The sequence below is a fragment of the Apostichopus japonicus genome, chromosome 20 (genome assembly GCF_037975245.1).
Source record: "Apostichopus japonicus isolate 1M-3 chromosome 20, ASM3797524v1, whole genome shotgun sequence".
NCBI classification, from domain to species: Eukaryota; Metazoa; Echinodermata; class Holothuroidea; order Aspidochirotida; family Stichopodidae; genus Apostichopus; species Apostichopus japonicus.
In genome coordinates this window covers 20830684-21119041 of record NC_092580.1, presented here as the reverse complement: position 1 = coordinate 21119041, position 288358 = coordinate 20830684, and the positions used below count along the sequence as shown (strand labels likewise).

At 37.1% G+C, this 288358-nt stretch overlaps 10 protein-coding genes and 1 non-coding gene across 22 annotated transcripts; 4 read left to right on the top strand and 7 right to left on the bottom strand.

The window, feature by feature from the left end:
• Positions 1–3632: 3632 nt before the first annotated feature.
• On the bottom strand, positions 3633–30555 carry LOC139961199 (carbohydrate sulfotransferase 11-like). The gene is made up of 3 exons (XM_071960203.1): positions 27846–30555; positions 18275–18327; positions 3633–6051 (listed from the first exon to the last, which is right to left on the bottom strand). The coding sequence occupies exons 1-3, from the start codon at positions 27967–27969 to the stop codon at positions 5149–5151; spliced, it is 1080 nt and encodes a 359-aa protein (XP_071816304.1). The 5' UTR covers positions 27970–30555; the 3' UTR covers positions 3633–5148.
• On the top strand, positions 10708–60875 carry LOC139961200 (histamine N-methyltransferase-like). Of its 7 annotated transcripts, none has more exons than XM_071960205.1 (5): positions 10708–10855; positions 42935–43134; positions 50419–50594; positions 51585–51744; positions 56510–60875. In XM_071960205.1, exons 1-5 carry the CDS (start codon positions 10830–10832, stop codon positions 56926–56928), a joined length of 981 nt encoding a protein of 326 aa, XP_071816306.1. In that variant the 5' UTR covers positions 10708–10829; the 3' UTR covers positions 56929–60875. The 7 variants fall into 7 exon arrangements, with proteins under 7 accessions (XP_071816306.1, XP_071816308.1, XP_071816305.1 ...); XM_071960207.1 differs by lacking the exon at positions 10708–10855 and adding an exon at positions 16553–16840; XM_071960204.1 differs by lacking the exon at positions 10708–10855 and adding an exon at positions 17252–17310.
• An 84-nt stretch (positions 60876–60959) lies between these two features.
• LOC139961198 (ATP-binding cassette sub-family C member 9-like) lies at positions 60960–92377 on the bottom strand. Its single transcript, XM_071960202.1, has 32 exons — positions 92030–92377; positions 88618–89266; positions 87229–87468; positions 86677–86871; positions 85962–86114; positions 85257–85412; positions 84619–84753; positions 83653–83815; positions 83221–83261; positions 82745–82972; positions 81894–82073; positions 81676–81754; positions 80937–81042; positions 80379–80477; positions 79637–79802; positions 78373–78510; positions 76011–76287; positions 74790–75031; positions 74031–74200; positions 73341–73410; positions 71717–71874; positions 70688–70780; positions 69870–69972; positions 68764–68877; positions 67916–68027; positions 67127–67257; positions 66463–66541; positions 65684–65792; positions 64271–64374; positions 63573–63706; positions 63038–63100; positions 60960–62388 (listed from the first exon to the last, which is right to left on the bottom strand). The coding sequence occupies exons 2-32, from the start codon at positions 89251–89253 to the stop codon at positions 62254–62256; spliced, it is 4809 nt and encodes a 1602-aa protein (XP_071816303.1). The 5' UTR covers positions 89254–89266; positions 92030–92377; the 3' UTR covers positions 60960–62253.
• A 3877-nt stretch (positions 92378–96254) lies between these two features.
• On the top strand, positions 96255–143570 carry LOC139960969 (uncharacterized). 2 transcript variants are annotated; one of them, XM_071959707.1, is made up of 16 exons: positions 96255–96500; positions 123419–124853; positions 125866–126094; positions 127012–127164; positions 129664–129820; positions 130291–133196; positions 133781–134782; positions 135151–135649; positions 135943–136073; positions 136938–137139; positions 137232–137352; positions 137585–137673; positions 138172–138299; positions 138945–139075; positions 139631–139796; positions 140293–143570. In XM_071959707.1, exons 2-16 carry the CDS (start codon positions 123451–123453, stop codon positions 140404–140406), a joined length of 7431 nt encoding a protein of 2476 aa, XP_071815808.1. In that variant the 5' UTR covers positions 96255–96500; positions 123419–123450; the 3' UTR covers positions 140407–143570. The 2 variants fall into 2 exon arrangements, with proteins under 2 accessions (XP_071815808.1, XP_071815809.1); XM_071959708.1 differs by lacking the exon at positions 127012–127164.
• Positions 143571–144655: 1085 nt separating this feature from the next.
• On the bottom strand, positions 144656–180152 carry LOC139960970 (GRIP1-associated protein 1-like). Of its 3 annotated transcripts, XM_071959710.1 has the most exons (33): positions 179895–180152; positions 177969–178035; positions 177698–177759; positions 175728–175754; positions 174870–174977; positions 174048–174195; positions 173319–173370; positions 172746–172876; positions 170358–170471; positions 168239–168340; positions 167695–167738; positions 166943–166982; positions 166365–166435; positions 165326–165373; positions 164771–164802; positions 163852–163899; positions 163418–163463; positions 162443–162496; positions 162169–162246; positions 160287–160385; positions 158916–158954; positions 158091–158282; positions 157426–157530; positions 156933–156974; positions 156399–156512; positions 156198–156275; positions 155131–155304; positions 154118–154278; positions 153407–153464; positions 152705–152833; positions 152143–152239; positions 151348–151529; positions 144656–150759 (listed from the first exon to the last, which is right to left on the bottom strand). In XM_071959710.1, the coding sequence occupies exons 1-33, from the start codon at positions 179940–179942 to the stop codon at positions 150622–150624; spliced, it is 2928 nt and encodes a 975-aa protein (XP_071815811.1). In that variant the 5' UTR covers positions 179943–180152; the 3' UTR covers positions 144656–150621. The 3 variants fall into 3 exon arrangements, with proteins under 3 accessions (XP_071815811.1, XP_071815813.1, XP_071815812.1); XM_071959712.1 differs by lacking the exon at positions 160287–160385; XM_071959711.1 differs by lacking the exon at positions 163852–163899.
• Positions 180153–183802: 3650 nt separating this feature from the next.
• Positions 183803–183927, bottom strand: Trnal-caa (transfer RNA leucine (anticodon CAA)). Its single transcript has 2 exons — positions 183890–183927; positions 183803–183848 (listed from the first exon to the last, which is right to left on the bottom strand). It is a non-coding gene; the product is annotated as a tRNA-Leu (tRNA).
• Positions 183928–184070: 143 nt separating this feature from the next.
• Positions 184071–239194, top strand: LOC139961095 (pseudouridylate synthase 7 homolog). Of its 3 annotated transcripts, XM_071959981.1 has the most exons (19): positions 184076–184226; positions 184662–184735; positions 191933–192717; positions 193713–193797; positions 194087–194188; positions 194859–194985; positions 207503–207620; positions 209916–209993; positions 222971–223036; positions 223605–223667; positions 224567–224692; positions 225388–225449; positions 227815–227966; positions 230318–230453; positions 231445–231564; positions 232283–232349; positions 233525–233584; positions 234931–235022; positions 236192–239194. In XM_071959981.1, the coding sequence occupies exons 3-19, from the start codon at positions 191960–191962 to the stop codon at positions 236350–236352; spliced, it is 2373 nt and encodes a 790-aa protein (XP_071816082.1). In that variant the 5' UTR covers positions 184076–184226; positions 184662–184735; positions 191933–191959; the 3' UTR covers positions 236353–239194. The 3 variants fall into 3 exon arrangements, with proteins under 3 accessions (XP_071816081.1, XP_071816082.1, XP_071816083.1); XM_071959980.1 differs by lacking the exon at positions 184662–184735 and having other exon boundaries at positions 184071–184226; XM_071959982.1 differs by lacking the exons at positions 184076–184226; positions 184662–184735 and adding an exon at positions 184335–184460.
• On the bottom strand, positions 195829–202765 carry LOC139961096 (probable G-protein coupled receptor 21). Its single transcript, XM_071959983.1, has 2 exons — positions 202564–202765; positions 195829–198763 (listed from the first exon to the last, which is right to left on the bottom strand). The coding sequence occupies exon 2, from the start codon at positions 198562–198564 to the stop codon at positions 197464–197466; it is 1101 nt and encodes a 366-aa protein (XP_071816084.1). The 5' UTR covers positions 198565–198763; positions 202564–202765; the 3' UTR covers positions 195829–197463.
• LOC139961094 (uncharacterized) lies at positions 210004–222955 on the bottom strand. Its single transcript, XM_071959979.1, has 2 exons — positions 220377–222955; positions 210004–217326 (listed from the first exon to the last, which is right to left on the bottom strand). The coding sequence occupies exon 2, from the start codon at positions 217158–217160 to the stop codon at positions 213561–213563; it is 3600 nt and encodes a 1199-aa protein (XP_071816080.1). The 5' UTR covers positions 217161–217326; positions 220377–222955; the 3' UTR covers positions 210004–213560.
• An 11302-nt stretch (positions 239195–250496) lies between the features above and the next one.
• On the top strand, positions 250497–256340 carry LOC139961481 (uncharacterized). The gene is made up of 4 exons (XM_071960671.1): positions 250497–250748; positions 251948–252117; positions 253299–253595; positions 254253–256340. The coding sequence occupies exons 2-4, from the start codon at positions 251979–251981 to the stop codon at positions 254372–254374; spliced, it is 558 nt and encodes a 185-aa protein (XP_071816772.1). The 5' UTR covers positions 250497–250748; positions 251948–251978; the 3' UTR covers positions 254375–256340.
• Positions 256341–258919: 2579 nt separating this feature from the next.
• On the bottom strand, positions 258920–273397 carry LOC139961479 (actin nucleation-promoting factor WASL-like). Its single transcript, XM_071960670.1, has 11 exons — positions 273190–273397; positions 271152–271292; positions 270675–270761; positions 269803–269899; positions 268613–268738; positions 265238–265340; positions 265036–265090; positions 263989–264133; positions 263137–263591; positions 262062–262170; positions 258920–260888 (listed from the first exon to the last, which is right to left on the bottom strand). The coding sequence occupies exons 1-11, from the start codon at positions 273283–273285 to the stop codon at positions 260827–260829; spliced, it is 1476 nt and encodes a 491-aa protein (XP_071816771.1). The 5' UTR covers positions 273286–273397; the 3' UTR covers positions 258920–260826.
• Positions 273398–288358: the final 14961 nt, after the last annotated feature.

Sequence of the window (288358 nt, the reverse complement as noted above, 5' to 3'; positions counted from 1 at the left end):
ATGGTGTCATATGCATGGGCGGCGATCCGTACTTCCGAGTGGTGGGGGGGGGGGGGGGATATGACCTTGTTGACTATCTAAGCATAGCGCCACCATGTGTTGGCGCGAAGCGTACAAGAAAATTTTGGGATTAACAAACCCTCTAGATCGGTGGTTCCCAAACTTTTCAAGGCGGGGACCCCATTTCATGTAGCGCCATCCGAGCGCGACCCCAAGTTTGTGTCTCCGGAATAATGAAGTTGTGCAGGCCCACATGTACCTGTAGTACAGTACTGTAGTTGTATGTGAAAACAGTATAGTGAATACACAGAAGCAGGGTGGCCAGCGACAATTGAGCAAAACACGCCAGATTCACTCAGGAAAAACGCTAGAACGGCCGCTAATAAAACCCTAAATATGAGTTTTCAGGGTGAATTTTGTAGGATTTTGACTGCGAACGTTCAAATTCGGGTAAATTTTGGGTACCCTCAGATTTTTTTTTATATTTTGAAACAAGCCTGCGACCCCACAAGAATAGCTTCGCGACCCCAGTTGGGGTCGCGACCCCAGGTTTGGGAAACCATGCTCTAGATGGCCGGAAACGGCACTTCCCGAGGTTTCCAAGCGGCATATACCCAACTTTAAAATAGGGATGTCATGTAAGAAATATCTCATAATCAGGATCCAAAATACTTTTTTAATTTCGGGTGTTATTTTGGGAAAATTGCCCCTGTCAATCTTGTTTCAGGCGCAACGTTAGAATGTTCGAGAGCTCTGTTATATTATTCGATGAAGAAAATGGCCTCATGCAGGCTATTATAGGCCTATACACATGCAATACGCAATTACACATAGTTACATTCCTAGGTACCGATTGCTAGGGCATCCAGGTGAAACGTGTATTAAGCATTACCCTGGTTACATGAGATTCTCAGCTGTTCGAGGGAACATGTACGTGTGTAGGCCTACTATAGGGCCTATATGAATACTATGAGAGTGCATATATGTACTATATCAATACCGTGGGCGCAATAATACATTTTGTTGTTATAGGGCCAATGAAGCCTACAGTCAACTATTTTTGCTTTATCAAGACGCTTTATTTGAAAAGATCGCACTGCGTTTATGGTAGGCGAGAAATGAAGCTAAAAAAGAGCCGTACATTAACGAAGATGCATAAATGTAGGCATGAAAATATTCTTATCCCTGGCATTTGGTGGGGGGGGGGTATGGTGCATTACATCCCCTCCACCCATTTTCATGGGGGGATATATCCCCCCTCCACCCAGGATCGCCGCCCATGGCCATATGTGATCCATTTTTCGACCTTAATAATAAGCAACATTTCCAGTAAATGTGGACACAAAATGCACAATTTAGTATGGCTGGCATGTCATTTAGTGTTTATAGTGATAATACAAACACAATTACCATCTATGTTTCTAAAACTATTATGCCGCCGAACTTCGCCAGAACCTTTTTTTGGCAACAAAAAATAAAGCATACGGGAGGGGGGGGGGGGGGTTGAGCGATCACCGGCATCTCACATAAAGGTCGTCATCAATTTTTTTTTTTTTTTTTTTTTGCTTAACTTTTTTTTGTTTTGGTGACGGCCAATAGGGGGGGCGCGCGCCTGTTGCGCCCCCCCCCCTGGATACGCCCCTGGTACAAATATGTTTCGAAAGATCTCGTCTTGACCTTGCAAACGAAAGTATATAGGCCTACCACTATAGTGATCAACGATAGGAATCGCAGGTATACGTACAGTATTATTCGGGGACTTCTATTCCGAACATACTTACGTATGTCTAGTATTACGCTGTTTCCACCGTACGGTGCTTCAGCAAGCCAGAGGCGAAAGCCCCTGGCCGGTAAAAATTAGACTCCAAGGTTTGCGAGAACTGAAATTTTGAGATTATGGAAAATATTAACTTTGTGGGCCGGGTCGGAGAGAAACATGACAGGAAGCTGACAAGGAGGAAAGTTCTATTCCGAAAGTTAACTGACGATTAAACTCGGTTTAGCGGACGTGATTGAGAATACGTCAGAGAAGCTTTCTATTCGGTTGACGATCAGACGTGTGTAAAGTTGCGAAACGATCTAACAGTGGTTAACATTTCGGTACTTAAATGTTAGCTTAAATGTTAGCTCGATTTCAGAGACTGCATCTTATTATTAAGTTTGGCGGAACTAGATCGGACCGATATGAGACTGACTTCTGTTATTGCAGGGCATCGCTTGAGATCCTCATTGGTCCTCAGCTCACAGAGTAATTTCTAACAACTTACGAAAATTGCTTTATTTTCTAGAGGTACGGCCAAAGCCTTACAGGAATATCCAGTTAACAGTTGATTGAACAAGATAATTTGCTTAACCTCGTATTAGAGAATTGACGACTTGACTACAAATTGGAACACAAATATATCAGTTGAAGTAAATGCTTGACCAACTTATGTCACCATGTAGGTCAAGTGACCTTTATTTAATACCCTTGTAGCTTATTGCACCATGCGATGATATCTTGTCAGTTTGGACTTTCAAAACACCTTTGAAATCACGAGTGACAATTTTGTCATGGCATCAGTCAAATATTTTGGACACAGTGTAGTATTATGATGAAGAAGCCGAGAGATGGCTACAGTTGAAGTTCATCTCAAATGAAGAAAAGCGTCCAAGCAACTTCCGATGCTACCTTCACTATAAGTGAATAACTAGGTGTGAACATACAGTGTTGTAACAATGGGATTGCTATCTGTAATATTGTCCTTTGTTGACACAATATAAAATAATTGTATGTAATTTATACAAATATGTTATATGAGAAAATGTACGTGAGAAACTGAACTCTTGTTTTTTTCGATCGTTGCACAGTACGTGTGCCTTTGAAAATCCTGGCCTTCTATTATGCATATCACAGTATAGCGCCAATTTGCCACACCAAATCCTTTTCCGGTTCTCAGAATATTGACGCAGATGGCGTGCAAGCACGCAGAGGCGAACCCATTCATGCACCGACCATTTTTTCACGATTTTTTGAAAAATGAAACTTCGCAGTGAGGATTGGGGAATGTTGTATATTGTAACGTGAGAATGGCATGCAACAAATCTTGAGCTTTAAGGGAACATACTGCTTTATAAAATAATTGAAGGCAATCAGAACAGCCTATGAAGATTTCCCTGTTAGATAACTGAAAGAACGAGTCCATTGATCATTGGTGCAGCATAAATTCTGCATCATAAATTATCCATGAGCAGTAACAATATCCCTTAACATATCACTCATACTTATATGCGCGCTATATCTTGCATATGAAAGAATTTAAGCTCTAACGAACAACAACTCTAAGCCTAATGTCTATTTCAAGGCAAAATGAACACGGCATCGGTTTAACTGCATCCGTAAAACTACACTAAAGGTTTCTTGTATATTATTTTACGGGACTCCCTGTAATATAAAATTACTTTCTTTTTTTCATGTAAATTATTTTGCCCATTGATAGATTATACAGACCACTCTGTAAACAATTGTACATTCTTTACACAACAATAATCATATATATAAATATATATATATATATATATATATATATATATAAATGAAAATATATATATATATATATATATATATATAGCAATATATATATATATATATATAGCAAGGGTGCATGCATATAGCCTACAGGCTGTATTCGAAGCTAAAGCCAAATGTCATTAACTGTTCATAGGATTCTAATTCCGGCTTATTGCGACTTTCTGGACGAGAACAAACTTTTCAGAGATTTTTGTATAAAACATTGCCAATGATATTTCAAACTCATTTCTCATGTGAAACTGAAGAAGGTGAATGACCAGTAAAACAGATGATGGTTATTGCCTTGAAGCGAATAGGAACCAGCGTTTCCATGTTGAAGATTGTATTTCCATGGCTAAGCAGTTTCGATATTGGTATGTATTTCGCGGAAAATGTTTTGTAGATTACTCATAAAATTTCTTTATTACATCAACGTCTTTGCATAATGCTTGTAATACAATAAACACGTCACTATGAGGGTCCCCTTTGCCAAATTTGGGACTTCAAACGTCTTGGGTGACTTCATGTTAAGCTTAAAGTTCAAGAGACACTGAAAATTAACTTTGTTATCTATTTCACACGCAGCTACATATGAACAAATATATACTATACCAGTGTAGGTTGCATGTTAGTACCATTGTTAGTTTCAATTCCGAAAATGACTGCCATTTAAACACTTGCATCTCAATGAGAAGAAAGCCTCAGACGTTTTAAGGGTGACGTCATTTCTTTAAATAAGTGTTGTAGAAATGCAAGACATCATGTAAGGAGAATAATCACAGTCGTTAGCCAATGCTCTGGTCAATGTTCGGATCTGATACATTAAATATGCTAAATCAATAATCATATGACATATCGAATGAACAAAGAGGGGCCAAGCACGTCTGGCATGGAGAAAACACCCCTACCCCCCCCCCCCCCGGCCATGTTTATCCAGAATTACGTCACACTTAGGCAGCTATGAATGTTGATGATATATTTGCATTGTGGGCTTCATAAGTAAACATTATAATATTTGATCCAAACGCTGTGAACAGGATGTTACTATATATGGAAGTTCCCGTTTTGTGTAGGCGGAGTAGCCCACACGACTGATACTGTCAAACATACAAGCAACTGAACAATCCAACCACGAACTTGGTACGTTACCTTACTCAGAACTATACATTGTATATGGATTTAACGAGTGACTAAATGCAGCACGTCTCCACAATGCGAGTTTGTATAGGTGGTTGACTTATCTTATAGCAGTTAGCCATGCATGCTTGAAGATTAAACATTTACATAGTTTGCAGTTATGTCACAACGATTTGTTCAACGCCTCTTGGGAGAGTTGTTTGCTCTTGAAATAAAAATTAGCACTATAAGCCGTCTAGCTCTATACTTCGCTTTAATTGTGTAACCTATTTGTCATTGCCTATATAAGAACCAGACCGGCTGAAATCTTTACACAATAATTACAGATTTCAATATCTGCAAAGACGATACCCAGAAAAGTGCTTTTGAGTTTAAACCACGCAGAAAAACCTCTTACACGGGACGTATTCAATTCACAAAAGTGTCGTAATTACAGTTATTTATCACTTTTGATTCCTTCGTCAGAGACCTAACTCATTCCACAACTTATCGACAGAATATCCAAAAAGTCTGTAATCATTTTTGTACAAATTGTAAAGTGCCTTCCTTTGAGACTCTATGAGAGTACCATATTGAGTCTGCGCAAACTTTATCGAGGTAGCCGGTGCCTTGGACGGCCATTTTACACCTTTGACATTAATCTGATTTAGTATCCATTCGGCCTCCCTTGAAACGTTTTCAAAATGGCCGATATAGTCGTAGAATGTTGTACATGGCATACAGCGAGTATTGTATGATTGCCAGTGTACATCTGTAGATATCATGCCTGGTAGTATCGTTGTCGTAAGGTACTTTACAAATTCTGCAAACGTGATGTTAAGATCACCTTCTCCACGGATAACATCAACATTTCTTCTCACTTTTTCGACAATTAATTCTCCGAAACTTCTTTCATACATTCGCTTGTCGAACCCATTAACGAACTTATCTTGCCAAGCTGACAGAACGCGGAGCAATGGTTCTCGAACGAATACAAACTTCTTGTAATTTTCAACCCGCTCCTTTTGCTCTGCTAGGCTGTAGCTGGATAGGCGTCTTAGTTTTACCGTCCCACTCGAGTCACGTGTAATGACGTCATTCAATAACCGCCGCCAAGATATGGAGCTGACTTTACGAACTTGACAAAACATGAATTTATGTACATCGTCGACAAGAAGATGTGAAGGCACTCGAGTCACACCAAGTGAAGATGAATTATTATGGCCAAGCTCTTTACATCGTTGATCTAGAATCCTTCTTCGCAGATTCTGAGTCTGAATTTGTCCAATATCAAACTCTAATGTCCCTGGAAAAACCTTTTCTCTAAATCTACGTATGCCATCTTTGAGGAAGTCAAGATGTTGGGGGCATCTCTCTATTATTCTCTAATTAGAAGGAAAGATAAACAAGAAGATTTTTTTTTATAGTATTAACCCGTTCTCAATTCCATATACTCAGGTGTAGATGATTAAGTAGTGAGCAATTAACGCTGGACACATCTATATAGTCTCTAGGCTGTCTATAAGAGGATTCTCAATACCAGTATTTTCTAACACACTGTAAAGGTAAAAGCAACCGTTCTTCTTATTTTTAGAAGAGGAGGCTCAAGGGGCTAAGGTCTAAAGTCCTGGCCCTAAAAACATGGAGTCGGTCTGGGGGTGTGGGGAGGGGATGAGATAAAGAATAGAGTATTCCCATTTTCATATACTTACCGTCCAGTTCACATGAACATCAAACTCATATACTTACCGCATGTTATACTCAAGATTAGAAAATGACAACCTACCACCTTTAAAACTGGATGTAACTGCAACAACAAACTGTGAACGATATTGCACTTTTGTAAAAGTAAATTTAATACACAACAGGTTTGATTGGTCGACAGTTTTGCATAGTCTTCAAATTTAGCGGATCCTTTCTCTGAGATTCAATAATATGACCCAATTACCCATTTAATTAGACGTTTGTACTTTTCAACTTTTCAACTTTTGGACAATCGGTCCTTTCTTGCCTTGTGTAGTTTTTCACTGATACGAAGTTCAATGTCCCTGTACACCAGTCAGTCTGGAACCTGTTTTCACTCCAATCTATGGCGATTAACGATGAAAGGAAGAGAGAATGGGTGTTTTTGGTGTAGTTGAATGGGTGTTTTGGAGGGAGAATTGGGTGTAGTAGTTTTAGCCTGGTTCCCCGATTGTTTGGAGTCAACCAACCAACTATACCCACTCCCATATTGCGCCCACCCCTACGCCCTTCAGTAAATAATAAAGAAGAGAAATAAACTGACAATAATATGGTCTCTTTGTTTTTCCCAGCCGAGTTGACACCCATATCATGAATACATTTTTCCATAACAATATTACGGCATATTTTAATAGTGAGGGTCAATAAAAAGGTACGAATACTAGGTATCACCATTTTGACTTCAAGTATGCACAATTAATGAACGTTATGTCTCTTTGTTTTAAAGCTTGGTTATGTCATTACCATGGCAACTGTTCGTGCTATTGTTCTAACCATATTTCAAACGTTCTTTTACGTGGTAATCTGCAATGGTGTACTTATTAATATTGTAGGCGCGGATCCAGTGGGTGTGGGGTGTACATCCTTCTCCTTTTCAACCTCACACAAAAATTCAAAAAGGTTTATTGACCTTCAATTCTGAAACGTTCGAGGAAGGGGGGGGGGGGAGGGGGAGGATGGGGATACCAGGTCTTCAACGACCCTTAATGTCACCCACTAATTTATAGTATCCCATATCCGCCCCTGTATGGCAGAGCCTGATCTCATGAAACCATATGGATTGCCATCAACCTAAATTTATAAGCTTGCTCAAGTTTGCCAGGCGCCAACAATGTTTGACTGATGCGCATGTCACGAAGAGACAGCTATAGCCTATCTCTCTCCTGGAGGGTATTGTTTAGGGAGACCCATATCACGACTACCATGTAATATATTGGAATACAGGCATTCAACATAAACAGTCCCTAACCAAGAGAGTGGGCGGGGGTAGTTGGATGACGGGGGTTCGACAAAGCGGTCAGTACCATGTGTCATTTCGAATCTTGATCTAAAAACAAAAGTATCAAATAATAAGTTACTCGTATCGATTAGTCCTGTTCGCTTTTCCCACATGGTAAGTGCGGTATGCAGCCACTACCCCCAACGAAAACAACCACTTCATTGGTCGCCTTGACGTCACGGGATTTGTTTTATCTATAGGATATATATTTTACATCTTTCATATAATATCAATATTGCGAAAGGCCTTTTCAGGTGCGTATCCAGGGGGGGGGCGTTGGGGGCGCGCGCCCCCCGGGTAAGAAAAAGAGGAGAGAAAAAAAAGAGAAGAAAAAAGGAAAAAAAAGAGGGGAAAAAGAGGAGGAGGAGAGGAAGGAAGGGAAAAGAAAAAGAAGAAAGAGAGAAGAAAGAGAAAAGGAGGGAGTAAAAGAAAAACGCGATGACACCGGGAAGAGAAAGAGGAACAGTGACATCATTACAGCGCTGAAGGGTAGCCAGTGACGGATCAATGATTTCGTAAAAGTGTGCCTCACCCTACCCCTTACACCGACAACTCCATTTTTTGACGTTTCCATTTTCCTCTCTCACTAATGATCTATATATATACTATATATGGTCTATCATAACGCGTGTGTAGAATTGTGCTATGAAACCAACTGTGGCTGGTCTCGAACTCGACCGTGTCGTCGGGGAACATGACGCATTTTGGGATGGGGGCGGCCGCCCCCCCCCCATTCAGCATTTTTTTAAATGATATCGCTAAGTAATTTCAAAATAGAAAGTGCTTAGATGCAACTTACAAGGCCTGGGAAGTGTCATTTCCATTGATCTGGGAGACATTTTCGGCCAAAATTTGCTTGTACGCTTCGCGCTAAAAAATGGTCCTGGGTAGTGCCATTTCCATCGATCTGGGAGGCATTTTCGGCCAAAATTTTCTTGTACGCTTCGCGCCAACCTATGGTGGCGCTACGCTTAGATAATTTGCCTACAGGCTTCGCCCCTCCCTTGGCAAATTCCTGACTACGCGCCTGTTCGAATTTGTAACGCAAACAGCAGATATCACATCATATCAGTGAGCATGAAAATGGCGTTCCAGGATGAAAATCCTCAAAACTGTCCGACTTGCCTGAAAAAATAACCAAAAATTTTCGCGCGCGAAGCGCGCGTTCAACGTTCCAATGTCAATATCATATAAGCAAGCATCGGTTGTTACATCGCATGCCATCATGTACCGTACGGTCCGTTCAAATTGCGCAGTATACCGCGGGATGCTAATGTAAACAACGACATGTCCCATGTAGATGTATAAAAAGCATGGAGGTCCAATTATGTCAAAACTCTCTTTTACATTAGTAATGGCGAATTAGGGGCTGCACCCCCGCCGCGCAGTGGCGGAGCGTCCATACGGTCAGGGGGCGGATGCGCCCCCTGACGGACTCAAATGGACTGCTGGCGCCTTTTTCAGCTCTTTACCACTTTTTACTTATTCTAGATTATTGACTTTTTTATTGCGCTCTCATCTACTTATTGACATTTGTCACATTTTGTTGGTGTAATTTGGCGATGACACCCTATTCTTCGTTTATCTGCAAATTAGCCAGGCCCTGAAAGGGTCATTTCCGGCGATCTAGGGAGTATCTTTACTCAAAATTTGTATGTGCGCTACGCGCCAACCAGTGGTGGCGCTCCGCTTAGATAGTGTCGAAAGCGCCCCTACAGACCATTCTCGCCCCTCCTGACCAATACCCCTAGCTCCGCCACTGCCGCCGCGCCTCCTACGCCTATGTGTGTAGTGTTCGGTTTCGGAAATATCTGCTATTTTTTCATTTCCTTCAACCAAGTTTTATAATCGCCGTTATAAGAGGTTTAATATTTGTACACCAATATATTAACTGTGTCTGAATTTTCGACAATTTCTGACCAACATTCTGCATCACACTTCCCTCTACTCGTGCAATTTTGACCGGTCTGTTAGGGGTTGATGGTAGTTTTTCTATATTGGTTGTCCATAGATGAAATTTTGTACAACATTATGGGTATGTTTTGAAGTGAGTTTATTCACGAGAAATGTGAATTTTCAAATTCTGAACAAATTTGGGGCTTAAAACCTTGAAAAGTGGGGCTGACGGGTATTGTGGGCCGCGACGTAGAATCACCTACAAAAGCAAAGACCCACAGGACATGCGATCAGGTCGAACATGACGTGTGCCGGGTTGACAATCTTCAAAAAGGTTATGGATGGAAAAAAAAAACTATTAGGAAATACTTGGTTCTCAGGCCAAAAGTGTACATCTGGTTGGTCATTTCAAGCCCGAGAAGTGCCGTTTCCGGTGATCTGGGGGGATATCAAAACCAGAAATTTTCTTGTACGCTGCGCGCCAACCGATGGTGGCGCTCCGCTTAGATAGTAATTCGCGCCCCCCGGGTTAGAAAATCCTGGATACGCGCCTGCTTTTGCTGTATTTTTTTACATATAAAGATATCAAACACTACAGGTCAAACTAGGTATAAATATCTACAGTTGGACAGATAACTCATGGCAAGAACGAGAAAGGGCATGTGTCGAATTGCATGATTGTAACCCGGTGATTTTAACCAATCAACTTATTCTTGCTTGACTAAATCTTTATATATAATTGTCAATTGTCAGCCCGGTCGTTTCACCCAGTTACCATCAAAAATTACCCCACAGTTCCTTTTGATTACGAATAAATTTCGGATAGTAAACATGTCTATACTAAAAAAAAAAAAAAAAAAAAAAAAGGGAGTTAACAATGGAATTGTTGTTAAAAAATTAACCAATAATTAGCAGCTAAGTTAACGGTGTACATGGTAAAGTATCCTTTATTTAATCAAAACAGGCGTGACAAATACCAGCCATGTATGACGTTAATAGTCTACACCAAAAATGTCCCATTGTGGTTATTAGTTGTGTGTTTTTTTTTTCGTAGCTGTTATTGTAAATACTATTCAAAAACTTGACCAAAAAGATTATTTTCAAATCTCCAATCGCGTATAATGAGTTCGTTGCTCGACGACAAGAGACGTGATATAAGGCGAATGGAAGAACACAGAAGAAAATATTGAAGTATTGAAGTATTTTTCGACAACGTTTTGAAATCAGACCAACCACCAGTACAAGATGAATAACTGCGGCACCTCCCATTGGTATGTAAATATAAAACAGTTGTTATTCTCAATGTAATCAAGAACAGTTAAAATCTACAATGGCTTGACAGACCCCCCCCCCAAAAAAAAAAAAAAAAAAAATCAATATTTTGTTTCGTCATTTTGGTATACCCAGTTTATAACACATTAGAGCAGGGGTACCCTAACTGGGGTAAAAGAACCCCCAGGGGTGCGTGAGTCCATCCCAGGGGGTTCGTGAGACGTTTCTGAAAGTCAAAACTAGAGTACTTTTTGTTGTACTAAAATCTGATATATCATATAATTTAGTTATGTACAAAAGTCGTACCGATCGACACTCTTTTCGCGTTCCATACGCATATGTTTCCATAGTATAGTACCGTACCGTGCATGTGATAAATAACTGAATTATGAAACAGACACAGGCCGTATGACTTTGGGGAAGTTATTGCACGCATGACAGTACTTCGTGAAGATAAAGAGCTGATCTGATCTTGAAGTTTCCATATAGATATTTGCTCATCTCTTGTTTTTTTTTTTCATTACAATATTACACAATGAACTTGATCTCTACGAAGCACTGTTATGCGTATTATAGTATTATACAGATCGTGTTTCGAAAAGTTGGGGGTTCGTGGACAAATCTGACATCCACATGGGTTCATGGGCAGTGGCGGAGCGTCCATACAGTCAGGGGCGGATGCCCCCCCCCCCCTGACGGACTCAAATGGACTGCTGGCGCCCATTTCAGCTTTTTACCACTTTTTACTTATTCGCAATTATTTACTTTTTTATTGCGCTCTCATCTACCTATTGACATTTGTCACATTTTTGACACCTATTTATTCTTCGTTTATCTGCAAATTGACGAGTTGCACATTTACTACCATCTCGACAAGATGACAAAATTCAGAAAATTGACGAGTTGACGAGATCCGTTATCTCGTCAAAACGTCAATTTTCTGAATTTTGTCATCTTGTCGAGATGGTAGTAAGTGTGCAACTCCTCAATTTGCAGAAAATTGTTGCATTGACGAGATCCGATATCTCGTCAAAACGTCAATTTTCTGAATTTTGTCATCTTGTCGAGATGGTAGTAAGTGTGCAACTCCTCAATTTGCAGAAAACTGTTGCATTGACGAGATCCGATATCTCGTCAAAACGTCAATTTTCTGAATTTTGTCATCTTGTCGAGATGGTAGTAAGTGTGCAACTCCTCAATTTGCAGAAAATTGTTGCATTGACGAGATCCGTTATCTCGTCAATGCATCAATTTTCTGAATTTTGTCATCTTGTCGAGATGGTAGTAAGTGTGCAACTCGTCAATTTGCAGAAAATTGTTGCATTGACGAGATCCGTTATCTCGTCAAAACGTCAATTTTCTGAATTTTGTCACGTTACCATCTCGTCAACTCGTCAATTTGCAGATAATTGTCGTTTTGTCAAGTTGGTAACTCGTCAATGCAATGTCCCTTCTACGCTTCCGTACAGTAGGCTTTCGTTCCTTATTTTATTTGACAAGTTTCATTGATGCATCATCCACCATAAATCAGTCTTTGACAATGATTTATACTTTCATATTTACTTCTGAACCTTTTAGTCGAATAGTTATAGTACGTGCAGTACATCACGTACCTCATATATAGGCATTTACGAACGCCTTCGCAGAATCGTGCAAACAGAATCGTTCATGACGATAAGGATCATCGGGGGCACAGTAGGAGATGGGAGGATTTAAGATAGGTAGGGGGAGTTCGAAGGAGGTGGGAGGATTTAAGATGGCAGGTAATGGGAGTTCGAAGGAGGTGAGAGGATTTAAGATGACCGGTAGTGGGAGTGAGAAGGAGGTTGGAGGATTTAAGATAGGTAGTGGGAGTTCGAAGGAGGTGGGAGGATTTAAGATGGCCGGTAGTGGGAGTTCGAAGGAGGTGGGAGGATTTAAGATGGCAGGTAATGGGAGTTCGAAGGAGGTGAGAGGATTTAAGATGACCGGTAGTGGGAGTTCGAAGGAGGTGGGAGGATTTAAGATGGCCGGTAGTGGGAGTTTGAAGGAGGTGGGAGGATTTAAGATGGCCGGTAGTGGGAGTTCGAAGGAGATGGGAGGATTTAAGATAGGTAGGGGGAGTTCGAAGGAGGTGGGAGGATTTAAGATGGCCGGTAGTGGGAGTTCGAAGGAGGTGGGAGGATTTAAGATGGCAGGTAATGTGAGTTCGAAGGAGGTGAGAGGATTTAAGATGACCGGTAGTGGGAGTTAGAAGGAGGTGGGAGGATTTAAGATGACCGGTAGTGGGAGTTTGAAGGAGGTGGGAGGATTTTAGATGGGTAGTGGGAGATCGAAGGAGGTTGGAGGATTTAAGATGGCCGGTAGTGGGAGTTTGAAGAAGGTGGAAAGATTTAAGACGGGTAGTGGGAGTTCGAAGAAGTGGGCGGATTTAAGATTGCCTGTAGTGGGAGTTCGAAGGAGGTGGGAGGATTTAAGATGACCGGTAGTGGGAGTTCGAAGGAGGTGGGAGGATTTAAGATGGCTGGTAGTGGGAGTTTGAAGGAGGTGGGAGGATTTTAGATGGGTAGTGGGAGATCGAAGGAGGTTGGAGGATTTAAGATGACCGGTAGTGGGAGTTTGAAGAAGGTGGAAAGATTTAAGACGGGTAGTGGGAGTTCGAAGAAGTGGGAGGATTTAAGATTGCCTGTAGTGGGAGTTTGAAGGAGGTGGGAGGATTTAAGATGACCGGAAGTGGTAGTTTGAAGGAGGTGGGAGGATTTAAGATGACCGGTAGTGGGAGTTTGAAGGAGGTGGGAGGATTTTAGATGGGTAGTGGGAGATCGAAGGAGGTTGGAGGATTTAAGATGGCCGGTAGTGGGAGTTTGAAGAAGGTGGAAAGATTTAAGACGGTAAGTGGGAGTTCGAAGAAGTGGGAGGATTTAAGATTGCCTGTAGTGGGAGTTCGAAGGAGGTGGGAGGATTTAAGATGACCGGTAGTGGGAGTTTGAAGGAGGTGGGAGGATTTAAGATGACCGGTAGTGGGAGTTCGAAGGAGGTGGGAGGATTTAAGATGGCTGGTAGTGTAGAGTTCGAATGCCAATTCTGGGATGGGTAGTTGGAATGAAGAGAGCATGAAAGTATATATACTACAATGGGAACATACTAATATTGCACATAATATTTATAATATGAAAGCAAAATCATATATACTTCGATGGTTCTATATATAGGGAACAGGATAACACACCAGAGCCTTGCATAGTATACATTTATCCACACACACACAATCCAGGAAGTAACTCGAATGTGCACGTCTACGTTTACACTTCCATGTTTACATTCTAAACTGGTGAAAGATTTGAGCCTGATAAACAAAAATACAACCAAACTTCTCGGAAGTGGCGGCGCCAGGAATTTTTAGTTGGGGAGGCTAAGGGGGGGGGGGGCTGAGCCAATTTTTTGGGTGGCTTACAAGATTGAGTGATCGCCGTCCTGGGGGAGGGGTATAAGGGGAGGGGGTTCCCCCTCCCCTTTTGAAATTTTTCCCAATCCTGGAAAGGCCTACATGCAAAATGGTGGCATTTAGCGAGGCTTTTGTCACCAGAAAATTTCTCCAAAAATATGCATTTTTTTTGTGAGTAACTTTAGTCAAATTAGAATGGAAGATACCAATTCACAGTTTTCGTATCACTAAAATAATTGAGAAACAACTCATCAACACCTGGCGGATAAAGCTGGATTCTGAATTGTTTTTATCAGTCACCAAAACAAGGCTTCCTGCACCACAACTGAGTCACTGACTATTATCATGTGAAAAATTCATCAAAATTTCCATTGACCATTGTAGCACTGCGTTATGGCTGACAAAATTTGGGTAGGCTATATTGTTTCAATGAGTTTTTTTTTTGTGTGCCTATTTCAGTTGGGGGGGGGCTAATGGGGGGGCTGACTACTTCAGTGAGGGGGCTAAAGCCCCCCAAGCCCCCCCCCCCTTGGCGCCGCCACTGCTTCTCGGTTACATAAATGGTTCAATGATATCCGAATCTTTCACTAAAATATGTCGTGTTTGGTCATTCGTTTGGAACTTGAGTGCCATGTATTCCAAACATGCTCTCAATGTATACACTGACTCACTCACTGTACAGTTCGATAACTTGCAATCTGTGTTAGAAAGAAGTGTTATGTATACTTAGGCTATATGTAATGATATAATGCTTGTCTTGTTTGACAGGCTGTATGCAAAATGGTCTCCAATAGTCAGTGGTCACAAATCTTTCAGTAGAAATACAGCCCTGCATGGAAGAAACGTGGATACTAGCCCTTATTGCAAGGTATAAGTCAAAAGTTAGCGCATTTCCAAGAAAATGAATGTACAATTGTTACGTGAAAAACCATCTTAAGTCGTAATATTATGACACGTGTAGAAACTGAACTATCAACAAGGGTTGCTAAAGAGGATTCATTCAGGGATGGGGAAGGGGAACATGGGGAGAAGATATGGGGCAGAGTATATATGGCAGGGGACATGTCGCAAGGGAAGGGTGGGGGCTTAGGGGACAGGGAAGGTAGGGGGCAGGGAAGGGTAGGGGAGGGGAAGGGAGAGGAGCAGGGGAGAGGGGCAGGGGACGAGGGGAAGGGGAGAGGGGCATGGGAGAGGGGAATGGGATAGGGGTTGGAGGCATGGACAGGGACAGGGATAGGAGAAGGGGTAGGGGAAGGATATGGCACAAGGGACAATCGTACATGTGATTTTTTTGCCAAACCTCTGTGCATTCTGTACCAAAAATTATAGTCTGTGAAGGTTTTTCAACAAAACGGCACTTTTTAACAACCAATTGGTTTTAAATTTCTCAACATAAAGTCACTTAAACCTTTTTTTTTAATCGTCCAGCATTAAGAGCACTGTTTAACTAAAAAGGGACACTGTTTGCCTACCAAAAAAAAAATGGAACGAGGCTGTTTTTCATTAACAAAGAGGCGAAATTAATATACTATAAGGACACTTCAGTGATTTTTTTCTTCGAACTGAATGGTGAGGAGGGGGGGGGGGGTTCCCCTGTGCCTCGACACCGCTCTGCATGCAACCCTGCCTATCAGAACATGTCACTAGCAGGCGTCTGGTCATCGGATTATTCAGGTTTCACTACACTGTGTTGAATCTTACTCTTAATTGCAATTTGCAAGTCCCACACATAGCAAAGCATGATTTGGAAACAGTATAGGTTTTTATACTGTAAACGCTATCTTTCGATATATGTTTTGTAACAATGTATACGGGAATAGACCATAGGCTATAAAATATTACAGTTTGGGTTGTGGTGCATGACCGTAAACTTTTCCCAGGGTTCTATTTTTCTTGCATAACAAAGAGAGAGAGAGAAACAAGGAGAAAACACTAATGCATGAAAAACCTTCTAGATTTTCTATTTAGGCCTACGTGTTCTTTTATGTTGTTGTATGAGAGGTGTAGGCGTGCAAATTCATCATTGTGAATAACTACACAACTTGCTATATTGAAACCAACTATACAATGTCTCTAACAATATATACTGTCAAATATGAACCACATAAAGAATTAATCAATAACTGATCCATTTGTTTGTTTTTTTACATAGACCCTTCAATGTTTAAGAACTCTCTTCAAACAAAAGCCGGTACACTCCTGGTTGTGTTATATATATCTTTCTGTTTCCGTGTATGCAAATGAATGATACTTGTAAATTGAAATACGGAAAGTACACAAGCAAACGATGCAGTGAATCGCAGTGACCTCGCATCATCGATGATATGTATGTATGTATAAGGCAGCATAGCTATATTATACTTCTAACCCAAATGCGCCTATTTACTCCGAGAATTAAGCAACTTTCGGAAAACGAAAAACGTCCGGATGCCGTTCATGGATTTTAACTGAGATTTTCGTTTGGAATAAGTAGTGAAGAAGATGGTTTCCTGTTTTGTGTTTACTATTGGCAACTCTCCCTCTCTCTCCCCCTTTGCTTCAACTAATTGATAGTTGTCAGGTAAGTCACAATCGGCATTCCAAGGAGTATAATGAAACCCTCTAGTTTTGATGCGTGGCACGCAGTCCATTTGTCAGGCTTGCCGTACTCAGGGGGCTCATTTGCAAGGCAAAATACATGAATAAATTGTGTTACAATATCAAGATATATGCTGATGGAGTAAAAGTACAAGCATTTCGATCGAAAAACATGCTAAGAATAGGCCCCGAGTAATGAGCTAGAAAAGTTCACTTGTTACCGCGTCTTGTCTTACGAAGAAGACACGAGTGATCCGCTGCCCACAAACAGTTCGTTTATACTAATCCGCACTAGTCAAGCCTATACGGTAGTTATATAGCTTTGTGTAAACATCAGGGTTCATATCCATTGCGAACAATTTCTAATAGTTGTACACCATAAATGCAAAGAAAGACAGTTCTACCCAGTATGTCTTGCTTGGATTATTGTACAGCCGTTTTTGGAAGGTTGAGGTAAGTCTAAAGAGAAAATCTATTGGACATTATTTATTTTCATCCTTTTATGTTATATTCCTTGTTTTATATTATTATTATTATTATTTTCATTATTATTATTTCGTCTGGTATCACATTGACCGTATATTAACTTGTTGGCAATTCATTTTCTTATGTAGAATTAATCGTGGATCATGAAGGAGTGAAGTATAATGGGATAGGTGCATGACGTCACTGAGAATTTAGTGCCCTTGCAATAGATTCCCAGTATATATTCCACACTGTACATTTGTCTTTCGTTGTCTTCTAAATTTGCCTTTTGTTGTATATATACTATATTGGTCTTGTTTCGTAATTTCCAATGTTCAAGATGGACGGGGTACATCCTTAACCCAATCTCTATTATACTCCGGTCTCTCTATATAGCCTATATGTGAAAAAATTATATACCAGGATTGTGCACGAAATTATTCTCATGGGCAACAGTGAGATTTGGTACCCGGTTTACGGGCCTCCGCACTTAGGAAGTGTTCTTATTTATATAAGTTAGTAAAATCGATGTTTTTTCTTTAATTTATTTTATACGGGAATTAAGGCTCTACATGCGCATTTCTCATATGATAAGTTGGGTACCGATCTCCGTATACCATAAGGGCAGGGGCCCTCCATGCAAACTCCAAAAAGCATATATAATATAGGCTATTTCATTGTTTTTTCCCCTTTCAATTAGTGGAATTCATTGTTTCAGTTGATTAATGAGTGGATAAAAACATTGTTCCGATAACATGACCGCATAGGGTTTGAAAACAGAAAACAGGAGATTTTCGCTTGGGCCGCATATAATTATATTGCACACACTTTGCCTATACCTGCGATGTACATATACCTCAATTGCAAGGGTATACCTGGCGAATACTCTTATGTGATTTTCATACGTCATCCAAGGTAAATATTCTTCAGAACTAATAACAAATTGCCATACCTGTCCGTTCCCTGGATTGGTGGTCTCAATGAATCTCCTGTCCAAAGTATTTTCTGTAAAGACATAGCAAAAATATACATTTTTTTCTCGCATGCAATATCTTCTTGAATAATTAGCGATTTTAATTACTATTAGCGTGTAAATTTCAACATATCAAAACCACACATGCAGTATATACCTATTTAACGACTAAAACCAACTAATGTTAACTGCCAAGTTGTCCCCCTGATGAACTAAGACAATAACCTGTGTCAGGATTTTCGCTAAATGAATGGTTATTAGAAAGAGTTACGTTTTACACTCAATTCTATAACATTTTAATTTTTTTCTTGTTTCTTTGACATGATTGAAAAGAATTAAAATCAAACTTGAATATCATCTTTCATTTTCATTCCTGACCTGCATATAGTTGTGAGCTGTTAGTATTAAATATTGTAGAAAATGCCTACGCTTATCTAAGCCACAAAGACATAGGAAAAGGTCTTTCCAAAATATGACATGACACATTCTTCTACAGAAGATTGTAAATAAATAGTTTGATCGGCAAGTTTACCAAACTTTTACGCAGTATCACTCTAAATGAGATTGTAAATGATCAAAATATAAAACACCCGCACAATCTCAAAACTGTTGAGCAAAATATTTTACCCAACACTGAGTATATACTGTGTGAGTAAAGATTTGACCCAAAACAAGTAAAATTACGACAGTTTGACAAATTTAAATTGCCAAACAGTAATAAGTTGGTCAACATTGTCTGCATTTTACTGGTTTTGGTTGGATACATTACGTACCCATAGTGTTGGGTACACTATTTGCCCAACTTTTGTCGCACCCCTGGCAGATTTATCTAGACCCCTGCACTTGGTTTTATATTTGCGGCTTTTACAATATACCGAGGTGCACGGGTACACGCACCGCGCCAGATTTGCATATCCTATTTTCCTGTTATCATGACCTATAGTAAATTCTTCGTATAGGGAGTTAGTGGTATGTGTTGCGTTAATTTATTAACGTTGTAAGCATGGATGTGCTAGCGGTTGCAATAAAAATAATTTTTGCTGCTGTTGTTGTTTTGTTTTTCAAGAATTAAATAAGTATGAGTAATGGTTCGGTATTGTTTTTTTGCAAAGAGTAACAAGAAGCAAAACATAAACATATAGTGACAGTATAAAACAATAATTATAATAACAATAAAAATATTAATTAATAATAATAATATACACGTACCTGTTCTGACCGATTTTTTTTTATTGATTTAACATAAACTCGGGTTATGGGATGAGAGTGTACGCCTTGTAAGGAGATATATACGCCTATAGTTTATCCTTATCAATGTTTCATTTTTGAGAAATTTTTCATAGTAGACCAGAATTTTTATGAGTGATTGTGCCAAGACAAAATAAGTCTTAATCTTTACCCTATATATAGAAGCTTGGGATATAAAGGCAGGCGCGTATCCAGGATTTTCTTACCCGGGGGGCGCGAATTACTATCTAAGCGGAGCGCCACCATCGGTTGGCGCGGAGCGTACAAGAAAATTTCTGGTTTTGATACCCCCCAGATCACCGGAAATAGCACTTCTCGGGCTTGAAAATGACCAACCAGATGTACACTTTTGCCTGAGAACCAAGTGTTTCCCAAAAGTTTTTTCCATCCATAACCTTTTTGCAGATTGTCACCAGTCACACATCATGTTCGACCTCATTGCATGTCCTATGGATCATTGCTTTTGTAGGTGATTCTACGTCACGGCCCACAATATCCGAAAGCCCCACTTTTCAATGTTTTAAGCCCATTATTTGTTGAGAATTCCCATTTCTCGTGAATAAAATCACTTGAAAACATACCCATAATGTTGCACAAAATTCAATCTATGGACAAGCAATATAGAAAAACCTCCTTGAACCCCTAACAGACAGGTCAAAGTTGCACGAGTAGAGGAAAGTATGATGAAGAATGTTGGTGAGGAAATTTTCGAAAATTCAGACAGAGTTAATTTATTGGTGTAGAAATATTGCAACCTGTTATAATGGCTATTATATAAAACTTGGTTGAAGGAAATGAAAAATAGCAGATATTTCCGATATCAGGTATATCGAAACCGAACACTACACACATAGGCGTAGGTCCCGTAGGAGGCGGTGGCTGCAGCCCCCTCCCCCCACCCCCCACCCGCAACCAAATTTTTCCCCATCTTTTTCGGGCACCTACTGAAAGAAAAATAAATAGCAATGAATAGCTTAAAAATGATCTCCTTGGTAATTAAAATAAAGTTGTAAGCTTGGCCGACATTACTACTGTAAAAGAGAGTTTTGACATAAATGGATCTGTATGATTTTTCTCCATCTACGTAAGACATTTGGTTGTTTACATAGCATCCAGCGGTATACTGTGCAACTTTCACGGACCGTGCGGTACACGATGCCATGCACTGTAATGACCGATGCTTGCTTATATGATATTGGCATTGATATGTTGAACGCGCGCTTCTTGCGCGAAAAATTTTGGCTTTTTTTTCGGGCAAGTCATTGCAGCCCCCAAATCCAATCATGGGCTCCTACGCCTTTAACTACACACATTGACAGTTTTTGAGGCTGTTCATCGTGGAACATGCATTTCAATGCTCACTGATATGATGTTATATCTGCTCTTTGCTTTACAAATTCGAACAGGCGTGTAGCGAGTAATTGCCAAGAGAGGGGCGAAGCCTGTAGGCAAACTATCTAAGCGAAGCGCCACCATGAGTTGGCGCGAAGCGTACAAGAAAAATTTTCGCCGAAAATGCCTCCCAGATCGCTGGAAATGACACTTCCCAGGCCTTGTAAGTTGCATCTAAGCATTGTCTATTTTGAAATTACTAGCGATGTCATAAAGAAAATTTGCTCGGGGGGGGGGGGGGGTCGCCCCCTTCCCGAAGTGCGTCATGTACCCCGACGACTCGGTAGAGTTCAAGACCAGCCACAGTTGGTTCCATATAGCACAATTGTACAATTGTTTAAGGCGTCCATACACACACACGCGTTATGATAGACCATATATAGTATTTATATAGATACATTAGTGAGAGAGGAAAAATGGAAACGTCAAAAATGGAGTTGTCGGTGTAAGGGGTAGGATGAGGCGCACACCCCCTCCGTAATCCTTGATCTGTCACTGGCTACCCTGTGTATATTATAGGGATCAGCGCTTTAACTATGACTGTTCCTCTTTCTCTTCCCGAGGTCTTGGCTATCTTCTACTCCCTCCTTTTTTCCTTTTTCTCTCTTTTTTCTTTTTCTTTCCCCTTCCTTCCTCTCCTCCTCTTCTTTTTTCCCCCCTCCTTTTCCCTTTTTTCTTCTCTTTTTTTCTCTCCTCTTTTCCTTACCCGGGGGGCGCGCGCCCCCAACGCCCCCCCCCCCTGGATACGCACCTGAAAGGTGCACCGTTTACAGGCAGAACACGGTAATTGATGAAACCTACATAAGTATGTGCTTACTCTAAAAAATGGTACGAATATATATAATAAATTGTACAACGGAAAACTTATGGAAAGGCAAAATAGGTTAGGATTTTGTTACGCCCGAGAACTGGTTTCGAACCAATGACCTAAGGGTCTTGCACTCTACCAACAGAGTTATCCAGCCCTTATGACGGGCGCTGCCAAATTTTTGTACTCGATGATGTTTTGTCGTCCCAGCGGAAGGGGTCTAAGGGCGACTCCCCATTCCTTTGAGAGATTTGGCAAAATGGAGGGTGCTATATCTATGTTACAACTTTATAAATAATATTGAATGATTTATTAGGTTGTACCGCACTCGTTGTATATTTGTATACCGTTCACTAGAATAGTTTGGTAATATTCTCAGTCTGCCGGCTAAAGCTTTACGCCTCCCCGTCCCAGAAGTATATACGTGGTTGCGCCCTGCTGGGTTGATTGCGATCAGATTATATAGCCATTGTGACTGGTGGGGCCCAGACTAGAAGAACGATATCCGTACGAAGTTAATGTGGTTACAATCATTATTATAGGTGGCTCACGATCCTTCTTGTATATCATGAAGGTACTATTCCATTGTCATCGTTGACCAATGAGAATGATGTTTCTATTTACGGCTCTGATTTCATGCATGCAATGCTGCCCGTTCACTTTCTTTTCAGGCTTGAGAGCTGTCGCGTTAGCAAATTCCACATGGAGAGAGGTTCAATAACACATTTCCAGACAATAACAACAATATAACATTATAGGACAGTGTCGAATGGATGGGTTGCCCATCGCGGTTAATCAAAATAGCTAAAACTAGCGGTATACCGCAATCTCATGTATACAATGTGACGGTTCGCTCCAATTGAGTTGTGAACTAAGTCTTGTGTTTTCATTATTTTTGTTGAATCCTTTCAGAGGAAGTAAGGGGCCACATGCATGCAGGAGGTAACACTCGCAAAATATATTTATTCAGCTCTCTGTGGATGTATAGAAATTGTCTTTTGTCCAAAATATGATTGATAATAAAATACTATAGTAAGAAACACACGTTGTTAGGATTCATTGAAACTTGTTGTGTAGGGAAAATATCCTCTATAGGCCTATATACCTCTATAGGCCTATATAAGGTTCAAGATATTCGTGTCATGAAGTATAGAAAATCCAGATATCTTTATAATTAAACTCAGTGTACTTAAAGTGGTCATGCATGAAGGCGAAACGAGCAGGTGCAGATAGAGGAACTACTATACATGACCTATTGGCAATATTAACATGGGCTAAGGGTATACCATATAATGCTGACTTTTTCCAGTAATATTCTTCAGTGATGATGTTTCCTCCACCTTCAGCTATCGGTGGAAGGAAGACTATAGCAAGCAGAATAAGTATGACAGAGTATGTAGGTGTTTTTACCTCCATGGGCAGAGGTTCTTTGGTCGGAGTGAAGGGGGGGGGGGGGGTTGTATCTAACCCTTCATTTCTCAGAGCACGGGCCCTTTATATTATGCGATAGCTTTGTGACCCAAGTCACCCAACTCATAACCGATTCCAACCCGACCTACGTTCACCATACACAATAACCTGATAACAGGCAAAACGTAAACATGATTCTACTTTCGACTAATTTTCTTTGATTCATTTTTTCCCTATTGAAATCAAACCATCTGGATCGTTAAAAGTGAACTCGTCTCCTTAAACAATGTAACCACCATAAACTGACCAACATACCAAAGTTAGACGCCATGTCTTAACGCTTGCTTAAATTCTTCGGTTAATAACTCTGTCTGATTATATTCATTTGACCATTGTGGTATTCTTACAGATAGAAAAGAAAAACAAACAACGGTGCAAACGAAACGCCGTTCTAGTGCTCTACATTAAAGTTAAAGAAACATGCAAGTCACGTGACGGCTTAAATAAACTGTTTTTTTCTTATTAACTTTGGTTTTATTATTTGAAATTGATCACACTTAAACACAATCTTACAGATTTACTCACCAATTGTAGGTGCATGGGCTACCATTCGTTTCTCAGCATTCGTCGCCCAGACAATAATTTCACATTAGCATTAGTCACAGGTATAGCCTTATAACACGCAAATTGGAAAATATATAACCGCCAAATTTTGCGTCATTATTTTGAAACGAAACAGTGGCGTGGTATAGCATAGTATTCTTGTGACGGTATAGCTTCTTGTGATGGTATAGCATGACTGTGATGGAATAGCATTCTTGTGAAGGTATAGCATTCTTGTGATTGTATAGTATTCTTGTGGTGGTATAGCGTTACTGTCATGGAATAGCATTCTTGTGATGGTATAGCATTCTTGTGAAGGTATAGCATTCTTGTGATGGTATAGCATTCTTGTGATTGTATAGTATTGTTGTGATGGTATCACATTCTTATTATTGTATAGTATTCTTGTGATGTTATAGTTTTCTTATGATTGCATAATATTCTTGTGACGGTATAGCATTCTTGTGATGATATAGAATTTTATGATGGTATAGCATTCTTGTGATGGCGTAGCATTGTTTTGCTGGTAAAGCACTCATTTGATTGTATAGTATTCTTATGGTGTTATATCATTTTTGTGACGGTATAGTATTATTATGATGGTACAGCATCCTTGTGAATGTATAGTATTGTTTTGATTGTATAGTATTTTTGTGATGGTATAGCATTCTTGTCATGGTAAAGTATTCTTTGATTGCATACGGTAGCTTTCTTGTGATGGTGTATCATTCTTGTGATGGTATAGCATTCTTGTGATTGTATAGCATTCTTGTGATGTTATAGCATTGTTATGATTGTATAGTATTCTTGTGATGGTATAGCATTCTTGTGATGTCTATGGTATTCTTTCGATTGCATAGCTCTCTTGTGATGGTGTTATTGCATTCTTGTATATAACATTCTTGTAATGGTATCTCATATTTGTAATGGTGTAGCATATGTGTGATTGTGTAGTATAATGGTGATGGTGTAGCATACATTTGATCGTTAATATAGTAAGGTACATTGTAAAAATAATTTATGTCAGTACATAAGCACATATACAAAAGGTGAAATAAACCTCAAAGATATACAAACAAACCGTTAATAAAAAAGAAATTCTTTTCCGAAAACAGACCAGATTTGCAAACAAGAAAGAGACACAAAATAAAACAATCCAATTGCTGGTAAATATGGACATAATTTCCGTTCATATGTACACATATATAGGCCTATATATCACATAAAAAAGTTAACAGACAAGTTTGATTGCCAGAACGACTTGACCGCACACCACACGTATCAACTATACTGCACAGTAATACCACATATAAAACATCTGCTATAATTTGACCCAGCCTGCTTAATCAAGTGTTTTATAACCCTAAGTTTATGTGGAAGGTTTCAAGCACTATTGTAGCCAACGCATTCCAAGTAACAGAGTCACAGAAAAGTTACTTCGTCTGCGATCAAGCATCACAGGATAGAAGGATTTTGTGAAGCTAGAATCTCTTCAAGTGTTAGATATATGCTTTATATATACATGCAGTATTATAAAGGCTCGCGGGCACGTACAGAGTGATTTACAATATATTATTAGCGGTACGTATGAATTCATTAATATTTTACTCGATTTTTTTTCACCGTTCAGAGAATAAAAGACAAAGAAAGGAATTAAGCAACTATTTTCCTTGTTTCATATATATAGTGCATGTTATGAGACACCGTCTTAATTTATACTTATGATTTCGATTGGAATACATAGATCTATATATGTAACCCTTCACCGTATTTTGAACAATAACTATATTAGAGCGAAAGTTTTTGTTTAAACTTTTGACATGATTTGCATATTTCCATTCCTCATTCATAGTCTGAAATAACACCATTTCTTGTTAGCCTTTTAATTCTGGAATTCAAAATGTTGTCCAAAATGTCACAACTTGACCACCTTATTTACGCAATCAGTATTATATGTAATTACATATAGGGCTAGTATAGTTCATACGGAGATTTTGTGACGTCAGCTCGTGTGCACGTCGCAATTTGGCTGCACAACAAAACAGCGACCTACAACGTGTAATCTTATGGTTGCGAAGGTCTTATTGGTTCCAAAAAAGAAGAATTATTCGAACAGCATCAAGAGCATAACTCTAGGATCCCTTTCATTAGATCGATTTCATTAGGATCATTATTAGGGTTATCCTTCTTGATCCTAAACGAAATCACCTCAATCAAATCTTTGATTCAGGGAATGGTCCTATCCTTAACAGTAAACATGATGTAGGTCATACAACTTCTGTAGGCTATATATACTTACATAACATAATACTATAGATACTGGCATATAGGCCCTACTCGTTTATGTTACGAAGGTCACCGTGTCTGTGGTACACCTTTAAGATATATATGTACATATACAAAACCAACTTTACCTTTGTCAGTTTGCAGATCATAACTTTCTATTCACCGAATTTGCAGCAACATGTTTGCATAGCAGTCCTATTGCAAATAATCTCTTCTATACACGTGTACAGTACATTGTTGCTTGTAATTCCAATATAAAGCACGTTTTCTGTTTCAAATTCACTTGATTGAGTAACCTATATTTAATTTACTATAGGGTTGACGACGAAGTGTTGTGTATACAACAGTACGCTACTTATGTATCACAGTCTGACAATCTGAATGTAACAGATAGCAAATAGCACAAAGCGTTCGATCTAGTCGGCCGGTCAGTAAATTTCATCTGCCCACCTCCCTAAGATGAAATCCTGGCTACGCGCTTGACTTTCTCTACAATATATCAAGTTCATATTTTTAGTTGTACTATCCCTTTAACAATTGAGCGGAGTGTGGAAATCAGGAACAGACTGTCCAATTTGAGTTAAGAAACATTCGTAACAGTACCGTTACCATGGTGTCAAGTGTTTGGGAATGGGTTATATATATATTGCAAAAATACCTAAAATGACCGAACTGGTCGAGCGCGAAACGTCTTTCACAAATTAGTAGAAATACCATCCACAGATATTGTAGTAAAACTGAGTTTCTATTTAAAGAATGGTAAAATGATAGTTTTTCTACTTCCAAAAGAGGGACTGAACTTTTAACCGATGAACCCTTCCCCCTTTTTACATGATATCTTCACACTCCAAGTATTTCACAAACTGCGACAACTTCAGTCATCCTTTATCTTGAATACTCCATGTATAGGAATTGTATGGGATTTCACCTCTTTCATCCGTCAAACATAAATTGGCCCTGTACTATCCTTGTAACAATATATCATAATTCACACATGTGACATCAGCTCAAGTGTATTCTGTGTGGCCGCGAAATATGCAGCATAGGTCTACGTTGTAACCAGCAATATTTTAAGTATACCTCAGACTTGAAAGACACTTTTTACATAATGATCCAACTTTGCAGTTTTTTTTTCCATACGCAAGATTTCACCCCACCCTTATTTTTCTACACCAAAAAAAAAAAAAAAAAAATGTGAAGTTTGCCTTTATTTCGGTCGATTTTTGTAGCATTGTCAATATCATTAATTTCTCGATCTAGCATGCACTGATGCAATATGCAACTTAGCTTGGAAGTCTGCTTATTAATGTTAAATCATGCACATGCACTAAAAAAATTCGAAGGTTGCAAAATATTCTATAAATAACTATTTTCCATCATACAAAGACTGTATGCCTTTATGCATAAGTTATCATTTCGATATAAGAGAGAAGAAGTATCCGTTTTAAGGTTAGCTCCAGAATTATTATGACGACATCAACGAGAGGAATTAGAAGTGCATGCATGTAGCTTATTATACAAGCGTGTTCTCCACAATTTCCACCACAGTATTATACAAATAGATTGGATGATGTCCGACACTAGTCTTGTCCCATAGACAGATCTATCAGCATTAATGTTGTTTGTCAATATTTGCATTGACAGGTCATTGAAATCCTTTTTGACGGGGCCGGACACAGACAACCAGTTGCCCACGGGCCGCATTTTGCCTACCGGTTGCTTATAACAATTCCCATGTAAGGATGGCACTATACGAATCAATGTCAGTCATTTATTTTAAGGCGGAAAGAAACGTTAACATACCGTTTCCAGCCATTTCCACTTCAGCCCAAAGATCTGAATAAATTCTTTTGATGTTTATGATTATAATCGCCGAAATGGAGATAAAGAGGACTACCCTGTATCTTCTCACAAGACTGTTTCTCATGATGATATTTCGAAATGGAAACTTCTGTCGTTGAGAATCAAACTGTTGAAAGTGGGAGCAGGCTATAGAATAACCTTGTAAACATCACTGAACGATTACGGATGAGTCCCCACGATAGGCTACTGGCCTAACCTGGTTTTCCTAAGTGTAACATTGACTAATTAGGCGTATGCGATCCACGCATAGCGGCGTTCGTGAACGATTGTATGTTCAGATAATGCAGATTATACCTGAAGTACTGAAAATATGTAAGAAATACTGCGCAAAAGATATTGTACATTATTGTGTGAGGCGCGCTCTGGAACGTTACATGACCTGCGCGTACTTACGCACCACCTCGTTCATCTTTTGCATTGCGCTTAAAAACAGCGGGATTAAGCTCTTCATAAAGTTATTAGAGGAAGCAATAGACCTTGCGCAAGATACGCGGCGGAGGTTAATCACTGAGCATGTCGGATAGACTCAACTTACTACTACTACTAGTACTAGTACTATAAAGTTATTATAAAGCGCGATGTTACGCATATAAGAGAGTTCCACAAAATGGAACACTGGTAGATTTACGTTTGGCTGTTATGCGCTGTAATACGATTCCTGTGTTTCATATGCTGTGCAAAGATGTTCCATAGCGTCAAAAGACAAGTAAAGCCAAAAAGAAAGAAAAGCGGAGCCAGTACGCGCACGCACACGCGCACGCGCCGACACGCGCATGTTTTCACAATCGTGACATTTTGTTTATCAAAGATAGTGTATTCAATATCTTTGAATGAACCGTACCTGTACATTATATAGTGATGTGTAGTACCCACGAAGACATATTAACTAGGCTGCATGTTTGTACCCGCATATTCTGTTCACTCTGCCCTTTATGCCACTACGCATTTACAGAGAGGGAGGTGGGGATTACTAAATCAGGAAAGTTGTAAAAGGCCGTAAAAATAGTTTAGAACTTCGCGAGAGTAGACATTGGAGGTAGCGTCTTCCCCTGCAGTTCTTGTGGTTTGATCAAAAAGGTTGATCCTGTATTTTGAAGTAACATGACTACATGCATGTTTGTCCAGCTTGAGTATAAGTATGTCCCCTCTTCTCGTATAATAATCAAACGAGTTAACTGCTTACATACAGTGAAGTGTTCAAGCAGGTCATTTCACTGGTTCCATCTTTGACTAAAACAGAAATATTGTCCCATTGCGAAAGTGCCTTTATTTTGCATGTATGTTGGTAATTCCCGGTTATTCACAAGCATAATTATGTACGGTCCATATATATAATGTGCTTACTCATAATATGTAATTGTACCTATTTAAACCAATTCTGCGGTAACAACATAATCAATTAAAAGTAAGCATATGAAACACTGAGACCATGCTTGTCCAGGATATAGTACTTTCCACCTTACAGTCGGTAATCTGACCTGGTGACCCTCATTATGTTCAAGATATGTGACGTCACGCTTTTTTGAATTTTAGCGAAATTGTTACGTTATCGAATTTTCAACTGACAAATGAAGTACCTCTGACAACACACGTGAGTTGGAATTTGGCTCGAACACGAAGGGCCAACTATGGCACAACGCAACAGGTGCACAACTTAGTCCTAATCTGAAAACAGTTGACAATTCACAATTGTTTCATTTAATAGCATAATTTTTGTATAATATTGAAAAAATGTTGTCAAGGTGATTAGAGAAACAAATTTGATAAAATCGTGTAGATGTCGGACCTTTGTGATATAAACATGTAAAATCAACTGTTACAAAGTATTGTAAACCAGACTGGTCGTGCCTTTGTTGAATTGTATTGTTTGTTTGATTTTTTTCCTAATTGTCAGTTATTGACCCATATCGCCATTCGTGACATGTGCTACGTTTCTCACTGTACAATCCACCACGTCAGTTCCATTCGCTTCTTAGTAATGGGTACTTTTCAAGATAACACCGCTCAAATTCAGATATCGATTTAATAAATTCTTTGTCGTATCCAGTAACTCATACTGTCATAAACAAATTCTCTAAACATATGTATTTTCACTAGGCATGTAACTAAGGACTGGGTACTGGTATAAAATATTCATTTGACATTTAACCACGTGACCGTGACCTCGGTTCTCATGTCAACCACATATTTCGATAGTATTTGACATTGCCATGATACCTGTGACGGTTCAATTTCAATTCAATGTTTCTCCTTTGAGTAATACTAATAGCACACAAACATGATTTTCACTAGATTTGACCTCTGGCCTTTGGTTCCAGTAGTCTGCGAGACACACGGGTTCACCCTGGGTTACCTTCCCATCAAATTTTACTAAAATCGGTCCAGCCGTTTAGGAAGGGATTTTGACACAAAATTGGACAAACACACATACACACACGGACACGTTTCTACCCCTCCCTCAGTCATATACTTCCGGTCACCCTGGGGTACCCCGCCATAGGTGACCCTCCGAGTGTATAGCTATCCAGGAAAATGAACCATTACCATGGCAACTGTTGCTATGGCAACTGACATAGCTGTATATGGCCCAGCTGGCATGCAAAGGAACTACAATACTCTCACCCTCCCTATGGGAGCGATGAGACAAAAAGATAGAGAGTCGGGAAGGGTCGGGAAGGGTCGGGAAGGGTCGGGGATTGAGTTAAGTACGAGTTAAGAGCGTATGCTTCAACTTGGTTCACACAATATAGCAACTGTTGATAATCAGCCCATCAAGGCCTACAAAGGAAAATGGACTATTTCCGTGCGCTTCTATACGGTTTTGTTCGTATAATGATGTATTTTGCTTGTATGGCGGGAGGGTGGGTGGGAGGGGGGGGGGGTAAGGTGGGATGGAAGAAGTGTAACCTTGACTTGTCGTTTTCTTTTGCAATAATCGTCTCCACTCCATCAGTATATATTAAAGACCTAGACGGTCAAAATGATGTTTATAAACGCGATATTTCTCACGTAACGGCTCACTAGTAGTACAAACATCCTTTCTACTGTGAAATCCGTCATTGTCTTTTGTGAGTTGTGGTTACTTCATATTATAAATCATTCAAAATGTACTTGTCACGAGATTCAAACAGCGATTTTTGTAATCATTTTCTTTTCTTCTCAGGCTGGTAAACGTGTTTACAGTCTACTCATATTGTTTTTTTTTTCAAACTAGAGAAGCTTACTATTATAAAAGAAACTTAATTCTCCTAAAAGTCCCTCCAAAGAGGTGTTACTTACGCAGCACTGCCCTGTCCACAACCCCCACCCTACCCCTCACCCTGGACTCACGGAACACTATCTTCAGTATAAGTATACAATGAAGGTTGAGGGTTGTTGCAAATTAACTCATTACTCTGCTGTCTGCTGTTTGCATAACGAGCAACTTAATGACGGGTATGTTATAAAATTGTACTATGCAGATTATTGTTATAGTTCCCAATTAATTTTCATTTATTCAGTTCATTAGTCATATTAGACAAACTGTCCCTCTCCCCTTCCCCTTCCCCCTTCCCCCTACCCCTCCTCCCATCCTCCCCTCCTCCCATCCTCCCCTCCTCCCATCCTCCCCTCCTCCCCTCCTTCCCCTTTACGTCCTTGCTCTTATACACCAATGATTTCTTGTTTCGATGGTACTTGCTGTAAACCTCTGGATCATAATTTTCCATCAGCGGTATTTAAGCTTCCTAGCCCATATATTAAGGTCATGGTTTGTTACTTTTAAGCACGACTCTATAACTGTCAACTTTTGGGAGGACAAACTTGACCATTGTATTAGCTGTCAGCCCATTATTTCCTAGATCTAACAGGATTGTGAAGCTAACTTCAAGTCAGTTACAGTGGCGTGTATACTATTGCTGAAAAAACCAGATCCACGACGATGTTTAATGATTACCGCCCTCCATTGCTTAAGCTGTTGTACATGAAGGTTTGCCACTGAGTCAAGCTATAGACGCAAACTGAATATCACGTATGCAGGCTTGGAAGGATAAATCCCTAGGGTGGGTTACGCTTCCCTTCTATAGAAGTATACCCCTCTCTAAATATTGCCATGGTGACTTGGTTAAATCTAAAATCCAAACACAGTTTTGTCGCGTTGACTATAGTGATATGAGTCACCATATCGTATGATACGTTCAGTATTGTGGTGGTTGGGGGGGGGGGGGACAAAACCTGTAAAACGATGACGTTATGCTTTTATTAGTGTGCACGTTTGTTTCATAGGTAGGGCCCTTGACATGTTACCTGGAAACTAAACAAGTGCAGAGTGGTTTTACACTACGTAGTAACTCAGCAAGTCACCAGTTTGAAACTGGAGGAAAAACACGAGTTTCCAATTCTCAGAATTTCAAGGTGCACAGACAGTAATTGTGTTCGTGGTACATATTTCAACGAAACTCCACCCACGGTGATGAAGTAAACAACATGATACAGAACAAACCTTTCATTCAACGATATAAACTGAGCATTCCCTTTCTCTCTCTCCCTCTCTCGTAATATCTCTCGAGCAATATTTGTTTTTGTTTTTCCACATCATTTATTTGTTTTGCAACTAAATGACATGACGCGCAGAAACTTTCACCATCACGTACCATTTATCATTTTTCCTCGTGTGAAGACACTTTCAAGTTCCTTGAAGTATGACAAACGTTTGTGTATTGCGTGGTGTTTCCCACGGGTTTCATCCAAGCCGTTTGTGAAAAGTAGGGGACTTAAAACTAATACAAAAGTTATATGGGTCACAGTAGAAGCCATATAAGGGGGTGTTAGTCCTGAAGAAACCAACCGATAAATAAAACAACATGTGTAGCTTCTTCGTATTTTTTGTTTGGTTTGGTTTTGTTCACTATCTTTTCCTTCTATAATCTCTTGGGGATTCTGCAGTTGTCGCTATCATTTCAAAGCATTGTGTACATTTCGACAGTTTTTTTTAAAAGAACAACAGATCGTCGTGATTTTTCACACGTTACTATTCACAACCATTCACCAGCGCGGGCAGTGAATCCATCAGTTAAAATGTACGGATAACTCTAAGGTACTACACCTCATGACACTTTTCAGTTGACAGCAGTCAAGGACAGCTGGTTAGTTACTGGACATCGTGTCATATTTATATACAAACTCGTTATACAATATTTCGAACAGTTTGCACATGTTTTTCTGGACTTAATCGGTTGTCTTATTACTTCAAAGTGCAAAGTTCCATTTGGATGTGTGCCGCTTTAGCACGGAATCCACTAAAGGACCTTCTTTTGTAACTGAGAGGTTTTCTTGGTGTGTGTATGTGCCCCAGCTTGAATTACCACTGAGTGAGAGCATATCATACAAGGTAGGTTTTCGTCATGCACGTTTTTTGTAAACAAAACACATACACCGTATAGTTTAATAGTCAAGACCTTATTGTGGTCAACTTAACGAGTATTATATAGGAACAACATGATCTGGTTTCTGAGATTCTTCTATGCTCAATTGTTCTACCGACTCCCTCCCCTACCCCCCCCTCCCACAGGAGAAAATGAAATAAGTAGTAGGCGTAGTATTTCTAACAGTTTCCAAAGAATAGTTTCCAGATCCCTGGGAATATTGCCAGATACCAGAACTAGAAATACACGGTACGAGTGACGTAAGAGGTGTTTCTGATATAGATAATGAGCCTATATATGGTTCACAGTACATCTGAAGTGTATCACAAAGACATCAATATCATATAATCTATAGAAAGATGCTATCTGGCGTTTGTGTCTCTTTTCGAAGATGATTTAGCATATTAATATGCTTTATTAATATAGCGTCAAGTACATCTCTCTTACATCTTATCGACAAAAGCATTTAATCTTATTAAGGTCCATTATCACTTCGGGTATCGCTATGACGTCACAACAGATAAGGAAACAGTTTAGCAGACGAACTATGCAATCTTTATTTATATTGGGTATTAATACCATTTAGTAAATATAAGTCAAGTATATATAGTGTGAGTGATCGAAGAAGTACAAAGTACGTGCCAAGCGATAAATTTAGCGATATCCAAATCGCTACTAGTTTCAGTTCATAGAGTAGACATGATGTGACTATAAACATAGGAAAATATTTTGCACAGATGAGAAAATCTATTGCGCAGTTGCAGACTGAGTCATTCGTGAGCAAGTGATAAGCACCCCTCCTCCCCCCCCCCACCCACCACCACAAAATATAACTAACAATTACATAAGCAACTTGAATCAGTAAACTCAAAGCAAATTAATTAATTGGATCGAGATCAACTCATTTTTTATTTAGGTCTATACGCCATGCTTGCTTTCTTATTAATTCCCGGCATGTGTTACCAGTATTGCGGAAACCTTGCTTTGTCACTCAAAATTCATTTCCAAAAATTAGTTGGAAAACTATGAAAAACTCTGCATGAACGTCACTTACCCGGGCTCGCACCCCGTCTGACCCCTTTCTTCACTGGCAGAAATTCTACTTTACTAACCAGTTATATTAAAGGGAACATATTGTGACCAACCAACATTGACTGAGCATTAACTATACGATGGTCCACCACTCAAAGCATTTTCTGGGACAGTTTGATAGTGTAGGCTACATGCAGTTTGCATGCGAGTACCGGTACCTTTTTCTTAACTTTTTGATGTATTTCAGAGGCCGAACAAGGTGGTTTTCTACAAGATAAACCACCAAGAAACGAAGCTAGTGTACTTTCCCTTTAAGATGATTCTTGACGTAAATGTAGGTCAGTTGAGATAGCGACGTGTGATTCCTGAGTTTCAACTGGGTATACCCTACGTGATTTTTCGTCAAACCTACGGATTTTATATTTTCAGCAAATATTGACATCTTTTTTTCATTCTTTCTGCCTTGACAATAGTAAACTCAAGTTAACTCAATTATTAAATTCCCTATCTAGTAGGTTGTAAACATGTTGTAAGAGAGAAGTTAGTTAGCTCAAACAGACTGTAGAAAACAGTAAAGGATACGTGACCAATGACAAGTGACAAAGGTTGCTATAGTATTATACATTTTTATCCATGATAGAGCCCAAAGGGGCATGTCAAAAACAGAACATTATCTACTTGACCAACTACAGTATAGCTCGGTCAACAATTACATCAAAAGTGACCTTGTGACCATGGGTTGTCTAAAGGGCGTCATCGATGTATTATTTAATCACACAGATAACCCTTTTGCCACTCAAGATAATCCCCTCTTCTTTACCCCTACCCCGCAGCACCAACCACCCGTCCCCCGCCCCGCCCCTCCCCTCCCTAACCGCACCGTCCGCTTCGGCGATATGTACGTATCGTATATGTGATGCCTATACTATGCGTCTGTTTGTATCACGTGACCAAACTATGCGAAAATGTTGGTAAAAAAAGAAGGCTGCATAGATGCAAAATTGTGCGACATTTTCTTTTCAACTTTTGAAGCAATTCATTTTGAAGAATGTTCGACTGTTTATGGGTTGTACGGTTGTACCATCAATACATGTTACATATTTATGTATTATACACTTGGATTTTTTTTTGTAATCTTCAGTCAGCTAGTGACGTGGGGAGGGGGGGGGCTGAGCCTCATAATTTTCTAGGGACGATTATTCACCCCCTCCCCCTTGTGGTACACCTGGTTATATACGTTCCTGGGAGTGTAGATCGTTAACCTTTCGGAATCTTATAGACAATTTAAGGCGTGTCTCAGGGAGGCGTCGTAAGTGTCACATTTCTTTGACTCCATTCCTGGGAACCACTTAATATTTAAGACTTGTTTTTTTACTTCTCTCCCTTGAATAAGTACGAAGCGGGGTCAAGGATACTCGCTATACTTGACGTAAAAAACAAAACAAGACCGGTTGCTAAAAACACTCGTGTGAAGGCATCACGACAATCCCACTGCAAACCAACAACACAAAATATAACAAAAACCTTGTCATATTAAACACAATTAACATCTAATTAACTGATATTCACTGGCTGATGAAATTGTTAAACTTACCACCAAATGTGTGATGTTATCATTGAACACATTATAACAGTGCGACCTATTCAGCGTTTTCCACGCGGTATATTAATGGTATGGACTCTATATACTATAGCGCTAGTTTCTAAATGATACTATACATAGTTGCGGAACATATTGTATACCGCATATATAGATTATACAAATGCAAAACACAATAGTTTGTGGTCAGTTAGGTTTCGAGTAGTCACGTGTATGCATGATTTTATTATCAGTATTATTATTATTATTTGGTCATTTGTAAAAAGAAACAGACGGATGCACAAAGACTTCTGATTGGATGATAGGATACTTGGTCATCACTCTTATTCGTTCGATTAACCAATGAGGTTTTTCCTGAAATTCGTGGAACAAAGGATTTTTACAAGCAGTATATCTATACAAAAGCAGAAAAGTAAAAGGGATTGATTTATGATTGATATTGAAACGAAATATTGGCTTCTTCTTTCTCTTGTCTTGTCTGATGACCTAGAAAGGCTGAAATTATTTCTAAAACCTTCATTTCTTTGCTGCCTGCTAAATAAAGGAGACTAAAGGTAAGGGGTAATGTTTCTCAATTTTTTTTCTCTTAAAGCATCGCACAAAGTATAGGTTTATAATTAGCACCTGAAATTGTTATCATTTTTTTAGTATTTATATTACACTTTATATTTGACATGTCAGTTATAATTTTACTTTCTTGTTTGAAACAAGAATACGTAAGAAAGAAGCTTACACGATGACTCTCAAGGTGTAAACTTTCATTCTTTTCGCAGCGTGTAAATATTAAATCATAATTTATCTGTTGCTTATCGACACTGGATCGACCTGATATACAGTTAGGACATACACTTTGAACTAAGAGATTATCAACTGTTTCGCTCGATAAATTTAACGAATTTGTTGTTCCTTTGTTTATACAAACTCTCGCTTTAGAATATTAATTTCATTGTTTCGTACCATTCACATATTATTCGGTAAATCCTACAATGTAAATTAGGAGATGTAATTGGATTAAAAAGATATATAAATAGATGAAATGTGAAAAGTTATAAACCGTGAGTGGGTTCAAGGATTGAGAACTTTATGTGCCACAAATTTAATACAATATTTTCTTCCTTTTTCTCAATCTACTTATCTGTGAAAATGTATGATCAATATTTTCGTCGATTCTTGCTGTTGACCAACGGATACTAGAGATAATGTGTTCAAGTATTTCTGATATCCTGAACAATTGAAGGTTGACTTTATAGGTATAACAATCATCTTGATATATTTGAAGACCATTCAAGTAAATAAATAAAAACGCTGCTATTAGCCCAGGTTGTATATTTCTGTATCAATTTGCCCTTTAAACATTAATTTTGAGTCTCATCAATTAAAGCGGCTGGACCACTATAGTCTAACACATTGCCAGACCATTATGGGTCAGTTCCCCGGATGTAATGCAAAACACCATATATAGGAAAACATCATACTTTTATGGCCTTAAAATGACATGCTTACAAAACATTAAAGAAATTGTCATGTGCAAAATGTGTTGAATGTCATCCAAGGGTGCTCTACTTGTTTTCGCATCAATTTAAAAGAAAATGTTTTTGGTTGGGTTATTAGCATGTATCACAACAATGGATTACCATTAACATCTAAGAATGCAACGAAGAGCTGACGTCACCATTACGTTTAACCCTTACAAGAAGATTTCAGAGATTTAGCATATTTTAATGGTGAATATCTCGAAAACCGGATAGCTAAAAAACATTAATATATTTTGCACTCAAATCTTCTTTTCTTGGACTATGACATTCAACGCAAGAGGGAAAAAAATGAACTACAAATGGAATGTATAACTATACATATTTAAATGCACCTGATTTACAAATATTAGCATGAAGAAATGCATTTATTCATAATGCATGGAGAATTCAATGTCAAGGTAATTGTTAATATATTCGAGAGTGGTGTATGTTGACATTCTATAGATTGGCTTTTTGGAAGTACGATATTTCAAGGTTATAAATTCTTAATTTACAGTGACATTGTAATAAGTTGCAGTATTTGCTGTAAGATACGCTGTAGCAGACATATAACATTGATACTTTTCATTTTACGTAAAGTGTTTTTTTTTTAATTATTTCTATGTGAGAAACGATTTGAAATATTTTTTTTTTTTTATAGTTGGCCTACAAAAGTTCAGTAATATGGTAACATCGTGAAAGGACTCTACTTCAGTTTCGTATATTTATCGCTTATTTTGAAAGGTTTCTGACCTGCGGCGCAACGATTAACTTGACGGCCCGGGCCAGCGATGAGATAGCGCCCCTAAGACGAGTGAAGGGAACAAGTGTTTTATATGCACTAGCGCAGTGCAGATTGCGTTACCATAATTTTCTTAATGACATCAGCCTTGTCACTTTGAGCGCAATGTGCTGTGTGCCCCGTTTTCTTAAGGCTCATAAGGCTCCGCGGCGCACGCTACGCCCTCTCACACCCCCCCCCCCCCCTGACGTCACGTTACCGCTTCGGTCGCTGCAACACATAATATGTTTCTGTGATATACAGTGGTTCATACACTATACCACAACATCTTCGTTTACGCTTCCTAGCGAAATTCCTGCAACTGATTCCTGTTATCAACGTGTAATTCACAACGATAAGTGAACATGGGAGTCCGCAGGGGAGGGTTGGGGAGGTACAACGGTGTATTTCCCGCTGCAAATTCACAGTGGTAAAAACATTGCAACCGAACCTTAAAACATAGGCCTATTGTTAACTGGTTAAAGGTTAAGGCTAACAATCTTTCAACTAACAAAGATAAACTTTCAACTAAATGTCAAGAAGACATGTCCTATGATGTTCTCTACTCGCAACAAGTGTTCCCCATCTAGTGAACAAGGAAATTAATATCTACAACAACCGTATCAATATTATCAGTTGCTAAATTCTAAGGGTGTTTTGACATTGATAATAATTTAACTTGGCAGCACCACATTGATTATGTGTGCAGCTAAGCCTAAAGATGTCGGTATTAGAAGTATTCTCAACTCACTGAGATTTCACCTGGGCAAACAGAAATCTCAATGTTTATTTATTATACATTATCCTACCTTACTTATCTTGCTGTAATTCTGCCATGGGCCAGTCAACTATCTTAAACGAATGCAGAAACTTTTTGTTCTTCAAAAGAGGACAGCGTCTTACATCACAAATATATCATCTCTTTCTCACAGTCACCCTATTTTTGGTTATGTTCCAATTTTTTAATGGAACCTCTACCTTAGTGTTTCAAACCTCTCGTTTCCAACCATTATTCTATACACAACCACAACACTATAGATACGCTACAGCAAATCACTCCGCAGGTCACGTAAATCGTTCGAATTCTAATCAGCGTTTACATCTGGTTTCAATAAGTCCGGAGATTTGGGACTTTTTAGAGTTGGAGTTGTCTTTTCAAGTCTGTACATACCATTGTCAACTTTAAAACTTTTTTTACAAAGCTCTTTTGTAATCTAAGTATTTCTAAATTGTGTTGTCTATAATCCCGTCTTCGTTTTCTAGTTCACCGTAGCATGGTTTTGTAGGGGTATGGGTGCATGTTTTCGTAGGGGTGTGGGTGCATGGTGAGGTGGATGGGATGGGATGGGGTGGGAATTTTGGCAATTTTTACTTCATCCTTTGTTTTCTTTTATCTGTTCCCCTTGCTGTCCTGAGCTTACTTTTCCACAAGTTTCTTGTGTTGGGGTGGGTGTAGGGAGGGTGGGGGGGGGTGTGATCGAGGCACGGCTCCTGTATTATTTTTTGAAAAGACCGTAGTATTTTAAATAAATGCAGTAGTATTCTTGTGTAAACGTAACAAATTCCTCAAACATTCAGGCATCTTTCCACTGTATGTCCTACATTTTGTGATTTAACATACTTATCTTACATTATTTTATGTCAGTATTGATGTTCTGACTATTATGTTTTAACCTTTTCTATTTGTAATGCTTGGTTATTACGATAGATTGATTGATTGATTAATCGAAACGAAATTGAAAATAACTTTAACTAGATTTATTATAGACCGGTCCACCGGTTACTTTTTCTTTTTACGGTTAACCGAATTTGTTGCTGAAAGCGTCCATTTATGTCATGTCTGCGTACGTTTGTGCTGCATGTAACGGGGGGGGGGGGGGGAGGAGGGGTGGATGGAGTTAATGAAATGGGGGCGGGTATCGATATTTTAATGACATGGTATTAAGGCGTCAGTTAACATACACTTTGCATGTTGTATATAGGGACTGAATAAAGAATACATGTTTCTTTTACAGTCAGGCTTGAAAACAATTAAACAATCAAGTAATAACAACAAAGAACAATTGGCTATACAGTCTGTCAGAAATCAGAAAATGTGATAACGTATCTTCATCAACCGTTTCTAATTCAGAAGTAATTTTGCTTAATTCGATTGGCATTTAATTATAAACGAATGGGTTGAAATTATTCAATTAGACAAACGTTTGTGTCATAGTATTAAGAGAGATCAAGTCAGATCAAAAAGTGAAAATTCAGATCAAAATAAAGGGTTAAAATGCAATAACAAGGGATTAAAATGTATAGTTATTTATTGACACGTGTAAGAGGAGATTATGTAACAGAAGAACGCAAGTTTGTAATCAAACCTATTCCATTCAAAAGTCAATAAAGTGATTAATCCAGTCGATGGTCTATCGGATTATATCAGAAATTACTCGAATCCTACTACATGTGTTGAAGTTAAAGGCGATCCAAAATGGCCTGCATCATGTACAACAACTGAGCCATCTGGGTTTGAACGTGGTGAACGTGAGAGTATAATTGTGTGGGAGAGTTGTAAAATACATGATTTCGAAAACCACTTTCAAACGGATGGTGTTGAAAAATCGTGCATGAAATTAAATTGATAATAGGTACCAATATTTCCCAAGAACCAAATATATTATTTGTCTAATAGCAATATTCCACGACACCGCTGAGAGAGTGGGTTTGATGAAGAAGCGACCAATTAGAAATAAAACTGGTAAACATTCCTATTGATAAATTGTTTAACAATGACTGCAAATTAGATATGGCAAAGTAAATTAAATCTATGCATACTAGACAAGAGCTCCGAGTTCTCTGCAATCAATATAAGCAAAAAGTTGAATGTAGTGAGAGGGGTGGAATCATGTAAACAGAGGACATTGTACAGTTTATTAACTAGTAAAACAGGTACAGAGGGCTCTGTTCTGTTTATTAACTAGTAAGCCAGTCACAGAGGGAATTGTACAGTTTATGAAAGAGGGCATAGTACAGTGTATTAACTAGTAAATCAGGTACAGAGGGCATTATATACAGTTTATTAACTACGGTAGTGAATTAGGTACAGGGAGGGCATGCATTGTACAATTCATTAACTACGGTATGAATCAGGTACATAGGGCATTGTATACAGGTTATAACTTGTAAATCAGGTACATAGGGCATTGTACAATTTATTAACTTGTAAATCCGGTACAGAGGGCATTGTACAGTTTTTTAACTAGTAAATCGGGTATACAGAGGGCATTGTACAGTTGATTAACTACGGTAGGGAATTAGGTACAGGGAGGGCATTGTACAATTTATTAACTTGCAAATCGGGTACAGAGGGCATTGTACAGTTTATTAACGAGTAAATCAGGTACAGAGAGCATTGTACAGCTTATTAACTAGGTCTCGTATAATCTCAATCTGCCTATTGATTTATATTAGCAACTGTTTGATCACGTATATAGTCCTACCTGTTTTCCTCTATGGTTGTAAAATGCGGGGATTCGAAGACTGAAAACTAATGGAGTCATTTCAATTGAAATTTTATGAAAATGATCTCAGACTGAACAAGCACACATCAAATTGTACCGTATTGGGGAGCTCGAAAATACATAAGGTTATTATCACCGCTGAAGTTAGAATGGAGTCTGTTTTGGGGTAGGTTAGTTAACGGTATAGTACGTATAACCTTTCGGGTATGTTGTACTTTAGAACTTTACATGATAAGATTATTTATTCATCTCCTTGAATTTTGCAAAGTAAATTCAATTTCTGATAACACAGGTCTGTCGTACAAGTGGTACTCCACAGTCATGAATACACAATTTGTTTTTACTCCGGTACGAGCCGGTATATTTATAGTATCCTATCTTAAAAGTGTAATGATACAAAGGCTGTGTGATATTTATAAGCAGGAGTGGTTATATAAAATATAATGCAAATCACCAATGCCTAATTTACATTTTTTTTAAAGAAAACTTAGAATTTGAAAATTATATTACAATATTTAAATATGTGATCGAATAAACCTTTGTAAGCTTCGTGATAAAATATCAAAATACCTACCGTTATTGGAAGATTTGAAAATGTTGCGTTCTACGAGAGAATTTGTGTCTTGCTCACCGGGGAAAGTATCGGGGGACGAATTTCATTTACTTATTTCAGTGTGACGCATTTACAACTAAAACAAATGTGTACATAAAAGCCTCATTTTAGAAGAAATCAACAAAACTTTGAAAAAGAAGCAACTATTTCAAACTCAAAACAAGGAAACTCTAGTGAAGTTGAGTTTATTTTGTGAAAACGTAAGGAATGCATTAAAATCTTAGGCATATTTTCATCACTTTTTCATTTGTTTGTTCATCTATTTATTTCTTATATTTTTTCCCCTTTTTGTTTTTCTTTTTAAGTTATATGTATTATGAAAAGATGTCTCCTTAGTGTTACGTTATTTTATATACGGCTCTTATACCTCCTTGGAGGATGAAGAAAGAAATAGACTATAAAACTGAAACCACTGATCCATGTAAAACAACCCTGTTGATAATTACCCAAACAGAGAGAGAGAACGAATTTATTTTATTTTATTTGAAGTAAATCTTTCGATTTGGTAAAATTTGTCAATTGATATATACAAACTTACTTATTTGAGAAAGAGACATTTTCATTATTATATGTTGTTACAGGTTACCATCAAAAGAAGACAAAATGAGAACTTTGAAAGAACACCAGTACCATCGTTCTCTCGATGAATTCCTGAGGAGATGTGATCAGGAACAAGTCATGTTGAAATGGATCCAAAATAACTTCAGCAGAGTACTGGACAAGATCCCATCTAGCTTAAACGGAGAGACAACTCGATTTATAGGAGTTGGCTGCGGAAATGGTAAGTCTTCAATCATAATCATCCCTGCTCCCTCCCTCCCCTCCCTGCTCCCCCCCTCCCACTATCGCTGCTTCCTTTCCCAATGAAAGTGAGAGCCTGAGGGGAACCACAATGAGTATATGGCTCGAAGCAGAGGGGTTACCCTGGAAATATGGGATGAAAAACATGATAACTAAGAGGGGGGGGGGGATTAAAAGTCGAAAAGGGGAACAGGAAACCTGTAATTGTCCCTGGGATCCGACCTGGTTCGACGTCTATGGGTATTCCCAGAGATTCATGAGTCTTTCTTTTGGGCACTAAGAGAGTGCCAGAGAGAGTACCTAGTTTCACGATTGTGGTAAAAAAATTCTTGATGACGTTTCATCACAGAGTGACCATTATGGCATTCTAGCATATTTGGGGACAGTGTTGATGACCCTTGACCTCTGTTTTGAAACTGCGAGTTTATTCTCAGCACAAACTTAGCCGAAAAGACAGAATAAACTGAGTAAATTAAAGGTATGAAGATTTGCGCAGTACAAAATGTATGATCGTCATATCAAAAGTACAGAGAAGAATTAAACCCAAATGATTCAGTTTTAAGTGGAACGATTTTCTTAACCCTTGTGTTAAGTGAGCCAGTTTTAATTTGATAATATGTGTCCACAATATAGGATTTATTTTCTTTTATCTGGCGTTCGACACTGGAAGTCAATTCCGACACTCGCATGCTATCACCCGCTGTGGCGGTGATCTATTGGTTATTCTTTTGATTATTTCATGGTTATATATTAGTTACACTGACCAAGCAATTTAGGTTATCACGATACCTATACGTCGTAAATGACTCGACCTAATTTATTGAAGTATGTACTATGCAAGATTTTCATAATGTCCCGGATGTGATATACCGCCCTTATATATATGGCTAAACCGCCAACATAGTTTGAACTCAGCTTACGCATATGCAGTGATTAAAAATCACGAGAAATGAAAAAAAAGCGTTGAAGATTCTGATCATGTTATGCACAGAGGACTGATGATACCATGTCGCTGTGTATGGCTTATGATAGGGTACTTAGAGGCTGTAATGATGCACGCAGACATAATTTTCGTGCCTGGACAGAGTTATCCTTATAGCTGCATTCTCTTTGCGTAAGAATGTGTCAACAATTGATATTCAACAAACAACATCAGCTTTATTTGTTACCCCAGCAACCTGTATGGTGTACCAAATAAACTCCGAATGACTCATTTCGGCATATCAGATTTTTCTTCGACACGTTTAAAATACACAGTTGATGATTTCATGTGAAATATAGGTTTCGCTTGCTAACCTTTGTGGTTTTACTATTCAACAATAACGCAGTTTTCTTGAAATTTTGTGCAGTGTATGCATACATGATTCAGATTTCGGTGAAAACAACAATTAAGTATAAACTAATGAAACTTCAAGTCTCAATGTGTTGCCAAAGTTTAAATTCGACCTTCCAGCTTACTGCCCTAAAAACTCCCTAAACTGCCCTAAACTGAAAATAACACCGTTCTATGCAATTTTCATACCAATATTCATAATTTTTATTGGGTCATCTGTCGTTAAACATTTTGAGCTGAATAAAATTCGCCAGATTTATAAACGAGTCCGTAGTTTCTACAAACTTCAATCAAAATTTTACAAGCCCCGCCCAACAGATCATGCGCCAATCAAATCTTTCTGTTTTGTTTACGACCATTAGGCGGCTTAGGCCTATTGGACTACTTTCAAATTCGTGGCTAGCCTGTGTGTTAGGTTTCTTCTCTTGAATCGCATTTTTCTTCTCGTCTTACCGATGTAGCTTGAGAAATTGTTATTTCTTTCCATTGCAATGAATAAACAGTTTTTTTTTCCAGACGTTTCCTCCGTGGAATTGGGTAAAAAAAAAGTGGACGATACGAGTATAGATAGGTTACATTTGTGTAATGAACATGTTGATATGGGCGGTCGCAGTGATTTTACGGTAAACCGTTCGCGACATAAGGGCAACCTAAAATAAATTTCTTTCTTTTGATTGCGGCAGCTTTTTTTCAATTAAACCCACATGGTCGGAGTGTATTTAGAATAAGAAACATTGAATCTGCTTCGAAAGTTTGTTTTCCGAGATTTCATCAGCAAACACGTATTGAGACTTTAAGATTAAATGACCGAGTAATAGATAATCTTTCACACAAATATGATCAACTTTGTTCCGTGCATGTGCGTATACTTTATGACCTACTTTATGCTACAACGGCGCTCCATATACCGTGAGACCAAATTTCTCTCGGTCTATTGTATCAGTATCAGTATTGCATGCATATTAGGCTATTATATTTTATAAACAGACATTGTCTACTAACAATAGAGAGCTTTTACACGTATCTAAATATTGGTAGTCAAGTTGAAGGTCTTTTACAATTAGCTTCAAGGGGTGCATCGTTGTAAAATTAACCCTAATGTCGATTGAATACGTGACTTGACATCTGACTACTCATGCTCACTGAAGGAAAAATACTTGTTGCAACAAAGATATTTGTTCAAATTGACCGAAATCTGTTTGCTTCAAGCTGGGGTTGAGTCGAGGTGTGCATCATTTGTGAAATTAACCTCGTTATCGGGAGAATATGTCACTTGAGGGGTACAATTACACGGAACTTAGAAAAACATATATCTGCTGAACTCTGTTATAAGTTTAAAAGTTTTATAAGTCCTTTATGTAGCCTAGTTACTCAAACAAAAACAGTTAGATATTCCGAAAGAAATCAAATAAGAACAGCAAGAAAGTAAAAGAAAAGGAAAAATATAACGCCAGTGGACCTTATAAGTTCATCGTTAGTGTCCTCGATATTCTAAGAGAGAGAAAGAGGGAGAGGGAAGTGGAGAGAGGGGTTAGGGGGGGGGGGTGGAGCGCGCACTTAAAGGGAAAAAAATTCTAGACATTACTACTAAGCTATATAAGAAGTATATAAAAGTCTTACACAACATTTTCACCGCACTTGCATGCAACAAAATTCTCTGTTGAGTTGCGTTCCATTTTTGTTGTACCCCAAAATATATATATCGCCTGTTTTGTCAGTTTTGATCTGAATATTTCTTGTTTACTTGAAATTCGTATGTAAACAATATATCATATACACAAAGGGGAAGGTCAAGCTAGGGGTGAACAACCTAAACCTGACATAACATCAGAATAGCCAGTTGATTTACTGTAAAATAGTAGACATTATAGGTTCATATAATCACAAACAGAGGGAAAACAGAGGTCACAGTACTCAATAATTTACCGCCAAGAGCATCGATGTACTGATGGACAGGACAGTTACGGGTTGTCGTATCTTATACTGCCGTACGGCTTGCTCGGAGTTATATGATAAATTATGGCTGTCTAACAGACATGCAATAGTTTAGAGTTTTTCCCGCCTCTTGCGCCAAATACAACCCCCCCCCCAAAAAAAAAAAAAATCATTGAAAAGAAATTCCAAGTCACATCTGGTGACATGGTTGACATTTGTGATACCATTGTCCCCTTTCATTCTTTGTGTCTTGAAGACAAATTAATAGTACATATCAGTATGACTTTTGACGATTTGCGAGAGTCGACCATTAGGATACGGCGACTCCACCTGTATACTTTCTACTGTATCCTATACTTGCTGTATACACTCCCCGTGGCTGATTCGAACTCTGTCCTTGCAAGGAATCATGCTAAAATATGTCTATACCTATAACTGAGCACGTAGACCGACGTTTATGGGTTCATTGTTATCCCATATCCTGATTGACCCTTCTCGCGTTCCGACAAGTTTCGCTATGTATGGTGACATCACGTTTTCAGAGTTGAACATAGTTCGAGGTTGGTAAAGATAATGTTACATATTGAACATTACGGATTACTAGAGCATGAAAACATCACGAAATTGTTCAGTCTTGCCTGTTTTTTTTTTTTTTTTTTAAATCTTTTTTGTACCTTTAATGTGTTTGTTTGGTATCTGTTATTACACCCGGCATCACGTATTATGTTAAGCGATAACCCTATCATGTATTTGTCTTGTTATGGCTCCAGTCCTAGTTAGTGAACGTCTATTCAGCATTGGACAGCCATTTTTGACTTGTTTCAGTGACATTTTTCAAGAAGCCTATAAAAAACAGAAAGTCAAGTTCAATATGTAAAGGTCACTGCTATTGACCTAAAATATTGTAGCAACAACTTATTGATTCCATAAAGCGACGGAATATGTGATGTGATGTGTACTCGTACAGTATGTGCCTGTGTGTAACACCTTGGTTTGTATACCAGCACGATCACTCACCATGCTAAGCTTGTGTATGAACTTTATACTTACTAGGCTTTCGACGTTTCGTTCTCGGTGGATGTCAAAGATCATTTGAGGACAAATAGTGATAAACAATCTTTGTAAATAAGCTAACTTAGGGTAGCCTTTAATGAGTTTTGCTTGCATTTTAATTGTTGGTGGAGGTGAACGGTTATTTGAGGTCAACAGTGGTTAAAACTGTCCAGAACCTAGTGAACAGGCAAACTCAATAAGTTCCGATTTGGTCAATGTCATACTTTTATTATCCTCCTTCAGTGTGTGTGTTCTCTGTTTACTAGCCTTGCCGGTGGAAGGAATTTGGTAAACTGAAGTTCAGTTGAGCGTGTGTGTGGGGTGGGTGGGGGAGGAGGGGTGGGGGAGGTTATGAAGAGGCATATCATAATGTACATTGTAAGAGCGGGTCTAAAGTAATCTTGAGCACCACATGTAGTTGCCTATACTGAGAAGATATTTAACATTGCAACATAGTGATATTCGCTTCAGAGAATTGATGCTCGTATGTTGTGGGATTTTAACACACCTGTCTCTTGCAAAGATCAGGGATTTTCTCTTTTGATTTGCCTTAAAGCTAATATTCTAGATGATTTTAGGGAAAGTGGTCTCAATCGTAAGCCAGAATATGTCAATAAAAATATTTCACAGTGAAGTGAATAAAGTCGTTAATAACTGTATCGTCGCAGGTTACATGCATGAAGAAAAACAATGATTGTATTTGCTGGATATGCTGAACTCGCTGAACAGTTTATTCTTTATAACTTCATCAACACTTAACCTTGCCGACAATAAGACATACGTCACTGTTACGATACAACAATATGTACTTGTAATGTGTTTGTCTGTTGTGATGACCTTAACGGTTTACTGCAAAGATCAAAGGATAAATATACAGACAGTTGACTGTTGACTGTTGCTCGAAATGGTACTTGAAAGGTAATCAGTTTCTAACTTGCCATACACTAACTAACTTATCACGTAATGTCGACAAATGAGTGTTTCAAATTCCTCTGCAATGTATACAATAATCCAGGGAGCTAGAACTCTTAGACGTTCTGGTTCTGACCTAGTTAATCACACAGGGTGTTCATGCGAGGTGATGGGAGGGGGGGGGGTGTCGAGGGGGGTATATCCCTTTTGAAACCCACACGAAAAATTAACCGTATAAGCTATTAGCACAACCTTGCGTGTAGAACTTTATATAGATTTAATTATTTATACTTTTGATATGCCTCAGGATGCACCATTTCATGCATAATTTTTTCCGGGGGTGGGGGAGGGATGGAGACCCCTCAGATCCCTCTATGCGGGAGTCCGCTTCAACTACGTCAGGGCCAAATTCCTAAATTAATCGTTGAATCGCGACTTAGATCAGAGTGACCACTGTTGTACATGGAGTCTCGAATCAGTGTATGATAGTGGTGTACGCCCTCTATAAACGTCTTACATCCCCCCACCCGCCAGCACCACCTTACGGGGACAAGAAGGATTGGAAGGTTTGGGAGGACCGATATATGTAAACAGTAGGAACAAACCTTGGAAACAGTTCTTCTTATCCACTTAATGAGATCTTGAACGTTTCTTTGGTAAACCCCTCTCTATACTCCCCTCCTCGTCCCCTTCCTCCCCGTCCTCCCCCCTTCCACCTCTCTATCTCTCTTGGCTGTGTTAATCATACAGGAGGGCGCTTCTAAATGATAAAACTTATTTCTCGTACACATCAATGAGTATACCATATGATCATATAACTACCTCGAAATCATCGTAGTATTCTGGACCGAGCCTGATGTTGATATTTCGTGATGAGCTTAAACAATTTCTCACCCTTTTGTCACTCTTTTTTTTTTGCTTAGTCAATATAACCATTATATATGGTGTTGTCCTCAAGCGATCGATTTTAAGGAGAGGTACTAAGAAAACATAAGGGACCAACTTTTTTGACGCCTAAAAGAGAAACACAATAGAGCGATTATGTCAATCAAAAACTTGAAGAAATCTTGCGCAGAATGATAGAAAAATTTCAGTGGTAATTCGCTTCGTATACATACATATTTATATATATACATATATGATAAAAAAATATTACAGTCTGTTTGTTTGGTTGGGTGCTATGCCAACGTGGATAGCTTCAATTGTGTTATAACTATTAGTCATAATTATATAGTATATCGAGGTTCATTGCTGATGGGCGTGGGCTCAAAAGAGTGACAGGTCATTATGAAACAGCTGATAGATTACATCCGTGAATATCTCCGTGCTATGCATATATCTGAGTGCACTTTGACTGCTTTACACGTAAACATGGAGTCTATTTCACATGTGTTTGGTTTAATTAGGTTATGGATGGATATTAAAGAGGACCAGACGTTTCGATCTCGTCAGATACATGGACTCTGTTTCAAAACGGGCAAAGTAATCCACTGAATAAAGTCTTACAAGCACAGAAAAAAAAATATTTTGAAAATATGTACAATATGACTGAGGGAGGGAGGGAGGGAGGGAGGAATCCCCAGGAGGTATCCTTTCTTCCACTCATGGTACACCCCCCCCCTCGCCCCTCCTTTTCTCTCACTATTCTGAACAATAAAATATGAATGCTGTATAAAGTTTGTTATGTTTATATTAATGAATTATCTTCTCGCTCATGGCCCTCCCACCCATTTTTCGTCCAACTGGAGAAGAACATGAATCTCACGGCGCAATCGCAAAGTTTAAGTGGGAAGTTAAATTAAGAGAGAGGGAGGTGTGTGTATGTGGGGGGGGGGGGGGTTAGTGGTGGTGGTCCTGGAGTGTACAGATGAGCGAAAGGCCATAGCAAATCGTATACCTATAAGCCCCCCCTTTCGTAGTTTACGTCACTTTTTTGTGACCATTATTTAACTGTTCATTTTTTTTATGAAATGTGTTGCATTGGGTTGGATTTTTACGCTTCTCCTATTAAACTTGACCATTCTTTTGTAGGAATTATGGATGTTGAGATGTTAAAGAAGGCGTCTGAGCTTCATCCACGATTACATAACATCGGTATCGACCCCAACGGTGACGCACTCGGTGTCTTCAAAGAGAGAGTACAGACAGAACCTCGATTGGATAATGTCAACATAGAATGGACCCAGGAAACAGCAGAGAAATATCAGGTACGGTTTTAGCGATATACCCATATACCGATATACCGATATATCTAATGAAATGATATGAATGTTACCTCAGCTAAATGGATTTTCGATGAGATGTGAGCATTCCCGCTGAGAAGCGTGTATACGTAAAATGGGAGGAGGGGGGGAGGGGGGTAAAACTGGGACATGGGTATTGTCAGCTTAGGGACGGGTTGTAATCGGTGCTTCTAATGTAAATGACTAAATGACTATCTGTCTGGCTTCTGTTTGTGTTTTATCAGGGAGTAAGCTCTCGACAAGCCCTCAAGGTCGTTTTTTGTAGTTTACTTCCTTCACATCATGTTTGTGAATGTATTCATGTTATCTTTAGACTCTGTATCATATCTGTAATACAAATAAGCGAAACGAAACGAAGTTGAACATACCTTCACCTTGGTTTATAGTACAAAGAAAGAAACCTCGTACCCTACCCATGTCATATCACCTACCAGGGGGGGGGGTAGGGTGGGAGGGGATGGGAGGGGGAGGGGAGATGACTTTTCAAGTACATGCTGAGTTGTCTTATTTATCAAACCTATGGCCGTTCTGGAAATGTCATCATACAAATGTACAGAAGTAGATTACTTCAAGTCTGAATGGCAACGATATGCCGTACATCAAACACCGACCAAATGAATACCGACATAGTTGATGATATCGCGATGTAACATAAGCTAGAAGCCATTACATTCCCTCTCACACGGTAGCATATTATTGAACGCGTGTAATAGATATTGTACAGTTATATATTCGCGTTATTTTGCGTCGAAAGATTGGAAGTTCTTGTCAAGAAACCTGTTCTATGTATTACTCTCCTGAATGTTTGAAACTAATATTTTCAGGGATGAAAAACGGCAAGAAAACACTTTGGATTTTGTTTTATCTTATATTAAACAGGGATATATTGTAGACAACACATTTTTAAAGGAGTATATGCCTAACTATTTTCTGCCTGATTATTTTGCCTTTCAGAATGTTCCACCGAAATCTTTTACAAAAGAAGCACCAAGAAGCCATTTCATCCACATGCTACACATGTTATACCACGTGAGCAGTATAGAGGGCGCCATCCAAAAGTACTATGATATGTTAGTCGAAGGTGGAGTCATGTTAATCAGTTTAGCATCACGCTGTAAGTATCGTCAATGAAAGTAAAACGTCTGTATTATATATAATTGAAACTCCCTCATACAATAACTAATTTCATGATTTTACTGCCCATGCGCACATTGTGGTTGGTGAGACTATCACGAAACTCGCATATGTATATATATATATATATATATATATATATATATATATATATATATATATATATATATATATATATATATATATATATATATATATATATATATATATATATATATATATATATATATACTTTCATGGCAAATCAAAAGAATGACATATGCGTGTGTTCTTCAGTATCGTATTGCACTTGACCTATAGACTGAAAGTACGAAAGGTACGTTACCAGTTTGAATCGTAAATCAGCTTCTCATTCTTATAATTGTTTTATTTTTTTTTTATTTTACTTGGTACTTGCGAAAGTGCGGCATTTTGCAAATTTGATTGAGTGGTATCCAGTTGTGTATAAATATTTACAACGGCTTCGCCATAATGCAAAGTTGACAACTTCAGATCTAATGCAGCAGTTCCAAAGTGAACACACCATAGTTATGACGTATATGTCGTTGACGAGTATAGCTTATCGTCAGCAGCTGTTCGGCGATAATGTTTCGGGCTAAGTTTACTCTCCTGCAAGGTTAGCGACCCCAAAAATGAATGCTATATCAATTACATGTCGTGCCCCTTCGTTTTCTTATCGAGCCGGTTTTGCTTGGCCTTATAAAAAGAAGTTAAACTCTATAATACGCGAACGACTTCACAAAGTCTACCCCACAAATTATCTTCGGCGTCATTGTTACAACTTGTCATCGCGCTTAACATAAAATTTGAAAGTAACATATTTATTTCATTATTTACTTATTAATAAGTAGTTTATTTATTAGTAGATTAAGTTTTAGTTTGGAGAAAGTTTTTTTTTTTTACAACAATGTCGAAGCCAGAAGGTTATTAGAAAGTCATGTAAAAGCTAATACTGTTTCGTCGACAATCCGTAAAGATGCAACCGGCCGCTGTCTGTACACATCGCGAAGAGAAAAAAAAATGGCTTCAATATAAACAGAGAAAAATAGAGTCATGTTTAGCATCCGTATTTTTACACTGCCGATAGGCATAGATAATCACATTCTTTAACTTAAAGGGGTATGTCGTGTTGAAAGAATTATTCACTAATTTCAGAATTATTCAGAGGCAATTTTTCTTCGTCTCCTAAACTTGGTATGAAAGTGATAAGTTATAGTTAGCAACCTTATTATCGTGTTTGATTTCTTGGATTAAAGCAAGAAATGATGAGAGAAAATAAAAACATGCCCCATCTGTGCTCCTTTTTGTGAAAAGTCCTCAAAGGTACCATTTTCGTAATAAACAAGTTCCCCTCTTTATTAAAAAGTACCACTTTCCATTTTAAATAAACTAAGGCGCTTTTTGTTATTTAACAGTATCATTTTGTTGAATTTGTTGTACGTAATACAAAGTGATTTCATTTTGTCGAAAGCTTTTAAATGTCCACTGATAAAAGATCACATGTTCCACTTTGCCCCTCCGCCCATTCCCCTCCCCCAACCACATTGGTCCTGTTTTCAACTCGATAGCAGATCTACTAAGCAAGTTAGATGGTAAAATCCCTCCTATCTGCCATGTTCCACTGTGCCCCCTCCGCCCCTCCTCTCCCCCAACCACCACATTGAATCTGTTTACCAATCCGCTGTCCCTGCTTAAAAGTCTTGTGTGCAGTGCTGCTTTCGAAATTTCTAATTTGAAATGTTGGAAGGGTGCAATTGTTTAATAAACGATCATATTCCACTCTAAGCACTTACGTGCTTTTTGGAACATTTCATATTCAAACTACAGAAAATGAATGGGAAAAAAAACCTCCGACAAAGGCTTTGAAGTTTTGACTATTCGCATTAAGACCAGAAAGTGTGGCTTCCTTCCCCTGGTCAATAAGTTGCATAAACGGTGAAATTGCGGGCAATATTTAAAGTAACATAAGACGGAATTCAACTGTACCTATTCTACTGACCTAGTTGTTCTGACAAAAAACGTCACACACAAAAGCCTGTTAAAGTTCGACCAAATGCCAGAATATTTTGCAATCTCAACTCCCCTGGGATATACATTCGATTCTCGCAACAAAAGGGAAAAGTAAATCTTCCTCCTCAGCTGCAAAAGAATTTGTCACAAAAGGTCAGTCTTGACCTTGGCAATGACCTTTGCGTACAAATGCGTCAACGTATCAAATTCGATAGGAGATTTAGATTTCAGAAATAAGTTAGATGGTAAAATCCCGCCGATCTTTAAAAAAATTGCAATAGCTAACAAACTCGAAAAAAGACAAAGAAAAGAAGAAGGGAAAAAAGGACACACACACGGTGAAGCGATTTCAGGTTTTAGGTTATCCCCGCGAAATAAAGACGACTGTACCTTATCGATTGGAGGGCGTTTTACGCCCATCTTTCTCAAACCGGAGGGTCCGTGAAAATGCTGTAGGGGGGGGGGGGGTTAGAAAGGTGGTCTGCGTGAAGATAAAAGCCAAATTAGTCTCGTACAAATTTGACTGACTTACAAACATTGTCAATACAGAATAAGTCTGGGCAAAGAAAACCGACTTTGTCCTGACCATTGCCCCCAACCATAGTGGCCAACCATAGTGGCCAACCATAGTGGCCCAACCATGGTGCTGTACATTAGGGGAGAACTTATAAGTTTACAAAGAATATATATGCTTTTACATTTACTTTATTACTGGTTTGTTTCATTAATGTCATAAGAGATGTGTAAAATATGGAAAAAGTTTGCAGTATTAAGAATAAAAATTGATATCGACACCTATAACTTGGACCTGTCACATTCTTACAGCAGATTTATCTATAAAGCCTACCCCACTTTACATATAAGAATCGGACTATAAAGTTGCGATATAACTACTGATAGAAATAACCAGCTAACGGGGCCTTCTAGGACGGCGAAAAAGGAAAACTGCAATGTGTAGCCACATTCAAACAGTGAAAAAAAAATAACGGGATTGAGGTCGGTAGCAGGACGGATAAGGTTAATGTAATGCAATGCTATATTGTTAATCAGCTCAGTGAATTGCTTTAAACTTCGCGTTTGATGTCATATTTGCGAGGCGCTGCAGGGCGCGTGACAGTGACAATAAAAGCGACTTTTTATTCGACTATGTCTTCTATTTGCATCGGATCACAAAACAATTACATAATTCCAACCGAGATTAACCGATTTAAGGGGTAAGAAAAACTAGTTTCTGAATGAGGGCTTGTGTCACGATTTTATATCAAAAGGCAATTCTCGAATTTTCTCGTCATTTCATTGGTTGTCTACTTTATGCCTCCAGGGGGAATAATCTTTCGCATTATTACATCTATTATCGATCGGATTAGGTCCAGGAAGCTAATGCATTGTCCTGCTTAACACCGAACAATTAAAGAGCAATAGAATTAAATAGTTTTTATCAACAATCTTTTCTAGCGATTATTCAACCATTTTACGACTAGACACACCGAAACTAAATCATCTTAATTTATTTTTTTCAATATTTTGGTATTGACTATTTTGTATGTGCATGGTTGCCCCTGGATACCCAAAGTCATAGCAAAGAGATTAGTATCAATATCTGCTATTCCTCTCTATGTATAAGATTAAATATTTCTCATGAATCGATCTTCGTATAGTATCGTATTTACAGTGCTTTATAGGGTAAACGTCTCGATCATGTTTTCGAGAAGAGGTCATTCGCACACTCCCTCTTTTGAATCTGATTGACAGAAATTTAATAGTTTCTGTTTTTCAATTTAAATGTCTAACCATAACTACATTAATTAAAAATGTTAATTAAATATAACCCGTTCAGTCGACTCCTGAAGTTGGTAATGAAACTTTAGTTATGTCTACATAACCAAAGTTTAATTATCAATTTTTCCATATTTTAGAAAACTCGATCTGTTATGTCGATCGGCAATATGTTATTTACGTATAGAAGTTTCAGTGTAACGCACTGTAGATTGTTAAACACTGTTACTGTCACGGTGTAATACGACTAAAATGTTTCTCAACGCCAATTCATGTAATATCGTCTGTATAAACAGAACATTAATTTCTTCCAGGAAATAACATCACAGCCCCACGCACACTATAGCACAACATGCAACAACAACAACAACATAAAAAAAACACCTGCAGGTAGCTACTGGCATCTGCTATGGGCTATAGTGGCTGACGACCAGTGCAGAGGCATAGAAATGAGGGAAGGGGGGGGGGCTCGCACCGTACTCGCAAATCAGTTTAAAGTCCTGAAACCCTTATTCCCATGCACCAATATCCTTCCCTTACCATCAATTTATTGCTAATACCTGGGCTGACGGTGTCACGTAAAGACCGGTACAGACGGACAGTTAATGTTATGCGTAGAATGTAGGAGTTTGGTAGAGGAGAGATCATGAGAAACATTTTCTTCGTCTGCAAACCCAAATCTCTAGGAGGATATGCCAAAAGACACGTACTTGCTCAGACGAACTTTGTGAACGTTAAAAAAAAAAAAAATGGCCGCCTTATTCGTATCATCTGACTTGCTTTACTATCAATCAGTATTACAAGGCTGTAAAGGTATTGTGTTATTGTAGTCAGTGCAGTGGGTTCAATGTTTATTGCAGTAAAAGCTAAGATTTGCATTTAATCGTTTTTGTTATTGTCCGCAACTAATTTATGTTGATATTGTCATGGCATCTACCCTTCTTTGTTTTGTTTGACAGCCAACAATCAATTGTACAACACCTTTAAGAAGTTTGAAACATTGCAGAGTAATCAAACTAACTCATCTCCAATTGAACGCAACGACAAGAGGTATTCTGATGACGTCATCGCGGTGCTCGAGAAACTCGGCTTTGAGTACAGCGTTGAAAGTGTCGAGTACAGGTTGGATGTAAGCGGATGTCTCGAGCGGAAAACTGAGGGCGGTAAACTTCTTTTAGATTTCGTCTGTTTGACCAACGCCGCGCAAAGTTACGAAACCCTCAGCGAGGAGAATCAACGAGTTTTGATTGACTGCTTGAAAGAATCTTGTACTTCTACCGAAGACGGCAAGAACCACGTCAAACTTACCTTCGACATAATCACAGTGGTGAAATCTTTAGAGGGCGCTATCAAGGAGCAAGTCAACGGCATAAAATAGTTTCAGGGGAAATTGATAGCACGCGGACGAAGGCTTGAACTTTATGGATCTACCTCGGTTCTATTGAGTATGTATTTTTATGTATGATGGTTTGCATACTACCGAATTAACGACAAGAAAAATATGTTGACGGGTAAAAGAAGTATACAACCATAACGCGCACAACCAGCATATACGGTATATCGTCAGCATATACGGTATATCGTCAGCATATACGGTATATCGTCAAAACCGTTGAGTTATAGGTAACGCTGAAAGGAACACTCACAATTGAACATAGCGGGCAGGCCAAACACACTGACCAGAATTAAGAGTTATACGCGAGAATCTGTACGTCCTTTGTATAAATGACAAAGTGCGTAACATCTCTGAAAACCTATAAATTCGGGCTTTTTATACATCAACACGGATCATGTATGGATTCGACTGCAAGAAGTCTTTGCACACGTTGGTTTTCAAAAAAACATTATCAAAAATAATGATGATTTAAAATCGAAGATCTCCCTCGACACATATGTGTCATCATATACATGCAGGACATACTGACTAGCGTTTCATTATATAATAACAATAATAATAATAACAAAACAATAATAATAATATAATAATAATCAGCAGTTATTTTTTTACGACGCTTAAGCGACCACAAATGTGGCCCGCAAGGGCTTATGGATTACAACTCACAAGTCGGGTGGCTTCCAATTCAACAGTTTAACTCAAATTTGGAATCTTTTCAATTTTAGAAAAGTCATTTCAAATGGGAAAACCGTAGATTGTTCTTGGGATGAAAAACCCACCTTACTATGACCCGGCCGGGTATCGAACCCGGAACCTCTCGATTGCTAAGCCTCACTGCTTCAAATGCCACCGCCTTTATCCACCTGGCCACATCATCGGTTTGCTGATGAAGAACACACATTCACAAGCAGAGTACAACTACTTTGTGACAACAACAATAAAAACAAACAAACATAAGGCCAGAGTTGTAATGAGTTATAACTAACGAATAACCAAATTTCAAAAGTGAAGCGATGCGAATAAAGAACATTTTGCCCATCGATATAATGACTGAGTGTCAGGAAATCGGCCACTGGTAAATTGCTCGACTCGACCTTTAAAAATTAAAGTTAGTGTTACTCGTCGCATCTCTCCTTCGAGCCTGTATACCTGTTACGCGAAAAAGTAACGTTACTAACAGCACTGCCGCTACACGCTTCGTGTTTTACATTCCTGAAGTATCTATGGCATCTTTTCTGCTACATCACGTCTAATCCTAAAGAGAAAACGTGAGTTTAGTCTCTAAAAATTTACTACTATAAACCTTTGCCGCAAAAACTGACGAAAGAGATAAGAGTTTCATTTTGTGAAGGTTTGCAACAAGTTCACATCTGTAGTAAAACTCACTTGAATGAAGACAAATGCTTTAACGAACACAATAAATCATTGTTAAAGCTTCCGCACATTCCAGTATGATAAGAAAAGGAACCCCTAACATAAAACACAATAGAATAAATATAACAGATATTTCACAATCTATAAAACATTGTTGATTTAGGAAGACGGTGTATATGTGTGTAGGCCCCCATGCAGCCTAATATCACATCATATCATAGAAACCATTCAAGGCGTTACAAATAATAATTGTTCTTATAAGCCCGGTTCGTACTATTTTTTGTGTAGATGTTAAGTATATCAAGGGTCTTCTCTTATATCAAACTAAATTATGTAAAATATGCGTGAAACTATTTATACCCTTCTCTTCTTTTCTTTTCATTCCTTTTCGTTCTTCTTTGAATATAAACAATTATCTACCAATTGTGGCCGGCGAATGTCCCCCAAACAATCCTGCCCCACACTGAGAAGAAATTATAAGTCTTTCGTCACGTGATATCGAAAATCAAATATTTTATATAGATAGATCTATTTCGTGACTAAAAGTAGCAGTTTTTCCTTCCTTCTTTATTTGTTCTTTCTTTATTACTTTCACTTTTAAACAAATTTATCGAAAGATTGCGGTATGGGGTCTTTAAGATTTGAGGTCGGCGAAGGAAGCCAGATATGGAGGTTGTGTGATATACTCTGAGCTATTCTATGAGCGGTGTATTGGGTGGGGGGTGGTGGTGTTGGACGAGGGTAAAAAGTAGTGATTTCTCACGTTACGATTTCTCACATTTCTCAAAACAAAGGTAGAAAAACAGTTATAACGATTTGTTGATCTATACTGTATAGTAAAAGCCCGTGGAGGCAAATATGTAGAAGTTAGAGGGTCTGACGTTCGAATCTTTAATAGGGACCTTCGGAAGATCCTGCCATAATCGAAACTTCAGGCCATCGAAATTTGATATAGTTTTCAAAACAGGCCGTATTGGGCGAAGATTCGACCTTGAGATTAGCACGCTATAGGACGATGTGTTATGTATCAAAAGAACTCAGGTAGTACAATTTGTTGTTATACCTATTATTACTTTTCTTCTTGTATATTATTGTTATTATTATTATTATTATCATTATTATTATTATTATTATTATTATTATTAAAACATGTATAAACGTTTGTTTTTATATATCTAGCACATTATTACGTTGATGAACCATGCCCGTTTTAATGTATTTTTTCATCTTTTGAGCTCCATTCTTGTTTTGTTCTTTTCCTGTAACAAAAACACAATCGTAATGGAATGATTATAAATAACACATGTGCTCAGTGGGATGTGTGCTGACAATTTCAACGTTTTGGGTATATATTTCGAAATTTTCATCATTTTTAGATCATATAGGTTTTACTTTTGTAATTGTTTTTAAGTTGACTATATGGGAGTTAGTAGGACAGAGAGAGGAGCACAAGTTGTAGTGATTCTTTTGTTATCTCATACTAAAGGGTATTTATACAATTTATTTTTCTTTTCATTTATCTGAGGTGATTATAATGGAGTTTGTATGGATTCACGAGGTGGAGAGAGAGGGAAGTACAAGGCGTGAATTAGTTGTAGTTATTCTTTTGTTCTTTCTTAATTATCTTACTTAGGGGGTATAGGTGTATGGTTATTCATTTTGCTATAATTGATTTTAAAGGAGTTTGTAGGGATAAACGAGACAGACAGATAGAGAGAGGTACAGGGCCGAAAGGGGTATAGTTATTCCTTTGTTTTGTTTTCTTTTTTATCTTACTTAGATGGTATAGGTGCATTGTTATTCATATTTGCATATTTGTCTAAGGGGTGGGAAGAATGCCCTTACCGAAATTGAGAACGGACCAATAAGTTAACCAGGTACAGGAACAGATACATTTACCGAAATGGAACACAAAAAGTATTTCTTACTTTATACCACCTTCTTCTACAACACCCCCACCCCTCAATCAAACTTCGGAATTACTATATTCTAAAAGATGAGAGCAATCTGGTGGGGTAACTTAAAAGAAAATTAGGGTTATTTTACATATTTTACATACTTTGCACACTCTATATAAATATCCCAACGGGTTTCGTCTAAAGCTAAACTTTACGATTTCATCGATAGAGAAATCGCGAGGAATTCTTTGCGTGTGACAAATCTGTATTTATGGAGGGTTTAATTTACGAGAATTCAAGTGTGTTACCGTAATGTATGGTATGTGTGCATTTCAAGGAGGTTTACAAGTACAATGCTTCCATGTACTGTTCAATCATTGAACTATTTATCACAAAAAATGTTGATAGTTATGTCCATTTTCAATCAACGTTACACCTTGTAGATATTATTTATATAGAATTCAGACCATAATGCATTAATGGATAAAATCGATAATTAATCTGAGTAATACATAACATGATATATTAATTGTAGGTAATCATCTGGTACAAGGGAAGGTTGAATGTTTTCTTTATGGTATTGTGTTATTTTATGTTCTTTAGATTTAGTTTGTAACAAGGCATGTATGAATTAAATATATGATTATAATATTTCAACCTCGCTTTCTTCGTTTCATCTTGTTTTCTCAAGTTATCGTAAAGAAACAAAAAATGTGACACAAAATAAGGTAGCAATTATAATTCGAAAGAAGCACCAACATTTTAATGAAATCAATGAATGAAAATATAATAATTTCGAAAACTAAATACCAGCTGCCCAATTACAAGGACTTTCTATGATCAAATATCATTACAGTCAACATTACTCCTTGTTATTTTCTCGTAATCATGAAAAGGGGAGGGAGGGGCGGGGGTGCAGTTGAAAATGGGTTATATTAACCATTTTGATAACGATCTGAGGTATTGAGTGATTGATGTGTGACGTCATTACACCCCACCCCCTCTCACCTCATGCGTAACGTTCCAATAAGCACACACATGAAAATGATCTCTTAGTATACCCAGGAGCATACCGCTGTATAAATGCACTCGGACATGAGTCATACATGGAAGTTCCTGTGGCGATATGTTGCTGATGCTTTTTATACAAAGACTTTTTCATCAGATTCGCCCATTTTTTATGTATGTATACAAGGAATAAAATATGATATCTGAAGATTTCTTTCGTTCCAGATAAATGTAGAAAACGGGGGATAATTACGAAATTACCCTCCCCCGCTGTAAATAATTGACCAGATTAATTCGCTTCTCCCATATACCCTGCCTCAGTCTAATATTGATGAACTGAAACATTTATGACAAGTATGATATTAGGCATATTTACAGCTACCAAAGTTACTTATAAACTGCCAGCAACCATGCTAGAAATACCCCGCAAAATAGTACAAAGCAATAAAATTACGTCTAAAACTATCCATAAATGTATAACTTAAACTGTATATTGAAATTTTTCTCTCCACAGCCTGCTTGCTTCACCTAGACGCTATCCCACACACACTATTCAGACTATTTCATCTCGCCTATCGATCACTGTTTACTTTTGTTAACATTAGGCCTTATCTGTTACCGTGATAGGATAGTCATAATAATGATCTTTCTAGTGAAGAAAGTTAATCTTTTCGTTTGACACGTGAATCTATTATGCAAGCCATTTTATCAGATGAACGTAATACTCCGGTGGCAGAAGTTGGTGGAATGACATTATGTAAAGTCAATCTTTTCTAATCAGATTCATAATTAATAAAAAAGTAGATTACTCAACAGAAGAACATTTTTGTTGGCGGTGATGACGTCACTATATTGCGTCTCCTGTAGAAACGAATGAGTCATCAGACCCAAAGATGGTTACGTTTTGAATAACCCCATCTAGAGTTAAATACATGATAATTAGATGGGATGTTAACTCTTTGTGTGGAATTCCCTAAATATGTTACATTTTTTTAGGTAAAAGGAATAACCCTTTAACTCTTTTAGTTTATTTATTTTGATTGACCAGAGAAGCGAAAATAGAATCCTTTTGCAACAATCTGCCTGGTGTGTCATTCTCAGCTACTCGACCATTATCTAGCACAATCACCCTGTCGGAGTCCAGTATTGTGGCTGTACGGTGCTGTTGGCATAAAATCATGAGAAATCATATGAAATGTCATAAGTCGTAAGAAAGGAGCAAATGCAATCGTTATCATTATTATATTTAATAGATTAGTCAGAAATATGTAAAAAAGCAATCTGAAAAGCTAAGAAAGACCTTGTTCTTCTCGGGAAATTTTTCGGATTTAATGTTCCTTCGTGTAAGGAAGACTTGGACAAGTCTAAATATGATTGGTGTTTACCGAAACCGGTTAATGAAGTGACTATTTTTGCATATTTTTTCAGAAACTATTCACTGCTTATTTTCGCCATATAAGAACGAGCAGAAAAACATGATGGTGGGGGGGGGGGGGTGGGGGGAGTTAACGACAAGCATCTTGGTCAGGATAAGGTAATTGCGATAGTTGTGACGATTTGATTTCTCTAATGAGTTATTCAAATGGTATTTGTAATTATAGGAAACCATGTCATTGATAACAGAAATGAAACGATTAACATAAGACACAGTTATAACTGATGACGACAATGAGGGCAAATGACGTCATTGGCACGTGGTAAGATAATGACGATGACGACGATTGTATGTATGTATCGACGACAACAGAGACGGTTATTGGTGACGATGACCACGGTACCGATGACGACAACAACATTGGCTTAATTCTTACCGCAATGGTCAGCACTGTTCGTTTATGGAATGCAGTTGCAACGATCTTCTGTAAAATGGCGTCCTGTGTTTAAAATACAAAAGATATAATCAACAGTTTGCAGGTGTATTTAACGGAAATGATTTGGGAAAAACTGGTTGCGTGCAATTATTAAAATTACACAACCTTATTAAATTTCCCCGCCAGATACAATATTAGCATAAAACCGTCCGTACGAGCAACACAACAGTCCCTCCTCCTCCAACCCCACCTCCCTCCCGCCTCCCCTCCCCTAAAATAAAAATAAGCTAGAAATTATAACCTTAGCATTTCATCGTAATAGCAACATTTTCCCGTTTGGTTACATCCACAACTTTTCTATAGATACACATGCCCTTTCACTATTGACCCGGTGGAGAAGTGTGTAGGGGGGGGGGTAGAGATTTAACGAATTTTACTAGGTATTTACTGCCAAGTAATGCAATTAATACAGTAAAATATACAGCAAACTCATATTTTTTAAGATATCGGGAGAAAAATTATATATATAACTCACAGTTTCCATGTCAATAGATGCCGTGGCTTCGTCCATGATTAGGATTTTTGTATCTCGCAAGAATGCCCTTGCTAAGCAAAACAATTGGCGTTGTCCGACACTGAAATTCTCTCCTCCCTCGCTCACTTCAGCGTCTGAAAAAAGAGAACGTACGAGAATGAAATAACGAGCAACTTAAAGATGTTTAATACCACTGAAGTACTGGGATGGTTGGATTGGGGCTGGGTATCATTGAAGTACTGAGAAGGGGGTGGATTGGGGTGGGTATATATCATTGAATACTGAGAAGGGGTGGATTGGGGTGGGTATATATATCATTGAATACTGAGAAGGGGGTGGATTGGGGTGTGTACTTACCATGGAATACTGAGAATGGGGTGGATTGGGGTGTGTATCATGTGATACTGAGATGAGGGTGGGTTGGGGTGTGTATCATGTGATACTGAGATGAGGGTGGATTGGGGTGTGTATCATGGAATACTGAGATGAGGGTGGATTGGGGTGTGTATCATGGAATACTGCGATGGGGGTGGATTGGGGTGTGTATCATGGAATACTGAGATGGGGTGGATATCATTGAAAACTGAGATGGGGGTGGATTGGGGTGGGTATCATGGTGGAGGTGGATAAGAGGACTGGTCCTGTTTCTTTAGTATTGCGGCGTGTATTACAATTAAGATGTGGATTCATTAACTTACCAAGACCACCATTTAATTTGGCCACTACATTTTTCAGTTGTGCGATCTCAATAGCCTCCCATAGTTTTTCGTCTGTCATTTCACTCAACGGATCTAAATTAAATCTGTGAAGCAACGAACAGATACAACATCATAACTTTGACATCCAAAAGAAAAGATCTTAACCTTATGACTGACGGTCACTTTATACCAACATTGGGAGGAACAGTGCAAGAATGCGATGACCCCTTTTACGAACCCATCGGTCCCTTCACACCTCCCCTCCCCCCTCCCTATACACCCGCTTAACCGCGCTTTCTCGAGAGATACACAAGAATGAAAGAGAGCTGTTATGATTACAAATGTTATAATGAGATAACAATGGATACCGAAGAAAATTTAGCCGTTTCAAGTCTTTTCAGTTTCTTTTTATTCCATTCAATCATTTTGACAATATTTGAACATACAAGTAACTATTTTGAAAGCCATGGGGTGCACGAGAAACGTCATGAGAACATGTTTGGTGCTCTTCTATATCCGGTAAAACACCTTACATCAAGATATATCAGATACAAATAGATATATATATATAGATATAGATATATATATATATATAGATATATATATATATATAGATATATATATAGATATATATAGATATATATAGATATAGATATAGATATATACATACATATATATATGTATATATGTATAGATAAGGTTACTTGACATTGAGTGATCTTCGCAACTTTCATCAAGATTATAATATTATCGGTATGTTGCCTTCAATTATATGAACGTGCTAAAAAAATTAAAACAAGTCAGACCAAAACTTCTTGCACATTCATCTAAGGTCTCACATAGAATCAATCAGATATCTCTACAAGGCAAGTACATTGATTATTGAATAATATAATACAATGATGTAGTCTGAAACAAGAGTGAAGATTATATTATATAGTCTCTCTCGCATATATGTCGTAGGAGGTGATACTGTGTCACCTATAACAATTGTGTATAATAATGTATTTATACAACACCTAATTGTATTCTGGTCATTTGATTGGTCAATTGCTCGTTGATTGCATGCAAAATCCGCTCTATTCCACTCTATGAAATAGAACCATGGGTTATACTTTTTTTTGGTAGCACTTTCTTCAATGGTAAGAGAGCAGAGAAACCTATCTGTTCAAAACAATCTGTTGCATGAGTGCATTTTACCCATCTTAATATAATATGTTGTATAAAACAACTAATGAATGGTTTCCATTCGTGCAATAGTGCAAATGTTTTATTCGTGGAAAAATGTAATTTGTTCCATTCAACTCGGCTGCGCCTCGTTGAATGGAACATTCCATCTTTCAACTCATGAAATATTTGCACTATTGCACTCATAACCATTCATTATTTGTATAATATACGATGTACACCCACCTGATTGAGCCATTGAATAGTACGGGGTCCTGGGGGACGATCGATAATTTACGTCTGAGCTTAGTAAGAGGAATGTGTTTGATGTTCATCCCATCAATATAGATATACCCTTTAAAAGAAGATTGAGAATGTTCAGGTTTAAATCGAACAGGTATTGTCGTAAATAAAACATTAAAAAAGAAGGTAAAATGTAATCACCGATGATACGTATCCTCAAAGACAATGCATATATAATCTTGGGGCGATATGTTATACTCTGTGCAGGCAACATAAGGTTCCAAATATGGTGAACAACACCACGAGAGTGTTTAAAATAACACGAAATACTAATATAAATATACCGTAGATCTACCTAAACGCTCGTCAGGTTAAAATGTCGATTTCGTTTAGGGACGGAGGCAAAGAGGGTTTGTACCAAAAATACAAAATAAACGAGCGGTATACGTTCCAAATTGACGAATTTCAGCAATCTTGTCACCTTCCAAAATGAGGACAAAATTGTCCCGTTTCAAACATCTTCTTTTTTTTTTATCATAAGAGAAAGAAACTTCGTATAGAGGTCTCATAGGGTGAGCCTAAGATAGGATATGGGTGGGTGGTTGGGTGGGTGGGGTTCGGGGTTTGGAACGGAATATGGTTATCAAACAGTTATACTTTACAAATAAGAAAAGTTACAATATCCGGTAGAGGAGAAAGGTTAAAGCTACAAGATTCCCCGTCAAAGGTTTTGACAAGCAGCGCGTCTAGGAATGAAAACTCAATATTTGTTTTTGTCTTACCTGAAAATATGTCTATGATCTTAAAAAGAGACAACGTCATAGAAGATTTTCCACTTCCTGTTCTGCCACAAATGCCAATCTGTAGAATAAGCATAAAGTTGTCTCTTTCAGGTAAATCCTATCGTGGAGCTGCATATAATTGTGACAATATATCTGAAAGAACTTATACTCTCTCTATATAAAATCACAGTATCTCCCTAATATCTAACTATACATATATATATATCCATTAGTGTATCAACCTCACCCACTAGGACATTTAGGACACTGATATAAGGGAATAATTGTGTACAGAGAATAACACGAAATTTACCCATTGACCCAACGTCAAACTTTGAAGCTTTGTATTCAAATGTATTCATTGTATTTTTGAAATGTGTTCATTACAATTGTGACGATACATAAAGAAAAACACGCCACACTATCAATATATAGTGCTGGATATATCTAATTGTAGACCCGTATCCGCATAGTGATACGGGTACACAGCGTATATCGCTGTGTAAGTTATAATTTTTATCGATTCTGTACCCTTTTGCAAAATCAGTAAAACATGGTTACGGGCCTCGTCAGTTGGTTACCTGACCAAAAGTTTAAAAACAACAACAACAACAACAACTAGCCCCCCCCCCACCCCGCCCCCCCCAAAAAAACAGTACGGTACCTTCTCTTCCGGTTTAAAGGTCAAACTGACATTTTTCAAGACTGGGTCGAGGTCTTGGTCATATCGGACCCAGATACGGTCCAGAACTATCTCTCCTTGGTCGGGCCAAATACTGGGAGGATCCACAATTCCTGTTATTCGAGGGAAGAATATTGTCATTATGTACTATATACAAAACAACTTTAACTATCAAAGCTCATTGCAAACTAGCTATACGGCAAATTATTCATTGAATTCATCATACATATAAAGCACATTCTAAAACCAAACGATTCTTTGAAGAATGCAAAAAGAAAGAATTTCACGGGAATTCATTTTGGGGCTTTAATCGTTTGTCATGAGAGTTTCACGTAATTAGAACTGACGTCAGGTCATCAAAAGGAATAATGAATTGCACACATTTTTCCGACATTACTTCAAATTCTCACTTTATTCCATGCAGGTACTAAGGAGTGACGGTAAAACAGATCAAGCGGCGTAACTAGAATAGTTTGCACCCGGGCGGATCCTTCCTTTGTCACCCCGTGCAGGGGATACCGTCCTTGCAGAGGGGATTTTTATTTATTTATTTATGTAATGTGGCTTAGATGCTTTATGAGGTGGCTTTGGCAAAGCTTTGTACTGATTTTATGTTTAGGAATTCTCATTCATTGGTGAATGTTTCTTTATTGTTTTTTTTTGGGGGGGGGGCTGAGGTTTGGCATGTCCCTGATCGACCGAAACCAAGGGCGGACCACTCCTGCCCCCGCTTAGTATATACGCCACTGGATTTGTTCGTGTAATACCCACCGTCGTACTCCTCGGATGGCAGGTCGTCATAATAATCGAGCCGTTCCACTGCGTTCATCGACATCTCTATCTCCGCCGCATTACTCACGATGGTACTAAATTGGGTACAAGCCTGGGGTGGGGGAAGTGAAAGACACAAAACAAAACAGAAATAATATGGTTGACAAATATTTGTAAACCAAAGTAACTGTATCTATTTAACCCACCTACTACCCCCACTTCCCTCCAACAATACCTCGCGTTACACACACAAACAACCTCATACTCGCACACACCATTATGTCCATTCGCATATGATGCAATGCAAGTTTCGCTGTATATTGGGTGTATCAATTAGATTAGAATAAGTTTTATATCCGAGTCCCCTTCCCCTTCCCCGCCCCCTCCCCTCCCCCTCCATATAGCCCTGTGGTCTGATTCTGTTCCCATATGAAAGCTCGAAATCGATAACTGTTAGATGTCGACATCTAACTGCAGTGATGCGAACATTTTAGTTTATAGCTTACTTTATGCTGCGGTATAATACTTCAAGTTTGGTAAGTGAACTTCGAATCGACTATACCGCCCATATCGTCCGTTGAACAATGCCACGTGAGGAATCCAGTCAAACAATCTTAACTTATAATGTAGACAACATAATCATTACTTCCTTCTCACTGTACATTAGAGCATTAAAACATGATTTACTGGCAAATATGTAGCAGTTTACTGGCAAAATGTAGCAGTTTACATGCAACGTTCAAGGTTGACCAGCGAATAGCTGATGTCGAGTAATGAGCCTTGGATAGAGATGTTGGGGGAATGGGAGGGGGTGGGGCAGTGACGACGGGCGTTCTAGATCTACTCACATTAAGCATGGAGGAAAGAGCCAGTCCAACAGATCCGGCGAGAATGGCGCCTCCTTTCGACAAAATTAGTAACAAGATCCCAATGACCATAAAGAGAAGGTTACTGAGTAAGGCCTGTTGGGGAGGAAAATTTCAAATATCACGTATAAGAGTGTCACGCTGCTTCACAGATTTTCTTCCAGAGAAAAGTCAAAACAGGAAAGTAAATGAGAAGAAAAGCCCTCATTTTAACTGCCAAATGTTGAGCAATGTTGAAAAAGATACCTGGGCCCAAATCCTGATGTTTTATGGTTTTTCTGACACATTTTTGACAGTTGCCGGAATAAAAAAATACATTAAACAAAAGTACTTATGATGGCACAGAATAATGTCACATAGTAATGAAATCAGGGAACGAGGGTATATGCAAGGAAACTGAGGAGAAAGAAACTCCTTGACCAGGATAAAAAGGAATAACTTCCAGATTCAAAATAATATCACATATATAGTTATGAAATCAGGAACGAGTACATGCAAGCAAACTTGAGAGAACAAAACTCCTTGACCCGCCGCTTACTTGCAGAAGAAGAACGGATAACTTACATATTGTTATATTTTGTTTGTAATTTGAAGGATGTATTATGCCATGAAACCATACAGAGGAATTGAGCTGGTTTAGGGTTATTTGTATAGAGAGGAGGAGTGCATGTACAACCCCATGCACAAAATAAATAAATAAGAAAGATCAAAAAGTAGTTATGAACACAAAATAATTGTGCGTTTAGACATATAATTATATAATTTAATTTATAGTCTAAATATGCCTCAAAATGCAAATTTGTATTTGTTTATGTTTTATATTATTTTAGGAATGGACCGCCAGCTCCCCCCCCCCCAACCCTCCATGTGACCCCATGGTCACACCTCCTTTTGTACTGGAACCCTGTTACCGCACTTATTTAATACAGTCTCCTTTTTATGCTTTTCAATGCTGAATTACTATTCAAGTTAACGTACTGGTTTAAAAAAAAAAAAAATAACAAAACACATACACACACACAAATAAAAACAGTGTATATGCGTCACTAATCAGCCATCTTCTAATTGACCTCTGAACTTTAACTCACCAATTGAATAGTTAACCAGACGTTAGACATGGTTCGGAACAGGCCAACGAGGGCGCTCCGATCAATTCTTCGGAACGACTCTTCAGAGAATTGAGCTTGGTAGCTGTTAAAAAGGTAGAAATCGAATGATAGTCAAAACAAACCTCATTAATTAAACGACTTATTTCAATTTAATGAATTAAATTACATGTAATCACATTCAAATATCATTTTGATAATCGATATTGTTGACATCATCCACTCTATATAGGAAACCACTTTGTTCTGTTATATGTGTGTTAAGATAAAAACAATAAAATGTACCTTTGTTTTCTTTTAATAATTTAGAGTGATGACTTAAACGATTTTATTGTATCGCATGAGTCAATAGATTAGAACACATATGAAAGAAGTGAGTATTTTTTTTTTGTCCACTTTTTTTAATTAAGATTTATATATATAGCTGCAGTAAACAATTAACGTAGCAAAAACAACATGCATAATATACATCAGAAAATTACACATGGCATAAAGTTACAACTGGGTCGCAAAACGATTACAGTTCAAGGTATAAATGACTCCATTTTTTTTCGAAATGTTATTCAAAATATTGTGTTATTTTTTTGTTATCCAGAGTAGCTACAGTAACAGTAAGAGGTAGTGATTCCCTCAACAACAAAAAATCGGTGTTTCCAGAAGAATCCACTGTAAGCATTGATTTTTGTTCTCTAAAAATTCCATATCAATATCAGCCAGAAATGCAAGTATATTGTACCATTGTTCCAGAAATTGTGCAACTAACAAAGTTTTACATTGGAATTTTTTATCATTAACTTTACCCGTAAGCTCTTATGGTGGGCAAACCAGACAACGTTTCTGAGAAATGATTGTAAACAGGAGACAGGGAAATGCTCTCCAGTCTCTTCATCTCCCTGTCCAAGAAAAGAAAAGAAAAGGCAAAGGTTCATCGTATATGAAAATTGGAAAGGTATCTGGAGAAATGGAAGATTCGTAACGGCAAAAGTGGAGGCGCCTAAGGGGTGGGGCGGTGAGGGAGGGCAGTGGGCATTTCCAAACCATATGCTTATCTTGCCTCAAGTTACCCCTACCCCCTCCCCCTGTGTCTTCCAAAATTTGTCTGCGATGTGCACTTTATGAAGGTACGTCTTTGCACTTCCAACACCCCCCCCCCACCCCAACTGTTAAGCCTGCCATCCACTTGCCCCATTCGATCGGAAATTCTGGTGACGCCACTGGAAAAACGACATTTATAGAAAGTTAAAAAAAAGTCACCCATTTTCAGCTTTCTTTTTACTGCTTATACACAAAGCCTTGTACCTATCGTTTTAAAGTTAATTATATCTTTATCAACACATGCTTCATGGGAGAAAGTATTGTACGTTGTCGTTTTTTTTTTTTTCATATGCCCCCAGTTATATTTGGGTTTTCCGTTAAAGGCATGCATTGAAGACTCGCTTGAAATCGCGTGCGGCCATCTGAAAAAGTGAACTTTCTGTTGCTTGCAAGTGACGTTTTTTCGTGTCGCTACAAAATGCAGACAGTGATACCTTGTTATCTTTAGCTGGACCTGAGATGTCCATCGCTGTATGTTTGTACACTGTGCTGTGGGTATTGACCGCAGCTGTATGTACTGACTGTACACTAGTGTCTAATTACCGACGGTATAGCGAGTTGTGTGTGCATGTTTTCTGGGATCGATGGTGGTGTCTAACACTTCTGTTACACCTCTGTTAGACGTTTCTTTTTGCGCGAGTCTGGAAAGGACTAAACTGAGCCCATGCATGCACATATAACCGTGATTTATATATCTTTTGTGAGATCGTCATATACCTTGAAATCGTACTAACCTTGTAGACGTCAGGTAGTATTGAGTGACGTAGAGGAAGAAGAAGAAAAATGGCAGCAGCAAAACGAAGAAGAATTGAGCTACGAGGGCATTGACGAGAACACCACCAACGACGTAAAGGAAAGTCATTATAAATATAGATATCTGTAATCCTAACTCCTGTAAACAGAATGAAAAGAAGAAACAAAAAAAATTTAAAAAAGGTACTTTTTGTTTGAATCAAAAACGTGATGTAACGATTGGGTTATTATTATTAGAATTTGTGAATCGATGTACTGAGAGGCTAAACTAAATAATTAACCCTACAAGGAGGAATATCTGAAACATAAACTATATAGAAAACTTACGGAAAGAGGGGTAAGGTGTGGGGATAGGAGTCGGGGTGGGGGTAGGGGGTAGGTGGATGTGTACAGCACTCAGTCCCTTTCAACGTTACGCTAAATTAATTAGTAGTAATAAGCACATACAACCTTGCGTTTAGACTAAATAATAAACTTAATCGTATATGTCGCATAACGCACAATCCATTAAAAGTCTATTTTTTTTTCTCTCTGGGAGGACACCCATGCATACCCAGATGTCCCTGAATTGGGATTTGTCTCCAACAACCCACAGCCAAACCCTACTCATTTAGATTCCGCCCCTGTGTAACTACTGGGCGTCACCCATATGCCCCTGAGTTGGGATTTGTCTCCAACAACCCACGGCCAAACCCTACTCATTTAGATTCCGCCCCTGTGTAACTCCTGGGCGTCACCCGCATGCCCCTGAATTGGAATTTGTCTCCAACAACCCACGGCCAAACCCTACTCATTTAGATTCCGCCCCTGTGTAACTCCTGGGCGTCACCCGCATGCCCCTGAATTGGAATTTGTCTCCAACAACCCACGGCCAAACCCTAGAATCCGCCCCTGTGTAACTCCTGGGCGTCACCCACATGCCCCTGAATTGGAATTTGTCTCCAACAACCCACGGCCAAACCCTAGAATCCGCCCCTGTGTAAATCCTGGGCGTCACCCACATGCCCCTGAATTGGGATTTGTCTCCAACAACCCACGGCCAAACCCTTCTCATTTAGAATCCGCCCCTGTGTAACTCCTGGGCGTCACCCACATGCCCTTGAATTGGGATTTGTCTCCAACAACCCACGGCCAAACCCTCCTCGTTTAGAATCCGCCCTGTATAACCCCTGGGCGTCACCCACATGCCCCTGAATTGGGATTTGTCTCCAACAACCCACGGCCAAACCCTACTCATTAAGAATCTGACCCTCGGGAAAATGATGCCAAACCATAACATGTCAATAATGCAGTTCATTTTTATTCAGTAAACAATACAAGTATCAAAAATGCAAATGATAGCAAGTAATTGATTGATTTAATTAATTAATTGTATTCGAATCTCAAATCTCGTTCGACAAATGACCATTTCACTAATACAGATTTGCGGGTTTTTTAAACATTTTTTTAAAAACTATTTATGAATTATAGCTTCAGAAATTTCTCTCCGAGAGGTATGTGATTGTATTTTACATACTTTCCATTGCATATAGTCGCATTAGTTCTATTTCTTTCTTTCCAACTAGTGAACATTTAGGAGAGCTACTCAGAGAACTATGTACCAACCTGATCAATTTTGTCCAAATCTGCCGAGAATCGATTCATTATTCGACCGCTTGGAGTTGTGTCAAAAAACCTGAAAATGAATTTAAAATAAATTTGAAAAATGAAGGAGCGAGGGAGTTGGGTTGGGTAGGAAAAAGTGTTGGATAGAATAATCAACATGAGATAAAAAACGAGCAGAATAGTTAATATTCTGGTTGTTTATCACAATATCTGAAGATCTTGAAAGCTGAATATCCTGAAAACCAGCTATAAACATTAATATCACTGTAGCGTTCGTTTTTTCTCGGATTTTGGCATATCAAGACTTAACGTTTGCCTTAATGTCATCCTTTAATGTTATTCAAGCACCGGATCTATTTATGCAAATTAGGTCAGGTCAATCAGGCTAGGTGAAGAATACTAAGTAAGTACGTCTGCTTTGGCCGTGTTAGACCTATATATTGCCCTAAATGTTGACCATTGTTTGAAAAAACAAAAGATACACGGATCAAGTGCCGACCTACACGCCACAACCCTTTTGCCACTGTCCCTTTGGCGCTTTCCTTAAGCCCCGCCCCTATTTTCCTAACGTCATTACCCCCAATAACCCACTGGTTTCACAAGACAAAGAAACATAGCCCAAATTTAGTTGTGTGTGTGTGTCATGTGAAGTGTAACTTTCGAGACCAAACAGCCGTTTCTAGTACATACCTTAATGGAGAACGTAGTACTGATGTAATACTGTTGTCATGGAATTTGACACCAGCAGTCAGAACTGACCAGTAAACCGACAAACCACCTACGAGGTTCGCGAACAATGCCGTGAATGAAATGAGACTGTAGAAACCAGTATAGAAGCCGTTGCTATAACTGCTTAGATCCTGTCAATGAAAACCAATACGAAGAAGTTGGGACGAAAATGGTAGAAACAGTGAATGACAACAACAACATCGAAACACTTACGCCTGAAGCAGATCTGATTGACTGCTAACAAAACTGAACTACAAGGCAGAAGTTTTCCGCCATCAAATATGCTTCAACAGAAACTATTTTATTTATTTCTGACATTTGCGATGCCACAAGACATAAGTCTGTCTTCTGTTCCAAACGAACATCAACAACCATCCCAGACCTACCACACTCTCATATAGCAGGTATTCAGCCTAGCTTATTTTTCAATGTTAAGAATACGAGCTGATTTATAGTGAAATACGTTATGAAATTCGTAAAAATTATTATCATTTTCTAAACGAGATGCAAACGCACGTCTTTTACAGATAACAAAAACTCTTTCGCAGGAAGCAAAAAGATAAAAAATATATATACGGGACAAATTTAAGTAACCTCTTCAATTAAATTTTAATTCCTCTTAAAGATATAAGATAAACTTAAGGATGTCGAAGTTAACCTCGCAACTAACTTGGCTAATAGTAACATCAATATGGCTGATGAAATTAACGTAGTACGTACCCCTTCATCAATGGCATCTTGACCACTTTGAGACCAAAGGCTTATCCAATACTGCCCAAACACACCAGTAAACAAAACGACCACATTGGTAATTATGGTAAGAGCAACAGAGAAAACCCCCGCCTTTGCTAGAAAGTTGAAGTATGTCTTCCAGGGTATTGATCCAGTCTGTCTCTCCTCCATTTGAATCAATCTGCCTCTGTTCGGATTGTCCTCCTCCTCCAATGCTTTCGAGGTAAGTTCTGTGAAAAAAAAGGACATTTCGAAAGCGGTTACTAAATTAATGGCCTCTCATATTTCAGAGGTGAAACTGTTATATGGCTAAACCGAAGATACTATTCAAAACCTGTACGTAAGGATGGGATATGTGGTGGGCGATGGTGGGCGACGGTGGGCGATGGTGGGTGGCGGTGGGGTGGTGGGAAAGAATGATTTCAATGGGAATTGTGATGAACACGTTCATTGCTACTCTTCACAATGTGTACTCCGTAAGGTATTAAGTGTGCGAACGTTTGTGGGTGGGTGTGTCCTTTGATTCGTTCGCTAAATAATGAATCCTACATGAGGTCGTTGTAGCTTACACTGCTCACACAATTCGCTTTTGATGCGATACAGATTGAAACCTTATAGTCCTGCATTCGATTGATATTGTCAGCTTTTCACTTTGTTTTATATCATGTATAACGTCTCTTTGGTCAGACACATATACCTCGTTATGCTGTGTCAGTGTATAACATATAATTATTTCTGACACGACATTTGATACTAAAACGTACGGTTATTCAATCTAAAGAAATTGGTCACTTCATCCAAAAGGATCGAACTGACATAAACTTGGTAAAATAATTATTCGAGTACCAGATTCCAGTAACGTAGAGTAAAAACGGGAAAGGTTACATTATGTAGGTGGTAGCTCTACAACAGAATATGGACACGTAAATGGTACAAAGCTGCATGTAGCTGTTTTGATTTAATACTACCATGATTTCGGACTTAATTAATTTTAATGATATCACGGTCCTCGGCGGATCTTCCGCAGATTAGCTTCAGAATGATCACTATATACAGCAAGCCTTAACTGAATCAACACAACAAGCACTTGCAACACCTCATTACCGCAAGTTTGCACTCGCACGTTTGTAGTATTACAATCCAATCTAACAGGACGATCTTATCGTAGACCGTTGGGTACAATATATCGCGATGTTGGCCGAAACTCACCGGCTAAATCGGAGACAGGAACATCCTCCAATCCTTCTACTGAGCTTACAGAAGACAAACGCCTATATCGTTCCTCTTTAGCATGCTCTGATATTTGTCTGATGAGCCGGACCCTCTCTTCCGTTTTCTTCTGTTCTGCCTCTTGTTGCTGTTCTTCCTCCTCGTTCACCTCCGCATTGATCATTCCCTGCCACAGACTCCAGAGAGTAGGATCTGATTTTTTAATTTGAGCCGGTGATCCCTGAGTCAATATGGTTCCATCTTTCATTACTATGATCTGTCCACATAAAAACAAAAACAAAAATAGAGAGAGAGTATGAACCGTTTGTATAGTATCAGCCTCTCGGTGCAATGAGAGCAATACTTGAGCAAAATAGATGAACAAAGACACCAAGGTAAGACCCTATGGCCTTGTCAGCATTAAACTATCTGCGTGTGAAGCGAACGTAAGGCGGGAGGGGGGAGGGGGTGGGAGGGAGGGAGAGATTTTAGGTGATCAACAATAGTTTTAGATGTGGCACAATGTACAAAAAAAAAACATTAATACAAATATGTATACGTGTATGGGTGTGTGTTCGTGTGTGAAGCGAGCGGAAGAGATTGGCGGGAAGGGGGTGGGATAGTCTCCAAATGTGGCACAGTGAACAATAATGCGCTGTTTTTACGATTTTTTAAGTGTGATTATCGTCTAACGGTGACTTGCCAACAACTGACATACTAATCCCATTTATCAGTAGCAGCGCAGAATATAAAATATATCAAAAAGCACGTAGCATTCGCATTTTTCCTTTCCTAAGATCATAAATAGTTTAAAAGTGACGTCATTTCTTGAAAACGTCTTCGTCATTCGCCCCACAGGCTCTTTACGTTTCTCTTATGTTTTATTTATTTATTTATTTATTTTTGCTCTATGTTTCTTTCACTTTTCCTTCGTGTCAATTTGCATAATTGCATATTTGTGCAAAGGGGCGGGCGTAGCCAGCTGTAAATCACAATTGCTTCCGGCTTCCTCCGTCCACTTCTCAATGCTTCCTTTCCTCCCCCCCCCCTCTATATGCATCCCCGTTCCCCCTCTCTCTCCTCCACTTTGTGAGATCAGCTCACCTGTACATGGTCACATTACCAATGTAAAAGGACTGAGAGGAATTGGATAAAAACTTGATTTCGTTTTCGTGCCCAGACTCCCTCCCCACCTCCTGCAATGTTTGACTTACTTTAAAAGGTATAAGTATCGACAAATACTGTGATCGAGTGGGAAATGAACAGCTGAAAGCAAACTATAACAGCAAATGCAACCAACTACGTTATTACGTTTCTTCAAGCCATATTAACGTGAGCTAACATGAAACTATACGTATACCGATAGTGAAAGTGACCGAGGGACGAGACCTATATCAATAGCAAATAATGTCTCTCGTTTAAATTTTTTGTAGTTGACAAGGAATGGATCGCGGCAGAAAAGTTAAGAACATGAACAACAATGCTACAATAACATTACAGCCAAAAAATGAAGAAAAAAGGCAGTACGTACCCTTGTGGTACAATCAAAGCGTTATAAAAAAAAATTGTTTATAAGTCGATGTAATTCACAACAGGTGTTAAAAAAGTAATGGTCTTCAAAGCTTTGTTAAAAATCGAATATACATGACTTCAAATGAATATTATAGCACCGATGCTGCAGTTTTATCACCCAACTTTACTAAGAGACTTGTATTTTTACGACGAGTGATTTTACATATATGAACTTCCTGAAAGATATGAGCTTCAAGACGTTTTTTTTTTCACTGGTTGAGAAGTTTATTACCGAAGATACATCTTTAGAAATCTCAAGAGAGACAGCACATGCTCTGGTATGTACTGAGTAGCCCTAGTACCCTCCAATTGGAAAGCACCCCTACTTGCCTAAATATGTGCAAATGTGTAAATTACAAACTGTTTATGACACCAATGGTGTAAATAACAAGATTTATGCGACGAGAAAACATACAAACGTGTATTTATTCCTAGAGGAATTAAGGGAAACGAGCTGGAATTATAGAGGGTGACTATAGGAGGGCTCTGAACTTGACCACGAGGGGCAGGAGAGGGAGTAATCAGACTTGAGGTCTGAAGGGGGGGGGGTCAGACGCGTGTACAGTATTCCAAAGGTGTATGTATGTGTGTGTGTAAGGGGGTGGGGGGGTGATTGTAAATTTCCCGTTACTGATTTAGGTAGGGCCATAAACCTTTATGGAAGGGCCAGAGGCGTATGAAGGCTTTCTATAAAGGAGGATATGGGGTTGGTCCTGCATGGGGTCGTTGAAGCCGAACCGCATGCAGTGTCGAAGATGATGATATGGTTTAAAATGTATCATTCACTCACATTGTCAGCCTTTTCGATGTACTTCAGTTGATGAGTTACCAATATGACGGTGCGATTCTCTCCTCCTAACCAAAGTTTGATTCCATCTTGAAATACTTGAGCGCCAACGTGAGAATCAAGGGCAGACAGTGGATCATCCTATACGACAGACAAAGAAGAAGAAGAAGAAGGAGGAAAAAATAGAACGAAATGAAACATAAATACTCCTGAATAAAAATGAGACCGACATATAAAACACGAGTTACAGAGGGATCTGCATGACATGATCAGATGAGGAGAGGACTTATTTACGTGCCTCCCCCATCGTTCGTGAACAACACAGGTGTATATATTTTCGCATATATGTTCTGTTGTTATATTCTGCAGGCATGCAGCTATACGTTGTTCACGAATTATGAGGAGGCACGGCGACACACGTCATGTCCTCATCAGATCACATCATGGAAGCCACTTTGTGATGATGAGGTAGAATATACCAAGTGAACTCTCTACCTCTTTATGTTACCGACCACGTGACTACGTGAAGGATCATGTGTGGCTCGGAAAAGGTGCGCCATAAGCTTCAGGCGCCGGAGGCGCCGATTTCCTCGCGGTCGTATGATGGGTAACCCCAAAAAAGAATAAAATGTATTTTGCAAAATGCTCCCGTCTTTATGCAGTTGTACAGCTTTTGGAAATGGATGGAGTGATCGAACGATATGCATTTAACTTTAATGACATCACACCTCATACACTAATCTTTCTATGTAGGATTAATAAACAATCACCGTGATCTGGCCATTATAAGAAACAACAGCGTTATTCATATGAAAGTATTCAGTCATTCAAATTATATCAATTTTGTTTGTCAACCAGTGACCAGGCCAATGGCCGGACTTTTAAGCTTTTGGAAGGTGGGGGAGGGGGTGAAACATTGTATGCTGATGTGCGATCTGGGGAAAAGTCAAAATAGATGGGTGCCCCCCCTCCCCCCTGACGAATCTTTTGTTCGGCTAAGAGGGGGCTTAGATGCAAAATTGAGATATTATTTCCATCATTAAACTACGAGAACTTCAACTACTAGATAAAAAATGTTCTTTTCAGCGTGCGTCATTATATGTAAGCCGTTTGGAAGAAAGTCAGAAATATTTGCCCTTCCCCTCCCCCTCCCCCCCTGGCTACGACCCAGGCAGTGACAATAATTTCCCATCTCGTAGTACGCTGATACTCATCATCTTGTAGATGACCCTCGCACTGATAGGAATCTTGTTTAGGCAATACTTACTAAAATAACCACATCTGATTTACTGTAGAGCGCTCGTCCTACATTTATTCGTTGTTTCTGTCCTCCACTGAGGTTAATTCCCTTCTCTCCTATTTCAGTCTCATCACCAGCAGGGAGGATGGCTATGTCCGGGGCAAGAGCACAACACGTTATCACGTCGTTATATCTAACACACACGTGATCAAGAAAAACGACAATGTGATTGTTATTAAGTTATACCAGATTTTAAAGGGAAAAACAAATATGAATATTGACATATATAGTCAGCATGTCCATCCATCCATACAGACAGACATTGTATATATATACGGATGGAACCGTACGTATTCAACCAGCAAGGTAGTTATGCAGCCATTCATCCATTCGCGGTCATTAAACGCGCATTATTTGATCTCTGGTATGGCAGAAATTAAAAGGACGTGTTATGTTCATTTGAGGGCGCAACACAGGATAAAATTCAAACTTTCCTCCGTGGTTGAAATCACTTGACATGAGATCATGTGTTCATAGGTCAATAGGTTAAAGGTGTCCTCATATAGAATAATCGAAACTTAAAGAGGGCTGAAAATTGTTATACCATTGCTATGGAAATTCTGACTTTATTGCTTTTTCGTTTCACCTCTTACCATAGAAAATTCGACCTCAATTTAACTGAGTGTATGTACATCCACGCAAAGTGTATACCAGATAATAATAAAAAAGTTCTTTTCTTCTGTCTAAATGTAGAGTGCAGTTTATATACCTTTTCTCTCCTTCGTAATTTCCGAAAATCACATTTTGTTTCAGTGTTGCATTCTGGAGCCAAGCTCTTTGATCAGCAAACGCAGCGCTGTTCATCTTTCTGAAAAAAAATAATAGTAATAATAATAATAATAATAAAAAATAATAATAATAAAGTAATAATAATAATAATAATAATAATAAAGTAATAATAAAATAATAATAATAATAATAAAACACATATTAATAATGATAACCAAATTAAAAAAAATCAATCAATAAAAAAAAGTAGAAAAATCAAATATAAAAATCAAACCAACAGAGAATGATGAACACAATTTAGATTAAAATTAAGAGATATTGTTCTGTGATAGAAAGTGATTAATATAAGAAGGAAAAAAAAAAAATTATTCTGGGAAGAAGGATGAACCCCCCCCCCCCCCCCCATAGAATTATATGTGGTTGAACCTTTAAAAGGACGTCGATTCCGCTCCAATTGAAATTATTTTATGTGATTGAAGAGGTTAATAACTCCGACCTCGATATGTTGATTTCTCGTGTGCAAACATGGAATACTCACTTGTTCCAGATGACCTCTCCTCTAAGGATCTGCATCTCACCTAGCATAGCTGATATCAGAGATGATTTGCCGCTGCCGACCTCACCAATAATCATTGTTAGCTTTCCTAATAGCCGTGAAAGCCAGAAAAGAAGAAGAAGAGGAAGAAGAAACGCAAATAAAATAATATCTTCATTTGTTTAAAGAAAAAAAAACCTGACGAAGACGACCGCTTATTGAATTGGATACTCGTTTTAGTATAGAACATTTGCTAGTTTATGTGCAATTATGATAATAATACTAGTTACAAAAACTATTTATTTAGCGCCTTTTAATAAAATAATATCTCAAAGCACTTTGAATGGGACTAGGGAAACACGGGTTAAAAAATACAAGTATGAAATATACATACGAGTAAAATAAAGCATGCCAAAGTAAAAAGTCAATAAATTATTGAAAGTATTATAAACAAAGTAACATTTATATGGTCCCCTTCTCACTAGAGACTCTATAGGGTCTCTACTTCTCACGTTAATCTTCTAACTATGGGTGCTGTGATTATGTACGCACCCACCCCACCCCCCCACCCCTCGCTTTGCAGGTAACATTTCCTGAAGGTTTTAATCATGTTTAATGTGATATATTTACCGTTTTACCGATTTTCTACTTAATGTAGGGGGAGGGGGAGGGGAAGGGGGAGGGGGGAGGGCCTTTAGTGTGAGATATTTGCTCTCTATGTCAAATATATGATACGACGTACCAGCAGGTATTTGTAAATTGACTTCAAGCAAGGTAGGAGTTCCATGCTCGGTATTCCAACTAAACGTTCCATCTTTAATCTGCGGATTAATAAGAAAGAATCGAAAACATTGATACTCTCATAATTCCATATTGATGAATAAATAAATTAAAAAGGAAAAATATTGACTTGTAATCTGTCTTCGGTAAACACGAACAGATGTATATCTACATACTGACCTCTATTGCAACGTCACCAGCGATACTGGCGGCTAATGATTCCTCTTCTCGCTGTTTCTGCCCAATTTCGACGAGTTCCTCTTCCGGCAAAGGGGTGTACTGGAACGTCCCATACTGGGGTTCAAGTAGGGGTTCACTCTCAAAGGAACTGACAGCCTCTCTCTGTGCTCTGCTGAGTTTCTGTTGAAGTTACAGAGAACGAAGGTTGCGAATAGTTACTTTAAACTTTGATAATAAGTATAGTATCAAATTTAATAACGTGTGATTTACATTTTGAAAGTCAGTAAGAATCAACACGTAACTTCTTAATTCTCTATTTCCCCTTACACCTTGGTAATTTTCAGGGTCCCCTTATTGGCCCCGGGTCCCGGGTTACAGACACCCATGCACTAACAACCATCTTTCAACGGATTCACATTCTCATCATGAAGCTTAGAAAGAATATCTCAATGTGATTCAAAATTAGAATAATGACTATCAAATGTTTGAACAAATTTGAAGAAACAACAAATTATTGGTGAGAGAGGGATTTGAAACAATTACCCAAAGGAACATGGTAATAGTAAAATATTTAAATAAATTGTTAATTGAAAAATACCTCGTTCATCACAAAGACAATCCTCTTATAGAGTTCTTTTCTTTTAAATATTTTAATTTATAACATTTTGTCGATTTTATATTAACACAAACAAATTACTCAATTTTGCGTCCATATTTGCTTGTGATTAATGAAGCCAGTTTTTAAAGACATGACTCCGTGTCAAAAAATGTAACTCTTTACTGCGGTAATTGATTCTACATGGAAGATTGAAATTAGACAGAGGAAAAGAAAAAAAAAGCCAAAGCCTTACCATTACTGAAGCAAAGTTATCGCGACCCTGCACGTCATTTTCAATCTCGGGCGCACTCAAGAATTTCTCGAGTCTCCTTATGCTGATGTTGCCGTTGACACAAAGTTTCAAAGCTGGGGGTAGTGTAACAATTTGTCCTATAATGCCACTTAATAGAATCAGTGCGGGAAAGGCAACATCCGGAGTCAGGGGTGTACCATTGTTAAAAACTGAATACAATCCCAATGCCTTTTGCAACGGAAAAGAAAAAAAAGTGAGTGAGTTCAAAATGGTACCACGAAATAAAAATAACAGAGAAAAATGTTAACAACTTATGTCAAAAGAGCTTAGGTCAGGTAGATATGATTATACTGGGGAAAATAATTCTCCCCATTTACGGAAATTATTAAAAAGAAAAGAACAAAGTTATATCGGACATCGCCATCGTCGACGGCATCCATAGGATCACAGACTGGGTCATTTCATCGATGACTTACCACAATATTAGCTAATGTGCCACCCAAGGTCCCAGCAGGAACTGTATAGTACAAAGAAAAGACACTGTAAATTTGAATGTTATCTACATATCAACTGTATGTCTATTACGCATGTTCTATCTCATTGATTGCATAGGTTACGTAATAATATATGTATAATATTAATACTATCACTCAAAAACCACATGTTTAATGTTATGGTTATTATTGAGGTTACATCTTTACCGTGGACTTGTTATTTTCATTTCCTATATGAATTAATATACCTAATATCATTTCTGGTTCTTTTTGGCGTCCCATAGTAAGAAGTACTAAAACTGCTCACAGATTGACGGCATGGACGGAATGAACGATTGAAAAGCAGAGAAAGGAATTTCTTCAAGATGATGAATATTAAGAAAGAGAGAGAGAAAGGTTACCAGAATGACTTACTGAGAAGACCCCCAAAGAATACACCTTTCCTTAGTTCCTTGACCTGTTCCTTTCGAGTATCTTTAATTTTATTGAGGAAAATATCCTCCCATCCGAAAAGTTTAACGACTTTAATACCCTGAAGGGTCTCGTTAGTTACTTTCAAGCGATCGTCTGCTTTAACCTAAAGAAAAAGTTGGAAAAAAAAAGAGAAATCAGATACTGTTTCGATAATCGATTTTTCCTATATAAGTCAATATTCCATAAGTCGTTTTGAATTAGTTTGTGTACTCTATTAACATTTTTCAATGGTTCGTGTTTTCCGGTATATCAGATATATACCAGGTGTTCAATCAGTGAGTGATCTCACTTTCAATTCTTGAATGAAGCTTAAATGGATTTGGAAGCGGTGAGGGTGGGGGGGGGGTAGAGGGAGGGGTGTAAATATGTCACCGGCTCCATCTTTAAAAATATTTATTTCATTCTTAAGTAAGATATGAATATAATAGTAATTTATTCTTTATAATATTTATTATTTCCCGGGCCCCTAACTTACCTAGGCCACATGTGGGCTGTACTCCTTGACACCCCCAACCCACCTCTCCCTCTTCAGACATGCGGAGAGGAGCGGGATCCGTCATAATTACACCAATAAACCTAATGTTATAACTGTCCGTTTACCTTGAACAGAGAGGTCTACCTACCACTGAGGTAGTGAAGCCTACATACATAACCAGAGAGGAATACCACAAGGTACATGAATTACATCAAGCCAGTTGCATTCCAAAACAACTACAAGATTCAGAAAGATATCTGGGCTAGAGTAATTATTTTGATCAAATGATTTCAATCAAGAGGAAATAGGTAAACATGACAGAAAGTTGAATTATCGAAAAAGGATGAGGTAAAATTTGGTTGGAATTTTATGAAATTAAAAATTTCAACCAGAAGCTATATGTTATAGTCTACATCATTGAGACGACTCACCATTGAACTTCCCCGTACTTTGGCGTATGCGGATAAAATCAAACCCTGTAATGGTACCGTTATGACGTACATGGACAGGGCAAGAATAGCTGAAGGACCGAGCTCCTTCAATAGAGCAATGGTGTTGAAAATAACCTGTAGAAATAAGACAAGATAAACAGAGAACAATGTACATTACAATCATCATCATCATCATCATCATCATCATCATCATCATCATCATCATCATCATCATCATCATCATCATCATCATCATCATCATCATCATCATCATCATCATCATCATCATCATCATCATCATCATCATCATCATCATCATCATCATCATCATCATCATCATCATCATCATCATCATCATCATCATCATCATCATCATCATCAATATTGTCATCGTCTTCATCGTCATCCCTATCATCACCAATATCGTCGTCATCTTCATCGTTATCGTCATCGTCATAATCACCAACATCATCGTCGTCGTCGTCATCGTCATCGTCATCGTCAGTTAATATGTTTGAGAGAATGGTAATCGGACAAGGAGGATTCCTAACAGTGATTTCAGTGAGGGATTTTATTTTACATGTATCGATTGTATTTAGACAATTTTTCTTCTTTACCCAGCAGGGAAAGAAACTTACGATCGAGGGTGTTCCGAAGATAACCGGAAACCAGATTAAAGCAGTTAGAACTTGATTCGGGTCCACAGATATGAGGTTGGAGATCTTGCCTTTGTTCATATCAGTATCCAATAGGGAGGAGGTGGATAACCGCATAGCTTTCTGGTAAACCACGGCCTTCGGTGAATACAAGACAAGAAAGATTAGAAAGGCTCATGAATATGCAAATCTTGATAACATCTCGATAATAGTTACTTTCATCTTTGTCGTACAGATAACCAACGAGTACCGAATTAAAACTCTATCGGAGTTACATGTGTTTGAGATAAAGAATTTGTGTCTCCGAAGTAACCGCAATTGCTCTACTGACATTTTGGAAGCATTTACGAATTTGCTTGTGACGTCACGAAGTGATTGGTGAATCACACGACATAGCTGGATCGCGTACTAACTACAATGCTGTTAAGATAAACTGCAAAAGATTGTGGAATCAATTTTATTACTCGTGCATGACAGCTGCACAAAACTGATAATTTCGATATCGCCTTTTTGAAGTTCTCTTTTTTCCCGTCATGAGTATATTATGAAAATGGGGATCTAGTATTCGTTGTTTTCATCTTCCCAGCTCCCTTGACCGACCCCGGGTTATGTTCCCCTGTTACCCCCCCCCCCCCACCCAACCCCGCCACGACTGGGGGACTGTTGTTCTGTTTTAAGTAAACGTACCTGAAGGGCAGATCGTGCTGGTATCGCAATTTGTACCAACATCTGAAGGCTTGTGTTAAAAACATTTGCGAGACCGAATCCAACAATACCGAGCAATCCAGCTAGTATGAAACCATTCTGGAAGAACTCCCCCACAGTAACATCGTGAGTCATCTGAAACAAAGGACACAAGAGTCTTAGGTTGATATCGCAGATCAAAGAAAATCAGAAGAGAAATTGGAGGTTTGGACTTTGGAACACCGTAAAACCACTCAAGTTAATAGGCCCACGGAGAGTGGGTGTGGGTACTGAGGTGGGGTTATGTGACTTCTATAGGTTTCCCATTCAAGACTACAGCATTTGGGGAATAACCAATACTCAACATGATCCTATTGTGATATATATATATATATTGTATATATATATATATATATATATATATATATGTAACGGAAATGAGTTTGAAAATCCAGAACAGTGAAGAAAATTCCAGCCTCCATCGAACACGGGCCTCCACATTTATGTGGAGACACCCATATAACCAACAATGCAATGGACACGGTCGGCTTCGTCCTTTTTGGGACTCATTAGCCGAAGGTAGGAATCGAACTCCTCGGCTGACCGACCTATGTCGGTGCCACTCAGCCACAGTGATGCTGTTGTTGTAGAAGCGTATAATCAATCGGTGCTATACATACATATTTTGCAGAAAATATAATACTAAATGATAACTTACCATTTGCCCTCCATCGGCTCTTATGTTAGTGACGTATTTGATAAGTTGCTTTAAAATTGAGGCAGAGACGACAAAGCTGAATGAAACCATTATTCTCATAACAATAACCAGGGCTATCCGCCAACCATAAATGTTCATCAATACAGGATAGAGGGCGGTCGACGCGGACTCGATGCCTTGTTTTCGACTCATTTCCTAAGAAGCGAGAAATATATAAATAGTTTGAATTAACAATTATACGACTGACTTTGGATATATTTTAAGAGAAGAAAAAAAGCATGGGCAAGAAATCTAATAATCTAATAAAAACAGGTTTAAATAATATTTGGTTCCAAGGAATGAGAGAAAGAAATACCATTATGGAAAATCAGCAATGTGGCACATTTTGATTGATATAACACCCCTGCCCATCCCACCCCCCACACGCACCCCCCCCCAGGCCGCAAAGTGACAAAGAAAGGAACGAAATACAATTAAGAGACGATTTCGTGAAACGCTTCCAAGAAATTTCTGGTCTCTGAACTTGTTAAAGTTGTATTTTTGGTTTTTTACCTGCTGTTTCTGTATTTCGTATTCCATTTGACCGTACAGCTCCTTCGATTTGTAACGAGCGGGTATGCTGCCAAGATCACTTAGTTCCAGCGCCCTCTTTTTCCCTAGCTGAAACAATGGTTTCAACCAATAGAGTAATTGATTGGAGTAAAATGTTGCATAGTCATCAACGTAACGGCAGTTGTCTCCAATGAGATCTTCCGAAAGATCTTTAAGCAGGTTATTTCTTCCAAATCGAGACTGAAGTTAATAGAGGAAACGAGGCAAGAAAGAGAGATATAAATCGAAACAATTGATTAATCAATAAATCACATTTGTACAAATATATATATATATATATATATATATACAAATATATATTTTTACAAATATATATTTATATACAAATACAAATATACAAATATATACAAATATATATTTTTATATAAATATATTATATAAATTTTATAAATTTATTATATAAATTTTATAAATTTTATAAATATATTATATAAATATATTATATAAATTTTATATATATTTTTTATATATTTTATAATATTTTTATATATATTTTTATATATATTTTTAAAATTTTATATATATTTTATATAAATTTTATAAATATATTATATAAATATATTATATAAATTTTATATATATTTTTATATAAATATATATACAAATATATATACAAATACACATTTATACATATATATATATATATATATATATATATATATATATATATATTGGCTAAGAATCATTAACATGTAGTTTCTGTTCTTTTCAGATACACAGTGCATATGAGTTTATATCGTGTCGTAACCTTTTCCACGGGATCATGCATATTCAGTACTTTTTAAAAAAAAAAGAAAAGTCACCCGGAAAGAACCCGGGCACGAAAAACCAAACAATCTATTCCATTCAAAAGGACTCGCAATACTTCACTGACGTAACATGTATCCGGTCATCACCATGGTGACATGCACCCTTTCAGAGAACTGGAATTGAGAAGTGGGTCATGTTGATCAGTTTGCTTGCCCAGGCTTAATTTTTGAGTTTGTTGTTTCTTTTAAAGAACCTGCCGGATATGCTTTAAAAAAATATATGTATATTTAAAAAGTGGATCGAGCGAAAGTGTCTTCTTAGCTTTCCTGTCTCCAACTGAATATTCATTAGTCCGTAAATAAATTAATGCTATTCTATCCTGAGTTGTCTTTTTCCTGAAGTTATTGTATATTACAATTAATCACATCTAAAGCACGTTCGACATTCTTTATTATTTGAAAGAAAAACAGCAAATCGGAATGAAATGAAAGGGAAGCAACAATTTTGTGGGATGTATGAGGGAGGGGGGTATGAGGTGGAGGGGGGGAGGGTGAGGGATTGTACCGGTAGTGTTCTTACCTGGAAAATGTAGACATAAGATTCTATAACGATGAGAATGATGTAAATTGTTGCCAAGGTACAACATAAGCACACTCTCATAACGTCAAAGCTAAAATCGTCGTTTTTTCTGAGGCTGATGAACCGAATAGTCTCAGCAAAAGCTGACCAAATCCAATAAAGGAGTAAAAGGCCGAGACCACTTGGTTTATTCCAAACTTCCAGCTGTTGATAAAAGTACATCGACATTAGGGTGGACAACATGGCCATCAGAACCGGTACGTACAACTGTGGTTGAGTCGGTAATAGGGACTGGAACTCCATATCCGTCACAATCCCTTCACCAAAGTTACCCATCTGAACTAATGCCAACGATAACATTATAACACATCGCAGTGACTGTAACGGGAAAGTTAATTGGAAGAGTTTGCCGTAGTTTGGCGATCGATCGACACGTCCCCAAGTTTTCATATAAAGAAGAGCTAACAGCATGGCGACAGGCGCTACGATATGTGGCCATAGGTAAAGGTAATTTGCATAACACTGGTTGCTAACGTTGCGCACAAAGGTCCATTTGGAATTGATGTCGTCTGCTGTGAATGTCTGGTTGGTGGGTAAGTTACCGCAAAAATGAGAGGTTCTGGGTACAGCTGCCATATTGTCACGATGTCTGCAGAGAATATAAGCAAAGTCGTCATATCTTGCATAAATCAAAGAAGTGTTAGTGTATTAAATATGTAAGGTATATCAAAATTTTGAAATATATCAATATATATCAATATATATATATCATATATATCAATATATATCAATATATCAATATATATCAATATTAATATTTTGAAACATGTTATTCATTATGTCCAATAATACGTACCAAATGAAAAACAGACAAAAAGTGATGCCCATAATGCTCATGTGATAAAGACTTCCCTACGTAAATACTACAGATATCACCGCTCTGTGTGTATATATATATATATATATATATATATATACATTACAATAATAATAATAATAATAATAAGCTCTCTCGTTGACAGTTATAGATAGCCTCAATACACATGCACACCAGTAGAATTACCGTGACTTAGTGGTTCTGACTTGAAACTGTGACACGAAGGTCCGGGTTTCAATTCCTACATTCCAAAAAGGACGAAACCGGTCGTGATGTGGAATGCTTCTGTAGTAAGTTAATCTATATAATTACATATATATAAATAAACCGTTTCAATTTTTTTTTTCAAATTCACTAGGTTAAACCATGCACACAAAATCTTTAACAACTGTAGTTCTCCCTAGCTCACCACCAATTTCACCAAAACCTCTGTCATTCATAATCAGGGTACTCGATCAAAACACAACAAATTCTATGTTATCGATTCTAGGGTGGTGTTAGCTCTTTCTACTTCACGGCAATTCAGGATTGGAAAGCTCTTCCAAATCATATCAAATCCATCATGCCTTCTCGTCTTTTTAAAGCTGAGTTAAGGAAGCATCGCATGTAATTTAGGGTGTAGGGGAGGCACTTTCAGATTTATGTGCAATATGTGCCATTTTTTAGTCTTATTTATTGGTTTTATTAGAATTTACCATTGAAAGTGCAAGTTTTCGTCTATATAGGGCCCCATTGGAAATGGGCCGACGTTCTGTCAGCCCAATGGGTTTATAGCTCCTGTTACTCTTTTTGTTCTTTTCAATCTGTTCCGTTCTACTATCTGTTCCGGTCTAATCTGTTCCGGTCTATTATGTCTATGTAATTTTTTTTTTTGTATTTTGAACAATCTGAGTGCAACAAACAAACAAACATTATGCCACACACTATACCCGTATATAATAAGAGGCCATTGTTCAGCTCAGCTATATACGGTTAAGTGGACCAAGAAATCGCATTAAGCTTATTGGTTCAAACAGAGTTTGTATTCTTCAACTCTCGCGAGGAAGTGGGTTGGTTTAAGAACGCTAATCCGTTCCTAATATTGTTATCCAATTTTATAGATCAAACAAACGTTATACCTCTTTCAGCCCTATAAGAACCCTATAAAAACCCTAAGAGCCCTAAGAACCCTATAAGAACCCTCACAAGTGAAATCTTGTCTTACAAGAGGGTAATTGAATGGTGATATTTGAGAACACGCGGAATGCTATCACTGAATTGTTGCTGGTAGTAGGTTCATCTCACCATTGTTACCACATCGCTCTAAATTAGCCAACCACATGTGACTTTTAATGTGACTCATCGCCCTCACGTCTTTAGACATGAACATTGCAACAAAGCTTAACCTTACGAAGACATGGGCGCGGTCACTGATTGGTGTCACATTAGCTAGCATATATATATATATATATATATATATATATATATATATATTTTACATATGTAACCGACTTTTGTCTTATAATAATTATAATTACTGATCAAACTAGAATAGTTGATCAAATATTTCAACGAGTTTAGATTATGATCATGCTTAAATTATAATATAATCTACCGTAAAATATCAATGGATGTATAATATTCATTCAAAATTCTATAACCTTGTTTGACACAAAGCCTACGATATCTCCGTAAGTCCATTCAATGTATTTAGGCCGTGGCTATTCTTATGACTAGTCGTAAGAATTATTTATAAACTATTCTTACAACATCGGCGAATTCATGCGAATTCAAGTAAATAAAGCATCTGCGCATGTAGTAGGGGTAACCCTAACTCTAACCCTACACACTAACCTAACCCTAACCTTAACCCTAACCGGAAATTATTGTTACTCCTGGTCGTAAAAATAGTACTCCTAGTCGAAAAAATAGCCACGTTATAGCAACTGCGCATGCGCAAAAGGGAATTATTGTTACAACTAGTTGTAAGAATAGCCACTTTTGATGTATTTAACCCCAACCCTCCACGCTTGCCCTTCCAACAATACCTAGCTATCCTAAAAAATTCATAAGAGGTGTACCCAAGCCTAGCGTAATTTGCATATAAACCCCCGGGCAGAGAGAAAGTTAAAAGATTTCTTTTACACTGGCATGATTTTCTTGACTTACTCAAAGCACTGTCATTGACTTACAAACAACATAAAAGGTTAAATAAACCGACTTTTCCAACATGTTTCCTATAAACTAAATGTAAATTGTTGCGTACGATGATCCCTTTTTTAAAAGAACGTTTATGATAGTTCAAGTACGGTGAAACATATAAGTAATTATGCCATGGAAACCACTACCTCAAAAATTTCACCGAGATTATTAAAACTTATTAAAGGATATCATTTGGAATGATTTCTGCAACAATTTTGAAGATTCCAAGAATATCAATGTATGATAGAGTAACAGTAAAAATTGCTTTATAGTGATGGACGCCACACAAAATGAAAATGCTGGGATCATTTAGAAAACATTACAGACGGTGTATAAAAGTGACATATAATTTACCTTCACCAAAAGTTAACGGGAGATGGTTGACGTTGCAAGTTTGATATCCAAGGCAGAAAATTTATATGAAAGCCATCATCCAAGATAATGAACCCCTCAAGCACTAGTCAATGTTCGCAGATGGTCCAACAATTCGCAATGACCTAGAAATATGCATAAAATTGTCCTCCGAGGTCAACAAGATGACTGGTATGAAACATGTAGTCCCGAATACGAGGTAGTTAGAAGATAAAATGCCCAGCGTATTCGAAATGTTACTTGAATGCAAATGAAGAAAAAAATCGTCGATTTGTTACTAGCAAATTCTCTTTTTTCTTCAAGTTTGATATCCACACCGGCAGAAATCGAAGACTCAAGTACTCTTTGGTCCTCATTGACAATCCTATAGTACTCTAAATGAAAGCAGGTTTTAAAGTTTTTAATTTCAACAAAGTACCTCTGACTGATGCTGGTAGATAGGAAACGACCTTAACTTTTAAGGAGATTTAAAGGGATAGAGCCACAGCAAAGAAAGAGGCACAAACGAGATTTTAATTGTGGCTTTAGGAAAAGTTTAATCGATATTCACAAAGCCATCGAAACCTGTAAGTAAAGCTTTGTGCTCTCATAGCTACTTTTAAAATCATGCGGGGGGGGGGGGGGGGTAGGGGTCTGTGTGAGGGGATGGCATTCCTCTGTTCGATTTTGTGCATGTTTTAGGAGAAAAAAAATGTCACTTTTTGTGCACAATGAAAATAAAGGATATATTCTGTGAGAGGGTGTCAATTACGTATAACAAAGAAAAGACTTTCAACATTTGTTGTTAAGAACGACTGTCGGCAACCTAGCGGGACCGACCCGAAAGCCATTAGTCTGTTTCAAACGTACGTAGACTCAGTGGCGTAGCTAGGATTTTTTCCAACAGTGAGACTCGGGGGGGGGGGTCACAGACATTGCCTAGGGGGAAAACGTTTTAACATGTTTTTTTGTGTGTGTTTAATCTGGAAATACAAGTTGAAGTTGTACTACAACAAGCCTGCAGTATACAGACGTTTGAAAATGTCTTGTCTATCAGAAGATAAAGTTGAAGAAAGCTATATTTGGCATCAAAGATGCAAACGTTATCATTTTTATATTTTGTTCCAGCTGCCTGGAAATAAAGTTGAAGAATGTAAAAACGGTTTCAGAATGCAAAAGACTTAACATGTGACTTTTGTTCTTTCTGGAAATAAAGTTAAAGAAACCGTTATCGTCTTGTCAAGAAAAGCAAAAGTGTTTAGCATTTGTTTTTTCCCTCTCTTGTTCCTTTCTCTTTGTCTCTGCAGACACACACAACTGTTTCGGCCTGTAGTGTCGTCGGTGACAACAATGATGTCATTCTAGTAATGATGTTTCAATGCAAAAGTTGTCGCCGATGTTATGAGTCCATTGCATATAGTGACTATATATTATCGGCGACAATATATGTTGCACTAGGGGTGGGGATCTGGTGAGTTGGGTCACAGTCCTCATTGATGCTCGTGTGCCGTGCGCATAAAAGTTTGCATTGTTTTAAAAGTGTGCATTGTTTTACGTATAGTTCCATTAATTTTTTTTTCCGCATCGAGCTTGAAAAAAAAATTGTGTGAATTTAGTAGATAGAAACCCTCTTACAAAGCTGTGCTTTGTAAGTCATGAAGGCTCATGTCCAAATTTATTTCAAATGACGAATTCAAAAGTCGCAAATATTTGAATAACTCAGATTTGCTTATTGTTTTTAACTAATATGCAAGCGTTCTTAATGGGTGGGTGGCAAGTGAATGGATTTATTTATTAACCAATCGTATCGTTTGTAAAAGATAATCTTCTTTTAACTACAATACTCTTTAAAGTGAGTGAAATTGACAGAAATGGACGGAAAAGATGCAAGCGGTTACTTTAAAGGTCCCGTGATTCAACCGGTTTAAGAATACCGGCATTTTTTTCTTTAAGATCTCATAGAACAAGCCTATAAAACTGGCACTTGAGAGTTGTCACATGTCTTTGTCGAGTATCCAGTTTCCAGTCCTATAGTGATTGAAGCCTGTATATTATTGAGCTGATGTCATGTGTCAAAGGTTATATAACTTCAAGTAGAGTACCGTTGTGGTTCACGAATGTATGATTTACTTCAATAAAATATAAAAATGTAAAACTTGTTACTCAAACATCACTTATAATAGATACAATAATATATGAAATTCATAAGCAACTTCATAAACAAACCAAGAGAGAAGTATTTGACATAACTTTGCCAGTTGATGAGATATGCATGAATTTAAGATCATTTTGATGAGTATATATATATATATATATATATATATATATATATATATATATATATAGTCTGTTCAAAGTATCTCTCTCGAGATCCGGCTTTAGGAATCACAAATGATTTTCGAGTTGGATAGCATCCTGTTTGATCTCTAGAGTAGGGCAAAATATGTCACCAAAAACAGAACTAGTATTGTTCGATATAGGTGACAAACGCCTACAGTGGAATTACGATCTTCCTTACCGGTTTCGAACCTCTGGACATACAATCAGCGTCCATAGCCTAGTGGTTAGGGTGTCCGCGTACAGAGCGGGAGGCCCGTGGTTCGAATCCCGGTGGAGGCTGAAAGTTTTTTCACTGTTCTTGATTTCCAACTCATTACGATTTTCATTTATACATATATATATATATATATACATATATATATATATATACATGTAATGTAATCCTTAATACCGTGTAATTACCTTTTTTACTGTTTATTGCTTTTACTTAACTGAATTTAAGCATAATCTAACAATGATAACTTGCATTACATTGTGAGTATCCTTTGTTAATCGATATATGGAAGTCACTTGATTAGGCTGACTATAACATGAAAGGAATATACACCCCCCCCCCCACCCCCACTCCTGTCCAGTTGATTGTTTAATATTACATCATTGATTAAAATTGTTGATATTATAAAAAGATACACAACATTTGGAGCTTAAATAGCATTTTCTAAATACTTTTCATAAACGAATATTCAATAAAATATTTCCAACGACACCTAACTATCCACACCCTCTCTACGATATATCCATACAATGTACTTCTTTGTGAAGAATTATGTGGGAAGGAATTGCGTTCTTTTGTTCATGGAATGTTAATTTAAAAAATATCAGATATACCTATGAAATGTGCCAATTGATAGGATCATTTGTGTAATGATACTGACCCTGGTATATCAAGCGATTGGTTTCTCTTTATTTTCGCAAGATTATTTTCAAATATATTATTTTTTATGATTTAGTATAAAATTAGTTAATTAATTAGTATAAAATGCCGTTTCTATATTAAGTTCAATACAACTGACTTTTGATTCCAGTTAGAAATGACGTCACCATTTTTTATATATTTTTTTATTGAGTTGAAGATGTTTTTAAAAGGTGTCAAATGTTTTACATTGATATTGGATTTCGACACTTTGGTAGATTTCCATTACCCATAAAACCTATATTATATGTTAGTATAGGAAACTTGATTATCAGGTCCAAACTCTCGGGATGATCCAGTTTTCATCCATTGTTAGTAATTAATGACATCTGATTGGTTGCCATCTGTTTGTTTCAACCTATATAGGCTTGAGATTATCCCGCGAATTAAATAGCGTATTTCACAGAAAACCGTCCACTTGCATTATGGTCAGCTCATGATAACGACCATGCCGTAAGATTAAACATTGTTATTGACTATAGGTTCAAAGGTCATCATCGGACACGAAAAAAGAGGAATTCAACTAGGATGGCCTTTAGCAATCACCAAGAAAAATTCATGATCATTGAATTATCCTCATGCACCTATTTCGAGGGCCCATATTCAACCATTTCCAAGACCGGCGTTACCATGGTTACTTCTACAACTCAAATAATATCGAAGTCGCGTGTGACTTTGATCCACTTAGCATGGGTCACTAAAACCTCATAATGTTCATATATAGGCATAATCCGTATCTAAAAACAAGATCACATTATAACCCATTTCCGTATGCCTATACTTTACTACCTACGTTACCTCTGCACTGTGTAACTTCGAACGGACAGTCATTTTATCGATCTTAGCCAGTTGCCACTTGCCGCGCTGCGACAAGTCAATAATTATGCCCCGTGTATATAATGGTGGATGCCAGACTTTAATCATGGCGGACTTAATTCCCTGCAATTCGTTTCCCGTGCTCTGTACGTCTACGTGAGATAAATATATATATCGTGCTGTGTAGTATCGCGGGCTAGGAAAAAATTACGCCCTGTGCTTAATTTGTGCTCTGCCATGCACACTTTGTATTTCGGTAGGCTTTCAGAGCCTCTCTGTATTGCTTCCTTCTTTTTTTATTATAACATAATCTAAAACACGAGATGTGCTGGATCTCATTTGGAATAATCAGAACGGACATAATATTGGATTTCTCTACCGTGGAATTATAACAGAATTTTAAAGGTAGGGACATGGAGAATATAAAAAAACTCTTCCCAGTAGCTTGTAATAAACTATAATGGCAAGGATACAGAACTAGTCTGTCATATTACCGTATGATATGCTCGGTGAGATTGATTCGATGAGCATGCACGCCTTTGTATATAATGGCGTTATATGCGCGAGTCAATATACGTGTGCGAAGCAAACGTCTTTGTGTTGTTGTAAGCATTGTTGCATAATAGGCTACGTTAGGCCTATGTCGTTTGTTTCAGCTGCGCTCGTATAAGCTCTAAACTACATTGTATTGAAGTAATTCTTGAATTTATTGCAAAAAACGTATTTATATATTTAATTGTTATTATTTTACGTGATGATATTACAAGTCTATGAGTAAAAGCCGAACCAGCTGTATACGGCAATGACAGCCCGAGCTACAGGTCTTTTATAGTTCTCTTCACAAGTAAATCACTAATTCACACATTATATTCTTGTGCTTGGGAATTAGATTTTAGTCTTCTTACTTATATTTCTCTTCTATAAATAGCTTCTGAACAAGGGTATGGTAATCCTTAAAATAGATTTAAAATTGGACAACGCTGATAAAATAACAAACACCTTGCGAGAAAAAAATCTTTGAATTATAATTATGTGATAAATATGCTTATATATAGCAAGGAATGAACATCGTGTAAATAGGTATAGGCCTATCCATAGACTTTAATATTTAACTTTGATGTTAATATTCAGACTTAAGGAATTTAAAGGAAATATTGACAACAGTGTTTTATTTTACCTGAATAAAAGAAATTTTGATTTAATTTTGTTATTTGTTATCTGGAAGGAATGGAAGAGAAATTACCTATAACAACGGATATATGCTAATGCCTTGTTGCGTATATCTCTCTCTCTCAATTAGGTTATTAAGGTTTTCAGTGGATTACGATTCAGTCAAGCCTTCTTGATTATGTTTTATAATCATAACGGCAGTTCCAAGGTATCTACAGAGACCACTGTGAAAAAAAGGATTCGTGGACGTTTCTTCTGATCCGTTTTGGGCAATTGTAGGGCAGATTTCTTTCAAGGCCTTAGCATTATTATGACAAATATTCAGGAAAGGAAATATTTACAAACCGGATGAAATGTCACCCATCTTTAAGCTCATAATGTTCCAACTTCATCGTTTAATCAAGGCGTGAAAGCTACATAAAAACAACCACTTTAACAAGCAAACAAATTTAAAGCAAAGTAAGGCAAAAATAAAGCAAAATTCCAACATGTCACGTGTGCATTGAAAGGTCATTTTGGGTCAGTGCGTATTATGAATCATGACAGTCAATTTTCATTGCTAGTTAATCGACGTATAGTTTTAGTTGTTAGCTACCCACAAGAAAGCGCTATACGCAGTATTCAGCATTAGGTTTATGCTGCTGTATATTGGGCCCCTCCACCTCCATGGCTGTGAGAAGCGTGGTGGGTTCGGGCAGAGGAGGGAACAAATGAAGTGACTAGGAGTTGTTGGGTTGGGGGGGGGGGGGAAGGAGGAGGAGGGTTGAGAAGACATTAACTCGCGGTTCCAAAATATTATCACAAGTTCTCATCATTCAATCCACACTGAAATTGATACCGTTGCTCAAGATCCCTGCAAGACATCATATATCTCAATGCGTGCAACTTGTGCAATTTGAAGGCGAGCTTTTCACGATTTCGATGAATCGTGTAAGATGTATTTTTTTACCACAAAAATTTAGTTGTATATGCTTGATAATTCTGTCATTATTTAAAAATAGCCACGAAAATTCATATTAAACCAAATTATTAGGCTTTAATTCTATGAACCATTTCTATCATCATTTGAACTTCCACTTTCGATAAAACCCAAACATATAAAATCTAAGGTTTTCATAGAATTTCAAATAATGAGACTATATTTGATGTTATGCTTGACGCTGAAATAACCACCACACAGTGTTGCATATATTATTACATACACCCCTTTTACATATTAACTACAGATTCCAGCCGTTACCAGCCGTTTTAGATTATGAAATATACTTCTCATCTTTACTATATAACTATCGTCAAATGTATACCTATCTCATATTCTCTGTTGAAAAGAAAGCCCTACAAAATGATTATTTAAAATAGGCTACATCATTATGAATTCTTTACTGAAAAGCAAATTCTTATTGATGGGATTACCTTATACAGGAAGTATAGCCAAAGGGATGTCAGTGAATATGTAATGAATGCAACATTAGTCATTATGGGCCTCACATGCATGCCCGCAGGTAAAATATGCGCCTCTCATGAGTTCGTTATTTAACCCATAGATAGCTGTACATTCATTCGTCCACATGGCTATTGTGTGTAAATTTTGATTTGCTCAAGGCGTTATGATTTATAAAGATGTCATCTATATAGACGTAACCATTAGCTGAAAGAGAAGGGAGTATAAATGCATATACGAGCATAATGCACTAAAACCATTCAAATCCAATTTACCATGAGTTACTATGGTAACTGTTAGATATTCCACTTCAATGATATAAAAATATAGATTTCCTTAAGGAGAAAGGGGTACTAACTGTGAGTCGCTTTTTTTTTCAAATTTCGCTAATTGCCAAAATCGACCTTTCGCGATATTATGTTATTTGAATGACTATATACCGCAGTACGGTTATTAAAGCGTCGAGTCACAATGCGAAAAGTGGACTGCTGGCTACGATAAGCCATTTCTACCTCATCGTCAAATATCGTGCTGTGTTCTATGTATACCCGAAGGTCACTCATATCCATAAACAGTGGAAAGATCCTTTGTTTCACACATTGAAACCACTTTGATTTAAGTAATTTGAAAACTTGAAATGAAATTTCTTATATTATTTTCACCTTGAAATATATTTACGTGTTTTTTTTTATCCAAGATATCATATTTATAGCAAACTCTAAAGCAAAATGTAGAAAAGGAAAATATATTGAAAGTTATGATAATAAAAATGAAAATAGTAGACAAACACTACTGCAGTTATTTTCTTCGAAGGACAGTTTCTAGCTCAGTTTTGTAGTTCCCTTAGCGAGAAATATAGTTTAAGGGAAATGTGTATATGTATATATATTTTACTGTATGCACTGACCTACAAATTAACGTAGAGTTTATAGTATATAATACTGTTATACATGTGTTATACTTCAATATATACCCGTAACTTAAATATTGCAGTCTGTAGGATTTCCTAAATTTGAGTTCCTATGGTTCCAGTTTATTGAAAAATTCCGTGACCTCCTTTAACAAATACAGGAACAACCATAGGGGGGGGGGAGCAATTTTTACTATACGACCAATGTATACAGTGGTACACAATATAACATTTAACTTCCCTCAAAATTGATAAATGTAATGACATATTCATGTATAGTCACAGCTAATAATCCACAAACTAAACAAATTGACAATTTCATATTCAAGGTTCCGAATGTAATATTTACAAGAAATGAACCTTTCGCAATTTAGAAGTATGGTAAAGCAATTACACGCCAACGTCTGTTGTAACCTTGAAAAACTTTATAAAAGGTCTCATTTTGAAATGAAGTACGGGATGCGAAAAACGCGGGTGTTCCTCACAGTAATATGAATTCTAGCGCACCAACTGAACAATTCAAGGTTAATATTCCTATAGTGGTTCCTTATAGACGGAACAGGGGTAGGACGGGCGAGGGGTTGGCCGTATTGGGGGGGGGGCGGGAGCGGGGCGGTGAGGGTGGTACGGGTCAGGGTTGCCAGTCACAAGTCACCGTTTCTTGTAGATAGGAAAACAAAGACATTATGAACAACGCAGTGATGGTATTCGTATTTCTTCGTGATCAAGATTCATTATAAGAAATTTGACATAAAATATGAAATATTTATAAAATGTACTTCTGAAGCATGTATGTATGAAAATTGAATACAATTTATACATTTAATTTTGTGGAACAGTTTTTGCTTATATTCTACATTGCAGATTTTAGACCTTAAAAAAAATCTGTAAAATATATTTCAGCGTCTCCAATGTTTTAGCTCTCCTCGCTTTTACTCACACACACACGCGCGCACGCGCGCGCACGCGCACCCGTACACGTAAATATACACATACACACAATTCTATACTTCCCAGTCTCAATCTTATTAATCCTTACAGTCATTCCGTCATCTGGTTAAAATATAATAACATTTCATTTCATTCCATTCCACGATCCAGAACAGAAGTTAAACGTTGGATTCATTTTGAAATTGTAATTTCAGTTTACCTTCCAGTTTACCCCACTCATAATTTAAAAAACTCGTTGCAGACCTGGTAGAGAGGGGGGAAAAGCTGCAACTGCTACAGGGTAAATATGTTCTTGTCAAGGATATCACGATTGAAGGTACATTGACGTATGTCTACTTAGCTTCAATGCCATCAGCGTATACATGTAGAGAGAGAGAGGTAGAGAGAGCGGAGAGAGAAAGAGATGTTTGTGTCTTTAAAGGTTACTTTTTTAAACGGTACAAATATATCCGTACGGGTAATGATAGCTTGATTATGCATAAGATCCTTACAGATAGGACAATTCAGTATAATTCCAGATTTTTCGCGCGTGATTTAATAAGGAGCTTACAGTCAAAATGATTGTACTGCAGGTTTTTGTTTTGTATTTATATATATATATATATATATATATAAATAAATATAAATATATATATATATATATATATATATATATATATATATATATATATATATATACCTCCAATTTCTTTCCTAAGAAATGAGGAGGGTAACAAATAGACAAAAGATTACACACGTTTTGTTTTTATCTAACCAGAGTATAGTAGATGACAAAGCATAGGCTAGAGAAGAGCCTGCTACAACCCCCCCCCCCCCCCCACCAGCCCGATAAATATTGACCTTAATGACGGGAATTGTATATCACGTCTACAACTAATGAAATAAAGAATCAATGTTTAAATTAATTATTACAATTTATTTAAAAATATTTTTTTTATTTGTTATAATATGCCGTCACCATGTGTGTAAATAGAAATTACCCATCATGTCCTCTTTGACTTGCACTCTATAGTAACCTTGCACTACCCAATAACATACAGTAGTACACCCCCACCCCCCCCCCCCCACCCCCTACACACACACACCTCCCCCAAATTCCATGATGCCCCAATTTTGATAAATATGCAAACAAAGTTAATGTATATTCATTCCAAGAGTTTAAATTACCGATTCCATGACGTCACAAACTCGTAACCATTAAATTGTATACGTTTAAATACTGCATATGCATATTGTTTACTGGTGGACAATAAATTAAGCTTTACATAAATTGACCGTTAGGGAATATGATTCGTCGTGAAGTGTGTACACGGAAACTACGAATGCCAGCGTCTGTGACCGTATATCAAAATTATCTATGGTTAATTGGAACGTGCAACAAGAGACTTCCGTCCTGGAGCACCGCATCACCGTCACTGGAAAGTGACATCTTAGTTTGCACGAGTGATTTATGGACGATATGCTTTGACGTCATCAGTTCCGGGAGGGGGGGGGGGAGCTGTCATGTACCGCAGACGTCTATTAATAATGTTTCAGTGTCTATTAATGCAACACAATAGTTGGGTTTTGCATTGGGTTATCTAAATAGATCAATTATAAAAGATAAGTATTCTATTAATCAATTAATACTGAACATTCCCTTTTTTTCTGTCTGCCTGCAACTTCATACCTTATCCAATCTGTGCATTGTAACTATTGGCATGATTGAACAATATAACTTAATTACCCCTTTTAACATCTGCAAATTAACTATAAAGGAAACAACGGTAAAGAAGTGTGGGTACTTAATTAATTATCTCCCATCAATCATATTACCAACAAGCTAATCACTTGATTAATTGAATAAGATTCGAATGACAATGGTGCATGGTCAGAGTGACAGTGACAGAGTGACAATGGTTATGTCAATCAGCAAGTATAGATAGATACACAGTGATCGGTAATTGCTGTTCATCCCGAGTGAGATTCATCAGGTTTCTCGTGTTTAGTTAGTTCCGCCTACTCATGAATATTGATGTGAATGACGTAAAACTGCCAGTAAACTACCATGTATTTTGATTTAGTAACCTATCACACTAAATCAACGATGTGTTTAATAAAGACATACGTGACATGTAGGCCGCTTATCACTCTGACTGATAACTGCGCATTAATCTCCATGGTTACAATGAAGCATTGCCTATTACATGTGAACAATGTATGTGGCTATCCTTTGTCAGTAGTCTGCTTCTTGCTATATATACATGAATAAAGCGATTGAAAGTGTCATTTAACTTCAAAGAGATTCCCGTCATAAACGTTTATCTTGGAACAAATTCATCCTTGCTTTCCAACATCAATCCCATAACGTTGACAAAGCCTATATAGCCTATACATAGCCTATATATAGCCTCTATATGTAGCATATATATAGCCTATACATATATCATATATATATAGTATATATATATATATATGTAGCATATATATTTATATAGCCTATATATATATAGCCTATATATATGTATATATAGCCTATGCAACGTACAACAATGTTAAGGTTATTCCCTTGTGGATTGCGACTGGCCTCTTTGATATTAAAGGACAGCACATGTAATATATGGTTGCTTCTTCACCAACAGCTCGCTGCAGCCACCTGCTCGTACCAATCTACTTCAATATAATACTGTATATACTCTCTCGACCGGTCTCCTATAAATTAAACACAGCTTTGCTTTGGGCTTAGACATCATGCTTGATAGCATTTTTTAGGGGTGAAACGTAACACACAAGAAGTAAAGTTCGGCCTCATGCCGTATATAGTTCTGAGAAGCTAATTTCATTTCTAGGTTGGCCGAAAGGTAGATTATGTCGTAGATATAACTGAAAAATCTATCGATTAATCGATAAGAAGATTTACTTTGGTTCAGATTTAAAGAACGAACGAAGTTACATTTATTGGTAGCTTGATTTTGTTATTAACATAAGGAGAAACGGCTGGATGGGGAGGGAGGGAGGAACGGAGGATCAGGGGAGGTTATATAGTTGTCTACAGTAAAACATCTTTCTTCGTTTCTTTATATGCGTGAAAATACGCTGTGTGTAGCTAATTGGGCAATATAGTTTTATTAGATTTATGGTCAAATAATATGCTATGCTAGTGATGACCCACGGATAATTTGACTTATTTCAGTAATGAATGCTTACTCCGTCTGAGAAATTTACATATCGTTTGTTGTTCTTCAACTATGAAATCTATAACACATCGTTTGTGATTTGTATGAAATGTTACATATTTTGCATGTATGAAATCTCATATATAGTTGTTATTGTATGATGTCTTACGATGTCTTACAAATCATTTGTTCTTTGTATGAAATCTTACATATTGTTTGTTCCTGTGTGAAACCTTACACGTTGTTCGTCCTCTTGTATGGGATCTTATATATCGGTTGTTCGTGTGTATGAAATCATACGTTAGGCTCTTGTATATATGAAATTCTGCATATATGGTTGGTTCTGTTATAGAATTTTAGTACGTTCTTGTAAGATATTGTACATAGCGTTTCTTCTTGTATACGATCTTATATCAGGCGCGGCGGAACGGAAAAATTATTGGGGGGGCTAATGTGTGGAGACTATCTAAGCGGAGCGCCACCATCGGTTGGCGCGGAGCGTACAAGAAAATTTTGGGTTATTTCAAACCTCCAGATGGCCGGAAACGGCACTTCCCGTGTGTTTTATGCTGCGAATACCTAGCCCTAAAATATGTGTCTCAAGCCTGCAATTTCTCAGATTGCACGTAAAAGTCTGTAAAAACATTGAAATTTGTATATTCGATGGTGTTTTAAGAGAATTATACTCGTAGTGTACTCGCAAAGACATTTTTTAGTGTAGTAAGGGCAGTGGCGGAGCTAGGGGTATTGGTCGGGGGGGGGGGCAAGAATGGTCTGTAGGGGCGCTTTCGACACTATCTAAGCGGAGCGCCACCACATGTTGGCGCGGAGCGTACAGAAAATTTTGAGTAAAGATACTCCCTAGATTGCAGGAAATGACCCTTTCCGGGCCTTGCTAATTTGCAGATAAACGGAGAATAAATAGGTGTCGTCGCCATTTTGTCGGAAAATTACACCAACAGAATATGACAAATGTCAATAGGTATATGAGAGCGCAATAAAATAGTCAATAATAGCGAATAAGTAAGAAGTATAGTGAAAAGCTGAAAAGGGCGCCAGCAGTCCATTTGAGTCTGTCAGGGGGGGGGGGGCATCCGCCCCCTGACTGTATATATGGACGCTCCGCCACAAAGTAAGGGGATGTTGGAAAATTGTCTGAAATGAGGCAAGTCATTGGCCTAAGACGAAGTTGTGTTACGCTTGCTGGTACTCACACTCACTGCTTCCACTTTTCACGGGGCGTGAAGACGCGATTGGGGTGACAATGTGGTCTATAGCCAGGGGACGGGCCGAGGGTCCCCCAGCAATTACTAAAATTATTACACCTATATAGTATACGTGTGCATCAGACAGATCGACAAGTATGCATTGAAAAAATGGGCAGATGCACGTTTCGGAGCCTTGGTAAATATTGGGGGGGCTTATCATGCATTTGCCCCCTCAACTTTTTCATTGGGGGGGCTGAGCCCCCCCAAGCCCCCCCGGTTCCGCCGCCACTGGTACTCACACTCACTGCTTCCACTTTTCACGGGGCGTGAAGACGCGGTTGGGGTGACAATGTGGTCTATAGCCAGGGGACGGGCCGAGGGTCCCCCAGCAATTACTAAAATTATTACACCTATATAGTATACGTGTGCATCAGACAGATCGACAAGTATGCATTGAAAAAATGGGCAGATGCACGTTTCGGAGCCTTGGTAAATATTGGGGGGGCTTATCATGCATTTGCCCCCTCAACTTTTTCATTGGGGGGGCTGAGCCCCCCCCAAGCCCCCCCGGTTCCGCCGCCACTGTCTTATATATAATTTGTTCTTTGTAAACTCTAACACACCGTTGGTTCTGGTTGTAAAATTTACATACTGATTGTTCTTGAATGAAAGTCTCAAACATCGTTGGTTATTGTATGAACAGTTATAATCTCATCAATCTTGATGAACCTAACTTCCACGGATTCTATTTTAGAGACCGAGATTGGAAAATTTTGCTCATTAAAAGTTTCATTGCGACCTCGAATCTCCAAGTATGAATTATTCATAGTTGTGCATTTATATGCAGATTCCGTAAATTCATATAAGTTACCTTCCGCAACGATGACATAAAGATATAGCGAGCCTAGATTTAATTGACCTAAATTTAAAGTAGCGGTCGGCGAATCGTCCCTAGAATAAATGGAATTTTGATAGCTAAAAAGAAGGGAAAAGAAAGAGAATAGAGCACAGTAAAGATCGTTTGTCAATTATATATGACATCAATTCCGTGTGTTTTCGTTTGTAGTCACCGCTGATATATTGAAATATAGAGTTAAGTCGACAAATCCACCATATTCTGATTGAGTTATGTAATAAGTGTGTTCGCATTAAACTCCAAAATAGGTAATTTAAAGGTGACGAAAGTCAAACCAACATCATATGGGTCTGCATGATAAAGATAAAAAAACTCTCCCAAACAAGTAAGAAAAGTTGGTTTTTCATTTGGGAATTATCAAACTTTTAATGATCATTCGCACTAATTATACGATCGATGACTTGAGCAAGTCTAAGCCTACATACTGACTTCACCCATCAAAGCCTCTCACAAGAGCAGTGTATCATTCTCATATATGGCTATGTACAATATCGTCTTTATTGTCGGTCGTATTTTTAGTGTGACATTCAACAACACGTGTCTTTATTAAACCAGCGGAGTTGTTAAAGTCTTTAATGAATCCAGCCGTTTGTATTCGGACAGCCTGACCTTGCTGTTGATAACCGTGGTTGATATTTCGTGCTAATGTACACAGAGAAACATGACAAGGAAACGAATGTTAGTTGAATAAATAAATGTTTACGAAAATCACATGAACACTGTCTAAGTGACATTATGAGTACCTTGTTGAAACATTTTTTTCTTCTGTGGTCAAAGATGTTGTTTTTTAAGTATATATTTGTATACCTTTCTACTTATCACTGTGCACCACGTATATACTTCGTGTATATGATATGTACAGTAACGTGAACAGAATATCAAAGGTGACGCGAAGTGGGGAGGGGGGGGGGGGGCGGTTGGGGGATTCTTAAATTGACCCGACTGATTTAGATAGGAGCACGAAACTTTATGGCATAAAGGCATATCCAGGATTTGATAAATGGGCGCGGTGTGGCCCTGGCATCCTCAATGTAGGGGGTGCGGGGCGGTCCTACTCCCGGGAATATAAAGTGTAGACGTCAAATGGTGCTATCTGAAGCAGACTTAGACTAGAAATTATATCGAGAATTAGTGGTAATTCAACAAACACAAGTCCAACATCTCCTCCATAAAATTATGGATACGCCCATGACATACGAATATAAATCCATTTGAACAATGAAACTTGAAGTTTTACTCTTATGTGATGGATTCCTTTGGGATTTATCACATGTAACATTATCTAATATATGCAAACAGCTATATAGTTACAGTGTATAGGCTATATACTGTCAAACTGGACTTGCGGAGGAAGGAAAGATGATTGATATGAAACAAGTTTTGTATCTATCAATAAATTGTAAACATATAACCTTTATGTAGACGTGTCTCATGTAACTCGTTTCCTTATTAAACGCCGTTGTTCAATTTCCTCGTTATTTTGGGTATTTTTCTCGCGGTGACGATAAAAACTCTCAATAAAAGGAGAAAATATGACTGTATAGGAGTGTAAATAAAATAAACGAATGTGTGGATCAAAATACATTCACCTTAGCGTAATTAAATATATAACTAATTGTATAGAACTCATTTCCTCTCTACAGAACGAGGTTCTTGTTTCTTTTTCTCCCTTTATATCCGTATCGTAAAATGTTCACAAATACCATATAGCTGTAGGATCTTATGAAATGTCAAGTCACTATATCTAATGGGAGAAAATGTCAGGTGCCAATTCAGAGATTATCAGACTCAATGAGGATGGAAATTAATGTCGGATAAAAGATGTATATTATTTTTTTTCCACATGCATTTAGTGATAGAACGACGAGCATATATCTGATTAAATTTTCAAAATAAAACTTATGTAGCCTTTGAGTCAAACACTTAATTTGATCGTTAATATTACAAATCACAGTGATTAGAATAATTGCATATAGCCAAGAACTGAGGTAAGTTATTATGAGAGGGTTTAGGTTATTATTAGGGATGAGATGTTCAGTGGCATTGAGGGTATAAGGTCGGGCATCACGGAGAATTATGTTATCGGCCACCTCTTTTGCTTTTCTTCATGTTTCATGAAAATACACTATTCAATTTCTTTATTCAGTATTTTACCGGGCCCCTTTTAGTAGACCCGGGGCCTGAAGCTGTAGCCTCTCCTGGCCCCCTCCCTTCTCGTCAGACATTAAGATGTTGTGCGAGATGGGGGGGGGGGGTGCCCTCCTATCAAATTTGCCGATGATACTGCCATGGCGGGTCTATATCCATGAAAACGATGACCGGGCATATACCTTCAACAGCTGCAGTCATTCGTAGAATACTGTGAAACTAACTTTTTTTTCAAACCCTATCTTACCTTTTTATTACTATTATCTGTATACGTGTTCTTAGATTTATATATTTGTTATGACTTGTGTGAGTACCACAATTTCCATTAATGGAGTAATAAAGTTTTACTTAACTTTCTTTTCTGATGTAAATTAACGCAAAACTAAAAATAAAATATACAGAAACCTTAGTCACAAAGGAAACACAAGTGGCTCAGTGTTGTCACTTCCAGTATTCCTTCAAAGTTTGAATCAGTCTGCTTTGTAAAAAGAACCCTCCCCGCCCCCCCCCCCCCCCCTCAAAAAGAGAGCATGAAATCTTCAAAATGGCATAAGAAACCTACTTCGGAGTTTTGGAGAGTTGTTCATCGCAAACTTAATTATCACGTTGAATCTAATTTACTTATTATTGTTGGCCTTGCATTTCTATAAGCGATTAACAACAAGTAATTAAAATATATCGTATCCAAGAAACAAATGAACTCTTATGAAAGTTAATAGCTATTACATTATATGATGACATTTCTTTCACCATTACCATTTCCACAGTTTAGTAACATTTGGCAGTTGTTTTTCATAGTTATAACATGCGAAAGACACCTTCCGTTTACAACAAACAGCCACCACCCCCCCCCCGTACTTCCCCATACTATGACATACCCAGGCCAATAATTTAATAGAACAGTTAGTTGTTATATGTGATCCTTACATGTTTACATTCTCCCCTCAGTCTTTCCTTATCATTTCAAAACTCGAATAGATAAAGTGTCACTCTTTTGGAGAGACCTTTCTTGCAAACAGTGCGTGTTTTCGAGTTAAAATATATCCACTTTCTGAAAAGAACTGCACTCACGCTTAACCTACTTTTCTGCATTACACTCTATATCAGTGGGATGGAACCCGTCGGAAAAATTCGGAGTACTTGACAGCTGTTTTACCCGATTTACTCATAACCTCGTGAACTACACGAACGAGAAAAGGTTAATCAATACAGTGAAACTGTTTGCCAAACATAGAAAGAAAGAAAGAAAGTACTTCAGTCACACATTAACTTAAATTCAATAATTTAATCATTCAAATTTGGCATTTTTTGCACATTAATCTTAAATGTCATTTTTGGTGATCATTTTGACGATTATGTGTAGGGATGCATTTTTCTTCGATTTTACCATAAATTGCCAATCTGAACGACATTGCAAACGTCAGTGCCGCTTGCTTATACCTCATTAGTTATTGATGCTATGCGGCAGCACCATGCTATGTTAATTTCCTTTCAGGCTATGTCCCTGTGTGTGTATTCTCACCACAATGTCGTATATATACTGCACATTACATGTCCCATTAGCTATCCGCATATGATTATATCCGTGCAAATGTATTTCTCATTTCAATCTCAAATAAATCTTCTACCCAAAGATGGCATAAAGTCCAAGGTACAGATGAGCAGATGATATATTGCGATATATTATTATGATTGTTCAGTACGCCATAATTATCATTCATATAGTAATGAAAGTCATATATAAACACTGTACGGAGAGCCATCAAGACCGTAACGGCGTACAGTTGTAATAAATCACCCCTACTCTCTGTAATAGCTCATTACAATCCACTAATGTAAACATGATATCTAAATTTGGATCGTCTAAGAAAACAAGTGATGTCATAACTCTTCTGTAGTTTATGAACATTGAAGAAAAGGAAACCTCGTATAGTTTTGCTTCGTTTCTGAAGATTCAAGAGACAGCTATCCAAAAAGAAAACGCTGTGATATATTGTGTAGTTTTTGGTATACGATATAAAAGTTGCTGATGTGTACCCTTAACATCATGTACATTCTAGTAATGATATAAGTGCGTTGGAGGTATTATATGTTATATACCACCTGCTCACAAATATGCATATTCTAATAGTTGAAAGGAATCGTCGTACTAAGGTATAATATAGGAAGGTCATAATCACGTGTCTAGAGAATGTCGCCAGTCCTCTAGACAGTGGCGTGCACAGCATTTCAGAGTTGTGTGGGGGAATTAGGTAGGGTCATGAACCCTTATGGTAGGGCCTTTGAAGCCGATTCCCATATATGCCGGCATTGGGGTACCCCGCTTCCCCATCACATCCCGAAAAAAATAAAACTTTAGACGTCGAATGCCGCCTTCTAAGGCATATTTAAAGTATAAATTAGATTTAGATTAGATATTGTTAGATTTAACGTAAGCTTAAACTTTTGTGTCAGTGTCAAAGAGGGAGGAAGAGAGGGGGGGGGGGGGATTAGGGGATGTACCGCTCCGACACTCCGCCGAAGAACGTCATGGGACCCGAAGGAATGTCCCCGCCCCCCCCCCCCGACTGACGATAGAGGTGGGGAGGCTTTGTGAATGCGACTGCCTCGAGACAGATGCATGACACATTCAGTTCCAAACTATTTCAACGTTATTAGTCATTCCAATTTCAAGTATGTGGTTTTGTTTTTCATTTTCCTCACTAGCGTGACTAGAGGATAGCCAGATGTATGTTTGTTATATGAAAAAACCCATATAGCTCGATGGATGTGTTACCCATTCCGCGATAAATGACACTGGATGATATTTCTTATTCTATACTAGGCCTATATTCTCTTTCAACTTTCAACATTCGATTCGACAAGCTTCTGTGTTATGTCTTGAAACTTCTCAAAACACTTAAAAAAAACAACTGCATACAAAAATCAGAGCTGTAATCCTCAGTGCATGACAGTGAATTTGTTCTTTCTTTCAAGGCAAAGAGTGTAAGTTATAAAAATTGCTTAAGTAAATTAGGCAATTCAAATTAATCAATTTCACTAGCAAATGTCGAATTATTAAGATCACTCGTTATCAACGCTCGCGGCCATTACGACTGATTTTTTGCTTCTCGCTATATATACACTCCTTCCGTGTCTGGTTAATAAATACTGTTTACACAGACTATACGGTACGCTAATAGCAGTTGAATATAAATTAGAAAATTACGCTGGCTCTTTCATCTTGAGATTATACTTATTTGTTTAACTATTCTTTAATGTACAAAGTATTTCATGCCACAAGAGGGTTACGATTGCCATAGCAACCGAAAGTAAGTTTGCCGAGCTAATGAAATGCCAATATGTTGTAAAACTCTTTCGAGAAATTTACTGTGAATTGTCACCATGGCATGCAAATGCAAATTGAACCAAACAAAAACGACAGATATTGTTCAGTAACACTTGCATCATAAACAATACACCAAAATCATGTCCTGTTGTAATCCCATAGTACAAAAATGATGTCTGAATCATTGTAATTTCTTATCGAATCTTACCCAAATATTTGTGTGTTTTTATATATATTTATATGTTTTTTTTTTTTTTAATTTGCCTTCGTAATATGAGTTTCTCTAGCATTTGATCCCGCTTTTAACAGCTTGCAAAAGGTTCAATTTTCTACAAAAAAAAACAAAAAAAAAAACATGTCACTGAACATTTATGTGAATGTGAATTTTAGTTTGGAAAACTATGATACAAATATTAAAACCTATAAGTTATAATTACCTATAGCTGTACTCTGACATTTGTAGTTGCAATTAGAAAATATGACGTAGTGATAAATTATGCAGTTATAATAACAAATCTTATTTTAATGAGTTGATAACGTGCAGTCAGAATGACGGAGAGCAATAACAATCTGCAGTAGTGTCTGCTGCCCTCATAAAGCCTATCCATGCTGTTATTCAAGTTAGGCTATTCACAATAACGGCTGTCATATCATATAGGCATCTTCCAGCAAAAAATCGAAGCAAGTCATCCAGGGTTTTTTCACCATATCTTGTGGAGCCCAGAGCTAATAATGTTTCTCTTCGGGACAGAGATCTATCTGCTTATTATCCATGTGGAACATACTGTAGGAATGTGGAAAAGTCATTAGGACACATTCAAGTACTTCATGATATGACAAGCCCATCCCTTTCAGGGAGCCATATCTGCAGTAATTCGTGATTTAGAGCCATCCTGGAGCATTTGCATGAAATTAGAGCTTTATACATGACATTGATCGATTGATTGATTATTAATTACTGGTAATTAAACCACACGAACACACGACGTTTACTGCCATTGAGTGATAAGATCACCACACTAGCATCCATGACAGAACGACGCGGCATTCTATAGCTAGTAAATATAATTTCCTATGATACTACAACTAATATCCTAAAACGTTACACGTATAGGCCAGCGAATCACAAATTGTTATGATGCTTAGATGGATAAATATTATATAACAAAGGTTATTATTGTCACTTATCTTGTACATGGGATATCAACTCGCTAAAGAAGAGTCAGAAAAACTCAAACCTCTCCACTATTCCTAATTAGTTCGCCTTCGTAGAACACTTATTATTCATATTGATGGAGGCACCCTTACCGCTTGGTCTATCTTTAATGTTTGTGATCCTTACCAAACCTTCCTTATACTCACACCAGAGAGTTTCATGATTATACAAGCCTCATTGGTCATTCATTTATAAATTAATAACCGAGGATTATTTTATCGATCCGCATGCTCCTTCTATAATTCGATCAGATTTTTCCAAACATTGCTAGAATTGCAGAAATATTATGGAGGCTTTGATTACGAAGGTATTTTCTCTACCTTTGACCCCCCCTTTTTTTTCCTTGGGTTTCGAGAGGGACTTGAAAGACTTGTTATCAATTAAATATTGAAATCAATAACCTGTTATGAAGCTGTTGGCGCCGAGCGAAATCATTCAAGCAAGTCGTACCAACGTCTGGAACTATAACTGTATTCCCCCTTTGGTTGGCTGTCTTTTCTTAATAAAGAGTGTTTTTATAAATAAATTCTAGGACTAGACATAGCCTACATCACGCGTGAAAATAATTGTGTTTTAGGAGGATTGGCATATCTTAGGGGATATGAGAATGCACAAAATACTTGTATCATCCTAGCACATGTGATGGCTTTCCTGAAAAAGAACGTTTGATTGGAAAACTCAAGCACAATCAAAGTTACTGTATAAATATTCATGATGATAATTAAGGCAATACTCACCCAATTTTCCACACCCCCACTAGTTTCAGGTTTTGTGAAAAATGTGTGCTAAGGAAATGTATTTCATTTGTTAATGGCAATTCATTCTTTGGAGTCGGATACATCCTTACAATTGAATTGTAACTATTCCATCGTGCAATACATGTTTTAATTCATTCTTTAGTATCTGAATTCGTACGCTTAAATTAGCTATACTTTATGCAAGACTGCCCAGTTTTAAGTATACGCAAATGAAAATGTCATGATCTGGAATGCAGTAGTTAGATCTTAGCACCCAAACTGGAATTCAACAGACTGTACACGGTGTCCGTCACATGCCTACGCTAAAATCTCCTAAACAGACTGTGCTTTCTGCAGTACTGTTAACTATTAACGTATGATTATATTCCTAAGAACAAAACAAAATTCTGATAATCGTGTATAGCTTTCAACAGAAAGTTCGATAAACTCTGAATGAACCCCCCCCCCCCTACCTTATATATATAATGATAATACATCTTCGTATTGTACACAATATATTTGGCTTAGGCTATAGTTCGACATGACATATAAAAGCTAGCTATTTTCATAACTACCTTCACGCACGCCTCAATAGTGTGCGTTTGTAATTTGGCCAGCCGAATAGGCTCACAATGCGCTTGGCTTATCAAGCAGTACAGTCTCTCTTTCATAATTCATCTCTTTCACGTTTTTATTATAGACAATTTTTTTTTACTGTGTGTGTGGATGAGATCTCGACAACGTTATTGAACAAGACAATAAAGGTATATATAGAAGCCGCGTTATGAGGGACGACTTTAATATAAATTTACTTGGAAGTCGTATAAATGCGTGAAATATGAAGAAGGATAATTAGCCTTTGAGGTATAATCTTCATCTAAATTGGATGAATCGATCAAATAAATCATTTTTTCTCTCCAAACTTCTCACCGTTTTGTAACTTTCATGCATGGATGATAAAAGTGATCGCGGTACATTTTCTTAAACATTTGTTTTTACATTTTTCCTTCCCTTTGTAACGTCCCTGTTTCAAATTCATTAGAGCCATGCTCGCATGATTCAAACTTCTCATGAATGTAGCCAAGCATATAAAGTAACAATAAACCTACTGCCGAGTTACTATGGATAGTTCAAGGTTTTGATGATGTTTTTCTTTTCATATTTTTATCTTCTTCATTTTGTCCCAGTGGATGAATTGAAAAAGAGAACATGTCTCTGATGTTGGTCTTGTTAGTAATGTCCTGTTCGTTATGACAAATACTAAATAATGTCGGTTTGTATTGTCGCCAAATCTTATCGCTAAGTCTAACATATTGTTTGTTAAATACCAAAATGACCATCTTTTACGGTGTTGCTTTAATAACGTCTGGTACGGGACAGTAGCAGTTCCGCGACAAGTGTGATCTGTCAAATCTCAGCTGGCTGTTTGATGAAGACAAATATATGGTTGCGATTTCAGAGACAGAAATTTCTGCATCGCTGGTGATGAATCTTTCATCGCAGTATGTTAGACGCAGCCTGCTTCTGTTTCATGTATAGCTGAGACTGTGTAACATCTAGCGCTTCAACGTGTAGATATCTTTCTAGTGATTTACGAAATAATCTAAAATGTGTTTATAGACTTCCTTATGTGCAAGCGAATCTGTCAAAGAATGGGGGGAAAAAATATAAATTTCAACCTTGAGATGGTGGTTTTGTACGGCTTGCGGTGTATACGGTCGAGGAAGCACCACATGCTGTAGGGAACTGAATCAACTGCGAGAGCATGTTAAGCCAGATGAAACACTCATGTCATCTGGAAACCTATATATATGTATGCGCTTTTATTCGATTGGGAGGCCAAAAGGGAAAATAATGTGCAGATTGATTGTGAGTCAATCCCAAGAGGGTAATATAAATTGAAGGCAGCACTCGATGACAATACTTTTAGTTTTCATTGCATAATTTCAACTTTCTTAATACTAATCAGTAGTTAGCTAATAGTTAGTTAATAGTTTACCAGCTAAGTTGGATTCCTGGTTTCATGGACTAAGAATCTAATAGTTGTCAAAAAGCTTTAATATAACCTGTGCAATTAAAAATAATGTTTGTGTGACAAGAAGGGTATGAATACACAGCAGCATTTAAAAGTTTCGGAGTCCAAGTGATATAATCTAACTAAGTTTTATGTACAAACGTGAAATATTGTGAATTTTCTTCCTTTGTCTCATATAAATTCTTATTATTAAATTACGATAGATTGTTAATTGTCATTTCCTATTTCATTCGTTAATTCATTAATCAATTTTCGAGAACATTTAGAAGACACGACACACTTGGTGGATTTACGCTAAATTCCTAAGACAGGTGAACTTTAATTAGCCGATAGAACGGATTTGAATTTTAAAGAATCAACCACGGTTGGATGATACCACAATAGCTGTTATGTAAGCAAATATAGTTTTATATGCATTTTTCGATACATATATACGATAACGACAACCCCCCCCCCCCCAATAAAAAAAAACATCATTGAAACGTACATTACAGCGACACCAGACGTGCGTTAGTTTAATGGGTATAGTCTACGTGATATCCGAGTATGCATTGGGTGTTGAATTAAATGGAAAATCAATATTCTCATGCACGTCCTTTGAGGGGTACTAGGTTTCCCGTTTCTTCGTGTTAAGTAATCTTGCATTTGACAAAAGTTTCAATATCTATATATTTATATCTTGAGACTTTTTCAAATGCAAATATATATATATATATATATATATATATATATATACGTATATATATATATATATATTTATATATATATATATTTATATATATATATATATATATATATATATATATATATATTTACACATATATATATATTTATGTATATGTATATAAACCCGAGGTATGATGGTCTCATAGTGCTTGTTAAGGCTGCCAATGTACACAATTACTGTTGTTTTATTAAACATTTTGGCAACAATGCCATGCATTTAGCTTAACTATGAGGTGTTTGTGTGGATGAAATCCAATTCGATCGTCTTGAAGCATTCAAATATATGTTACCTGCAGTTTATCATGCCGGGTGCAAGCATCGTATCTTCAGAAACTCCTTTTGGGACTTCTTATAGCAGAAGTATACGCAAGGCTGTATATGTGCCCAACTGAACGAGGCGGCTCGAAATGTCAAAAGTTATACATATCTCCAAACACCTTTGTCGTTAAATATTTGTATCATCAAGCATTTGAATGAACGTATGAAGGTACAGTTTAACTTCAACTTGGTCATCCCTTTACACATATAAATGTGATCTCTGAATACATATGTTGGTATTAATTTACATTATAAAACCATGGCAACTGCAGTCTTAATTGTGGAAGCTATAAACAATACTATTAACATATATAACATTGAGGTCATTACACACAGGCTCTCCAGTTTGTAGAGTAGGCCTACGTGCGATTTCGCCGATAAGGTAGTTACTGTATGTCAGTTAGGTTTCACACTTGTCGAGATCCGGTTACACCTATACCCATGCCATGACGTGTGACATCTGACTCAAGAGCTTCCCTTTAGCTGACATATTCACTAATCTTGACGCCTTTTAAGAGCTCTGTATTTCGGCAGTTGGCGGCGAATGAATTATGTTGTTGACTGTATGTAAGAGACTTCTTGCCTCCTAGTAGTCGTTGATAAGAAAAATACAAGGCTTCCTTGTCGGGAATTAATTAGTGTTATACTATTAGTTGGATTCATCAAGTAGTAGCCTTTGCCACGAGCAAGGTGAATAAAATGTCAGAACGTTGAAATTGAATGGAGGATTAAAATGAACATCTTTTCCTATAAATTAATGAGTTTCAGGCTATAGGCATAACGAAGTCCTTTAAATACTACACGTTTTAATCATCTCTGAACTTAGTGTCCCGTAAAAGGAATGCCTCAAGTCCCAAGAGAGGGCAGAAATTTAATTCAGCAAATTATCAACGGTTACTTTTTGTCCAGACGGACGGTCCAGTGTTTGACGTTATATCAAACACATAGAAACGGAATAAGGTTTATACGTAATATTTTATACGTAGAATAAGTCCGTATACAAAATTAAGGAATACAGAGTTCTGCGCTTTTGATGGTATAACATTACACGAAACTTACATTACTGTTGTTAAAACTTAAAACAATGGGACGGTTTGAAAACTATCTTTGTGAAAAGAACCTATGATTAATATATAGTTCATATATTAACACCGAACTTTATCTTGTACATTTACCCCAGCCACACTTATAACATTTAATTATTAAATAACATCTAATGTAAAGCAATTTATATTTAAGAGCCGTGTCTTGATGAAGACCAACTGTTGGCGTTGATATGGTGTATACCAGATAGTATTCAAAACATGACTATCATCTTAATGTATTTTAATGCACAAACAGTAAAAGTTCCTTCCAGCACATATAACCAGAACTATAACTTAATACTGCATGTGTATAAGAATGGGTGTTATATAGGCGTAGGTAATTCTGTAATCAGAATCGGATTTAAAATCTGTGAACACGAAACCATAGATTGTAATTATTTATTGAATCTAGTGGAATTTATTATTTATCTTAAGCTTCTTATTTTCCTATCTGAACTAATTTCCAGTGTTCATACCTGTAAATTGTAATTGTAAATATTGTTTAATCCACATCCAAACACAGACTGGTATTTAGAAGATCCAATCATTTTTTCTTCTAATAACTCAATCCAAAACTTCACTGGATATAATAATTAAACTACATTTAGCAATACAATACAAACTTCTTAACATATATAATATAGATATATATAGTATATATACATATATAATATATATATATATATATATATATATATATATATCTATCTATATATATATATGCATATATATATATATATATATATCGAATATCGAATATATATCGAGTATATATCGAATTATCGAGTATATATCGAGTATCGAGCAAGTAAGACATGTCTTCTATCATAAACCTAACTTTTAACCTAAATTTCAGTTTTTCAATTTATGGTCAGAATATGAAAAAAAGAGAACTTAATTGACATGTAAAAGTATAATTATTTCTACCATACAGTGAGCAGTGATTAATATTATGAGAATCTCTTAGTGTTTATTCAGTAGTCCTTGTCGTCAATTGAGACTGGAAGCTAAGTAAATACTTATACAACGGACGGGTCGGAGAGCAATATAAAAGTGACCCCGGGGCTATTGATCGAGAAATAGAGTGTTATCGATTCTTCGCCAGTTCTGTCTCTCTCTACTTCTATACCAACACGTAAGACTATTTACGACACACAAATGACTATATGTGAGACTACATGTCTTCCTCACCATTCTTTGTATACATGTATACGATGCGAATTAGCTTGAAGCGTTTGATGCATATCTCTGCATATTCACATAATGAATGTATAGAGGATTCATCATAGCTTGGCTACTTATCACTTCAGAGTTTATCAGCTGTTGTATTATGTATACTGTTCGCAGACGACAGTTACACTGAATTCCTAACCGCAGTTGTCTGATAGGATATGTTATATCGCGATAAGTTTTGTCTTGAAAACAGAATGAAAATACTATAATTGTAACTAATTTTTTTGTACCCGACGTTTGATTGAAAATTGACAGTTGTGTTCATTATGTTAATGAAAACGATGTTGTTTGTTTTGCTTTACCAAAAGGGAAAAAAAATGCATTTTACAAGGAAACTGCATTTAATTTTTTCATACGTATACCTACTTTAAGTAGAACTTGAAAGAAATGAAAGCAGGCAAATGTTTTAGTTTATACCTGGCGTGATGTAATTCATGACGATTTACGTATAACTTTTTGGTAATTATATATAACTGTATTAGACTAATGTTAGGTAATTGAAGGTAATGGATAGTTGAGTATATTTAAACTGAATTAATTCACGACAAATATGTCCATGTCCATTTCTTGTTCTTTCGGATAACAATGAACAAACAGATACATTCTCACAGTATACTAATAAAAACGTAACTGCTAATAAATAATTTCAGTTTCTTACTTTTATAGCAAAACACTTGTTTAATATTAGTATTATTGAATACTGGATTTATAAATAAATCGGTTCATTAAAAGACACTATAAATATATGTACGAAGGTGAAAGTATAGTTAATACAACAACAAAAAAACTATACTCTTCTACAGTGGCAAGTGGAGGTGGATTTTCCCGCCTTTTATAAAACAAAAACTGTTACAATATTCCCGTTTTGTCAAGTTGTAAAGTAGTAGGAAAAAACGATTTAAAAACAAATAAAATGCCAATCAAACGTTTCTAAATGAATATGACAGGTAAAAAGCTGAAACATATTCCTTTTCCTGTTATATATACATTTTACATAGAAACACAAACATACATACGCAGGCATATAAACATATTCATGCAGGCATACACAATTTGAGGACTAACAGTTGTAATACAATCTACACTTTTATTACACTCACTTGTTATTTTAGTGATCTTGCATAATTTCTGCATCATTGTAGTTATATGATTATCTATTGTGTACCGTATATTTATATACCAAACTCCAACTGAGATGTAAATTTAAACCCTCAAGATTCGCACTTTCAACAACACTTCGTCCTGTGAATATTATCATATCTTATATTATTATTATTATTTTTAATATAAATAACTGATTAACGTTTCCTCTGTTACAAGTTCAACGGAAGAGCATCCCTTAAGGATAGCTACAGCGAAGCATCATTTTATAACACCTTTGCCTATCACTGATGTGTAGAAACTGTGATCATTGGTTTACTACTCTGAAAATCTGACGTATCTGCATATCATTCATACTGGATTTAAAAAAAAAAATTAACGAAAGATAATGTATGAATTTGAACTGGTGTGTTGTGAACGTACGTTAGGCATTTCGGAATGATGACTGCTTATGTGTCTGTTGGAACTTTAGATAAGAATTCATGTCGGTACAAATGGCATGTACTGTGGTACGTAAAACTAATATTTGAAATGAAACAGATCAATGTATGGTTGTATTGTGCCAATGTACATAGATTATTGTAATAGCGAGAAGGTTAGCATAAACAAAGAATTAGTAATTCATAACACTGACAATCTGTTTGAAAAAGACCATTTTCGGAGATGCTTTGTGAACATGACTGCGTTCAACTACCGTGAAAGTTTGAGTACCTTAGTTTTGGATTAAAGATAAGGAATCGGCAGTTTATATTGCTAAATCGGCATTATATATGGCTAAACACGATGTTGCCAGACACCATATTTTCTACGTACGTTGTTTCCATAACTAGTTCTCATCGTTGCTGTGCTGAATTTTGGTTCTTACTATCCATATTTTAACTACATATCGGCTCTCAATCGAACTTCAAAAAGAGGAAGTTGTGACGTCACGCAAAATCCGGCATACTATATTGTTGGATTCCGCTGAGACGACATAACATCTTTAATATTAGACAGGTTAGACTACTTACAGAGATGGTTCAACCAGCAAGACACCACTGCTGGCAGTTTTATGCATTTCAACTGCAATCACAAAAGTACTTGTCCATTATGTTTAAAACAATTCAATATTTATGATCTAAATAACGTTGCCAATCTTTTAAAATACATGAACAACTGCGCAGTTGATTAAGTTAAGTGTCTTGACGCCCTTTCAGTAAATATTTCAATAACAACGGTCGTGTGGGACCAAGCCACACAATCATTCAAATGGCAACGACATTTGGGTATACTCTGAAGCGAAAAGAACGATAAGCGAATGGGATTTGCTTACCTAGTATACAAACTTACGTCTTGTACATAATGAATCAGAGTTGGTAGTTTACAAACATATATGTATATATAATATATATATATATATATATATATATATATATATATATATATATATATATATATATATATATATGAATTATGCATAATTTCCTTACAAAATACAAGAAACCTCAACCAGTCAACAACACTCTCTTATACTTTCAATACTCTCACGTTTATATGTAAGCTACATTATATACAAATATTTATCTTAGATTGATTAAGGTGTTTTTTTGTGCAAATCTTGGAGGAGAGAACAATACCTTTCCTTTTATGCTTAAGCTCTTCGAAATTCTATACAGAGTTGCCCATTGATTACTCGATAGGATAATATTCATTTTAACCTTACATGTCGTAGCTGCAAATCATCTATATATGACAGAAGGTCAGTTGAACTCTTCCCTTTCAACAAGGAGAAAATCAATAAATGATTATCCAAATAGTGAAGTTTTAGTCCAGGAAATAAAAAGCAAACAACATATTTCTGGTGCCAACTCTTATGTACTTTTAAATGACTAATCTCTTACCAGGGTCTATTTTATGGGTAAATATAGATGACTGAGAAATATTTTATAACGTACTTTGTTTTATCATAACCATTAGCATACTTCATATTAGTCTTTGGTATAATGAAATATAAGAAGACCAAAAGCTAACGATTAACGCTGGAGAGTGAGATATTCAAATTTATTTGAATCTTTAGCAGTATATTCCAGACCGGTAATTGTCCAAATAAACAAAATGTACCTGGCAACTCGATACGACACTGTAAACATTCCGTGTATACATTTGTGTCTACACATTTAATTTCAGCCACTGTGTGACATTTAGAGCTATAGTAGCAATCTCTCCCGCACCTTCCCTCTATTGAATTCAGAAACAGAGCACGAAGATCCATATGCGATTGCTTGCAGGTTTTGTATGTAAGCTATTTAGGTTAGTTAGTGATGTCATTCTACTAGTAATGAAATTCTAGTACGTACATTTTTCGCGCATACTAAAGCATGCTAATAGATTTCACCTGAATTATGTAACGTCCATGCAAGTAACCTTGCACAGATTACATTTCACTATACACACCAGTGAAAACAATATGTCAACATTCAGTATAATATGTCCTATCATGATGTATAAAAAATCATTTCCATGTCCTTCAAAATGAATCGATAACTTGTTAAGCCTTCGTCAAGATTCGGCGCATGAGTCATAACCTAGGCCGAAACAAGGAATAACGTTGAAGGTAATCTAGTATGACTAATTCGACCCTGGTGATGAGAAGACGAATGTAAGGTTAACGCACTGAGGCGGCAATCAAACCCAGCGTTTGTATTATTCAGTATATGCACGGGTATGAATAATTACTGTCAATTATATTTATTCCTGCGGGAGGCAATGCAGGTCATGCAAAGAATGTTATATGTTGATAAACATCATGTTGATAAACAACATGTTCGTCCAGTGCAGCAGGTCCTAAACTCTGGAATTCTCTTCCTCATCACTTTAGAAATGTCACATCTATTGACACTTTTAAGAAGCATTTGAAAACTTATTTTTTTCGGCTTGAGTATGGGCATTAATCTTATTCGTTGTTTTATTCACATTACTGTGCCAATTTTTTATGTTTATTTATATTTTTATGTTCTTTATTGTGATTTATAACCATGTCTTACATCATTTTTTACTTTTATTGCTGTCGTTATTACTTTTAGGTTAGGTTTTCTTAAGTTTGGTAATTTTATATTCCTGGTATTGGTTCTTTTGTACAGTGCTCTTGAGCATGTTTTATTTCATGATAACAGCACTTTAATATATGGTATTTATTAATCATATTACCCACGGACATTCATTCTCGTCCTTTTTCAATCTTCAACTAGATTCCAATGCTGTCAGAAACATGGGCATTATCGAATCAGGTACGAATCCAAGGGGTGTAGGTTGTATAGTGCTAACTTTTCAGCCTCGAACAAACTTTCGAGAGTATTTGTTTGTACAATTTTGTTTTCTGTGGAAGATGCTTAAAAATCCCTTACACAGGATTCGGGCTCTTTGGCCTCAGGGCCGCACCCCTTTTATTCCACCCTTTAGAATGTTAGCGGACTTCCATCACACATTTCATCCTCACATGAAATTGTTTCTGAAAGCCCTACATATAAGTTTCATGATTCTCTGAGCTCGAACCAGTGTATAGAAGCCTAAACGTTTCAATAGTATATGTGTTTGGCTTTCTCAAAGTATGAATTTAGGATACAAACTTCTTCACATATATTATGTTTGCCAATATTATCTTTACAGATTACTCAAGTTCTCGGAGAGCACTCTAGAGCATGGGAAACGTTGAAGGACAAGAACTCGATCTAGAAAATTTGACTCACGAACAACGCCTTCAGTTGCAACAACAACATGAGTTGAAACTTCAACAACAACAACTTTTGAGAGAACAGCAACAGTTGCAACAGCGAATGCAACAACAGCAACAGCAAGGGAGATTACATCAACAAACAACGGATAAAAGCAAATCACAAGCAATACTACAAGATCGTGTGCAACCTTCACAGCAAAATGAACGTTCAATTGAGCTTGAGAAAGAACGAGATCAAACAAATGTAGAACAAAGACAGCAGCCAACGCCTCAGCAGGGAACTCCAAAGGAACCTGAAAGGGTCCATCAAAAAGAATCCCAGGGGGAATCGAAAGAACAAGCGGTCGAGCAACACCCACCGTATCATCAACGATCACAGCAGAACAGTCAACTGCAACAAACTCAGCAACAGTCATCCCTCTCGCAGAACCAGCCACAAGCAGGGCGACAAGAACACCCCCAACAGCCACATCGCACACAGCAACTCCAACATCATCTGCATAGGTCTCAATTGCAGCAGCGACAATCAGAACAAAGAAAAGAAGTGACGAATACAAACCCACCTCCTGAACAACCACAAAATACGAGAAGGAGAAACGAAAGTCCTGTGAATGTTGTTAAAGAGCCCAATGCAAGCATCAAACAGCAATCTGACAAAAAAAGTAAAGTTCCTTCTGATGTAATAGCAGTAAATGATCAATTGCGTAGTACCAACAAGGAAGAAACAAGCGGGAAGCTACAACAGGATCAATTTCCTGCATCTTCAAGGAGTACTAGTAAGGAACATAAATCTAGATCTCCATTTAAGATCATAAAAGATGACACCAACAAACAAACAAGAAATAATACCAGCACAGAACGAAACAGAGCTCATGATCAACAACTGATGACAAGCGGGATGGAAAATCTAAGCGAGAAAGGTTCTAAAAAGGAAGATTGGCAAACAAACAAATTTCAATCTCCAACGCCTAAAGCGGCAATGAGAGGAGAAGCTGATAATCGAGCGAAGAGCCAGGGTCATTCTAGTCTTACTGTTGGGGGATCTAGTTCACCTAACCAGACAGTGACAGCGCGCACTCCATCTCCTAGCCGTCAACATCCGCAGCAGCTTCCCATTCAGCAGACTGGGTCACCAAAATCTGATATGTCTATTACCTCTCCTTCAAATGTGAGTCATTCACCTATGAGATCGCCAATGAAGTCTCCAATGAGGTCACCAATGATGCCCTCGGCAGGAGAACCATTTGAAGATCCAGCTGCGGGACTGGAAGCTGACCTCAGTCAACTTACAGAAGAGGAGAGAGCCCATATTCTTGCCGTATTGGACAGGGCCAGGCAGTTACAAGAGAAAGATGAAAACCGAGTTAGGTAAATAACCGCTACATTATAATTATACGTTAAGCTGATATCTACTACTTCAGATTATCTGTAACAAATAAAACGTACCAAATAGTTGCCTGTAACTGACACACTGTTTATGTTGGCTGAAGAATTAGAATAAGAATTGAATGTAAGCGGTGTGGATATCATCTCTTAGTTCTTCCATATACCGTAAACGAAACATGAGTAATGTTTGTGAGCACGTGGATTTCATCGACGCAAAATGACTTTGGACGCGTTACGGCATAAATAGGTAACTTCCCCTATAAATTAGTATCGGAAAATGTATCTTTGAAAATTACAAATCAATTCAGATAGCTAATAATTTTACATTATTCTGAAGTAAAAAACAATATATAACAAAGGTGTAAACTGCACGATAATGCTCCAGTTGGACATTTTGGTGCATGGAAAGAACACTTTCATACATACAGACATGAGCAACCATTTTAACCTGTTGCAGTTCTCTCGCTAATGTCATCAGCCTCTTTGATCGAATGCTGACATCCTGTTACTATGACAATTATGGTAGAAACATAATTTGTGGATGCAACCATCCGATGCGGGATTCTTTCCCTCTAATGGAATATTGTAATCGATACCTAACTTCAGCCATGTTTGTCGTATAGAGCCATTGAATCAACGTAGGTTTCTATGGCGATGTGGTCATTTAGGGGTACATTTGATTGAAAATATACTAGCAGGTGTTGGCACTAATCTCGGGAGTGGAGTACAAAGAGTTAATCATTTTACAGTGTAAATTCTCCTTCACATCTATTTAGAGATTACATGAGAGTTGGTTCTTCGACCACTAGTTCTTTTATGTCAATGTAAGCTTTTACGTAACGGCCGAACAATGATCAACGGGAAAGACATTTTCAATAAGAGGGAGAGTATAGTGCATAAATATTTAAAACATAGATAGTATAATATAAATCATGACGAGGTAAAAATACTGTGGACAGCTTTTCAACATTAAAAGAATTGCTTTCTTTCACAGAGAAATGGAGTACCACATGGACAAAATCGAAAGAGAAATTTCTGACAGAGGATATCAGAGTGACTCACAGATCAAAGAAAATGGAAGTTGTCATATTTGTAACAAAAGTTTCCGACGGATAATTGAGGCAGATTGTATCAAGAACGAACATGAAAATAAAGATTGCGATGAATGCGGCCAAACGGTGTGCGCAGAATGTGGATCAAGTGTAAGGCTCTCAGATGACGAGGTAAAGCGCAGACTTCTGTTCTTTTCTTTAACAAAAGTATACAAATATATTGATGAATGTTTACTGCGTAATTCCTAAACAGTACGAAGGCAAATGGATTGAACAAGAGGTAAAAGTAAGCTTCAGGGTTGGTAATAATATGATTTTAAGGTTGACGGACGACGGTTTAAGCTATCTATAATAAAAAACACATGACAATCGTAGAATTTTCACACAACGCTAAGGTGTTATACTAAATTGAAGTGTTACATTTGTAAATTTACAACTGAGTAGAGGATTGTTCGGCAGGAACTTCAAGAAATTGGACCTACTATATCAGTTATGTTTTCGTTAAATATAGTGTTGTTTTGTTCAGTCAAGTGAAAGCAAACATACTATTTGCTTCCGCTTTGTCAAATCTTTCCGCTCTTTGCCACACACTTTCGTCTGTTTTTCATTTGTAAACCCATTTAACATACTCAATATGTCTCCAAATAATATTTTCATCTGTCAGTCCACCTTCTGAGTAATTCCTGCTTCTTGCTATGCCAATTAGCCACTTCGTACCGTTTATATGACGAAAAGAGTAAATTGCAAAGCATGGGAATAAGCTCTTTTTCATATGACAAGTTGGCTTTCGATGAACAGCATGGATTTTATTCAACACTCTTTGTACGGTCACTTCCTACAAAGATTACAAGCACCAAATACCAATCGATAAGCATAGCTTCTTGCTTTGACTTGAACACTGTAAAGCTCTTCGATATTGAAAAAGTAATAAGACCAAGCTCATCTCCTTAAAAGATTAAAAAAGACAACAACCGAACTAAAACGGATGAACAAATTAGGTCAATGAAATAAACAAATGACGGTAACGTGAAAACTATTAACGTTAACTTAGTGTGCTATAGGTTCATCTGTGTATTTTTAATCTTCAGAAGGAAGGATGGCTGTGTGATCTTTGTCACCGAAGACGACGTTTTTTGGTCACTTCTGGCCTTTGGCACAAATATTACTCTCAAATTCAACCAAAAACTAGGAAGAGTAGACGAAGTAGCCTGGATGAGGCGTTCTTAGCCATACGTCCTCCAGTAAGTCGAGTGCTTTGAACGTATATATCCGCACGTTTGTACGCAGCCTTGCACAGCACCAAACGTTTCACTCCGATGCACGAACCAGGCTTGCACTCGCCAAACTTTGTGTTGCGCTTCTTTGCTTTAATTGTCCGGCAATCTATGTTCTGTTTCAGAGATTTATGAACATTTTGTTTTTCAAGTTAACCATATAATTTCGGTAATTAAGTCAAGGATATGACGCAATTATGTGACAAAGTTTCTATAAAAGTAGTCTCGACAAACGATCGTGAAGTTAGGCAGACACACTTTACATTTCAATATGGGTTAATACACAAACGAAACTCTGTGAAGACAAAATAAAACAAAAATAGCCTTTTTGTGGGGCAAAGAACAACTGTGCATTCCAAATAGGACATGTTTGGTACTGTTCAAACTTTATTTCAAAGAACCACCGTTCCTAGCATTTCAATTTTCAATGCTGACGTTATTAGCGAAGACTAAGTCTTTCATGAGAACAGAAGTGCAAAGTATAAGCTCATTGTCGAATTTTCTGACGATTTGTACTTTATTTTTTTATGATGTAATGAACATGGTCATATTTGCTGTTACTTCCTTTGCTATTATGGATTATTTGAAATGATATCCTAGTTGACATCTTCATGTTCCTACAGGGAGAAAGGTAAGTCTGACGTCTTTTATTAAAGAACATAACAAGCTGATAAACATAATGAGACACTCAGACTGGTTAGTACAACTAAATTCGACATTTTCCGTTTTAATTATGTAAGCTACTTGTCGTGCGAATACAGAAGGAAGCAGGTTTTCCCCGTGCCATGCAAATCAGCTTGCTCGGTGAAATATTGGCTCATCTGGCATATCAGCCAAACGACAATGTTTTGACATAAGAAATATCATCATTGTAGCAACGACTATTGTTTCGCCTGTTAACTTACCGACAGTTTACTAATATAGTATAGCTTGTGTGTCTTTTGCTCTTTCATGTTACAACAGCAATTCACTTAATTGAGCTGCATTGCATTTTACAACATTGCACTGCATTTCATCACACAAATTGGCATTTGTGTAGCATTACAGTAAACGGAATTTCATACCCCTGTAACACAAATTTTGTCAAGTTTATCAATAAGGATACATGTAGTTGAAAGCAACATGTTACTAATACATATAAAGATAATTAAGTTGATATTTTTAAGGTTATAAACAATTTGGCAAGCAATGTTTTTTAGTTACAGACTTATGAAATTACACCAAATGTCTTCAATACGTGCATGCATATTGCTATATTAGTTTGTTGACGATCGATGATGCTTTGTTAATTATTTATTAACTAATCAAATACGCATAACCTAACTTTGCATGATGCTTTACGTGATTGTTTACTAACCTGCTAACATGCATTACAACATCTGCTTGAAATGTCCATGTCTAGACTATTAAGCCTTCAAGACATTGCTGCATTTCTGAACAATAACTAACTTTGCTTTTGTACAATATGTGATATTGGTATTCCTAATGAAGCAATTCTTATTTCCTACAACTTTTATTAAACTGCCATATGAAAAAATATAATGCTGGGCACCTTTTCTCGTTGTTCCAGAACGACTTCCCATTAAATGATCAAGTTCTGTCTAATCAAAGTTTTAGTGTACTGATCGAAACTAATTGTTCATTGCCATAGTAACTGAAAGACAAAAATGTTGACGACAAGCTTAGTTCGAGTTACTAATGTTTATCATCCTTTTTAGGGTAAGCATGAACGTCATAAAACAGTATTTGATTAAAGATGTTTCGGACCAATTCGATACTACTGCGTACTCTGTCTTTTAAGTAACTCCAACTACCTTATGTATATATATATATATATATATATATATATATATATATATATATATATATATATATATATATATATATATATATATATATGAGAAGACTACAGAATCGATTGTAAACAAGCTTTTGGCATCATAATTTCTTTTAAAAAACAACTATTTGTAAACTCAGTCTGACCAAAACTTCTTGAGTAAATGCTAGTCTTTGACTATCTGGTTGCTTCTTTTCAATTTCAGTACTAACTCTAAAGTAGTCAAATGAGTTTTCATCTCTGAAAATGGCAGTCAGCTCTCTTAACGAAAAAGTTGTTATTGTAGGTAAAAACGATGACAATCCCAGGAAATATCGACTAACGTGTAAAAATATATGTCTATGCACCATCTCAGCTATCTCAAGGACCTTGACACTTAGTCACATGCAAGTACTGTTTAATGATAAAAGATAGCAGAGGTTAGCAAAAGTGTAGCAAAGGTGACGTTTTTTGAGAATTTTAGTAGGAAAGAGTAGAAAACGATATTGTTGAGAGTGCTGCACCTATGTGTCCTTGGGTGTACTGGTAGAAATAGTTATAATTACGCTACAACTGGAAAGTTGCAGCAACAACACCAACTTGTTTATAACAATTATAGAATATTTTCACACATTTCTTACCATGCTCAGACCAAATCCAGACATCGACTGGTCAGAACAGCATCGTATTCTATGGTTGACGATATGAGGAAGAACTTAGATGATGCGAAAGCACCGACTGATGACGACAGAGTAAGCGATGAATCAAAGGAATTCAGTCAAGACACGAATGTTTCTCTGCACTCTGGTAGGACATTAATATCTTACCTGATCCTTACACTTACACACGACGAGCAATTGTATGTTAATGAGTTGAAAGTTGAAAGTATGGTAACTTCATTAGTTTAAAGATATGACCATAATGACCATAATTTATTTGATATGAATTGTTTGGTTGAATGGTGTCAGCCTCTTCTCGGACGATGGTCTTTTGTTTGAATTTTGACATCAGTCAGTGTCACAGTTTTATCTAAATATGTTTTATTTGTAGAAACTGTGTTTATCACAATCTTAAATCCAGGCAAACATGTGCTTTGCACTTCTTTTGCTTACAAATTGTGCAAGAGATTGTATTGCAAATATTGTAGTAATGAACATACAAACTTATCGTTCGTCAGAAATACTCATCCCTTCTTGGTGGGAAAATATTTTATAATGAGTCAAAACGGGCTGTATTTCAATCTTATCCAACATTACATTTATGCTTATAATCAATAGATGAATTACGAGAAGAAGAATTACTACTGCTCTCGCGACGATCACGTGACCGTAGCCCTGAATACGAAAGACGTACATCAGCCGGTCAGGAGGAAGTACTCAGAGACCTAAGACGCGAGGAAAGAGGATTTCTGATCTCCGATAATACCATAGAGATGGATCCCATTGATGCTGACCACGTCGAAGATCTCAGTGAAGGTCCAGATGAGGAGGAAATGATGCGACAACTAATGGAGATGGCAGATGGAGTTGATGACGATTTCGGATCACTTTCTGACCACAGCTCCTCCTCTGGAATTCAATCACATTATTTTCTTGGAGAGAATGATGTTAAGTATGGTGAACATCAAGAAATCCTTGAAACAACTCAGCAGATAGCAAAGTTCACGGAATCACGAAATTTGTCTGATTATGACCTACATGAGGCAGCCAATCGAGAAGAAGATGTTCCCAAGCCAGCTGTTGATGATACTGCCAATAAAGTATCGAATGAGATGGGTGGCAGGAATGTTAGGAGAGATACTCCAGCAGTTCAAGCGTTAGAAGAGACAATACAGGTCTTAAAGAATCAGAAATCATTAACCAGTGAAAGGTTATCAAGCAGTTTGGAATCTTCACCGGCTCACGGTGTTGACCGATACCAATCAGATTCAATCATTCATAGTAGCTCAATTGAACAAGAATCGGACATGCTACAAAAAGAAATATCAAATTTGAAACATTTCATTGATGTATCTAGTCATAGTGATAGTGAAATAGAACAAAGAAGGGAAGGAAGTTCCAAAAGGAGGCGCAAGAAGGGGACAGATGGGGGTAGGGGAGGAAGTGATTCGGAAGATGCTACTGTAGGAACGGATAAATTCCTTTCGGTGGAAGATTTACGTGATGTCGGTGTCGACGACATGGAACAAAGTAGTGCTAGAGATTTTCTAATGGTTCCAAACCACAGCAAAAATGACACAACTTCAACTTTTGAGTCAAAAGGTAACAGACCACCCGCTGCTGGGAGAGGTTCGGGCTCCAACCGAAGGAAGAAAGGTAAGAAATATTTGGAGTCACCTCTGTCGCCAATACGTGATGACGAAGTTGAAACAAAGACTACTGCAACTACGGCTCAAGATGAAAAAGTACAGAAATCTGAAAAAGCTGATGAAGAAAAGTTTTTGTATCCTCCTGATAGCGATTATCTGAGGGACGAAGACAATATAGGAGAATATGTCGAATATGATGAGGAGGAGGACGAAAATATGGAGAGGGAGATGGATAGAGAAGATGAAGATGAAGATGAAGATTACCTGGTAGACGAGGATGATGCAGGATCATCTTATTTAACAAGTCCAGGAGGACTTGAGACTGTGATGGAGGAACAAGAAGAACAATTTGGCGACGATGCTTGGACTAGCAAACGTAATTACGCCTACGGTAAAAGCCAAAGAAAAAGAATTGTGACCGTTGGTACAAGTATGTTTGGGGAAGAAATCGAAGATAGTTCGCCAGAAGAAAGTAAGCAAGTACTTCGCCTTCAAGAGGCGCCTCCAGGAAAACGCCGATCAAGCCAAGAAGAGTCGGAATCTACAAAAACAGAAAATGATGAGGAACGAAAAATCCACAGACGGGATTATCCCGATAACGTACCACCTGAACGCCGTATGGAGAAAGTTCATTCCAGACGATCACCGGAATTGAGACAAGATGATCGGAAAGATCCCCTTGCGAAAGACCGTCCGCCATTGAGTAGAGTCGTTGAGTCGTCAACGTCACCAATTTCGAGTCCAGTAGTATCTACAAGGTTTAGATTCTCACCACCGATTACACCTAAGTTGTGCTCAACAGGTAAAACGTTTCCCGAGGCAACATTTCCGAAAGACCTTACTCCCACCGACGAAACAGCACATCATGAATTCGTGGACGAAAACCGTAATGAGATAGTTGATAGACAGGAAACCACACCAACTAACGAAATAGTGGGATTTGTCTCAAGTGGGCACCAAAGTCCCGTGGTAGTCACCGAGAAAACAAAACATTCAAGAAAAAGACACGCAGTCAGCACACAAACAGAGAAAAGAAAATCTCACAGGGAAATATCCACCCAGACAAAAAGCGAAGCTGAGGTGAAACGCTATTCACTAGGAGAGAAAGCCACAAAGTCGTTAGGAGTGCAAGCCGGTGACGATTTAGAAATGTTTTTACCTAGGAAGCTTCTGGTAGATGTAGGTGTAGAAACCGAATCTGATGTGTCCTCCACATCTTCTCCTGTTAGTTTTGCGTCTTCTCGATCTGTTGGAATTGAAACTGATTCTAGAGATCCAAATTTCAGCAGTGGGATGTCTAGTCCTGTTTCGGACGTTGGGAATGATCGATTCTACACGGAAACTGCTGTACAAACTTTAAGTGAGAGCTTTGCTCAGACGGATCCAATGAGCTATGACAAATCCGATTTTGGTGGTCCTCCCTACTATGGTATGGATCGATCTACACACACGTCACCTTCATTGTCTTATCAAGCTACTCAAGACCCCAAAGTTGCCCAAGCTCTTCGGGCAGTTCTGGGAGATTACCCACCTCCGATGTCCCGATCCTACGGAATGCAGGCATCTGCTGGAGCAAGTGCCAAACTAGACGAAACATCCAGTTCTCCGTACAGGGGTAACGGGATTAATCAGATGGAACGACACACAACACCAGAAGGATCTAGGTCATATGGCATGCAAACGTCTCCTTTGAAACAACAAGTTCCCTCCCTTGTTTCTTCTGGGATGTCTCCAACTCATTCCATTGGTCTCTCAAGACCAACATCCGTCTCTTCGAGTACCGATTATGTTCCAATGAGAAATGCAGATGGTCATTTGCATCGTGAAACGACAAATCACACTGCTAGTGTCATTCCAGACCATTTGGATACTAGAGTGAGTTTTTTTTACATAACAAACTTAAAACAATGTTAGTACTCATGATACGGTGGATTTTCTTGGATCTTTTATATCAAAATCGTCATACGTATAACAAATGAGCAGCATAAATCTGATAAAAGTTCTCACATAACTTATTGTTATAAAACAATACAGAAATTTAGTAAAATGCCATAATATACAGATTTTTATGTATACCAATGATAGCTACAGATTCCTTACTCCTTTTGTCAGAACACAACACGGTTCAGTGCAGCTAACACTGGATCTAGTATATTAGCTATATTAGAATTAACTTGCCCAACTCTTCCAATTACTTCCCGTCATTAATATAATTTGTTCCCTTATTGCTTCGAACGCATGTCACTCTCAATCGCGGTGCAAGATAAACCAATATTTCACGAAGCTAAAGACCATAAAGAAATAAGTAACCCACGATACAATGTGTCAACCTAGGAGCCCCTATTATCAAGCCTCTCATGTTAATGGATTCCAAACTTAATATCCCTAAGTAACTTTATCGCGTGTAATTCATTTAATGACACCCAAAATTTAATTACGTTTTCGCCTCTCCGTTGCAGATCTCCCAAAGTGATACAGAGAGTATTGACAGTGACCTCGGAACGCCTAGGATACGGAGACGTCTCCCTCACGTACCCGCTGGTTCAAGCCCATCGGCTTCGCCCGTATTAGGGCGAACTACAACAGAAGACACTGGCGATCTACAGTCAGAAATTGAATTAGATAAAGTTAAAGGTTTATTGAGTCGTAAAGCAATTCAATTAGAAATGGAAAGACGTAAACACGAATTAGACGAAATGACATCAAAGATCTGTAGTCAGAATCTTCCAGCAGGTGTGTCTCAAGAGCATCAAAAACATCGTTCTTTCATCCAACAGAAGTATCGTTCCGATGGTAGCCTATCCGATTCTGACGTCGTGATCAATCGTAAAACTGCAAGCCAAGAAAGACCGCAACAAGATAGAAAAGATGAGAAGGCATATCAGGTGAAACCTCCAGACAGTGTGGAAAGAGGTAGGAAAGAGGGAGGTAATATGGTGGCGATGGGTCTAGATAAAGAAAAGTATGTACAGTTTTCAAAATCAGAGGAGGACATTATCCGAGAAATTGAAAGGCAAGTAACCCAAGCAACAGGCAAGTCATACGATGCTTTTGATCAAGGAGACACTCCGGTGGCTGAAAAACCAAAACGAGTCTACACATCACATAGTGACCACGGGTATGAGAGAAAGACAAGTCATTATCCATATGATTACAAAGTCAACGATAAGATGTCTAGTGAATCGAAAAATCCCGTCAGCGGTTCTCGTGATCAATATGAGACTGAGCTGGAGTCGCAAAAATACTGGGATATAGATACATCACCAGTTCACACAACGGAAGAGTTAAAATTTCCAGAGAGAGATCCATTTCTTAAGTCGAGGAGTGAAGTATATCCAGGAGAATCCCCTCGAATGAGCGGGTCGTCGGGTCATGAGGGATCACGAAGAGAAGCAGAGGGATCTGAATGGATCAGGAAGGAAACTAGGCGGAATATCCCACAGTTGATTAAAGACAACCAGGTAATTTTAGAGGATTTTTTAAATGTTTCGTTATGTTCTTTTAAGGCTGTATTCGGTGTATATCCAAAGTGAATTCGGTAACGGCATTTTCTTTAAAGTTTCTTTCATTAACAATATTTAGATTAGATTTCACGTTAGTTACACCTCATTTATTCATATAACTGATAGATATCTTTAATGTTATTCTTTCACTTCCTTTTTGCATACAAAGGTGAAGTTTCTTAACTATAAAAACTGACTAAAAAGTCTAAAGGAAAATTCTTAAAAACGTTTTACTCAACACGATGGGAAATACAACCAAGGCTAATTTCCACTTCTTGTATTGTTATATATGATATCTCCTAATATTTCGTAACACATCTTATCAGAATGAAGTTGACCGTCTCAGTAGGGAGGGAGAAGAGATTGAACGACGTATCAAGGAACTAACTGCACTAGAAGAGAAGCTAGAGACAGATTATCAACAGTACAGAACGAGAGTTGTCACCGACCATCAACCGAGAGGTAACAATGTCCACCCTGAGACACTAGCCGATTACATCTTAAATTCACACGAACCCGCTTTACGATTTGAAAAGACCACCGACGGGCAATACGACTATACTACAGCTCACTGGTCAAACAGCGATGAAAGTTTATCGGGTTCCGGTGGTAAGTTGGCAAGCAGTTTGTCAGAATCGCGTGTCTTGCCAGCTCGGCCCTTAGGGGATGGACCCGATGACAGAGAGATGGAAGGTGCTGGATTAATACTCCCACTGGAAGAGAGTTCAGATTTTGATGGAGACCTCTCCTCTGGTTCTCCTGCCTCTCAGAAAAGAGATGTACCTCGTGAAGTTGCGTCAGGCTTACCATCGTTGCCAAAGAGAGGTGAGCGTCTGCAACTTCATGTTTAACAAGTCAGTAAAACTATCGGGGTTGATTTCCCAAAAATTGTCCCCTTTCTGTCCCATCCATAGCTACGTGAGGAAATTAAATGTAGTTTTTTTTTGGGGGGAGGGGTGGGGGTCTTTTGCATAAAGAAGCAAGTCTACAAGAAAACATTTTGTTTGCCATTTATGTCCTAAAAATATTCTAGTATTATGGGGATGAGTGTGTATATGTAACTTTATCATTTAATTTCCTACGACTTTATTGAGCTTGAATATGTATCTTTGCATTAGATCTCCCAGCTGTTACCGTTCATAGTGAAACGAGGCAAAAACAGGCACGTCAACTGCCAATACCCAAGATGGATTCACAACACATGTCGAGAAGCGAGGGCCACAGAGCGCACCCAAGCAGTGCGCAACAGGTATGCTGACAATTTCTCAATTGTGGAAATTTCCAGCATCATAACAAAAACCTAGATGTCGTCATCGTTCTGTTCGATCGAAAGCATGATCAATACAGTTTTCATTACGACGGTTTTGACTAAATAAGTGTTAAATATCGATCTTCTATTTGTTAACTGTTTTCTATCACATTGAGCTAAACTTCATAACATACGGTATGTGGAATTATCACGTTTATTAAAAGAGAATCAAAAGTAACCATTTTTCTTTAATTTGAATGAATGATATCTTTCTTATGAATAATTTCTCTAAGTTTGTCTAAGATTGGGATATATCGGATTTTAACGCTTTGTCGGGTGACTCACCGTTTGCACTGTCTGTGGTTTCATAGAGCTATCAAGAGATAAACCATTTTACTTTCCCTTCAGTTTTCAACTTTTCAACAATGTCAATGTGAGTGTTGCCCTTGAAACCAAGAGCTTTATTTTGTCATGCTAAGTATTTCAACATTTCAGAATCAGCATTCGCTAACTCAATTTTAATCAATAAAAGTAGTCATTAGAAACTTTCAAGCATGTGTGGCTCGATGATGCCATATGTAGACTTGCTAAAGTCGTTAGTCTCTATTGTGATGGACTAAGATATATCTCAGATGTTTGGAGGAGTTGGTCATCACAAGCATCTCTCTCACAAAAACTAATCATGTTCAGATGATGGTTGGATGTGGTTTTCCTATAACGTACGCCCAGTTTCACTGTCACGTTGGATACCATCCTCTTCTTGTCCTCCAAGGTATGTATATTTGCCTTTATTTAACCAAATTGATAAAGTTAATAAATCACATGTTAGTAATTCTATATCTCTATTTCTACATTTGTAAACAGCCCCCAGTGCCTCGTCGGAGTAGAGGAGAACGCACATCAAACATCTTTCACTTAAAACGTAATAGTAACGGGCCTTCCTCTGGTTCAGGCAGTGGAGGTGATTTGGGATTACGGGTCGTTGGTGGGAAGAGAATGCCGGGATCCAACCAACTGGTGGCTTACATCACTGACGTCGTGGAAGGAGGAGCGGCTCAGAAAGCAGGTAAATCTACAAATTCATTAAATCGGCGGATTACTATTACCAAAGGAATTGGGTAACAATAATTGATGTTGGTGTAACTATTTTCACTTCAGGTTTACGAGAGGGTGATCAGGTGTTGGAATGGTGCGGTACACCCCTGACGGGAAAAACTTTCGAAGAAGTTCAACTCATCATGAGAACAGCAAGGAAGATGGCCGACGTCACAGTGAAGTGGTTAGTTTCATCTAACTTATGAATATAGGATATCAACTTCCTAATCTAAAAATTTGAATAGTTACAATCAAATAAAATTGGCTCTCTCCAGAACTTTATAACCTTTGAAACGACTCAACTTTTCTGACAGTTTCCTACATGAGTTTCCTTCATTTTTCCTTCTCCGCGTAGCTTTCTCCTTACCCGTGGAAAGTAATTTAAGAATAAAAGTGTTTATGTTCTTTCCGTCTAGTGGACCAAACCTTTTAGACTCACCGAGGTACAGAGTTCAACGTCCTCCAGGGAGAGAGGTACAGCGGAGTCATCACCATAGTAGTAATCGTGAGTACAATTAGAAAGGTGGTGCGCATACAAAGTTTGTAATTATCATCCAACCAGTGGCTCGGTGGGTGCGGTTTCAAGTACGGCAAAACAGAAAGGGAGACCAGAAAGGGTACTTCCATGATCGGGAGGGGGCTGGGAGGGAAAGGAAGGGTCGAGGGAGGAACAGGGGGAACGGCAAAATTCAATAACGCTCTATTATCACCTTTCTATCTACATTGTAAACGGGACAGGTTGAAGTGAGGATAAACATAGGGCAACATTGAATTGCAATGATATTATAAGTGTGTGTGTGTGTTATAGTTAGAGGAAACGGTTTATGTAACGTTTGTCGGATTATCATAATAAATAAACGCACGGAGAAGGAATTCTCAACGGAAACATAAACAGACCAAATTCCAACCATGTTGTACTCTTAATAAATTTTCTGAACCATTCTTAAGGACATTCCTCGTCTCATATCCTCTTTTGTACTCTAAATTAAATTTCCTTCCATAGCACCGAGAAGTTCTTCCAGTCACAGGCGTGAACCTCCGAGCTCTGGTCATAGAGGCGAACATCCTCCTAGGCAGGTAGCGAGACCAACATCAGACGCCAAAGTATCAAGAATCACAGGAGAACTTCAGGTAATTGGGATTTCATACAGATGTGTAGCTATATAAGTTCGTTCGCATGCACGCGATATAAACTTTCACGTTAATGTTGATGTATCGTCCGATCACGTGATGCCTAGGCTCTAGTGCTGTAGTTGTCGGTTAAGAAACCATTTGGCATACTTTCATGTTTGCACGTGATAAGTATGATACCTATCGTATAGTATACTGAATAGTTTAAAGCTCTTGTATTGAACTTTCAGACTGACATATTCAATGTAATAGATAGAGAAGCGGTTATTGGACTATCAAACTGAAACTCCAATCACCTGACGCATGAATAACAGGGGCATCTTGTTCCTCTATTACGTCAGAACAATGCCACTCGCGTTTATTATAACATATATGTACTGCCCAGTTGCTACATCGTAAGAGAACTTGCGTGCCTAATCCTTCGGCTCCATTCTCACCCTCCTTCTTCATCGATATAATCCCATAATCTAATATATAAGTACCGTAATTTGTTGCATAGATAATAGCTTTTGACAAATGTTTAGCTTCTCGACGGGCTACTCATCTCACAAAAGGGAGACATTCACCTTAAATAGTTCGTAACATTTCGCTGCTGCATTCTATCCTTTCAAGGAGGTCAATGACTCTTTCTTTTGCCTCTGATAGGTTCGTTTAGCTTATGACGCCGGCAGAGGTGAGCTTAGGGTAGATGTTCTTCGGGGGCGTGGCCTGGTGGGTAAGACAAATGATGGATTAGCTGATCCATTCGTAGTGGTCAGACTGCTTCCAATGAAAAGGTATGTTCTTCTTCTTCCGCTGCCACCGTTTTATTCTACAAAAGTATATATATATAGGCTATATATATATATATATATATATATATATATATATATATATATGTGACCTTATGCTAATTTTATGATAGGTCACACCAGCTTTAAAGTCCGAGTCTGTTCTATAGCTCATTTGTTAACAAGCCTGTAACATATCGTCCTCGTAAGTTAACGTTTCATTACAATCATTGTTATTATCACATATGTGGCTAATATCATATTACCATGGCGACATTCTTTCAGATATGACCAGCATAGATTTAGGGTTTTTCTACCTTACTGTTATCATAACACTGACAGTGTTATGATACACAGTGTTCTAATCAATTTTACGGTTCTCTTAATCAGTAACCAGCTATGTGTCAATCCTTTTCGGGACCTTTTCCGCCCTACCATCTTTAACTCCATAGATCGATCACTTATTGCAGAATATTAATAACCTATCGTTGCTCTGAAAGAAAAACAAAATCGATCCCAAACATAAGCTAACAGAACAGATTTCAATGATTTCTTGTGCAGTTCTAGTGACGAGAAACGAACTGCCTGCGTTCCAAGGACTCTTACTCCAGAGTGGAATCAAACGTTGCTATTCCGTGACCTTCGAGCTAGCGAACTTTTGACCAATCACAGCCTTGAATTAACGATATGGAGCTCTTCTCGGAACTCGGAGAATTTTATGGGAAAGGTAGTCTTAAATTTTATACCTTATAATACAGTAATAGATTCATTACAAAATGTCTGATAAAAAGCCTTCTCAAATTAAAGCATTAAAAAAAATATATCTGAAACAAATACTTGTACAACATAGAAGTTAGAACTCATCTAAAATAATCAAACTCAACATGTTATGCGTTGAAGAAAGTTGGCTTGAAGGTGCCATTTATTGCTTAAAGATTTTAGTTTTGATGACGTCATTGCGTGGCAACTATTCAACTCAAATTCTAAATCTTTGTCCATGTTGTATTCATGTCATAATAACAATATATCTTGGTTTGAATTAAGTAAGGAAAACAACATCCAACTAAAGACGATGTTTCTTTCTAATCACCATTGCTGCTATGAATCTCGCAACGCTATTGAACAGTGGTTCCATAATGGTTTACATTGCACCGTATGCCACAATTTAAACGATGTACTATTTATCTTAATTTATCTCTTCTTTTGTTCTCCCTCTTCTTCAGGTTATCTTCAATTTATCAGATACTAAACAATTGGATAATCGTGTTCATTGGTACAGACTAATGAATGGTTCAACGGCACACGCTAAATCTCATAAAAATATAGGGTTTGTGTAAAATATGGTTTCCACCAGGAAGTGTTCCACCAGAGTTACATATCAGCATTGACTGACTTTAACCTCACGATACGATACCTCTCCCTAGCTCCTTATGAGGCGCTTTTCTTCTAAAAACCACAGCCAATTAACCTTTCCAAATCCCAAATGAGCCAACATTTCATTCAGATCAATAAGGATATTCATATCCTAAATTTTAATAATTAATGTCTTGATTATTGCCAAATCACGATGAAGTTTATCATAATCACACTGCGGAAATTACAAAATGAAAAAAAAAAATAGCATTTAAAATTCACAAGTAAATCAAAAAATGGAGAGAATGTAGGCCGTGTTCACTGATGACGTCAGTGCAATTAATGTGTGGTTGTTCTTCCCTTTGTAGTCGCGTATTTTGGTCTTCTATCTTTTATCATAAATAGTTATTTTAAAGTTTTTTTTGTCGATTTAGACCATTTTCATCAATTGTTTAGGCCACTCAAAATTCATTCGTCAGGTTTAGCAAAGGAATTAATTAGGTGTTTCGCGGAAGTAGTATAACCATTGACAATTCTACAATGTATAGAACCTATAGTCGAAAGAAATCGAGTTTAACTCCTTTCTTGTCACCCTTCAGTTATCGAATAACAATTTTGTCGCTTCAAAACGACCTTAATTCGTTCATTTTTTGTACGTCGTGTGTGTGCGTGTGTCTGTGTGTGACTAGATGGTTCTTCGACCGCACGGTCGTGATCTTTCCAAGTATTAATTTCATAATTAATCAGTCATTTAGCAAGTCGCCCCTTTGATCTATTTCATCAAATAACGCCAACTGTGGTCGAGAGACAAGGTAATTAATTAGTCAGCTCACTAGTTTGCACAAGCCAAGTCAAGTCAGACACATTTTCAAGTCAAGCCAAGGCAAGACATTTTAAGTTTCACTGGAGTCAAGTTAAATCATTTTGGGTTGCTGACCCGAATCGACCCAAGTCATCTGGGTTGCCGACGCTATAGTTAAGTCATTCGACTTTTTACAACACTGTTATTAGCTTAACTATATCAACAAGAGCGAATGAGTTTAAGGTGTTCCGTCACTCTTCAGTAAACAATAATGTATAAATATAAATAAAAGTTTATTGCTAATGGTGTCTATTCAATACAGTATTACATGCAACATTGTCTGTACAAATTCGATACTATGCACATGTTTATTTGAAGTTGTACAGCTTCCACGTACACCATGGAATCTGTGTTGTGATTCTGTATGATGAAATACCATAGACAGTCATGACGTCATGGGTAATACGGCGAACATCGTAAACGAGTGTGGAAGCAATTTACCCCTGCTATAAATGGATGTAGGGATGGGGGGGGGGGGGGCATGTAATTGCCATTGAGGCTATATGTGCTCAATAATGAGATTAATATTCTTTCATTTTGTCAAGTGCCGTCGAAATATTAAGAAATACATTCCATTAGTCGGTATAGTTTCATTGAATAGATACAATAAGCAACCCCATCCCACCCTATTGCCTCACCCCGCCATATGGCCTCACCTCAGTTACTACTATTCATTTCAATCTGTAAAGTGATAATTCATGATACGGATACGACTAACGCACCTGAAACTTAATAAAGTCATTATTAATATACATTTTTCATGGTATTTATCCTTATTCTAATTGATGCAATATACGGGCATTTTATTGCAAGAAATGCCCAACTTTTTTTCTTCAAACATCACATTTTGATCTATGTCAAGTTTGTATTACAAAAATGAAGTTTTTTAGTCCTGACTTTTTACTATACAATAAGAGTGACGCTGGTATGCTGTTCATGACGTGTAGCATATGCAGTTGATTGAAAGTGTGTGATTTACATATCCAATGTAGATCATCACGCTATTATAAGGTGCTCATCTATACGTACTTATCTCATTTGTATGTTGTACTTTATGCCGAATGTTCTTGCAACTAAGCTAAGTGAACACGCTATATCACATTTCAATACACTTGTATTCAATATTACAATTTCTAGCGGGGAAGAGAAACAGATATACGATCGTTGATATTGTGTAAGTGAACACACATATTATATTTATTGTGTAAGTGAACACACATATCATATTCACTTCACGAATACGCCACCACTTCTCCATGCTTATCTATCGATTTTATTGTATGTTCTGTGAATTGTATAATATTAGTTTACGAACAGTTCCTATATACACTCTATTATACGGCTCATGGAATATCGCTAATCATGAAATAGATATTTTATCTTAATTCGAAAAAAAGGAGTTTGTTTAACATTAGAAGCCTAGGATTCCAGGTACCAAGGAAGGAGAGAGTGGGGTGGGGGGGGGGTGGGGGTGAGTCCTACGCCACTTCCATCCCATCCCTGACAACTCCCTTGGCTACTGCACTGTTCACAAAAGGTTAGATTGCGTTATCTGCAGGAGACTACAACCCAAATGGTCGCGGTGCTACATTCAGACGTAAGAAGGTCGAAATAGTCAAAGAAATTCTTACGACATTTCTCGATTTTGGTATCACTTGATTTCACCTCCGAAATCTGCGCGTGCTAATTAGGCACGGAAAGTAAATAAATTACAACGGTAACTCCGTTGTATTGAATCTGTTCCTTTTCTTGTCTCTGAAATAGAGTTCAGGCGAACTCGATGATGATCCCGAAAATAGAACAATATGTCAGCCATGTTGTTCCATTTATACTTAATGATACAAGTTTATCATTGTGATTAAAAAGTTGGTGTCAATTATTTAGTAATATAATGCAAGCTTTTCTACCTTTCTAACATGATTATAACCTTATGCACCATAACTTGAACAAATAAATATTTTCTGTGAACTAAAAATTCATCAAGTTAGTAACGAACATTTTAACAAGGAGTAACAAAGTAACATTTTTACGGTTTGAATGATGTTGTTTTTTTTTTCCTTCTTGGTCACTGACAACTTTCAATGAACACAATGCGTATAAATATACTGTGATACCATATTTATTTTTCCAATTAGAATATTAATAGTATTAAAAAGTCTCGTATTAAAGTCAATTAATAATGTTGTATGTTCGTTAAGTTGTCTAAGCAATGTCTCCATTTTTTTTCCTTGTCACCATTTTTGTTTCGACTACAACTGTGCAATATACACCAATCGATTACATTAACTCGTTTCCAAAGTGTGTTTCCTTTATCTGGAGTTTTCTCGTCCTTTATTTAATCACGCAATACAACCTCGATCTGTAATGCTTCTTGATTTAATGTTGAAATTAGTATAGACTTTTCGTGCGGAACAGTAGCATGTAAGAAATTACGGAGAGTGCCACAGTCACGATAATAATCTCTTTCCCGCCAAATTTAGTAGGACGACAGACATCATAGTTGATGACTCATACTACATACGACAAAAACATGATTTCGTCGATAAAATAAAACAGTTGCTCCTATATTTGAGAATGATTTCACAATTCGAGTTCAGCCAGGGAAGTGAGGCAAACAAACTATATTAGGCGTTAATAAAAGGAAATCAGGAAGGTTCCATTTTTTGACAGGGGAGTTTCCAAAAATAAGATCAAGAATTAGACTATTCTTGGAGACAGCGTATGTTTAGTGCATATATAGCGTATATGTACTTTGAATCTACGGGAGGTAGAACCGTGGAATGGGTTGGGTGGTTCAAAATTAGGGGGAAACCCTCAGCAGCCCTCCCGCCCACCCCTTATTATATATACTTACATTATACAGCGGACAGATAAAATTTAAATATTGTATGCCAGTGGTCCGGGGGAGAGCCAAATTCTACCCCCCCCCCCAAACTGATTTCGGTATCAAACTTTAGGTGTGTGGCTCTGGGATCGTTGAGACCGACTATAAAAAATTGAGATGTCAAAGTGACGCCATTTTGAGGCATCTTTAGACAACAACGTAGGTCTATAATTAGGTCCAAGCGCAAAAGTTGTGCTAATGATACTCTAACCTTTGTGTTTGAGGTTTGAAAGACGGGGGGGGGGGGGGGGAGGAGGTGTACGCTTCAGGTGGTATAACTCATCCCGGATTAAATCCTACCTTCGTGCCCCCATGTGTACGCTCCTGTTTGTATTCCAAAAACAATAAAATGTCATACAATATTTTCAAGTTGTTACTCTTAAATTAATCTTCAACCAGCAAGACCAAAATATGCAGAACACTCCTTCACGAAGCTATTATAACCGTACAAGTGATACCAACAAAATAAAATAAACGAACAGGACCCTTGATGTATAGAAATTCTATACGTTATATTGACTGCTATCGCTTACAATATTCGTACAAAGGTTTACAATAGGTTGGAATGAATATAACATAAATTTAAATATATTTTGAATATATGAATAGCAAAACTAATCTCTTCAACCATATTGCCTAAATTATTCAAAAGCAGTATTCTGGTAAAGCACTCTTTCTCTTTTTCTTTTGTTTTCCTCTTTTCTTGTGTGAGGAGGAGGAGGCGCGGGAGGAGGAGGTGGAGGAAGAGGCGGTTGTGTTTGGCTTACTCCAATAAAGCGATGAAACGTCAATTTACAATACGGGGGAAATATGGATTTCCTTGGAAGTTGTCACAGATACAAATGAAGCTCTGTCAAAAAAGGAACAAAACAACGTCAGAACTGTCTTAACTCCAAGCACATTCATTTAAGGTCCACCCCCCCCCCAACTCCTACCCTCACCTGGCAAATTTATTTCATTCATTCTAGATATTTAAGAAGCAAATGGACTTGTCCGGCAGTTACCATGACATAAAAAAAAAAAACGAGAAAACGCTGGCATTAATATTTAACTCTGCAGAATCTATAACATAGTAGTCAACTATCCAAACGCATGGCAACGCCAACACCCCCCCCCCCACCAACTCACCCTCTCCGCAGCCATCAAAACCCTTCCCGGCAATCTCTCCTTGTTCTATTGAAATAAACACCATTGTTGTTTCTATATTGTTACTCCTCCGCTGAATGTAAACAAACCACCTTTGTTATTCTTATAATTGGTATAATACTTCACACTTCCATGAGGATACACCACTAACAATTATTCCCTACCACAGTTTCAAGAACCGACAGAATAACCACAATCAGTAACTGACCAATAAAAATTAATATCATTCGAAAATAAAATAATATTATATATATGTTCACTCTGTATCATTAATACTGTCAAATCTCTTGTCCCTCAAAGTGAGAAAAATAAAAACAAAAAATCTTAGTTTTTTTGAACGTGAGAAAACCATGATTTGATTTCAGGTCATAAAGAATTCCTTCATCCAATCACACAGTCACATACTAGACTGAATAACTCTGTGATGATTACCTCTTTAATTTTCACATTATTGACCAGACCCAAATTTTTCTGAGGGTTTTATTTCCTATTATTTGTTATACCTGTTTACTTTATTTCTTTGCTTTCTCGGGCGAAGTGTGTTAGGTCAATAGTATTTTATCTTGTCAAAGAAATTATAATTAAATTGACTTTGATATACTATACATGTTAGATCAAATTGTTCACAAACACATCCAAACTTGGTGTCAGCAAAATAAACTTGGACTAGCTCCATAAAATAAACTTGTTGCCTTAGTGATTTCACTGTGGACACAAAAAATTTGCACCGACACTGAACTGGGTAGGACTGTTCGGTTGTGTACAATAAAAAAATCTGATATTCATGAATTTCTTCACGAAAATTTAAAAAATAAAATATTGATGTTAAAATTCGATACATTGAAAGAATCAAAGGAAAAGTTTGAAGAAATATTTAGTAAAGAAAAGCATTGACAGAAAATTCTGCCAATAAATGTAAAGGAACTGGGTTGTTATTTTGAAATATAAATAGGCAGAAAAGATTACTCTAAAAACATAAATAGACTGCTAAACCAAACCGAAAAAGCAAAGATGAGAAAGAAAGCAGGGAATATTTCCACTAAAGTACTTGGTTGTTGCACGCAGGAAGGTCTAGACAAACATACTGAAAAAAAAAATAACCTTTGAAGGACCGGGGGCTGAAGTTGCTCTATCCTAGCTCTATAAATAAACAAAATGCCAGCAGTTTCTCTAACATTAGGGGGAAAAGGTTCCTTGAACCATTTAAGTCTTCTTTGTACCATGATAAGAGGAGCTGTTACTGTCAACAAGAATATAATCTTCTTGTTATCCTGTCATTTAATTTGACTACAAAACTTGAATGATTCTGACATATACCAATAAGTGTATGCACTATCACTAAATGAAGCATAGAACTATCCACCCTACTACTCCTTACTACATCACAAATACCTCACTATTACAAAGTTGTTTGAACTACATGTGAAACCCATAGCATTATTCCCCTTTCCCTTCCCCACCCCTACTCCCACCCTCTCCCCTACCCCTTCCTGTCCCCATCCTGGTGAAGTAACCTGACAAAAGCTTGCTTCTTACACACTCTTCTGTCTCAAATACAGTGTCCGAAAGTAACCAATAACCAACAAAAAGAGCAGATATTGACCAAACATTGCAGGATACTTTATTAATGTAACAAGCATGGATTTTAATATCCCGACAGTGTGATCAGACTCGACTAGACCAGGGTTTCTTTGACCAAGAGTCTTTCACTAGGAATTATACCATATTAAAAGTATCCTTATAAAATTGACCTATACAAAACCCAACATGTGTTCATTGTTATAATAGTTATCAAGAACTGTTCCTAACAATGTCAAGAGTTAGTTTTTTTCTTTAAATTCGGGCACTTTATATAGTTGAACGATCAGTACATTTAGTAGAAAGGAATGCTAGAAATGAGGTTCTCTATTCCACCACTTAAAATTACTAATCGTAGCAGTGATAGTCAACTAATTTTGAGACAAAGTCACCCAACGAGTCTTAACTTATGAATCATTTTACCACAGACAACGTCATCATCAAATGAAAACAAAATGTACAGACCCACTTTCTTATACACAAGTAAACTTCCAATTGTAACGGTCATCTTCAACTTGAAATTGCGAGAAATGATAAAATATTACACATAAAGTACTCGGATATGACTAAAATAAAACAGAAACAAAACAAACTTAACCGTAATGAGAACAATGGCAAGATCTTCCAACTGATGAACTTACCAGGCAGTTTGTTCCTACAAACATCATCAAAGAAGATCACCCCCACACCGCCCCCCTCCCCTTAAAAAGAAGCTGAACATGAAATAAAAGATTCCTTTCTGAAACTACTACTTCCAATAATTTTCTTATAGTAATACTGCTGCCATATCTGTACAATACCTCATTTACAACTGAAAATACAACAAAGCCAAAAGGAATTTTAATCCACGATGGGCGACTTTGAATTTAGTTAGCACACACACAGGAAGATTGTCCATTGTTTCATTTTTGTCTTCAATCATAGGGCTATTAATTTAATTATTAATTTATCTGTTAAATCCAAATTTGTATGATACAAGGGAACGAACAAAAACACGAAAAAGAGCTATGCAAGGAAATCGACCACAACTTTTTTTATGAAGCATCATAAAAAGATTCTTCTTCAGTTCGGCAAGATAACAAATCTAGTGATTCCGCACCAAATAAGTCATCGATTCTAATTACTTCGCCAGGTAAGAGATTTTAGCAGGCAAGGAACCATAAATACAATGATTTCCATTATCTAATTGGTTCTATGTAATTTCTATGTAATTTATACATTAATATTTACCGTTATTGTTTTCACTTTGGTATTAAATGTTTCATTCTGACATGGAAAACAATTGCTCGTATTTTAATTGAATCAAAACCCTGTACATTATGTAAACAATCAAACACTCGATGTCATTCGTTATGACCAGAAAAGCAGAAGGGAAGAAGGAAACAAACGTTCTATCAAATTGCTTAAGTCATTGAATTAAGTGTTCAAACTGTTGTGATATGTTAAGCGGAAGCAGTTAATAATATACATCATAGAATGAGCTTTGACTCTCTCAATGTCAAGATTGTCAGCCACCTGACCTGACCTGACCTTACCTGCCTCCTCATGATCATGATCATGATGATCATGATCATCATCATGATAATGATCATGATCATGATGATCATGATGATGATGATGATGATGATGATGATGATGATGATGATGATGATGATGATGATGATGATCATGATCATCATAATCATGATCAGTGAAAGATGGATTCACAGTTTTAATTCATTATTCAGAGCGATTCTAAGAAGCTTGGACAACATGAGGACTTTGTACGAAACTAGTTCAAAGTTCAACGAACTACTGATGAAACATTGACTGTTTTTTTTTCTTTTTTGTACAGTCAGTGAGAAATTGTAAATTACATTAACTTCTTAAGACCATCAAGATAGATAAAACTGTTGTTTATTATTTACATCCATCTGAAGAAAAAACTGCAGAAATTCTAATATGATCTGGAAAGTTGAGTCCTGCTCTGATGTAACCTTTTATCAAAGTACCTAACCATCACTCGCCCTTCATGAAATGCTTGAATACTGACTACAATGTGAACTTGCTATGGAGGTCTGTTAGTCAAATTCAGTGTAAATCTGAGCTGAAAAATTCTAGATAAGAATTTAGGAAGATGTTTTCAAAGAATCCTACTTAAAGGAGGGTCTGGTGTCCTGAGGATGGGTTATGTACAGTTTACTGTGGGTAATAGGTGGGGGGAAAGGCTGCTTAAACAGAGCAACATAAAAAAATGTTGAAACACTTGTTCACAAAGTGGCAACGATCTGCTAGAGATATTGACAGAGGTGACTGCTAAAGCGGTTCATGTACAATGGATTACATATTGAATATTATTCAAGAAGAACTATCAAAATTATGATTGGGGCGGCAAGATTTGACATGAATCAAACTTTTAGGCCCATCGTTTCTGATGTTACACCTCAATATTGAAAATTACCGCAGTACATATGGACTGTGAAAACTGGGACTTCTCTTACACTCAACACTTCAGGAGTACCAGGCAGGCTAAGATATTAGTATCATATTGATATCAAACATAATTTTTCTTTTGGATCTCATTTAATAAATTACACATACTACATCTACTTTAGATAAAAGGGTTATTCTACTTATAAAATCAGGTGACGGATTAAAAATGCTTAGTTTTAACAAAGAAGACAAAATTAACGAACTTGATATGTAATTAAAAGGGGTCTGAAACATGAGATTTTATCAAACTTTGTGAGACTGACACACTGAAAGTTAATTTCTGATTAACCAAAACTAGAAGTAAAGCTCGTCTGATTCCATCAATGATGCTTTACATTGTAATGGAGGGGGGGGGGGGGGTACAATGACTGTAGTCATAGCAACAATCATCACAGTATCCATGGTGATAAAGGACAACCTTACTAAAGGAAAAGTAGGATATTTTAAACTCCAAAAATGCTCAGACATGACATCACAGAAGATTCTTAAAGATATTGTTGGAGTTTTATCAAAATTACCGACATGATTTACGTTGAATGTAACACGGCTGAGCATATAAACACATCATCGTCTGAAGTGACTGCGATGGTGGTGCATGATTCAAGCTATGACAGTAATATGCAATGTCAAAGTTAAAAAGACATGGAATATCAGATTTAGAAGACTTCCAGCTTTATTTTTGGCAAAGTAATCTCATATTTTAGATTATATCCATCGCTGGACATCACTACGTCATTTCCGGTTACGATATCAAGCACAATTGACCTTTTTTTTTGCTTATAAACCAACAAGTTTGCACTCGGAAATCTCCACTGCTCCCTCCATCCCCCACCCCATCCCCCACCCAAAGAAAGAAAAAATTAACAAACAAGTACGCCAGTAATACCTTGTAGAAAATGATACAAACTCAGGATAGCACAAATAAATATGTATCTATGTATGTAGGAGAATGAACTGTTTGACTCTGAGATAGTGAAAGGAGAGTGACTTGTTCAACATTATGCAATTTCTTGGACCTTTGCCAAATTTTCTTCTGTTCTCACCTCCACATGTTCTCACACACTCAAGTTCTCACCCCCACAAGTTCTCATTGCCTCAAGTTCTCACACCCCCACAATTTCTCACCCCTACAAGGATCTGGACATTCTTCGTGACATCACAGGAGGAACGACACATCTAGGGAGGTGAGCTATGACCTCATCTACTGATCAAAGACAATTGATTCAGACAAAGCAACTATTGTCCCCCTCCCCCCTATCAGGGAGATGCTGCTAACGGTGGTGGTTTGGATCCCTCTGACGGGGACTTCTTGTCGGGAGAAGACGGACTGGACCCTGAACTTGACCCTACCAGACGACTCAACCGGACCACCTCACTGGACAACATCTCAATGTCCTGTGGGGATTAAAAAGTAATTTAAACAAAATTAAAAGAAAACATTAGAAATTGTCTTTGTTGTTGTAATGGATCATATTCAACTAGAATGCATAGCCCCTCCCCCAAACAGACCTTCCCCCTCCCCCATCACTGACTTTCCACTTAACTCATTGGTGTGTTGTTCAATACCAAGGAGCCTACAGTTGATTTTAATCACTTGATGACAAAGACAATTTCACCTTCGCCCGGGTGGTGTGTAACACTGAGACCTACTTTGCGATCACATTACAGACACCTTCTGCTCAAATTCCTCTATTATCCCCTATTTATCCTCTCAACTCAGCCTCAATAGATAATAAATTTAAAACACCCATTAACATGCCAAACAATTACAGTCAAATTTCCAATTTTCATGACTGACTGTGGCAAAACTGAGCAAAGCAAACAGAAAAGCAAAGGGAACAGTCAGATGGCAATACACTTTGTATCGCTAACCAAAGACAGTTTAACCAAGCTTACTAAATGGCGATGCTATGCTATTTACTTGAAGAGGCAATGTTCATCATATCGATGTTTTCGATGATAATGACGAGTCTTAATTCTTACCTGCTGCAGGTGCATATTCTTTGTCAGGGTCTCTTCCAACATGATTTGCAGTTTCTGGTTCATATCTTTCATTCCATCAGAATCTGTGCTGTTTGGCGCTGAGATGTACTCCTTCAGCTTATTCAATGAGGTGGCAGCAGCCGACTTCTTCTCTGCTGCCGGTGAACTACTTCTACCAGGGTCTGTTGGGAGTGAAGAGGATAAGAATATTATCTGAGAAATGAATGTTAACCAATCCCAGGGGGGGGGGGGACATTTATGAAAGCTAACAGTTAAAATGTATATATACATATATAGGGTTTAATACTAGCTTTGAAAAACATTTGATGTTTTTTCTAGTATCCTGTATATACAATTACTGCACTGTTTTTATATGTCTATGTATATGCAAAATATATTAACTGAACTAACTGAATATATACTAAAATGGAAATGAAGAATCAAAGAATAAAAAACAACAACAAAGAATGGGATTAAATCTGATGTAAATTGACATATTGTAAATGGCATAGCTCAAATTTAACTTCAAAGTAGTCATAGCAACAATCATAGTAACTACGGTTACGGTGGTAACGGTCATAATGACTGCAGTCACAGTAACAATCATCACAGTAATCATGGTTACAGTGATCGTGGTCATAAGTTCAGCAGTCTTAGTAACCGTGGTTACAGTGGATAAACATCAAGGAGTAGCACCTTTGTTTTGTCACGGTTGTTTATCTCAAAGACACAAAGAACATGTCTCCGATACTACTTCCCAAGAACAGAGATAAAAATAATCTTTTGAGAACTCACCGACAAGCTTCCTTCCCATGACGTGGGTCTCGATTATTGCACTCTTCCTGAGAAGATCCTCAGCCATACAAGAATTACTTTCTTCTAAGTGTCGAACCTGAAAGAGACATATACGAGGAAATGTGACCATTCTTCGTACATAGATATAATTTCATTGAAATATCATCCAAAGATGGCTGCCACACAGTTTTATCCAAGCTTCAAGAAACCTATACATATGTTTTACTTCATTCACTCTGTAATGCACTTGAAGCTTTCTGCTAGTATTTGATAAACAACTACCTAATCATGGCTTGTAAAGTTTCATTCCCCAAAATTTCACCTTCCATCAGAATCGAGTTCAGTATCAACACTATGAAATATTCCAATTCATTCAAAATGGCAGCCTCAGCAGGAAACTAGCCTACCAGTTTGAATCAGTAACAACTTCCAACCATTTCTAGCAAGCCAAGTAAGCTTAGACCAAGGTACACTATAAATGCAACTGAAATACCTTTTGGGCTAACATATTTGGATGTTAACATAACATTGCCAAGAAATCAAAGAGTTGACTTGAAATTACCTTTTCTTCCAGCCTCCAGTTCTCCTGTTGTATCTCTGTCAGTCTACTGATCAGCTCTGTTGTTTCCTCACTCAATGATACAGCATTGGTGTTTGGTGCACCAGGACTGTTATTAACCCTCTCCTGGAGCTAAAAGGACAAACAAAACAAAATGGTGACTCATATAAAATAAAGAATCATTTTGTCAGTAAAAATCTATTTGAATATTTACTTCTGTGGTCATGTTAATAGATATGATTAACATGTGCTCAGGTCAAACCAGCAAAGTAAACTCCGTAGGGTAACAGGAAAGTGAGAGACTTCCCGAAGATTAACTAGCGGTAGAACAAGGAGCTGAGCTTAACACTATCAAGTTCAAATTATAGATGAGTTCTGTAACATAATACATAACAATTGTGTCTTCACTTTCAACTCAAAAAATTATTCTTTTGTGTCTTAAAACTGAGAAAATAGCCATTTTTCATGTAGGTTCTGCAATAAACTAAAAAGTAGAGTATTACAGCTGGATGTCATCCTTTCTCCAAATATTGCACAAACATAACAACATTTTTATTACTTAGGATAAGTTAAAACTATGCTTTAGTTGGATACTGCTCATGTTCCATGTTGAATATGCCTCTTAGCATTATTACTGAATCTCAGTAAAAACCTGAATGACTAAGCCGAACACAGGAATTAACACTGATTACTGTTGTGACTCACTGGAGAATAATCACTGGCATCTTTGGTTCCAGTCCCGGTTCCCAGCGATGAGATGCTACTGCTCAAAAGCAAAGAGAACAAGCACAGCTTACAAAACGGCAAACATCCAACAAAGTGTTCTCAATTTATATAATGATATATATGAAAATATATGTAATAAGCTACATACTAATATATATAGAGTTTGTTATTCCCTTACCTACTATCCTGTTCTCACGGTGAGTTTGTTATTCCCTTACCAACTATCCTGTTCTCACCGTGAGTTTGTTATTCCCTTACCTACTATCCTGTTCTCACCGTGAGTTTGATATTCCCTTACCTACTATCCTGTTCTCACGGTGAGTTTGTTATTCCCTTACCTACTATCCTGTTCTCACGGTGAGTTTGTTATTCCCTTACCAACTATCCTGTTCTCACGGTGAGTTTGTTATTCCCATACCTACTATCCTGTTCTCACTGTGAGTTTGTTATTCCCATACCTACTATCCTGTTCTCACGGTGAGTTTGTTATTCCCCTACCTACTATCCTGTTCTCACTGTGAGTTTGTTATTCCCTTACCTACTATCCTGTTCTCACGGTGAGTTCGTTATTCCCTTACCTACTATCCTGTTCTCACGGTGACTCCCTGACCTACTATTCTGTTCTCACGGTGAGTTTGTTATTCCCTTACCTACTATCCTGTTCTCTCTGTGAGTTTGTTATTCCCTTACCTACTATCTAGTTTCTGTCTATCCTCATTAGTATGATCCATCAGTAGTTGCTCCAGTCCACCAGATGCTGGGATGCCGTGAGTTATTATCTCCTGCAGTCTCTCCTGTAGTTTATCAGCTCTCTTCTTCTCTTGCTTCATCTGACGTTGCAAGTCCTTCATCTGCCAGTAAACAGAATTGAATATTACATTGTATCTCACATCAAAGAATGAGCATAGAAAACTGAGTATAAATGTAGCCCACCTAAGAGATAAGCTCATCTATCCTGAACCAGTTTACAACAACACACAGACACAACACCTTCTTAGCATGTAACTTCTGATTATTCAAGAAGCCTCAGTCAAATTATATTGTTGATCCTAACATGAATAAACAACATACTGACTTTAATAAGTTTACTTCTTCTTACTTTCTCCCATGAAAGTTCTGTTCTGATGAAACTAATGTTAATAATATCATTTTGTAATGACTAGACCTTAAGACTCTTAACAATTGTGGGTCAACCCATTGAATGCTACCGTAAGATCACAGCTCTTAGACCTCTTAAATACACTCTCTGATCTACCTCTCTCCATCAATCTACAGTGTTGTAGTACTCTAATAGTAGCACTCTGTACTCAAGGAATCCTTGGAAGTACTCACCCCCACTAGATTTAAACTACTTGGGTGTTTATGTATTCTTACTAGTCAATAAGCACTAATACTAAAATACTTTTAGGTGCACTCAAACTACGCCACTCTGTCCTCAATACTCAGAAAGCGAAACTCAAACTGTCATACTTGGTACTCGAAAACTTAACAACTTGGGTGTCCTTGATACTCCATTGAAAGTACTCATATTACAATACTGGCTATTTGGGTTAACTGATGAAGGCCTCACCTTGGCAGTGAGTTTCTTGTCATTCTTGACATAATTGGTACTCAAAACCTTAACAACTCTGATCCCTCGGTACTCCATCGAAAGTACTCATACTATAATACTAGCTATGTGGGTTAATTGATGAAGGCCTCACCTTGGCAGTGAGTTTCTTGTCGTTCAGTTTCTGGTCAGCTTTTACATCTTTGGCAGCTACTTCCATTTGGACGATGGATTCTTCTAGATTCTGACATTTCTCCTGCCACTCATTCATTTCTGATTCTCTCTTCAAAACCTCTTCCTTTTGTTCTTCAATTTCATTTCTCAGCGTCTGAAAATAGAAAGAAAAAGAACGAAATAAGTGAATTATGATGACAAACATGAATAATATAGTGATTGCGATCAATGTGCAAAGGACAACCTTAATAAATAAATAATAAATCCAAAAATATTGTTACTCAACATTTAAAGGAAACTAAGATTCATTTTTGCTGTAAGTTTGAGAAAAAGGTTGTTGACATACTAGGATGCTATGAAAGTGCTATCTATGTTCTTATAGGGCTTGAAGCTAATTTTTAACGTAGTGAGGAGCACCAACTATGGTTGTATGCTATGAGAAAGTGCTATATTTGAACCTAGTGCTATTAAAATCTGACATCATAGCATTAAAGATGTACTTTGAGTACTTAAACCAATCTTCATAGCATTGCTAATGTACTTGATAGCAATGTTCATACCATTAATTAATACAATTACTTGAAACTAATGATCATACCATTCATTGCTCAAGTACTCTGTACTGATGTTTGATACCCAAGGATGCTATGATTGTATAACATTACATATATACAGAACTTGAATCATATGATGCTATAAAGTACAGATGTACTTCAAATACCTGGATGCTATGATCATATATATATACAAACTTTAATCCTATGATGCTATAGATATAGATGTCCTCATAATGTTACAGGATGCTATGATCATATAGCATTACATATATACATAACTTGTATCCTATGATGCTATAGATTATATATGTCCTCACAATGTTACAGGATGCTATGATCATAACACTATAGATGTACATAAAGCACTGGAATCCAACAATGATAGATTATAGATGTATTCAAATTTCTAGAACATTATGATCATAGCATGAGTAAGAGTACCCTTACGCTATGATCATAGCATCAAGGATATATATCTGTTTGTTCTAACCTGGCATTCTTCTTCATGAGCTGCATTGATGTTAGATATCTCTTCTTGTTGTTGCTCCTTTATTTTACCCTGCTGTTCCTATACAATACAAAAATAAAAAGCTGTTATCACAACTAAGATAAAGTAATTAAACCAAACAACATTTTAAAGTCTTCATATTTTAATATTCATAAGACTATGTCAATAAGAATATGACCTAACCTCTGCTTCTCTCAAACTTCTCTCAAACCATCCTTTGGCATTTTCTAACGATTGAATCTGGTTATTCATTTCAGTAATCTGGTCCTGTAGCGGTTCCAATTGTCTTCTTCTTTTCTGTACAAATGGCAAAAACATAAAAGAATCTGAGCAAAAATTAACTTAATAAATAAATAAATAATAGTACCAAAAAGAAATAGCACAAGCTAATGATGTTTCTTTCATAGATTATATCCTGGTAGCAATTTGTCGAATGCACATCTGTTCAAAAGCTATTAGATGCTGCCCAAAGATATTGTAGGTAGGTCACAGGATATTGACAGATAAATTTGCTTACAGTCTTTGGAGCTTGCCAACAGAGATCGGTTAAGATTAAGTTATCTTTTTAAGGTCAAGCACATAGTACAAGCTAGCTTTCATACATTCTGAGCATTGATTCTGATGAGGAGAGTGAGGGGGGGGGGGGGGTGGGGAGTGCCTGGTGGGTTGTGGCACAGTCCTTATTGAAGTTATAAACCTTGACAGTATAAAGCTCACCTTTTCTTCAGTAAGTTGGAGGGACAATTCCTCTATCTCGCCCTACGAAAACAGGAAATAAAAAAGGTGGAATTTGTAAACGCTATTAACCCCCATTTATCTCTTGTTCATTTTCATCGGAGGTTCAGTCACATCAGTATCCAGCACCTCTTTGAAAATGTCTTCACAATTTATTTGTAGTCTCCATTCACCATGCTAATAGCTATGTTATGATCAACCACTTAATGTCCTTTGTTTGGTAATTAATTAATCATTCAATAACGTACTTTGTTAAGTGCACCTGTGATGTCCTCTGCAGTAATTAATCTCTTTGTTCCTGAAACTTGTACGGAGGTAAATTATGTTAATCTGCCTTTGAAGAAGGATCCTACTGGGATTAAAATGCAGGGGGGGGGGGGGGGGTTCTGACAGCTTGAGAGATTCAATGTATTGACCAAAGACTGTTTTTACTGAAACTGTCATAAATTTTTGACCCTTGAACTTTCAATCTCACCTGATGTGTTTCCTGCAACCTCTCCATCTCCTCTTTATGTTGTTCTCTGAGAGTCTGTGTCTGGATGGCAAGATCATCAAGCATACTTTTTCTATTATCAGCAGTCTGTGAAGCAAAGGTTTAAACAGCATTGAGATGCCTGACATATGCACAAAGAGGAATTGAGTTTTGGGCAGAAATGATAAAAGAAATAAATCAAGCCATCAGTTATGTCAACTTTAATATTTAACTGAAACGACAGAACCTTCTACTGGACAGCAACAAACAAATAAAAATTTAAAATTTAAAAAATAAATATAAAATAAAATAAAATAAAAAAACACTTCAAATCTACCAGGACTATTTTTAATCAATTCTTGCTGAAATTATATGTTAAAGCTGGTAAGAAAAACACTTTAAACTGTTCAAAGTCAAGTCAAAAGTCTTTAACTTGTATTTAATTAACTTCCATGATATTTATATTCAAAATCAAATATCACTATAACAACACAGGTTGAGCAAGCCAGCTTACACTTTTACTGTACTCTTTTCATCAACTTCCCATCTGGTTCACTTTATAGCCCCTCTCTGTCTTTATTTAAATTGTTTATAAAAAATTTCCATGATATTCATATTCAAATATTAATTTGTCAATTTAACAGAGAAATATGTGAGAGGCATCTCACCTTATGAGCTTCGGCTAGATCTCGATGAAGATTGTTCCTATCGTTCTGAATCTCACGTAGCTGGTCGCTCATCTTGGAGTTTGCTGACAAACATTCCTTCAGCTGACCCTGGAGGTGATCTCTCTCTGATATGGCAGTCGTCATGGCAACCTCTCTATCCTCCACAACTTCTCTTAAACTCTCTGTTAGCTCCTACCAAGATAAAAACATAAAGCAAAACTTTTCAAACTCGATAAGTCATGAAAATGTTTAAAGTGCCATCACAATGTTAAGATCTTTTTTCTGCAATTTTGCTGCAGTTCGTCATTTTGCTGCAAAACGTTGAAGTGGTGCAATAAATCAAGTAATCAAATTTATCGTTTTGATGCAAATCCTTAAAACTGTTACCATTTGATAAAACAAGAACAAACATTATTCTGTACTACTGAACAGAACATTGAATTCCTGACTTATTATTAAATTCAAGGAATTTTGTAATTTTGCTCAAAATTATCACAACATATTAACTGAAAAATTTAATGAGTTTGTTGAAAATTGCTAGTATCTTTACAGAGAGATCTTAGCATCTCAAAGGCACCTTAACATCTCCATAATAGATACAATGTTTTTTTCTTCATATTTCTACGACCAACACCATTTATAACTACTGCTGCTCCACATGTACTCTAGCCCTGGTGACTAGCTTTTGCTAGCAGGGAAGCGGCATATGTCATAATAAATATGAAACGCTGGATTGAAAGAAATATCACAGACAAAATAACTGCAATCAGAATACTTCATTCTAAAGTGTTTTCAAATGATTAAATGAATCTCTGCTTAGCATACCTTCTCCTTCTTCAAATCCTCCAGATGTTGAGCGAGGGCCTGCAATAAGAAAATATCATAAATATGGTTTTTAAATAGAAACTATCTCTGATTTTGCATTCTTTCCTGTTTAAGTGATGAATACAAAACCTTTGCAAAATCAATGACATTACTATATAAAATATGATTCTTGAAAAAAAAAAGTAGAAAAAATGAAACAAAAACAGATGTCTCATCTTTCTTGAAACACATTGAACAGTAATGCAGGGAATAATTTAGTGTTCAAAGTTGCTATAGCAGTTTTGAATGTTCTGCACAATGCTATAGTCCCTATGTACAAGAGATGCAACTACAACTTTGAACTTGTATAGCTGTTTGCCCAAATCACGTATAATTTTGCGATGCAACACCGGATAAATTATTCCCTGTGACGTCTCATTGATAAGGCCCAGACTTACAGCTAAATGTAAACTGTAACCCATTAATATAAATTTACTATTACATCACTCATAACCTTTCTACTCTCTTTAAAAAAATCAAAATAAAACAAAACTGTTAGCAAACTGCTTATCCACTAAAGAGCCTGTGTAAGAGAATGTGTAAAACATATCAGCGGTGCCTGCTCTTAGTTTTTCGTTACAGTGCCATTAGACTCTTTTTCTCCAAAATTTCTTTGCTTAAATCTTTTGTGAGTGATCAACAAACATGACAGAGATATACTGAAGTATGCAGTGTTAGTACAATGAACTGCCACCACTATAACATGAAAATTAAAAATTAGAAAATTAACAAAAATTAAACAAAACAGAGAGATGAGAGGAGTAGATTTGAGGGGAAAATAAGGATAATACACCATCCCAATGACATTTATATCATTTGTTAAGGTTAAAAATGAATTACAATGAACTTATGTCATGTCCTGTTTCTTACAGTTCATTAGATCCTGGAATACCATTCTCCTCTCAATTATACTTGTCCCCCCCATTAAATATTTCTATCCTGTACATTACCCCCTCCTGCTCACCCCACCCATCACCCTTTATTTCCCTCTTTCATTACTATCACTGCTCTAATCCCTTTCCAATAAGACAAATTCTCTTTATTACTTCATATCAACATCAAGGAAAGCAATTGTGAAATTTAAACAAAATTGCTATGGAAAGTCCAATAAACATGTGAAAAAATTTACAATGTAAAGAAACACCAGAATCCAGATACAATAAAAAGGAAGTTCCAGAAAAATATAATATCATTACATACAACAAAATCTGGCATTAGGAGAAAGCCAGAAATATATACATCTCCAATCTGTTTCTTAATTCCAATTTTTTTTCTCTTTTTGGAATAATATTTCATATTTTTCCTGCTACAACTTTGCCATATTATTAATACCTGTTTGGCTGAGCTGAGGTCTTGTGCTAACTTTGTATTCTGCGTTCTAATGGCAGTGCTTTCGGCTTGTAGCGTTGTCAGCCGTTCGGCCGATGTTGTCTGGAGCAAGAAGCATTTTGAGTTAAGACGACAGGTTAGTAATTGCTTGTAGCTGCAGCTGTGTGACTTGGCAATATAGATTAAATACAGATGAAGGTTAGGCTATGAGTAAAAATTAATTTACATCTTCTTCCCCACCTCTCAAAAGCAGACAAGACAACATATAGGAAAATTTGTAGCTGATACAGAAATAGCTGCTGGCCAGCTTGGAGGGGAAGGGAGGGGGGATTTAATAAGATGTATTGACAATGACATATATTACATAAACAAAGACATAGAATACAGGGCATTATAAGGGACAATCGTGTAACTTTTCTGCCAAGTGTCTGAGACAGAACTTTACAGATACTCTATTCAATAAATAGTGTTAAAGGTACAGTTTTAATTGGAATCGAGAAATTGCTTACTATTTATATTAGTTTCAAAGCAGGAACAAATTTTTCTCTTTTGCAAAAAAGTTTTTATAGGAAAATGTATACAGATTAGAGAGCCTGTAAATGCTTCAGTTCTTGCAGAATCTTCTTCAACAGAGGATTGATCTGAAGAAGATCGCCACAACCACTTACTAGTATTACTGCACTTCTCATTATTGCACCTCTCTTTACTGCACCTCTCTTATGTTTGCACCTCTCTTATTATTGCACCTCTCTTTACTGCATTACTGCACCTCTCTTAACTGTACCAAGGGTGAACAAATCTTTGATTAATAGTTCAATATGTATTCCTTTAACACAAGGACAAATGGGACGAACGAAATGACTCATATATTGGTTGCTAAAGATGAGGATAAAAACAAAACTGAATACTGATGGGAAAAAATTAATTCCTGCAGGTTGGTAGATTGGGATTATGTATCTAATAACGATTAAAATAGTAACCATATTTATGCACATATTGATGATGACAGAATTGGATATGATGACTGACAAAAAAATAATTCCTGCAGGTTGGTAGATGGGGATAAATTATCTAATAACAGATAAATAAAGTAACCATATTTATTCAAAAGTTACGATGACAGACAAAGATGAACTTGGTTTTACTGTGCGAGCAAATGCTAGTACATATTACCAAATTTTGCAAAACAAATCAAATAAACGCAGAAAGTGAGAGATGAACACCTAAGGACACTGCTACGGTACATCCTTGTGAAAAGTTCAATTTGGTTGATTCTATTTTGTCCTATTGTAACCTATCAGCAAGACTAAAATTGTTCGCAGATTAAGTTTTTTGTCAAAGGCAGGTATTTAGGTAGATATAGAAGTGGAGGGGAAAAAAATAACGATTTACAAACAGAGAGAGCGAAGGAAAGAAAGGATAACCAGTGGGCAAGAGTCCTAGAGCAAGCAGCTGCAAACCCTGACTGGAGGCAATCACTGAAGATGAAGTTATTATTTATGTCCAATGTTATAGAACCTTAGTAAAAAAAGCTATGTTAAAGAACTGCAAGAATGCTACTACTATAGTAATAAATAACACAATGAAGCAATAGTTAGTGCGCTTTTAGAAATTATGTGACAATGACAAGTTAGGAGTAATGGTAAAGTAATTCCACCAAATTGTTATCCAAGACCGTTGACTACAAAATTTTGGGAGATTTAGAGATTTCTGTCTTTGGACCAGATTACTGACTGAAATTTAAACCTTTGGTGAGCTGCTAAAATGGTACAAGTATTGATATTTATACATGTATGAGATTTCATGAGTTTTAATAATTATATTTGCCAGTGCAAAGAAGACAGAGGGAGTTAGTATATACTTTTTGGATTCAGTAAATGTTTACCTCCTCAGAAGTTGCAGAGGTGAGCTCTTCTAGCGCCTTAATTCTCTGTTGATATTTTTCTTCTACGACGGGAGCGTTCTGGAGAAATGGTAAAACGAGACACTACATTGGCACATTGAACAAGAACTTTCACATGTTATCAGTTGTCTACAAACAACATATAATCAGGTTCAATGGTGAATTAAAACATTCAAACAAAGACGGATTCTTTCATGGTCATATACAAAGAGTAAAATGTCCAAAGCTGGAAATTTTTAAACAAAGTCAAACTTACCTCTCGTATCTTATTCAGTTCCCCATGTAACCTGTTTTGCTCTCTTCTCAAACTCTGGAGCAAGAAAGAAAGAAATTTAAAGCAAACGTCACAACACACATTTGGGAGACGAAGAATGATAAGCAAATATCGCTTATCTAAAAGAAAGCTTTTGAACTTACTTATCACAAGGCTCATAGAAATTTGGACAAATGAAACAAATGTTGATTAAACAGGATTCAATAAACTTCTGATTGAAAAGTCCTGCCCTCAACCGATTCCAATTAAAACAGCTCTGTTCATTGATTTTGACAAACAATTTATTCTGCTATTCTATCCTCAACTCTCATAACAATGCAGTAATGAGCTTGACTGGTCAGGTGTCATCCCAGTACTTAAGTAAATGTTAAAAGTTTGGAAATTTTTCCAATTGCTTTCTACGTAAGATTTTTACATAAGCTGTTGGGTAATTAAATTGGGTGGGTTTGGTAAAATAAAAACTCTACAAAGCTGCTTAAAACCCCAAATTGCCATTACATTAATATATGCAACATTACAAAATGAACTTGGGGCTCTGGAATATTCTCGTAAGAGTCTGTTACTGTTATTTTCAGTCCCTTTGTGTCAATATAAACAAATACAAAGCATCTCCTTCAATCTTCTAAACCACTTCTAGCATCAGCGATGCTTTTTTGCCAAATGAGAAAATACGATTGACTTTAAAAGATCAATTTACTTGAAAACTGCAAAGTAAGACTTTGAAAAACAAGAATGGCCTTCTACAATCCCTGCATAGAGATGAACACCAATCAAAAAGGCATACAATTTCAGATAAATTGATGGAGATTTCCATCAGGTCACAAAAATATCTCTGTTAGCTACGAAAATTTTTTATTATGGAATGACAGGACGAAAGTTCGTCTAATATCCATACAACATTTAGCATGATTTCTGAGTAATGTTTCTCTTTCACTAATCTTAAAACTATTAACTCACCTCTATTTCTCTGTTTTTATCCTCTTCCAGTTGATCTACCTGCTGCCTAAACATTAATTAAAACAATGCTAAATTAATCATATATTAAATATAAAGAAAAACATTAAAACATCAATGCAGAAATACATTATTAAGACATTCACCCAGCACTTGCATTGCACAAATGTAACAATACAATGACATTAAATGAGAATCGTTAATCATAAATAAAACATTAAATATCAGGAAACATGCTGAGAGCAAAATCATTACACTGAAGTTATTTTAATTTTCCTGCGCTTAAGATCATGCAAAGATCTATAAACATCCAGCCTTCTATTATGAAAAACTTCTTTTGGACATTTATCTTTTCCTGCTCTTTTGTGCAAACTGAAAGAATTTAAAGAAATTTATCTTTGATAACATAAATCATATCTGTGTTGAAAATCACTCACCTGTGCTCTGAATACTGACGCTCTTTTTCATTTTGTAATTGGACAAAGCTGATGACATCATCATTATCAAAAGAAGCCAAAGTCAAACGAACAAAAAAACAAAATTAAAGGAATAGAAAAATCAAAAACATAACAGAAGGTGTAAACAAAAGAACAACACCGGGGCTGACAGCTCTAGTCGAATATTATGTACGTGCAGTGCATATAACTATGATCGATATGAATATGATCTTTATGTAGTAACAGCTACGATCCATGCAACTCTATGGGCAGACTCATTCTGACTGGTCAAAGCTCCGTTTTTACCCAGGACAAATCATGCTGCATTTAAACAAGATGCAAATTACAATTTGAGGGTTCAGAAGATGGTTACAACTGTGAAAAATAAGACATCGCTAAAAGGAGCACAATTTTTGTTTGGAATAAGTTTTCTTGTTCTATAAAGGTTTCACAGAGAACTTCAACTCTTCAACTTTCTTGCCAGAAAATTCTATCAGTGTCTCTTGCAGAAAATAGTTAATCTTCAACCTTCCATGATAATATATACATTTTAATATCCCATCTTGCTTCTTTTTTTCTCTCTTGTGTTACATAAATACAAATAGTTTGGCCAGTCCAAGCAAAATTGAATCTGCAGAAGACTAAAAGATATTCATAACCTTTTAAAATGTTTTAAGTGGTGGGGTAACTTTTAGGGTTACACATGAGTGGATACATGTTCTCATGAAGTGCTGGTTTGTATTTTTTAAAGCATTAACCTGGATACAACCTCATACACTTTTTCATTGCAAAGATGATAGATACATCTTGCGCAATGTTTACGCTGGAGGTTACCCACCTTCTCCACATCAATGATACAATTGCTTCTTAGTGAAGGAGGAGGAAGATCTTTATTTTCTTAATTTTATCTACAACAAACCTCTCCTGTTTCTTCTTGACTTTATCTGTCAGCTTTAAAGAAGATAAGAAAGAAGATATAAAATAAAAAGTCAGTATACAAGACATCCTAAAACTGATTATTCTTGTACAGAAAACATGATATTTATTAATTAAATTTGAGCAGCACAATTCACATGCTTTACTATGCAGACATTGGTCACAGCTAATAAATTCCTCATATCTAGAAACTTCTGACCTTTCTCTTTATGAACAATTAAAATGATAATTTAAAACTGTACTCAATCAGAGTTTTTTTCCCTAAACAAACCAATGTGTTAACAGTAAAGGACAACACATTTTATGGCAAAAAATGTAATTAAAGAAACAGTTTGGCATGTTAATTTCGGTCCAAAATTTATTCTAACTTAGGACCTTGTATTTGAATAATTATTGATGTGATGATTTGGAAAATATTCTAGTGAAATGAAGACGTCAACAATTGACTGGATATCGTTTGCGAGACTATTTGAACTCTTGGAAAAGTTTACTCTCTCTATCACGATTATGAAGATAATTTATGTCCAAGTAAGCTCACCTTTTCAATTTCGTCTTTTAAGCTTGCTATTTCATTTTTGTAAAGTTGCTGCCGAAAACAGAAAGACATGTCAGATTAATACAAATTGTTAAAGTATGTGAACATGAAGCCATTGTCCATTTTATCCATGTTTCTTTCAACTTATGTTGCGAGATGATTTCAAAACAAAATATATAAGAAACAGAATGATGAAATTAATGTAAGGGGGTTAATAACCCATACAGCATTTCTCACATCTATGAGCTTAAACGCCACCCTTGTTTTACTGTAGCACATGTGTAAAGCATACAACACTGGAGTTTCTCAGTGAGACACAGTCTGTTCAGTGCATACATACATACCTAGCTTTGACCAAGCATAGTCCCGGTATAAGGAAAGACAATCTATCTGGACTCTTTTTTAAATTTGTATAAAAAATAAAGCCTTGTCGAGATAACATGCTAAATAGGAATGCAATGAGCACTGGAGGATTAGTTACACTAAATGGGTCCAACCTCTGTACCGAGTGTGGAAATATTTTGGGGGTTTTCATAACTATACCTGAAATATGAAATATGGAATATGTAGCATCTTGTCAGTTATATTCTCAAGTTTTCAATGATACTGGTTTCATATGTAAAATATGATAACTACACTATTGATGAAAAAAATTGACACTGAATGTTTGAAAAGTTCTGATCTGTTTTCTGTTGCTCTAGATGTCTCTTAAATTCCAGTTGGTATAAACCTCTATTATAAGGCACACCAGCAGGTATAACCAGCCTATACAGAATAGCAAATCCTTTTGACCCACTGTCTCTCTCCCACCACTCTCCCACATCCCTCTCCCACCCATCTGCCCACCCATCTCCCGACACCTACCAAAGAACAAATGGCTAGTAGAGAATGCCATCCATGTGCTAACTCAGCTTGTGACAGCAGACCAATTGTACTCCTGAGGTTAACAGGGTCGGAGCCTCTTCAAGCCATTAATATTTTTCATCTTTGAAGAAATGTCACAAAACTTTTGAAATATTTGTTTAATAAATTATTCTTTTACCTCTGTGTCTTTCATTTGTTCTTTGATGAGATTCTTTTCTTCCCTCTCAGTGTCCACTTTTAGCAGCAATTCTTAGAAATTGAGAAAACAAAATAGATTTCACTTAGAACAGATGAAGTAACTTTTCTTCTAACTTTATTAATATTTTGGTTTCAGCACAGTCATGCACATCTTGCGTTGTTCACTAGATAGTGGTTGTCCATTCATTCATTAATTCATCCAGTCATTCATTCATTCATTCATTCAAGTAAACTCTAGGAATATCAATGGAACGAATGGATGAATTTGAGCAGTGTAGCTCTTGGTTATTAATGTTGGTGTCAATGTGCTCACACGAACAGGCCTATGTTAAATGCATTCAAAATATGCCTCATTAATAATGACCCACTGTGTAATTTGTTACACTTTTTATGCTATTTCATAAAACACCAGTTCTGTGTTAAAACTTGTAATGATGGGTGCTGTTGTAACCGTCTTTACCAACAGACTTTTACTAAGTACAATTCACAGGTACAAACAACTCAATACACACGAATACATACAAACATACAAACACAATCAACACAACTTCTTCCTACCTGTTATCTCCTTGCTCTGTGAAATCACACTACTTGAGGTCTGTAAGAGTAAAAACCCATTTGGTTAGAGGATATCAAATGAACTCTCATTTTGTGTGTTCTCTTGAAGCCAGCCATTAAATTTGACTTCTGATCCCTGAAAAGTCCCTCAGCCATACCTCCCTTCCCCTCAGCTTTAAAGAAAATCTGTCCCTAACATCGATTCCAAATAACTTTAGAAAGTCATAAAGGAGGTGAAACATCAGTCTTTGTTGAATCTATGTCTTTTAGATAAATGCTTTGTGATACTTCTGGTAAAAAGTGTCTCTTGTAAATTGAAGTAGAATGAAATGTAACAATAAGCCATTTACCTAATTTATGTCTTTGTGATGACTTCAGCCTCACGATACTCGGTCGGTTTTAGAACATTAATTTTGGTATTTTATCAATAGTGGAGACTAGACTAGCATAGTCCTGTAAGGTTCAGCAAACTGAAGTGAAATGTTACAAACAGGGCTAGTCAGCTTGACTAGACTAGACCCGGGTACAAGTAGATTTGGTATAAAGACTAGACTAGCTTTCTTAATGGAAAAGAGTAGACCAGCAAATAATTAAACAGGATAGAGAAGATAAGTGGGATAGGAGTAGGTTTGAGAAGGCTGATATCTGATATCAGTCTTTCTTCACGCTTGTAAAATACAGCAATTCTCTAAAACTGTTTCTTATATCTGTCAGAAAACATTCCAAATCAGATGACAGAAAATGTTACTCACTTTACTTGTTCCATCCATGTTATCTTCTTTGGACAATTCCTCTTCTGTTGAAGAGGGGGGAAAAAAACAGATAAACATGATGACAACATTGATGGTCAAGTCATAACATAGGTAATAAATTGCTTAAAGTATTAATAGAATTGAAATCACTAATTCTGAGTGAATGTTCTCCAAAGAAATGTTTGATGAACACTCTGGAATTTGTCCAACATAGAGTTTGTTACAAAACAACATAGGTTAATAAATTGCTAAATATGAAATAGTTGACACACTGAGTAAAACACCAAACATAAACATTAAGCACTAGTTTCACAAATTTTGGAGAATATCTAAACAAGTTCACAGGGCTCAGTTGTATCGACCAATGTCATCATTGACTAAACTTTGATACCATCAAGAGGCTTCTGTTGGCTTTGCTGTAAAGTACCTTTAAATTTACAACACCCTATCAAACTAAATATTACCACAGTACCTCCAAAGATCAAGTAAAACAACAATTTAATGCCAATTCAAGTTTCAGAGATTATATCACATTTTAACACACCTTTGTTGACTAATTTGGCGAGGTTTCCGACATTTCTGAGCAGGGCTCCGCTTAATCTGGTCTTCAATTGTTTTGCATGGCCTTGAAGAACTGTGACTGGATCTGAAATTAAAAGTTGGGGAAAACACTTTCAGAAAGACAAATATACAATCATAACAAAAATAATCCCAAACAATTACAAACAATGCAATAAAATGATGTCTTTTAATAGATACTCCAGTGTCCAGAATCAACATTTGAAACACTTTACGGGTACTTTTTCTTAACTTTATCACAAATGTAGGGCAGTCTTCTAACTAAATTACTTGGCTTAATTTTTCTTGTTAAGGAGCTTCAACACCTGAAGCACCCCTCCCTCAGATACCGAACCCTCCCACAACAAGACCTCATATTACTGCTAATAGTGTAAACTAGATACACATATACAAGGATCAATGCTTAGAAAAAGAAGTTTAATTTTCAATTCACTCTCAGTGAAAACTGATTCTCTACAACACTAAAGTAGCACACCAAAATATAAGCACAATAAAAGCAAATAAAGTACAGGAACACAAAATAAAAGCAAATTTTACAAAATCTCTTGAATAAACAACAACACATGATAACACTGATCTATATTAATGACTGGATCAAAGGAACACATTATTCAAGTAATTTTCTTTTCTGCACAGGGTAACCAGAAGCCCAGTCAAGCAAAAGGTTAATTTGCACATAACTGGAGAAAATAGTTTTACATCAATAAAAGCAGTAAAACCACTTGGATAAACCAAATTTATTCAATTCAATTGTGAGTCTTTTGGTAAACCATATTTTTGAAGCTTATACCTATTCAAATTTACAGTAATAATCCACAATAAATTTAATAATAGTCCCTTTCTCCAGTTTTAAAATATAGATCAGTGGATATAGCTTGACAACAAGAAAGTCCTTACCTTAACCTTGCATCACATCAGAAACGATTGTTAAATCACAAGTGTGACAATAAACAAACTGTGCAAATGTATTGCGAGTATTAACATCTCTATGGCTCCCATAAAAGAAACATTTTCAGTTAGATTGTAAAAAATTTATTGTTTTCATTTTTGTTATCTATCCATGTTTTGAATTTTCATCTGAAGTAAAGATGCTTTTGTACACCAGGGAAATTCTTACTTTCTGTGTTGTTGATTATGATGCAATGGATATGAATGGGTAAGAGTATACAACTAACAAGGAAATATATCATGGTTGGTCCTCTTCACTAGCAGTGCTATTATTCATTTTGAATTATATATTTATTCATTTATTTTTCCATCAAAATCAAATGGCAATTTCGGAGAAATATTCTGGCAAGAAGGGTAGTGGTTCTATCCCAGAGGTCAGTCTTTTGACTGGAAATTTCCTTAAAACATTTTTTTTTTTGTGAGTGTGTGTGGTGCTGGGGAGTGGGAATTTTTTGATGTTTATGTTAAAGACATGAATATTATTACTGGAAATCACCCCCCCCCCCTCTCTCTTCTCACCCCATGACACACATTTATAAACCTGGCAAAGAGGGTTAAGGTAAGGACAGACCTTCCAGTGGATCTTCAACATAATAAAGGTTTTTGTAAAGGTTGTAAATTAAGAAATAAAGGTTTTTAAAAGGCTTCAAACATGAAAATAAAGGTTTTTTAATGGTTGTAAATGTAGAAATAAAGGTTTTTAAGCCTTCAAACATGAAAATAAAGGTTTTCAAAGGTCCAAAATGAAGTTTATTTGTAACATTCTATGCCCATGTTTACATCATCTGTGGCCCTTATTTAAAATACATTACTTACATTAATTGTTGTTTGTGAGTCTGTTTTGTATCACTGCATGAATCATGCCTGGCTGTCCACAAAAACTTCATGGCCAATGGTTAGCATGACTGAATACAATATTTCTACTCTAAACTAAATCTTTAAAATCCTTCTTCTTAACTTAAAATGAAAATACAGTTTTTAAAGGTTTGTGAAGAGTATTGTTTTAAAAAAAAAAGAGCCGTTTTTTAAATAAAGGTTTATTCAAGGTTTTAAAGTTTTCGCTGGGAGGTCTGTAAGGAGTAAGCCAATTTAATCTGTGAGGTCATATTGATTAGTAGCCGGTGGTGAGTACAAACCTTGTGGTACGCTACTCGTGTCGTCAAGATCATCTTCAAAGTCACTAGTGACTGACGCAACCCTGACGTCTTCGATAAAGCTATCCCACTCGTAACTTAAAATGTCATGCACCTCTGGAAACGACATGAGCACGATGACACAGACACAGCAAAACAAGAAAACAAAAAAATGAACATGAATAGAATGATGTACAGCTATGCATGCACAGAGGAGAATGAGGAGAGAATAGACAATCATTAGTACATTTCATATTTCCCAGAGTCTCAACACCACCGATCAGCTTACGTGACAAAAGGCTGGAGTGGGGTGGGACTTGGGGAGGGGTGGATAACCTCCACACTGACGACGAGGGGTAACTAACAGACTTAAGGACGCTTGCTAAAGTGCCAAGAGAAACTTCCTGATGAAAGTATTGGTACTTTCGAAAAGAAAAGCAACATTTGTGGAATATATCTGACTATATCTTGGTGTTATCGTTTTGTTGGTTGGGACAATATTGAGGATGAACCTGAAGGACTGTTTTTGCATTACATATTACCACGTTCTTCAGTTTATCACAACTCAGATGGAAATTTAATTTGGTCTGGATGAAGAACAATGGATTATGGTCTGAACACACAGTCAATGGCACAAAAAGTGGAATAATCAGGTAAACGTTCACCACCACGGCTGAAATGAATCCACAAAAAAGCAAAAAAATTGGTAGTGACTGACAATTGGAATGGAGGGTTTTGTGTAATAGAGCAGTGACTGAATGATCAAAACTTGCTGAAAACAATCAGTGCAGAATTGACATTTACTCCATTATTTGATCAATCTATTAATTACTGAGTAATGCGAGGGAGGGGGGGGGGGATGTGAGAGTATCTAACAATGTTTAATTCTTTATAAAAGATCAAAACATAATGATTAAATGACGTTATTGGCTTTCAAAAAAACAGTTTAGATTTAGAATGGTAAAAAATGTGTGAGAGAATTGTGCTCCATAAAAGTGTCCACACTGATTAATACTGTACAATAGCAAAATTAAATCAAAAATGGGCGACATTAAGACATTGAGCGCATGAAACTGATATGAAAAGAAAACACACTCACATTAAGAGCACCATTTTGGATTCACATTTTCAAAGAAAAATTGGGCAAAAGACTAATAATTTAAAGTAACAAGAAAGGATAATAATGATAATAGCCACAGAGATGACACTTCACTCATCATGCTGTTTATTTGATAGTTTAGACATTCCAGCACCTCCCCCCCCCAGTCAGGAAATACCTCCTTACTATACAAATATTACTAAAAACTGAATGGTTAAGAGATAGCTGATAATATATTGACCGGGATAGCATTTATTCTACAGCCATAAGCAACGACATGTAAATGTTGGAGTAGCAGAATGGCTTATAACTTCATACACTTCATGCCAGATGGTTATCCAATTTAGTTGTAGCTCATTTTGGAACTGCGTACCATTTGAAAGACCATTTCAGATGGGGAAAACTTTAGATTTCTTATTGAGTGACAAACCCATGTTACTTTAAATGAAAGAAACATGTAAAATACTTTCTATATGACAAGCCTGTCAATTGTCTTATGAAATTTATTTCCATTTTCACGAGCATACAGATATTCTTCCAGCTATTTTTGAAAGCTAAAATTTCTCCATCTATTCGTAAAGTAGGTACTATTTAGCATTTACTATTATTAGTTGCAAAAGTTAATCTATTAAAGGCATCCCACAAATAAAGCTCTAATGATCAAATAAACTAATACAAGATTAATTATCGAATCTCTTTTAACTGAATGCTATATTTCAAGGAAACAATGTAACTAAATCTATCTTTGACTGGTGTCTCGTTGACATCTAATATCAGATTCAGATATGATTATCCTTATGAAACATGCTTAGCAAGTTCATGATTATGCAATTTTTATTTTATTGGCTATTTTACATTTGTGTTGAAATAAATATAATAACAGAGTACATTTAAGATGACTGTAATGTTTGAAATCAGCAAATGAAACTGACAATGGAACCAAAAGTAGTCGCCTATAATTCTTTCTATTGATAGAAGTACAGCATCCAGTATATGATTTTGATGTCATCAGCATCTTGACACCCACTGATGTACCTTAACTGTAGCACATAATTGTTTGAAAATCTATTGCTATGAATCGTTAATCATAAAATATCACGATAAACATGAAATGCAGGTTGTTTAGCAACCTATTTTGTTTGCTAACAAGCTGTTGCTATGCTAAACAAGCCTGTATATGTAGGTACCTATACAATGACTCTCTTCACAAAAGGTCCTGCTAGGATGGTAAACTCAGGTTTTCAAATAAAATAAATATTTGATTTTCCAGTCGGCATGACTTTATTTCATACCTTTCTCCAGGGGTGTCTGAGTGTCCTCCTCCACGGTGTTCCCGTCCCCCGCTGCCCCCGTCGGTGGTGGTCTGTCTCCAAGCAGTTTGGAACATTGGTCTTTGAGGTTGGAGTTTTCTTGTGTGAGGTAACTGTAGAAAGATTAATGACAGCTACATGTTCCAGTGGCTTTTTTTCTTTTTCTGTTACTATTTTGACCGACAATGTCAAGTGAGATTTTGCTATTTCTGAACTGTGTATATAATCAAACTATAACGGTCCATGTCATGGTTAATGTAATGTTTTGTAGTTTCATTTACAAATCCTTTGAAATGTTTGCATAAAATTATAATTTCTGGTGCCAAATTGCCCGCAAAAAAAGCTGCAGATTACATTTTCAGATTCCTTAAAGGCGCTGGATAGTCAAGTACGGCACTTTGAAGACTTCAATGTAAATGTACCGTGAACTTGAATAAGACTAATTGGCATTAGTTAATTTAGATCCCATCAAAACAGGAATCAGATATGAGAGATGTGAAAAATATATATGAGATTTTATCATAAGACTTAAATATTTGCTTTCAAGAGACTCACTTTATTTTCTGTTGTAAGTCTAATATTTCAGTTTGGAACTGATCTTGAGTACCTGCACAAAAAAGAGCAAAACAAAATGAATCAATTTAATCCTGTTTTTAACCATCTTTTCAACTCAGTATTTTAAAAAATTTTGTAAGGTCCTCTTTGTATGGGCATTTCCATATTCAAAATTACCAACATTTCAGCTAATATGGTGACTATTGACTATTAAACTATTCCATTCGATTACTATGAAGTATCTCATTGGTACCAAAAAATGGTGCATTATGCTGGTGTTTTGTTAATACCTACTTCACAAACAGTACAGAAATTTCGGTGGCGAGTTTTAAACAAAAGAGTATGCTAGGCCAACGCTATGTACCATCTGCGTTGAATATATTGTAGGCTTTAGTGTTGGCATTTGTGTCGAAAATCTTTGCACATATTTGAGGCATTTTAAACATCTACTGTGACAGTAAGGCAAAATAATTGACCATATACCATTGACCATATCTGTCTTTTTTTGTGTTTCTTGTATTTGGATGGCATGAGGCATGACCTTGCTGCCAATTCATGAAAAGTGCAAATCCATTCTCGAAGGAGGAGTCACTAAAAGTTCAACGCATTATTGACATTTTAAATTAAGGAGAATTTAAACAAATCAGAGAAAACCTGCACTGTGTTGTGGTAATGTATAATATTTTGCATTTTAATTTTTAACACATTCTGTATTGATCTACTACGTACTGGTCAGATTTTTCTGTAATGCTGCGTTCATGGCCTGCAGTTGTCTGGTCTCATCCTCTTGTTTGGAGGCCTCTCGTCCACCGTCGGGGGAGTCCCCCGCACTCCTCGACGTCAACTGTTTCTCAAGTAGTTCATTTGTCGTGCATAGCTGCAAAGAAACAGCCACAATTTAATGCAAGTTGCAACTCTCTCAAACAGTTTCATACAGAAATGACAGGCACGGCTTCAAACCTAACGTTCACAACTTTAAAGGTGCTCAAGTAGGACACATCACAGTACATGAAATAGATGATAACTGGGTAGGATTTTAATGCAAGGATCAAGATTGCTTTATACTTGAATTAATGTTACTTTGTACTGTAAATAAGAGTGACCAATTACAAAACATAGATTTTGAAAATGAATCTCAATTTATTAGAGTACTTGGGTGCCATCAGTTAATGATTGAACTTCCACGTTTTGCTCAAAATTGGTGACCACACCTTAGATACAAACATTCCAATAACAAACTAATTTGTAATCGATTTTAACAGTAGAAGACCCCCAAAATTGCCAGTTTTCCATCAGGGGAGGAGGATGATAGGGTAGAGGCAAGGAGTTGGGCCAAGAGGTTACCAAGTGCCTTTCTGTCTCAAACATTAATTTCAAGATGGTGTCAAAGTCAAGGATTATTTGTGTCTTAATATGAAAATATTCACAGTTTCTACAAAATACAAATCATTCTTCCTTGTAATATTAATTTATGGATTCTATGATATCTTAGACACAAAATTACAGGTGAAGTTTTTTGGTCACGAAATAATGTCAAGAACTGATGAATACCTTAGACAATTCCTCGATTAACGTACTGTTCTGTAACCTGAAATCCTCTTCTTGACTCTGTAACTTTCTTTGTAAACTATCATTCTCATTGAGGAGCGACTCCACTTCCTGCCAAAATACAGAAAATTAAAAGTAAATGAGAATTACTATATGTTATAAAATATTAAAAAGACAGCAAGTGTCTGAAAGTGGGTAAGATCATGTGAAAGCTTAATGAAGGAGTAAAAGATAGTATGGGACATATTTACTGTAGTTACATGGTCAATTCATAACATCGAAGATGTCCACTTCTCCACTGCACGGTGATGAAACATGCAAGATTCCACTTCTTATCGGTGCCGAGGAAATACTGCTACGATTTACTGCTCCGAATTTTACTACAAACATTTTAACAGGCTGTGACATCAGCTGAACACATAAACACACACACACACATATACACACAACCAAGTTTGTTCTAAAACATTTTTCTTCTACGAGAAAGAGATTTAGATATAGAGAAAAAAAAAGAGAGAGAATTTAGAAAGAGAGAGAGGCAGACTGGAAAGAAATATTGGAAAGTTGCAAACAAGCCTCATTCTATGATCTGCATATATATTTTCTATAGTAGTTTATACAAATAACCACACAGGCAACATGAAAAATGGTCCCACATATTCATGATGCCACGCACAGCGGCCACAGCCACACATTCATGTACAGTGAACACTGAACACACAAACAGATGTAGACATATAACTAACATTTCTATAACACACTACACAAAGAGATAACACACCCCCACCCCCCCCCCCACACATAAGTAATAAAGTCTCAAAACACACTGCTTCATGAATTATTTATTAACATTTCACAAACCTTTGCTTTCTTGCTTTTGCTGACAGCCTGCGTACAACAAAAAAGGAAAGTAAAAACAAAAAGGAAGATGAGTGTTTCAGCATTTCTAGATATCACTTGATAACCATGGCTAGATATTGAGAAACTTATCCAAATTAGCATATTATTTAAATATAAATATAATATCAATGCATAATTTATGACAAGATGACACTACCATATATGTAGAATATCACCCCAATGCCAAATACTCGAATCTTACATCACTTGAGTGACAATCATAAATTCTACCCTTTAAGCAAAAATCATTGTATGTAAATTTAAAGTAACCATAGGACCACTCAAAGTGCTTCAAAAGGTAATTGTCTGTGTTTACTATGTAACACATCCACCAGGCAAATATATACAGTATATATAAGGACCAATTAACACTTGTTTGTTTGTAAATACACAAAAGCAACTCTCTGTGTTTACTATGTACTAATACCTGTAACACATCCACCAGGCAAATAGTATATGGGGACCAATTAAAAGTAGTTTGTTTGTTAATACACAAAAGTAAAACACAGACATCGTAAAACTTGAAAAATGATCTTTTTCACCCAAAGTTTGGTTGCAGTATTACATTCTCATGATGTCCAGTGGTCTAGATATCCTGAGACTATCAAAACTGCTGTACGTGTACACAAAAATCTGAAGGTCATATTCTTGCAGATATTTACAGGTTAGTATTTCATGAGAAATGCTTGATAAGAATTTTTTTGGCTAGATCAGTGACCTCACGGTTTACGAGTTCAGGTTTCTCTACCGATAGAACTATGCAGCACTTAGCTGGTGGCAACATCCCTAGTACCATGCATACAGTACAGTAACAGTAACAAGGGCTCACACACACCTCGCTGTCATTTTGATATGATCCAGAAATGGCAGGGAAAGGAATCCAACATAAAAATGGCTTTGCTTACGTATAAAGTATATTAAAACACAGTGAAGGAGTCAAGGGTAACCAGCTGGCAGCTATATATCATTTATGACCAAATATGAGACCACCTTAAATATCCTGTGACCATGACAATTCTAAAGACAACATGAGATGGACTTCATATAAGGCGGCATGGGAGACCGTTATAGATATTCATCAGTTTGGTAAGTCTGCTAATAATTATATAAATATCTTGAGTGTGTATTTGAGGTCATCCACGATGTCATATTTGTCAGCTCTTATTCATCATCAAAGTTCTAGTATCTATAGGTTTATACAGTAGTTTCAGTAGCTATATATGACAATAGGGTACTTTTCAGTGTTTTGTATCAATTGTATAGATTTATGGTATACTACAGTTATATTAAAATATAATGAGAGGCTGTGTGGTGGGTGAGAGAATCTGTCCCACTGCTATAGAATAAATAATTGTACTGCATAATACTAACCAGAGAATTGCACTCCATCCTTTGGTTACGTGTCATAATTGGGAAACTCAAACCAGAAGTGGTAACTTCAGAAATATCGTTAGAAACAAGATTTTGGAACTGTACATTTTTTGCACATCATCAAAGCAATCCACGATGCCAGAAACAGAACCTAGAGCTGTATTAGTTAAGATTGTTGGTATAAACAGTGGGGCTTGTAATGTTTCCCTGACCTCAATTGACCTTTGACCTACTCCAAATAATTGTAGGCATGTTAAATTGTTGCATATTGTAATCTATAATGCATGTACTATACCAACTTTGTCCAACTTGAGATATGTAAGCTAGAGTTTTCAAGATTTTCCCACTAGTAGTGACCTCAAATGACCTTTGATCCCAGTCACCTCTGCTGACTTCAAATGACTTTTGCCCTCCATCAAAAGACTGTAGAGTTATTGCACATCGTGAGACAAACCCACTGAACAAAACAGCTAGGGTCATTGTAACCAAATAGTAAACACTGGGTACTGTGCATTGTAAATTGTATAATTTATATAAAGCAAAATAAATCAATGGCTCACCTTTGTAGCTTTCTCCAATTCTCTAGCTTGTTCAGAAGCTGACGATTTGATACTAGATAACTCTGGCAAAATCAGAAAGAACCATGAAATTAATTCTAAACAAACTTTTAAGACAACAACTATCCAATGTGACCAATTCACAAACTGAATCTTAAATAAGACTTGGCATAATGACAATTAGCAGACATTCTGGCCACTATAGCCATGTAGTTAAAGGACAATAGTTATTTATATTGTGCTAATGACAGTAATTAACAAAGGGACAACATACCATTTTCATATTTTTTGCATTGGTCCTTTAGTTGATAGTTTGATGTTCGCAATTCCAGCAATTGGCCCTGAAGTAAAAGTTGCAGAAAAAGTATTGAGAAAGATTCATGTAAGACTATGTATACATTAAGTATTTTATACCAATGGGAACTTTACAATCTAACAAGATACTATAGCCTAATAATACTGTACATATCAGGTGGTAATTTATAGCCCTCTAGTGTAGCTATTTAATTATTAACATCTTTGGTGATGTTTACATTGTACTTTGAAATCTTCTTACCCTAGGCACTTGTTACTGAACAAACACTCACAGTACATAGCACAGAATAACTTAGTGGTTAATGGTTTAGTGTGTTTTTTTAAATTTGCATAGTGCTTTGCCAATTTTTATGAAAATTTATTTAACATCAAAATACCACAAATACTATGGTACTATGCACTAAAGCTGCAATATATCTTTGTACACATCATGTGGGTAACATCTACAGTGCATTTATGTCATTTTGCATTGCACTCAACTATCCTACACAGGGAACAATCAACCACTGGTATTGCATCGCAAAATGCTATGCAAAATGGGAAACTTTCTATACAAATGCAAAGATGTACAGCATTTCTTGAACATAGATACCATAGTCTTTTGTAAGGGAACATTCAGTGCCTACAAAAGTGCTATACAAACTTTGTGTACTTAAAGAGTAATTATTCCATACAAGAATACAAGATGAAGACTGTAGTACTGTTGATTTTCTTTGATGGAAACATTTAGTAAATTGAGTAACTAGGGATTTGCATTTTGTCTTTTTAAAGAGCTCTGTATTATGCATCCATTATAATGGTGTACAAATCAATTCCTATCGTGACATCCTAATCATTCTTTTCGGTTTTGACGGGTGCCCTACATTTTGGCAAAGAATGAGCATATTAAAGACTTGTTTATAAAAACAGTTATGTATAATAAACGATCAGGCTAAGTACGTATTTACCTCCCAAGACATGCACTAATATGGATTTTTCTGCTATGGGTTTCAGTAATTGTGAGAAACTCACATAAATGGAAAATAGAACTAGAGGTAAACCTTATTGCCATCAAGAAGAAAGTCTTAGATTTGCAGCCCAACCTTTCTCAAATGGCATTAATAAGTAATATATATTTTTGTTTTTTCACTTTTCATATTAATTATTTCAAGTAAGTTTCTTCCAGGTTTACTTTGCCTGTTCATGTAGCCTATGCAGGCTGAATATTAGATATATTAGAAATTGCATTCAGGCAAAGCCAGGCTGATGCAGATTAGTTTGAGAGTGCCATAGGCCTACATAATGTGGATACTATGTGATAAATGCATAGTATACAATTTTATTGCTGTTCAAATGATGATTTGGAACTTGCATTCTGGTGATGGAATGCCTTTTTTGTGAAAATAATGAAATTTTTTGTTAACACTAGCCTAATGAAACTTTTTTGTGGGAGCCTTTGAGTTTTTTTTAGATGAAAATTTTCATTGCCATTCCAACTGTAGGGCACCCGTATCTCAAAACATTGTAACATTGATTAGTCAAATGTTATAGGTCTAACAATAGACCTACTGACGTACTGTGTATGGGCCTATGCTACCTGCTACAATGCTAGGACGTGATCCAAGTGAAATAGGCCAATGATAAAATACATAACACAGGTGTCAAGTATGGCCAAACTGATGCTAGGCTACACCTACCTAATTACATTATTAAGCCTGGGAACAGCCCTGTCATGATGTTTCCATGACTTAGGTCAACTCTACATCTGTAGCAATATTGGTAGCATTGTTATACCTACCGCAGGCTAAGGCTAGGCCCTACTGTAAGCCTAAGGTAAAAAGAAACAACAACAAAACTCCAAATGGCGTTGAAGTAGAAACTATTATTAAAATTATGATTGATTCACCTGCATGCGCTGGAACTCCTCATCTGATAAACCTTGGGTGAGAGACATGTTTGCTTAGATTGCAACATCCATTTTCATATCCGAGATATGCCAAGGACGTTAGTCTGTACTATGGCAGTTATACTATTACTTAGGCCAAGTTAGGCTTAGCCTGCGTTGGTACTTGTGAATATGTCTACTAATGGCTATGCTTGTAAGTACAGTGCGCCTAACCTATTGTGGGAAACACCCCCACCTGTCTGTGATTTTCACGGAAAAGATACAAAACAGAAATGACATTCCATTGTGTACACTATTTTTGAACGAGCGCCATCAGATTTTGGCAAGCGCCTTGTATGTAAAAAAAAGATCAAAATATGATGATGAAGGCCGAGGTGTGAGTGTAAGCAGTGGCGTAGGAAGGTACTTTTGAGTGGGGGGCTGAAGACTGATGGTCGGCCTGGGGGAGGGGTCTAAGGGGAGGGGGTGTCCCACTCTCCTTTGGAATTTTTTGGCATTTCCAGGTGGCCTCAGATGCAATTTGGTGCAATGTAGCACACTTCAACACCCACTCCATTTTGTAAATAAGTTTGCATTTTCACCTGGCCTTAGATGCAATTTGATGCTCCAAATGAGATTTTTTCTCATTTGGAAATGAAAAAGGGGTTTTCTGACTTGCGAAGCGGGGGGGGGGGGCGGAATGAAACTTCCGCCCCTCCATATTTTTCACTGGGGGCTGGCGCCCCCCAGCCCCCGGTTCCTACGTCCTTGACAGTGGCGGCGGAACCAGGGGGGCTTGGGGGGCTCAGCCCCCCAATGAAAAAGTTGAGGGGGGAAATGCATGATAAGCCCCCCCCCCCCAATATTTACCAAGGCTCCGAAACGTGCATCTGCCCATTTTCAATGCATACTTGTCGATCTGTCCGATGCACACGTATACTATATAGGTGTAATAATTTTAGTAAATGCTGGGGGGACCCTCGGCCCGTCCCCTGGCTATAGACCACATTGATTGTCTGTATCATGCCTCATCGAACATTAGTGTTTTAAATAAGAGTGTAATAAGCTAAACGCTACACTCATCAAAATTTGCGTTTACACTATGAGTACACGCAAGGCGTGGAACTTGGCTCTATGTTTAAACGCAATCAATTATTAAACGAACAAAAACACAATATTAGCATTTCACCTGTACTGTATAGGGTACATGCATTTGTGACAGTGCTTGGTTCATAGAAATTTGTTGGCAACTGCACATGGTTTTGGAATTACCCATTTGTTGACATTAAGAAATGCTTTCTGTTTTTTCTTATGACATTTATTTAATTATTGCATTTAATTGCAAGTAGTAATTAACTACACTCAAAAACGTCTTTGCGAGTACACTACGAGTAATAGCTACTCTCTTAAAACACCATCGAATATACAAATTACAATGTTTTACAGATTTTTACGTGCAATCTGAGAAATTGCAGGCTTGAGACCCATATTTTAGGGCTAGGTATTCGCAGCATAAAACACTCGGGAAGTGCCGTTTCCGGCCATCTGGGGGTTTGAAAAACCAAAAATTTTCTTGTACGCTCCGCGCCAACCGATGGTGGCGCTCCGCTTAGATAGTCTCCACACATTAGCCCCCCCCCCCAATAATTTTCCCGTTCCGCCTGGCCCTTGAGTGTAAGCATCCCCTGTTTGATCAAATTCCGGGGTTGAATAATATATAAATGTTGTAAACAAATTGAACGACCTCATAATTTGTCGCTAGTGCTGAACAACTTAGTTACGTAATCTTGGGAAGTAGAGCAAAAAATTAACGACACCGTAATAGATAGAACACTGTTGCTCATATGAAATATGTGACGTCGTTTACTTCGACCCCGATCGAAAAGCCTATAATTCCCTGATTCCGTCGAGGTTATAAAAGAAGGGGAACAAGATCAAAGATACTTCAACCCAAAAAAAACCTGAAGAAAACCCCGCGTCCACTGAATAACCCATTAAGTTGTATCTTTCAGGTTGGATGTTTATCACGAAGAAACGGCAAAGCCCAACAATCCTTTTGAGCAATACATGCGATGCTAACAGTTTGGCATCGTTGATGACTGAGCAGGAGCGGACTGGGTCTTAAAACCGGCCCGGGCATTTTCCACCTAGACCGGGCCATTATTCATTGATATATGCTACTCTCATAGTGATCGCCGTCCTGGGGGAAGGTTCAAAGGGGAGGGGTGTCCCCCTCCCCATTGAGATATTTTTTAAGTTAAGGAATGCTTAGATTCAAAATGGTGCTATATTTCTCAATTTTGTAGGTTACAATAATCCTTTAAAAATGACCCAAAAATAATTTTCCAGAAGCAACACTTGATAAAACTCAGGAAAGTTAAAAACGTAAACAAATATAGACAAAAATGTATGTTTTAGACTGGATTTTATTTAGGTTTTCAAGCATTTTGTGACAACATGCTTGAAAAAAAAAAAAAAAAACCTAGTAAATAAAATCCATTAGCACTGACGGGCTGCTAATAGCACGTTCCTTTGTTACGAACTAATTAACAGACTAACTAACATGGTGATATCATGAGCTGATTCCCACAGTTAAAATATATTTCTTCACAGCCCGTCTGTATTCTATTAACTACTGTGAAAATGGGCTGTAATTTTTACCAGGCTCCCAGCCCACCGGGCATTGCCCAAATGTCCATGTGGCCAGTCCGCCACTGTTGAAGAGTGTAACTTACCAATCGTCCGTTTGAACCTAACTATCAGTGACAGTCGGGGAGACGGTCTCTTTTAGAACTGAGCTGCGGGAGTTCGTCACAACAATTTTCCATCGGTTTAACTTTAAATATTATTGATTGTGTACTAAAAAATCCACAGTTTAAGGCAGTCTGCAAAGAGGAGTAGCAATAGGTGCTTCAGGCGGGGGTTTTTAACCAGGAGTTCGTTCAGTTCCAAATTTGAGCCAATGGAAAAACAAATCTTACGATGTATTTGCATGAATGAGCAAACCAAGATGCTTATCCCTCACACCCCCCCCCCCCCCCTCCCAAATATAAAACAGATGGTTTGGTTGACAATTCATAACTGCCAAGTTAGTTTAATACCAGATTTATCATAGTGCCTTTTCTCTAATGTTACATTTATGAATCAACGTATGTGCAGTTTCGAAGAAGTTATTAAGGGTGAATTATAGGACCCCAGATCAAACGTACGCTTGAGCTGGAAACATGATAGCGCGGCTACGTCACTGGGAATGCTGTGAGCCTGGAGTTGGTCTGTCGGTGCGACATCAGTTTTCCAATGAATTTGAAAGTGCGGACGGAACTTGAATGGCCGAATATAATACAATAGCTACAGATTCGTACATATTTGTATGAGTTAAGTGAAAACGCGACCTCTTAAGAGCAGAAGCAAACCTAGCTATACCACCATAGCTTATACTGATAGAGTTTATGTAATGAACATGCAATTAACTTCCTAAACAGCTACTGAAAAATTGCTCCTTTTTAATAGATACTAGTTTTATAGTTGTGTCTTGTACGTGTCTTCATGCTTAGTCATATATCGCAAGCTGCACAACATTACTAGATATGAAAAGCAGATTAATTGCTTCACGCAAACGTATCTTCATCTACTACCTTGTTTACTGGATGTATTTCTAGCTAATCCCTGGTTTAAAGGGATAATTTCAGTGTCAGTTATATGGTTTACTGTATATGGAAGCGAAAACAAATTGCACAAAGCCATTGAAATTCCCATCCAAATATATGTTCCTAACTCAATGTATGCTTGTCTGAAGGTAAATTGAAAGAAAGAAAAGGATGAGGAAAATTTAAATAAAATAAAAGAACAAAGAGAACAAAACAGAAAGCAAACAAAAAGAAAGAAAAGAAATAATGATTAAAAATAGTGATTGAGTTTAAAAAACCTTCTGTCAGAAGTGGGATTCGAACCCACGCCTTCATATGAAGATCAGAAGCCTCAATGCACTGACTATATGCATAGTCAAAGGTGTGAACCTTGAGTCTGACGCCTTAGACCGCTCGGCCATCCTGACAACTGAATTAGTGTGGCATCCAATAAGTATATAACAAGTGGAAACGAACATTGTGCGTAACAATATTATCATGACTGACTCGTTGAATCTTGAGTACCTCATGACTGTTCTTTGTACTAGAAATTAGATCACGTATTAACAAGTTGAACACGGAACACTCATCGTATAGGCTAATTGTTTACGAACTGATCGCACATGCATCGGTCTGGGTAGAAAATAGAATAGCTACTCTTAAAGTTTGCTGTATTCTCTTCCTAAGTGTCGCAATTCTCACGTCAGACTGTGATTTATATATGAAGGTAAGATTTATTTAGCTCTTACATCACGTTTCACCCCGCTTTGAAATTGAAAACCATGACTGGTCGCCTATCAAGAGATTGAGAAATACGTTGCAGAGGACCTGTTCCACGAAAAACAATAACGCTGAAGTTTGATCTAAGTTAATACTAGTAGTAGCATGGTGGGCTCATAATTGACGCACTTAAGGATTTGATCAACGATGTCTATCAAGGAAAAATCCAAATCACTCAACTGTATGTGTTTTTCATATGTGTAGTTCCTCAGAAATGTTATGATCTCAAAATATTTAAGGTTCTGTGCTTATGCACCATACAATTGAGCAGAATTTGACCACAAAATGTCTGCCATGTCAAGTTCTTTAATACCCCTAAATTGACACATTCGTCGATAAGCTAACTGCAGTGTAGGCCTTAGTATACATCCATTGACTTTAGATGCTGTCTGCTATGCTCTGAGCCTCTAAGCTCAGACAGGTTCAGGTTCCAGAGAGTGGTGTTATCATATTGAGGTAATGTTGGTTATTTTTAGGGTGTAAGATTTCCAAATGCCCCAAAAACGTGCAAAACTGGGGGGTGGATGTTAAAAGTTTAAAAATACCACAATTTGGTCAGCAATACGTGCAAAACTGGGGGGTGGATGTTAAAAGCTTAAAAAATACCACAATTTGGTCAGCAAATAGCTGAAATGGATTCAAACTCATGAAATATGTAATTCTGCTTGACTGCAAAAAGTTTAGGTGGCCTGCTGTATCGTTGCTAGTAGTAATAATTGAAGGTGCGTCAATTATACTACTACTAGTTTACCAATACCAGAATAACATCACCGATTAATTCCTGATACTCATTGCAAATTATAATTAATTTTGTTGTGAGCTAGAAATTCAACATGTTTGGCCTAACCTAGGTAACCTTGTAATCCATGACCTAACTTAGCCAAGGCCTTAGCCAGATTGATGTAAAAACAGCTAGGCCTAGCCTATAATAATTGACGCGATTAGTTTGAAATATTTCGCCCAGAATCCTATTGTCAAGGAATGTCAAATAAGGTTTTTTTCCTTAGCCATCCCTGGAACTGATAAATTTGCCGTTAATTTTGATGATTAAATTTGAGAGGTGTGTGTAATTTACTAGGCTAATTCATTGTTTTAACTTAGTTGTGTAGGCATAGGCAGTGCATTTATCCAATAGTGCACTGCATTTTAAACTAGTAGTAATAGTAGTAGCAATACTACAGAAGTCCCAGTAATGTTATTAGTGAAAAAAAAATTGTGTCCCAGGGACGCAAGCCCCCCCAAAATTTGCGTACTGCAAAAAAAAGGTTGCGTCCCACTGCCTATACTTTGTGAATGTTATTCAAAATGTATAGGGCAGATGGCTCAGTGCCTTAGCTTTGCTCTTTGACGGGCGGCCCGGCCCACTCCTCCTTTCGCCCGCCATTTGTTTCGAACAATTTTCTATCCCCAGCCCCCTCCTTCATCCACCCTTGTACTTCCCTACTTGCCAACTCCGTAGTAGTTCCATGCTTTGACCTTGCAGCGCTTCCAACAACCAACTCTTCAAAAAACATTGCACCTGCAGAGTGCATATCCCTCGCTGAATTCCACACAGTTCACTGTACTACTCTGCGTGTACAAAGGCCTGTTCGAACTTCATTTTCAACTACACATGCGCAAATCATCAAAACCTGATCCAACATTTATCCTGGGCTCTTTGCAAACAATCATCTGTACGAAAATTACAGGCCTATGTGAATAGCTTTTTACGCGATGTCGATTAATAAAATCAAACTTCAGTGTTCTAAAGTACAGAAGTTTACACACGAATGTTGCACCAAAATAAAATTTACTGAAGCACGTGGTCAATTGGACCACGAAAAAATTTGCAACAGAAACTACTGTGGTATGAATGCACATTTTAAATTAGCAACTCTTAATGCAGAGAGAAGAAACATACTGTAAGATGAAATATCCTTTTCAGGACCAGAGATGTAAGCTTCCCACAAAATTCATAGATTGTCTCAACTTATAACATTTTCTGATCAAAACAATGATTAAAATATTACGTGATAGTCTCAGAAACAATTCAAGTGCATCTTCGTACCATCAGTGATTGTTGTCAAAATCTACGTAAAAAATATGAAACAACAAGGCCTAACGTTATTTGAGTGCACATATATGATAGCCTATACCACAAACTTCGTTATCTCTACATAGGGGGAAGTAACGTTGTAAGTAATTGTTGTTAAACAACTTACTTAGTTCATTGAGCACTACAAATGCAAGAATGTTGCAGGACAATTGGTAGGGACTATTAGCCAATCAAATCATGGGAATTTTGGTAAAGCATCATTGTCTATTTTTAGCATGAAAATCTCCGTAATGGAGTTTTGGTAACCCTGTACCTTGTGGTTGATCGTTATGATATATTTATTTTCAAACAAATTCAATGATCTGTAGGAGTGAGAGAACTTTTGTTTCTTTTCAGAAGTTGTGGTTTTTTGAAAAGAAATAAAGATGTTCATTGAAAAATTTGTTTTATTATGTTTTCCGTTGACCTAGTTGTGAGAGTTAAACTTGGGGTTTGTTTCTCAAAAAAAATTGTTTGCGTCCGGTCGCAAGCATTTTGAAGATTTTGCGTCCCTGGCCAAAACATTGCGTCCCGGACACAGAATCCTGCGTCGTTAACAATGCTGAGTCCTATAACTTGATACCACTATTGTCTTCCAGAATCATGTTAGTTTACCTCTTGGTCAGTTATTTTGTCAAGAATTGATTAGGCTAAGCCCCCGGTGATTTCAATCACAAGTTCAAAGAGTTTTTCAGTTTCTTGTTTTACATGTGACATTGGAAGTTTAGTGAAATGCATTTCATCACCAGTCAAAGAGTTTTTGCATTTTTATCTGCAAACATCCAACTTAAATTGAGGTGTGTGCTTGCTTTGCTCTGGATTGTCGAAGCTGGGGACAATAAAAGGAAATGTTATAGGTCTCATTTTGTTTTGTTTAGTGATACTGTAAGTATATAGGTATATTGCACACTCACAAAAATGTACGCAAAATGCAACTAAATTTCAGATTTTACTTTTCTATCATCCGCGTAATATTTGAAGGTGGGAGCTATATGAATAACTTTAGTCCTAAACCTTGCTCTTGCAAGAGTACAACGGTTTTTTGTTTCAATGTTAGTTGTAAGTTAACCATAGCAATCACGATGACTAGTGTTTATCTGTGTGTATGCATACAGTACATGCATGTATAACAAAAAGAAGATATAGAGTTGAAATGTAGACATCTTGTAACACAATATCTCAAACTGAAATCTCATATTTAATGGGTGGATACATGTACTGAGTAGATGAACCATATAATATTTATTGGAAGTGAAAGATCAGCAAAGGACAAAGTCTTGAAACTTCTGAAATATTATATCTCAAAACGAGAAACCATAGATGGATCTCAGACTTTGTAGATTCTCCCAATTGAGTACAAGATGCACATAGCTGGGTCTACTGTAGGGCAGTTGAGGTCATCAGATGTCAAAGTCTGAAAATATTGTTTTGCAATATCTCAATAATAAAATCTTAGCTGTATGTCATACTTAGTATACATGTGGAGCTGTCGCATTGAGTAGAGGAACTCTATTGTTGTTATTGTAGGTTTTTTAAGGTAATTTAAGGTCAGCAGATGTTGAAGTCTAAAGGCCTTCTTAATGTGACTTTTTAAGAATGGAATCTTGGGTGAATCTCCTATTAATTTAGTTTATTGATGCCCGGTACAGAGATGCCAACCAGTTCGATTTTATCGTATTTAGTACTATAAAACAAGTGAAATACGATAATACGATATTGCCTCTTGAAAAAACGATTTTTCATCTTTCAACAAAAAAAAAAAAAATAAGGAAGCGGAATCGCATAGAAACATGTACAAGTAACCCTCCCAAACTCTGACAAACACGTTGAACAACGAGCCTACATGGGTGGGAAATACGCTGAATCAGCAGCTTTACAATTTTCTCATTAAATGGTAATGAAAAAGCAAACATTTTACTTGCCCGTTCTTACCAGTAAAACATTTTTCTGACATTTTACTGGCCCAGGGCCAATGGGCCAGTGGTAGTGTTGAGTTTTCGTGAAAATCTGATTTTTCTCTCCAAAATCTGATTTTTTAGGATATTCAGTCTGTTTTATTGTGTCAAGAGGTTGGCATCTCTGCCTGTATCAAAAGGGTATTGTTGCAATAAAACCTGTTGTTTTATTCCAGGTGAAAGATCATTTAAGGTCAATGTCTGAAAGCCTTGTAAACACAATCTTAAGTATCAAATTTTGGATCAATCTCATATAGTATCTCATTGATTCGTCAAATTGAGTGCCAATGGCTTCTTCTGTTTAGTTGAATTGGTGTAGTCAATGGAGCTTATGCCATACTGTAGCAATAGTGTAGACTTCTATTGTCTGTCAACATCAGTTCAAAGGTACTGTAGCTGATTGCAGCTCCTTTGCTCAATCCTGATGAAACTTGTCCAAGTTGTTGCCCATGTTTAATAGAGCCTTCATTAATGATTACTCAGAAAGTATAATAATATTCTTTTAGGTTGTAGGCGAGTGCAAATCTGACATCCTTTTAAAAGCTTCTGCTCTTCGGGTTGTAACCCGATCTGGATGATACCGTACATGTCATTTGTGACAGGAAATTGGTTCATGAGGGCACAAAAGTTGCTCAAGGAATAAGAGGTCAAATGTTCTTTTAAGGTCATAATTGGTCAAACCGTTAAAACATTTTCCAAAGTCATTTTCTTTGCACTGTAGGGCTTTAATCTATAAAAGTCATCATTTGATGGTAGGGTAACATAGTGTCTACAGGAATAGTTCAAAGGTCACATTAAGCTCTTCGCCTCAAAAAAATCATTATGATTCAAACCTACAGTACAGCTCTCCTTGATGCTTGCTCACATTGTCAGCAAACTAGGTTTAGAAAAAATCAGATCAGCTTGTGAAGTCCTGAGCACAATTAACAAAGCAAAATAGACTCATGATCATCTTTAAGAAACGTACTACAGTGCAATCATAAAATTGGTTGCTTTACATAATGACACATTCCCGAAAGTAAACCAGTTGTTAAGTTGTTTGGGGTAATTAAGTTCAGGACAGTGTTATTTGATGCTTTTCTTCTTTATTTTCCGACTTCACAAAACGCCACTGCTTCCTTTCACAATCATCTAACATCAATCCTTTATCAACAACCTCTGCTACCTTGCAGCACTATCACCACTATCCTCCCACACAACCTTGGCTTCTCTCTTTCCTTGTCTCTCCTTAATACCTTCGCTCCTCACCTCACAAAAGCCACAGCCAAACTGCCCTAATCCCCTCTCATCTCAAACTCTATCCTTTAATCCTATTAGCAGGTCTTTACATGTCTAACTAATCCCAGCTTTGTAATCCCCTTTAGCTACCCCTAGGATATAAGCAGCTTTCTTCTCCTTACTTGCAGATTCACAACACCAGTCTTTACACCATCTCATTAACAGGCCTTGTTTTCTCAGGACTCTTATTATGTTGAGCCTCAAGAAGGGCAATGGTTATCACATTGTTTGATAATATTTGCACAGGAATAAGTGAATGCCTAAAAACAGATGTATCACTAAATTGATTCAAATTTATTACAATAGTTGGAAGTTTCTCGTTTCTTCCTGGATTTTGGACAATTTTAATGTTAAAATGAAAATGAGGCAAGTAGGTCATCTCAGTTTTAAGCAGCTCGCTAGTACTGTAACACCCTGACCAGCTTTCAAAATGTGCATACCAATATGGAAAGTTTCCAATTGGCTTATAAATATGATCTGTTATATACTGTACACACAGACAACATGGAATGGTGTCCCCTCATAGTGGTATATGAACTATGAAGCAATTATATATAGTACAAGTCACTTTGCAAAAGTTACTTGAGCTCCACCATGACTGATGTTCCAGTTAAAACAATGACATTATTCTTTCATGTCAATGGAATAGAGAACAAGCTATGGAAACCTTCTAAGCATGAGATATCTCAAGAAGGAAACATTGAGATATCAGATTCCTAAAACAATACAGCTAATTACAAAACCTAGATGCAATTTAGCATAAATTTCCGAAAGTATGCAACACCACTTGAAATAGCTGTACTGTATTCTTTGCAGACATTGTGCACACTTCCCAAGTTATTTGATCTATCAAGTTTACCCACAGTACTCAAAATTAACTGCTAAGTTATTGTTTATTCAGTGAATCCATTTACCTTGTTGTTGTTTGACAGTGCTTGTTGACTTTTTGTTTGCTATTAAAACACTTCCAATAAGTCCCACAAGTTGCGATTAATAAGAATATAAAGTTAGTAGACGTTATATAAACTTAGACAATGAGAAAGATGAGGTTGTTTCCCTGGTTGTTTACAAGAGAGGGAAATGGAAATAGTACTGAACAGATTAGAATGGTACCACTTCATGTAAGACACAGGTAAAAACAAATTGGGAGAGTGAAATGTTATCTAAATTTAATAGAAAAACTAGAATCTCTAAGACTGAAAATTTCTATTAAATGCAAAAGTCAGGGCCCGAGGTCAACTTACAGCACAACACTTTTGTACCGTGCACACAAAAAATGCACACAAAAAAATTCAATAAACCAATTCAATTTTCAAATTTAATCTTAGTTCAGAGCTGTAGATACTGTGTCTGCAGGTTAAGTGTCTCTTTGTGATGTTTTCAAAGTGACAGGAATATATATTTATATATAATTTTTTATAGCAGTTTCTTTCCAAACTATGAAAGCATACACAGGAAATGACATGCAAAGAGTATCAATAGACACAAGTTTTATATCCTGTCCTGAAGGTGGGGCATGAAAGAATTATACAGTATATGATGAAATGAGTCAATACCTGTTGTTTTTATCCGTATACTGTACTGTACTGTAGGGTGTTATCTTACCTCCTGTGAATCTGGCATACTGTAATTTAGATCCAAAAGTTGACAAAAAAATAATTCTTTGAGTAGATTCCAAGGGTATTGTGTAAAAATTTTAAGGAATGAACAGACCTTATAGTAAATGGCTATTCACCTAGGACGATTTAGAAAAGAAAAAACGTAAACTACTGTATCCAGCTGTTGAACCTTTTTCTTCAGAATCATCCAAACGTAAAATATACTTTTGTGTCAAAAATGTCATGTTCTGCTGTGCTATTCAGGTTTTTTTCTTAGTCTGAGTTCTAACTGTTCTCCTTTGTTTATATTGGACCGGCCAATTGAGGGTATGTGACATACCGTATGTGGAGGCATGAAGTGCTCACTGTTCAGAAAAATACTCATAGATAATTTGTGTTTGTGTTACCATTTCTAACGGAGGAGGTTCCATCCTCCCTGCACTGTTGTTTGCATGCTGTGACAGCAAAACTAGTCACAAAATTAACATGTTTTTGCAATGTAACCATAGATAAAAATGAGTTTCCACCTGTGATTTTATTGGTAATAGGATATGAAGAGAAGTATTTCATTTCTTTAAGTTTACCTAGTCATGCCTACGTGTTTAATGAATTGTACTGTAGATGAGAGAATGAACAGTGAAACTTTTTTAAAAACTAATGGCAAATGTTCCTAACCTTAGATGGCTTTTCAGACTGTTGCGAAAAGATTTTTTAATTGACTTCTTTTATATTTATTCCTATGTTTCAGGTAACTGTCTCTATGTGAATCTGTTAAATGATGGAGTTAGATGAGTTGTTCACGTCAGCAGAGGGTGGTGAAGACAAAAATCAGAGGGCACGACCCCAGGAAACAACTGATAACGTATCTCCTTCCCTTGCCCGACACGAGGGGTTGATCAAAGAGACTTCTAGTGAAGTCGCCGACGAAGAAGTCAAACCTCTGAACTTTTCTTCTGAGATTCTGCAAGCAGACAACATCACCTGTAGTCACATGTCAGAACCAGTTACCTCCATGGAGACCTCCCTCTCCAAAGACATTTCAAATAAAGTTGTAGCAAGTTCAGATCGGTCTGAAGAGGCAATGGTGACACCAGGTGGGGATGGATACAAGCATGATAATGCCATCAAAGAGACCAGCATGCGTGTTGGAAGCTCCACGACGTCGCTGCCCAACGCGGGCCAAGAGGGATCGAGAAAACCGATCGCATATGGACGTGCAGTCGCTCAAGACGCCGAGGAGAAAGCGTTAGATTATTCGATGGAAGCTTTGGGTGCTGGCTGTGTGCCAGAGAAACGAAAGTCGAGAGACGGAGATTTGGCAGATGAAGTCGCTCGCAAAGCACCGAAGCTTGAAGAGGATGCTGCAGGACAATCGTCGCAGGTCGGTGATGCGGCTAAAAAGGCCAAGGATGGAAGGGAGCAACCAAAGAACAACAAGCGCCAACGGCCGTCCTCCATGCTCCGAGAAGGTGATGTCGGAATCTCGACGTACATTGGCGATCATAAAGGCTTCACAGGGATAATTAAAGAGAGGTATAGTATCTGTCTTGTTGGAATTTGTAATAAAGCAAAAAGTACATCTTAAGCCTTTCTGTTAGCCCATTAATAACAATACCTATATAGAATGTCTGTCAAAGCTTATTGCTGTTTTTGGATGGTGGTTCCCAGGTGCAGATCCAGAGGGGGAGTCCAGGCGGTCCGGACCCCCCCCTGCTCTTGGCCAAAAAAAAGAAAAAAAAAAGAGAAAAAAAGGAGAGAGGTGCTTTGCATGGCTAAATTGAAGGGGGTTTCCTGTTGTACTTAAATATCCAAGAATTTCACAATGGATAGAGGGAAACCCACTCCCCTTAGACCCTAGGATCACTGTAGGCCAAACCCCTCACCCTTCCAGAATCCTGGATCCGGCCCTGCAAAAAACAGTGGTGACGGAACGAGAGGGGGATTGGGGGCTAAAGGCATTATGATTTTTGTATCATCTCATATCATCTGATATGTATTACCATATTTCATAGATTGTTTTTTTCTCATCAATTGAGAAATTGCAGACATGAGATCCATATTTTCAGGCTAGGTACATGCAGCTTAGAATACTCGGGAAGTGCCGTTTCCGGCCATCTGGGGGGTTTGTAAAGCCAAAAATTTTCTGGTACGCTCCGCGCCAACCGATGGTGGCGCTCTGCTTAGATAGTCTTACGTTCAGGCGCGGCTGGACCAGTCAGACCCCTCCTGTCACAAATCTTGCATCCGCCCCTGGTTCCTAGTATCTAGTTTCTTAATATAATATTTTGTCCCACTAACAGTTGTGGGCAAATATTCCATATCATCATATGAGATGATAAAATTGTCGGACTTTATTAAGTTTAAAGGGTACCAGTGCTGACAAAGTGCAGTTTTCCTAGGAGTGATGCAGATTTTTCATGTAACCAGTGTTATTTCTATATCACAGATTACAGATGAGTACTGCACATCTACATTAAATCTATCCAGAACAAAAAATATCTTGATTATTTGTCACTTCTTCCTTCTAGATATGAGGATTTTGTGGTCCATGAAATTGACGAGAAGAACCAAGTTGTTCATCTCACAGATTTTACTTGTCCCATAGAAGGAAAGGTAATGTGGCTTATTGTGACCAGAACATATTTTATTCATTAATAACTACAGTCCTAGCTGGTGTAAGCTTTGTTATAAATTTATCATAAACAACCTAATATTGACTCCTATTTCTAGGTTTCGTCTTGTTAATCTTTTTAAATTTTGTTAGCCATTTCCCCTTTGGTGTTGGGATCCAACATGGTGCTAAAAGATAACATGTAATATGTAGGTCTTTCTGCCCATTGTAATCAATATTTTCCATTTCTTTTCCCCCTTTCTTATTGTTCATTCATTTGTCATAACACAGCCGAAGGCTGAAGATGTGAGCGATGCCTTATCGGACCATGACAAGAAAACTTTGGACCAACTGCAAACCTCAACTGACGAAGGTTCACATCACCTTATAGACGTAGGTTTCCAAAACATTAACATGATGTAAACATTTTATAAGCATAAGAGAAGTTACAAGAAGGTTTGAACGGGCAAAGAATTTGCTTTTTTTCGTAAGCTACGAGTATTAAGTAACGTAAACATAGAAAACTGTACCGGAAACATGGTAAAAAAATATCAGATAGCTCAGTAATGAAGTTTAAAGTTTTAAGACATAAAAGACAGTAAAATTGTTGACATTTACAAGTGCCATTCTTTGTCTGGAATGAAATTTTACTGATCAGTGGGCTCATATTTCACAGTATGCACAGTAGATAAGCACAAAAGATAGTTTAGTCAGTACACAGAAGATAACTTTCATACATTAGCAGGTTAGTAAAGGCTTGGTAATGAACATCAACACTGGTAGGTTTAAAATATCAATGAGCTCCTAAATATGTTTTTCTCTGTGACTGGTATTGACAAAAGTCTTTGGATCCCTTATTAGAACTAATCCCATTTGAAAGTTTACAGGACAGCTTTACAAAATTAATCTGACTGTTGTTGTAAAGTCTGATATTCTGTTAAATACTCTCCTGCAACTTGTTTATATTTCGATATTTAGGTAACCTCCCCTTGCACCTTCAATTCTAGCACCAGTTTCTGTTAGCATTATGTTGGAAACATGTTTATCCTTTCTGTTATTTCAGGTAACGTCTGCCCCTAAAGAATCTCGAACAAAGATACACCAGGCGATTCGACAGAACTTTTCTAATCTGGACAGCAACACTGTCGATGAGATGAACAAAAAGTACATTAAAGTGGTCCAGAAAACAGGTAATGGTAACTTTCAAGGTGTGTCTCTTGTTTTGGGCAGTAAGTTGGTTCTGGAGGAATTACTGGAGAGGTTCTACCTCATCACAATGTATTGTTCTACAGAACTAGGTGAGGGTGCCCCCCTGATGAGAGCCTTGTTGTGCATCCTGACAACTGACTAGTCTCCATTCAGTTAACAGTTTTGTTGACAGTTTAGATGAATTAAAAAAAAAAATGTTTCTGGTTCTTTGTCTCCTTTGTCCCCTGACTTCGGGTTCTTTCCTTCATTCACCCATGGCTTTCTATTCAATGCTATTGTAACAGTTCTTCACTTATCAGCTCTTCCCTGGCTCAACAAAGACACTGATCCTCCAAAAAAATAATAAATAAATGTTGTCTTTTCTTTGATAACAAATCTTTTATTTCCCCCCCCCCCCTGGCAGGACCTCTCGCGATGTCAATCAGGGGTTAAACTTCTTTATTTTTATAGATGAATTCAACTTTATGCAGAAATAGTCTTTGTAGTTTGTGTGAATATTGTTTCGTGATGCCAAGCTTCTATATAAGCCCTATAGTATATAGCATAGCCTAGTATACAGCCTATGGTATAGCCTAGAGTATAGGCCCTATAGTCAATCAATGTGGAAGGCACAACTGTGTAGAACCACATTTCAATAGTGGAGTAGACATTAATGCCAGTTTATGTAAATGGCATTTGAGAGGAGACAGAATAACTGCAAAATTAACTCCTGAACTTATCTGCAAGGGAAGAGCTATAAGCATCATTTATATTCCTGCAAAAGTGATATCACATGGTGAATATAAAACCTCATGAGAACACAGGGAACACGTGAAACAACAGAGGATAGTCACAAAACAGATTTATTGATACCAAGTATCAGTAAAATATCTTCTTGCTCAGCCTTTTCCTGCTTTGACAATGCTTAGCTCGCAGGGGTTCTTGCTGAAATTAGGATACAATGAAAATAAGTACCGCAGAACAATATTGTCATTAAAGCATTTGAGGATATGAAGTAATTTTAAGTCCTCTTTTTAAGGTATAAATTTTCTGCATGACTGACAAGTGTGTTGTTTTGTATGTCATCAACGGAACATATTTTTTTTTTACTTGTGATTGATGGCTGTAGTTTCAGATATTGGATTTTACAATTTAACACCTCTTGATATCAAAGCTGACTATAGAATTACTTTCTAACAACTCATGAAAGTTGATCCTTACTCTAGTTTCATCTTTCCCTTTTGGATGGTAGGACTTCATAAACATTCATTATATAGCAGGCTATGGAATTGTTTCCATACATAAACCTCATGATTTTGAACAATGAATTCGCCATCTTTCTTATTTAAGCACACTTGTAGTCAGTTGGTATTCATACTCGTATATATTCTGGCACAGTTGCCTGCAGGGCTTGTACTCGATCTGGTAGATATATACTGTACATTGTGCTCACACTCGTACACAGGCTTTTGTGAAATTTAGTGTATATCTACAGTACCAGTGCAAGATCAAGTACTGCTACTCACGCTCAGATTCTTGTACTCATACTCACACCAAGGGAAAGTCTGATTGTACTCATACTCATCAAGTACTGCTACTTATGCTCAGAGGCTGATACTGTACTCATACTCACACCAAGGGAAAGTCTGATTGTACTCATACTCATCAAGTACTGCTATTTATGCTCAGAGGCTTATACTTTACTCATACTCACACCAAGGGAAAGTCTGATTGTACTCATACTCATCAAGTAATGCTACTCACGCTCATAGCCTTGTACTCATACTCACATCAAGGGAAAATATGATTGTACTCATACTCATGTTATTATACTACAAGTATAATAATTGTATAGTATATATAATAATAGTATAGTATTTGGTGCAGTCTACGGATAAATGGCTTCTTAACCGTGCCACATTCAGTTGTAATGATATATTCAAGTAAGCTATATGCTAAATGAAAATCACTACTACCTACTTCCCAACTCCATCACCCCTTCCCCTCCCTCTCCCTGTCATGCAATACTTCTTGTTGTAAGTTAATTGTCACTATATCTGGTCATTCTTCCAGGATTCTCCCTTCTCCCCCTTAAATGAAAACATAGCTACAAGAGAGGGAAAAAAATATTCTAAAGTTAATTAAATATATGTTGACATATACTATAAGAAGGTTACAAAGTGTTCAAATATTTACATTATATAATTTACAGATTGTTTGATCATCATCCACTGGTACCGCTTTGAATAATAAGTAAAGTCATAGCACAAATTTCATTCTATCTTTTGAGAACAGTGTGTCCGCTGTACAAAGTGTTTTCTCATTTTCTTGTCGCTGCATTTTGAGATGGGTTGTAGAAGCTAATATTCACATACAAGTGGATATCCCTCTATGCAACAAACTGAGATTTGTGCTTTTTACCCTTCAAACACAATTTTGCAAAATTTTCAGTATTTTTCCGTATATTAAATTTGAGTTTGTCATTCAACTTCATTCAACTTGACTATTCCTTGACGTCGGTTCTCCTCGCTGCTGGAACTCTTGACAGTGAGGTTGCTGCTCCCTGTGACTGTGAAACCTCTCCTCCATCTGCAGCAGCAGAGTCTCTTGAATAATATCTTGACTCCGTTTCGGAACGCCTTGTTGGCGATGCTGTATATGAAGCAGTTGAGGAAGCTGTTGGAGATTCCCAAGTAGAGCGAGAGGTTGATGGCCGTTTGAGACGGTCTGCCCAACCCCAGTTGCCGGACGGTACCGAATACCATGTACGGTAACCAAGTGATGTAAAACGCACTGAGAATGGCCAGTCCGATCTTTGCCATGAGTTTGTCCTGCTCTCTGTGGCGTGCTTTGACGGAATCGCTGTTCGGATGCATACCATTCTCAGTGGTTTTCCGTAACCATTTGTGCCTCCTAGTCAACGTTCCCACGATGAGAGTGTAACTCAGACAGGAGATGATAAAGTTTGGAATAATCGTGATAGCTATCACGAAGAATGAGATGCTGATATTCATTCTGAAATGCTGGGTGCAGTCGGTAGCTTGGTCTCTTCTGAACCAGTCGAAATTGGATGGTAGATATAAAAGCAAAGTCAGGATCCACACCATGACAGATATGAACCTCGCTCTCGGCTGGGACATGATGTTCCGATACCGCATCGGATGACAGATAGCGAGATACCGGTCGACGCTTATCACGGTCAGGCTGGTCACAGATACCCCTACACTCACCACTAGGAGGTATGCGACCAATTTACACAGAAACAGGCTGAAGGGCCACCGACCATTATTGAGCGTGAAGGCAATGTTCACGGCACAGTTGACACCAACCCACAAGTCTGCACAGGCGAGCGATTTCATGTGAACGCTTACAGGAACACGCAAGGTATTGGTCAGAGTGTACACAAGGAGGACGATGACGTTGCAACAGATGATGAGGAGGGAGAAAACGGATAAGGACAAGACCGCTGATGCCGGGATCACGTATTTGTATTCTGGTGTGGTTGCCATGGTGATAGAAGTCCACAATTCCTCCGTCGTGTTTTCAAACATGCCACTTTCTGGCGATGAGTGAGAATCCATCTTCGCTGTGACTTCAAATATTTCTAAGTGTCGTAAAACGTTTCTTTTTGTTCTTGGTGCCCAGACAGTAATCACACTATCTGCTACCTTTTTTCTGCTAGATGAAAAGACCACCCTGTCATGCCAGGTGGTGTATTGAACTGCTTTTGTAACTTTGGGCTTGTAGCTTTCCTTCTCGATACTTGATCAGTAGTTTGTTCTGTGAATGAATGAAAATAATTTGCATCAAAGATTTCAGGCATGTTGGAAATTTCATGCATTATTAATTGTGGTAAGAATTAATTGAGTCCGAACCTTGTCCTGTAGTGTTTCATCGTATATATATATATGATACAGTTTCCTCATGGCCATGACGCATGAATGTCAAGACATCAGAGAAATAATAGTGGTTAGTATTCAGTCCCATAAAAAAACAAGAAAATTAAATGCAGTTGATTAATTGCCATTAGGTCATTCAATATGGTACAGCGGAATATGAGTTTCACGGGGGTTGCCCTCTATTTGAACTCTTTAAAATAAACAAATAAAAACAGAGTACTATTAGTCTAGCAACTTCTGAAGTCATAGTAAACTATGACTTTGCCCTACTCCCTCCCTCCCCATCCCCGCCCCAGTAATGTTACTTATGACATTCAAGTTTACATTATCAGAGTATTAAAATGGATCATAAATTACTTTCCATAGTGTATTTTTGGTCGCTACTCTACTTCATATAATCTACTTCATAATTCCACTACCCTGATTTTCATGGTATCGCACGTTTTGTCACCTTTTTTTTGTTTTCTTGGAACCAATCACTAGATTATGACTTTCCTTTGCAAGTGTTTGTCCACAGGCATTGTGGCTGCTTTCTTTTTACATTGTTATCAAGGAAGTGGTTGGTAGAGAGTCATACCATACAGGATATCCTAACAGGATTCCCAATCGGTGGAAAGATCTGGTTAATGGCTTGGATGGTATTCCAAAAATCCCTTTTTATCCCACACCTTCTCTCAGGAAAATCAAAATATGGTAAAGTCCCCTTACTAAAAATTACAAGATAACTGTTGGTGTCATCTGTCATACGACAGGGATGCAAAATTGCAATATACTTTTGAAGGCAAGTTTGACCACATAATTTTATTACAAGTTTTGATCTGAAGAAATGCTTCACAGTATACAAGCCTATGTACCTATGTATACAATCATTACATCCGGTGAATGTCACTTTAATTGATTATTGGATGTAACTAACTGTAAGCCTTGTCTCAAATTCATTAAATTATTGGTACTTTATAAGAAGGATAGCACAGAGGAAAATTTAAGTTTTTACTGGTGAAAAGAAGGTTACATTCTTTTGGCACCCTAGTGAGATTGTTTCATGCAATTCCTACATCTAGTGTTTAAGTGGAGATATTGATAGTTGAAATTGTCATGGATTATACCATTAGTGAACAGGAAGCAAAACAGGTGCAATGTCATAGATTGCACAATGATTGCAAACTTTGTTTTGACCTTGGATTGGATAGGGTTTCCCTTTTCCCCTGATGGGATTGTGAAGGGAAAAATTGAAATGTGTCCCAGTAGAATTTTGGATGTAAATATTTAAAAGAAACAAGAGAAATGCTTAACTATGACATCGCACCTGTTTGCTTCAAGTTCAATTTGGGTACAAAACCTGTCAAGAACGGCAAAATGTAGGATCTGAATTTAAAATTATCCAGGATGCTTATCTAGAATATGTACCTCTTTCAATTAATTAAAACTAAATTTTTATCAGGACTTTCCTTTTGTTAGTTGTGTTTCTTGTGATCACTTCTATAGGATAATATGATAATATTCTGTGTAATGTCAACATATGGCGTACGTGACATTGGTGAGCATCATGAATAAAACATTTTTCTCAGAAAAGAGGAGGTGGAATGACACCTCATGATCTATAAAATCTCCGGAACTGTTAAAAAAACCACATGTGACATGTAACAATAGGCACAGAGGTTACTATGGCAACAATCTCTATCAATTTTCAAAAACAACATATATATTTCCTAATTTCCTAGTGGGTGATATATGATATGTATTCACACACAGGCATTTTACTGGTATATCTTGTGCTTACTGTACTCTGTTGTAGATAATAGCATTTATGCTTACTGTACTGAGTAGACAGGTGTTTTTTGGTTTTTCTGTATGATGAGGCCACAGTCAATTTTACCATTAAGTACATTATGTGAGATTATTGATTAGGACACAGTTATTGGAACAGTGGGCATTCCTAATGAAAGGGAGGTCAAGGAGTGGGGGTGGAACCCCAGGGTCCACAGTAAATAAAGGGGCTCATAGAAGTATGAGATAAAGAAGTAACAATGAATTTTCATGTTCACATGCCAAGGAACGTGCGATGAAGAAAGATATTAAAACTTGTTGGACTAGGGGGGGGGAGGACAGTAAAATAGATTACCGCATTTGTACTTTATTCTTTACAAATTCACCACTCCTGTTTATGGCAGGAGTAATATGAAAGTGATATAAGGTAGTGTGGTAGGGATGCATTAGGTTTACATGATAACTGTTTATTATTTTAAAAACAGGGCAGAACTCGGAGGTGCTGCTAAGAAATTTAAACTGACATATTTTGTGCATTCAAAGATAACTTTGCTTGTATTTATGATATTGATGCTCTGCCTCTATTGTTGAACTTAAAATACTTACCATGCAAAGTAGCTCAACCATACTGTATGTTTGTCTATATTTAGTACCAATTCTTGGGACACATAACTTTCAAGAAATTATAATAGTGTGGAAATGGAGAGGAACATTAGTCATCACAATGTTACCTCTCTAACCTCTTCCTCACTGTCACAACCACTTCCCCTCTCTCCTCAACTTAGGATATGATAATAGTCATTAGTGGAATCTCTTAGTTTTCTTTTTTTCTCAAAACTCTATTCATAAAATTATTGCTTCGATTTCCAGCGAATTACAAGCCAAGAAATTGGTTAAGTTTTATGTTAAACTCTGAAAGTGGTACATGTAATTTTTTTGAGGCAAGCTGAGCAAGAACTTTATGAAAAACATTAAACAAGATTAAATTCAATGTTGGTAACTGACTGAGAAAATTATCCAAAACATTAGAACCAATTTTTGATAGAAATCAGTAGAAAAAGGAAAGGTTGCTTCAATTGGCAATAAATTTTGCACAGTTACAATTTTGTTAGAAATGTGACATTTATCTGTTGGTCGGTATTTTCTGAGCAATTGTCAACGACTTGTACTACTGTTTGTTCACGTACATATTTCAAAAGCTGTCGTTTATATTTATTACACATATATGAAATTTGATAATAACTTCTGCCTGCTTTCAGTACACAATATGCTTCTTTATTTCTCCACTTCCATGCAGAAAGCAAAGTTGTTCTAAAACTTAGTTAAAATTAATGCCTAGTTATATAGTTAATCTGCATCATTGCTATACGTACATGTAGAGCAGAATTTTCTTCTGTGAAATCATTTTTTTCTTTAGACAGAAAGTATGTTTTTTCTGATTAATTTTTCTTTATTTATTTTTCATTTTAATAATTGTAATAGTTGTCTGGATAAGTTCTTCTCTATGTACTGTACACTGTACTGTATGGTAACATTTCAGCCAGTTGGGACAGTTTTTTAATGCTAATACCTCTCTAAACTGTCTTCCCATATCATGCTTCAAAGCACTCGTATTGACAGTATGAACAGTTTCTAACCTTTATCTGATAGAAAATATGATATTCATACTGCTCATACTAACAATACAAGTGCCTTGAAGTGAGGCATGAAAAAGTACCATGTAGAAGAAATTGTCCCAACTGGGTGTAAAATTTCTGGAAACACACAATCAAAATATTATTAAGGCAGCAGATACTCCCAAGACAAACTATAACTTTATTAAATTACAGTATTTGCTTTATTATATACTTTGAACGGACTAGTATAACATTTACTGTAGTAAAGCCTACAAATGAAAACAAAAAAATGGCTCACCTGCTGCTATTGGTACCACAGGATCTAGTAAAAGTCAACCACCAGTCGATTTCAAATTGTCAACTGAAAAAGTTCAACAGGATCTCCGAATATATGACCAGAAAAGATCATATGATAGTGTAGCCTCTTTCCTTTATGACATCCTGATAGCTGGTAGAAACCAAACACGTAACCACCTGATACTTTTCCTTTCTTTTATGACCTGAGTTCAACCAATCAAAACCAGACATACATCTATGGCTTTTATCCCCAGAGTGGGTATTGGTTGTACAGATATATCACTTTGTCCATTGGTGAATGATGATGTCAATTTCTATTTATCATTTGGTGAGGAGCAGACACCTGTGGGAGACTTTAATTAAATCCTAGAAAACTTGCTAGTCTGCTATTAAGTAAGACAGATTTATGTTTCTCTGAAACTTTTGTCATCTTATCTTATCTTGTATGTTATTGTTTTTTAGATAAATTGTAAAAAATGAAATAGCAGGGGAAATGATAAGTGGACTACTCTACTTTAGGTTATTGCAAGCCATTTTAAAACTTCTTAACAACGTCTGCAACTTGCAAAGGCACGCTGCCGCAAATTGCTTTCCAAGAAATAAAGAGATTTTATTATGTTTTTTTTTGTGTCTGAGGTTGTGATTCAACAGGTCAATTTGGTAAATTGGTAGAAAGGAAAAAAACAGCTTAAATCTCATGGTGTCTTTGGATTTGTTTTTATTAATTTTGAATAATTGTTACCGTACTGTTAACTTACTTTTGTTTTCCCTAATGTGCATTAAATCAAGTAGATTCCTCATGAAATGTGATTTCACTGAATACAAATTGAAATGTTTATTACACTGTCTGCCTTAGCATTGTGTAATCTAAGATTCACTAAATGCAAGAACCCAGTTAATGAGATTTGCTTGAAAACAGTAAAGATACAACCATTTTTTTTTTTAAACTCAAGCTATAGACACTAAAACCTAACTTATTTTTATTTTTATATTCAATTATTTCACATCAATTTGTAATACGGTCATGAAAAATAAATGCAAAGAAAGTAATCCTATGATATCTTTTTTTATCTGGCAAATGTAAATATATATAACTAAAAGTACAGAGAAGTAATTACTGCAAATAGAGTAATTTTGATTGTTTAAACTAATATGTATACCCTGCTAGATTATTAAAAGAAATGAACATAAATGATTCCAAATTTTTTTTAGATTTTTTTTTTAGAAACTTCTAGAATAAAATCAATTTCTATGTCAATGTGGATATGTGCACCATGTATGCTGATCTGCACATGTATTAATAGCAGACGTCGTGCAAGGTACCCTGAGTAACATCCTTCTCATGTTCATTCTGTCAATGATGAGGAAACATAGCTGGTACTTAAAGGAAACACAAGAAACCTAACCATCATTACTTGTCACTGTCATGAACAACTTCCCCCCAAACAGATCAGGGAAATATTATTTCCATTCGGGAGAGAACACATCTAAGGCTGTAAAAGACTTGATCAAGTCTAAATATGACATCATCGAGCCACATGTGCTGCCTTTTGTGACGTTCTTCTAGACTTAATACAAATGTTTTGTAAAGGAGAATGGTTTTGTTTGTGTTGAATCTAAAACTGTTGAACCCCTTGACATGAAGTCATCATGGCATTAGTTTTCTGGTTCAACAATATTTAACATTCTACCTTGGAAATGAAAAGGAAAACAAAGAGAGAGAGTAAAGGTCAGAAAACTAAGGTAAAGGTGGAAACATTGTCCTAGATGGTCGTTGCAAATATTGCAGGAAAGGTCTCAAGCATCTTGTTGCTCATATTTTGGCTTAGTTCTTATACAAGTCAGCAAACGACTGTTACGACCGTATCGTGTTAACGAGTCCGTTGCGGTAATCTTTGTAAGTAGGAAGTGCTTTGGTCGTAACTTTGAAAGGACTTGAAAGTCATTCACACGATCATGGGGGAAACTGTTGATTATTTTTATGGCCAGGAATCATTAGTTGCACTCTCCCATCTGATATTCACTAATCAACGGATAACCACAACATGTTTGATATCCGATGTCTTAATTATATACAACTTCACAGAAAATCTGTTCGAATTTTATCCTTAAAGAGTGACAGGTAATTAAAATTAAAATTGGACTTGCACTTTTATACTTCTCAAAGATGTACAGTATTTGATGTGATGGGTTGTAACAGCTTGTGTCTCTGTGCTTTTAACATTTATAAACCATGATGTGGTGTTCACACATGTAACGTTGAACATTATCCTGTGATGTAATTATAAAGAAACACTGTGTGTTTGTAACTGTTTGGTTTTTTGCATTGTACAGTCGTTATGATGCAGTTTTTTTTCTCTTTGAGGGGGGGGGGGAGGGTGGGTTCGAACAAAAAGGTGCATTGAGCCAATAAACTACATTAGAAATAATCTGGTTTCTGCCTGATATTCGATAATATGTAGGCTTGGATTACTTTGAGTAAATTCATTCAAAAAGTTTGGTAAACTTAGGCTATGTGTTTGAATTTGTTTTGAGAATGAAAAAGCTTTTTTTTGAGGTACATCATTTTAATGTACTTGTTAGGCAGGAGCTGTTCATCACAGCCGCCACAACCGCGAACAACATTTTTTGCGACCATCTTTAATTTCATTGGCCGGTCTTGTGTTGTTTACCTCATCCCAACTGTTGACACAGCTGATCTGAACTCTACATAACCTCAATTTTATACCTTGTCAGAGGAAATCTGGAATAAGTTCCAGGAATTAAATCTTTAGGGTCGGAGAGTGGCGACAAATCCATGGAAATAATTAATCTAGTTTCTAGATGAAACAGAATATCACTACAAATATGGTTAAGTATTAAAATATTAAACAAAAGAGAAAGAAAAACAAGGTCTGATTTTAGGAATGACAAAAACAAATCGTTAGCATTTTAATAATTAAATTCTTGACATTGATTAATTGACTTACATCATACAACATGCTTTAGCATGGACTCCGATCAGACTATTCATTTCATTGTCTACCAAACATTTTCAAAGTATAATGCCCAAAGCTTGAACTTTCTGAGAAATAAGGGTGATGAGAAATTCAGTGTAACAGGTCGAGAGTATTTTCCTGTTTTTGACTTGTATATTTAACCAGCTTTATGAGTTTTCAACAAGTTTACCAAATCTACATATTACTTCAAAACAAGATGATAGAGATCTGAAAGTTGTGTTTGTTTTTAATTTAAAGGATGTTAATTGAGATATAATAATTTCATTCAATGTTACACATGTTTTTCACTCATACATCCCATATTCATTTCACATTAGGATGAATCCCCCATACATGTATGGAATTTGCAATTTTTAATTTTGTTACTCCCAAAAATATTGTCTTTTTCTTCATATTTGAAAGAAAGCCCAATGCCTCTTTCAACCTAACCTGTATATATATATATATATATATATATATATATATATATTTGTGTATATATATATATATATATATATATATATACGTGTATATATATATAAATATATATCATTATATATATATAATATATATATATATATATAAATATATATCATTAAATATATATATATATATATATATTTGTGTATATATATATATATATATATATATATACGTGTATATATATAAATATATATCATTATATATATATAATATATATATATATATAGATATATAAATATATATCATTAAATATATATATATATATATATATATATATATATATATATGTAGTGTAACGCTGTAACTGTTAAGTAACGGTAGTTCTGTGTGGAACCATTGTGGTACAGTAGTTTAAATCCCCTTGGAATTATATAGGGGTTATCTCTCCTGGCATTAAGTAAACCAGTTGTAATTGTTGGCAGATTATGGCTTTTGAGGCTGCTTCTATGGATCGGCATGTGGTATCAGGCTTATCCTGGGATTGTGATGTAACACATGTGATATTTTGAAAAGAACTTCTTACAGTAAGGTTAAGTGTATTGTACTGGATATGTGGTACAAACTTGAGGCTACGTGGCCCTGAAGCCTACCATCAAGAGTGTTTCGTCCCACAGCAACCAGAGTAGACTGGCCTGACCCTCCCAGGTAATGCATTTTATATCAATCCCTTAACAATACGTGGAAATACCACATGTATACAAATGATGAACTTTACCCTACAACTTAGCTTAAGACATTATACACAAATACTACAGTGCATTCCTACCACCCCCAAACAATTGTACTCCTTTACAGAGATGAATGTGATCACATGAGTATCCCTAGAAAATATCACATGTGTTACATCACAATCCCAGGATAAGCCTGATACCACATGCCGATCCATAGAAGCAGCCCCCCCCCCCCGAAAGCCATAATCTGCCAACAATTACAACTGGTTCACTTAATGCCAGGAGAGATAAACCCTATATGTTTCCATGGGGGTTTAAACTACCACAATGGTTCCACAATGTCCACACAGAACTCTATTGCTCCACAACTTTACAGTAACAGCGTTACAATATATATATATATATATATATATATATATATATATATATATATAGGAATAACGGAAAAACTGTTAAACAACTATGCTGCATTTAGAGAAAGGCTGGATCTCGAGTAAGATACAATAATTGAATTAGGTAAGTGATTGGAAGTAAAACAGCCAATGTTTGGTTTTTGCAGAGCTTTCGAGCGAAACTATATATATATATATATATATATAAACATATATATATGTTGGATGATAAAATATCAGAGAATGAGACAGCAGTTCATTTTAAAAGTTGCTGTTTGTTTGAATATCTCGGCATGCTCAGAGGCACATGTCACAAGAAAGCCTATAGTAATGTTTAACTGTTAATATCCAATTGTTGTTTGTCAGACTCTTCTTCACGTTTCTTGTATGATTTTGTTCCATTTGTTTTATCCCAGCTAACTCAAGGACACCTTCAAGATGGCCTAAGGATCGACCAAAGTATTGCAGATTTGTCTTAAGTAAAGAAAACATTGACACCAATGAAGTCTTGTCTCTAATGGCAAAGTATCTCAGGTGTGTTTATCGCTTAACAAAAATTCATGTTTTTTGTCTTTTAGACATTTTAGCTAAAACAGAAAAGGCACAATCTTTGCATGATAAGCAGTGTTACAGTACCACTGTAGTATATAGTATATTTCAAGGCAGGTCTTTAAAACAATCAGTGGGAGGGAAGGGAGAGAAGGGGAGAGGAGGTGATGGGAGGAGAGGGAAGGGAAGGGAACAAATGTTTAAATGCTTGTGAATTTCAATATGAATTCACTACTCTTTGTTATCAACAACAACTGGGAGTGTTTGCATCGTCATCACTGAAGAGGAAATGTATTGTACTGCAGGCTCATGTACTGGAAATGATTCAAGTTGAGTCATACATAGTCTGATGCGTACAGGTTTAATATTACACAATTTTGGGGGATTTGAAAAAATGCATGATTTTCAAAAGTTCAGTAGTGTATTGAACCAAGTTACCATCCATGGTCAGCATTATTATACTTTTTCATGTATAAATCAGAAACAGAGCCAACTATCATCTTTGGCTAATGCGATAGCCAGATCTTATGTGTGATGAACAAATTACTGTAAGTCTCACAACAAAAACAGCCCAGAGAAATGTTACTCCATCTTATAGGAGACTTGAGCAAGTCTAAAAATATTATTCTTGAGCTACATATATGCTTGAATTTTTAATGATTTCTTTGTTCATTGCCAATGGTAGATGTACTGTATGTGGATTTTGCTGCTACTGGTTAGAAAATCATGCAGTTTGTTTTGTTCCTGTATATTGGCGTCGGTTTCCTTAATAACATGAATAATGTTCACCAGGGAAACATAAAGAGAAATAGACACAGACAAATGAAAGCTTCACCTACTTGTTGCACTATAATATTACACATGGGCAAAATGGCACCCCACCCCTCCCTCCTAGATGACAAGAATATTCAAATATGATATTTCCAAGACAGAACAAAAATATTTGTTTAGGTTTTCAAAAGGTCTGTCAAAGGGTTATGATAACATTGTGGTTTGTTTTTGAACCAGCTGGTTATGTTTTACCCCTTCCCACCCCCACCCCCCCCACAGAATATGTACAACCGTAGTTTTATTCACACCAGATCCACTTATTTCCCTCTAAGTAAAACTAGTGTGCATTTTGTAAATGTAGCAATACTCTGGATATTTGGTCGTAGAAATACAATGCATTTATAGTGCATTGCAAAACTATGCATTATTTCTTTAATATCTAAAGTGGTATAATCAGCTGTTTGTTAATAGGCTAATCACGTGATGAAGATAACCACTTCTGCCCAGAATCTGGTTCAACTCCTGCCTAGTTCACGACGTTGTGTCCTTGGGCAAGATGCTTTATCTCAATTGCCTCTCTCCACCCAGGGGTTAAATGGGTACCTGTGAGGTAACTTGTCATTGGGCGCAGTATATAACTGCAGCCGCCTGGAGGGATTGTCTCTGGGACAGGTTATCATTGACCAGGGGTAACATATCATCTGTAAAGCGCTTTGAGACCTATTGCTGCTATAAAGCGCTATATAAAAGTGGAATATTATTATTATTATTTTTACCTTTGCAACATTTTGAATTTAAGGTAACAGGTGGGAAGTGGTGATATCAATTTGACATGATATGTTTTTGAGACCTTTGACTTCCGTTTTAACTTCCTGTAACAGTCTACAGATAAAATTGTTGGTTGATTTCTTTGTGAAATGTGATAGATTCAGATCACTCACATAGCTTTACAGTATACTGTGAATACAAGGCATCATGAAATTGTCAACTTTTCTGTTCCACCCAACAAACCAAACCAGGAGAAGTAGACATTTCCATGGTTTAGACGTTGTGAAAGTAATTGTGAGACAATCGATCAAAGGTGAAAATAATGCAGTATTAGCAAAGACTGTTGGTGGAGAAAGAGATCTAAAAATATAAAAAAATAAATTAAATAATGAAAGAACAATAATTGTTAATCTCCATCATCTCCGAAGCTTACCTGAGCTCGATTAAACTCCCTAAATTTTTGTACAAAATTCAAATCCGGTTTTTCTGAACTTTCGTTCTCGACATCCTTTTAAGGCACAATTAGAATATTGCTAATTTATGGGCAACAGGTAGCTTTTTAACAGATATTGATCTCTATGGAAACTCAATAATCAATAACTGAGAAAGCTGCATTTTTTTCACTTATCACTATGAACTGCTCATTTGACATTATAATTATTATTATTGTTTTTAATGTTGTTGTTCCTCTTATTATTATTATTATTATTATTATGATTATTATTTTCTTTGTTTTCCAAGAACCCGACCTCATGCCTTTCAGTACGCAGGAACAAAAGATAAACGAGCAGTCACCGTGCAGGAGATGACGATTCAGAAGTAAGTTTTATTGTCACTGCCGATTTTTATAGGAGTGCTGATTCCCAGATGATACCGAGAGGCTGCTTGAGGGTTTAATATTGTTTCTTCTCCATATTGAATGACATAAATCAACCAGGAATCAAATTTCAATAGCCACGTTTTATTGCGAAAGGTACTCAGAGAAGAAAATGGCATTTTATCGGAAATATTTAACTGTGAAATGGTCGCCCGTCGGTGATTTCTTCTCCGTTATTTGCAAGTCCGTCATGTTTTCAAAGAACGAAATAATTTACGGGAAATTTTGCCTCGGTCTTTTCGTGGTATGTATATGGCGTCGGCGATTAAATTTAAATCAGAAAAGTGCAGTGACTAAATTTGATACTTAAATGGAAGTGATTGATAAAGTTATTACACTATAAAAGTAGTGACAAATGCAATGATCAGATTGATAGAGCTGATTGAGATGGACATTTCCAGAAAAACAAAATCCAGAATGATGGAGCTAACCAACTTCAGATTTTCGATGATGGGTTAAAAAACGACTAACCGGTTAACCGTAAAAATTGAACCGGTTAATTTTACCTATAATGACAGAGCATGGTGGTTGGTTCTTTTTTCTTTACTACTTTTGCCAGGGAGGGAGACAAGCATCCCCACTCCCTCCCCCCCCCTGGTGGAGGCCCATGCTGATGGATAGCATTGCGACACTCGTAGCTGCGATGGTTACTGTATGTGACTACACTGATCGAGGTGTAGGATATCAAACTTTTATTGAACCTATACTTGTACTTGTACTCTTATATGGAATCTGTACTTGTAATGGTACTCTCGTATTATAGTTACCTGTACTTGTACTCGATTTCTGGTACTCAACTTCATGGATGTGTACTCATCCTCTTACTCAGGTCATTTTGGAAATGTAGGATAGATACAGTGCAAGATAACATACTTGTAGTCTCTCTGTTAAACCTTGTACTCATATTAGTAATAGTACTCACATGAAGTGGAATTCTACTGGTACTCACATTCATGCTGAACATTGCACTCATATCCGTACTTCAAGCCTGATGGATGTAGTTCTTTTACACTAGTAGAAGAAACGAGTACAGTGTGGACATTTAAAGTAAGTTAATGCAAGACATATTAGCAAGTATGATCAGAGCAGCTTCAAAGAGAAACCGAGAAAATATAGATCTTATCAGAGATTACGAAAAATACAAAGTGGTGTTTTGGAAAACATGTCATTCCCAATTCATTGTTACATTTCAGTAATTTACAGGACAATAAATGAAGATTTTGTACAACAAAATTATATATATATATCTTTATATATCTATAATTTCTTTGATTTTACACATACTATATATAGATATATTACACATCAAAATAAATAAATATAATAACGCTTGTACAGTTTTGTACAAGTTCTCTTTTTTTTGCATTGTTAGCTCATCTACCTTGAGACAATTAGTTGTCGGCAAATGTACCATGTATCTCACAGGTTCTTAATGTGTAATGACAAATAGAGTATATTGTGCTTGACACTGACTTTAGAGAAAGCTAGCATGCTGCACTTGATTAATAAAAAGTCGTTAAGAGTAAATTTAGCAGCGGGTTACTGTCAGATCTGCTAAATGTGTTTTTTCCTGATTTAATTAGTTTTTATTAATTGTACAATACAACTGCTGTGAAAGATTGTCACGTATAATGTCATCATCAGAGCTCTACTAATTAACACAACCATTTCAGACTGCCAAGCGTAGAATTTACCCTTAAATCATTTATTGCCAATATGGGGGGGGGGAGGGGAGGTTGGTCATCAACTTGCAACAGTTTAACAAATCTCAAAGAACATCGGTTTATCCAGATAAGTCACTTTTCTAGGTTTCCTTGTTTCTAATTAGACATTGAATAGTAAACACAGTAACCATATGAGGTTACACTGGATACTGAAAAAAACAAAACAAAATTGCCCGGCACATGTAAAAAAAAACTGTTCTCAACTTTTCTTGAGCAAAATTGATTGATGACACTGATGGACATGAATTGTATTATGGACTTTCAGTATCGAATAACTTTGCAGAATTTGATCAATATCAGTGCAAATAACGGAAGTTGTATAACGTCTGTTTCACATTGTAAAGTTTAGTGGGTCAAGTTAATACCAATAATAGTATGGTGCTGTTAGAGGACAAATCCTTCAGTGAGTTCTATTTGTGTGTTTAATTGAAATACTGAGCAGATTGGTAGAGAGGATACCAGTATTAAAGGCTGCAAAAACAACAACAGACTCTGAAAGAAACTTTGAAGATTTTTAGGCCTAGAATTGCACAATGTTTAGTCACTTGCTGAAAGAATGCCAGTGCTCCAAAAAGTATTGACTGTCTATAATCAAGTTCTTGAAGTGGCATTTTCCTGAATTACAACACACACCAGTCACTGTACAGGCATTGGAGATCATCCCAGATAAATATTTAAAGATAGAATTAAGCAGTCTTTTGTTAGGTAGAGAAATCATCCTGATTCTTTGACTGTTGGCAAATGTTAATCGACTTACCTTGTGTTTAAGTTGTGCATGTCTACTGGCAGACAGCAAAATCCATTCATTTAGCCAGTAAATAGCCAGTAGATAGCTAGTAATAGCCAGTAAATAACTAGTAAATAACCAGTAAATAGCCAGTAAGTAGCCAGTAAATAGCCAGTAAACAGCCAGTAAATAGCCAGTAAATAGCTACAAATAGCCAGTAAATAGCTAGTAAGTAACCAGTATATAGTAGCCATTAAATAGACAGTAAAATAGCCAGTAAATAGCTACTTATAGCCAGTAAATAGCCAGTAAATAGCCCAAATTTTGAGGGCCTGTCTTTGTGCTGTACCACAGAGGGGGACTTCCAACCTAATTACAGTTAGTCTTTGTAAGACTAACCTTCATTATTTACTACAATAATTGGTATAATTCTCTTTATTTGAAGAATATTGTGACTTTGCAGGATGGACATTGTCTGTTAATACATTTCAAGTTTACACTACTTGTTGTATACACACCTATCTCAGCCTTACAGTTGCATTATTTTGGGCAGACAAGTCACCACTGAAGATGAACAATTCTTCTACCCTTTGAACACTTGTCAAGTTTTAGATACACTGTGGTGTTGCCACAACGAGGAAAGGCTCATAGAACCCATTTCATGCTAAGATATTGGAAAAGCGATGTAGTTTAATATGAAAAATAACATTTGGAGACACCTTGCTTTCTAAGTATCAAGTATGGGATCTTTCATAGTTATAACATGAGAGACCTGGTGAACAGATATAACATGCTGTCGATTTCAATAGTGAAGTAGAACTAATGGAGGGGTTGGAAATTGGGAACAAAATTCCAAAGTATTGTCAATACCTCATTCTTGCTGGGATCAGGAGATCTTGCCAAAAAAAGTTTCATCCAGTTTCCATCACCCCAGCCAAGTAACAACCATGGTGTAATAATTAAAGAGGCAGCATTAATGTTTGACAATGTGTTATCAATTAAAGCTGTGGGTTTCCAATTTTTCACACATTAGCATCAACAATCTCCCTGTATTCTGTTTAAACCATATCTTCCTGTATCCTTAAAGTTCTTCTAGCATTATTAGGCATTAAAGAGGCAGGGATACCCTCCCCGAATCCCAGGGGTGGGTTGATATGCTCCGTATCTGGCATTATGATGGAGTGTCTAGAATCGAACGGGTTCATGTACTTTTTCCGTTCGCTTTGGCGCGACAGGTCTAGGAGCATCATGTCATCCTGATAGAATGCACTCTCCCTCGGTTTCAGGTTGCGACGGAAAACGTTGGAAGGCGGTAAATCGGAGACGCTCTGAGATACCCTCGGAATCACCACCGACCTCTCGTAGTCTCTTTCCTTCTTCCCTTTGGAATAACAGATGGCAGTCAGCATAGTCAACACTATCACAAATAATATGCCCCCTCCGATTATTCCGTACTCTGTCTTTACGAGCTCCATTATATTCTTGGAACCGGACTTTGTGTCAGCCCAGATACAGTTCTCTTCTCCGACGGGAGTGTCGCCGCCGTCGTTGAACGCCACCACGCAGATGCGGTACGTGGATTCCTCTTTGAGTTCCTCCATGGTGAAGGATTGGACGTTGCGGTGGATGGGCATACTCTTTTTCATGTCCCTGTCACCGACTAAACTGTAGTATATCCTATAACCATCTACGTTCCCCACGTTCTTCTGCGCCCACTCCAACGTAATGACATCCGAGTGTGTCTCTAGTACTGTCACCTGGTACGGCACTTCTGGTTTGCGAATCTTACAAGTGGGTCCCCCAAATTTCTTGCGACAGGTGCACTGGGCACTCTGCTTCCCGGGCTGCACGTCGATCTCATCACCGAGATCGTTTCCATTGCTCTGGCTTTCACTGTAGCTATCAAATTGCGATGAGTCCTCCTCGGGATCTTGTGGCTTCTGAGATAACACTTGACACGTTCCCCGATGTAGACATGGGTTAGGATTGCATGGGTCGATAGGTTTGGTTGGATCCTTTGTCGGCAAAGAATCTAAGCCAGTCTCCAGCGTAGTCGTAGAAGATTTTGTCGGAAGTCCATCGACAATCGGAGGTAGGTTGGTTGTCTGGCCATTTCCATTATTTTGTCCATCGCCTCCAGTTTTGCCTCTTGTGTCGGTTTCGTTTTGACCTTGTCCAATTTGAGGCAGTTTTTCAATGTGAGTCGTATTTGATTTGGTACCTGGCGCTTGCTCGGTCCCATTTGGTGAGGGCTGTCGATCGACGAGTGTTGCGTTTGTGACTGCCGTCCTCGGCGACTCAGTTGGAAGATTGATGACTGAATTGGTTGTAGGTTTGATGGTGGTTATCTTGACAGGAATACTGTTATTGGCAGTTGAGCTCAATGTCACATTGGAATCGGTTGTAGGTTTGATGGTGGTTATCTCGACAGGAATGCTGTTATTGGCAGTTGAGCTCAATGTCACATTGGTGGAGCCGGGAGGAGCACCAGGGGGTACAGTGGTAACGTTTACAATGACCTGTGTCACAGGGTTCAAATTGCTGATGGTCGGTTTGATTGTGTTTTGCGGGAGATTGGTAGGTCCGTTCGCGGCTATAGCTGTGGTGTTACTGATTGGGGTGATTATTGTCGTTTGTATAGGAGGTTGAGGAGTGGTTTCCTTCTCTTGATACACAGCTACAAAGTAAGTGATGATATCCGTCCCTGCTGGGTTTTCGGCTGTGCACGTATAAGTCCCGCCGTCCAACGGGGAAACGTTGAGTACTAGGAGAGTTCCAGTCGATAGAAGTTGATAGTTGTTGATTGCATATGCAGTTCTATAGAAACTCGACATGGTTAAACTATTTTGTTTAGCCGTGTCCCATTTCAAGGTCGCTACAGAATGGGGAAGGAGGGAGCATGGTAACGTGACGTTGAATCCCATCCTCACCGTAACATTTTGAGCTTTTGGAGCAGTAAGGATACTTGGTGGGCCGCAGTAAAGTTGCCGATGATTCAACTGCAGAAGACCGACCCCTCGTAGCCTCGATGGGGTGTTACAGCGCAAATCAGAAGCACCGTCCACTATGACGTTATTAATACCTAACCAGTCCACAAAGTGCCTCAGTAAACAATCGCATTGAAAATTTCTAGAATCGACTGAAAACAGTCGCAATGCAGTCAGCTCACTGACGACATTTACGTCCAGGTATTTAATGGGGTTCTCTCCCAATTGTAGATACTCGAGCGAAGGCGGAAAGACATCCGAGGGTAATTCCTTTATCAGATTGGATTCTAAGGTCAGAGACCTTAAGGACGTTAGACCAGCAAATGCCTCTGGAAATATCCTTTCAATTCTGTTTTCTTGGAGGAAAATTTTCTCCAGTGCAGTAAAATTTGCTGCAAACATCCATCCCGGTACACTGGTAAGATAGTTCCCTGATATGTCTAAATTACGCAGAAGGTTCAGACCATCGAAAGCACCCTCCGCAATATCCGAAATCATATTTTCGGATAAAACCAAGGTTTCCAGAGACGGCAGATTGTGCAGGAAGTTTGGGGGTATATAGGAGAGGGAGGAATCTGTAATTGTTAGTTCCAACAGTTGCTCTGGGAGAGAGTCCAATGGCATAGGCAGTTGGCTGACAGACAAAGAAATCAGGTTTGGCAAGCCATTGAACATTTCGCTGGAGATGGGAGGGGTTGGTTCATTGCCAGCAAGGTGTATCTTCTGTAAGTTTTGCCTGCCCTGGAAGATGTTCGACGGAAGAATTTCCAAGCCGTTGTCTTTCAAGTTCACCTCCAGCAAATTTGGAAGGGATTGAAATATGGATCCTGGCAGGCGTGTGATCTGGTTTCCTTCCAAGTGAATCACTTCGAGTGATGGTATATTTACAAACTGGTTACTGGGCAAGTTCTTGAAGGTGTTGTAGCCCAGGGAGAGCGTCGAAAGACGCGACACGTTTAGGAAGGCGTCCGGTCTGAGCAAGTTTATATTATTTTGAGAAAGTTGAAGATTTACTAAAGATGGCAAATGAGAGAAGGCAACAGGTTGGATGTTCTGAATCAGATTACTACGAAGGTTAATGAACTGGAGCCTTCCGAGATTTTCAAAGCTGTTTGAAAGGACCTTTATTATTCTGTTGTTGGTCAAATCGATGGCGACGAGAGACGATAAGGCTTTGACCGCAGATGGAATGTAGCCCAGCTGATTACCGGAGAGGAGTAATCTCGATAATTGGCCTAGCGTTTGAAAAGCGCCCTCGCTCACAACTTGCAGTTCGTTCCAACTCAGCGACAGATACTGCAGGTTGGGGTTGTTTTCAAAAGTTCCATCCAAGATCTTGCTAATGTAGTTATGCGAAAGATCTAAATATTTTAACCGGGTGACACCTCGCAGGTTACTGATTTTTTTTATATTATTATTTCCCAGGATTAATACTTCTGTATCGCTGGGTAAATTGTTCGGTATGGTGTACAAGTTTCGGTAACTGCAATCGACCTGCTTGAAAGAGCCGGGCCCTAGAGCTAAGGTCAGCTGTGGCCCCGATGCGTACGTACAAACACACGGACATCGTAGCGAACTCGGCGTCCAGGTCTGGCCATAAACTGCCCAAGACCTCAGAGACCAGACGACGATGTAAACGAATAACCAAATGTAGATTCTTTGAAATGCCATCGTTCTCCTCAAAAGTAGATTTCCTTTACTGATTCACCAAGAAAAGAACACGATTTTATGAAATTTGTTTCACTGCTGTTCTCAGGACCTTTTACTTGTGATCATCTATGGATTAGGATTTCAAGTCAAAAGCCTCATGATGTGTCCTCCTATTTCCAGTGAATATCTGTTGAAAGACAAATCAAGGGTAAAAATTAAGGAACATTTGAGTTTAAAAATCTATGAAAAGATCTGTGATAACTGCTGATATAGATACTGTAGCTCAGCCTCGATAGCAATGAGATTTTAATAATGAGGGTTGTTTGCATTGCTTCCCAAATTTTAGCCATGATCAGTGGCTTAGCCAGTATGTAGCACTGTAGGCCCGGGCCTACACTTTTTCTGCCAAGTTATTTTTTTTTTTGAAACACATATAATTCAAATCCATAAGCTTGCTGGACGAGTTTAAGCGTCTAGACAGGAAAAATTATTGAAATGAACGTAGCAAGAATATGACTAAATTCGGTGACCTATTCTTCTGTCATCTAAGCTGTCATTTCTATTGCGTGCCGTTACTTTGTATCTACAATTATCAGAAGTTGAAAAGTAAGACTACTCTGTACATACACCTTGCTAATTTTAAATACATTATGAAGTATTGAATTACGTACTATTTTAACTCGTTTGGTTTTTGGGGTTTAAAAGTGATATTGAATGAGGTGTCTCAAGTTAGCAAGAGGCCAGGGAACCAGATTTAACACTCGGGAGGGCCGTTTCCGCCCATCTGGGGGGTTTGTAAAACCAAAAATTTTCTTGTATGCTCCGCGCAAACCGATGGTGGCACTCCGCTCAGATAGTCATGCCAACAACTTTGAAAATCCTGGCTACACCCCTGATGATAGAAGTTTCTAGAAGCCTTTAAAACTACTTGACTAGGAGTGATGACTGCATTACATCTAGATAATGACATTTATATGTCACAGACTTGGGCAACACTTTGAGGATGACAATCAAATGCTTGCTGAAGATTTCTCATAAATGACCATTATTTGATATTCTTGTAAACTCTGTGTTGTCTCTTAGTCTGATAGTGAAGGAGATAATTTAATGTCCACTTTTGGTATAACAGTTTTGGTGGATTTAGCTAAGCAGAATATAAGTAAAATGATAGAATCCTGTATGTACACAAAAGAACAGTTTTACATAAATTTGCATAAATTTGTGTACTTAATTTAATACCCACTTTGTGCTTCATGTTGCTACAGAAACATCAGATAAATTATGTGCTGCATTCTGAGTTTTGCAATCCTCTTTCAGCATAAACTATGTCTCTGTTGTGTTGGAATGTGATGGTGGATAAGATGTGAAGGGAATTACCTGTTTAGAATAGTGATAAACTTTCTCTGGAGAAAGTAAGCATTGACCGACGGCTTGACAAGAACTTTCAAGTTCGTCAAAGTTTACATTTTCTTCTGCAATGACCATTATTCATCCTCCTATATTTAGCAGCTGTATTGTTTTACTTCCTCTAATTTAACGATTATTTTCAAACTGTTTCCATCGATAAGTCGTTTCGGTGGGTCGCCCAGATCTCGCCTAATTGGATCTTGTCTCTGTCCAATTAGTACTCGAGTGGATCCTTTCGTTCTGATATGGCGGACCAGTTCAATACAGGGTTTTTGAAATGTCCAAAACATCTCTGTATGTATCATATCATATTGACCCTGACATACAGGAAATTCAAATTAGATCCAGCTTAACCGTTTCGTTTGTCATCGCAAATCGTAGAGTTGGGCCTCACAGATGTCAACACTGTCAGAGAATTTAAGTCAATTGCTTTATTTGGAATTGATTTCAAACACATCAAGAATCCTTCACAGTATGTATTCAAACTAGTCTGCCTCCTAGACCTAATTTAGAAAGCACTAATTTTATTACATTTTAATTGGTATCCTCCCCATTATCAGGGAGATCAGGAAACACCTCATCTGGTCTTATGGCAGGTACGAGATGATTTTGGCCGGTTAATTTCATTCGTGAAGATGAATCATACCGGTTCTCGCAGGGTCATTAGAGCCTCGTTAAAAAGTGTAGTAATATGAGGATATACACTGGTAAATTTATGTGTTGCAGGTGAAGTTTATAAACATAGCGTTCTTTTTGGCTGCTGGTATTTTGTCAGTCTTTAGCAAAACACTACGATGAAACCCTTTACCATCAAGACTTGCTGAAAGAGTCCTTAGGGTTTTGTTTTGTTTTGTTTGCTATGAATTTGGTGTAATTATATCTCTTGTATCTTTTATTTAACTTTTTGGCAAATGGGGAAGATAAGGAGGAATTAGTAGTAATGGGATGTTGAATATATGCAGAGGGGAATTTCATTTTAGTCAAACTTGAGCACGAGCAAGCCCAGGGTACCAACATTTCAAGTACAGTCTGTGTTTAATATCTTGTAAAGAGAGTAATATTCTACAATGAAATTTTGTATATTTCTCCATTAATGACCTTGGAAGAACCTCATTTAACTCAAACAGAATTATTGACAGGTAGCTGAATGTGTGAGGCAAATAGTTAAACACCTAGCCTAGCCCTAGCCTAGCCTGGGGACATTCACAAGACCATGGTTAGGTGTGATTATATTGATGATGTACACTAAGATAATTGCTATGGCAACCACCTAGTCTGTGTTCTTACAGAGTATTAAAGAAGCCATTACAAAATTATGACATCTTGATGTTAACAGAAAGTGGGAAAGTTGATTTCACTCAAGAGAAAGTGTGGATCTTTATACATATGCGGTGATTGCATAAATATGACTAATCACTCTTCGCTAGAGAGCCTCCAAGCGTTTTTTTTTTACCCTTTGAATTGTGACACAAAATGTGTCTGGCTACAGTTTTAAATGTACTAGGCATTTGTTATTAACACCTGATAACTGAGCTAAATAAATAAAAAAAATAATAAATACATATCTCATGTTTTCGCCTTAAGTTGATTGGATAAACACCTATGCTAATATAGCCATAGCACTGCACAAGGCAAAGATAATCTTGTAGAATGTTTGTGTTGTTGTTTGGAAGAAACACAGTAATAGACGACTACCCACCATTGCTTGATTATAATTTACAATATTTTTGAAAAAGAACATCTATGAATGTTTGTGAATTTTAATATCTAAAGGTTAAAATGGGCAAAACAAGAAGAATAGAGATTTATTGAAAAAGGTAGCTAGCTCACCTTTGTTGAGATTATCCAGTGATTTACATATATCCATCGAGTGTCCATCATTATTAATTTTCCATGTGTACAAAAGGTTAACTTTAAATATTGAGAACGAATATATTAACGACATACCGTAGGCGCGTTGTCTTTGTACTAAGGAAAAGTCATCTATCTAGATGGTAACTCACGGTTAAATGACATTTTTGATTGGTGGATTGGTAGGGAAGCATGGGTTATTGAGTGATGACGTATCTTCCCATGTGTGTGTTTTATAATCAGAGTTACCCATTGGCTGTTAGAGGATGTCACACTAATTGGTCAGGTTCCTGATTAACAAGTCAATTTCACCAGCGTTGCTTGTCCCTGGATGTGACATATTGTCAGTATAGGGGATAACTTAAATATTCATTCATTAAGACATTTATGATATATATCGTGGTAAATGAAAGGCACTGGAAACTGGAATTAAGATATAGGGGGAGTGGAGGAGTTTACTGTGGATGTATGAAGAGTAGGGGATTAGTTGTAGCTGTGTGATGAGTAGGGGATGAACTGAACATGTATGAGGGATTGGGGATTAACTTTAGGACTCTGTATTACGATTTACAGGGAATTAATTGTAGATGTGTGATGAGTAGGGGATGAACTGTAGATGTGTTAGGAGTAGAGGATTAACTGTAGATCTATGTGTTAGGAGTAGAGGATTAACAGTAGATATGTGAGAAGTAGGGGATTAACTGAACATGTATGAGGGATAGGGGATTAACTATAGGTCTCCGTGTTACGAGTAGGGAAGTAACTGCAGATGTGTGATGAGTCTACAGGGAATTAACTGTAGATTTGTGATGAGTAGGGGATTATTTGAATATGTATAGGGGATTAACTATATAGATGTATTACAAGTAGGGAATGAACTATGGATGCATGAGTAGGGGATTAACTGTAGATGTGTGTAGAGTAGGAGATTAACCATAGATGTGTTAGGAGTTGAGGATTTACTTTAGATGTATGAGTAAGGTATTAACTAATAGATATATTAGGAGTAGGAAATTAACTGTACATGTGTGATGAGTAGGGGATTAATTGAATATGTACAGTATGAGGGATAGGGAATTAACTATAGATTACAAGTAGGGGATGAACTATGGATGCATTAGTGGGGGATTAACTGTAGATGTGTGAGGAGTAGGAGATTATCTATAGATGTGTTAGGAGTTGGGGATTTACTTTATATGTATGAGTAAGGTATTAACTAATCGATATATATATTAGGAGTAACTGTAGATTTATGAGAAATTGGGGACTCTCTATAGATACATGAAGAATAACGGTTAAACTGTAGATGTTTGACTCTCCTTGGTACAACTCTATGAAGATCATTGTACATATTGCTCTTTCAGGGTGACATCTTGATGTTTTTTATATAAATTTAAGGGAAAAAATGTCCAAATACATGATTGTAAGGAATAATCAGGAAACCTAAAATCAGCGTCCTGCCACATTAATGCAATTTCTGACAACTTTAAGGGATGTGAGTTTCCCAAAATAGATTTGTGCTTAATCAAAATGTTTCTTTAATAGTATGTCCCATCAGGTTTCCAGATTGACAGATTTGTCTTGATATGTGAGGTATAGGTGGTGCACAGGTTGCCCTACTTATATCACAGTTGTAAAGCATGAAAGGAAGGAGTCACTTATTAAATGATCTCATGTTACAATGCTCTTATGATTTGATGATCAAAGTCATTGATTGTTTTGGGTGGAATCATGTTGCAATTTGACATATATGATAAATGAAGTAAAATTTGTACTACAGTTGATAATCCTAAATTGAGCACAGTTTTACGTGAAATTGTAGGTCTTTGGGGTTTGTGAACCTTGTATAATAGTGCAGGGAGATTCATAGTGGTGATAATACTTTGATCTATCTTTAGTTAAAATATCAAGAGGTGATTAAAACGTTATCGAAAGGTGACTCTGGTGGGCTAAATATGTTATGGCCAGGTCTACCTGAAATTCTCATCCTGTGATGAGGTACTGTACATGGTGTTTTCAAAATATTTTACTTACATGGGACTGTCTGCGTAAAGGTGGTTAATACAAATTTTAAACTCAGGAAAATGTGATTGAACAAAGTGCGGACCAACTGTACCTATAAAATTTGACATTGTTGTTATAGGTCCAAACACTGCACGTATCTGTGAATGTGCATGCTACAGTATGCGAAGTAAACCTTTGTCTACAAAAGGGCAATTGGCAGTAGAACTAGAGAAATGAATATCCTGGTCATAATTATGAATACATGACAGTAATTAGTGCAATAAATTATTAACTCAATATGCTTATATAATTAGAACGACAATCAACAATTAGTTCATGGGCAGTTCTTACAAGTTAGAATGTTGTAACTACATGGCTTAGTATAGGAATCACTAATGTGGAGTATCAGAAATGATTATAATATAAAATTTGAAAGAGAAAACATTGTGGCTACAGTATTGTGATGACTATGTACAGTAAACTCTGCAATGTCATGTGGTCCGATAAATGGTTTACTGAACTATGAATAAAATTTGGTCTTAATTGTTTTGTTTCTCTTGTTTCTCCAGATGTGAAGCAAACAGACTTGCTAAACTTAACCAACAGTTGAGAGGAGTACGACTGGGTAATTTTAGGTATGATCATAACACAGCCATTTCATTTATTTATGTCTTTATGTTTTTATGTAATTACGTAAGAAATCATTAAACTCTTCTTCCCGCTAATTTTTGGGTAATTTTCTGAGTTGAAAGCTTCACAGAGTATTTAATTGTTTGTTTGTAGTATTTACAAGAAATTTAGAACTGTAAGCCATATCATGAATCCGGTTGCATTATTAGAAATAGAAGGCATGACGATGGAAACAAGATACTATCCAGTAACCAGCTATGGTGCTTATCTCTCCTAGTGCAGGAATATGTACTTCAAAAATATGTAAAAGTGTGTTATCTGACAATAACTTTAGAATAATGTGCCAATTGTGCTTGCATAACGGGGATAGGGTAGGCATGAACTAACAAGATACTCTCCTATAACCAGCTATGTTGAGAGATCGACTGTTATTGCATGACGGGTATATGGTAGGCATGAACTAACAAGAAACTGTCCTTTAACCAGATTCAAGGTGGTTGACACTTATCTCTCTTACTGGTTTTGACTTACATTAAAGTCTTGGAAACTCAACTTTTCCATTTTCATCTACAGGTATGTAGATAGACAGTTGAATCTGGGTGAACTGTCTGGAAACCACTTTGAAATCGTCTTGAGGTGAGTCAACGTAACAAATGTTTGGTCCATTTCTTTAGTGACTCCTTGTTGGCTTGGTAAATGTTCCATCCATGCTCGACAAAAAATAGACTTAGCCTCCGAAAGCATCCCTGAGGGCACATCCATCACACTCTGTTAAGGGACTACAATAGGGGGAGAGGGAGGGGTGGAAGGGAACATGGCGGAAAGCACAAACTAGAAATAACAGAATACAGCACAATCTTGTTATACTTATTGGGGGAAAGAGCAAAGAAATTTATGCCAATTTTTTTCGTTATTGAAAGAAAAAAACCTTGAAATGCCTACCATGTCACTTTCTGGGTTGTATCCAATGAAACTGAGGTATGATCCATGGTTACATGGGATGCAATGGATCTGACTGGCACCCCCAGCAAAGGAATGGCTCTATAGGGATCGCTACCAACAAATGACTGGATAGCTCAGTCTGTAGAGTATTGGTTTTTTAAACCAAAGGTTATTGGTTTCTAATCCTATTCTAGCCCTTGCTCCATGTTATAATGTCTCAGTCAGTTTTCAGTTTTTCAATTACTCATATAATGTTGTTGTGTATTAACGTGTGACTCTACATGTATGTAAAGTATTCTAAGCATTGCAAAGTCTCTGAATGCCATCTTTCAGTAAGACTATATTTTAAATATCATTTTCACTAAAACTTATTTCATTTCTTAATTGCATGTTTGTCACATGTAGTTTTACCATGTATGAAATGTCCATGCGGTTGACAAGACAATAAATATGTGATGTTTGTCAAGTTTACTTTTTGCAATTTTTACCAAAGAATAGATTGAGACAAAGTAAAATAACCCCCAAATTTCTATCAATAAAATTTTTTCCGCAAATAGGTTTTGTTTCATGTGTTTTGTTTTCTTTCGTTTCAGAGATGTGGTTGGATCTCAACCAGAGATGGAGAAAGCCTTGATATCTCTCAAAGAGAAAGGCTTCATTAACTACTTTGGTATGCAGAGGTTCGGTAACACTTCTGTTCCCACCCACCACATCGGCAGGTAAAGAACTTCAATTACCAGTAAAATTAAAAAGTAAAATTAAAACTTGTGTATTCGAGATATTGGTTTTTTTTACTTTCAAATATATTAAAGTTTTGATGATTGTAAAATCCAAAATGTAAAAATGTTTAAAACGTTTTGAAATCAGCTTTGAATCCTCAGTTTCAATCTCATACCAGTGTTTGGTTACTTGCTGTAAGCAGGCAAGTAACCTATGGAACTCATCAGGTTAACTATTACAAATGCAAATTCAGCTCATTGGGTTTAGAGTGAGCATGAAAATTTGCCCCTCTCTCTTTCTTTCATTGTTGTGGGATGTCACATGATTCCCAGTCATCAAAACCCTGTAAGCATTGATTCTGTTTAGGTTTACACTGCTAATTATCTGCAGTATAAACTTCATCCACTGTTAGCTTGCAAACTACTCTTGTGCTGCATATGTAATTTATTTAAAGGCAAGTAACCACTGGGAGGGGGTTTCCCTCTCGTGTACTCATGTATTTTTTTTTTTTTTTTCATTTTAACAATTTATTTGTCATCGGTTTGAATCCCGTTCTAGCCATCAATTTCTTGCTCTTTTCCAAATTATATTAATATTATATTTATCAACACAGAAAGCTGTATTATTCATAAGTCGTTAGTCCCATCTTTAATCTAAGTCTTTCTAATTAGCTTTTTGTTTTTTGTTCCTAAAGAGCTGTGTTGAAGAACCAATGGGAAGAGGCTATTAATTTGATCCTATTACCAAGACCTGGAGGTATGATTGATTTAATATGAAAAGAATTTAAGAGGACTTGACATGTTGCCATTCTTCCTCTTCAAGTTGTCTCAACTTTTTAAATTTTTACCTTTTGACAACAACAAAATTCATTAAAACAATCACTTTAGGCAGAAGTTTAGTCTTGATATCATCATAGTGCAAGAAATAAGAAACAATTCAGTGCTTGTGTTGTTTCTATAAATACTCCAGTTTTCAAGATATGCTAAATCTTTGGAGTGCTCCTTTAAGGCTAAATTGATGATGAGGTCGGTTTCTCTGTTTAGACATCAATGTTCATGTTAATCTATTGTTTTATAAATTCTAATTACTCAACCAAAGCATGTTCTTTGACTTACCTATAAACAATAGAACACCATTGGATGACATTCCATGCCATTCATCCTTGAAAATGTTGTAATATATCGTAAAACATGTCATTTGAGGCCATAAGTGTTTGTTCTCACATTGACTTTCATGTTGCCTCTGAGGAACTGAACAAATTGGCCTCTGTTACTATTATGTATGTATGTTTGTATTTTAGATCCTCCTACAAGCATGAACTTGCGAAGCAACCTCATTGGCTTATCAAAGCTGCAAGCTGACTGAAGTCAGTCTCTTAGATTCATATTTAACGTCCATGAATATGAATTGTCAATTGTCAACAACTCTGTAACTGGACGACATACATTAATCTTGGAGCTAACACTCCACAAATTAAAATGATCTTTAACTTAATACCTTCAATATCTTTTACTCGAATTAAATATATCATAAAACTTCTATTAGACAATTTAATCCAGTCACTTTAATCGATGAAAACTCACTTTTGTAAAGGAACATTCCTCTACAATTAAAAGTGTTCTAGAAGTACAAACCTTGACTGAAAGCAGGGTTTTCTGAATGGTCTAGAACATATCAAAGATAATATATATATATGTGTGTGTGTGTTATTAATAAAAGGTACAAATGAAATAATCAGAGACATTAAAACAAATAAATATAAATTTACCAAAAGAAGAATTGAAACAAAGATGTGAACTAGCGTATGTTTTTTTTAGAACCAAGCTGACAGCAAAGTAGAGGACTATGGACAGTGAGAAGAAAAAGGTGGTCAGAATATGTAAAGGACTAAAAGGAGAGATAAATTGATAATAATAAGAATGACAATAGAGATTATTAAATTATGGAGATTAAGAAATGACAGACGGAGAACAATAGGCCAAAAGTAGAGATGAGGAAAGTTGAAAAATGTTTGAATGTGGAAGGACAGGATGAATAACAAGGTGGTATACAAGTTGAATGAATGGTCAATGGCTGATTTTAGCCGGTGATATATTCTCAAAGCTGACTCATGCCTTCTTGAGATCCCATTGACACATGGGGTCATTCGTCCTTCCTTAACGGTCAACGGGGAGTGTGCGGATGATCTTTAATAGCTACCGTGTCTCTCTTAAAATAGAAACTCCCAGTAGGGTAGGTCCTGTAGATGGTCATTTTATGGTTTAATCAATGGAGTATAAAAAAGCCTGTCAATGCAATCTGAGCAATATGATATGACATGTATTAAGACAGGATAGATCGATATAGCTATATCAGTAGACACTTAGGTTGGTCATCAAAGTGGATTTAGAGAAATCAATCATTATCATCACTGATGTCATTCAACTCACTCTATGCTGTGAGTTCATTCTACTGGCATCAGTGGCGGAGCTAGAGGTATTGGTCAGGAGGGGCGAGAATGGTCTGTAGGGGCACTTTTGACACTATCTAAGCGGAGCGCCACCACAGGTTGGCGCGTAGCGTACAGAAAGTTTTTGAGTAAAGATTCTCCCTAGATCGCCGGAAATGACCCTTTCAGGGCCTGGCTAATTTGCAGATAGACGAAGAATAAATAGGTGTTATCGCCAAATTACACCAACAAAATGTGACAAATGTCAATAGGTAGATGAGAGCACATTAAAAAAGTCAAAAAGTGGTAAAGAGCTGAAGAGCATCCGCCCCCCTGACTGTATGGATGCTCCGCCACTGACTAGCATTAGTTGTGGGGGTGGGGCATGGGGAGGGATAGGGCTAATATACATACACAGCCTATACAGCTTTGAAAGATGAATTTACAAACAGGGTTGTATTGAAAGATTTCACATATAATATTTATTACAGGGTTTACAGGGATGTTTTTTTTGGGGGGGGTGGGGGTGCTAAACTAATTTCCTCACCATCATAAAAAAGGTAGCCTACATATGAAAAGATGGCCATTTAAAAAAATATAAAATAATTATTCTAGTTTTTTTAATAACATATATATGGAATGTTTGATCAACTAGCCTTGCTTACCCAGGTTGCGTTTATTCCTCTCTTCTAGATGATTCTGAGTGGCGCAGACATTGGAAGGAGACCAAAGATGCAAAGTCTACCTTGGAGAAGATGCCTTTCAATAAGAGGTTGAGTTTAGAGCAGCAAGTCCTCAAGAGCCTCACGCTGACCGGAAATAACTTTTGTCAAGCATTTGCCAGTGTGAGTCATTAACAGAGGGATGTGGTGTGGACTGGTCAAGATGTTATTCTAGTGGCTTACATATAACTTATCAAAAAGGAGCTCAATATGGCTTTTATCGGTGTTTCCTATTTAATGAATGAAGTCCCCTTTAATCTGTAGATTTCCTAATATGTAATATTAGCATAATTTTTTATTTAAATATCTGAAATGCAATGTACATCACCATTTAATACATATTAAGTCCTCAGAAATGTTTCCATATGATTTGGATGGTTGGCAATCCCTTCTTTGTCATATCAGTACACTACATCAATCTATCACTCATTAGGATGCATTCCTCTACAGACCAGATGGTGGTTATTGCAACTTCTTGGTGTGGAGGTACAGGGGAAGGGGGGTGGGCAAAACACTTTCACAGTCTGTCCATGATCATTTCTGTTTAGCTTAGTAATACCTCATGATCTGTAGGGATGGGAAAAATCATTATTTAATTTTCGCTGTTAAATTTCAATTGACTGTTTCAGCTATCACTAACAACACTTGCCTTTACACTGTAGGTTACAGCCACGAAAGCCAAGGTGTGAATCACAGAGTGTGGTCTATGTGGAAATTGCTATTCTCGACTGTAAAGCTCATAGATCTAAGTAGGCCATCTAAAAATAAACTAGATAATTATCTGCCATAATTATCTGCTTCCGTGCTGCCTGGCTCACCCTCTGGTACAATAATAGTCACATACAGTGAAGCAACATAGGAAAAGGTGTCTTGAATGTTTTATTTGTAGTGGGTCACCTTGACGGAAATTTAGGCCGCCAAACTTGTGGAGGGCAATGCTCAAAGATATGCAAAAAGACTATGGTATGATACTAGCTATTAGAACATGAGAAATGAATGTTTGAGGTCAATCAGGATTCAACTCAATCAACCTTCATCCGTCAGAAATTTCAAAGGAAGCGCTTAATTTTTTTGTGTGAAGTATTTCCATTTAGATGTTGGATGTATTAATAGAGTCTTAAACAGGTATCAAACTATCCTGTCATGACTTAAGGAATGTTATTTATTTATTGTATGTTTTTTGTATAAGGAAGTAAAGTTTATCATAGATAAGAATGTGGAGGTGTTTGTCTAAATGGATTTAATCAAGATCAGAAGATACAATATAATCCTGGCCTCAGATGTGAAATTAACGAGTCGACCAAACTAAGTTCACTGGGTGCTCTTGGGTAACAATTGAGTTTTGCGATATTCCGGGGCAAAAAATGATCACCTATTAATAAATGCCCCACATTCTTCTGCATCTATAGGTCAAAACCACCCTCATAGCATAATGTATGGCCAAGATATGATTTGATATTGTCTTTTTCTTCAAATTTTGTGATATTCTGTGAATGCATTTTCCAAGAGCAGTGTAAATCCTGTCATCACTTGGGGCAATTTGGTGGAAAAAAATGGTTTCTGCTTTTTTGTTATATTATTTAATATGAAAAAATGAGGAAACTGATATCTCTACAAAATGGTTTCACTTTGATGAAATTCTAAATACAGAGAAAATTGACAGCTATATCTAGCAAAGGATGGATCTCATAAGAAGATTATAAATATAGAAAAGTAAAGCTTTTCTAGAACCTTTGCCAATATGACATCATCACAGACCACATATACTGTGATCTATTGCAAGGAAGGATAAAGTGAAATAATATAATAATAATGATAATAATAGTAATACTTATTTATGTAGCGTTATAAAGACGGTCTCAGTGTGCGTAATTACCAAGGGAAAAAGCAAATAAGTACCATCGAATCAACTATTATTCTTGAGTTTTACGGACAAGATATTGAGATGTCATATTCAACTAACAGTGCGGAATATTTTTTCTTTTTCCATTAAATTGTCATATTGTCTGCCCCACTGGAATGTATCTTCAAACGCTCTCGTTAAGAAGTACGTTCTCTGAATTAACGGTAATAGTGCGATGTCAATGCAGTGTGAGTACTTGAGATATATCGACAGTATGCAGTATTGTTCTTTTAATACACTGATGGAGGGAAGGTTGAAGATATGCCATTCCCAGAGACAATTGAAGATGAAATACTTCATAAATTTTCATTTTGACGACATCATCTCTCCACTCCCAGGACACTTTGTCTAATGATCCTAATTAAGTTTGATTGATACTAATCTCGGTTATTATGTAAGATGCTAGTTTATGTCTGCAGTGCCAAATGCTTGTTTCAAGGCCAAGCACTAATAGTTGACTCTCCAGGTACTCTGGTACATATGGACACCCCACACTATAGTGAATCAAAGCAAACTTGTATTTGCAGTAAATAACACAAAATTAATATCTGTATCCTTTTCTCATTGTCAGATACCAAGGAACGCTAGAATGTTATACTTACATAGCTACCAGAGTATGGTCTGGAATACGGTAGCCTCAAAACGGATTCCTAAATGGGGAGTGTTCGTAAACACAGGAGACCTGGTCACCAAAAAGAGCATAAACAGTAAGGATTATCAAAAAATCGTTAATTAAACAGTAAGGATAATCAAACAATCGTTAATTGCACGGCTAGTACGGAACGACAGACTAGGTGACTTGGCAGAAATGTTTGGAAAATACTTTAAATAAGAGAGCAGCAAGAATAAAGTAGGATTTTTTGTTTTGTTGTTGTTGTGCTTTCTTGTTGCTGTTATTGTTGTTAATAGTCAGTAGTTACATACTTTTTGCCCCCAAATTTACCTAAGTGTCTTTATATGCCTTGAAGCCAAAGTTGTCTTGATTCCTGCTTCTCTGATGTGGCTTAGTGGGTTAATGTAAGTAATTTATCCACTTTGACTGGTATGACATCAATGCTACGAGTCTACGAGAGTATTCTTTCTTAATCAAAAGCTATCAATTAAAAAAAATTGTTTTGAGTCTTAAACTGTACTGATGCAACTTGGTTTTGAAGGTCTGTTAAGTTTTACTGAAATCATCTTAAATTGACTATAATATAATTTCTCAACATTTTCACAATTGGTGAAATAATTGGGCAACAAATACAAACCGTAAGCATTCATCTTTCTCATCTACTTACAAAAGAAGCTTTTAAAAATCTACCGCAAAATTAAACGACTTAATATCTATGTATAGTTTGGACCTGTTTTTTTTTTCAAACAGTTTTCATATTATAATGTTTTAGCAAAAACAGAGTAGCTTTACCCCAGGCCTGTATTCTTTTGTGATCAACCAGTGATGCATTAGGTGAGGTATCCAATAGGGATTTTAATATGTGCTTTTTGTCCTATTAAAGGCAACTTAGAGTAGAACGCTAGAAGAGCAACAACTGCAATGTTCTATTTTTATATTTCCATTGTGTGCAAAATATGTGAAGTCACTGTCACTAATATCACTTTATTACTGATTATTAGTTACCATGGTTACAACGCAATGACATGAGTTCCTTGTCAGCTTTTCTTTTATTTTATTTTTATTTATTTATTTTGTTTTCATAGATGACAACACCAGCTGGATTTGTCCAGAGAAGGTTGAAGATGAGACACTTCATAAATATTCATTTGATGACATCGTCTTGCCACTCCCAGGACACTCTGTCCATTACCCCGATAACGAAGGTTTGATTGATTCATAAGCTAAATTTATAATTAGATTAAGATATGATGTTTAATACTAAACTGGGGCATTAAGACAGGATGTGGGATTAAAAGGGGGTGTGGGAGGGGGGGGGGGGGGAGAAATTCTACATTTCCCCTGACTGATTTAGGTATAGGATCAGTACCTTTTTCATGTTAGTATTAGTCATGTAGAAAACAATTTGGAAAAACTGAAAAACAAATAATAATCATAAGTAAGTGGACTATTCATGCAACTGACTACATTGTTTCACAAGTTTAGTGTTGGAAAGCATTGCAATATTTATCCCAAACAGAATAAAAAAGCTGCTATTTATTAACTTAACCTTGACTCTGGTAAGAGTAATTTTGTGATGGTGTTGGCTGGAATTTCATTTAACAAGAAATTATTGACAAGTTCAAGATCTGAATGACCAAGTTTCTATTTATGATAAACAGATCGTTATTTCCATGAAATTTGCATAAAAAAGCAACAAAACTGTTGTCATTCTTGGGCGGAAATTGGACCCAAAAATGTCTCGCCATGATCACTATATGACATTATAGTAGACTAAGAGTGGTGTAAGGTAAATGTTGTGTTGATATTAGAGCAAGAACAGAACCATGGAGTACATAGTTTGTACTGTTCAAAGAGATGCTTGCAGCTTCGGTTGCTATGGAGTCCTGACTAAAAGGATATGTTTTTTGCCTTCCCTTCCAGCAAAGACATTTATAGAAACTCTTGCCCAGGATGGACTCACAATGGATCACTTGAAGCACAAAATTAAGTGAGCTCTATATTTCTTTTTGAACAACTATCACTTGCAGATAAAACTTTCTCATGAATTTCCCTAAATATCGATATCAAAAGTTATATTACAACTGAATGGATTTACAATATTTCAAATGATGGAAAAGAGAAAAGAATTTTACGGCTAGGTTGGGATTCGAAAAATGTCAAATTAGGTATAAATAAATACTGCATGAGCTTGGTCAGACTTGAATAAGAATTGGAAATTTAAGACACAATGTCCTTACTGTTAAACAGTCAAATGAATACACGGTAGGGTTTATAGTAGCTAAGTGGGATTTTTTTTGAAGAAAATGTGCTTTGATTTGAATTATCTAGGCGGGTTGTTATGACATGTCAATCAGCTTTCAGTATTAGTAACAGGGTTAGTGATCTCTGTGAACCTCTCCATCTGTGTTGTTACAGGTTTGGTCATTTTCGGTGGTTTAAGACATGAACCAGTATATATATTCATCTGTGATGGAATCTGCTACGTGTTGTATTGAGCTGATCAAAGTGTATTTTTTGCATGCTGATATTTGGTTCAGAATTTATAATGAAATTTTCTTGTGGATTCATACAGCATTTCTATAGATACCGATGTCATATAAATCCTAATGTGCATGATCAGTACTTGGTTACAGATCTCTGAATTTATTGTCCTATTCGATATGAAATATGGAGACACTTTACTTGTTTGTTTGAATCAAGCACATTACCAGGCTGTTTAAGGTAACCATAGTGATACAGGTATTGAATATTCATATCTTTCAAAGTTAATGAAAATTCTTTGTTTATGTTTATGGTTTCTATGTTTTGTTGTTGTTTTCTTTTCACTATATAAAATTTAATTTTTTGTTTTACTTTGTAAGGGACCCAGACTCGAAAAGTTATCTTACTTCTGGCCCCGCTGCCTCATTGCTATAACCATGTATTAAGAAATGTACATCGTTGTGATTTAATGGCAGAAATAAACTAAACGTATATTCAAAATAGTAATTTAATAGCTGCATTTTCCCTATTTCCCATAGACCTGTTGTCTATTAGGTACATTTTGCATGTTGTTTGTAAATGCCATAATTTATGTGTTTGTGAAAGAAAACATGGCAACATGGAAGAATCCAAACCATCTCCACATATTTTTTAATATTCATGTTTTTTTTGTTTTATCAGAGACTATTCCCTACCAGGTGCTTACAGAAAGTTGGTTGTAAAGCCATCTAATGTCAGCTGGTAAGCAACCGTTGTCCAAAGTCAGGTGTTTTGATATGCTTATTTGATTTGTTTTCCACAACAATAATATGCATGTAGATGAAATGGTCAATTGTGTGTCCATATAAACTAGCTAAAGTGAGTAAGTGCTTGTTTTGGAAGACTTGGGACATTAAAAATTCTTTTATATACCAACAATATCACTATTTGAACATTAAGGACACCCAAAAGCACAAACTCTAAAAGTTGAGATTTTATAACTGCCTTACTTGATGCTCAAATATGATGATTCATTTGAGTGAAGGCAAAATAACTATCGAACACTACTGTAGTTAAGGTGTAGATCAGCCTATATAGGTGTGAAATGCTTTTACCGCACAGATGTCTTTGATCAACACGTTTATGTGTATATATTGCTACAGGTGGCTCCATGAACAAGTCTTTTTGTGGTTAGGACATGAAATTCATCTTTGATTAGAATCAAGTTCCCAACAATCGACTGTTAGTTAGGTCATACTTCCTTCAGAGAAAAAAAATGTCTGCAGGCAGAAATATTATAGATGGCAGTATTCTTAAATGCTCAGAAAGTATGCAGGATAAGATATTGGAAGTAGATGGCAGTATTCGTTAATAAATTGACTATGCATGACAACATATAAGAAGGAGATGATAGTATTCATAAATAGAGAGGTACTGTGCACGCTAACATATAGAAAAGTTAAAACAGTTTGTCTGTAAAAAAGATCCCAATTGTTTGGTGACCTAATTATATGTTAATATCTGAACAGTGTTTTGTCTCAGACATCACTGTTTGAATATGAACATTGGGTTCTTTTTAAATGTGTTAAGTGTTAATTTAGGGCTACTAATGGATAGTGTCTACTTATGCAACTGCAAACCAGGAAGTGGGGCAATGTGCATCCTTGTGTAATTTTTATATTCTCCTTCCCCCAACTCTCTCTCTATCTCGCTCTCTCTTTCTTGTGTAGTCTATTCAGCCATGGATCACATTAGATGGTACCCAGTTCTGATGTTCTGATTTCTTTATGAAATGTGAAACTAAAAATCTTACATCTTTGAATCTGTGTCTCCTTAATCACAAATGGATTTATGACGATTTACTTTACAAGGTCTTTCATGAAGTATGATGATGTTACCCAGATGTTAATCACATGCTAATCACGTGTTAATCATAGCTGTTAATCATGTAGATTTATAATGATTTAGTTTACAAGGTCTTTCATGAAGTATGATAATGTTACCCAGATATATATCATATGTTAAACATGTTAACCATGCTAATCACATGTTAATCACATGTTAATCACATGTTAATCATGTGGATTTATAATGGTTTACTTTACAAGGTCTTTCATGAAGTATGATGATGTAACCAAGAAACTCATCCAAAGTGATCTGGATAGGATGGACGGCAAACCAGAACCCGTTCCAGAGGAAGGTAAGGATCAACAGGAAAAATATTATGTTCCTTCTTCCTTACTTTTATTTCTTCTTTATCACTGGTTGTGACTTCAGATGTGACACTTTGTAGCTACAAGCATAATGAATAATGAGACTTAGAGTTAAGGAGGGCTTAGCAAGGGATATTAATCAGGGGGGTGAGGAGGGGGATGGGAGGGGGATGGGAGGGGGATATAGGAAGGGTATGTTCTTGATTATTGAGATTAAACAAGGATCTATCACGGTGTAGTTAAATGTAACCTAGTTGAGAAAAAGGTGGTATGTTATACTTTGAATTAAGGAGGGTCTAGCAAGGGATATTAATCAGGGGAGGTGAAGAGGGTGACAGAAGGGTTGGGGGAAGAGGGGGTATAGGAAGGTCTGTTCTTGATTATTGGAGCATATCTCAAGTATTAACATAGTCTGGTAGTGTGAGATGAAACAAGGATCTATCATAGTATAGTTAAATGTAAACTAGTTGAGAAAGAGGTGGTATGTTATACATCTTTTAATTTACAAGATGGACTATAATGGGATGTTTATCATGACAACCTTTATTTTGTTCTTGATAATCTGTACATTAGTAAACAATTCAATTAGTTTTAGATCACTTTTTGAGTTTCAAGTTCCAGATGTAATTTTGAACAGTTTACCAGAACCGATTATTTTGTGTTCGTGTGATTGTTTCCTGAAGACTGGTAAATATATTCCATTTAATCTAATACAATCATTAACAAATTTGCAACAAAAATACAAGTACAGAATGGAGATACAACAAAGAGAAATTGTTAGTAAAAACTAAAAAAATAAACAGTTATTAGTATCAAAATCTTTGACATTTAAATATTTCAAACAGAGTGTACTAGACTTGACAGAAAGCTAACGCTTATCAAAAGTTAAATACATCCACCTCAGAGAAAATAATTTAGAAAATTTAGAAAATAAAGAAGAAAAGAAACATACAGAAGCATCCCCTCCACCCCCCCTCAATTCCTGCCCCCAACCCCAAACAAAGATATCCCTAGAAAAGCTCTGTTTATGTAAAGGAATATTCTCTATTGAACCTTAATTGTGAATATGCAGTGAAGTCTGTTTATATGTAGACAGGACCCTTTTTTCACATTTTCGAAAGAAATTAATACCTCGCTAACATATTTTACATTTCAGATGGAAGCAAGTTGGCTCTAAAGTTGTCATTTTCTCTCCCAACGTCTGCCTATGCTACGATGGCATTGAGGGAGCTCTTAAGGACAGAAACATCCGCCTCTCACCACGCAGCCATGACATTGCAGAGCAGATATAACGAACAAGCTGTTGCAGATGCTTGAAGGCACAGACAATGAAATGGAAGATGGAGTTGTACATGAGGCAAAGAGAAAGGTTGTTGGTGTTATTTTGTGTTTTACTGGATTTTACATGCCGGAGACTTTAGCTTCTTATGTTATAGAAAAGACACAAATGTCTCCAGAGAAATTGGCGACAGATAATTGCACCGTGCCTAGAATCGTTTGCATTGCTGGTAATGGACATGCGTGCTTCATAGAGAGCGGACATTTCTGTCAGTTCAACGGCTTAGCAGTAAACTGGAATTTTTTTCTCTAGACAATGCTTTTTATTTGATGGAGAAAAATAACATGGATTCATGTAATAGAGCGAATACTTGGATGGGTAACATTGTACAGGGTTTGCACCATCATGGAAGGACCTGGAATAGTTGTGGGAAATTTAAAATTCAATCTGCAGGCCTGGAATATCATGAAAATGAGTAAATGTCAAAGTTATTTAAAAAAAGGATCAATTGTCATACATTATTTCTACTCTAGTCATTCCTCCCACCCCCCCCAAGCAAAAACATGCTATGATACATACATTTGCTATGACAGAGGTCATGGAATGTCTTGATTTGTTCATGGAAAAGTCATGGAATTTTATTTTCAAGAAAATATGGAAACACTGGGTCTTTTAGCATACTGAAATAGTTTACCGTATAAACTGAGTGGCAACATTAATCAAGGTTTGCTCTCTGTTTATTGAATTTTGATCAGTCAGAAACTCTGTTGTTTTTTGTCAGTTCCAGGTAAGATATGCTTTTAGCTAGAAAATTTAATTTTTACATTATTCAGGAATAGACATCTTTATAAAGATAATTATTTACACTGGAAAAGAATGGGGGGGGGGGGACTTTTATATAAAATGATCAGTTTGAAAGTGAATGGCAAAGACCAAGAACACTATAGATCAAAATCTTTATTTGAGATTTCTTCTCAAAGATTTATCGAAATGAGAAACTGCAATAAAGATGATACATTATGATACTCTACCAAGCTGTACAATTTACATCACATGCAAAGAAGAAGAAGAGTAAATCTGTTTGTATTTTGTGATTTAAGGATCTTTTTTGGAGATATTTTTCCATTAAGATTATATCTGTTATTAGATATAATCTCAGGCTGAAATCCACATTTAGCTTTGTGTGAGACTCCGTTCATATGGTGAAATTCTAAACAACAACACTGCCTGAACCTTCGACATGTGGCTATATTGAATGTAAACACCCCTGTGGGTATTACTCATTGCACATTGTGTGTTAGATTAATTTTCATCACTGGGATAGATCTGTCAGTCTCTCATCAAAGTGTACTGTGTGTTGAAAACTTTGATATGTGACATTGGTAACCTTAAAGCTGCTGGTTTACATTTCATAAAGTAAAATGCTACAAACTTGAAATCTACAGCAGAGCTGAGATATCAATAAGGAAAGCAATCATTTTTACAATTCATTGCAGCCACATGGAGATAGTAGAACGTCTTCTGTAACTTACACTTCACATCACGTTGCTATGCAATTTACAGTTTTGGCTCACATTGGATGATGTTTCACCATTTGTTAGACTATGTCCGATGGGCAAACCATTAGATTTCTCCTGAGTGAAAAACCAATCTTACTTTACCAGCCGAGGCTTGAAACCAAAACCCTTCCAGATACTAGCTTTCCTTGCATCAGTTGTCACCGCCTTCATTCACTCTAACAACAACGATGTTGTCTTGTCAATCAAGTGACCACTGTACATTGTACTGTATGAATGTTGTCTCTAACTTTACAATGGTGCATGCAGCTGGTAGTAGCCTAACATATTTGATCATCATAACAACTTTGTATGCAAATTAAAGGCTAGGCTTAGGTACATTTAATACTGTGAAAGCATTAAAAGCTGGTAGAAAATATTGTTTCTCATGTAAAGTAACATTTGCTTGATGTATTAAACATCCGCGCTGACATTCACATTGCAAACAAGAATCGGTGCAATTAACCGTCGGGAGAAGTCGATATCTACCTCTCGTTCTGAAATGCGAAGCAATCCCAACTATAAACCTCACATTATGTGATTGCCAAAAAGCTGGTGTGTGTCATCCAAAATTTTCACTAAAATTATAAGAAAATTGATGTTCTACACAGGAAATATCATGATTTCAAAGTAATATCAGAGAAGGGCTTTGTTCAACTTGTGATGCGATAGTAACGCGAGATGTTGAAAATGTTTCCGAACCTTTTTTTCTCTTGATTCTCTTTATTTGAGTTTTAGATTAGACAGTGAATTAGAATTTCTCCAAGACATGTTAGGGGGAAAAAGCAATGTTTTGCATACATTTTCAAAATTTTGACATGTCTGGTATTGCAAGCCAAAAATCATGTTACTTCACAGAGGTGATCATTTATTTGTCAGTTTTTTGCCTGCAAAGTCTTTCAATAATTTGACAAGAACCTGCAGGAAAGTGTTAAGTTTATCAAGACAATCTTGTTGGCTGAATTAAGGGCCAAGACAGATGAACTGTAAATCCCCTTAATAAGTTATTACATAGGGAACATGAGAGTAAACACAGCTGGAGATTTCCGCTAGTAAATACTTCCACAGATCTGATAGAATAATCAGAAGAAATGGAAACTATTGTATTTAGTGAAACACTCCATAGCAACCATAATCTAGACTCCGAAGTTGTCCAAGTGAAATTATATTTTGAAGAAGAACGCTCGGTTTACTTGAAATCCAGGGTATGTCGATGGACTAATAGATTGAAGCACAAGTCTAAGGGAAGACTTAGGTTGGTTGATTACATTATGCTCTAGGTGCAGATATTCGATATTAAATAAATTTCAGTTGTACACAATCATTTTATTTTGTCTTGGATTACTCTTTTACTGTGTTTGGTGAGATATTTTGATCATGTTACCTTTTCCTGACAGTGACTGAAAGAATGAGTTTTAATAAAATCTCAGATGTTAAGGGAATGCTGTTAATTGAGGTTATGTCAAAGCAAGAGGGAAAAAAGGGACAAATAAAAACTGACACGTTTTTCACAGAGGAAATAAAATGTAATTACATACATTCATGTCTTCTCTGTGCTCGGAATGAGGTATTCTAATAATGGTTTCACATCTGAAATTCAAATTACACGTTTCGTCTGGTCTCCTCCCCAATGAATAATCTCGGCAGCCCCGCGGGGCGCCCCTCCCTTTTCCCATTTATTGGCCATCAATGGGATGTTAACATTGCAGGCAAGGGGCGAACCACATATATTTCTGGTGGGCTTTCGCATAAACAGTCGAAAAATCTTCCACATTTTTCAAAAGTTCGATTTCGTAACATTTAAGCATATTATGTTGTAACAAAATTGAAATCAAATACACAATACCAAAGTGAACAAGCTTTGGAGGAACACACAGCAAGCTAAGCAAAGCTTGTAAACGTAGGCTCTCCATTACATAGAAAGAATTATGTAAAGTATTATTATCAAAACAATACAAAACACAGCAAGAAGAATAGATGAACACAAACGCAAAAAGGTGTGTACCTTGAATGGAAACATAAATCGCGAGAATATTGGCTAGTTGATTAAGTAACATTTTATCTTATTCTTCGTAGAATTGCTACCATGGTGTTTTAAATTATCAGAAATACAATTACAAAGGTTTGGTCCGGTATAAGTAATATTGTAATGAGAAAGTTTGAGACGATAAAGAGATATTGAACATTTTTAGAGATGAACTGGTTGCAAAATATAGTAGCCTACCGTTTTGATCTCCATTTACCAAATTTCTCCAAGGAAAGGTGCTACACCTACCCAACCCCTACCCTGGACGACATATCATCTTAGCCCTCGACCTCCCCTTCCTACCCCCCCCCTCCCCCTTCTCACAATAAATAGTAACACATGGAAGAAATCTCCTCAGTCGTCTAGATCGCTAACCTTTGTACAGCCAGTTTGCCGTGGGACTGCTAACGACTGAGGAGTTACAGCAGAACGAAGTAGCTTATGTTTAGCAAGGAAGACTTTCAAGTGTTATACGATATAAGAAGCTATATTGCAATTTATTTTCCCCTTCAAACTTGACAAAACATGCAGTAAATGTAGATATGACTGACTACACTACCACTTTAAGAACATAACAACATGAGACAAGGCTCAGTGTTCTTCACCATGACTATAGTTTATGTGAACACACGATCAGGTCTGATATTGTCATTACGAGCGTGTGACCTTTCATAACCTCGCAAGATCTCGTTTCCAATGTCTTTCATCTGATAACACACCACAGGAGGTATCACAAGAGACACATTTGATTTTAAAAAATGTAACACGCTAGGACAAGTCCTGGTGTATAACAGGAAGCAGGGATATAAAGAAATAATATTTAGGAATAGTCACCCAAGAAAGTGCCTGCACGGATAAACATGCGTAAGTATGGACCAAACAACTTGTTGATCCACTCCCAATCGCTGCTCCCCTTACATCGAGACTGTAGCCATAAAGAGATGCGTGATTGTGTTGGTGAGCAGTGGCGTGCGCACAGGGGAGCTGCGAAGACCTAGACCCCGCATATCCCCTTCCCCACACCTCCCATCGTCAGTCGGGGGAAATGGTTCAGGCGGATTATTTGCCTTACGCCGGGGTAGAATTAGACCACTACTACAGGTGTGCAGCCACCAACCCACCCCGCCTCAGTTTTATTAAACTCACACAAAGTATTTATTAGAACAATCTTGCGTTTAGAGCTACTGTATATGTATAGACCTACTTCATAGTCTAAATATGTTCCAGAATGCAGCATTTGACGTCATAAGTTTTAATTTATATTTTTGTCGGGGAGGGAACCCACAGCCCTCAAAACTACAGCGAGGCTCTTTGTTTCGCCTCTGGTCCCTCCATAAAGGTTCATGCACCTACCCAAACCAATCGTGGGGGGGGGGGGGGTCCAATGTGACGGAAGTTTGAAGCATTAATCTAATACTGCCATTAATGTCAGTTACTGGTTACTTTCACCATAAATATATAACAAGAAAAAGCAAAAGAAAGTAAAAGATTTTATCTGTTAATGTTACTGTGACATCACACATTGACATTTGAAGTAATGTCTAACTCTCTCCCAAACCGTGATGGAACAAGACTTTACTCAAATGTTTGGGCGGGTGAGGAGACTCGACGGTTATCACAAGTATCACTTTTTTTATAAAAGTTTATATTTCGATGTGCTTCTTAAATGCGTTGTATGTTGTAAAGCTAATCTGAGCCAAAATGTCCACTGAAAAATGTCACCGGCCTATAGGAATGAATTTTGGCAAGGAACCAACCTAACTGGTGGCACCCTGCCAAATTGCTGACCCCATCCGAGATCTCGATGTTTCTCAGGCTATGGTAGTTCTTATGGTGTATCTGATAGCCTAGATTGTATACTGTTTGGGTAATTGACACTTCTGTTATTTCGATTGATAAATAACTTCACAAAGTATTATTGTGACCGATGTTCCGTGATAATATGTCGGGGATGATAGCGCCGCACCGATCATACCGTAGGCCTCTAGCCAAGCTGAAATGTTTCCGTGCCCTACAGTAATTCATTGGTTACGAGGTTCTTACGATACTGCTACTGAGATTATTTATGTAATGGTATCCTGTTGAGTTGTCGGGCCACAATTTAGGGTTCTAGATAATTACATTTTGAGGTTTTTTTTAGTTGTCATCTGTTGGTCTAGTTCTGTAAAGTCATCTGAACTACAACTCCAATGTCTATACCATACAGCCTAGCTATGTGATGGTAGCCCACATGCTAGGCTCACAGCCTAGTTTAAGCAGCTTCAACATCTTCTGTTGCAGCTTCTGAAGCAGCTTCTGATGAAGCTATTTTTACAAAAACCTTAATAGTACGTATTATTCAAAATGTGGTTTGTGACAGTGTTGCCAGCTTGGCGTTTTATACGCCAAAATTGACAAATTTGGCGATTTTCGATTTATATTAGCCGGGAGAAAATTAAAGGCTCGGCCAAACAGTTGTTTGGCCTATTGTTTTTAATGGTCTACCAATTTAGGAGAAATAGTAGTAAAATTTCCCCAAAGCTTACATTCATTTCAATCATATTCATGCTGCTCAGCCCCGACCAAGGTTGTATATAGGTCAATGCGCGTCGATAGAAGATTATTTTACCACGTTTTTTACTCTTTCATGGTCATCAATAAGACACCCCCCCCCCCCAACTCAACGAATCGCAAACCCACACAATTCATACTCATAATCAGGGTCAATTGTCATAAAATAACAGCCAATTCGTATCTCGTGCAGTTTTGTTTCACCCGATTTGGTCACTAAGTTTAGCCATGGAGCTATACCGGTTGCGTCACAGAAAAATCTGTCATACCGGCTAGAGAAATGATTTCAACTTGACTTTGCTACTGATTACTATATAAATATTTCAAATAATATGGATTTAGTGTAGATTGTTGCGAATTGTAGTTGTTTAATGACTTTAAAGGCTTTGTTGCTAATTGCTATCGATTTATGATTTCATCGACAATCACGTATACCGGTATGCTGTGAACAGTTATATGTAATTATTTCAGTGACTATCCTGTGAATATCATTGACAATGTGTGTAATACCTCACATAGTGATTTTAGCGGTTATGCTGCGAATTGCTTTATAATGATTTTCAGTGACTATATTGCTGATTGCTCTATATAGGCGTATATGATTTTCGTCGATTATGCGTGTTGTGAACTTGATGTATATAGACCTACTGATTCCAGTGACTATATGATCCGAATATCTAGATATAACTGATTTCAGTCACTGTGTTGCGAATTGCAATTAAGGTTATGTAAATTTAGTCCACGCAACCGACTGCTTTAAAGTTTTCTTCCCTTAATCGTAGTCACTATTAGTTAAAGCATGGAGCTATAAACAGATGGTTAAAGCAATGTGTAGGTAATCTGTCCTGTTACTGTTATGTGAGTATGTCTGTTTGTTTGTTGTTGATTTGGCAAGAGTAGCAGACGGTAATTGCTTTTCGAGTACCGTGGCAGCTTTAAGTATCCAAGGTTCAAAGTATCGTTTTATCAGACTTATTATGCAATGAATTGGTTTCTATTCCCTACGAGCGGAATCATAACAGGAAGATAAGTTCAAATAAATATTGCTTCTGCGTGGGGGTGGGTATATAATAAACACAGTGCAGGATACGGAATCAACTAATCTTGGGAGCCTACTTTCTAGTAGATGGAACTTGGGAGTGAACAATGTCTGTCTGTTATGAGTCATAGTGAAAGTTGATATGATCATAAAGCCATGTATAACCATTTCCATAACAAAACGTAGACGCCGGGTTGTTAGGTCAACTATTTATGACTTTTGCATTCCAAAATGGTTATTTAATGATGCCCTATTTAGGTTAAATTTTACAAACGAGCCTGAATATACTAACTGGATGGAAATCTCAACCAGCCGAAATATCTGTAAGTGACTATTCCCCCACTCCATTGCTTACTTCATTCCCCACATGCATCATCCCAATCTTATTCTCCGCATTATTTCCCACGTCATTCCCTTACCTCATTTCCCACTTCATTCCCTAACCCCCCACACTTTATTCCCTACTCCTCCACACTCCATTCCTCACTTCATCCTGCACTGAATTCCCTACTCCTCCCACTCCATTCCCCACTTCAACCCCCACTTATTTCCCTACACTTTATTCCTCACTCCTACACTTGATTCACTACTCCTCCCAACTCCATTTCCCACTTCATACCCCCTAATTTCCCTACACTTCATTCCTTACTTCTACCCCTCCCCCCACACACACTTTATTCCCTACTCCTCCCCCACTCCATTCCCCCCACTTCACCCCCACTATTTTGCCCACCTCTTTTCCCACTCCATTCCTAACTCAATCCACACTTTAGTGTCCCCATTCAATTCCCTATTCCATTTCTTACTCCATCGGCCACACTTGTTTATAACAGTCACCTAGAGGACTAAACTTCAACTGGGTCCAGACAAAGAACTTAACCTGAATTTGATGGTGCTGATTGTGTTAAGGGAGTGATGGAGTGGAGAAGTGCTGTCGGGGTGAAGAGCGTAAGGGTCCTGTTGGTCCTCCCCCGTAATTATAAGCTTACTGTCGGGTCAAACCTCCTATAACTATAACATGTATAAAACTTATACATTTGAACTAAACATCAGGTGCTTATAATAACCTTGATCGCATGATAAGTCATTTATTAAGGTCGGAGCATAACCTAATTTTAAGTTGGCCAGCGAATGTCATAATTGGTCTTATGGAGACAATTACTTCCCCTCTGAAAAGACGTGTTATATGAGTCAAGATGATATCAACATCAACCTGTTTTTGTAAATCTAAAAAATCTAGCTTTCTACGGGAAGTCTGGATTTGTTTTGTCTGTAGTAACAGGTCATTGAGAAAATAAACAATATACTTGGATCTACTCATCAACAGGACGTAATTTTGTCAATCTGTCTGTCGTGATCGGCGATGAGTTGATACGAGTTGCAATGCATGATGGGATCACCATAGAGACATACTTGGAGATATGATAACTCTGAAAAGTTGAACTAAGTAATAAAGGTAGCTCGCAACACACACCGCATCCCACCTTCCAACCTCCACCCATCCACTTCAAAAAGCAAGTTTTGCACATATCTGACGTAACCGAAGGAGAAGGCCTATACCGTATCACATTTCAATTTATAAATTTATATAACTAGTTCAATGCTTTACTATAGGAGCCTATGCACATATTTCAAAAACAAAATCGCAAAATGGTATACGTGCATTTTTTTTTTCTTTTGTGTTAGACTTTGACATATCGAAAACGAAAACTCTACCTACAGTCGTCATTTTGTACGTTACACACTGCTATCACATTCATGATACCTTGCATTGCGCATTTCTTATTCTTGGACTGACCTTACTAACACGTCTTTTAAGCCCTTTGAATTACATTATACAACGAACAGAAGGCAAACATAAACGATGTTTAGATTGAGATGAAAAACGCTCTAGCTGCCAAGATGAATTATCTCGACTTAAGCGATTTTTTTCGGAATATGATAAAGTCATGTTATGATTAGTTATGATAAGCCTCCATTCTGTTGTCCTGGCAAGCCTTGAAAGCTTAGGTGTAGATGTAGTTAGATGATCCTTTTGAAAGAATCCGACTTCATGACAAAATGTTTATTTAACTTAAAGATTGATAGAAGTCTGTGAATCTTGAAATAATTGATCTTGACAAGTCGACATCTTGTAGAGACGACATGGGTAGAAGGAAGCATGATAACTGAATACCTTATACCTCTGAATTCGTATCTTATTTGGGTAGTAGCTTATAAAATCAAACAGACACCCTGTCTCCTTCATCCTCCTACTCATGCAACATGCACCCATTTGTAAACGGTGCACCTAGTCGATAAGTTTAGTTTAGTAGAATAAAAAAGGATCAGGAGGGACAATCAAGGACCATATGGGAGAGGAAAAAAACCCGCAGACCCCAAAAAATCAGACCCGATGACAATGCTTCAAGTGCTTGTCCAAAGCATTCTTAAACCCATTCACACTACTTGCAACTACAACTTTCTCAGGCAAACCGTTCCATTCATTCACGACGTTATTATAGAAAAAAGTTATGCCGAATATTACTTTGTAACTTATGGAGTTTAAGACAATGACCTCTGGTACAACTACTATATTAGCAAACCTGAAAAAGTCATGCAGTGAAGGATAAATTGTCAAAACCATAAACAATCTTGAACACCTGAATCAAGTCACCACGTAACCGACTAAGCTCCAGTGTGGTGAGACCTTTGTCAACCTTTAGAGACCCCCCCCCCCCACCGCCCAGCTCACCCTTAAGCCTCCGATGGCTATATACCAATTCTTCAGGTAAGTAAAGATTGGTATGGTCCTATTTATAGCGCCATACAGTCCAGTCGAATCAGTCTGCGGTTTGTACACTGGTTACCGATAATGTCGATTCGATGTTCTACAATTGCTACAGGTTTGAGTAAAATACTTCACGTTCAAGAACTTGAATCTTTAGTTCCGTCGGTGTCGAATGGTTTACTAATTATGTGACGTTTGGCTTCAATCGTTCTACAGTCACGCCGAAGTAGGTTATGTAACGTGACATGTGAGTCATTCCAACCTTAAACGGACACTGATCACTTAAGAATAAAAAACAATACAAGAAAGGTAAAGGTTTTTGCCCCCTCCCCTGCCTCCCCTCTCCACGCGGCTTCCCCTTCCCTATTCCAGCTTTCTTCACGTTCCCTTCGAATCCATACCCATCCTTGAACTAGGATATAGGTATAGGCCTCTATATTGGTTGAACTTGCAGTTACATTAGTCTGACGCGAATTTCTAGGAATTCCGAGTTTGATTTACCCAAAACTCATTGCTTTGTGGTAAGTTGCTCATTTGTTATTGCACGTTGAATTAGGTTAATCAACTTAACTAGGACAACGGTTCCTGGATAAGTGCCTATACAGGTCAATAACCTATATGGTACCGTCACAGTCTAATAAAGTTATAGCAAGATTTCAAGTGGGAACAAGTGATACATATCCAACCAAACGATTAAGTCTGGAGTAGTTTAGAGTCAAGTAATTTCCGAAGGACGGTACTGAATAGTTCCAGTAGTATCTCTTCTTTTGAGGCCCATGATACCTTCGTTTGAGCCAAGATAGAGCCGAGACAAGAAAATAAATAACTCGATCCAGTCCCCCCTACCCCACTATCCCCAGCCCCCCTACATCGAGACTATAACCATATGCCATCCGAACGTTGTTAACATCGGAATATATACGCATGATCAAGGTCAAAGGTTGAGGAGATATCAACAGTGAGTGATGTGTGTATGAACATGGAGGTAAAAACAGACTCCATGGTATGAATATAAAGAACAGATATTTAAGTGGTCTTAGTCAGCAGTACGCCAGTACGTATCTGGTCACATTAAGACCATGATCACAATGAAACTGTTTACGGTAATAACACGACTGCTCGATATAACCATGGAGGTAAGAACAGATGATCTAACTGCGTGATCATGGTGGACAAACTTAGTCATAGCCTTTTATCTTGGTTTCTCATTTTCATTTACTCTCTATCTATCTATCCATTTCTCTATGTATTATGTAATTGAACTCTCTCAGCAATAATAACACGTTGCCTATAAAACACAGTGACAAAAAGCATTAACCCCCAATTTAGCATTTAACTGCTAGATGTTTTTAAAAGTACATTCGTATAGATGTTCTGATCCTCGAAATTATTTCCAAACATTGGGGAGTATTAGAATAGAATGTTAAATACCTCGAATACTTTTACAGTGGCAGTACATATTTGATCATGTGTGACCATTATTGGACTTTCTAGCATATATTTGGGAGCAATATTTACTTGATGACGTTTAAACATAATAGCATTCAGATGAAAAAAAATAAACATTGATTGCCTTATAGAATATATTTTGCTATTGAAGACTGCGAATAGTCAGTGATGTCCAAGACCACACTCTCTGAATAGTGACTAATTAAGAACAAAAGAGTGGCTTAATTAATCAAACCAGTCAAATCCCGAAGTCATTTCTTTATAAGGTCGAGTCGAGTCATTTATCAGAGGATTTTCTGTCTCGATGACACTGTATTATTTCTATGGGGAAAGTTCACTCTTTACTATTTGAAATTTAGTTAATGGGGTCTATGCCTTGTTGCAACTGTCGCATCCCATCACCTCTATGATCTAATAGGGGTGGGGTGGTGTGGGGAGGGAGCGGTTAATTGTTAAAGGTTTTTGTAATGGATCGCAGCATGGTATCCAAGTCACGGTCACATTCTTGCTGATGGGGGTAATGGGTGCGGGGGGGGGGGGAGTCCTAAGCGAAGTAATACTGTACTTGTTATATTGCGAATGACATTTGAAATTGGATGTTCTTTTAATGGTTACAATGGCCAATGCGATGTGTCGATTCGGAGGGTGGACGACTTATGCTGAACTAAATGGTGCGCCAAACGTGTCAATGAAAACAAGTGCATGGTTGGGACATTAAGGGTAAATTTGAAATCTGAATCAAACCGAAAAATCGGAAAACATGGTTAATAGTTTCCGACAATACAATCATATACTATCAGGTTTACCTCATGGACCAGTTTATGAAATTATTATTATTATGTTTGTTTAAAAGCCCAGTTAATTCGTTTCTTTTCAGCAGTTTCCATGTGTTGATTAAATTTAAGGATTTCTAATTGATCACAAAGTTCAAGCTTGTTCATCAAGTTTACAAATCCAACCGGATGCCGAACTTACGTGCGTTTGTGCATTTGTTTTACTGTTACAACCACATGTATAGGCGTTTTGGCAGGGAGACAGGTGGGCGGTTGGGTATGTAGTTAAAAAACAATATAATTTCCACAACTGCTCTGCAAAATATACAAATAAATAACCGAATGGGATCAGTAATATATGGTTGCTATGGTAATAGGCTAGTTCACACAGTATAGGTTTCTTCGCCGTCATTCCAATATACGGGCGTTCATTGGATTCAAACTTCGGTTAGATAAACAATTTCTCGTGGGATATGTATGACATCACAAAAAGTTTCATACGTCATTTGCAACTTACAGGTAAACTGGTCACCCCCCCCCCCCCACCTCCTCCTTTCCCCTCCAATAATGATTACCATGAGTTTTACCTTCTTTCACTTAAAATTCATAGTTAGGATAAAATTTAGCCAATAAATAATTATGGGTCTTTTACTATGAATAAGAGGACTCAAGACACCTGATTTAACATTCTGTAAGAAGACAAGACGCATAAAATTATAAGCTGCAAAATATTCTATGGAGGTATTTATGAAAATTTTACACGCCAAATATCAGTAAACGATCAGTGCACAGTTCAGGTGTGGGATACGGTCCACGCAGCTGCGTGAATCGGAGAAGGGGGGGGGGGGGCGAGGGTGTGTCATAGCTGATGTATATGTACGTAGTCGATTTTGCATATAAGTATCGCTTTGGGCGGAGTTTCTGTTGGTAATGCTAAAAAAGTAATGGACCTGTTGCGTTTAACATCAATTACCGTAACGTCCGAGCCCTCACCTCACCCAACTCAATAAATTCAACCCAGATTGCCGCATTCCACTGAGCAAGGGCTGATCCAGGAAAGGAGGGGTAGCTGTAGGGATTTGAGGCCCTGGACGTTCCATATAAAATTAAAATTTCAGACGTTTAGTGGTACAGGCATATTTAGACTATAGATAAGTTCTACACACAATGTTGTTCTAACAACACGTTTTCAACTTATTGCATGAAACAAGAACGAGCGTACACCCCCTCCCTCCCCTACCCCTCCTGGATCCGCGCGGTCTGCTGAGGAGTGTTACTGGGAGTATATATTTGCATAAAGGTATATCATCGAATCATTAAGGGTATACGTTCAAATTTGACTCTACAATTAGAATAAGGCCATACAGAGCAAAATAACCGGTAACGTGTTTGTTTATTAACCTTGAACGAAGGTACCATCGTATTTGTAGCGTACACCCTCCATACATACTTCCGATGCTGGTGATTGCTAGATGTTTACTACATTTTTGTTACGATATCGCTTAGTAAATCGTTTGAAGATTGTCGTGATAACTAATCCAGCGGAACTGGTTCATATCTCACGGTAATTTAAGTTATCGGGTTACTTTATACCACACGTAAACAAAAACAACTTCATTACGGAAACAATTCATACTTCCTCTCTAGTAGTTGTGTGGACTTCTTAGAACACGCGATCAACGTCTTTAACTCAGTTTTCCGTTAGGTTTAATAATATCTCACATAAAATGGTGAAATTTTATATGCACATATATCATCCATTAAAAAAAACGATTTTTCTGATCAAGTTACAGGGCGTGGAGTCGTTTATAAGATATGAGATATACGTCATGGGTTTGAGAACACATCATCAACCAAACTGAATAATTAAAACTTGGAAATTAGGCCTATATATGCCGTATATACGACATTATGATTGGCTTTTACGATCGTGACGTCATTTTGGCGGTAAACTCCATGGTGAACACGGAGTCGTATGCTTCTGTTTGAGTTCGCTATAGGGTCATCAGTATTACGTTGATATGACTGAGTGGGCGGGAGCAAGATAGTCGTGAAAGCCGAGGAGATTATTTTCGTAGCCATATTGCTTCCGATAGTTCAAACGGGTCACTGCCGGTCGATTGTAGGGCTTTCAAAACTATAAAGGGTAGACCTGGTGAGGAACTAAACTCACAAAGGAACATACCAGCAAAGAAGTTGAAGCAAACGAGGATCTGCGATATTATCATTGAGCTGTAACACTCTTACGGACGGTTAACTTATACTATACTGGTAAGCACATTTGATTTGTTTTTCTCTCTTCTTCCATTCATTCTTATGCTTACTAAAGTTTCTGATGCAACTTTTGAATCGTTATGTTCTTCATACCGATACTTTGCAGTAACCTGCTTCAACATGCAGATAAGCAGTTAGAATAGATGGACTTCAAGTTCATTGCCACATGAAGAGTCCTGTAGTTATTGCAAGTTGTTTGACTCGGTGTTGACTGTTCGTGAGTGGGGGGGGGGGGGGGGGTTGATAGTCTCAGAGTTTTTCATGAAGGTAATGCTACATAAATTACTTTTTGTGCTTATCAATGGGGTTATTTTCAAGCAACAGTATTTCAGCTCCTTGCAACTAACATTTTACTGCCATTTGTGATTAAGTACCCTTCAAATAAATCGGCTCAAAAATCAGAAACCTAACTGAGCCATTTGGCTATAACAACTAATTACAAATAAATCGATCGCCTAAGCTTTAATTTAAATAATTTTCTCTGAATGAAAGTGGTAGGCTTTGCCATTTTCTTTTCAGAGAAAAGAAAGTGTCTCTTAAAAGGCTTAAAGAAAGAATAGACTGGGTTACCTGGATCAAAGACCTGTAGTAGGGCGCCCAGACTGAGATACGTGTATATAGAGAGTGTGATGAAATGCGAGGCTATTTTAAACAAATGGAGATCTTTTGTAGAGATCACCAGGAATGGAGGTAACTGGGTTCATGTATACTTGTCAGTGTGCCAATACAAAGGAGTGTTAGCTCAGTGGTTAACGCCGGTGCCTTTCAATCATAAGGTCCCGAGTTAGTCACGACAAGATTAATGTATATATGTCGTCCAGTTACAGAGTTGTTGACAATTGACAATTCATAATCATGGACGTTAGATATGAATGTAAGAGACTGACTTCGGTCAGCTTGCGAGTTTGATAAGCCAATGATGGCTTCTTCACGAGTTCCTGCTTGCATGAGGATCTAAATACGTACATACAAAGTATATAGTCTGCAGAACAGAAGAGCCCGGATTCATGACAGCAAAGAAAGAAATGATGTACTCAAGAGAAATCTTGAATTCTTATCTTATCTACGGGTCTACATATGCGGTTATATTTTCAGTTTAAATCGTTTTTATTATGGTTGAATGTGCATGTCAGGCATAGGTCAAATATTTCATGATGACATATTAATAAATATCCATTACTCTGTTCCTCTTACAGATAACTCATCACAACTTGACTCGTCATCACCATGGATACCTCACAATTCACCACAATCATCCAATCATTAGTGGTCTTCGTCCTATTTATTCAACTTAGACTGACGTCAGCATCCCAATGTTTATGTGACACGGATCCTGTCAAGACCGCATATTGCAACAGCAAATACTGTAAGTGTATATTTTAGAACATTTTATTTTTCTATCTGTGGATTTTACTCCTTTCTTTTGCATTGAATATGCGGCTTTTGTATTGTCCTTCGTTCTCTCTTGTAGCGGTAAGTGCCCCCCCCCCCTTCACCCACAGAGGTTTACAAGAAGCCAATTACAATTATTATATTCACAAAACAAAATAAGTAGCTTGAATTGTCAACTTTGATTTCAAATATTGACGAAAACTTGCTCTTGTTGAGGGTTAATACGGTACCATCTACAAATGTGTCGACGGGGATCAAAAATATTTAGAAATTGTCGGCTAATTAAAACTTGAAATTTAGAGAGCCTCACCGTATTATGAGTTTCACACCAACGTAACTCGTCAAGTTTGACAAACTGTAAACAAATTGACGATAAAATGCTGCATGAAAACGGCTGAAATTGGGGCTAAACTTTAAAAAGGGTACACTGTGTGTGTGTATATTACCATCATTGCTTCTCATTGTTTAGTTTGTTTTGTTGTTGTTATTGATGTTTCCATAAATCACTATGTATTGAACATGGCAGAATTCGTATGAAAGCTATACAATGCCACACATCATTGGACATCTAAAAGTTGCGATCAAAAGAAAAGCTAACCTTCCGTTTTCATTTGAAGCAACTCATTTGTGCGCTTTGAGCAAAGCGCTTTTAGCCTTTTTTGTGGGGGGTGGGGGCGTTATTTAAATATCTTCAATGTATGTATGTATTTGTGAGCGATTTAAAATTTATGATACCAAACTTAGGAAAACGAGGTTATTTATGCTGTCTCCAAAATATTTAACTGAAATTCAAAAGCAACAAAACTGCTCGCAGTTAGAGGCTCGTGTCCTATATACTGGATAGGACCTTAGTGTTGATTCGACAAATAGTCTAATAATAAACATGTTCTTGGCCTAGCCTATACATTCTTTCTCATGCATACGTAACGTTTTAGAAGTATTCTCCTCGTTCATCAGCAAGCATTTTAACTGTCATCCTACCACACTGAGACTTGTATAATTGTGTATAGAGTCGAACATTGAATTGGAATAACTGATAGGGTCAAAACCTATGGGGATTTATTTTGTATAAAAACTTGTTAAAGTTAATCGTTGTTTTTACCCAATACCGATGACCTCTGATTGACCTTTTCGTTCTCTGCATTTCTTATATAGCCTTTAAAGGAACTGTTTTGGAAATCAAGGACACCACTACCAATGCTGCTAGATATAAACGTGATGTTGTCGCCGACGGTCCATCGTTCTCATATGAATTCAACGAAATCGAGACACTGAGAGCGCCGATGGCGATCGCCGACAATATCGCGGTAGAATACCGTATTCGTGTCGACAGTATCTTTGGCGGTGTGGACAGGGCCTTACTAAAGCAAGAAATTACAATGTACAGTACCGTGAAAGATAGATTGTGTGGCAACCCAACCTTGAAAGTAGATTACGGTTATTTGTTTCAAGGTAAGTTTATTTTCTCGGTTAAAATGTAAATAGGGGCGGATCCAAGTATTTAAAAAAGAGCAGGTGTTTGGGTATAGGTTGAACCATCTCCTATATAAGGGGGTGGGTGCATGGGGGTATCCTCATCCGAAGATATATCAAAGTTTAGATGTCGAGTGGTGCATATGGGCCATGTTTAAAATATACCGTTTAATATTAGGTTGATAATTAGATCGAAACGAAAGTTAATTCAAATGACTACTCTTTCTCAATATTTGTGTGATTTTGAAAAGGGGAGCATGTGTGGACCCCCCCCCCCCCTCCGCTGCATCCACGCCTGGTAGAGGGAAACGATTGATCATTGGTGATGAGATGAATGGATTAACTGTCTGAAATATGCTTATGCTAGAAAGCTGAAATATGACCACCCATGTTATGACCACCCCAAGTTATACAACTTCCCGCCGAAACGATCTTGCCAAAAGAGACTTAACGGTGGCTACGCCCAAAGAGGCTTTGGATGCTTTGTTATGGTTACTTATCTTCTCTGAACCTAACAAATCTCATAATGCGTTATATAGTTTCCGACCTAAAATCTTGCCGCGTTATGCTCTATTTCACTCATTTAACGTTATGACAATGCATTATTGTTTTTTTATTTTTTTTATTTCATAACAGTTGATGATTTGCTATGGCTCGATCCATGTGAACGAATCTTTCGGTACAAAGATGTCTCTAAAGCCGAGAGACGCGGACTACACAAACTGTACAAATACTCCTGCAAATCGTCGACTCAGTAAAAACCATGTGATATGGCGCAACCATGGTAATGTTATAGGGAACCTGCATAAACCCCCATACCAGTAACTATTACCGGAATAAGAGAAACATGTGAAATCTTATATACTTCTTTTGTTACTTTCAGGAGTGTAATGATGTTACGTGGCAGGTTTTCTCTTACGAGATATTGAGAAATCTTAGAGGGTTGTTAAATATTACCTATACAGTTCAAATTTCAGTTTTACTTTATTTATTGTCGCGTGTAGCGTCGATACACATGTACTAAAAACAAATGCTTCATTTCTATAAAAGAGAAGAAGAAGAAGAAAATAGAACGCTCCGGCAGGAGAGACGAAATATATCGTCAAATTTACATGCAGTATAAATTTAGAAATGATAAAAAAGACTGCAACTCATTGGTTAGGTACAGGGAAGGGGATTGGGGTTTACTGGTATAGGCTATGTAACATATTTTCCATGGTAGGCTAATGCTGACAATACATGCTTCCAGTAGCCTATATAGGATCATAAATAGAAGCAAAAATATGAGTATAGAAGAAAAGATATGCCGGGCTACGGACTTCTTTTGAAACAGTTTAACAACAGAGTCAATGCTATTCATACGACTTTACCCTCCTCCACCCTCTCCGACGCAACCTTCCTATGGTAGATCCTATATCTATTGTGTTGCAGTCGGTTGTTTGTATGTATGAAATAGGAAGCTAAAGTTTGACTCTATCCTGATGGTAAATTTCGGTCGGGGAGGTTATTTTCATAGATTAATATTCATATAAAATTTGACATCGTCTCATTCATACGCTAAGATGGAGGGTGCGGAGGTAAGGAAGGGGCTTAAAACTGGGGGTAACGAGGGATATAAGGGGGCAATGAGAAGGAGTAAGGGAGAATGGCACAAGAATAATTTTAATGCAGCGTTTATAGTTTAATTTCCTAAAGACTATACTATATGAATTCTTTCGCATAGCCTATCAGGCACGGACTGATTTAGCCTATAGGCATGGACTGCTTTACACAGGAATGGTTTCAAGAGGGTACATTTCATTACCTTTAAGCCTTTAATTCTTTAATTGATTTTCTTTATTCACTTTATCACCTTGGTTTTCAATGTACATACAATTTATGATATAACTTTAGTGTTATTTGTAAGCGTTACGGTACGTATATGGCAAACACTATACTGTGAACGTTAAAGCAAACGTCCCCAAAAAAATGAATAATATGATGAAACTCGCATAAATATGCATCTATAAAAATAAAGTGTGAAAAAATTGTTAAAAAATAATGTCCAAAGGAAACAATTCTGATCTCAATTTATAATTCCGTTTCATAAATGATAATAATTTCCGTCTGGTTTTATAAACCGACGAGACTTTAATAATGTGGTTCCGATTACAAACTTTCCCACAAGCCTTTTTTTGGTCACTTTATCTACAACGGAACTATGCATTTCCGTTTGGGTTAATTCTCCATGTAATCTATCAAATTTGATTTCCTGTCGTTCATAACTTTATTACATCAACTGAAAGTTCAGCTGTAAGATAAAATTACCTCTTCTGATATAAAAGATAAGTTTTCAGTAAAATACTCTTTGTTTGAATTAATGTTGATATATATACTTTGATATTAATAGGATAAGTGAAGAATTCTTAAACGTTATCGTATCCCCCCCCTCCCCCACCAAGAAAAGTAATGAACCCAATATGTTGTCCATACTTGTAAATTATTTTATTTATACGTGCAATGAAATGTAGTGATAGTATCATGTTTTATAGATGTATTGTTATTATATTCATATCTGGGGTTTCAGTATTGTCATATATAGAAAGCGTACGTCTCTATACTGTATAACGTAGCTTTATAAATTAGTTTAGAATTAAATTATATACATCATATATCATTCCATAGACAATAAATTCATTGTATGGTCATCACATTAATGGAAAAATAAAATCTTTGCAAAGTTTCCGCCATGTGTTAATATTCTGCTTTTATTTTTTTTTAATTTCTTACCTCGCTCTTATCTCGTCACTCCCCCACCCCCCTCCCCCCACCACCGTCCCTCCTCAAATGATAGCCGGTATTCAAAGAAAGAAATGGACATCAGATTTTTTACAGCAAAGCTTATCCACTCTCATCATCTTATCTGTTCCAAGATTGCAAGAAAACATTTCTATGAATATTAAAAAAAAAGTATTTCTTTAATGACGTTATTCTTGAGGGGGATGGGGTCGGTGTTTTCCAGGGGCGGTCCTATGCAATTGTAGTAGGATATGAAAATACATATAGCTCTTCACACGTACACTTCGCTTCAACACTCAAACCCCCCTCCCCCCCCCCCCCCCCCCCCTCTCAATATCCCGTTCCCGTTTATCTTCTTGATATCGACATCGTTCTGGTCTTCACCTGGGCACAACTTATTTTGCAAACGTTAGAAATCTTCATGACCTTTCTATCAAATATCTGGACAAAGTAGAATTTATAGCGGAATTCTTAGTGCCAATTATCACCCAACGTGAACAAGTTTATATAAGCCCTTAAACAATCTTCCATCGGACTCAAAGCTAGTTTTCAAGTCATAAATAAAAGATACGTAAAGTTTCCGTATTTAACGAAAAGTCGTCTACTGTTTTTATATTTTTATGAGAGTTTCATAAATCAAATAAGGAACTAAACACGTCATATGGAACAGTGATTATTACATCGAATAAATCCTCATCATTATTCAAATGGCCAATAAGGGATAGAGTATAAATTCGTTGTGCCCAACATTTTCTGTAAATATCTGTCTGTCTCTATAGAGGGGAAAAGTATCGTCATTAAATTAATGATATGCATGTGTGATTTTGAAAATTCAACTATGAACTCAATCAGGGTTCATATATGCCTTCACCACCCCACCCCCCCCCCACCTCCCCATCCACTCTTCCACTCATTCAGTCCTTTCTCTTCCTCCCTCCAAACTCCTTTTCTTCTCTCCGTAGCTGGAATGCGTTAATGAAATTCAAGCTCAAACTGTCTGGGCAAAACACACCTCTTCCCAATGTCTATCGAGCCACTCATGTCTCCCCGAGTTTCTTCTCACCTTACATTTAAAACTCCTTTCCATGAGAAGAAATTGGGCATAATAAACACTACTAGCAATGACGTGCAGAGGATGTCAACGTTGGTGTTGATGGGGGGGGGGGGGGTCAGAAACCTTTGACGAATGAGGGGTGTGGGTATTAGAATGCTAATCCCATGTAGGGTGGTCCGGGTGTTCTCTTGTAGAAAAAGCCAGTGCTGCATTCTGAGGTACATTTAGACTATAGATATAAACGCAAGGCTCTGCTGTGAAAACAAACTCCCCGACTGAAAGCTTGAGCCCGACTGACGATGCAGGTATAGGGGTCCATGCCTCCATCCCCAGCTCCTCCTTTGCGCACGCCGCTGACTATACACGCCCCTTCAAAATTCATAGCAAATTATTCATATATATATATATATGTGTGTATATATATGTGTGTATATATATGTTTATACATCTAAATGATCCTGGACATGAATCATTCTTTATTTATTTCGGTCTTTGTGTTTTAATATAAATGGTTATAAACAAGAAACATGTGGAAATGACAACTATTGCAGTTAAAACTAAAACCGTCCCAGACATATTCATAAATACATGATACGGTGCATCTAACCTATCACTCAGCTTACAAATTACCTGTGAAGTCATTCCTTGTCAAAGATCTAATCTATAGCCTTAATATGCCTTAGAATACAGCATTCCACGTGTATTTCTTCTTTGGGGAGGGGGGGGGGGGCACCCAGATACCCATGGGAAATAAAATATCAAATCGAAAATAAGATTAATTATCATGAGCAATCTGCACGTTTTATAAACTTCACCTCTTTAGAAAATGTCCGCTTCAATTTCCAGTGTGATGAACCTTTTGTATAACCAACATTTTTACTTCTGATGCGACGCATGTGTTGGGAGAGGGGGTGGGTGATGGGTGAGGGGGTATGCATTCACGTACACTGTTATATATAGTAAGGTTCTCCTGGTTCATTACACCTACGAACCAATCAATCAAATTTAAGAGACGTTGATTGGTGTCATATATATATATATATATATATATATATATATATATATATATATATAACTATGGATCCTACCTTAGGTCGATATTATATATATTATATTATATATATATATATATATATATATATATATGCTTGACAGTGTACATTGCTACATCTGATCTTTGTAATTGGCAATAATTCTCCTCTCACAACAAGCAAGGTATTCTGTTCCAATCAAACTAACTGCCAATAACTGACAAAGTTAAAAATATGGAAAGAAGATGTAATATATCTCTGGAGAATTCTGCAATAGATGGATCAGTTTAGGAAAGAATGATGGTGTGTAAACTATGATTTCTTCAGTTAAGGGAATAACCTCACCAAATATTTCTTGCATAAACAGACTAATGTTGACCTGTCAAAAAAAAATAATAATAAGAAAAACAGGGGTATAGAACAATAGAGAAACAAGAATATGCAAATATCTACTTCATTAATTAAACTTATATGGAAGAAGGCAAAAATAATAAGAATATAATATAGCAATCATGAGAAAAAATATTAATGTGCAAATATCAAATTCATTAGTAGACTGATGTCTGTTGCAGTTGAAAAAGTTTTAAGCTAGAAGGACCAATAAGGATACACGACATTAGTATCTAATGATTAAGCTGTGTGTAAATGTTGTTATGCAGTTTTTGGCAAGTTTACACTTCCTCTTAACGAGGTGAAATCAATCAAGTATTTAGTTGTAATGTTTTATTCCATTTTAACACTACTCCATAAACACTGTACTTAATTGTTCACAGCTGTCGGTAGGCACAAGGTCAATGAAGGCAAAATCAATCCCATTTTTTTCTTTATCTGATAGGAAAATTGATATTACAAACTGGAGAAATTCTAAACAAAAGAATTGATTTGATTTGATAACAAAGATATATATATATATATATATATATATATATATATATATATATATATATATATATATATATATATATATATATATATATATATATAAATAGAGCATTTCTTCAGGTCTTCAGGTAGGTTCCTTACTTGCTCATTCATAAACGGATCAAGTTAATCGTAAATTATTTATCATCCAACAAAAACTAAATTCCAATTTGTCAACATCTTTAATCTAAAAAGATAAAAAATAAACTCTTTTTCAAACGATAAATAGATTGAGTAGTTTCCTTTTTGTTTTATTCCACTCATTTTGTTTTCAACCAACAAGACGTAAAATATCTTTCATAATAATTTTATTTTATAATATGAGATTATAACTTTCTATTAACATATATAATTAAATGTAATAGATAATCAAATGTAGGTATAGCGTAGCAATACAAGCAAAAGCAGTTTTCATGATATGAAAGTTTATGGTTTTAATTGAAAGATGATTGTCCCCGTTTATTGTCAGCTAAGCCCAACGTATGTGTATGTTCTTACTTAGTGATAATGTTGCTTGCATTTTGAAAACACGGGGTCATGTGGACGGGAAGGAGGAAGACGCCATGTCCAAAACAGGCTTTTTATTCATACTGTTTCCTCTTATATGTTACATACGAAATAAGTGAATGGAAAATATTTGTTGTAATAACTCAAAGTAAGGAGGGTATCGAAGGGGAATATTGGGGAAGAGCCCCGGGGGGGGGGGGGGTAGAGATCGTACACTCATTAGTTATTCATTTTGTGTATTTAGCCAGATATGTTCTTTATTGAATTGAATTATTAATGAGATAAACAAAGATTACACCATCAAACTGGTTCTCACAAATAAAATAAAAAATTTAAAACGCTGCATTTTTTTTCTCAAAATATTTCAACGATAATAACAGTGGAACATCGACAATTTTCATGGCTGGGTGTTCAGTAAACAATAAGAAATTCCACAGTTAAATGTAGCCCTTGGAGGATTGGGGGGGGGGGTGAGCTTGGGTATGGCCACATCGGTTTTAATTAGACTGTTCTCTTTCAACTAGTATAAGTTTAAATAATATGACCAACAAACATATTGATATACCCTTAGAAATGTTCACATCTATAATTACATTCTTTGATTTATAAAGGTTGTATATAATATTTATGTACATGTATTTTTTCTTGACAGTTATGATCAGTGACGTGTACAGAATTTTAAAGGTGGGGGAGGGGGCTGAATCCGAAATCCCTCCACCCCTCCACCCTCCCCACTCCTCCAGCGTGCATTGCGAAGCATATCTAGCCTATGAGTTAAGTCACAAGGTTTCGCTAATAAATACTTTTGACTTTTTGTGTGAGGTCGAAAAGTAAAGGAAATCCCCGACTCACGCACCCCCCCCCCCTCCTCCTCGGCCCCGAGCACGCCACTGGTTATGAAAAGGTGACTTCTGATTGGTCAATCATCCCATTCATCGTCATCGTCATCCTCGTCAAATGAATCATCGTCTCCGCTTGGAGCTGAGTGACGTAAAAATATATATATATATATAAAATTATGTGAAATATTATCATTTTTATACACAGTAAATGTTGACGGTAAGACGGTTTTAAAACAAATTGGAAAACACGAGAGGTATTCCGAATGTTTATGAAACTTAGTATTGCTTATGTAATAAAATAGTGTTAATTAATGTATTCAGGGCCGGATTTACCATTATGGGGGCCCTGGAACAAACGAAAATTTTGGACCCACAACTGACTGTGAGAAAACTTCACATGCATCCCAGGGTGGCGCCAAGAAGGTGGGTGAAGATGGGGGTGGGCAAGGTCATGGGGGAGAGTATTGGTCGCTCCGATGCAAAATATAGCTTGAGTCATTTCCATGGGCCCTGACTTGGTCTCCATTGTTCTAAAGATCTGGAGCTCCTGTCCTGGGCTCATCTTTTTTCTAAATCCCGCTCTGACTGTATAATTATTCACATGATGCAAGATTTAATGCAATCGGATCTAATTTATGAAAGAATTTAATTGACTTGTAGCATACCGGTATTAAACGTGTTACAATACTATAGCATTAAGGTATATAGCTATACCTTGGTGGTTAATAGCTAAGTATACGGTCAATGCTAGACCATCTTTAATTCATCCCACTCACCCACTAAAGGTTTCCTTCAATTAGTTGGAAATATTCACAAAACTTTGACTCACACGTCAACATCAGCAACACGTTTCGCAAAGTGCCCCTTCGCTCTATAAAAGAACTCGCAGGGTTTTTTCCATCAGTAACCAACACGTTTATATTATAAGTTAATATTCCAGCCTGCTGTTCTTTTCACTTTTGTTTTCCTATGATGAAGTAGTATTTTAGTCGAACTGCACTATATTACGCGTACTTTCGTTTATCCGACTGTAACCTTACGCAGAGTACACGCAAGATCTATGGGTTTTTTTGGGCTCCAAATTTACGGCAAAGTTCTGTGGCGCCCTTCCATTTCTAGACCAATAAATTGAAATAGCTATCAGTCTCCCTGCGAAACGGAAACAAGTGTGTCTGTTCTATTACGGTACGACCATTTGGTATTTTTAATCTCTTCTTTATACTTTTGTTTGAATAGTTCTCATCTATTGCTCATCATATATGGTGCATTATATATAATTGGTATGAATATAGCATATGCTATGTAAACTTACGGCGGATAACGTTGCCACGCTTTTGTAATGCGTCTATCAATGCCATTGCTAAGGGACCTTTGTCGTCAGTGATATCCTCGGTAGATCCACCAAAATCATCGCTTTCGACCTGAAAAGAAAATATGGATGGAGGTATAGAAACGACATCTAGAACCTCCTCCTCTCCACTCCTGATGAGTGGGAGGGTGGTGGTGGGGGGGGGGGGGTGGGGGTCAATTGCAACAATTACGCTATACTTGTATATGCGATACTGCAAACATAGTGTATATAAAATACTCGCTATGACACGGCCGAATTCATGATAACCAATAATCGATTAGGTTATGCATATACAAATCGATAAGTATTGTAATCTATACATATCTTTCTGGTCAAAGTCTTATAACATTCATTTATTTCATTTAACATTCATTTATTTCCATAGCAGTATCTTAAAGCAGGTATAAAGGTTTCTATTAAAATATCCTACAGTAACGCTGAGATGTGTTGTATACAAAGCGATGACGGTATAAAACAGGCCGGGTACATTCTGACAGAAATATTGCAAAATAATTGAACTTCAAGCAGTCGGCATAAGAACTATTTTTTTTTCTTATTAGGGAGATCACAGAAATACACTGATGGACTTCACAGTTGTTTACAACAATTGATAATACATTTGAAGTTGGAATTCCCTACAGTAGCATCAAGACATTTTAAATTATATATATATATATATATATATATATATATATATATATATATATATATATATATATATATATATATATATATATATATATATATATATATATATATATATATATATATATATATATATATATATATATATATATATATATATATATATATATATATATATATATATATATATATATATATTAAAATATTTGACACATCAACCTAACACTGCGATATCAAGACTTTTATGATAATTTATATTAAAAAAAAGTTTAGAACATATCACTATAAAAAAAAAGACTCTTTCTCAGTATCTGCGTGTATTTGGTCATAACAAAATTCTCATAATCGGTTCCCCTATAGAATGTTAAATGGTTCTAATAGGCGTCCTTACATGTTTCAGGCTAGCGATTCCTCTGTTCTGTATTTGCTCCAACAGGCTGCTATGAGCATCGGCAGGTGGTTTCACCTCAGAGGGGGGAGGAGGAGGTGGAGGTAATGGTAGGCTCATATCATCATCTCGACTAGAAAGTGGTGGTGCAGGGGGTGGTGGCGGTGGTAAAGGCAAGGATGCATCATGTCTTAGTGCCCCTGGTGGAGGAGGGGGAGGAGGGGGAGGAGGCGGAGGGGGTGATGGGAAACCCGCAGATGAGAGATGTTTAGATGGGGGTGGACCTTTGGGAGGTGGTGGAGGAGGGGGTAATCCCATGGAATGTGACCCTATTCTGGCTGGCGGTGCTGCAGTCGGAAGTGCTGGTAATGGTTTGTGGTTCCCTGATGGAACTGGTGGAGGGCTTACGTCAGGTGGACGTGGTGCCGCACGTTTGGTACTCTGCTTTCGTATGACAGCTATAAAAAATAGTTTGCAAACACGAGCAATGGTACTCAATCCATCAGCAGAAATGATATCATATTTATGTTTGCTCTTTGGATTAAAAACAAAACAAACCTACGAGTATATTCTAAATCTTTCGAAACAGAGTTCTCCTACAGTTCATATGGAACTTAACAAATCATTATCAATAATCAACCACAAATACACACGAAGGTTGGTTATACAAAGGGCAACATTTCCGTACAGTAAATACTATAGTCATGTTTAAAGCTGACGAACTTACAACATTCAAACTGAAAACGACAAGGACATGCAATTTCTCGCTTTGGGATATAATAACGAACATATTTATTCTTATGGAGGCCTATAAAAGGAGAACTACGACACTGATCAAAATATCATTCAACTTACGAGCTTCTTGGTATATGTCAAATTCAGCTTTGACTTCTGTGATTCCACCGTGTTCTGTTATGAACTTCGAGATGAATTCAATAGTATCCTCGTTGTTCATCTGATCTAATCGGATTCCGATTCTTAAGCAATAATCTTCAAACATCTGAAGAAGTAAAAGAAAAAAATTAGTTTCAATCACATCTCAACAGTTAGTGTGGGATAGAAGGGGAATAGGAAATTTTCGTTTACCCCCCCCCCAATAACCCGTCCCCGACGAAAAGGGAGCCGGGAAACTGTCCCCTCTTTTTATTGGGGGGAAAGAGAGGGGACTCAACACCCTCAGAGACAGGCGAGGAAAGCGCTATCTACCCCCAAATGGTGGATGGGCATGACCCAGTGCCCTGCAGTGAGCAGTGTAAACAGTGGCAGACGGTAACGGCTTGAAGGGTTAGGTATCCAGAATTAATTCCGTGTCCCCGTATATATCTTCTTTGAAGACATCGCTGACTAAACAGTAAAACTTTGATTCAAACTTCAAGTTTCAAAAAAAAAATAAAAAAATAAGAGGCCGGGAAATAAACCCCTTAAACAAAAGGGACTATGCAAAGTAATAGAAAAATAGTATAATTTACGTTATGTAATTGAAGTAAAATAATTGGATTATGCAGTTAAAGGCCGTCCGCCCTATCCAATATCTTCCAGTGGTAAGGCTTGTCGTGGGGTTCAATGTAGAACAGATTTTGAATTTGCATAAATGTATAACAAAAGCGTATACATCAATATTAACAAGAAACGCTCCATTGAATACGTAATTAATAAGGTTATACACATATATATGTTATCTGCCAAGAAATAAAATGAAATACGAGACAGATCTGCATGCAGCTTCCATTTCGTGTATGTGGCAACCATTTCATGTATACGGCAACCAAAGCCGTTCCTGTGTTCGACTGTTGCTACAAGCAAATCATGGCCCTTTATATGTATTTGTGTATCTAATAGACGGGCGCTATTCGGAAATAAATGATAATGATTGAAACATTCAGATCCGGGAAAACGGCTTACCTGTTTGTCGGGTTTATAAGAGGTCGCTGGATTACTACCTACGTGCTGCATGTGTCTGAAAGAAATGAAATCGACTCTTGAAATTTATTACAGATACGAATTCATTTGCGAGAGAATCATATAGTGTCTAATAATAAATACATTACATATAGCCAATAGTTTGACCAGCATGCAGCGTATACCTTCGAAATGTTGAACTTACATAAAATTAGCCGGTCTGGAGATATCAGCTGTTGTTAGTTTCTTCTTTTCTTTCTCCTTTCCTTTCTTCTTTTTAGCACTTTTACTATTTTTGGCCTTTTCGTCTGGAAAAACAAAAGGTGCAATTATCTACACCGATGCAAATAAATCGGAATGGCTTCTAAATCCGTCTATTCAGATTATTAGAGCGCGACGCTAGCGGTTCTTAGTTTGGGACCTTGGTGAATTACAATGCAACACTATATTATATATTTACAAATAAAAATGTATAGCATAACTTGTATTATGAAGACAGAAATCACAGAAATTAGCGTCGCACCATTCAATTTGTTTTCGTAAGAACTCCATGCAGGACCATGGGCACATTTTGCTTTGAAAGTATAAGGGAAGGGGAGAGGGGGGGGGGGTGATGTAAACAAGAGAATTTTACCAAACTATAGTTGGTAATGCGCAAAGTGGCGGATTTTAGCTACTAATATTGTCCGAGCCAAAGTCCCAACTTGTAGGAGGTGGAGATGGTTATGAAACAAATCGTGTCTCCTACGGCCATATCTGTCTGTTTCCATGGTAATAATATGGCCAGTGTATACTGATATATATTCTGCGTAACCACAACAATGTCCTAAGTCGATGTTAACTGGAGGTATAACATCGACTTAGGACATTGTTGTGGTTACGCAGAATATATAAAGAAACATGGCTTATTCATTGGCTGACACAATTTCTTCAAGGATGGCCCAGACAAGTAAGGTTGGATAAAGGGTTATCGGAAATATTGGAAATAAAGGTTGGTGTGCCTTGGGGTGGGGGGGGGTCCATTATATGCTATATTATTTACTATATATACTGATGAAATTAGGTCAAACTCACACATTTCTATAACAAAATATGCCGATGATACTGCTGTATCATGCACAATTCATAAGAGCTCTGTTGAAACTGACCAATGACATTTTCAGTGTTCTTTAAATGACATAGTTCCAACATGTGACCGCAAGACTTCATTGCGTAACCCCCCCCCCCCCTCAAAAAATAAATAAAGGAAATTCGTTTTTTTAAAATAAACCATATAACATGAAGGTCTCATTCTATCAAGGTCGCAACGTATTATTATTATTGAGGGATCTGATGTGGCTAGAACCTCCAAAACTGAGTACTGGGAGTATACAGCGACGACAGTTTGACCTTTTCTTGCAAAGCATCAAGGTATTAAAAAAGTATATTACAAAGTATCTAGTGTGGCTTACGTTGTGTCTTTCTTTAACCAAAATGCTAAGGAAAATGTTTTCAATTATATTATACAACCTGGCACATGTGATCTATACAGTACCTGTCTGGTACCATTTTATATTGCAAAAAAAGCAAAGAAAAGTAGAATGAAGTTTCTTAAATACACATCAGCTATATTAATTTAGAATACAATATACTTTTAGAAAAAGTAAATGCTGCTGCAAGACCTGAGTTTACAAGAATGGCTAATAAGATTTACAGTGATCAAAATAACCTTTTGTATACTGTACTAGAAAGTCTCCTGCACAAATCGAGCGGAAATCTAAGTAATCCCCACAAAATACTGAACGTAGGTTTACAGCAACTCATTTATTTACCGTGCTGCTTTATACATTCCATTCGAGCACTTAGAATGTTTGTTGAAGTCTGCTTGTTATATCGTTTTATGTATTAACTTTTGTATTAGAAGATGTATTTTATATGATATCCTATCATCTTGAAATTTTCTCCCCTTTTATATTAGTTATTCTTGGACTGTTTGGTATCCTATCATCTTAAAAAAAAGCAACTTTGATATGAGTTATTCTTCTTGTTGAGGTATTATATGACTCCTCTCTATAAATTTTATATGTATACTGGAAGGAAATAAAAAGAAGGAACAACATATTACACTACAACTTGAAAACACTTGAACAATGGCACAGTTGTTTCCTTCTTTAAATCTGAGGATTCACACGAGGTTGGGTTGGATATTATAAATGTGCCTGTGAGCGTAAGAATTTTTTTATATGTATACTTACATTCTTGTAAACTCAGGTCTTGCAGCAGCATTTACTTTTTCTAAAAGTATATTGTATTCTAAATTAATATAGCTGATGTGTATTTAAGAAACTTCATTCTACTTTTCTTTGCTTTTTTTGCAATATAAAATGGTACCAGACAGGTACTGTATAGATCACATGTGCCAGGTTGTATAATATAATTGAAAACATTTTCCTTAGCAATTTTGATAAAGAAAGACACAACGTAAGCCACACTAGATACTTTGTAATATACTTTTTTAATACCTTGATGCTTTGCAAGAAAAGGTCAAACTGTCGTCGCTGTATACTCCCAGTACTCAGTTTTGGAGGTTCTAGCCACATCAGATCCCTCAATAATAATAATACGTTGCGACCTTGATAGAATGAGACCTTCATGTTATATGGTTTATTTTAAAAAAACGAATTTCCTTTATTTATTTTTTGAGGGGGGGGGGGGGGTTACGCAATGAAGTCTTGCGGTCACATGTTGGAACTATGTCATTTAAAGAACACTGAAAATGTCATTGGTCAGTTTCAACAGAGCTCTTATGAATTGTGCATGATACAGCAGTATCATCGGCATATTTTGTTATAGAAATGTGTGAGTTTGACCTAATTTCATCAGTATATATAGTAAATAATATAGCATATAATGGACCCCCCCCCCCACCCCAAGGCACACCAACCTTTATTTCCAATATTTCCGATAACCCTTTATCCAACCTTACTTGTCTGGGCCATCCTTGAAGAAATTGTGTCAGCCAATGAATAAGCCATGTTTCTTTATATATTCTGCGTAACCACAACAATGTCCTAAGTCGATGTTAACTGGAGGTATAATTATTCATAGTTCAAGTTCTTATTGTATTTTTATCTTTGTCATCGACCACTCCGCATGCGAATATAACATTACAACTATACGTTATACGCGTTAACTAATGTTCACGCCCTGTAAGCCGAGAGTCCCATGCATGACGTCACAACTACAGCGTGAGCCTAACCTACTACTATACCATTACCAGGTACGTACCCAAACTACCGATCAGTAGGATAGTATCGTCAATGCACACGTTTTCGTGCAGACCACCAAGTGCAGTGATGATATTCCCCAGTACCATGACATTATAAATAATTATACATGAATGAAGTTGAAGTAGCATTTGGCTGAATTCAAAAACATATTCTGCAGGTAACACCCCATCGCTGCCGGCGCTAGTACTGTACGGAATGTATAACTAACATTAGGCTATACAGCCTTAATATAGAATCATATTGACGTCATGCGTGGGATTCTGGGCTTACAGGGCGTTCCTTAACGAATGAATGGATAATCTTGCACTGACCGATCTTTGGCGTCTTCGTGACAGGTGTCCCTAACACCGTGACAGGAGAGGGAGCTAGCGCCGGTGCCGGTGTCTGTGGCGATGCCGGTGTCAGCTTGCCTTGACCAGCATTACTCTTTCGTTTCTCTGTGGAAGAGAATGTTATAATAACGTCAACAATTATTTTGACAGATAGAGATTTAGAGATTGTTTTCAGACCAACATACTTTTTTTACAGCTTTAATTAGTTAGTCTGCCTTGACCTCTTTTATATGTTAGTGACACGAAGAGATCCCGTAACTCCATAATCATCGCCAGTGTCAGTGAAAACACCACTATGACCATATAGCTTTATAAACATTGCATATGCTAATCCAACTCTGTACTCTGAAAGTACCACTATATATGCTAACTCTTAGCTTTGTTTGTTATGAGAGGAAATTAACGGCTATCAGACACCCTCCGTCCTGATATCAATATTGGCAAATTTGTACCCTCTTACCCTGTATAGGTTATGAAAGAATTTCATCTCCCTTCCCCCTCACCATCCCCCCTCCCACCCCCCCCCCCCGACCCGCCTTCCCAAGTCCCATCTCGAACTTGTGATTACAATACATGTGATAGCTATTTTCTTGTTAATATTTTCTTATAACGGTTAAATAGATATTATAAGTAACTCTTTTGTTTAATACACTACAATTGTCAATGTATTATAATATCCGTGCAAGTTACCACTTGATATTTTCCGTCCATTTATTTTACTCAAGGTCCGATGAGTTAGAAGGAACTATTACAACCGGTCCATCTACTACAGGTACGGTTCCATTAAACTGGGTACCCCCCCCCCCCCCTCATATTGGGAGTAAACTTCCTCAACAGATAAAGTCATTGGCAAGATGAAGCAAGAGTAAACAGATCGCCTAATTGTCAAATACACTAATCGCGTAGATGTTAACAGAGCTATTGTTTACACTGGTATAGAGTCCTAGAGTCTAGAGTCCTTCAAACTACACGGAAGCATTGATACACCATCGTCGGACAGGATTTTGTTGTTCAAAATCTACCGTAGAGTAATCACACATCGGTATTGCATGGGGTTAATGTGTTTATGATCAATTTAGTTCCTTATGTTCGAACCTTGTACTTCGGTTCACAGATATAGAATAACCGATGTTATGAACTTGCAAATAAGAGTTGATGCCTCAGTGTACCTTTCTTCCTCATTCGGATGTCGATCCGATGTTGCACGACTTCACCAAATTGTTTCGCTTCTTCTTCATTAGCAAAATTCAGTGCGGCCCAACAATCCTAACGATGACAAAACAAAAAGACAAAGCTTTAATTCAATAATTTTATAATTATATCAAATATGCCCAAAAGTCAGGATCATTTTTAATCTAACCTCAACTTTTCTGAACAGCATATCGAGCTATCAAAACGTAATGTCAGACATGTCAAAAAAATCTACCCCCTCCCCCACCCAAATTCACCCTCGACCCGCGTTCATCTTATGGCAATCTGATCTAGAGATGCATGAACAAAGATTATGTTAATGTTACAAGTACTGTCTATGCATATTCATAATCAACATTGAAGACTAAAAGAAATCTATGCCATATTTAAGTTGAACATGAAATAAAGATTTTCAAACACTTTTATTCGTATTTCCCCATGCAAGACAGTAATATTTTATAGTAGGATTAATCATATTTTAAACCCTTCTGTTACTCTGTAATACGTCATCATTACTACAGTTTCAGTGTATCGATGCCCGCCTCGCAACAACAACGTATCTCGCACAATTCTGTGTACAGTCATACAGCTTCGTACAGCCCCCCCCCCCACCCCCACCTTCAATGTACCAAAATGACGTGTTTTCTGTCTTTGTTTGTGTGTGCGTTATGGAAAAAAGTCACACATCACTTAGTTGCTTGAATTTAGCTATATATTACCTGAATCCGCCTCCCCTCCCCATTCCTCAATCCACCCTTTTTTACTCACTTCGTTGAAGCTTTTGAATTTAATTTTTAGAATCGAAACAGAAGGGGTAATAATAAAAATTAAAATGGCGCAAGTATCTTACTTCGGTCTCGAAGTATGCAAAGAAATCTTCGAATCTATGATAAACAAAAGTTTTGTATAACTCCAATTCCCAGAAGACAGACTTCGTCTAGGAGGAACAAGAAAATAATTAAAGTTAAATTTATAAATGACACCTTGTACGTTTAAATATAATTTCTGTTGTCTGTGCGTATTTTAAGTTTAGTAAAGATCAACATAGGTTATGACTCCTTTTAACGAAAATATGGATTTTTGATTTATAAATATGCCCCAGGGTTTGATTTAACCTTTTTTACAATTTTCAAAAATAATTGTTTTATTTACTCTTAATGAGCTAACACAGATGTTGACAGTGGGCAAAACTGTAAGAAAAGCATTCTCGATATCTTTTTCACACGAATCCTCCCCACCCCCCCCCCCCTCCCCATACAACCCATAGCTACATCCATTCGTGTTATGGCTCATGTCTTACCTAAATTGTGTTAAATGGAAACATTACCTGAAAATCATAGATTCGGATAAAGTAGGACCTCAAAGGATTATCTTTGATGAAGCACGCCACACCAGTTCCTGCCATTGACCATTTCTTGTTGTCGGGCAGCTCCGTAAGATAGAGTTGAACAATGGCTGAAGCTTCAGTCTTAAACAAAAATTAAAACAATGAGTTCGACGTCAGAAACAAATAATAACGCCATTCATGGCGTTAGCGAAACAAGACAATATGGTTAACGGCAAATATATTTATCGACTTCAACGTATGCATGGTTGTAAACTGGAACATAGTCACAAGAGGTCAAGTTACGATTTCTTTGTATAGATAGTTCTGACTTGTACGTTAGTTGTGGTATATGTTTAAGACAGTAAGTAAATATATTACAATTCTTGATAGATATCCTCATTTGTATGTTCGCAATCCCCCCCTCCTCCTCCCCTTCACCCATGGACTCTAAGTGACAATGAAGAAAGTGTTCACTGACCCTACGGGAGCACAGTGAAGTATACAGGGTATGAAAGAGGTAGTTGTAGAGGGGATATTGGGATCCCCAGACTGATTTGCGTTTGTGTTATGGAAGGGACAGACGCCCATATAATGTTTGATAAACAAGGCGGTGAGGCCCTGGGGTCTTTTATACTGACTCCTATGTATAGTGGGTGGGGGGGGTGGAGTCTGTGTGTGCTCCCCTGGGAAAAGAAACACATTATAGACGTCAAATTGCACAGTCTGTGACATATTTAGACTATGAATTAGGTCTATAATTATGAATTAACGCAAAGTCTGGTCTGATTATTGTTTCCCCGAATGACGATGGAGTTTGGGACCGTCCATAGTCACTGCTTCATCTCCCTTTTGCGCACGACACTGAGGGAGTATCACTAATGATCTCAATCACACTACGGCTAGAGTTGGGGTCCATATATTTTTGTGTTTCTCTACCAGCTATAGACCATGGCATTTTTATACTTGTTCTGACTGCCTTGACAACGAACATACATCAATGAGTAAACTTCGAGTTGTAACAGAACACTTTGTATTCGTGAACCCCTTTCGGACCCTCCTTTACCATCACAGATCCCTCAAATGTTCACAAACCCCCCAGGCAAGTTGAGAAAATAAAGTGCTATTAATGACATTATATAAAACCATTTGCAGAAAAACAAATGCGCTTAATTTACAATTGTCACTTGAATATATTATGTTACCGTTATCTTATCGAACGCACGTACCCGTGTAACCTCAATAGATCAAAGTTCATCGTGATGTATGTATGGTAGCGTAAGCATACATACATAATTACCTCTAGACGTTCGCATAAGGAAAATAAAACTTCATTTTACCGACATAACTTTGAAAAAAACATTCAAATTCTCGACAAAAAGAATTACGACAAATTTAACCAAGAGAAAATAACCAACAGCATTACACCAATGGAGTAAATTCCACATCCTTAATTGCCGCCTCGGAATTGCCTACGCCCCCTTTCCGTAAACCCACTTGTCCGTCCTGTTTGCACCCCCCCCCCCCCCCACCCACTCCCTTTACTCACTGGATTGATAATCGGAAAAAGTGATAAGAATGAATGATAAAGCTATAGTAAAAAATTAATTAAGTTCATGATATTCCTCTCACCCTCTCACTCTCCCTTCTCTTACCCCCCCCCATCCCCCTCCTCAGTTACGAGAAAAATACCTTCACACAGTGGTTCCTGTTTTTATATCCATGTAATGGACCACAATGATGAGATTTAGGTGATTTCCATAGCATACGTATACATGACGCATACTATACCACAATACTTATACACGGAGGGTTGCTATAGGTTGAGCAACTTAAGTGCACCTATTGGGATATGTACTATAATATATATATTTATTTCTACCAAAATACTTTCCCCTCCCACCTCCCTTCCCCACCCCTCCCCTTCCCTTTCTGATTAAAATTTGGGTTACCACTATTGGCCTAACATAACCGTGGAAATGACTATATATTTTCCTGCATATATGAAACAACGAGGACTTAAGCCTATCGTTAACATTACCTGACATCGTGGGCCAAGCATGGACCAAAGCTCCTCATTCTCATCCGGAGACAATAAACTACAACTGGCGTTTATGTCCTTGGCCTGATTCGCCATCTTGGCAACGGCTATAATATGGGTAAAGGCCTACTCACTCTGAATAATATTGTACATGCGACTTAACGCACTATATCAATCATGATCTAACCAACGTGTGTATAACAAACCACTGATACTTTCGCCTCTTATCTCTTGACGAGATGAACTTTGGACGCAGCTCGGTCTGTGAAAAGTTATGTATTTTAGACGTCGAAATGACTCATAATGTTTGGTAGATATTTATCTGATATTTACATATTTCTATATATTTATTTATATATGTATAGTTATGACACACTCCGTGCATGTACAATCATTGAATGTTATAGGCAACGCAAGAATCAAAGGTCGCGTAGATATGTTTAACGACAATACCAAACGTACCGTATCTATAGTCCCTATACAGCTTCTGTATGTACACAATTAAAATAATAATAAATTATACAATACTAAATTGTACATGTAAGATGAACCATGTAGATACACTACACCTCATACTATTGGATATCTACACACCCTAACATACAGTTTAACTGATTCCTGATACTATCCTAACCGTGACCAAACGGTTTGCAAAAGAGTTTGCAACAACATAACATACTTCTCGATCGTAGGATATCGGGGATAATCGACATTATCGTCTCGACTACCGCTGTGCAAGCATTGGGAGGAAAGGGACTATTTGTTACAATTATACACATGTTAATTATCTATGCAAATGTTATAGACAAACGCCCTCTAAATTTTAGAAGTTGTAGAAAATCGGGCAACGGTGGATGGACACAACTGAATGCGATGCATTTGGACTTCGACAGAGGCTTAAAGCATATTTATACTCTTAAATAAAAATCAGATTTTCACTGAAAAGTAGGAAACACCAACTTTTAAATAGGGTATTGTCAACTCGACTGACAATTTGCTGTGACTTCTGACTTGCAAAGAGTGTAAGTTATTGTTTACGTTATCCAATTGATGTAAGTGTGACATAGCCTAATTCGCAGTACAGTAATATGCAAAGCTTCAAATGCCTGATCATAAATACCGAAAGGCGCTTTGGAAATAAACTAAGTAGTTTTCAGGAGATGAATTCTTCTTTTTTTATTATTATTATTATTATTCTCATCTTTACTGAGGGTAGTCCTGCTCAGTGCAGAATGAAAGGGTCTATCGATTTCAGGAGAAAGGGAACAGGAGAGGGGAAGCAGAGGGCGGTGTCTTTGCTTATTGAAAATTATTCTGAATAATCATGCTTGTATGTTTGGTTATAGTCACCAGTTCTGACCCACAAAGCTGTTTATAGTGATGTTATTAACTCTGAGAATGAGTTCATATGCGGTAATCACTTGGGCCATTTTAAGTGACAGTTTTACCGTAATGCAGTTCGTCATATATGACAATTGTTGCAACCAACTGTTGATTCATTGAGAATTTATTCGGTCAAAGAAGGCAAAAAAATCAATATCAATCACGATGATTATATAAAAACAATGACAATAAATCAGGAATATTCATATCAAAATACGAACGAACGAACGAACGAACGAACGACCGAATGGATGAATGAATGGATTAATGAAGGAATAAATAAATAATAAAAAAAAAATCCATTTCATCTGTGTTCGCTCTTCCAAACAACATGTTATCTTCTCGTAAATACATTTATAAATAGACATGAGTAGCCTACAGTGAGACTCCCTTCCAGAAAAGCGTGATTCATCGGTCAACATCACAATACCAGAACTAAACAAGATAATTATCTAGAAGAAACAAAATAAAAACAAATTGGCACTGCCCTGCGGTCACTTCTCCAAACAACAAAAAACATATTCATGAGAAAACATTTCTCTACGACAGCCTGCCACAGTGTCTGATCTCCGCTAATAAATGTTGTTTTTATCTCCTGTATTCCGTGGCAGTATATTTTTTCTTTCCCTGCTGCCCTACTTTTAAATCAGTTTTGTAGTCTAAGTTCCGAAGCCTCCAGCAAGTACTTTGATTATGCAGACAAACCAGTAAACCTTGACAAATGAGTGATGGGTGTGAACACTTTGCACGCGTGGACTCGTGCTCAACCAACAGGAAATCTACCGGCAGCTGGTGTCGTGAAGATCGCTATGTATTGTCTTGGAAACTTCTTGTTGATTCAACAATCTCCGATTCTATCACCATAATCTTCTTATAACACCTTATTTTATCGCAGTTGGTTTGACGGAAGAATATTTCAAGATATACTTCATTCCTTGTTATACTTTCTCTGATCGCTATCTCTCTGTTTTCATCTTCCCGCTGCCATATCTTATATTTAATATTCAAAGAACTGACAACTCTGCTTAATTTCTGTAAAATGTCTTCATGCTTTGAGAAAGAAAAGAAAGAAAGGAAAAAAGGAACAATAAGTTTATATTGATTAACGGAAATATTATTCAGTAACAGTTGTAAAGGTGACAGTTGTATGAATTACTTAAATAATAACTTCACAGGAATGCCCTTAATACGACGCTGAAAATGTGGAGGCCTATTTTATGGTAATCAATCACAACATTACGAATTCTACAATTCTTAAGATGCACATGATAGGGCCATGAGTTATACGGCGTGCCACAGGTGAACTGTAAGTTTATGCTGAAACAGGTAACCTAAACTGATGTAAAATGGTGGCGTGCTTTAAGTAATCACTTTGGCTCAAGGCGATGTAAGATTGCAAACTTCGTTACCCCTTTTACTTAAGCAGGTATTGAGTTGATTTTGATACAACAAGTTATGCTATTCGATACTTAAAATCCCTTACCAATGACTATTAAAAGTTCCATTTCAAATAATAAATGATTTTTTTTATGTATAATTTTCAAAAACGAAATACTGAAAACCGAATGGAATCACTAATGACTTGCTCATTAACCTTTATATAGGAAACAAATTTCTGAGGGTTTCTGAATTTTAATCAATTACCGCCCCGTTTGAATGGTGGCGTACTGCTACAATTTGAGGCCTATGTTTTATGGTTATTAATCACATCACAACACAATGGGAATTCAGATATATACTTAAACGCAAATGTCAAGAATTTCAGTTGTATATCTGTACTGTATCGTATACATGTATTCAACAAATAACCTGTAAACTGAGGGCGTTTTTTTAAGTATTTCCTACGGCTCAATGTAAAACAAATGCTTCGCGCCACGGCTATATATGTAGTCAAATGAACACAATGTTTCCCCTTTCAACGAAACAGTACTTTGTAAAGTTCAAACCGTGGTTCTTGGAACTTTCATTTTAACTTCCATTTACAAATATTTTTTGTACGGACATTGCACAAGTATTTTGGATAATGGCCGGGTATCATGCAGGCAAACTTAGAAAACAGTCCCAGGGTATAGTATTGTTTTATGGCGGTCTTCCAAGAGCTTTGGTGACCAAATACCTAAGTTGTTTTGTCCAGCCGTGCATACTTCCACGATATCTTCGACGCTGTAGCAATATCGTGACAAGCAACTTAATTATTTATACGATTTATTGCACCTAGCCTATATCTCAAATATAAGTTCAGTTAACGGTTCAACCATTCTGACATTACGTCCTATGTAGCACTTGACCATGACTCGGAGATTTGACCCGGTTATTGTGGTTGTATCCGACGCGTACGCATAACTATACCTGAAAGACCAATCAACGTATATATATATATATATATATATATATATATATAGCCTATATATATATATATATACTCCTATTTTGTCCCTCACTATAGATGATAAATACACCTGCCTGGTTGTTTGGAAGGGTAATGAGTTTAATGCTAATTAAACCCACAGCTTCCTTTATTCTTTTGAATCAATAATAATATTACCTTGGTAAGACTAAGGAGGCACGATACCGTCTTCCAATTCGCAGGTGGGGGATCATCAAACTATTAGAAATGATATTCCATCGTGATATATATACCTCAAGAATATAAATGAAATCTCGAGTGGAAAGCTTTGTAATGGATATTGACGTTCGTCAATGATTCCCTTCCACTAATCATCATGCTCTCGATTGGAATAGAGATATAACTAAAAAAATTTGGTCCTTCAGAATTATTATCTACAAATATAAATTTAAGCATGAACTTGCCATTTTATCCGTACAGTCGTGTCAGCAGGCACCCAATCATCAGGAAATATGGAATAAGGAACGAGCGGGCAGGAAGGGGTGAGAGGGGGAGATCCCCTCCCCCAACAGGTTTGCTATTGTGTGTAAATAGTCGCTCATGATTGGTCGGAAAAGTTACGTCATCACCATAGAAACCTTCACTTCGAGGTTACCAAATGTCTGCATCCATTCGTTGCAACGAAGATATAGATACACCCGTTCAAATTTACCCGAAGCTTTTCGTAAATATATATAGATATGTTTGGAATTGGGTTAGATATAGCACACTAGTTTTGAATGATCTACTGTGATCTAAGTTTTCTGTGAAGTCATTAATCGATAACATCGCACAGTGAAAGTTTCGTACAGGGTGCATTACACATGCGCTGTAGGCCTATATGTATTATAACTATGTACACAGAGCAGTGACGGAAATGTATCATACTGCACACTGCACTGTTTTGCGTATATTCATTCAAGACTCGTGAACTCGCGCCATGAAGTTGATTTTAGTGTAGGCCTACCCATTCCACGAAACGAATTCCGATTTCAATAGAACGACTCACGAATCTTGGATTACGTAAAAACGAACCGAATAGAATGTAGCGTATGTATCAAAAGTAAGATCAACATGTGATCCAATCATTAAAAGTAAAGTTAAGGCGTTTTGAAGGGAAAACCCGTGTGTAACACAGTGTATGTCTTCGAACTTCCAAGTGATGGTCATTATTGATGCTGACGTCACGAGCAATCTGATTGGCTATAAACTCCGTAATTACAAACCTGTTTGGGGAAAAATTCGCGTGCGGGTGAGGGGGGGGGGAGGGTTAACGGGAACGGGTGACTTTGCTTAACAGGTGTATCTTCAGACATACATTATCATGTAACTGAGTGCTATATTTCAATTGATGGGGATTTAGTCTGCCTTATTGTCTACACGAGATTTCAATCGGCGTAAGATGTTTCTTTGTTGAAAGTTTAGAAATTTTATAAAGGATCACACAAGGCAATACAATGTCACAGTTACAAAACGTAAGCAGTTCATGAACTTTGAACTATGTTTCATTTTCAGAGTTGTATCTCTCAGTGGGATGGATGAGTGAGGGAGGAGCGGGGTGGGGGTTGAGCTACAGCTGCCATGCAGTCTAATTGAGTTCCATTCTTTGGATGGGTTCAACGAGAAAGCTTTCTGCGCCCGGCTTTCAAGAGCCGTGTAAAACGTATTGTAAAAAGTGGCTTATTCTTCATTCTAGATTTGCGGTACCATATGAACAATAAACTTCATCAGTCTCTCAACCTTTATTTTGCTAGTCCAGACGATTTTGCGTAACACTGAGTATATTAGTAACAAACAAAAAGCAAAAATTGAAATACTTATTAAAAAGAAAAACAGCAACTTATAAGCTACGGTAAATAGTCATGGACTTTCATCGAAATCAATTTAAACAGCCGGGCTATACATTGAGCTAAAGTTTAAATACCACAAATCTCTTCATTAAATGAATTCTGTGTGATATCATTAAAGAATCAACTTAAATATTGAGATATCATCCACAGTGCACGTAACCGGATATCCGTAATAAGCGGTTTTTGTTGTCTCCATTATACGGATGCTGAATAGCGCCATATCTGAAATATATTTTTTCGTCTGTAACTTTCCTCCATTTGATTTCAATTTTTCTTTTGGGAGTACATTTCATTTCTTTTACTTCCCTTCATTCGGTTTTTCTTTCTAAGTTTCTTTCATTTTTTCGTTTCTGAGGTTTGTTATGATTTTTGTTTTGTTTTGTTGTTGATGTTGGATCGATCCTTTGCAGCTTGCCGTACAATTTTGATTTATTTGCGTTTCTCATAATATATCTAATGGCGATAAATCATTATATAGGTAACACGAAGTTTCCGGAGGAGAAATTTCTTTGCATCGCGATGCTCTTCTTTTACTGCAATTTATTTTATTTATTTATTGATTATTTCTTGCTCGGTAAAGAATGGTCAGTCTTTTTTTACTGCCCCCCCCCCACCTCTTGTCTTGTCTTGCCTTTTCTTTTCTTTAATTCTAGAGAACAATATATTCATTTGACCACGCAGCATCGTAAAACAAGCACACGATACGACGGCGTCGGTTTAAAAGAAGAAAAAAAAATCCTCTCACAAAGCACGTCACGATATCAATTGACCTCACCCTATAAACAAGCTTCGTGTTACTACCGCTCCGATTGGTCAATCTTTCATTACTTATTTACATATCTCACGAGCATCTTCGACACTGACAGGAGATGAACATGAAGAGATTAGTCGCTTTAACAGCAAATGTCTGAGCTTTCGAACTGATCTGTAGAATTACTCCAAATAACCGTGACGAAATTTCACCCCAAAGAGCATTTGGCACGCATTTGGATTGACTAAGTATTCTGCTAATGCTTTTGAGAAATTCCGATATTATACGCGCTGGGAACTTGTCGCTGTTCTCAAGAGGGTATTCTCTCCCTCTGTAAATGACGTCATGTGACCATGATATATACAGAAAGAAAGAACAATTCATATAGGGAGGGAGATAACAGCCACTTGGGAGGATCATTTTGGGGTCTTGCCATCTTCCTAATTTTCAGAATTTGTCGCCGAGGAGGTTTTGAAAAGTCCGCCAGGCCTATACATACATGCTTGCGTGCTTGAGTTTTACCTATATACTACTGAATATTCATTTGTCCTGGTTTTAATGGACGTGGTTTCTTTCAATGGCAAATGTCATGGTGGTTAATTGACTGACTTACTAAGACTGTCTTGACTCGCACGCAGCAATCAGCAAGTGAAATTTAAATGGACCACATATTTTCTTCATCTTACTTTCAGTTTTAACTCAAAAAGCATTCGAAACTAAATATAATACATACATATATATATATATATATATATATATATATATATATATATATATATATATATATATATATATATATATATATATATATATATATATATATATATATATATATATATAAATATATATATTTATGTATATATATATATATATATATATATATATATATTTATATATATATATATATATATATATATATATATATATTCAGTCTATAGCTAAAAGCTATATCACAAAGCTTTGTATAGCCTATACTTACTACACGTCGACTTCAAATGTAGGTAATGTTATTTGCACTCAAGTTTTGATCTCTCGTCTTCTTTTCATTAAATATGCATACGATTTTTGACTGTATACATACATCTAAACCTGTTCCCCCTATATCGTTTTTATTATTCATTAGCGACAGATTTTGCTTGATTAAGAACAAGTAGAAAGATAAAAAAAAAGAAAGACAACCGTCGATCTTCACTCGGGCTGACAAAAATTGTTGAAGTGTGAGGGATGTTTCGTCTAGTTTAAAAAAATTCAAAGTGATCGTATCTTGTGATAATATTCGCCATGCAGATTAAGACCGCTAGTTCTGAAGAATTTTAAGAAGGAACAGAAACACATTGCAGGTATCTCAAGCGAGAAGTTGACATACAATTGTCAAACCTGGTATTGACATACATTTATCTTCGTTCAAGATAAAGCGTGAGTGAGAAAGATAGAAAAAAAGGAGAAAAAGTGATAGATAAAGACATATAGATATATTGAGAGAGAGAGTTAGACAGAATAAAATTCAGCTAAAGTACCTTGACACTATCATCGCTTGATGATTCTAAGTATCATATCGGTTTTTTTTTAAGCGAGCTGTTGAGCAGGTGATCGCCGAAGTTGACGGTTTACGAATGAATGATTCAAACTAACAAGTTAGCTTCAAATCCCACAGATTGCGTGTGACTTAACTCTCCTCGTTTAATTTTACTTCAACGAGTTTCTTGTCGAGGGTAAAAGAAAATCTCCGCTTTGGCCCAGAAGCAACTCGAAAGAGAGAAGAAAAAAAAGAGAAGAAGAAAGATGACGGAGAATAAAAAAAAATAAAAAAAAAGAGAAAGAGAAGGAGAAACTAAAGAAAAAAGGAGACTGAGAATATTCTAAGGAATTAAAAGCGAAGGGAAAAAAGTAAGAGCCTAGAGCGACTTTTTCCGGTCAATGGATTCTCTGGTCTTTCTTAGATTCTAAGTCTTTTATAAAATGTTTTTGTTTTACTTGGTTGAATGAACTGTGGCGGAACGTTGAACAAAACCCACCTGGCTTGGATTAAAAAGGCGTGAAAACGCCGCGAATGAGGCAAATATCGCTTCATCTCAAGCGTGAAGGAATAAAAACTAATGAATGCGGCATGGCTCAGGTCGCCATATTGACTTTTTCTCTCTCTCATCGATTTTTCACCTTTCTCTCTCCCTCCTCTTGCTGGTACAGAGAGAGAGAGAAGGTGCACAACGTCATGCATGGAAAACAGACCTAGGCAAAATTAAGCGAAGCAGAACGAACAGCTTTCCCGAATTCCCTCAATCGCTAAGAGGACAGAGATGTTGATGAAAATGAGAGTCAGGATAGAAAGGAAGAAATAGGGAAAGACAGAGGCAGAGAGAGAGAGAGAGACTAAAAGAGAAACAGGGAGAATTTGTTAAAGAGGCATTGCAGTTTGAATAAAGCACATGGTTGAATGAACGTACTTTACCGTACAGTAAAGTGCTTTTTACCCGGGTCTTTATTGCGATGTGACGTTTACTAATATTTTAAATATAAGTAGCATATAGTAAGACTAAACAGTTCATCAATTTTGTACGGTATAGGCTAAGATTGGCTCCGGCATGCCGTACGTGGTAGGCTATCAAACTAAATTTGGATTCGGTACATGGGTCGTCAATGATAAAACACGAACTGTCCTTTAATGTGACGCACGCCACTCCGAACACTAAAGTTCATCTGAGGAGTTCAAAAAGCTGTGCGAATGAAGTTGTTGACAATGTTCAAAGTGTAATCGATACGCATAAAAGGACAAACTGGTGTAGCGAACTTTGGGAATTCAATGGAACCGAAAACTGCCAGTATCCATAAGTGTATATGTTGCTGCTGCCTGAAATGGAGAGAAATGTAGGTTATGTGTAATATTAAAACTCTGAAAAGGATGTGTGCATTGAACCATACGTTGCTTAGTAACCGATTACGTTACAAGCTATGGCTTTAATGTGAAATTTCATGATGCTTATTCATCATATGGACTACTCCGCACTTTACTGCGTCGGCGTATGAATACGGCAGTCACTTAAGCCTCAAGCATTTAATTGCACAAAATAGACAATGTTCTGCTGTAGTATGTGAACTTAATAACGAAATCTACAAGGGGAACTACAAGCGTGGTCAGGAATCATACACTGTGAAATGTAAGCAAGTTTACTAAAATTGAAACCGTACTGTCCGTTATAGGCCTAAACAGGTTTGGTCCATTATCATTCTAATTGAAGTGGTACAATACCTACGAACATCGGTGCCGTGTCAGTTAGATTTAGTTATTAGTGTTCACTTTGTCGGTCACCGTCGATGAACCCGAAGTTTGTAATACGTCATTTGACCAGCAGTAGCAGTGCTGACAGCTTTGCTAATGTGTGTTTCTCCGTGTGCTTTAGTACCATCTGGAAGACAGAAGGAAAGTAAAGAACGCTACGCGGGTTATAGATTGCTTGGATGCGCAGTGATATAAATCAGTGGTGTGAGCACTCGGATGCCACCAACCCCACCCCTCCCCCCTTAAAAAAGGTTTTGATGACGTCATTCTGATATAATAACGATGTTGTTTGGGTGTAGCAAAACGTCTATCAATAATCACTCAATGTTTTTTTTTTTTTAATTAATGGTAACTTACTTTGTTCTATTGTGCTACATTTTGGAAACATATACCAATTGAATGATTTCTGATTACAAGATTATACAACTACAGACAACCACCAGTAAGGCCTATGATGGAAAATTGTGTAGTTGGGTATGTGATTGCGTGGTGGTGAGGTGAAGAGCCGATCAACGAGGAAGCTGTCCAAAATCATTCTGCATTCTGATTAATAGACTTACCGAGGCTTATAGACAAAATTCAGAAATGCAGTTGAAACAGTGAGAGATGTTTATGTGGGCAGGGGATGGGTTGGGAGTGGTGAGAGTGGACCGGGTTACTAGAGTGAAGGTTAAAGAGTCACTTGGTGGTAACGCGTCCTAACAATTCACCAAAGTCGCCTCGATTGCTCGATGTGTCCAACTGAGGGAAGGAACTTTAGGAGCGTGGTATACGGCTACTCAATAAATGCACTTTGCATTTTACACACGTTAGCCGCTATTGAAAGCTTGCACTGATACTTGACACTATGTGGTTTCTGTTTCACTCTCTCATTTATTTGACCGATAATTGTAGTACAACGTCGAGTCAAATTAATAGAGACCTAATCGGAAGGCACGTGTATCCGTGCGCCTATTTTGCAATCCAACAGGTCGATAAATACATAAATCAGGGTTTTCCTGAAAATATCTTGACTTATTGACTTGATAATCCTGCAGGTTTTTACCGACAAACATAGATTTTGAAAACACTTGGAATATCGATCGAAAATCAATCCAGATTTTTCAACCGATAATCCAGGTTTATCGTTGAAAATCTTGGATATCTGTACATATTTCAGGTCTATCGGTCGATAATCGTGCTTTTTCGACCGAAACTCCTGGAATATTGCGCATTTGGCTGGCCATAAATGTACAAACCATGGACAGTTATCTGACTGACGTGCTCCCCCGGTACTACTTACAAATTTAACTCTTTGTAAGTTCGACCGTGATAGACCAGGGAATTGCTCCATAGGCATAACAACTACTACCTGGATAGACTGTGTGTAGATAACAGAACATCAATATTACGGCAAAGTTGGGACTAATTGCTTAGGTTTGGATGATAATGATGTTGAGATTTAATTTCTTTGTGTCAGAAAAGGCTTGATCTGCACAGACTCCGGCAATACTATTTGAACAACTACAGTCAGCCTTTTTATAGATTGCGTATGGCGGTCACTCATATTGTTGTTATACGTGCGCGCAGATACGGCAAAGAGATTTGTGTTTCTAAGGAACAGCGAATCCTGTCGTCTGCTGCTTACCTCTATACATCCATTGTGTACGGACATATGATATATGTTACCTACGTTCCACATGCAGTTTCGATTGTTTGAAAGAAAATAACAACATTGGAATTGGAAATTGCATTAGTTGTTAATATAATAAATGTACAATGAGTACTACAAGAGTTAAGTGCTTTCGGTGAGCGGGTCACATGACCCTTCTTGTCGGTGCGTTTCTTGTGCGTCTCCATGATGGTCCAAGTGGTCCAGACTTATGTATTACGTCGATGGGAGCCGTATAACTGTACAGCGTTTTCATTCATGAGACAAGTAGTCAAAGCGCCCTCAAACATCAGCATCGTGATAAATGGAATAACGTTACCAAGTTTGAAGCTACAGATCATTGTCGCGTTATTTTGGCCGTAATTACAATATAAATAGCCTTCATTACGTAACTATATATCTCAGGTTGACACCGTCGTAAGAACGGTACACGGAAACATGCATGATCTATATACTTGGATTAGTCTCAGACTTTTGAGAACGGCGTTCTTATTTTTTCTTTTTGCGCGCATTGGCAAACGTATATCAAATGAGTGAAAACGCTCATACTGGATCTTTGAATCACGCGTATATAGTGTACCAATCCTAGTGGTCATTTAGACTTGCCATATAATTCATGATGCATTATCTTTACACGTCTTACTGGGCTGATGTTTTTCTTCTGCTCTCTCTCTTTGTTTTCTGTTTTTCACTTCACTTGACCAGGGAGGCTTGGCTGACAATTCTCTGATTTGACTGACCAGAGAGTTGCCTGATTCGTACAGTCGAATCATATTAAATTACGTCATAATTAAATCATATTAAATTACGCGAATGTCACAAGGTGAAGGCGGAAATGCTAGGAAGCACTTTAAATTGAGAAGAAAAAACTGAAATTTTTGTTTTGAACTGCAAGATATTGCAGTATATTGCAGTTCGGTCAATGGGAAGTTAGGAAACGTTTACTTGCCATCAAAAGTTGGGGGAGGGGGAGGGTTCCATAGAGGTTCGTGTCCATAACCAACCCCCCCCGTCCCCCCTCCACCTCGTTACCTTTGAAATCCCCAGTGTACACGTCACTGCCTTTATGTAAATATGGTCAGTATAACTTCTATCAAAATGATGAATTGATCATTTAATATCTTAACAAAATTTTAACAAATGGATCAATTTCTCGCATTTCGATCATGTAGTAACTAATTAATTTATTTATTGTTTCGAAAACTGACGATCGTGAACACCTATCAATATATCTTTGTGAATATTGCTGAGACTTACATTACGGTAAATAGTTTAACATCTCTGCACGATAAATAATTCACGTCTCCACACAAACATTTTCATCCATGCATTTCCATCCCGAAATGTGATGATATTTTAACGCTGGGTAATAGGTACGTGGGAAAGTAAATATTCTACAGTTGTATGTTAGCATTTTATTTAGGTTTGCTAGAATTTTCATGACTTTTGATGATTTCAGTTTTCAGCACCCACCCACCCCACCCCTTACCCCATTCAGACTTGACCGTGTTTAAATGGCAATCATACAAACGACCCGAAATAAAATACCAGGTTATTTCATGGCTTGTGGACAAAACGAACTTCTAGTCATATATATACAAGAGAAATTTACTTGTGAAACTGTAACGAAATTTAAACCCACAGCCACACCATAATAACAAACAAACATGAAAACACAACCTCTTGATGCCTTTTCTAAAAATCGTTTATGTGTCTAATTGCTTTATATCCATAGGACAGAAAAAGGCTAAAGGTTTCGGTAAATGAGTGAATTCCCCATTCAACGTTTAAATTTTCTATCATGAATTCGCACAACTGGTTCACATGTTAATGTATTAGCACCTGTTTATTTACGGTCGTCAACATACAGAAAAGAAAAAAGGAAAATCACTGAAATTACTATGTGCCGACTGGAAGTCGATGTCGGAAGAAGTACCTTGACAAAAAGAAATTGTAACCATGCAATTTGGCAGCTTCTGTATTATAAACTGATGATAATTTTCTTTAAATGGGCTAAAGTTGAACTGGTATTTTTTCATAATATAGGTGAACATTTGGGGGTTTTTTTTGAAGGAAATATGTTGTTCGGAAAAATCATAATAACTTCCTCAACAAAAGTTGAATAAGTTAATCTGAAAATGATCTCGCAAAAAAAAAATTCCCATTAACGAGGATATGACTATGCTTTTTACATATACATTCTGTGAAAAGAAGGGGAAATTTATAAAAAAATTAGTACTAAAATACTATAATGGATTTTAACTTAAGTAAATTATGATGTTATTGTTTATGTAAGATTCAAGTTACGGTACCTAGAAACACTCTCCGCTGCTGTTTCGTGATTATGGTTCAGCCTGAGCAAACTCGCGTATAATGCACGAGGAACTAAGATACACAACTATGCAGAGATATTGCAAACACCTCGGGTCATCCTCATCCGTCGAGGGGGAAATGATTCAGTGCGGGGATTTTTTTAATACTCAGTCGTTGAAGACTTACTACACCTCGAAGTGTACACCCCCATGCATCAACCACCTCACCCCCCCCCCCAGTATCACTTTTGAACTTCACAAAAAATTGCACAGACTTGCGCTCATGCCTAATTAATGCCCTGATTTATGTACTAAAATGTACAACGGAATGAACCACTGCACTGGACGTCTTTACTTCTAAGTTTGCTTCGACGACCCCAGTCGGGCCATATCAACTCCTTGATTTTGATACCCCCATGGTCATTCCATAAAGATTCATTCCTCTAGCAAACTTGCCGTAGAGCTCAAGGTAGGGGAAGGGAAGGGGTATGGGTACAAGGTATAATATAATGGACGGAGGAACCAACAAAATGTAGTCGGTAAGTTTATAGTGACTAATTATTTCATTACATTTCGATCCAGAACGATCGAGAAAATGTCGTTTTGACATTTGTGCGCACGCCGATGCGGGCCGAACATGCGACGATATGGGAGAGTATACGGGAGAGGGGGGGGGGGGGTGCATTTCGCTCGGCATTACCCTGTCTGATTATAGTCCATTAAGGTTTTACTGCGGTATATTTCGAGCACATGTGTAGTTCATTAGGTATACAAGGAACATGTCCCTAAAGGGATGGTACTTTAGCAAAATCACGTGTGAAGTGTAACACGCTATAGTCGAAGTTAGCGAACAATTATACAAATATAACGGTGACAATTTGAAGGTTATTTTGTACCATTGACGTTGCGGGTATACCGTTATAATCTTGCACTTTCTCAATGCATATCATCGAAGTAGAAAGTTCAATTTCCCTGTTTGCCCTTCTCGGTGACACAACCACATATTTGTCTCTTTATAAATATATTCCGCTTTATTACTTCATATGATTATTGTTTACCCTTTACCAGTTCCTTCCGCGTATACGTCATCAGTTCAGAATTTGATTATTTGCCAATCAAAAGAAAAAGGAGAAAAAGAAAAGAATAGTAAAACCATATTCTTCTGATGTTTGCATTCAACAAGTTCTCTCATTGTCACGGGAAATTATTCAAACAGGCTATGCCTGGCTAATCCCCAGTTCCTCCTGAAATTCAAAGGGGAATCGCAAAAGCGATTAAACTTGGAGTAAGTCATGCGTTCATAGCAGGACGTGTCGCACAATACAGAATACCTCCTCATGGCACCACAATGTCCCTTACTCGAGGAATCGGGTTTCGGAGCAATTGTCTCGTTTCGAAACGGTACTTGGTTTCGCCATGCACCGTGAAAAAATATCTCATAAAAATAACATTCGACAACCGAAGCGGAATTTCAGAGAAGTCTTTCATATTTCCCCGCCTCGAGAAGATTAAAGAAAATTATGCCCCTTGCTACAAAAGACTTTTCGCCTCAAGCAATG

Coding starts and splice junctions, on each gene's coding strand:
- LOC139960969 (XM_071959707.1), top strand. CDS start 123,451: ATGGGAAACGTTGAAGGACAAGAACTCGATCTAGAAAATTTGACTCAC. Junction 126,095..127,011: donor TAAGGCTCTCAGATGACGAG/GTAAAGCGCAGA, acceptor TTTAATCTTCAG/AAGGAAGGATGGCTGTGTGA. Junction 135,650..135,942: donor ACCATCGTTGCCAAAGAGAG/GTGAGCGTCTGC, acceptor TCTTTGCATTAG/ATCTCCCAGCTGTTACCGTT.
- LOC139960970 (XM_071959710.1), bottom strand. CDS start 179,942: ATGTCTCTCACCCAAGGTTTATCAGATGAGGAGTTCCAGCGCATGCAG. Junction 168,341..170,357: donor CACGAGTAGCGTACCACAAG/GTTTGTACTCAC, acceptor TTTTAATTTCAG/ATCCAGTCACAGTTCTTCAA. Junction 151,530..152,142: donor CATGGGAAGGAAGCTTGTCG/GTGAGTTCTCAA, acceptor CACTCCCAACAG/ACCCTGGTAGAAGTAGTTCA.
- LOC139961096 (XM_071959983.1), bottom strand. CDS start 198,564: ATGGATTCTCACTCATCGCCAGAAAGTGGCATGTTTGAAAACACGACG.
- LOC139961200 (XM_071960204.1), top strand. CDS start 17,267: ATGTCTTGCTTGGATTATTGTACAGCCGTTTTTGGAAGGTTGAG. Junction 43,135..50,418: donor AGGAGTTGGCTGCGGAAATG/GTAAGTCTTCAA, acceptor ATTCTTTTGTAG/GAATTATGGATGTTGAGATG. Junction 51,745..56,509: donor AATCAGTTTAGCATCACGCT/GTAAGTATCGTC, acceptor TTTGTTTGACAG/CCAACAATCAATTGTACAAC.
- LOC139961199 (XM_071960203.1), bottom strand. CDS start 27,969: ATGAGAAACAGTCTTGTGAGAAGATACAGGGTAGTCCTCTTTATCTCC. Junction 18,328..27,845: donor AGTGGAAATGGCTGGAAACG/GTATGTTAACGT, acceptor ATGTCTTTACAG/AAAATACTTTGGACAGGAGA. Junction 6,052..18,274: donor CCAATCCAGGGAACGGACAG/GTATGGCAATTT, acceptor CCTTCTAATTAG/AGAATAATAGAGAGATGCCC.
- LOC139961481 (XM_071960671.1), top strand. CDS start 251,979: ATGGATACCTCACAATTCACCACAATCATCCAATCATTAGTGGTCTTC. Junction 252,118..253,298: donor ATATTGCAACAGCAAATACT/GTAAGTGTATAT, acceptor TTTCTTATATAG/CCTTTAAAGGAACTGTTTTG. Junction 253,596..254,252: donor TTACGGTTATTTGTTTCAAG/GTAAGTTTATTT, acceptor ATTTCATAACAG/TTGATGATTTGCTATGGCTC.
- LOC139961198 (XM_071960202.1), bottom strand. CDS start 89,253: ATGGCAGCTGTACCCAGAACCTCTCATTTTTGCGGTAACTTACCCACC. Junction 82,074..82,744: donor ATAACTTTGCTTCAGTAATG/GTAAGGCTTTGG, acceptor TAACTTCAACAG/AAACTCAGCAGAGCACAGAG. Junction 63,707..64,270: donor CAAATTAAATGGTGGTCTTG/GTAAGTTAATGA, acceptor CTCTTTTTTCAG/ACGCTGAAGTGAGCGAGGGA.
- LOC139961095 (XM_071959980.1), top strand. CDS start 191,960: ATGATGGAGTTAGATGAGTTGTTCACGTCAGCAGAGGGTGGTGAAGAC. Junction 227,967..230,317: donor TTTGTCAAGCATTTGCCAGT/GTGAGTCATTAA, acceptor TCTCATTGTCAG/ATACCAAGGAACGCTAGAAT. Junction 232,350..233,524: donor CACTTGAAGCACAAAATTAA/GTGAGCTCTATA, acceptor TTGTTTTATCAG/AGACTATTCCCTACCAGGTG.
- LOC139961479 (XM_071960670.1), bottom strand. CDS start 273,285: ATGGCGAATCAGGCCAAGGACATAAACGCCAGTTGTAGTTTATTGTCT. Junction 265,091..265,237: donor TCCAGACCGGCTAATTTTAT/GTAAGTTCAACA, acceptor CATTTCTTTCAG/ACACATGCAGCACGTAGGTA. Junction 263,592..263,988: donor TGACATATACCAAGAAGCTC/GTAAGTTGAATG, acceptor TATTTTTTATAG/CTGTCATACGAAAGCAGAGT.
- LOC139961094 (XM_071959979.1), bottom strand. CDS start 217,160: ATGGCATTTCAAAGAATCTACATTTGGTTATTCGTTTACATCGTCGTC.